Raw genomic sequence first — 288,358 nt, 5'->3', positions numbered from 1 at the left:
GAGGACTCTATGAGTAGAGAGGGCCCCTGGAGAATACTAGCTGAAATAAGAATACACTTACACAAATGTGTACTAATCAAAAAGCCGCGTTCCTGGTTGTGCCTGCAGATGGCAGAGAGAGAGGAGGAGAGGGATGGGAGGCCTGATACTGATCATCTCAGGAGAAAACAGGGCAAAAACACACTACCTGAACAATCAGGAGACAGAGGAGGAGTATCTCTATTATTATGTTTTAATAATATCAGCTTACTAAATATAACAACTTTAGAATGTGATTTATATACTGTAGAATTTCTTGTAGTCATGGAGGCTGTGGTTACAGTTTGCGTTTCCTCTTCACACAGATAAATGGACAGTGCACAGTCCCATGTGAGAGGCAGGTGACAGAGTAACACATGGCTGTGGTGTCCCTTGCACAAAGTGCAGGGATTATTGTCAGTCACTGTAGGGAATGGGATTAATGACCACAACCCAGTGGCAAAGGGTAATCGCAGTAGATTAAGAAGAAGAAATGCTTCAGGCAGAGGACGGTAACGGTGTCTCTGTTGCCAGGTCTATAAGGACTAAATATTACCCATGAGAGGGGAGGACTGAAGCTTCCAGGTAATACTACCACAGTGATACATTGAGATGGTGGTATGAATAACAAATGGTATTCATTGAAATGGTTGTTCTCATACAGAATCTCTCTTAATATTATCTAATATATTTATATACTGTATAAAGTATTTATCTAATAAAAGTTTTGCTGCCCCTTTTCTGGTAAGACGATAGTCAAGTGCAGCACAAATTTCAGACTGAGGACTACATTGTGGGCTACACAAGAATACTTGTTTCAAAGAGATGTTTTCATTCCTGGTTATGCCATTGCATGGTATTGTAACTACAAATCCACTATAATGATTTTCTGCACGAGACCGAGAGTATGACAATTTAAACAATGGGGCAGATACTTGTTAGAATCAGCAGCATGATGTTCACCAGTTGGGATTAGGATGAGCAGCTCAGAACAAAGAAACGCTGAAAGTGATCACCATAAAGACGCATGATTAGCCTAGGTGGATAAGTAATTGTTCCTCTAATTCTGCATCTGTTGCAGTCAGCAAAAACCTGAGCTGCACATTTCTAGCAACTTAGGCATTGATCCAAGTATTATAAATGTACCCTCACACCAGGTAGCTGGGCTGCTATGTGGTGCAACCAAAGATGTTGTTCAAACCACACATTTTACTGGACCAAACACAAGAATACACAGCACCACAGGGAGATTGGTAGATGGTGAGACTATCAGAAGAGACTGGTAGATGGTGAGACTATGCAGAAGCACACTGAAGAAAATCAGAGATAACAGGGTCAATGGAAAATAAGTAACGGGAAAGAAAAGCGAGAAATAGAGGGAGAAACAGAAGAGGAGAGGATAGAGTGAAAGCCCCTCTCTGACTGGAGGGGCAGAAGGCATGCAGCGCTTGGCAGGAGTTCTGCTTCCAACAGCAGCTGCAGCCCCAGCTTTATATCTTAAGGTGGTGCCTATTCCACCCGCCATCCTATCTTCTGCTCTCGCTCATGTTTTCAATCAGGGGGACCATAAATTATTGTCAGCATTAATCACAGCTGTCCACTGGGGCACCGCCGAGGGGTCCCAGCCTGTCCAGGTGCATCCATTCACACTTTCCTGGCACCACTGACAGGGGCAGAGGACCTGGCCAGGCCAGGCCAGGCTTGCATGTGGGCCAAGCCAACAGCTCCAACTTAGCTCCAAAGAGATGCTGCCTCTCCTCTCCCAGGACAGAGGTAAGGAAACTGATTTACCTATCTGCTCAGCACGGGATGACAAAACCAGAGCTTATTACATCAGCACTGGGAACGGGTCAACATCTGAAATATGTTGGACTGACTGAATTCCATGTAATTAAAGCTCCTTGCGCCCAAAAAGTGAATATGCTGTTTTGTTGAACTTGAGCCAAAGGGTTAGTTGAGCCACCCCTTGTTTCTAGGAAACCATACACAAAATGAATCATGTGACCAAATATTTAGGAAGAGGTCATCATTTCACGGAGTCTGTCAAAGAAGAAACCACATGAAAAACGTGGTAAGCAAGTTAGGTCCAAAAAACAGATTTTCACAAAGTCAAATGAATGTATTGTGCTTGTATCTAAACCCAAGTAGATCGTTTTTTACAACAGTTTGATGTCTCTATAAGTTTCAATATGAGGTCATAAACCTAGGTTGAAAGTGCATCCTTGTATCTGTGTGAGCTACTGTAATATAGTCAAAATGTTTGGGGGTCAGTTGAGTCAATGGCCATGGGGTAAGTTGAATCAATGGCCATGGGGTAAGTTGAGCCAATGGCCTTGCGGTAAGTTGAGCCAATGGCCATGGGGTAAGTTGAGCCAATGGCCATGGGGTGAGTTGCACCAATGGTCCCCATATACCCAATACAAATTATGATTACATTGTCAGTTTTATCCATAGTATGCATAGTATTTTTGCAATGTGTTATGCATGTGACCTCAAGGTAGTGCATTTTTATTGTTACAGAGCAGATATCATCAAGCCCCATGTGTACAAAATTAATGCAAGCAGGGGCCCAGCCCCCCTTCAGGTTTTTGAGAGAGCAGCCAATGAAGTGGGAGAAGGTGAGAAGTCCATTTGAGCAACAGCAAGGAATTAAAGAATTGACTGAATGACACTGAAGAGGTACATTGACAAAAATGAAAACGAAGATGTACCTGTTTGAAAGAGAGTCTGTGATAGAATATCAGAGGCATACAAGGTCTTATCTGAAGTCCTGGAGTCTGAGCTTGCTTAACATGTCAAGAATCTTGGGGACCAGTTTCCTGGGCTTAGTAGCCTCAAATGCAGAGAACTTGCCTATGAATTGGCACATCCAAACAACATCCCTGTCCCAGACAACTGGTCAGGAAATGGAAGGGTAACTGATATTGAACAGAGAAATCAACAGTATTCTGTATGTAGGCATACATTTAAGATACACAATATACCACACCCCCCATTCCATGATTTGAACTTTGAACTACAGTACCAGCACCATCACCCACTTACCCCAAGGTGGCTCAACTTACCCTGTCCCTCAGCTCAACTTACCCCATAACCGGGGTATGGGGTAAGGATGTTTCCACGTCATTTTAATAAAATTACGTTGAACCAACGTGGAATAGACGTTGAATTGATGTCTGTGCCCAGTGGGATGTTTTCAAAACTGTTATGTTTACATGAATTCTCATTATTTCTGGGGATACACAACATCCTGAAATATATGGACTAGAATAATAGTGCAGGAGGGGTGGCTGCCGTTTTAAGGCTCCTAACCAACTCTGCTACTTTGTTAATTTTTTCGTGTTGTTTGTAACTTATTTTTGTACTTATTTTGTACATAATGTTGCTGCTACAGTCACTTATGACCGAGAAGAGCTTCTGGACATCAGAACAGCGATTACTCACCTCGAACTGGACAAAGATTTCATCTTTAATGAGTCCGACGTGAAGGATACTGCATACTGCTTTCTCGAGACCAAGCCCAAATTCCCGTCATTTGTGTGAAGAAAAGACAGAGAAAAAGGGGGCGGAGGTCGGGCTGCCTTCTGAGTATTCGTAGGCGAGTGAGTAAACCTCCACTACCATCCGTTCTATTGGCCAACGTGCAATCATTGGAAAACAAAATGTATGATCTACAATTAAGACTATCCTACCAACGGGACATTAAAAACTGTAACATATTATGTTTCACTGAGTTGTGGCTGAACGACGACACGGATAATATAGAGCTGACTGGGTTTACTGTGCATCGGCAGGACAGATAAGCTATGTCTAGTAAGACGAGAGGTGGGGGTGTGTGTCTATTTGTCAATAACAGCTGGTGCGCAATGTCTAATATTAAAGAAGTCTGGAGGTATTGCTCGCCTAAGGTAGAGTACCTCATGATAAGCTGTAGACCACACTATCTACCAAGAGAGTTCTCATGTATATTATTCGTAGCCATCTATTTACCACCACAAACCAATGCTGGCACTAAGACTGCACTCAACGAGCTGTATAAGGCTATAAGCAAACAAGAAAATGCTCATCCAGAAGTAGCGATCCTAGTGGCCGGGGACTTTAATGCAGGCAAACTTAAATTTGTTTTACCTCATTTCTATGTGCAACCAGAGGGGAAAAAACTCTAGACCACCTTTACTCCACACACAGGGACACATACAACGCTCTTCCTCGCCCTCCATTTGGCAAATCTGAACATAATTCTATTCTCCTGATTCCTGCTTACAAGCAAAAACTAAAGCAGGAAGTAACAGTGACTCGCTCAATACGGAAGTGGTCAGATGATGCGGATGCTCCGCTACAGGACTGTTTTGCTAGCACAGACTGGAATATGTTCCGGGATTCATCCTATGGCATTGAGGAGTATACCACCTCAGTCACCGCTTTCATCAATAAATGCATCGACAACGTTGTCCCCACAGTGACTATACGTACATATCCCAACCAAAAGCCATGGATTACAGGCAACATCCACATCGAGCTAAAGGCTAGAGCTGCTGCTTTCAAGGAGCGGGACACTAATCTGGACGCTTATAATAAATCCTGCTACGCCCTCAGACGAATCATCAAACAGGCAAAGCATCAATACAGGATTAAGATTGAATCCTACTACACTTAGCTCGCGTGAGCTAACCAGTGATGCGAGCCTACCTGACGAGCTAAATGCCTTTTATGGGACTAAACACCTCCCTCTGCAACTGGATCCTGGACTTCCTGACGGGCCGCCCTGAGGTGGTGAGGGTAGGCAGCAACACATCTGCCACGCTGATCCTCAACACTGGAGCTCCCCAGGGGTGCGTGCTCAGTCCCCTCCTGTACTCCCTGTTCACCCACGACTGCATGGCCAGGCATGACTCCAACACCATCATTAAGTTTGCAGACGACACAGCAGTGGTAGGCCTGATCACCGACAACGACGAGACAGCCTATAGGGAGGAAGTCAGAGACCTGGCCGGGTGGTGTCAGAATAACAATCTATCCCTCAACGTAACCAAGACTAAGGAGATTATTGTGGACTACATTAAAAGGAGGACCGAGCACACCACCATTCTCATCGACGGGGCTGTAGTGGAGCAGGTTGAGAGCTTCAGGTTCTTTGGTGTCCACATCAACAACAAACTAGAATGGTCCAAACACACCAAGACAGTCGTGAAGAGGGCACGACAAAGCCTATTCCCCCTCAGGAAACAGAAAATATTTGGCATGGGTCCTGAGATCCTCAAAAGGTTCTACAGCTGCAACATTGCGATCATCCTGACTGGTTGCATCACTGCCTGTTACGGCAATTGCTTGGCCTCTGACCGCAAGGCACTACAGAGGGTAGTGCGTACGGCCCAGTACATCACTGGGGCTAAGCTGCCTGCCATCCAGGACCTCTACACCAGACGGTGTCAGAGGAAGGCCCTAAAAATTGTCAAAGACCCCAGCCACACCAGTCATAGACTGTTCTCTCTACTACCGCATGGCAAGTGGTACCGGAGTGCCAAGTCTAGGACAAAAAGGCTTCTCAACAGTTTTTACCCCCAAGCCATAAGACTTCTGAACAGGTAATCAAATGGCTACCCGGACTATTTGCATTGTGTGCCCCCCCAACCCCTCTTTTTACGCTGCTGCTACTCTCTGTTTATCATATATGCATAGTCACTTTAACTATAGATTCATGTACATACTACCTCAATTGGGCCGACCAACCAGTGCTCCCGCACATTGGCTAACCGGGCTATCTGCATTGTGTACCACCCACCATCCGCCAACCCCTCTTTTACGCTACTGCTACTCTCTGTTCATCATATATGCATAGTCACTTTAACCATATCTACATGTACATACTACCTCAATCAGCCTGACTAACCGGTGTCTGAATGTAGCCTCGCTACTTTTATAGCCTCGCTACTGTATATAGCCTGTCTTTTTACTGTTGTTCTCTTTCTTTACCTACCTATTGTTCACCTAATACCTTTTTTGCACTATTGGTTAGAGCCTTTAACTTAAGTAAGCATTTCACTGTAAGGTTGTACCTGTACCTGTTGTATTAGCGCACGTGACAAATAAACTTTGATTTGATTTGATTTACTCCCAAGCCATAAGACGGCTGAACAAATAATCAAATGGCCACCTGGAATATTTACATTGACCCCGCCCACCCTCCATTTGTTTTTTCACTGCTGTTACGCAATGTTTATTATCTATGCATAGTCACCTTACCCATACCTACATGTACAAATTACCTCGACAAACCTGTACCCCCGCACATTGACTCGGTATCGGTACTCCCTGTATATAGCCTTGTTATTGTTATTTATTTATTTTTTACTTTAATTTATTTAGTAAATATTTTCTTAACTCTTTCTTGAACAGCATTGTTGGTTAATGGCTTGTAAGTAAGTATTTCACGCTAAGGTCTACTACACCTGCTGTATTCGGCACACGTGACACATACAATGTGATTTGATTTGATTTGATATGTAGATATCTTTGTTAGAAACAATACTATATTTCCCTTGACAGAGTTATGCTGAATGTAAAAAAATTCTCAACATACCCCACTCTCCCCCACGCATATTGGCCTCTTTGAGTGTCACATAACACCGTAAGAGAACTCCTTCCTGGAGTAATAAGGCAGACAGAGTGGGTTTTTCCCTTTCCTCTCTCCACAAAACTCATCTGGCTCCTTTGGCTGACTGCCCAGGTAATCGTAGCACGGACTGTATTTTTCACGACAGAGCTGTTATTTCACTGTGAAAACTCCTAGCATTGGGTGGCACACCCACCTCTGGCAAGACACTGCTGTCAGAGCAGATCATCGGAGAGCAGCCTTCCCTTTCAATTAGCCCTCATCTGTCTGAGAGGAGGGCCAGGAGCACCGGAGCACAGGCAGGCACCTAGCCCAGCCAAGGAACAGCAAGGAGAGCAGGTGGGAGGAGAGAGGAGGAGAGACAGAGAAATAAGCCCCAAAACTCCAGATGGGGACTGAAATACCCTCCACTGCTGCGCGCTAAGTCCCTCTGTACCAGAGAGGCCCTGCCGTCACAGTAAACACAGCCCAGCGCCATGGAAACTCAGCCATTTGGCCCTAAAACATGTGATGAGATATGGCACCAATGAGCCGTTTAATTCCCTGAATGACTGTATCTCCTCATGCGCTCCAAGTGACTGAGAGGGAGGACAGACCGAGACCATGTAGCTGGGCTGCAGCACTGTGAGGCTTCCAATGAAAGCACCCATCTCACATGTTACCAATGGAGTGAGACAAGAAACCACAACATATATGGCACTAATCAGGGGACAAATGAGGGGGCTGTTCAGTAAGCTTGTAAAGGGATGTATACGGGGAAGGGGCTTCAGGGGGAACACACAAGGGACCAAGGATCTGGTCTAGAAAAATGGTTTAGACTGCTCCTATAGTCTTGCTTCGGTACTGCAGTTTAACTGACGCCCAGAAAGACAATTTCCATAGACATGCCACATAGAGAAGTCAGATTTGAATAATTCTAATAAGACACTTCAGTCTTTAGTCTTTAATCTCCTTTATTCACAAACCATCCAGTGAATTGTTCAAATAATTGTCACTGAGGCCTATTTTTTTTACATCACGAAGATATTAACATTTAATATTCATCCAGTCTGGCATGTTTTTGGATGATGTGATGACTCGCTGCTCGCGCTTCTCCTTGTGCGCACTGAGTGCTAGTGCGCATGTGTTGTTGGTCCTATCCATGAATCGGAGTATGCAAACGCAAATAGATTACCTTGAAAAGAACAGGTCAGATATCTCCAGCTCTTTATACCTTAGTGGGAACACAGGGAAAGAGATGGGGAGGGTGGCAGCCATACAGCTATGCCTGTAGGTTATTTATTACAAATGCCACATCCAAGTGGGATTACCACTGTTGCACCCCAGCCATCTCTCTCTCTTTCTATCTCATTCTCAGCGGCCTGAGAGCCTCAGAGCCTGAGGGGAAGGGTGGTAAACATGGGCAGCTGCAACAGTGGCAAAACTGTCCCACCAGGCACTGCTGGGGACCTTGAGCAGGGACATGGATAGGGGGAAGTTCAGCAACAATTTCCCCCTGTATGTTTACATTGATGTTTATATTACATTGACATTCAATCACAGTACTCGAAGGAGAACAAAGAAATGTATTGCAGAATGAAAGACAAATGCTGCCCACATAGTTATCATCTTTCTCCTTGGAAATCATTTTCACAATATGCAAAGCCTCAAAACCCATGGCATGTCTAATTCACACACCTTGATGGTTAAAACCACCTGCAGAGAGTTTGAGGCGAATGTCTGGCTGTGCCTCCACTGCTGTGGTTGTGGGGGAATGTGAGGAGAAAAGCCAAGCGTCCACACTTCTCCCAGACTGTTAAGAGAGCCTGGGGTTTACTTGGAAGCTCAGCGTAATGCAATGCAGAACACCTACAGTCCATTCTTCCTGCTCCATTCCAGACTGTGTTAGATCTCGCTGTGGCCAAATTGGCGGACTAAACCCAGACTATATTAAAAATCACAGGGATGCTTTGGTATGCTGCTCCAATTAGTTTTCTAAGCAGGTTAGTTTTTCTCCAGCAGAAAGCAGAAGCAGAGATGTTCCAGTGTAATGGGTTCTGTGTGGTTGGAACCTCTACACAGGACCATATTAACAGCTCTCAAACCAGCAGGCTGGCACCTAGAGAACACATTTCGTATGGAGCAATATTTGGTCCAGAACTCAGAGATTGGACTGAGGTTTTAAATGTTTGAGACATTATTCTGTTGATTTAAGAGTATTCTCTGTTCCATGAATTCTTGAAGCTTTTGCATTTAAAGGTAATATTCTATGCAGATATGTGGGCCACAGGCAAAGGGTGACAACTTGATCATATTTGGGAAACCAAAAGGGCACAGAATAACCTGTTATTACGAGTCTGTCCTCCATTGGTACAACTCCATTGTCCATTGCATCATTCCATTGTAGTTGTGGATCAGAGACATGGAGTCCCAGATCACATTCAAAGCATGCCCGACTTGGCCAAAATCCAACTAGTATCAGTGAATCCATGTGCATCCTGTTGAATCCATATGTCACAGAGGACATCTCTCTTTATATTTCTCTCTTTGTTCCTCTGCCATTCACAAAACAGCCATAGAGCATTCAAGTTAAATTGACAAAATGTTGCATTTTATAATCACTTGCATGATGATATGGTGACCCGTTCATTCCTGGACCTTAATGAAAGGACGTCGTATAATAAACCTTCATCGGTAGAATATATTATGTGAGATGTATTCATCTATGTATTGTATTTTCTTTTTTCCATATATGCTGTACAGATGCCTCATTTGGTCAGGTTATGGTTGTAAGTATCTTTAAATCTAGGAAATGTCCTGGCACCAAAATATCCTCACGTACCTTCAACAAACCTCATCACAGGCCCAACAATGTCGTTATTCACACAACTCATGTATTGCCATAGCTGCATACCTTAGGTCCCTCAGAGGTGGACTGATTGCTTTGCAATTTTTGAGAGAGGGAAGAAAAAGAGAAAAGCTAAGAAGAAACCGAGAGAGCAGGTGAATAGGACAGGGTAGGACAGGACAGGATAGGATAGGACAGGGCAGGATAGGATAGGACAAGACAGGAGTGCACATCCTCTATCCCCACTAGAGCTGCTGTGTTGGATGGGATGGGGGCCCCTTTGGTGAGCACGAGCTGTTGTCAGCGTAGACAAACTGCAGCTCCTGGGAGTGCCCCAGATCTGACAAAACTCTCCCCATCCATCAGTCAAGTCATCTGACTCAGTGAAGGAGTCTGTGCCCTGCTGGAGGTCACCCTAACCAGGAGACACACAAGCTGTTCTCTCTCCTCCAGGTGTTCATTAATGCACTTGTCCTTGATGCCTCCCTCCATGATACACAACACAAAGACACAAATACAATACAGGTAGCTACATCCCATCCTGCACTGCTCTAATTACACAAAAGAGGATATGCATCATGCAAAACACTAAAAGACTTGTAAATGTCAAACACAGCATATCCATGACACAGGCAGACGTAGTTTGTTGTTGTAGTGTTTGTTCAGGCGTCCCGTCCCGCTCTGGCACCGACATGGCTGTGTATAGCCGGGAGTGTGAATCCTATGCAGATGTAAAGATGGAGCAGCCCTTTGAAGATGAGGACATTGGGGACAGCTGATGGGAACGTCAGGCAGCAATGGGCTAGAGAATGGAGAGCCGGATATTAATCAAAGCTCCTCCACTATTAGCATATGGTGCTCATTATCATATGGAACCAGTCCCCCATATGGCTCTCTGCCTGATATTCTACTCCTCATCCTGGTATCACTCTCTCCACTCAGGCAGGCCAGAGCAGAGAGTGGGACGACCCCAGTCCATCTCACTGCCCTACTCTACAAAGGTCTGCTTGAGTAACTACCGCACCACAAAAGTTCCTGTTTCCATTAAGCTATTAAGCGACACAGTTAATTATCCAGGACTATGGAGGCAGGGGCTCTTTGCAGGCTGTGATGATGATATGCTTTGCTGGGCAGGGAATGGAGAGGGCCAGCCGGGGGAGCTGTGTTCAAGCCAGGCAATCTTTCAAAATAAAGGGGCAGGCAATTAGATGCAGCGGTGCGACCAGAGATGACTAGTGTTATTTAAGATACTGGGTCGATGCTCTAATGGGGGTATTTAGGGCTGTTATGATAAAGATGTCAGGCCGACCTCCCTGCTGCTGCTGCTGCTCTTACATGTGTTACCTCTGTATGCAGGGTCATACAGTACAAATACTGTAAGTGCGATGCTTGCAAGTGACCCATGGCCATCCACGTATGGAGCTCTGACGGGTCTGTAATTTCTTGTTCAACATTTTGTTCAAAGACCTATTTCATAGACAAACAGGGAGGAGACTATTCAATGTGTTATTCTTTCAAAGGAAACATCAGTCAATAATAGCAAGGCATAATTATTTATCTTTACTTAATTGCTTAGAAAGTGTTTCATTTTGTTTGTGGTGAGTATGGGTATGATTGCTCAGGAATGGCTGACTTGGATTTGAGACAAGTGTGACAGGCCATTGCAGGATGGCAGACTGGAGAGAATTGTGTCCATTCAACGGAGAAAGAAAATTTTAAAAATACTTGTGACCAGCTACAGTAGCTAGTGTAACGTCCAGTGGTCCTGCTTCTCCCAAACAGCTACCATGATTCATCACATCTGGCCTGGAGGAGGATTTACTGGTATTCTTTAATGGCTGAGGGAAGCTGTCCATCTGCGAACTAGCACAATCCCACAAAGGCTCTTTTCATGTGGCTACTGTCGAGAACACTGCTTGCGTCTGAATTGTTTCCATTCCCCACTTTGCCTCAGACTGCAACCCCCCCCCCCCCCCCCCCCCCCACACACACACACACACTACTACCACCCTCAGATCAAAGCCCTAGTGTGGGGAAATGACCAGGAGCTACTGGTCCCCTCATACAAACGCTCCACTGAGCTCCTTTACATGATAATGTTAGCATATGCCATCCACATGGCTGGCATGGATCAAAACGCACACTGTAGTCGGCAGTTCACACTGGCTATTGTTTGAAGCAGGTTCAAAGGAAGATAGTGTGGAGACAGAGTGCAATGTGGAAGTAACCCATTAATGTGTCTCCTCCTTTAAAAACGCTCTGTTATCTGCCAACTGTTCAGCCAACAACCTCCTCCCCTCCGAGAAAAAGAAATCATAGAAATGCGTTACTATTTGGAAATTCTATATTTTCCTCCGTGCATTTCTGTGATTCATGTGTAATGTAAAAGAGGGTCACCTTTTTTGTTTTAAATATCTCTATAGCCCTCCTGATAGAGGTTTGACAATAATTTTGAGATCAGCAAATCCCAACAGTGATTCCAACAGTGAAGGAGCGTTTATGTGCTAGGCTGAGACTGAACAGGCACACTGCAGCCCACTCTGGAAAAAAGCCATACACTAATCAGAGATTTGTGAGATCAGATCAAATTTGACTTGCCTAGTTAAATAAAGGTTCAATTTAAAAAATATAAAACATTGAGAGATCTGTGAGATCACTATAAAATCCCCAAACCATTACGACTTTCAGATTTTTCTCATATAACTACTATTCCAGAGTAAATACTTTCCCAGGACCTTTATGCATAATTATTTTACAGGAATACAAGTAAAGGTGGGGGAGAACTTTCAGAAGGAAAAACCTTTTCATGTAAATGTATGGGGTCCTGGAATACATTTCAATACACTTTGTAATACTACACCCCCATAAAGCAGGTGGAAAACAATCACAGGAGAGCATACAGCGGAGAGACAAGGGATAAAGACATACATACATAGTAAAGAAAGCTATTTTTGTGTTTTCTGATCATGAACAGTCAGTAGTCTAAACTTTATGAAGTCAGATTCTCAACATGACCTGCAAGTGCATGCGAGTGGGTTAGTGTCTACCGATGAATGTGCATTTATCATATACTGTACTGAAATATCAGGTGCTGTTTATTTAAACAATAGCGCAGAGCATATTGTATAATAAGATCATTTTAGGTCAGAGCCCTTTGGCGTGACAGCCTGATCTCATAGCCTGTACGTAACATAGTAAATTTAAATCCGGGAAACTCAAATTAAATCAAATCAAATTGTATTAGTCACATGTGCCGAATACAACAGACCTTACGGTGAAATGCTTACTTACAAGCCCCTAACCAACAATGCAGTTGAAAAAATATGAATAAGAATATGTAATAAAAGGAGCAAGTAATTAAATAGAAACAGTAAAACAACAATAGCGAGACTCTATACAGGGGGTACTGGTACAGAGTCAATGTGCGGGGGCACTGGCCAGTCGAGGCAATCGAGGAAATATGTACATGCAGGCAGAGTTATTAAAGTGACTATGCATAGATAATAACAGAGAGTAGCAGCGGCGTAAAAGAGGGTGTGGGCAATGCAAATAGTCTGCGTAGCCATTTGATTAGATGATCAGGAGTCCTATGCCTTTGGGGTAGAAGCTGTTCAGAAGCCTCGTGGACCTAGACTTGATGCTCCGGTACCGCTTGCCATGCGGTAGCAGAGAGAACAGTCTATCACTAGGCTGGCTGGAGTCTTTGACCATTTTTATGGCCATCCTCCGACACCGCCTGGCATAGTGGTCCTGGTTGGCAGGAAGCTTGGCCCCAGTGATGTACTGTGCCATACGCACTACCCTCTGTAGTGCCTTGCGGTTTGAGGCCGAGCAATTGCCATACAAGGCAGTGATGCAACCAGTCAGGACGCTCTCGATGGTGCAGCTGTAGAACCTTTTGAGAATCTGAGGACCCATGCCAAATATTTTCTGTCTCCTGAGGGGGAATAGGTTTTGTTGTTCCCTCTTCACGACTGTCTTGGTGTGCTTGGACCATGTTAGTTTGTTGTTGATGTGGACACCAAAGAACTTGAAGCTCTCAACCTGCTCCACTACAGCCCCGTCAATGAGAATGGGTGCGCGCTCGGTCCTCCTTTTCCTGTAGTCCACAATCATCTCCTTTGTCTTGATCACGTTGAGGGAGAGGTTGCTGTCCTAGCACCACACGGCCAGGTCTCTAACCTCCTCCCTATAGGCTGTCTCGTCGTTGTCGGTGATCAGGCCTACCACTGCTGTGTCATCAGCAAACTTAATGAGGGTGTTGGAGTCGTGCCTGGCCGTGTAGTGAGTGAACAGAGAGTACAGGAGGGGACCGAGCACGCACACCTGAGGGGGCCCCTGTGTTGAGGATCAGCGGGGCGGATGTGTTGCTGCCTTCCCTTACCACCTGGGGGCAGCCCGTCAGGAAGTCCAGGATCCAGTTGCAGAGGGAGGTGTTGAGTCCCAGGGTCCTTAGCTTATTGATGAGCTTTGAGGGCACTATAGTGTTGAACGCATTGCTGTAGTCAATGAAAAGCATTCTCACATATTAGTATGCTAAGTGGTATGATATGTTACATTTGGTGTGGTTACATAAGACAGATGGTTACTTAAGGCAAAAACGAAGGTAGGGTGGTTGGTTGGGGTATAATACGAACGTCTAGCAACCCAAAGGCTGTGAGTTCAAATCTCATCATGGACAACTTTAGCATTTTAGCTAATTAGCAACTTTTCAATTGCTTACTACTTTTTAGCTACTTTACAACTACTTAGCATGTTAGTTAACCCTTCCCCTGAACTTAACCTTTACCCTTCCTCTAACCTTAATCCTTTAACATAACTCCTAAACTTAACCCTAACCTTAACCCTAAACACTAATCCAAACCCTAGCCTAGCTAACATTAGCCAGCTAGCTAATGTTAGCCACCTAGTTAGAATTCGTAATATATCATACATTTTGCTAATTCGTAACAAATTGTATGTTTTGCAAATTCGTAACATACTGTACATTTTGAAAGTTGGTAACATATCATGTGATTTTTTATTTGTAACGTATCATACGAATTGGGTGCTGGACAGCCACAAATTAAGTCACACCATACGAAACGTAACATATCATACTAAAGAGTATCTCGGATTTACGTACAGAATAATACGAAATTCTCTGAGACCAGCTTGTGTGTGAGCCTGCATGTGACTCCCTGCATCATATTAACTAAGGGGTGGCAAGGAAGGAGTTTAACAAATAATATAAGGATCAAAGTAAGGAACTTGTCTGTCGGCCCTGCATTAAAGACCAAAATTGGTTAAAGAAAATTGTGATAAATAAAAAAGTAGACCAGTTTCATTTAAGGACCCAAAAATTGACAGCTATGGCATATAGATAGCAAAATAGTTGGGGAGATTTTCGATATACCGATTCCATTGCACATGGTTTATGAACTGATACGCAAAACGACGCCGCATTCAAAACTTAGAATTTGCCTATATAAATGATTATACAAAATTATTGCAATCAATAGAATGTTATATATATGGGGGATACAACCTTCCCAGCTTGCAGATTTTGCTGTGAAGAGACAGAGTCATGAGATAACTTATTTTGGTACTGTCCATATGTAGCTTGTTTTTGGTCACAGGTCCAGGAATGACTGAAGAATTGCAACATTTACCTGAAGCTTACTCTGCAGATAGCACCACTGGGTGATTTGAAAAGTCATAGTCAATCAATCAATAATATAATTGTCACACCCTGATCTGTTTCACTTGTCTTTGTGATTGTCTACACCCCCCTCCAGGTGTTGCCCATCTTCCCCATTATCCCCTGTGTATTTATACCTGTGTTCTCTGTTCGTCTGTTGCCAGTTCGTCTTGTTTATCAAGTCATCTAGCGTTTTTGCATCAGCGCCTGCTTTTCGCAGTCTCTCTTCTTCTCACCCTCCTGGTTTTGACCCTTACCTGTCCTGACTCTGAGCCCACCTGCCTGACCAATCTGCCTGCCCCTGAGCCTGTCTGCCGACCTGTACCTTTGCCCCACCTCTGGATCATTGACCTCTGCCTACCCTGACCCTGAGCCTGCCTGCCGACCTGTACCTTTGCCCCACCTCTGGTTTACTGACCCTTGCCTGCCTTGACCTGTCTATTGCCTGCCCCTGTTGGATTATTAAACCATTGTTAATTCAACATTGTCTGCATCTGGGTCTTACCTTCATACCTGATCATAATAAAACATTTAGCAAAAATGTTTCTTTAATTTACAATCTGTAGAAATGATAAGAATAGAAAGATTAAGAACTTTTGTGAAACCACAGCACAGTTGAAAAATATATGGCAAATAGAAATCCAATATAGATGGTGTTGAGAGATAGATGGGAGGGGTTGAATGGAGATGAAGGGTGGGACTAATAACTCAAGGCTAACTCATGTAAAATATACTGTGTCTGTAAAATGTATATACTGTAGGTTCAAAAGTATTGTGAAACAGCAGAATTAAAAATATATGGCAAACAGAAATCAAACTGGATGGACATCAGAAATACAGTACCTGTCAAAAGTTTGGACACACCTACTCATTCAAGGGTTTTTCTTTATTTTTACTATTTTCTACATTGTAGAATAATAGTGACGACATCAAAACAATGAAATAACACATATGAAATTATGTAGTAACCAAAAAAGTGTTAACCAAATCAAAATATATTTAATATTTGAGATTCTTCAAAGAAGCCACGCTTTGCCTTGATGACAGCTTTGAACACTCTTTGTATTCTCTCCACCAGCTTCATGAGGTAGTCACCTGGAATGCATTTCAATTAACAGGTGTGCCGTGTTAAAAGTTAATGCGTTTCAGCTAATCAGTTCTGTTGTGACAAGGTACGGTAGAAGAAGAGAGCCTTATTTGGTAAAAGACCAAGTTCATATTATGGCAAGAACAGCACAAATAAGCAAAGAGAAACGACAGTCCATCATTACTTTAAGACATGAAGGTCAGGCAATTCTGAATATTTCACGAACTTTGAAGTTTCTTCAAGTGCAGTCGCAAAATCCATGAAGCGTTATGATGAAACTGGCTCTCATGTGGACGGAAGACCCAGAGTTACCGACAGAGAAGTTCATTAGCGTTACCAGCCTCAGAAATTGCAGCTCAAATAAATGCTTCACAGAGTTCAATTAACAGACACATCTCAACAGGACTAAAGGACAGGACTGAAAACAAACTAAATATAACTGTTGTAAAATAGATTGTGTCTGTAAAATGTATATAGTATGTATAAACTGGAAGTAGAAGCCTAAGTGTTGTTGTTCATTAGTTTACTCCAATTAGGGAAGAGGAAGTAGGGTTAGTGGAAAATAACAAAGGACAAAATATTTGAAAAATATATATTTGAAAAAGATATGTATGTATTTATGTATGTATGTATGTATGTATGTATGTATGTATGTATATATATATACAGTCGTGGCCAAAAGTTTTGAGAATGACACAAATAATAATTTCAAAAAAGTTTGCTGCTTCAATGTCTTTAGATATTTTTGTCAGATGTTACAATGGAATACTGAAGTATAATTACAAGCATTTCATAAGTGTCAAAGGCTTTTATTGACAATTACATGAAGTTGATGCAAAGAGTCAATATTTGCAGTGTTGACCCTTCTTTTTCAAGACCTCTGCAATCCGCCCTGGCATGCTGTCAATTAACTTCTGGGCCACGTCCTGACTGATGGCAGCCCATTCTTGCATAATCAATGCTTGGAGTTTGTCAAAATTTGTGGGGTTTTGTTTGTCCACCCGCCTCTTGAGGATTGACCACAAGTTCTCAATGGAATTACGGTCTGGGGAGTTTCCTGGCCATGGACACAAAATATCTATGTTTTGTTCCCCGAGCCACTTAGTTATCCCTTTTTCCTTATGGCAAGGTGCTCCATCATGCTGGAAAAGGTATTGTTCATCACCAAACTGTTCCTGGATGGTTGGGAGAAGATGTTCTCGGGGGATGTGTTAGTACCATTCTTTATTCATGGCTGTGTCCTTAGGCAAAACTGTGAGTGAGCCCACTCCCTTGGCTGAGAAGCAACCCCACACGTGAATGGTCTCAGGATGCTTTACTGTTGGCATGACACAGGACTGATGTTAGCGCTCACCTTGTCTTCTCCTTGACAAGCTTTTTCCCGGATACCCCAAACAATCGGAAAGGGGATTCATCAGAGAAAATGACTTCTGACATGATGTCAGCTGACATGACATGATGTCAGCTGGTCCTTTTGTGGCAGGGCTGAAATGCAGTGGAAATGTATTTTTGAGATTCAGTTCATTTGCATGGCAAAGAGGGAATTTGCAATTAATTGCAATTCATTTGATCACTCTTCATAACATTCTGGAGTATATACAAATTGCCATCATACAAACTGAGGCAGCAGACTTTAATTTGTGTCATTCTCAAAACTTTGGCCACGACTGTATATACAGTTAAAGTCGGAAGTTTACATACACCTCAGCCAAATACATTTAAACTCAGTTTTTCACAATTCCTGACATTTAATTCTAATAAAAATTCCCTGTCTTAGGTCAGTTCGGATCACCACTTAATTTTAAGAATGTGAAATGTCTGAATAATAGTAGAGAGAATTATTTATTTCAGCTTTTATTTCTTTCATCACATTCCCAGTGGGTCAGAAGTTTACATACACTCAATTAGTATTTGGTAGCATTGCTTTTAAAATGTTGGGTCAAACGTTTCGAGTAGCCTTCCACAAGCTTCCCACAATAAGTTGGGTGAATTTTGGCCCATTCCTCCTGACAGAGCTGGTGTAACTGAGTCAGATGTGTAGGCCTCCTTGCTCGCACATGCTTTTCAGTTCTGCACACAAATTTTCTATAGGATTGAGGTCAGGGCTTTGTGATGGCCACTCCAATACCTTGACTTTGTTGTCCTTAAGCCATTTTGCCACAACTTTGGAAGTATGCTTGGGGTCATTGTCCATTTGGAAGACCCATTTGCGACCAAGCTTTAACTTCCTGACTGATGTCTTGAGATGTTGCTTCAATATATCCACAGAATTTTCCTACCTCATGATGCCATCTATTTTGTGAAGTGCACCAGACCCTCCTGCAGCAAAGCACCCCCACAACATGATGCTGCCACCACCGTGCTTCACGTTTGAGATGGTGTTCTTCGGCTTGCAAGCCTCCCCCTTTTTCCTCCAAACAGAACGATGGTCATTATGGCCAAACAGTTCTATTTTTTATTTCATCAAACCAGAGGACATTTCTAAAAAAAAGTAAGATCTTTGTCCCCATGTGCAGTTGGAGCAGTGGCTTCTCCCTTGCTGAGCGGCCTTTCAGATTATGTCGATATAGGACTCGTTTTACTGTGGATTTAGATACTTTTGTACCTGATTCCTCCAGCATCTTCACAAGGCCCTTTGCTGTTGTTCTGGGATTGATTTGCACTTTTCGCACCAAAGTATGTTCATCTCTAGGAGACAGAACGCGTTTCCTTTCTAAGCGGTATGACGGCTGCGTGGTCCCATGGTGTTTATACTTGCGTACTATTGTTTGTACAGACGAACGTGGTACCTTCAGGCGTTTGGAAATTGCTCCCAAGGATGAACCAGACTTGTGGAGGTCTACAATTTGTTTTCTGAGGTCTTGGCTGATTTCTTTTGATTTTCCCATGATGTCAAGCAAAGAGGACCTGAGTTTGAAGGTAGGCCTTGAAATACATCCACAGGTACACCTCCAATTGACTCAAATTATGCCAATTAGCCTATCAGAAGCTTCTAAAGCCATGACATCATTATCTGGAATTTTACAAGCTGTTTAAAGGCACAGTCAACTTAGTGTATGTAAACTTCTGACCCACTGGAATTGTGATACAGTGAATTATAAGTGAAATAATCTGTCTGTAAACAATTGTTGGAAAAATTACTTGTGTCATGAACAAAGTAGATGTCCTAACCGACTTGCCAAAACTATAGTTTGTTAACAAGAAATTTGTGGAGTGGTTGAAAAACAAGTTTTAATGACTCCAACCTAAGTGTATGTAAACTTCCAACTTCAACTGTTTATATGTGTATTTATATGTATGTATATGTATGTACAGTATATTCATATCAATGTGTGTATGTATGTATGTGTGTGTATATACCCAAAAATATATGGGGGATTGGAAATGATGCAGACAATTACATTGATGGAAGCTACAATCTATCTGTAGTATTGAAGCTGATCTCCCCCCTAAAACAAATTGGGGGGAAAAAGATAGAAAGGAAGGATACCCATTTTAGGCTCCTGAACCTTTTCAACTAGAAGTTAAAGGAGTGTTAAAATGGCAGTATTCAGATTATACCAAATTTGTCAAAATCCTATAAATACCAATGTTAGGGGGATTACTCTCATCCCTTCCCTTTAGTCTGAATCTTCCTCTTTTTGGAAGGGGTGCTCGTTCTCTTGCTGGCTGACTCATCAACTTCAGCACTCTGTCATTATATTTCTCTCACTTTGGAAAAGTCTCTCACCAAAGCACTCCAGAAGAGAAGCATAGGCAAATGGGCTGGGGGCCCCTGTGAAACACTAACCAATCAGTCAACTAGGTTTGCCCTTCTGGAGTAACAAGCTCACATCACATTCAGTCATCAGTCATCTCCTGCCTCTGCTTGTCCTCTCGCCTGTTTTCACACCATTTCTCTCACTCCACATAGCTAACATGATGAGTTATTATGTTTTACACCAACTTGATTCCCTTTGTTGTTTGCACTCACACTCCTTTCTCACTTTTCTGCCTGTGAGTTACGATCCCCTTCCTCGATTTTCCATCTCGATAGCTAGAGAATTAGCTCCAAATGTCTGGCAAGGTGTCAGTCAGCAAACTTTGAAAACCTGGGGAAAAAAGGACTGGCTTTGAGAGTTTTGGTTGTAATTCTCCTTCAGTAGAACTCTGGCAATAATATTCATCTTGACATAAAAACCCATCTGTCCCGTTAAAACACCTGAGGAGGGAGAGATGGGAGCCACATACGGAGAGCCTGTTCTGATTTTAACAGGGCCAGTGCGCTTAAAATTCTTTACACCTTCTCTGTAGGTAGCCTGTAGATACTGTAGCCGAGCGGTTAAAGCATTTGGCCAGCAACTGAAAGGTTGTTAGTTTGAATCCCCGAGCTGACAAGGTGGGGGAAAAATTGGTTGATGTGCCATTGAGCATTGAATTGAACTGTAATTGGTCCAGGGTTGCTTTTGATAATGGCTGATCCTTGCTGTGACCCCACTCTCTGAGGAGGAGTTGGAATATGCAAAAAAAACATTTCCATTTCACACGTGTAGAATACACACTTGTACATGACAAATATAAGCAACCACCAAATTATTATACATTCATTCCTTTTCCCACTGTTAATCTCGTCAGATGTGAGGCTGGCCAGTAGCCACTAATCAAGCACATATCTGTTCCTCTGCTCCTTCACTCACGCACTAACATCTTGTTGTTTTTACGGTCAATTACTGGAAGCAAATTACCTGTAAGTTTTTAAAAAAGTAAGTACAGTATGTTACTGTGAATTGCAAAGAAACTTCGGTTTAACAGTACGTTACTGGAAATGAAACCTTTGGGTCCCCAGGAACAGAATTAAGAAACACTGCCGTACAGTACAGGCTGCACAGACAGTAAGCCAGAAAACACAACAGACTTGAGCCAGCAACCTAGTGAGAAATACAAAACCACTTAGGTGAATATTCAGATGTGAGATGTCAAATCCCATTGTGCTCCAGCGTCCTATAATTGATATATGCATTCAGCACAGCAGGAGGTGAAAGAAGATCCCTCTCACCTCACAGATAGATTAGCCCTGTCCAATTGAACATGAACAACATTCTACATTAAACAGCATTTACGTAAATTGATCACCATTCTCAACTGAATATGAAGATGAACACCTGTATAAATGAAAAACTTGGAGTCAGGCCAATTGGGAGGTAAAAATATTCCATGCTACTCCCAAAGACAGCAACACCAGGATACCACAGAGTAAATAGGCATTTTAAGGTCATAGCTTTAGCTGGTGGTAACTTGTGGAATAGACACCGGCTGGAATGTGGTTTTAACCAATCAGCATTCAGGATTAGAACCACCCGTTGTATATTTAAGCAATAATGCATGAGGAGGTGTGGTACAGTGCCTTGCAAAAGTATTCATCCCCCTTGCCATTTTTCCTCTTTTGTTGCATTACAACCTGTAATTCAAATGGATTTTTATTTGAATTTAATGTAATGAACATACACAAAATAGTCCAAATTGGTGAAGTTAAATTAGAAAAATTACTTGTTTACATTTTTTTTATTTTTTTTAAACAGAAAAGTGGTGCGTGCATATGTATTCACCCCCTTTGCTATGAAGTCCCTAAATAAGATCTGGTGCAACCAAGTACCATTCAGAAGTCACATAATTAGTTTCTTTGGGGTAGGTGGGACGCTTTTCTATCCAATACTACCAATTGTATGCATATCCTAGCTTCTGGGCCTGAGTAACAGGCAGTTTACTTTGGGAACCTCAGTCATCCAAACTTCCGAATACTGCCCCCTACCCCGAAGAAGTTAAATAAAGTCCACTTGTGTGCAATCTAAGTGTCACATGTTCCGTCACATGATGTCAGTATATATACACACCTGTTCTGAAAGGCCCCAGAGTCTGCAACACCACTAAGCAAGGGGCACCACCAAGCAAGCGGCACCATGAAGACCAAGGAGCTCTCCAAACAGGTCAGGGAAAAAGTTGTGGAGAAGTACAGATCAGGGTTGAGTTATAAAAAATATCTGAATCTCTGAACATCCCACGAAGCACAATTAAATTCATTATTAAAAAATGGAAAGAATATGGCACCACAATAAACCTGCCAAGAGAGGGCCACTCACCAAAACTCACAGACCAGGCAAGGAGGGCATTAATCAGAGAGGCAACAAAGAAACCAAAGATAACCCTGAAGGAGCTGCAAAGCTCCACAGCAGAGATTGGAGAATCTGTCCATAGGACCACTTTAAGACGTACACTCCACATAGCTGGGCTTTACGGAAGAGTGTCCAGAAAAAAAGCCATTGCTTAAAGAAAAAAATAAACAAACACGTTTGGTGTTCGCCAAAAGGCATGTGGGAGACTCCCCAAACATATGGAAGAAGGTACTCTGGTCAGATGAGACTAAAATTGAGCTTTTGGGCCATCAAGGAAAATACTATGTTTGGCGCAAACCCAACATCTCTCATCACCCCGAGAACACCATCCCCACAGTGAAGCATGATGGTGGCAGCATCATGCTGTGGGGATATTTTTCATCGGGAGGGTTTGAGAAACTGGTCAGAATTGAAGGAATGATGGATGGCGCTAAATACAGGGAAATTCTTGAGGGAAACCTGTTTCAGTCTTCCATAGATTTGAGACTGGGACGGAGGTTTACATTCCAGCTGGACAATGACCCTAAGCATACTGCTAAAGCAACACTTGAGTGGTATGAGGGGAAACATTTAAAAGCCCAGACCTCAATCCAAAGGAGAATCTGTGGTATGACTTAAAGATTGCTGTAAGCAAGCGGAACCCATCTAACTTGAAGGAGCTGGAGCGGTTTTGCCTTGAAGAATGGGCAAAAATCTCAGTGGCTAGATGTGCCAAGCTTATAAAGACATACCCCAAGATAATTGCAGCTGTAATTGACTAGTCATAGACTGCTCTCTCTGCTACCACACGGCAAGTGGTACCGGAGCACCACGGGTAGGTCCAAGAGGCTTTTTAAACGCTTCTACCCCCAAGCCATAAGACTCCTGAACATCTAGTCTAATGGCTACACAGACTACTCGCATTGCCCCCCTCCCCTCTCCACACCACTGCCACTCTCTGTTGTCATCTATGCATAGTCACTTTAATTAACTCAACCGACATGTACATACTACCTCAACTAACCGGTGCCCCCGCACATTGACTCTGTACCGGCACCCACCTGTATACATTGTTATTTTTTACTCTTTAATTACTTGTTACATTTATCTCTTATTCTTATCCACATGTTTTTAAACTGCACTGTCGGTTAGGGGCTCGTGAGTAAGCATTTCATTTTAAGGTCTACCTACACCTGTTGTATTCGGCGCATGTGACTAATAAAATTCCATTTGATATATATATGTATACACCGTACATTCACAAAGCGTTCCCCTTCTCTTTTCCCACCTTTTGTTACGTTACAGCCTTATTCTGAAATGTATGAAATTTAAAAAAAATCCTCATCAATGTACACACAATACCCCATAATGACAAAGTGAAAACAGGTTTTTAGAAATGTGTGCAAATGTAATGAAAAGAAAAACTGAAATACCTTATTTACATACCCTTTGCTATGCGACTTGAAATTGAGCTCCGGTGCATCCTGTTTCCATTTATCATCCTTGACATGTTTCTACAACCTGATTGGAGTCCACCTGCGGTAAATTCAATTGATTGGAGATGATTTGGAAAGGTACACACCTGTCTATGTAAGGTCCCACAATTGACAGTGCTTGTCAGAGCCAAAACCAAGCCATGAGGTCAAAGGAATTGTTGGTAGACCTCCAAGATAGGATTTTGTTGAGGCACAGATCTGGGGAAGGTTACCAAAAAATGTCTGAAGCATTGAAGGTCCCCAAGAACACAGTGGCCTCCATCATTCTGAAATGGAAGAAGTTTGGAACCACCAAGACTCTTCCTAGAGCTGGCCGCCCGGCCAAACTGAACAATCCTGGGAGAAGAGCCTTGGTGAGGGAGGTGACCAAGAACCCGATGGTCAGCCTGACAGAGCTCCAGAGTTCCTCTGTGGAGATGGGAGAACCTTCCAGAAAGACAACCATCTCTGCAGGACTCCACCAATCAGGCCTTTATGGTAGAGTGGCCAGACAGAAGCCACTCCTCAGGCAAAGGCACATGACAGCCCACTTGGAGTTTGCCAAAAGGCACCTAAAGGGCTCTCAGACCATGAGAAACAAGATTCTCTGGTCTGATGAAACCAGGAATGAACACTTTGGCCTGAATGCCAAGCGTCACACCTGGAGGAAATTTGGTACCATCCCTACGGTGAAGCATGGTGGTGGCAGCTGGGGGGTTGTTTTTTGGCGGCAGGGCCTGAGAGACTATTCAGAATTGAGGGAAAGATGAACGGAGCAAAGTAGAGAGAGATCCTTGATGAAAACCTGTTACCGAGTGCTCAGGACCTCAGAATTGATTGGGGCGAAGGTTCACCTTCCAACAGGACAATGACCCTAAGCACACAGCCAAGACAACGCAGGAGTGGCTTCGGAACAACTCTCTAAATGTCCTTGAGTGGCCCAGCCAGAGCACAGACTTAAACCAGATCGAACATCTCTGGAGAGACCTGAAAATAGCTATAGAGCGATGCTCCCCATACAACCTGACAGTGCTTGAGAGGATCTGCAGAGAGGAATGGGTGAAACTCCCCAAAACAGGTGTTCCAAGCTTGTAGCGTCATACCCAATAAGACTCGCTGCTGTAATCATTGCCAAAGTTGCCTCAACAAAGTACTGAGTAAAGTGTCTGAATACTTATGTAAATGTGATATTTCATGTTTTATAAACTGGCAAAAAAAAATGTAAACCTGTTTTTGCTTTGTCATTATGGGGTATTGTGCGTAGATTGATGAGGGGGGTAAAAACAATTTAATCCGTTTTAGAGTAAGGCTGTAATGTAACAAAATGCGAAAAAAGTCAAGGGGTCTGAAGTTCTTTCCGAAAGCACCGTACCATATACAGTACAAGTCAAAAGTTTGGACACACCTACTCATCTCTTTCCAAGATGGCGTAGCAGTGCAGACATGTTTGTCATTGTCCCGTGTAAACTTTGTCTTTTTTCTTATTTTTTTGTATATATTTCAATCTCTTTTTTCATTTTTAAATTCAATATACCTTCTGGCAACCCGCCTCACCCAATGTGGTACGGATCTGCTATTTTTTAGACCTTATAGCTAGAACCTCCATCAGAAGCTAGCCATCAGATGCTAACCAGCTAATTAGCTACTAGCTATTTAGTCATTGTTAGCCACTGCTAGCGGCCTTTACCTCTAGTTCAGACACCAGCCGCTTTTACCCTGGATAATACCCGCCAGTCTGCACAGCGCGATATCAACCCTGAGCATATCGGACTGCTTTTCTCCACCATTACTCCAGATTACTCCATTACTGGACCATTACTCCAGATCATCACAGCTAGCTAGCTGCTACCGAGTGGCCCAGCCCTGAAGCTAGCCTTTGAGCCAGGCCCATCTCCCGGCCTGCTCAGTGGACCCTATGATCACTCGGCTACACAGCTGATGCCTCCCGGACAATTCACTAACACGACTAGAAGCCACTACATCGCCGGATTCCTGTCGTAAGCTCTGGACCTTTGCATCGGAACATCGCAACTAGCTAGCTGTTACCGAGTGGCTATAGTGGCTAACGCCCTTGTCCCGAAGCTAGCACCAGTTAGCCTCGAGCCAGGCGCATCTCCCGGCTAGCAAACAAAATTACTCCAGCTACAATACCTCTTTTGCCAATTGGCCTGGAACCTTTGTCGACACGGCGCCCCGCCGATCCACCACGTCTCGTCTGCCAACGTAATTACGTCCGATGTGCCCTCAACCGGCCTTTGTCGGACTTCGGCTTCTGCTAGCCCCGGCCTGCTAACTTTATGAACCCCGTGTCTCCCGCTTGCTAGCGTATTAAAGACTTCCCTGTTTCATCTATTGCTGTTCACTGGACCCTATGATCACCTGGCTACATAGCTGATGCCTGCTGGACTGTTCATTAATCACACTACTCCATTTTGTTTATTTTGTTTATCTGTCGGCCCCAGCCTTAGAACTCAGGCCCTGTGTGTAGTTAACTGACCCTCTCTGCCCATTCATCGCCATTTTACCTGTTGTTGTTGTTTTAGCTGATTAGCTGTTGCCGTCTTACCCGTTGTTGTCTTAGCTAGCTCTCCCAATCAACACCTGTGATTGTTTTATGCCTCGCTTTATGTCTCTCTCTAATGTCAATATGCCTTGTATACTGTTGATTATAGTAGTTATCATTGTTTTATTTGACTGCGGAGCCCCTAGCCCCACTCAACATGCTCAGATACCTCTTTTGTCCTACCTCCCACACATGAGGTGACCTAACCTAGCATAACTAGTGCCTCCAGAGATGCAACCTCTCTTATTGTCACTCAATGCCTAGGTTTACCTCCACTGTACCCACACCCTACCATACCCCTGTCTGTACATTATGCCCTGAATCTATTCTACCACTCCCAGAAATCTGCTTCTTTTATTCTCTGTCCCCAAAGCACTAGACAACCAGTTTTGATAGCCTTTAGTCATACCCTCATCTTACTCCTTCTCTGTTCCTCGGGTGATGTAGAGGTTAACCCGGCCCTGTGTGTCCCCAGGCGCTCTCATTTGTTGACATCTGTAACCGTAAAAGCCTTGGTTTCACGTTAACATCAGAAGCCTTCCAGTTCGCCAGCACAACCCAAGTCACACCCTGACCTAACCAAACATAGAGAATAATAGGGATCTCTAAGGTCAGGGCATGACAGTACCCCCCCCTCCAAAGGTGCGGACTCCTGCCGCAAACCTGAACCTATAGGGGAAGGTCCAGGTGGGCATCTACTCTCGGTGGGGGCTCCGGTGCTGGACGCAGACCCCGCTCTGCTTGAGGCTTCCCCCACTTCGGTGGCGCCTCTGGTGCAGGGATCGTCGCCGGGATCTCCGGACCGAGGCTCCGGACTGGGAACCCTCGCTGGAGGCTCCGGACCGGGGGCCGTTGCTGCAGGCTCCGTGCCATGGATCGTCACTACAGGCTCCGGCCCATGGATCTTCACTACAGGCTCTGGCCCATGGATCATCACTGGAGGCTTCTTGCCCTGGATTTTCACTGCAGGCTCCGGGCCATGGATCATCACTGGAGGCTTCGTGCCATGGATTATCACTACAGGCTCTGGGCCATGGATCATCAATGGAGGCTTTGTGCCATGGATTATCACTGGAGGCTCCGGGCCATGGATTATCACTGGAGGCTTCGTGCCATGGATCATCACTACAGGCTCCGGGCCATGGATCATCACTGGAAGCTTCGTGCCATGGATCATCACTGGAGGCTTCGTGCCATGGATCATCACTACAGGCTCCGGGCCATGGATCATCACTGGAGGCTTCGTGCCATGGATCATCACTGGAGGCTTCGTGCCATGGATCATCACTGGAGGCTTCGGACCATGGATCATCACTGGAGGCTTCGTATGTGGAGCCGGAACAGGTCTCACCGGACTGAGGAGACGTACTGGAAGCCCAGTCCACGGTAAGACAAAATGTATGTAAATGGAGAAAGTTCTGCACTGTTGCTACTGTCCCTAGGAGTGGCCATCCTGCAAAGATGACTGCAAGAGCACAGCGCAGAATGCACAATGAGGTTAAGAAGAATCCTAGACTGTCAGCTAAGTACTTACAGATATCTATGGAAAATGCTAACACCTTTGTTGACGAGTCTCCGATACACTAAATAAGAATGGTGTTAATGGTAGGACACCACTGAAGAAGCCACTGCTGTTAAAAAAAACATTGCTGCACGTCTGAAGTTCGCAAAAGAGCACCTGGATGTTCCACAGCGCTACTGGCTAAATATTCTGTGGACAGATTAAACTAAAGTTGAGTTGTTTGGAAGGAACACACAACACTACGTGTGGAGAAAAAATGGCACAGCACAACAACGTCAAAACCTCATCCCAACTGTAAAGTATGGTGGAGGGAGCATCATGGTTTGGGCCTGCTTTGCTGCCTCAGGGCCTGGACAGCTTGCTATCATCAATGGAAAAATGAATTCCCCAAGTTTAGCCTTACATTCTCCTGCTAAATGTCTTTATCTGTCCGCCAATTTAAGCTCAAAAGAAGTTGGATGATGCAACAGGACAACGACCCAAAACACAGAAGTAAATCAACAGAATGGCTTCAACAGAAGAAAATACGCCTTCTGGAGTGGCCCAGTCAAAGACCTGACCTCAACCTGATTGAGATGCTGTGGCATGACCTCGAGAGCGGTTCACACCAGACATCCCAAGAATATTGCTGAACAGAAACAGTTTGGAAAGAAAAAAATCCTCCTGACCGTTGTGCAGGTCTGATCTACAACAACAGAAAACATTTGGTTATTGCTGCCAAAGAAGGGTCAACCAGTTATTAAATCTAAGGGTTCATATACCTTTTCCATCGTGCACTGTGAATGTTTCCACAATGAGTTCAATAAAGACATGAAAATGTGTAATTGTTTGTGTGTTATTAGTTTAAGCGGACTGTGTTTGTCTATTGTTGTCCACCGGACGTGCTACCTGTCCCAGACCTGCTGTTTTCAACTCTCTAGAGACCGCAGGAGCGGTAGAGATACTCTTAATGATCGGCTATGAAAAGCCAACTGACATTTACTCCTGATTATTATTTGACCATGCTGGTCATTTATGAACATTTGAACATCTTGGCCATGTTCTGTTATAATCTCCACCCGGCACAGCCAGAAGAGGACTGGCCACCTCTCATAGCCTGGTTCCTCTCTAGGTTTCTTCCTAGGTTTTGGCCTTTCCTTCTGTACGAAGGGCTATATAAAATTAACTTGATTTGATTTGATTTGTTACTTAGATGAAGCTCAGATCAAATGTCATGACCAACTTATCCAGGTAATTCCAAAGGGTTCACATACTTTTTCTTGCCACTGTGTCTCGGGATGATATAACGGTCTGTCGACGTGTCAATTAGCCTCTGTGTTAGCTTCCATACAAATCAACACCTACATGGTTGTTGGCACTCAAACTTCTTCAGATTGTTGAGGGATATGGAACAAAATGTTTCTAACTTTGTTATGTGGGCTTGTATGACAGCACCTTGTCTTGAATTTCTCCGAACAACTAAAACCTTAACAGAAAACCATACCACAGAATGGAGCATCCCTCACTAGGGGCAAATATTATTTCCAGTATAGGAGACATGTCTCTTACAAGTGCTGATTAGGGTTTGTAACACACATGGCTTGGACAGCAGACAAACAAGGCCTGCTGTGTGAACATAAACTAGAGGACTGATGGATGGTCTGTGTGTCAGACTGTTGCTGTGTGATTCAGCTGAGGAGATTTCCCACTGTGTCCACACACATCCAGCTCTTCTCTCTTTCAGATCCCATCACACACTTCTCTCCATGGTCAAACCCAGACACACCACAGATGGTCAGACATATGCATAATGGAACATTGTGGCTCATAGATATTGATGCATGATACAATATTGACAGAATTCAGCTTAAATTCTGGAGCAGTTCAGGGGTTACATGGATGGTTCGTACAGTGGATGTAAATGTAAAGTCTCAAGTCGCCTTAAGATTCCCTGGAGACTGGCTGACTTCTGGCAGTCCCAAAGACAGCCAGTCTACCTCACATCCAGTCTACCACACAGCCCCCTCCCATCCACTACACTCCAGACATCCACTAATGTGCCACGTGTCATTTGACGACGGGAGGGAGACAAAAGAGAAGAAAGCAAACAGAACGAGCATCTTTCCAGGAAGGCCCTGAAGGGGTTCGGTCCCTGAAAAACAAGGCTATTTTGAAGGTCGTTTAAAGAGCGTCAGACTGTGCTGCTCAGTGTGGGGGCTGTGAGTGAGCGCAGGGGAAGAGGCTGGGGCCGTACGGCACTGAGGTGGGCATTCAGGAGCTCTCCCCGGTGCTCTTCATCAATCTCCCCCATCCGCCGAGAGCCTCCTCTGACCCACATAGCACGCAGCTGCAGTGGGGTGCCTTAACTCCATTATTGATACCACTGCGTTACACAATCACCACTTGCCTCAACCAACACAGCAGAGGAGTCACAAAGGTCAGAGGACCACAGGCAGACATTTAGCCTCTCACTGACATTCACAGAGTGTATTTTATTTGTGTATTTTATTTTATTCCTCGTGTTACTATTTTTAAACTCTGCATTATTGGGAAAGGCTCGTCAGCAAGTATTTAACGATAAAGTCTACACCAGTTGTATTCGGCGCATGTGAGAAATAACATTTGATTTGATTTGATTTGATTTAACAAAACGCCCTCTGAGATCCCTAGTACCGTTTGTGGTTTTAGTACACACCAGGTACAGATATGGTTCTGTTGAAAACTTCATGGCTTAAATTTTTTACAAAGGTTTTACACAACTAATGATGGTGCAGATACATAGTTTAAGTAGTTAACACAAGGTCAAAACAACAGGAACTGTAAAGAATACAGTTGCTATTTGTGTCCAGTATCTTCAACAAAGTGAACTGATTGTGTATTGATGTACAAGAATACTTGTGAGTACTCAAAAGAGCCTCTATCTAAGCACAGCGGAAAGTCTTATTTCCTTGGCAACAATGCCTGCAGCCATGCAGCTTGTGAGAGATTGGAGGTCTATCATCTCAGATGTTGATATATAAACTAAGTGAGGAGAAAAACCTACAAAAAAACTGGGGGAAATTATACAAATTTGGAAGAAAAGAGTATTCGTTTTCACCTGGATAACTCCTACCCATTTGCACAACTCTGGTTAAACAAACAGGTGAAATGTGGCCGCAATATGATGTTTTGACACTGGACCTCTCAGTGGCATTAGCATAATAAACTGTGAATTCCTGCTCCCCAAGTGAGCGAACAAGCATCTCTCACATTTTCCTGTGGTTAACACCAGGATGACAGAGGGCTGTGGTTGTAGCAGGGTGTTCCAGGGACACAGCGGGCTACTAGACCCCCTCTCTACCTGGAGCACTGACCTCTGCTAGACAGTTCAGGGGAGCCTCACAAAGCAGACAAATTCCTGAGCACACTCCTGGAGCAGCATGCTGTGCGTTTACTAAATAGACTGTGTCTGAGCAAAGTTAAGCCTGGGTACGCTACATAGCCATCGCTCGCTGACAAAACTCCCCAGTACATGTATCTCCCTGTCACAACACTGCTAAAACTGCAATTACAAAATAATTTACAAACTGTCAGCAAACAAAACATGCATGGTTATTGGTTTACTGCGCCATTGTCTAAACAAAGGCAGACAATATCACCTCCAAAGCTTTCTATAATCTTAGATTTTGACACTGAATAGGAGTGTGAGTGGAGGCTTTAGCTCTGAAACAATGGGATATTTGTTCTCGGCATACGCCTCAAATTTAGGCCAAGGTTTGAGAGGATAAACAGCAGTCTAAGCCATTCTAAGACTTGGCCATAGCATAGAACAATTCAAATGTTCCCAAATGCAGGCATGGAATGATGTTCTGCTGGATGGAAATACAGCTTATCTTATCATAACTAAATCATGCTATTGCTATGGACAGCCTCACTCTGATTCAAAGCTAGGGACGCCTGACTTAAGGGGTTGGCTTTGTTTCTTCTTCTTAACTGCTGCATTTCTTGCACAAACACTTTGATTAAAGTACTGGGACACATTACTCCCTCTGCACGTGAATAGTGGGCTTTATCTGAAGTGCAGCAGCTGTGAACACATTAGCATATGTTCTGTGAGTCAAAATAAGACACCTTTGTTAAAGTGTTAAACTACTTATGCAATTTTACAGCCAAGAATGTGCTCCAGCTTTTTCCGAAAAAGTAGTTTCAGTTCATTATAAATAATCATAAGATGGAGATAAACTCGGAGCAGAGCATTGTAAAAGCAATGAAATAGGACACAATATGAGAAAGTTGGAAATCTTTCCTTCTCTCTGGCAGACAGTACTATGTTGTTCCACTTGAACATTGTTTTACCTCAAGGTTAGGAAAACAGTTGGCTCCTTAGATTCATTTTTTTTTACCTGGTAGTGAACTGTATTTCAAAGCCTTGGCTATCCAAGCAAAATGACAGTACAGTATCATGTAACAATACAAACACATAGTCTAAGCACTCAACACAAATACAACTTTAAATAATATGTTAAATGATATGTTAAACTATCCCTTTTCTTGGAAGGGTGACTTCAATGTTTAACACAGTACTCCAAGTTCTGTATTCTATTCAAAAAGCACATCTAAAGTTTCATGATTGGAGAAACCTTAGAGAATGTGGGTTGAGCTATGCAGGGGATCATATGAAGTGCTGAGGGGTGAATGTTTGTGGGTAAACTAACACAGGAAGCAGGGACATCTGTACGACTGAAAGTGAGGTGTTAGTTTGTGGCTCTGTCAAACAACCGTGACTTCCTTGTCAAACATGAGTATATGATAAGTCACTCTTATTGAAAATGATTAGACAAATTCCTAAAATATGTAAATTTGTGAAATTGTAAGATCTTACTGTCATGCTCCTTTCCATTCCTTATGTTTTTACTTATAAACATAAGGGTTATGCTCATGTAATGGGTTATGCTCATGCTTGCAGTGTTTCAAAATTACAAATGAATTTACAAACTGCATGCCACATGATGCCAGAATCGTGAAACAATGAAACAGAAATCTGAGGGTAAATCAAAAACAAATTACCCTCCTTGATGAGATGTAAACGGGTTCAAATCTGTAAATGGTGCATGGCAATTAGATTAATTAAAAATAAAACTCTTAATGGTGTGTAAGGTCTTTTCATCTTCGAGTCAGACCAATAAAGAAAATGTTGTTGTGGAAGCTGTCTCCATTACGTGACTCACACTGCAAGTCTACAGGGATTTCTGTGTGCTGTTATGCACATACTGGGCACAGTGAGGTCATGCGGCTTGTCAGCTTGGTGTCTGTGTGGCAGAGAGCTCAGTGCACCACACCAGGTGGGGGGTGGCAAAGGGGCTGTTGAGAAGCAGAAAGAGTGGTTTGACAACATCACAAACACAGGGGTGCTGCCTTATACCTACAGTGCAGCCCAGGGGAAATCACCAGCAGTCCCTGTTCACTTCACTATTCTCCACAAAGGTATAGCACAGGTTGGTTTAAGACACTAATAATCTCTTATTGAGTCACTCATTGAGCTATGTTTCCGAGAACTGAATGCTACATGATGATCACACTGCCTTCAAATGCAATATTAGAAAAATACTGTCTGTCTGTGTGGTATTGCAACCTTTAATCACATGCTAGGAGTTTTCTGATTTCATTTGCAGCTGGGGGATGTGCAAGTCAACAAGGTTGCCATGAGCCCCTTGAACTGTGAACCGGAAGAGTAAGTGCTTGCAGGAGATTGCAATGACAATGTCTAAAGGTGAGGATGAATTAATTACAAGCAGAGAAAAACTATGGAACTTAACTTACATAACTTTTCATATAAGCCTAATTGATCATTGACATACATGAAAACATTAATATTTAAAAAAAACTCTTAAGGATTGGCCCCTTTTTTCAATTTTCGCATAAAATGACATACCCAAATCTAACTGCCTGTAGCTCAGGCCCTGATGCAAGGATATACATATTCTTGGTACCATTTCAAATGAAACAGTTTGATGTTTGTGGAAATGTGAAAGGAATGTAGGAGAATATAACACAATATATCTGGTAAAAGATAATACAAAGAAAAAAACAACTGTTCATCTTTCAAATGCAAGAGAAATGATGCAGAAAAATGTATTCATGCTTTGTCACTTCTAGGTTAGACTACTGCAATGCTCTACTTTCCGGCTACCCGGATAAAGCACTAAATAAACTTCAGTTAGTGCTAAATACGGCTGCTAGAATCCTGACTAGAACCAAAAAATTTGATCATATTACTCCAGTGCTAGCCTCCCTACACTGGCTTCCTGTTAAGGCAAGGGCTAATTTCAAGGTTTTACTGCTAACCTACAAAGCATTACATGGGCTTGCTCCTACCTATCTTTCCGATGTTGTCCTGCCGTACATACCTACACGTATGCTACGGTCACAAGACGCAGGCCTCCTAATTGTCCCTAGAATTTCTAAGCAAACAGCTGGAGGCAGCTCCTATAGAGCTCCATTTTTATGGAATGGTCTGCCTACCCATGTGAGAGACGCAGACTCGGTCTCAACCTTTAAGTCTTTATTGAAGACTCATCTCTTCAGTGGGTCATATGATTGAGTGTAGTCTGGCCCAGGAGTGTGAAGGTGAACGGAAAGGCTCTGGAGCAACAAACCGCTCTTGCTGTCTCTGCCTGGCCGGTTCCCCTCTCTCCACTGTGATTCCCTGCCTCTAACCCTATTACAGGGGCTGAGTCACTGGCTTACTGGTGCTCTTCCATGCCGTCCCTAGGAAGGGTGCGTCACTTGAGTGGGTTGAGTCACTGACGTGGTCTTCCTGTCTGGGTTGGCGCCCACCCCTTGGGTTGTGCCGTGGCGGAGATCTTTGTGGGCTATACTCGGCCTTGTCTCAGGATGGTAAGTTGGTGGTTGAAGATATCCCTCTAGTGGTGTGGGGGCTGTGCTTTGGCAAAGTGGGTGGGGTTATATCCTGCCTGTTTGGCCCTGTCCAGGGGTATCATCGGATGGGGCCACAGTGTCTCCTGACCCCTCCTGTCTCAGCCTCCAGTATTTATGCTGCAGTAGTTTGTGTCGGGGGGCTAGGGTCAGTCTGTTATATCTGGAGTATTTCTCCTGTCTTATCCGGTGTCCTGTGTGAATTTAAGTATGCTCTCTCTAATTCTCTTTCTCTCTTTTTTTCTTTCTCTCTCTCTCGGAGGACCTGAGCCCTAGGACCATGCCTCAGGACTACCTGGCACGATGACTCTTTGCTGTCCCCAGTCCATCTGGCCGTGCTGCTGCTCCAATTTCAACTGTTCTGCCTGCGGCTATGGAACCCTGACCTGTTCACCGGACGTGCTACCTGTCCCAGACCTGCTGTTTTCAACTCTCTAGAGACAGCAGGAGCGGTAGAGATTCTCTCAATGATCGGCTATGAAAAGCCAACTGACATTTACTCCTGAGATGCTGACCTGTTGCACCCTCGACAACTACTGTGATTATTATTATTTGACCATGCTGGTCATTTATGAACATTTGAACATCTTGGCCATGTTCTGTTGTAATCTCCACCCGGCACAGCCAGAAGAGGACTGGCCACCTCTCATAGTCTGGTTCCTCTCTAGGTTTCTTCCTAGTTCTTGGCCTTTCTAGGGAGTTTTTCCTAGCCACAGTGCTTCTACACCTGCATTGCTTGCTGTTTGGGGTTTTAGGTTGGGTTTCTGTACAGCACTTTGAGATATCAGGGCTATATAAGTAAAAGGCAAAATTCAGGGCTATAAAGGGCTATATAAATAAATTCGATTTGATTTGATTTGAAGAGACAGGCCATAATGTATTATTCCAGCCCAGGTGCAATTTAGATTTTGGCCACTAGATGACAGCAGTGTATGTGCAAAGTTTTAGACTGATACAATGAACCATTGCATATCTGTTCAAAATTTTGGCTGCCCAAATGTGCCTAATCTGTTTATTAATAACTTTTCACGTTCAAAACTGTGCACTTTCCTCAAACAAAAGCATGGCATTCTTTCACTTTAATAGCTACTGTAAATTGGGCAGTGCAGTTAGATTAACAAGAATTTAAACTTTCTGACAATATCAAATATGTCTATGTCCTGGGAAATATTCTTGTTACTTACAACCTCATAATAATCGCATTAGCCTAAGTTTGCTCAACCGCCACGCAGGGGACCCACCAATCCTGAAGTTTTAAAATAATCAAACCGAAGTTCCCCTTTAGAATTCCCTATGATGCCCTGGAAAGACCAAGAGAGGCCGGAGACCGCACAGCATCTTCACACAAGACCTTGTTATGAATACAGCCTGGAGGCCAAACTCATTGTAGACTCACTGTAACATTGGCACTCACTGTGAAGATACTAACGGTGGGATTTGAAGGTAAAGGGGGGAGAGAGAGATCTGGAATGGTGTTTGGGTGGGGGAAGAAATTCAGAAGCACACATACAGATGTAGAAGTCTGTTTCGTGGCTTCACTCCTCTGTCACTGGGTTCTGCTGTGAAAACAACGCCCCCCTCTGTCTCTCTTTCTCTCTCTCGCTTCCCCTCTCTGTCTCCACTGGACACCAGCCTGACATACCAGACCTTGTTCGTTAGTGCTTATTTTGACCCGCCGTTGCTAAATTAGGAATCCAGAGAGAGCAAACGGAGGGTGTCTGCCAAGGCAGAAGAAAAAGGGTCTGCTCAGGCCTGGGTTTGCTGAGGGCCCGTGCCAGCCCTGCCAGGTTCATTAAGACTCACTTGGGTTTCAGAAATAGAAGGCCAACAGGGACCCAAGCCAAACAGGACCCAGGACACCCCGGCCAAATACTCACAGGATAAACAAACAAATAAACTGCTTTTCTAATGCACTGCCAGAGTCAACCGGCAGCAGCCACCCTAAGGAGCTATAATAAGTTATCTGCAAACAAGGTGAGCACTGCCGCAGGTTTAAACCTGGTGACAGCGCACACACTGCCAACCTGATAGAGAATTAATTAAAATACAGACTATCTCTAGAGACCAATTTCTTAAAGCAGCCACAGAGACATAACTTCTTGTTAGTTTGGCATGGTTTTAAGGCAGAAATGTTCAGATGGATATTTATGAAAGAAAATGTACATTTCCTCATCTCTCATGCAGTTGGCATTATGCCTGATCTTTAAGTACGGAATAGGACATGGATTTCTATTTAGAAACATATTTCTAAAACGCCACCCTGGAGATCAGTATGCTGAAGCAGAATTCCAACTACAGGTTGACGTTTATTTTCATGAATCTTGCCCTGGAGGCTGAATTGAGATGTGCCAGCTGCAAAGTAATATTTGCTATATCATAAAAATTTGCATTTTAGTCATAATTTAAGGTTAGAGTTAGACATTAGGGTTAGCAGTGTAGTTATTGTTAGGGTAAAGGTTAGTGTTAGTTATAAAATCAGATTGTATGACTTTGTGGCTGTGCCAGCTAGTGACCACTCTGCAGAACTGCCTCCAGGGCAAGATTCATGACAACAGATTTTATTTAACCTTTATTTAAGCAGGGCGTCATGCTGAGACCACAGTCTCTTCCTCAGATGAACCCTGCATGAACACATCAATAAACAACAATTACGCTATACATATACAGTGCCTTCAGAAAGTATTCACACCCCTTGACTTTTTCCACATTTTGCTGTGTCACAGCCTGCATTTAATATTCATTACATTTAGATGTTTTGTCACTGGCTTACACAATAATGTCAAAGTGGAATAATGTTTGTCAATATTTTTTACACATTCATTAAAAATGAAAAGCTGAATTGTCTTGAGTCAATAAGTATTCAACCCGTTTGCTATGGCAAGCCTAAACAAGTGCAGGAGTAAATATTTGCATAACAAGTCACATAATAAGTTTCATTCACTCACTCTGTGTGCCATAATAGTGTTTAACATTATTTTTTAATGACTACCACATATCTGTACCCCACACATACAATTATTTGTAAGGTCCCTGAGTCGAGCAGGGATTTTCAAACACAGATTCAACCACAAAGACCATGGAGAGTTTCCAACGCCTCGCAAAGGGCACCTATTGGTAGATGGGTAAAAAAAAAAGAAGCAGACATTGAATATCCCTTTGAGCATGGTGAAGTTATTAATTGCACTTTGGATGGTGTATCAATATACCCTGTAACTACAAAGATACAGTCGTCCTTCCTAAACAACTCAAGGATTTCACCATGAGGCCAATGGTGACTTCAAACAGTTACAGAGTTGAATGGCTGTGATAGGAGACAACTGAGGAATACTTAATACTGCAAAACAATGTGGCAAAGCAATTAACCTTTTGTCCTGAATACAAAGTGTTATGTTTGGGGCAAATCCAATACAACACATTACTGAGTACCACTCTTCATATTTTAAAGCATAGTGATGGTTGCATCATGTTATGGGTATGCTTGTAAACATTAAGGACTGGGGACTTTTTCAGGATAAAAAAAGAATTGGAATGGAGCTAAGCACAGGAAAAAAAGCCTAGAGGAAAGCCTCGTTTAGTCTGCTTTCCCCCAGATACTGGGAGATGAATTCACCTTTCAGCAGGACAATAACCTAAAATACAATGCCAAATCTACACTGAAGTTGCTTACCAAGAACACAGTTAATGTTCCTGAGTGGCTGAGTTACAGTTTTGACTTAAATCTACTTGAAAATCTATGGCAAGACCTAAAAATGGTTGTCTAGCAATGATCAACATCCAATTTGACAGCTTGAAGAATTTTGAAAATAATAGAGACTTACCCAGAAAGACGCACAGCTGTAATCACTGCCAAAGGTGCTTTCACAATATTGACTCAGCGCTGGGAACACTTTTGTAAATGAGATATTTCTGTATTTCATTTTCAATAAATTTGCTATAATTCCTAAAAGCATGTTTTCACTTTGTCATGGGATATTATGTGTCGATGGGTACATTTAAAAAATATTTAATCCATTTTGAATTCAGGTTGTAACACAACAAAATGTGGAATAAGTCAAGAGAGCGCTGCTCCCGAAGGCACGCATCTCTGTGCTAGAGGCATCACTACAGACCCTGGTTTGATTCCAGGCTGTATCACAACTGGCCATGATTAGGAGTCCCATAGGGCGGCGCACAATTGACCCAGCGTCGCCCGGGTTTGGCCAGGGTAGGCCATCATTGTAAATAAGAATTTGTTCTTAACTGTCTTGCCTAGTTAAATAAAGGTTAAATATAATTTTTTTTACCAAAATGAATACTTTCTGAAGGCACTGTATATACACATGAATTACACATACATGAAAAGCAAACACAAAACACGAAAAGCAAAACACAATCATATGACATTCTTCAGTAAAAAGGCACTCTAACATCTGCTTAAATTAGAGGCACCAACCTGCATGAACAGAGCGGTCTCAAGCCATTAACTGACCTGTCTGACCTGCAGGACATCACGCTCAGACAGAACTTGATACAGTTTACATCCGAGGGGCTTGTCCAGTACAGACATTTAATGAACATCCATAGAAGTCAAATATTTTCTTCTTTAGTAACCTTTAATAAGATTTTAATTACTGATAGAAATAGAGTTGACTTATGTAAAGCAATGACTCAATCCCCAAGATAAAATAAATGTTTCAATCCATAATCTATCAGTGTCTAAAGCCAGTAGGCTATATCCCTTCAAAATATTGTTGAATTATCACAACACACACCATATTCAAGGAGGCCACAATGAAAATGGAAGTTATGTCTGGTACTTTACTGACATCTATTGGATCATTAGAGAACTTATCCAGCTCTCCAATACAGTCTATGTTCCAGAAGCCCCTATTATCAGGGAAGGAATAATGATAGCATGTGTAGATTATTACAGGAATTTGAGAAAGAGGATGGTCAATGATTTAATCTGTCTTGATACAGTCAACTCAGAATAAATTCAACACCTTGAGACTGTTGTGACAGCATGGACTAAATCACGGACAGCAGGTAGAGTGTTGGGCTAGTAACTGAAAGGTCGCAAGTTTGAATCCCCCAAGCCAACAAGTTGAAAAACATGTTGATGAGCACTTAACCCGAATTTCTCCAGAGTCGCCGTTGATAGTGGCAGGCCGTGACCCCATTCTCCGAGCCTGTCTCAGGGAAAATGGGATATGCAAAAAAACACGTTTCCTATTAATACATGTGTAAAATAGGACAAATAAGCACCCACATTATTATTATAACACGTTATCAGAATGAAACTGTATACTGAAGCACCTATCTGAAGTGCCCTTATTATAAGTAACTTGTATTGCAAAGCTGGCAATCCAAACTCTAGTAATGTTAAAGTTGCAATAAAACTCTCATATGCAGATAACATCTATGCTGGCTGGGTAGCATACAGGTTTTTAGCAAATGTTCAAAAAAGGCCCCTTCACAAAAGATACTTTTTGGGTGACCTGACCAAATTCACATAGAAACTTGAGTTATAGATCTGTCATTCTCATTGAAAGCAAGTCTAAGAAGTGGTAGATCTGTTCGATGTGCGATATTTCTATGCTTCCCGTTTTTGCATCTTTTAATTTTGGTTTTGTACACCAGCCTAAAACAGCTGAAAACAAAACATTTTTGGTTATCTAAAATATATTTCAAATCAGTTTAGATGGTACAATGATTCACTACACTTGTTTGTTTTGTCACACAAATTGAAATTAGGCGAACTACAGTATTATAATTTTTGTTACCAAGATATGGAGGAGCGATTTCTGCATAGTGCACCTTTAAAACCCTAATTAATATAGGCTTACTGATATTGTGGCACTATTTTGTGTATTGTTCACTGCTTTAAAAGCAACCCTAATAAAATAACATATCAGTTTGAATTCAGTCAAGTTGCCTTTCTTTACATCTTCAGACAGCAAAAGAAAGGGATTTGGCATAGCCCATGGAAACATTTACAAATACACAGACGCAAAGACACTGGGGAACAATAATGGATAGGGATTCCTCTAACTGGATTTCCACTTGGCTGGAGCAAGCTTTTATTAAATGTCTCGATTGGAAAATGATTACCCCGTCCCATGTGGGACCACAGCAAGGTGGTCTGTATATCTTTACACTCCGGGACAATTGACTATAAACCAATAAACTCACAAAGATCAGTCACATTAGAAATGTAAAGGAGCAATTTCCTCCTTCCCTAGTGTCTTTCAAAGATCCTAACCAAAATAAGGAATTTTACAGATTAAACAATAAGAAAGCATATTATTTATATGCTGCAACTATGACAGTATGCATACTGTAAAGTTGGTTATCAAAACAGAGGGGAGATAAAATGAGGAAACTAGAAAAGCTACATTTTTCATAGGGGATTTAACAATAAGCAGACATGTCCTATGTAGCCATTTGATACAACCCCACCTTTTTGTATCATGAGGTGAGGTCCTCAGAGCTAGCACCAAAACACAGGTTCTTTACATCAGGGAGTGGTGCGTGGGAATGAAGCATCAACATGACATGTAACAACTTATTTTTCTACTGAGTTACACAAACAATTATGTTTGTCTTCAGCTCCAGGCACTTCGTTTTTGTGTTGCGTACTTACGTTGGGTATAAATTAGGCTTTAGGACTATGTTGCAGTAAGAGTGGTTTTGACAAACTGATGGCAAGTTTTGGATTGCTCTTAGTCTGGAAGCTCCCCCTCTTGGGAGCTTCTCCACCACGACAAGGTGGTGTCCACAGATAATATTTTTTTAAAGTTGATTTGTCAGTGAGTGGACTGTGCCTGGCTGCCTTAGATTCCCCGAAGATCAAAGTTTGGGTCTAACCCATCATTGGCTAAGCAACTTTCATGTCTGTATTTTGGCAGATTTTTAGATTGACACTTAAAAGTCCTGAAACCCAGACCATTAGAGTCTTGCCAAAACCCAATATGTTGTGGTTGTTTGGGGTATTTTGGAGTTGTTTAGAACACAGTGTTTAAAATAATGAGGGACAGTCAATTGGCACACATTTTACAATCAGCACACGGTCCACATTTGGCTAATGGTTTATGGTCAAATAAGACCATAACTTTTTAGATATTTCTGAAATGTTATACATGAAAAAGTCCTTTGGAGCAAGGATGTTTGGTACATATTTGAAATGTGTATGTATTGTTGAGAAATAATTAATTGAATTTTGGCCTTACCCAGGATAATGTTTCATCCGTAAGTACTACAAAGCAAGAATTTGTGTAATATGAAGCTTTACTACATGCTCTGTAATAAAAACATGTAACGTTGGTTTGGTGTTTGTGGTTTAAACGGATCAAGAGTGGCGAATCCAGAATTTGCTTTTGAACTTTATGGAGTTCAAAAAGTATACATAGGCCTACTATCAAAAGTATACGTTTGACATAATCTATGTTGAAGCAGTGAAGGCCTACTGGTGAACAAAATTAACGCACACGGCACAACAACAAAAATGTGCCCCAGCACATAGCCTTCTTCATCCAATTACAGAACACAGCCAATCAGCGCGTTCCTAAATTCAGTCTGGAGTTTGCAGTGTGTGCCATTTGTAAATTAGTGATGGGAAGTTTCAAGTAATGGTGACTGCATAATTAGAGTGTGTCTGAAAGTGGTCGTTGTGAAACAAATGGGAGGACCAACACAAGAGGGTGTGTCAAAACCTAACAGTTAATTGGGCAGATTGGTTGCCACTCAATGCTGTTTTTTGTAGCTGCTTCCTGCTTACTTGTAGAGCTTATTTCAAAGAGTGCCCTGTAAGCTAAGCCCCAGTGGCAGAGCTAGGCATGTTGGACTGGACATGTTTTCATATGGAGAAAAGCCTCTCATTAATGGGCCCACTATGGTTCTGTGTAGCCTAGTTATACTAATATATTTGAGACTAGTGTATTTCAGTTTTTTTCATCTTTCATCCTGGTCTCATAGACTAGATGTAACATAGGAAATGTAAATCTGGGACACTGAAATTAGTATGATATGTTACATTTAGTATGGTTACATAAGACAGAAGGTTACAAACCCAAAAGCTGCGCGTTCGAATCTCATCATGGAAAACTTTAGCATTTTAGCAACTTTTCAACTACTTACAATTTTTTTGCTACTTTGCTACTACTTAGCATGTTAGCTAACCCTTCCCCTAACCTTAACCGTAACCCTTTTAGCCAACCCTTTAACCCAGGGGTGTCAAACTCAAATACCCAGTGGGTCAAAATCTAAAACCTGAACAAAGTCGCGGGCCAACATTGAACAAATTAACCTTTTAATATGGACCCAAACAAGTTTTGCTTTAACATTGAATATGGAACAAGCATCGCTTATTACCATACAATATATAATTTAATAGTGGAGACATGCAAAATCGAATTTCAAATGAAAAAACACATCAATGGCATTCATTTATTAAATAAATAAAATTTAAATAATCGTATGCCTCTTTTCTATTTGCAGCCTTCTGATTTAAATACCAAAATAAACTTTTTTAAACTTTTTCCACTGGCTAATAATTTTACAAATAAAATGATGAATCAATCAACCATTCAAGCCCATGCCTTGTAGCAAGAAAAAGTGCACAAAGAAAACGTTAATTATTGCACACTGATCTAATCTTTTTCACGAACTCTCCCTCATTAAAGGGCCGGGCTGATTTTGCGATCTCTGCTGCCACTATATAACTAGCCTTTACAGCAGCCTCACTTTGTGATGTGGCTTTTTTGAACATATTCTGTTGTGAAACCAAACTTCTTTTCATCTCCTCTACTTTCTGGCTCCTTTGAGTCATGTCCAGGTCCTTGTATTTGTCATGGTGTTTCGTTTCATAGCGTCGTTGTACTCCTTACTTACAGCCACGTTGACTCCACAAACAAGACAAACAGGTTTGTCTTTTACATATGTAAACAGACATTCTGCCTCCCACTTGTCCAGAAAGCTCCTGTTTTCTGCCTTTCTTTTCGCCATTTTTGGGAAGGGATAGCGCGCTGACAGTTGTAGCGTCTATGTTGCTATGACTAGAGAGGGCGTTTCTGGGTCCTGTCCTGATTGGCGCGCGAAAACAACAGCAGAGCATTATGGGATTCGTAGTATTAGCGGTGAATGCGCTGTATAATACCGGCGGGCCAGCTCTAGTAGTAATTTGGTATTGTCTCGCGGGCCAAATATAATTACCCCGCGGGCCAAATTTGGCCCGCGGGCCAGAGTTTGACACCCATGCTAACCTAACTCCAAAGCTTAACCCTAACCTTAACCCTAAGCTCTAACCTAGCTAAAGTTAGCCAGCTGGCCACAACAAATATGAGTTTGTAACATATCATACGTTTTGCAAATTCATAACATTATTGTACATTTAGCAAATTCGTAACATATCATACAAATTGTAAATTGTAACATATCATGTGAAACGGATGATGGACAACCACAAATTAATACAAACGATACAAAGTGTAACATATCATACTAAATGGAGTGTTTTGTCTTTACGTACAAAATCATATGAAATGCTCTGAGACCAGGTTGCAACTGTCTTTGACTTAATAAGTAAAATATATTTGAGTAAGTAATAAGTTCCAGATAGTTTGCAATAGAACATACCAGAGGGGGGCATCGTTTACTACCTAAATTATTGACATCATCAGGTTACCACCAGTGCTTGGAATACATTGAGTTTGTCGACGAAACAGAACATGGGATGCCTTTTCACACAGAGATTTATTTGTCAAAGGTCTGTGGTGGATCTATGTGATTATATCGGAGACAGGTTTATAGCAGTGAATGTCATCTATTATTATAGTATTTATAAGTAGCAGCCAGGGAAACTAAATGTCCTCACTTTGATAGAACATTCCTATTTTTCTGCCTGACTGTGGCACTCTTTACCTGAATTGTTAGGATTTTCTTGTGATCACAAAAAAACTACTTATTTTGCTCAAATACTGATAGAATGAAATTGTGTTTTCTTTGAAAAGATGGGCCTGAATGAGAATAGAACATTCAGTTTTCTGCCTGAGTGTGATGCTGTTTACTGCAATTTTCTAGATTATTTTGTGACCAAAACAAAACTACTTATTTTACTCAACTAGAGATTGAAATAAACGCAGTGGCATACATTCATGGATGCCAAGGGAAGCCAGGCTTCCCCCAAAAATTGACCAATATTTTTTTTTTTGTCTTTCGTATGTGTTTCATAATTATCTTTTAATTCAAAAGAGGCTGAATGTATCTCAACGGAGAAAGCGTCCTAGCGAGCGAAACAGCACCCCTCTGTCTTTATGTGTAGACCATCTATCTGATGCTGTCTGTTCAAAAAAGAATATTATATTGTTGCCTCCCGTAGCATTGAATGCAAGGGAAGCGAGCAAGCATTTGGCCTCCCTTGATAATTTTTTAAATAAAATAATAACCAATCAACATTGAGCTAAACTGAGCGAGCTCAACTGTGAATGGTCCTGGCGCACCAAAAAAAAGTCTCAAGGGGAATTCAGTTTGGATTTGGCTTCAAACCAATCACATCACAACAAAAAACAAACGTCATTGACAAAAAAAACTTGAATTGTTGCATCTTGTTGTGTTTCTGTCCTCCAGTGGCTAGCTAGCTAGCAAAAATCGCCTCTTTCCTAAATTAGCCGTGGATGGAGATAGATTGAACTTCTCTGTACTGGCCAATGAATATAATTGTTCCCCTGGCCTGTGAGGATGGAAGTTCAATATGTAGCTAGATGTAGTAGGCTAATGTCAACTAGCTGGCTCATCACTGCCCGTGAAAGGAAATTAGGCTAGCGAGCAAACATTTTAGCCAGGAAAACAAAAGCAAAAAGTGTGTATCCTACTCTATGACAGTCATAGACCATTTCGGCGACATGGAAGAGAGGAGGATGGCATTGGTGAGTCAAAATGTTTTTTCTACTTTCATGCACACACACTCACACACATAAATCAGTCCCATGGACAGCTACATCATATCGTATATTTTATTTGTCACTCTATTAGACTAAGCATAGGTGATTTGATGATGTTGAAATGCTGAAGTTGAAATGGTACTGGAATAGCGGAGAAAGCTATTGTTTTCCTTGCGACTTGCAGTAACACTCCTTGGTTCTAAATCAATAGTTGTTTACCCTGGGTCCAGGGTGTCTCGGATGATGGTATTGATGTGAGCCATGAACAGCTTTTCAAAGCGTTTCATGGGTACAGATGTGAGTGCTATGGGGTGGCAGGTGGCCTAGCGGTTAGTGCGTTGGGCCAGTAACCGAAAGGTTGCTGGTTTGAATATCTGAGCGGACAAGGTGAAAAATCTGTCTATATACCATTGAGAGAAGCACTGTAAAACACATTTCACTGCAACTATCTGGTGTACAGTTGAAGTCGGAAGTTTACATACACTTAGGTTGGAGTCATTAAAACTTGTTTTTCAACCACTCCGCAAATTTCTTGTTAACATACTATAGTTTTGGCAAGTCGGTTAGGACATCTACTTTGTGCATGACATAAGCAATTTTTCCAACAATTGTTTACAGACAGATTATTTCACTTCTAATTCACTGTATCACAACTCTAGTGGGTCAGAAGTTTACATACACTAACTGTGCCTTTAAACAGCTTGGAAAATTCCAGAAAAGTATGTCATGGCTTTAGAAGCTTCTGATAGGCTAATTGACATCATTTGAGTCAATTGGAGGTTTACCTGTGGATTTATTTCAAGGCCTACCTTCAAACTCAGGTCCTCTTTCCTTGACATCATGGGAAAATCAAAAGAAATCAGCCAAGACCTCAGAAGAAAAAATTGTAGACCTCCACAAGTCTGGTTCATCCTTGGGATCAATTTCCAAATGCCTGAAGGAATCACGTATATCTGTACAAACAATAGTACGTGAGTATGAACACCATGGGACCACGCAGCCGTCATACCGCTCAGGAAGGAGACGCGTTCTGTCTCCTAGAGATTTACATTTACATTACATTTAAGTCATTTAGCAGACGCTCTTATCCAGAGCGACTTACAAATTGGTGCATTCACCTTATGATATCCAGTGGAACAACCACTTTACAATAGTGCATCTAACTCTTTTAAGGGGGGGGGGGGTTAGAAGGATTACTTTATCCTATCCTAGGTATTCCTTAAAGAGGTGGGGTTTCAGGTGTCTCCGGAAGGTGGTGATTGACTCCGCTGACCTGGCGTCGTGAGGGAGTTTGTTCCACCATTGGGGTGCCAGAGCAGCGAACAGTTTTGACTGGGCTGAGCGGGAACTGTACTTCCTCAGAGGTAGGGAGGCGAGCAGGCCAGAGATGGATGAACGCAGTGCCCTTGTTTGGGTGTAGGGCCTGATCAGAGCCTGAAGGTACGGAGGTGCCGTTCCCCTCACAGCTCCGTAGGCAAGCACCATGGTCTTGTAGCGGATGCGAGCTTCAACTGGAAGCCAGTGGAGAGAGCGGAGGAGCGGGGTGACGTGAGAGAACTTGGGAAAGTTGAACACCAGACGGGCTGCGGCGTTCTGGATGAGTTGTAGGGGTTTAATGGCACAGGCAGGGAGCCCAGCCAACAGCGAGTTGCAGTAATCCAGACGGGAGATGACAAGTGCCTGGATTAGGACCTGCGCCGCTTCCTGCGTGAGGCAGGGTCGTACTCTGCGAATGTTGTAGAGCATGAACCTACAGGAACGGGTCACCGCCTTGATGTTAGTTGAGAACGACAGGGTGTTGTCCAGGATCACGCCAAGGTTCTTAGCACTCTGGGAGGAGGACACAATGGAGTTGTCAACCGTGATGGCGAGATCATGGAACGGGCAGTCCTTCCCCGGGAGGAAGAGCAGCTCCGTCTTGCCGAGGTTCAGCTTGAGGTGGTGATCCGTCATCCACACTGATATGTCTGCCAGACATGCAGAGATGCGATTCACCACCTGGTTATCAGAGGGGGGAAAGGAGAAGATTAATTGTGTGTCGTCTGCATAGCAATGATAGGAGAGACCATGTGAGGATATGACAGAGCCAAGTGACTTGGTGTATAGCGAGAATAGGAGAGGGCCTAGAACAGAGCCCTGGGGGACACCAGTGGTGAGAGCACGTGGTGCGGAGACAGATTCTCGCCACGCCACCTGGTAGGAGCGACCTGTCAGGTAGGACGCAATCCAAGCGTGGGCCGCGCCGGAGATGCCCAGCTCGGAGAGGGTGGAGAGGAGGATCTGATGGTTCACAGTATCAAAGGCAGCCGATAGGTCTAGAAGGATGAGAGCAGAGGAGAGAGAGTTAGCTTTAGCAGTGCGGAGCGCCTCCGTGACACAGAGAAGAGCAGTCTCAGTTGAATGACTAGTCTTGAAACCTGACTGATTTGGATCAAGAAGGTCATTCTGAGAGAGATAGCAGGAGAGCTGGCCAAGGACGGCACGTTCAAGAGTTTTGGAGAGAAAAGAAAGAAGGGATACTGGTCTGTAGTTGTTGACATCGGAGGGATCGAGTGTAGGTTTTTTCAGAAGGGGTGCAACTCTCGCTCTCTTGAAGACGGAAGGGACGTAGCCAGCGGTCAAGGATGAGTTGATGAGCGAGGTGAGGTAAGGGAGAAGGTCTCCGGAAATGGTCTGGAGAAGAGAGGAGGGGATAGGGTCAAGCGGGCAGGTTGTTGGGCGGCCGGCCGTCACAAGACGCGAGATTTCATCTGGAGAGAGAGGGGAGAAAGAGGTCAAAGCACAGGGTAGGGCAGTGTGAGCAGAACCAGCGGTGTCGTTTGACTTAGCAAACGAGGATCGGATGTCGTCGACCTTCTTTTCAAAATGGTTGACGAAGTCATCAGCAGAGAGGGAGGAGGGGGGAGGAGGGGGAGGAGGATTCAGGAGGGAGGAGAAGGTGGCAAAGAGCTTCCTAGGGTTAGAGGCAGATGCTTGGAATTTAGAGTGGTAGAAATTGGCTTTAGCAGCAGAGACAGAAGAGGAGAATGTAGAGAGGAGGGAGTGAAAGGATGCCAGGTCCGCAGGGAGGCGAGTTTTCCTCCATTTCCGCTCGGCTGCCCGGAGCCCTGTTCTGTGAGCTCGCAATGAGTCGTCGAGCCACGGAGCAGGAGGGGAGGACCGAGCCGGCCTGGAGGATAGGGGACATAGAGAGTCAAAGGATGCAGAAAGGGAGGAGAGGAGGGTTGAGGAGGCAGAATCAGGAGATAGGTTGGAGAAGGTTTGAGCAGAGGGAAGAGATGATAGGATGGAAGAGGAGAGAGTAGCGGGGGAGAGAGAGCGAAGGTTGGGACGGCGCGATACCATCCGAGTAGGGGCAGTGTGGGAAGTGTTGGATGAGAGCGAGAGGGAAAAGGATACAAGGTAGTGGTCGGAGACTTGGAGGGGAGTTGCAATGAGATTAGTGGAAGAACAGCATCTAGTAAAGATGAGGTCAAGCGTATTGCCTGCCTTGTGAGTAGGGGGGGAAGGTGAGAGGGTGAGGTCAAAAGAGGAGAGGAGTGGAAAGAAGGAGGCAGAGAGGAATGAGTCAAAGGTAGACGTGGGGAGGTTAAAGTCACCCAGAACTGTGAGAGGTGAGCCATCCTCAGGAAAGGAACTTATCAGGGCGTCAAGCTCATTGATGAACTCTCCAAGGGAACCTGGAACCTGGAGGGTTCATTGTACATTGGTGCGAAAAGTGCAAATCAATCACAGAACAGCAAAGAACCCTGTGAAGATGTTGGAGGAATCAGGTACAAAAGTATCTATATCCACAGTGAAGCGATTCCTGTATCGACCTAACCTGAAAGGCCGCTCAGCAAGGTAGAAGCCACTGCTCTAAAACCGCCATAAAAAAGCCAGACTACGGTTTGCAACTGCACATGGGGCCAAAGATCGTACTTTTTGGTGACATGTCCTCTGGTCTGATGAAACAAAAATATAATTATTTGGCTATAATGACCATCCTTATGTTTGGAGGAAAAGGGGGGAGGCTTGCAAGCCGAAGAACACCATCCCAACCGTGAAGCACGGGGGTGGCAGCATCATGTTGTGGGGGTGCTTTGCTGCAGAAGGGACTGGTGCACTTCCCAAAATAGATGGCATCATGAGAAAGGAAAATTATGTGGATATTTTGAAGCAACATCTCAAGACATCAGTCAGGAAGTTAAAGCTTGGTCACAAATTGGTCTTCCAAATGGACAATGACCCCAAGCATACTCCCAAAGGGGTGGGAAAATGGCTTAAGGACAACAAAGTCAAGGTATTGGAGTGGCCATCACAAAGCCCTGACCTCAATCCTATAGAAAATTTGTGGGCAGAACTGTAAAAGCATGTGTGAGCAAGGAGGCCTACACATCTGACTCAGTTACACCAGCTCTGTCAGGAGGAATGGGCCAAAATTCACCCAACTTATTGTGGGAAGCTTGTGGAAGGCTACACGAAACGTTTGACCCAAGTTAAACAATTTTAAGGCGACGCTACCAAATACTAATTGAGTGTATGTAAACTTCTGACCCACTGGGAATGTGATGAAAGAAATAAAAGCTGAAATAAATAATTCTCTCTACTATTATTCAGACATTTCACATTCTTAAAATAAAGTGGTGATCCTAACTGACCTAAGACAGGGAATTTTCACTAGGATTAAATGTCAGGAATTGTGAAAAACTGTTTAAATGTATTTGGCTAAGGTGTATGTAAACTTCTGACTTCAACTGTATGTGACAATAAAACATTTTATTTATTGTGTTTTTTGTCATTTCGACAGGTTACCTTGGCGTTCTTGGGCACAGGGACTATGGTGGTCTGCTTGAAACATGTAGGTATTACAGACTGGGTCAGGGAGAGGTTAAAAATGTCAGTGAAGACACTTCCCAGCTGGTCACCGCAAACTCTGAGTGTGTGGTCAGGTAATTCGTCTGGCCCCGCGGCCTTGTGCATGTTAACCTGGTCTTACTACGGAGAGCGAAATCATGCAGTAGTCCGGAACAGCTGGTGCTCTCATGCATGGTTCAGTGTTGCTGGCCTCATTGCTTTAAGACATGAAGATCAGTCAATACAGAAAATTTCAAGAACTTTGAAAAAAGATTCTTCAAGTGCAGTCGCAAAAACCATCAAGCGCTATGATGAACCTAGCTCTCATGAGGACTGCCACAGGAATGCAGAGGATAAGTTCATTAGAGTTACCAGCCTCAGAAATTTCAGCCCAAATTAATGCTTCACACAGTTCAAGTAACAGACACATCTCAACATCAACTGTTCAGAGGAGACTGTGTGAATCAGGCCTTCATGGTCAAATTGCTTCAAAAAGCTTCAAAGAAACCACTACTAAAGGACACCAATAAGAAGAAGAGACTTGCTTGGGCCAAGAAACACGAGCAATGGACATTAGACTGGTGGAAATCTGTCCATTGGTCTGATGAGTACAAATCTGGGATTTTTGTTCTAACCGCCGTGTCTTTGTGAGACGCAGAGTACATGAAAGGATGATCTCCGATGTGTGGTTCCCACCGTGAAGCATGGAGGAGGAGGTGTGATGGGGTGAGGGTGCTTTGCTGGTGACACTTTTGGTGATTTATTTAGAATTCAAGGCACACTTAACCAGCATGGCTACCACAGCATTCTGCAGCGATACACCATCATCCCATCTGGTTTGTGCTTAGTGGGACTATCATTTGTTTTTCAACAGGACGATGACCAGAACAATGACCAAACACACCTCCAGGGTTTATTTTTTTATACAGTTTGTATCTCTGTATTCCAGCAATTCAAACAAATATGACTGCAAATTGGAAGTGTGACTTCTTTCCCCAATGATTTCCTAAGGCTGAGGTATTTTGTCAGTCATCAGTTATTCCATACCAAGGCTAGATGGAGCAGCACCACACACAACTGCAATGCAACTAATTCATTTCATTGGTACATGACTGTTCAGTCTACTGAATATTCCATCAATGAAAATGTGGATTTCTTGGCTTAATAAAGGTTTTACTAAACCTTCGAAAATTGACACAAACCTACACAATAAAGGAAGTTTGTCAAATAAAGTCAAATAATGTCATCGTCCTCCTCCAATTAATCCATGCTTTTGTTACTTTTAGGTTAGACTACTGCAATGCTCTAATTTCCGGCTACCCGGATAAAGCACTAAATAAACTTCAGTTAGTGCTAAATACGGCTGCTAGAATCCTGACTAGAACCAAAAAATTTGATCATATTACTCCAGTGCTAGCCTCCCTACACTGGCTTCCTGTTAAGGCAAGGGCTGATTTCAAGGTTTTGCTGCTAACCTACAAAGCATTACATAGGCTGGCTCCTACCTATCTTTCCGATTTGGTCCTGCCGTACATACCTATACGTACGCTACGGTCACAAGACGCAGGCCTCCTAATTGACCCGGGAATTTCTAAGTAAACAGCTGGAGGCAGGGCTTTCTCCTATAGATCTCAATTTTTATGGAATGGTCTGCCTACCCATGTGAGAGACGCAGACTCGGTCTCAACTTTTAAGTCTTTACTGAAGACTCATCTCTTCAGTGGGTCATATGATTGAGTGTAGTCTGGCCCAGGAGTGTGAAGGTGAACGGAAAGGCTCTGGAGCAACGAACCGCCCTTGCTGTCTCTGCCTGGCCGGTTCCCCTCTCTCCACTGGGATTCTCTGCCTCTAACCCTATTACAAGGGCTGAGTCACTGGCTTACTGGTGCTCTTTCATGCCGTCCCTAGGAGAGGTGCGTCACTTGAGTGGGTTGAGTCACTGACGTGATCTTCCTGTCTGGGTTGGCGCCCCCCCTTGGGTTGTGCCGTGGCGGAGATCTTTGTGGGCTATACTCGGCCTTGTCTCAGGATGGTAAGTTGGTGGTTGAAGATATCCCTCTAGTGGTGTGGGGGCTGTGCTTTGGCAAAGTGGGTGGGGTTATATCCTTCCTGTTTGGCCCTGTCCGGGGGTATCATCGGATGGTGCCACAGTGTCTCCTGACCCCTCCTGTCTCAGCCTCCAGTATGTATGCTGCATTAGTTTATGTGTCGGGGGGGCTAGGGTCAGTTTGTTATATCTGGAGTACTTCTCCTGTCTTATCCAGTGTCCTGTGTGAATTTAAGTATGCTCTCTCTAATTCTCTCTTTCTCTCTTTCTTTCTCTCTCTCGGAGGACCTGAGCCCTAGGACCATGCCTCAGGACTACCTGGTATGATGACTCCTTGCTGTCCCCAGTCCACCTGGCCGTGCTGCTGCTCCAGTTTCAACTGTTCTGCCTGCGTCTATGGAACCCTGACCTGTTCACCGGACGTGCTACCTGTCCCAGACCTGCTGTTTTCAACTCTCTAGAGACCGCAGGAGCGGTAGAGATACTCTTAATGATCGGCTATGAAAAGCCAACTGACATTTACTGCTGAGGTGCTGACTTGCTGCACCCTCGACAACTACTGTGATTATTATTATTTGACCATGCTGGTCATTTATGAACATTTGAACATCTTGGCCATGTACTGTTATAATCTCCACCCGGCACAGCCAGAAGAGGACTGGCCACCCCTCATAGCCTGGTTCCTCTCTAGGTTTATTCCTTGGTTTTGGCCTTTCTAGGGAGTTTTTCCTAGCCACCGTGCTTCTACACCTGCATTGCTTGCTGTTTGGGGTTTTAGGCTGGGTTTCTGTACAGCACTTTGAGATATCAGCTGATGTAAGAAGGGCTATATAAATACATTTGGTTTGATTTGATTGACAGCTTAAGTACTTTACTACATAAATTATAGTTATAGTCTCTCCCTTTAATTTGCTTAACTGGGGGAATATTTTTTACAATAGGCAGGGTGGGGCTCAACAGGCAGAATGCATCCCAAAGGATACCCTATTCCTATAACTTTTCCCTGTATAATGCACTACTTCGGAACAGAGCGCTATGAGCCCTGGTCAAAATTAGTGCACTATGTATAGAGAATAGGGTGCCATTTGGGACACATTCCATCTGTTGATGAAGTCACCTGAAATCAATGGCTGCATGACAATTGTCCATCCCTCTCCTCATTAATTGCCAAGCATTGGATAGGTGTAAGCATTGGCTTGAGCTACATTACATTACCATGTGGACATCTGCTCGTCGAACATCTCATTCCAAAATCATTGGCATTAATATGAAGTTGGTCCCCCCTTTGCTGTCATAACAGCCTCCACTCTTCTGGGAAGGCTTTCCATTAGATGTTGGAACATCGCTGCGGGGACTTGCTTCCATTCAGCCACAAGAGCATTAGCGATGTCGGGCACTGATGTTGGGCGATTAGGCCTGGCTTGCAGTCAGCTTTCCAATTCATCCCAAAGGTGGGGTTGAGGTCAGGGCTCTGTGCAGGCCAGTCAAGTTCTTCCACACCGATCTCGACAAACCATTTCTCTATGGACCTCGCTTTGTGCACGGAGGCATTGTCATGCTGAAACAGCAAAGGGACTTACCAAAACTGTTGCCACAAAGTTGGAAGCACAGAAGCATCTAGAATGTCATTGTATGATGTAGCATTAAGATTTTCCTTCACTGGAACTAACGGGCCTAGCCCGAACCATGAAAAACAGCCATAGACCATTATTTCTCCTCCACCAAACTTTACAGTTGGCACCACGCATTCGGGCAGGTAGCGTTCTCCTGCGTTCTCCAAACCCAGACTCATCTCTCCAGAGAACGCATTTCCACTGCTCCAGAGTCCAATGGCAACAAGCTTTACACCACTACAGCCAACGCTTGGCAATGCACATGATGATCTTAGGCTTTTGTGCGGCTGCTTGGCCATGGAAACCCATTTCATGAAGCTCCCGACAAAACAATTATTGTGCTGACGTTGCTTCCAGAGGGAGTTTGGAACTCGGTAGTGAGTGTTGCAACAGAGGACAGAGGATTTTTACACGCTATGCGCTTCAGCACTCCGGTGGTCCCATTCAGTGAGCTTGTGTGGCCTACCACACTGCAGCTGAGCCATTGTTGCTCCTAGACGTTTCCACTTCACAATAGCAGCACTTACAGTTGACTGGGGCAGCTCTAGCAGGGCAGAAATTTTTCGAACTGACTTGTTAGAAAGGTGACATCCTATGACGGTGCCATGCTGAAAGTCACTGAGCTCTTCAGTAAGGCCATTCTACTGCTAACGTTTGTCAATGGAGATTGCATGGCGGTGTGCTCGATTTTATACACCTGTCAGCAACGGGTGTGGCTGAAATAGCCGAATAAACTAATTTGAAGGGTTGTCCACATACTTTTGTATATATAGTGTACTTTACACCATTGTTAAATCCCTGGGATGAGAAAAAATGTGCTGGTGCTGTATATATTTATTTTGGGACATAAAATATTGTAAATCAGCTACAAGTAATTTTAACTTAGGACATCTGTTACAAAGTATTCCCACACATAATAGAGATATACAGCTCATTCGGAAAGTATTCAGACCCCTTGACTTTTTCCACATTTTGTTACGTTACATCCTTATTCTAAAATAGATTAAATAGTTATTTTTCCTCATCAATCTACACACAATATCCCATAATGACAAAGCAAAAACAGTTTTTTGGATGTAAGGACATTCAGAGACTTGTCCCAAAGCCACTCCTGCGTTGTCTTGGCTGTGTGCTTTGAGTCATTGTCCTATCGGAAGGTTGAATCTTAGCCTCAGTTTGAAGTCTTGAGCGCTCTGGAGCAGGTTTTCACCAAGGATATCTCTGTACTTTGCTTCGTTAATCTTTCCCTCAATCCTGACTTGTCTGAAAGTCCCTGCCACTGAAAAACATCCCAACAGCATGATGCTGCCACCACCATGCTTCACCGTAGGGATGGTGCCAAGTTTCCTCCAGACGTGACGCTTGGCATTCAGGCCAACGAGTTCAATCTTGGTTTCATCAGACCAGAGAATCTTGTTTCTCATGGTCTGAGAGTCCTTTAGGTGCCTTGTGGCAAACTCCCAGCACTCCACCTGATTTATTAGTAAAAATAAAGAAAAACCCTGGAAGGAGTGGGTGTGTCCAAACTTTTGACTGGTACTGTATATTTTTCTGATTGGTGGAGTCCTGCAGAGATGGTTGTCCTTCTGGAAGGTTCTCCCATCTCCACAGAGGAACTCTGGAGCTCTGTCGGCGTGACCATCAGGTTCTTGGTCACCTCCCTGACCAAGGCCCTTCTCCCCAGATTGCTCAGTTTGGCCGGGCAGCCAGCTCTAGGAAGAGTCTAGGCGGTTCCAAACTTCTTTCATTTAAGAATGATGGAGGCCACTGGGTTCTTGGGGACCTTCAATGCTGCAGAATTTTTTTTTTGTACCCTTCCCCATATCTGTGCCTCAACACAATCCTGTCTCGGAGCTCTACGGACAATTCCTTTGACCTCATGACTTGGTTTTTGCTCTGACAAGCACTGTCAACTGTGGGACCTTATATAGACAGATGTGTGCCTTTCTAAATCATGTCCAATCAATTGAATTTACCACAGGTGGACTCGTAGAAACATCTCAAGGATGATCAATGGAAACAAGATGCGCCTGAGGTCATTTTCGAGTCTCATAGCAAAGGGTCTGAATATTTATGTAAATAAGGTATTTCTGTTTTTTATTTTTAATACATTTGCAAAAAAAAGATTTTTACCTGCTTTTGCTTTGCCATTATCGGGTATTGTGTGTAGATTGATGAGGAAAAAAACAAATCTTATCAATTCCATAATAAGACTGTAGCATAAACAAATGTGGAAAAAGGGAAGCGGTCTGAATACTTTAAGAATTAACAAATGATGTGAGCGTATGGAAAAGTTATTATGAAATTATTATGTTTTAGAGAAATATTTGATCGGTTTGGGCTTCTTGCGCTCAATTTGCAAATTATTTGTAATTATTTTCAGGCCCCTGGCTGAATCTTGTTGATGATCCCTGAGATCAATTGTAATAGTTCAGTTAGCTCAGACAATATGGTCTTTTCTGCTCTAGTTTAGGGCTGTAGTGTCATGGAAAGTCTTCACATTAGAAGTGAATTTAGTACCCTTAAAGTTGCAATTTTTTATGTCAACATCAAGCTTTCTCCCAGGCCTGTTGTCAAGTACAAAACTGGTGAGAGTGTGCGCAGCTGCAGGTCAGCTTTGGGTGGGTAGGGTTACTGCCCGTCCCACTCGTTCAGCTGGAGCAGTGGAGCAGGGGCATGGAGGACAACACATCCCCATAACCTGCATAAATGATTCATGATTCCCCTCAATGCTCTGGCTGTAAGAGCTAACCCTTGTGTACTGGGGATGCTTTTTGCACAAAACTGCATTGATCAGGCGCTCCTAGAGGCTGGTGATTTTAATGCAGGAAAATTGAAATCTGTTTTACCTAATTTCTACCAGCACCTGTGCAACTAGAGGCAAAATAACTCAAGATCTCCTTTAATCCACACACATACTGTACAAACCTTTCCTTCACCCAACATTTCGCAAATCTGACCATAACTCTATCCTCCTGATTCCTGCTTACAAGCTAAAATTAAAAAAGGAAGTACCAGTGATGCACTCAATACAAAAGTGGTCAGACGAAGCGGATGCTAAGCTACAGGACTGGTTCGCTAGCACAGACTGGAATATGTTCTCTTTCCGATGGCATTGAGGAGTTTACCACATCAGTCACCGGCTTTATTAATAAGTGCATCGACGTCGTCCCCACATTTACCTTGCATACATATCCCAACCAGAAGCCATGTATTACAGGCAACATCCACATTGAGCTAAGGGATAGAGCTGCCGCTTTATACAGGACTAAGATCAAATCCTACTACACCGGCTCTGACACTCGTTAGATGTGGCAGGGCTTGCAAACTGCCACGGATTACAAAGGGTGCGTACTCAGAGCATGCACTGACCAACTGACAAATGTCTACAATAACATTTTCAATCTCTCCCTGACAGTCTGTAATACCTATATGCTTCAAGCAGACCTCCATCATCCCTGTGCCCAAGAATGCCAAGGTAACCTGACTAAATGACGAACGCCCCGTAGCACTCACATCTGTAGCCATGAAATGTGTCGAAAGTCTGGTCATGGCTCACATCAACACCATCTCAAACACCCTGGACCCACTCTAATTCACATATCGCTACAACAGAGCCACAGATGATACAATCTCCATTGCACTCCATACTGCCCTCTCCCACCTGGACAAGAGGAACAGCTACATGAGAATGCTGTTCATTGACTATAGCTCAGCGTTCAACACCATAGTGCCCTCCAAGCTCATCACTAAGCTGAGGACCCTGGGACTAACACCTCCCTCTGCAACTGGATCCTGGACTTCCTGGCGGGATGCCCCCAGGTGGTGAGGGAAGGCAACAACACATCTGCCACGCTGACCCTGAACATGGGGGCCCTTCAGAGGTGTGTGCTCCCCTCCTATACTCCCTGGTCACCCACGACTGCACAACTCACAGCTTATAGGGAGGAGGTCAGAGACCTGGCAGTGTGGTGGCAGGACAACAACCTCTCCCTCAACGTCAGCTAGACAAAGAAGCTGACCGTGGTCTACAGGAAATGGGTCTGAGCATGACCCCATTCACTTCGACAGGGCTCTAGTGGAGTGGGTAGAGAGCTTCAAGTTCCTCGGTGTCCACATCACTAAGGATCTATCATGGTCCAAACACACAAACACAGTCATGAAGAGGGCACTACAACACCTCTTCCCCCACAGTTGGCTAAAAAGATTTTGCATGGGCCCTCAGATCCTCAAAAAGTTATACAGCTGCAGAGCACTGCTTGGCATCCAACCGCAAGGCGCTACAGGCAACATTGTTTAAGCCACAAAATATTAATGCCTTCCCACCCTTCTACACTCAAGAATATGTGTTGTTACAACCAGCATGGCATTGATAGGGTTTGGGAGCTCTCACAGGAGACATTGGCTCAGGGAAAGATAGAGGTTGATGTTTGGATACCTTCAACACAAACACAACCACTACCTGAACATCTGATAGCCCTGTCTGGGAGTTGCATTGACTTCAATGTTATGGATTTGTCCAAACATAATTTGAGTAATTAATGAATGCCTAACATTTTCTGTACAAGTCAATATTAATTACAAGACATGGCTGATGCAAACGTGGTACCAATATATAGAACCGAATATAATGATCATGGTAATTCTGAATATATACTCAGGTTGGAATAGTAGCATTAGTGTTTCAACTTGCAGGGAGCTGAGGTAGAAAGTATTTGGGGGTGAGGTCATCCTTTTAAGGTTTTTATGACTGACAGTTTGTTTATGCGATTTGTGAAATTGGAAAAATGTGCAGACTCTCGCTGGTGTGTAAGCTTGCTAAATCTCTTTTGTTGGATGATGACTCTGAACTTGGCCGGCGTCTATAGCATCATAGTCAATAGGACTGTAGTGTTGTGACCAGTGTGAATGTACCCACAAAAGCCTTGAACAATGGAACAAGCTTTAACACAGTTTTGGGTCCAGGTGGAGATTTTCGATTTAACTCATTGTAGAGGTACAAGGTGGGAGTGTGATGAGCACAATATTAAATACTGATCATAGTCACAGTATTATAGAGTTTATTTTGCCACCTGTACCTTGACATTGGACGTTCACAGTTGAGGCGTCGATTATGGTTCTCATCGCCCACTGACTGTTGCATTCCTATGGCTACATGTCATGTTTTGCTCTCATATCTAGGTGATGTAACAGTGAAAAAAAATGACAAAACGATTGTGTTATGTTCCAATGGCCTACCAAAGCACCATAGTCTAACAGAGCAGGTTTTCTGTATTCGTTTTGCTGTATTTTCACCTGAATAGTTACTTTGCTGACTTTGTGAACACTATAATTTTCCCTGTTTAAAGCGCAAACCTTCATAGGACAACGTACGTCAGCATTGGTCTGGTTAACATTACTAAACAGAGGGCCGTGTGGGCTGCTTGGCAGGTCATGGCAAAATCTCTAATTACATTATTACTCCGCTCTGTGGACAGTGAATTCGATTTCAGCTGCAGTTGACATACTGCATCCTGTGAGGATGTCATCGGCTGCTGAATGAGGGGATACAGTGGCATTGTCCACAGGTCTGTCTATGTGGGCAGGAAGGCATTACACTGGCCTGGGCAGTACACACACAAAGCTGCTCCTGTAGCCAACCATCCCAGCTGCCCTAAAAGGCCGTGCCGTTCCCTGGAATTTCTGATGCACAGCAGATGGGTGGAAAAGTCCCACTCCCATGTAGGCCAGCTCCTATCAAGGCGTGTTTGAATAATCTGGCATCCATGGGAAAACTCAGAGATGGATTTAGTACTACCCTCTACCACATCTTTTCTACTGCAGCAACTATACACACTGATGTTTGATTTGTAGTAATTTATACCAGTATTTATGGGGTAAATAATAGACAATTACTGTCGACACCAATTCCCTGCTTTACTGTGCAATGTCCATGTAGAGGGATTGATTAACAATGGGGAATTTTCCTGCTGCAGTGGCAGTACTGTAGCGTGGTATTGATACTGTATGTGTAAGATGCCTTCTGAGGAAGGCCACCTTCTGACAGTGGAGCTGAATTGAATTTAGACTCCATTAGAGCTTCTGAATCCTGTGGGGGAGTTGAGGCTGTTAGCAGGCTAGATTGATGGAGTCTGACTATTGTCCTTGCTGAGGATGATGCAAGTCTCCTCTGCTTTAGCCTCCTGCTGGCATCCCCCACCTCACCCGTAGTATTGTGAGGGAGGGTGTAAGACTGAAGGCCTATTGTACTTGGCTCTGTCATATCCTCACATGGTCTCTCCTATCATTGCTATGCAGACGACACACAATTAATCTTCTCCTTTCCCCCCTCTGATAACCAGGTGGTGAATCGCATCTCTGCATGTCTGGCAGACATATCAGTGTGGATGACGGATCACCACCTCAAGCTGAACCTCGGCAAGACGGAGCTGCTCTTCCTCCCGGGGAAGGACTGCCCGTTCCATGATCTCGCCATCACGGTTGACAACTCCATTGTGTCCTCCTCCCAGAGTGCTAATCACCTTGGCGTGATCCTGGACAACACCCTGTCGTTCTCAACTAACATCAAGGCGGTGACCCGTTCCTGTAGGTTCATGCTCTACAACATTCGCAGAGTACGACCCTGCCTCACGCAGGAAGCGGCGCAGGTCCTAATCCAGGCACTTGTCATCTCCCGTCTGGATTACTGCAACTCGCTGTTGGCTGGGCTCCCTGCCTGTGCCATTAAACCCCTACAACTCATCCAGAACGCCGCAGCCCGTCTGGTGTTCAACTTTCCCAAGTTCTCTCACGTCACCCCGCTCCTCCGCTCTCTCCACTGGCTTCCAGTTGAAGCTCGCATCCGCTACAAGACCATGGTGCTTGCCTACGGAGCTGTGAGGGGAACGGCACCTCCGTACCTTCAGGCTCTGATCAGGCCCTACACCCAAACAAGGGCACTGCGTTCATCCACCTCTGGCCTGCTCGCCTCCCTACCTCTGAGGAAGTACAGTTCCCGCTCAGCCCAGTCAAAACTGTTCGCTGCTCTGGCACCCCAATGGTGGAACAAACTCCCTCACGACGCCAGGTCAGCGGAGTCAATCACCACCTTCCGGAGACACCTGAAACCCCACCTCTTTAAGGAATACCTAGGATAGGATAAAGTAATCCTTCTAACCCCCCCCCCCCCCCCCCTTAAAAGAGTTAGATGCACTATTGTAAAGTGGTTGTTCCACTGGATATCATAAGGTGAATGCACCAATTTGTAAGTCGCTCTGGATAAGAGCGTCTGCTAAATGACTTAAATGTAAATGTAAAATGTACAGAGATTTAGAGCTGGTATTGTGTGCTGGTACTGAATGGCATAATATTAACCACCTACAGTACATGCTGCTCATATCAACGACACATTTTAACAATATTTTAGAATAGGTGAATTTTGACAGTTATCTTGATGTTACATCAAATTTCTGTTCACATCCACACAGCCTCTATAAGGGACTGTCTCTGGATTTTTTGCTGCTGCAGGTGGATCACTGTGTTGCGACTACCAGGACAAACCTAATTTAGACATCCTGGTGTGGAGTTCTAGAGGAGTGTGGTTGCTCAGCAAGGTGCTGGAGTTGTTTGGCAGTGTCAGTAAGTCTATTTATAATGTGGCTCTGAGTGCAACACACTCCTCAGTCTGCCCAGAGGAGAGACCAATAGAGACCTTCAACTAGTGACAAAGTAAACAGTGCTTTGTATGCGAATTCCCTATTATAGTCTGCACACTGCATCAGACTTCAGAGGCACCAGTCCGCTAGACACAGCCAGGCCTAGCTCGACATTCCTCTTCAGGCCCCACGCTTGGCCCAGAATCAGGCAGTAGCTCCTACTAATACACTGGGCCAAGCTCTCAACACTGCAACAGGCCTACAGAAAGGGCCAGGCTGCTAATGTTCTGCTTTACTCTTTCTCAGTGTGAGAGGTGTGTGGGACTGCTGGAGGGTCAGGAGAGGTCAGGCCAGGCCTGCTCTGTCTATAAGGACATGGCTGCTATAGCACAGGCCCAAGGAAGTCTGGACAGAGCCATAGAGCACCTCCAAGGTAAGGGACATATGAAATCTGGACACAGGCTTAAGAGGGCACAAAACAGCAACACACACAACATTACTATATTAATATTGCACACATACTGACCATATTATCTTAAGATGAGCTTGGGGCTGTTTGAATACTTCTGAGACCTGTCCCTGACTAATGTTCCCCTCAGTCCTTAGAGTGTGATCTGTCTTATTTCATGTGGGTGCTTCTGGTACAGGCTCATGACGTCTGCACCCCCTGTTCACCCACAACTGCATGGCCATGCACGACTCAAACACCATCATTAAGTTTGCAGACGACACAACAGCGGAAGGCCTGATCACTGACAACGATGAGACAGCCTATAGGGAGGTGAGAGAACTGGCAGTGTGGTACCAGGACAACAACCTCTCCCTCAATGTGAACCACACAAAACTGTTGATCGTGGACTACAGGAAAAGGAGGGTCGAGCACGACCCCATTCACATAGACAGGGCTGTAGTGGAGCGGGTCGAGAGCTTCATGTTCCTTGGTGTCCACATCACTAACAAACTATCATGGTCCAAACACACCAAGACAGTCGTGAAGAGGGCACGACAACACCTATTCCCCCTCAGCAGACAGAAAAGATGGGTCCTCAGATACTCAAAAAGTTATACAGCTGCACCATTGAGAGTATCCTGACTGGTTGCATCACTGCCTGATATGGCAACTGCTTGGCATCTGACCACAAGGCACTACAGAGGGTAATGCGTATGGCCCAGTGCATCACTGGGGCCAAGCTTCCTGCCATCCAGGACATCTATACCAGGTTGTCAGAGGAAGGCCCTAAAAATTGTCCAAGACTCCAGCCACCCTAGTCAATGACCATTCCCCCCGCTACTGCACGGCAAGCGGTACCAGAGTGCCAAGTTTAGGTCCAAAAAGGCTCCTTATTAACAGCTTCTACCCCAAAGCCATAAGACTGCTAAAAACTTAATCAAATGGCTACCTCGACTATTTGCATTGACCCCCTTTTTTACACTGCTGCTACTGTTTGTCTATGCAGACACTTTACCCCTACCTACATAAACTCAGCCAAAAAATAAATGTCCTCTCACTGTCAACTGCGTTTATTTTCAGCGAACTTAACATGTGTAAATATTTGTATGAACATAAGATTCAACAACTGAGACATAAACTGACAAGTTCCATGTGACATGTGACTAACATAAATGGAATAATGTGTCCCTGAACAAAGGGGGGGGGTCAAAATCAAAAGTAACAGTCAGTGTCTGGTGTGGCCACCAGCTGCATTAAGTACTGCAGTGCATCTCCTCCTCATGGACTGCACCAGATTTGCCAGTTCTTGCTGTGAGATGTTACCCCACTCTTCCACCAAGGCACCTGCAAGTTCCCGGACATTTCTGGGGGGAATGGCCCTAGCCCTTACCCTCCGATCCAACAAGTCCCAGACCTGCTCAATGGGATTGAGATCCGGGCTCTTCGCTGGCCATGGCAGATTATTGATTTTCACCTCCAAGAACACTGACATTCCTGACTTGCTGGAAATCACGCACAGAACGAGCAGTATGGCTGGTGGCATTGTCATGCTGGAGGGTCATGTCAGGATGAGCCTGCAGGAAGGGTACCACATGAGGGAGGAGGATGTCTTCCCTGTAACGCACAGCGTTGAGATTGCCTGCAATGACAACAAGCTCAGTCCGATGATGCTGTGACACACTGCCCCAGACCATGACGGACGCTCCACCTCCAAATCGATCCCGCTCCAGAGTACAGGCCTTGGTGTAGCGCTCATTCCTTCGACAATAAACGCGAATCCGACCATCACCCCTGGTGAGACAAAACCGCGACACGTCAGTGAAGAGCACTTTTTGCCAGTCCTGTCTGGTCCAGCGACGGTGGGTTTGTGCCCATAAGCGATGTTGTGTGTGATGTCTGGTGAGGACCTGCCTTACAACAGGCCTACAAGCCCTCAGTCCAGCCTCTCTCAGCCTATTGCGGACAGTGAATACTGATGGAGGGATTGTGCGTTCCTGGTGTAACTCGGGCAGTTGTTGTTGCCATCCTGCACCTGTACTGCAGGTGTGATGTTCGGATGTACCAATCCTGTGCTGATGTTGTTACACGTGGTCTGCCACTGCGAGGAAGATCAGCTGTCCGTTCTGTCTCCCTGTAGCGCTGTCTTAGGCATCTCACAGTACGGACATTGCAATTTATTGCCCTGGCCACATCTGCAGTCCTCATGCCTCCTTGCAGCATGCCTAAGGCATGTTCACGCAGATGAGCAGAGGCATCTTGGGCATCTTTCTTTTGGTGTTTTTCCAGAGTCAGTAGAGTCAGTGTCCTAAGTTTTCATAACTGTGACCTTAATTGCCTACCATCTGTAAGCTGTTAGTGTCTTAACGACCATTTCACAGGTGCATGTTCATTAATTGTTTATGGTTCATTGAACAAGCATGGGAAACCGTGTTTAAACTCTACAAGGAAGATCTGTGAAGTTATTTGATTTTTACGCATTATCTTTGAAAGACAGGGTCCTGAAAAAGGGACGTTTCATTTTTTGCTGAGTTTATTACTTTGTCTAAGCACATTGACTCGGTACCGGTACATAGCCTTATTATTGTGTTACTTTTTTTGTTACTTTATTTGTGCAAATATTTTCTCACTTGAAAAAGAACATGGCGGCCTCCCGAGTGGCGCAGTGGTCTAAGTCAGTGCTAGCTGTGCCACTAGCGATCCTGGTTCCAATCCAGTGGTCTAAGTCAGTGCTAGCTGTGCCACTAGCGATCCTGGTTCCAATCCAGTGGTCTAAGTCAGTGCTAGCTGTGCCACTAGAGATCCTGGTTCCAATCCAGTGGTCTAAGTCAGTGCTAGCTGTGCCACTAGCGATCCTGGTTCCAATCCAGTGGTCTAAGGCAGTGCTAGCTGTGCCACTAGCGATCCTTGTTCCAATCCAGTGGTCTAAGTCAGTGCTAGCTGTGCCACTAGAGATCCTGGTTCCAATCCAGTGGTCTAAGTCAGTGCTAGCTGTGCCACTAGAGATCCTGGTTCCAATCCAGTTGTCTAAGTCAGTGCTAGCTGTGCCACTAGAGATCCTGGTTCCAATCCAGTGGTCTAAGGCAGTGCTAGCTCTGCCACTAGAGATCCTGGTTCCAATCCAGGTCCCGGCCGCCACCAGGAGACCCATGGGGTGGCACACAATTGGCCCAGCTTCGCCCGGGTTAGGGGAGGGTTTGGCTGGCCGGGATGTCCTTGTCCCATCGCGCTATAGCAACTTCTGTGGCGGGCAATACACGCTGACACGGTCGCCAGGTGTACGGTGTTTCCTCCGACACATTGGTGTGGCTGGCTTCCGGGTTAAGAGGGCATTGTGTCAAGAAGCAGTGTGGCTTGGCTGGGTCATGTTTCGGAGGACGCACGGCTCTCGACCTTCGCCTCTCCCGAGTCTGTACTGGAGTTGCAGCGATGGGACAAGACTAACTGCCAATTGGATACCACAAAATTTATGAGAAAAAGGGATTAAAAAAAAACATGTAATATGCATTATTGGTTAATGGCTTGGAAGTAAACATTTCACAGTAAGGTCTACACTTGTTGTATTCAGCGCATGTGACAAATACAATTATTTGATTATATGAGCAACAGTATATGAACAACCACTACCAGGAATGATCAGCTACAGAAATGTGCATGTAGTGGAGGGTTGGACAAACTACTTAACACAAGTGTATGCAGACAGAACCAACAAGCAATACACACAGTATGTTGGTTGAAGATCATAAGTGATTGTGATCCTCCATCTGTGAGTACATATAGAACTGCCTGAGCCCACAGGATGCAGTCACTCAACATTCAGGATGACTACCGTCACTGACTCCTCCTTACAGGGAAGCAAGAGGTCAGTCTCACACACACACACACACACACACACACACACACACACACACACACACACACACAATTAACAGCATGTGTTACGTTCCCCAGCAAGAAAACCAAATAATCTTTCTCAAACAGAAGGGGAAACCAATAAAGTCACCGACAATCAAAACGAAACAGGTGGGTTTTTAGGAGAGGTTCTGAAAGACACTGTCCACTGACAATTGACTAGTAACAACAACTGGAACCTAAAAGACACCCACCATGAGCGCCCACTAAACTTGTCCAAGAAGAGGCAAACAGAAAAACCAAAACCAAACTTAAAGACAGAAATGAAACCAAATTTAAGGCAAAACAAAAACATGGAAGATCAGATAAAGGATTGTTTGTCTAGACATCACAATAGGGCACACCAACTAAAGGTGTTAACCTTCCACATCTCTCAAGACAACAGGAGCACAGGGCCAGCCACTCTTAAATAGCACCTGGGCCAGCACAGGCGAAACAAATTCCCACTAATGAGATAGCAAGGCATGCCCTATGTGCTAACGAGCTATACATGCTAAAGTACAACCTCAAAACATAAATGGAAAAACCAAAACCTGTAACACATGTCTTCCAGGTGTTTACAGCATCACAGACTCTGTTCTGCCGCTCTGAGAAGTTTGACGTTCTCAACTGGAATGTACTATGTTAGAGGTGTGTAGAGATCCAGAGGGAGTCACTGCCGCTTGAAGAGAGTGACTTTTTGTAACCTGAGTCCTGAGGTGGCTGACACCCTGCAGCTAATTAGAGGGGTGGAGATGACACAGATTAACACTGGCAACACACACCCCATTCACTTCTGTTGCCCAACACTGATTTAAGGTGGTTTGAGGATCTCTGGGAAATATTCTGTAAATTACGTAGTAGGGCAGACAGTTATATTTAATACTTTGCCATCAATTCTGTATTACTGTTCAGTTGGATAGACTATATTTTCAGCTTGGGAAAAATGTGTATGTTGTGTTTAAGTGGGGTTCTCTCTCTCTCACCCACGTATAGAATATTGACCTTTCTTATTGCCAAGCTATTTGAGAGGGCTCTGCTAAAGGCCAGGAGTCACAGGGAGCGGCACCCTAACATGAATACACCACTGAGAGTATGTTTATGAAGCTCACTTATTTATTTACACACACACACAGAGTCCCTGTCATTGTGAGAGCAGCTATTTCCACCAAGGTCTCTAAGGCTCAGTGCCTTGAGGGTAACATACGCTAGTTCAGGCTTAGCCAGTCAATCTCTGGTGTAAAATGTCATACGGAATGACATTGTGCCGCTTTTTCTTCGGACACAGCCAGACAGAGAGATGGGCCTGGTGAGGGTGGATGGAGAGTATAACTTTCCTTACTGCTGTCATTTAAAGGACCACTGACCTCAATTAGGATGGCAAGCCATTACGTCCTTCTAAGCCAAAAGTGAAATTCCTAAATATGTCTCTGTATATGGATGGAATGTGAGAAGTACTGTATATGATGACATTCACTCAGTTAGCAAACAAGTGACAAAAAGTTGTGTTACAAGTTCCTTGTCAACACCATTGTTATTATATTCCAATTATGTTTGATTTATAAAAGACACAGTTAATACTTATAGCAAATACCCACCATCAATATTTATATACAAAGTATGATGCACATACACATTGACACACTTTCTTCGTCCTGGCCTTGCGACCTCAGTCTCTTCGTCCTCAGAAAGACAATGAAATAGCCTAGTTCAGGGGGATTTCAGAGTACTAGTAATAACATGCCTGTAAATTAAGGAGCCTCGTTGCTATGTTGCTTTGTTATTGTATCCAAGTGCGAAGGGGGTCCAAGTATCCCAGAGTGGATCAGAGCTCTCACACTCTGCTGCTCGTCGTCAGGACGAGACTTATAACCTTTCTGAATTACCCCTGATAGATAACGTGCAGTGATATCATGTTCTTCCTCCAGTAAATCATGACAACAGCTGCTCTATGGAGCCATGATGTTCAATTTAGGATTCTGGATGGGATCAAAGATGATTTGACAGAGGGAAAAATACATGAAAGCTGGCAGTGAGAGTTGTCTTATCCTAAACCTTTTCCTCTATAGGGGCTACCAAGGAAACCTGACTCCAACATGACATGTTGATGAAAGGGGAAAGCAATGGCTTACACACACACTTGTAGTTTTCCTCCATCTTGTAGTTCTTCCATTAAATAATGCAGCAGGGACAACTGATAAAAACATTCATCAAGGCCATCTGTAAAACTTTCCCTGAGTCCTTTACTCTGACTCTTCCATCGCTAGGTAGGAAACATTGAGCACTCACATTCCTTGCTTTCACAACGTTCTGTTGACATCCTGTGATTTATGTTGATTGTGGAAACGTTGAATAATCTTTGTTGTTGCTTCATCAAACTTGTGTGTGTGTGACAACAACAACATAGTGTTTTGGGTACATGGCTACTGTACATTCAGCAAATATGCTCTGACAACATAAATAAACAAATAGACGTGGTCATGGCATTCTTATATTAATTGATTGAAGGCAAGTAATTCTGGAATGGAAGATTCCCATCACTGCTAATTGTGATAGCAGTGATGGGCCAGTAAACCAGTATAAACCAGAGCAGATGTCAGGGTTATTAATGTTTGGTCCTAGAAATACCCTGCGATGAGCCGGTCTGTGCTGGTCAGTGTCTACTCACTGGGGTGAGTGAGACAGACTAGTGTTAACTGAACCCTGTTTACAGGAGGAGTTATTTCTGGATGGGAAGAGTTCTCTACAGAACTGGACAGGAAGTGTTTTGTTACCCCTCAGTGTAGCTCTAACTTTTCATATCGTTTGTTGACAAGAACAATCCATCAGCCTCCCTACTTTTTGTCATACATTTCACACAAAAGCACCTTATTCACTGAGTGCTTTGAACTTTAATGAACTATAATCTCACGTTGTGCCAAATTATTCAAAAGCATGTCTTATCTTCTCCTATTTTAAACCACATCTTACCCCACAGTGAACCTAGCCCATCCTTGTTCCTGTTCCAGTGTCTGGACATTGAGTGTCCTGTATGGTCCTCCGCATAAAACAAGAGCCGCGCAGAAGACTGTGGACATGGTGGCCCTGTAAGCAACTCATAGTGTCTTAGCGCAATGATAAAGTGTATTCCCAACACTGGCTGCTCTGTTAAATGCATTGAAGTCATATAATCGTTTACAGAACTGTATTTTTTTCCAGGGCACCCAAGGTTGCTGGGAGATGGAAGGAAGGCAGCCTGAAAACAAGGCCTCCTATCTGTGCAGTCCTACCTTCCTATAGCAGGAGGAAATGCCAAAATGTCTGACTCCTAACATACCATCAGAGCTGAGCTGGATGAATGGGCTTGGGCCCACTAAGAAAATAGATACCCTTGTCGCAAGTAGAAATTAGATATATTTGAAGTGGACCAAGAAGACCCCTTACAATCATCTCTGTTTTCATTGTACATTTTCTGAGAAATTGGTGTCAGGCTGTTGTTAAGACCACGCAGACAGAACTCTTCAGAATGAAGTGCCAGAGGGTTCTATTGCTCAGAGAAGAGCTGCAGCAGATCACTATCTGTCTCTTCCATTCCTCTCTGTGTATACAATGAAGAGATTCCATGTTATGTTTGCTGTATTTAACTGTACCAATGTTGTTGATTTTGTAAAATAAATGATCCGAGGCTTATTAATAAAGACTCAAACTCAGTAAAACACACTCGAGTAGTAATTTAATTGTTTTTGCAATATGAACTGGTGTTTAAACAATGGTTGAAAATATTCTGACAATTCACCCATCTTCCATAAAAGAAGAACAATGTAGGCTAATTCATGAAGCACTTACTTTCAATAAGTGAATTACACCAATCAGTCATGAGAGTAGCACACCCCTTTTTAAACATAAAAAAGGGAGGCATAAAAGGCTCTTGGGCACCGCAGTGTGTTTAAATCAAATCAAATTATATTGGTCACATACCCATGGTTAGCAGATGTTATTGCAAGTGTAATGAAAAAAAGATTGCCTTTTTGACAATATTCTTAAGCCCAAAATTAACCTACAATATATGTGTATTGATCAAACAGTGTTTATGTTATTTTCACACACTAAAGAGATTTTTAAGCACTGTTAAAGGCCACCTGTTTTCTAATCTATCTGTGCACTTAAGTGCAAATGCAACCAGGGGCGTGCACCCCAAAAATCTGAAAGGGCACAAAGTATGTGAGGATGGCTTTATTTTTTCAGCTTCATCAAGAGCCATAATCATTATGCTTAATTCTATGTAAAAAAAATACATAATAATTCAGCATATCTAAGCGTATGCCTTGAGCTGTCTGTATTCTCCTGATTTTTTTTTTTAAGAAACTTAATATGCTTCTCTGAAAAAATCTGGGTAAAAGCTTGAAAAGAATGTGAGTCCTATTCTGTACATTTAGTTATTGTTTGATTTTCTAAAGTCTACCAACCTTGCCAGCAGGCATGCCAGCTAAGATAGTTAGCTAGCTACTCTAACTTGATTGATAGCCTGAAATGTCTTCTTGGTAGCTAGTTAGGAGGTTGGAAACCTCTCTGGGCTAGCTAAAGCCAACTTCCTAAAATTGTATTAGTATTACAGAGAAAAAACAAGGGGGCACGTGCCCCTGTGCCCCCTATGGGCATGATGCCTCTGAGTGCAACAAACTATTATCAGTTATAAATCTTTCAACTCCAAAGTGCTCTACTTGACCTAATTTGCATTTAGCTTAGTCGCAATAGCATTTGTAAAGCAATGATATTGTAATTCCATGCTCTTTATAATCTCTTATAGAAAGACAGTGCCAAGGAAGCGTAATGTGAATGACCTGTGTTCGGTGTTTCTGCACTGTTGCATAGGAGAACTCTAAAGCACCTTATTGAGAAAAAAGAAAAGAGGCTTGTGGGGTGAAGCCATATTGGAGGTATTTTTTATTTTGCACACGTAGTCACACACACACACACACACACACACACACACACACACACACACACACACACACACACACACACACACACACACACACACACACACACACACACACACACACACACACACACAAACTCACACACACAAACTCACACACACAAACTCCCACATACACACAGGCAGTGATACTAAGCTGGTACTCTGTTCCTAAAATAGCCATAGTTGTGCACACACAAACATGCTGTCTAGACCGGACACGCGTGTGCGTCCATGTGTGCCATTGCACACATGTTGATTTTGTACATCCACACCAGACGCGATCCAAGACACGCAGGATGAAATATAAAAACGAACTCTGAATTAATTTGGAGCAGGTCGAAAAAAACATGAAACACTCATGGGCATTTAGCTAGTTAGCTTGCTGTTGCTAGCTAGGAAACCACTACTAAAGGACACCAATAATAAGAAGACACTTGCTTGGGCCAAGAAACACGAGCAATGGACATTATACCAGTTGAAATCTGTCCAAATGTGAGATTTTTGGTTCCAACCGCCGTGTCTTCGTGATACGCAGAGTAGGTGAAGGGATGATCTCCCCATCTGGGGTTCCCACCGTGAAGCATGGAGGAGGTGTGAGGATGTGGGTGTGCTTTGCTGGTGACACTGTCTGTGATTTATTTCGAAATCAAGGCACAATGAACCAGCATGGCTACCACAGCATTCTGCAGCGATACGCCATCCCATCTGGCTTGCGCTTAGTGGGACTATCATTTATATGACAATGACCCAACACACCTCCAGTCTGTGTAAGGGCTATTTGACCAAGAAGGAGAATGATGGAGTGCTGCATCAGATGACCTGGCCTCCACAATCACCCGACCTCAACCCAATTGAGATGGTTTGGGATGAGTTGGACCGCAGAGTGAAGGAAAAGCAGCAAACAAGTGCTCAGCATATGAGGGAACTCCTTCAAGACTGTTGGAAAAGCATTCCCCATGAAGCTGGTTGAGAGAATGCCAAGAGTGTGCAAAGCTGTCATCAAGGCAAAGGGTGGCTATTTGAAGAATCTCAAATATAAAATATTTGTATTTGTTTAACACTTTTTTGGTTACTACATGATTCCATATGTGTTATTTCATAGTTTTGACATCTTCACTATTATTCTACAATGTAGAAAAAAGTAAAATATAAAGAAAAACCCTTGAATGAGTAGGTGTGTCCAAACTTTTGACTGGTACTGTATGTGTACATTTATTTTGCAACGCTCGAGCACGCAACGCAAGCAGTGTGGTCAGCATGTACATTAAGGTCTAGATTCAATCAGATCAAGCATTAACCGATAGCAGACACTCTCACAAAGTAGATGTTTTGGAGGTGTTGGAAGTGGTGTTGGAGGTGGTACTGCATTGGAGTGGTAAAATCAGTGAGCAGCTGCTCTTGCAATCATTGTCTCGAAGCCACACCCCCACTCGCGTTAAGAAGTTCAGAATGAGAAAGTGTAGGCTATATAGAAATAATTGCCAATGTCCGCTTTAGGTATAATCCCGGGAGCCATTTGTGGATTTGACAGCTCTAATGCAGTTCCACTTCTGACACCTTCAAAACAACGCTATGTGGATGTCGGCTAAAGCGGATCTGATTGACTAGAGCACTGACTCACCTCTAAGCCAAGGTGAATCCTGACACTGGTCACCAACACAACATGGCTCAAGCCAAGGGAATTCATATGTACTGTGGTTTACTGAAATTACACTGAACAAAAATATAAATGCAACATGTAAAGTGTTTTATATTTTATGAGCTGAAATAAAAGCTCCCAGAAATGTTCCATACTCACAAAAAGCTTACTTCTCTCAAATGTTGTGAACAAATTTGTTTACATCCCTGTTAGTGAGCAGTTCTCCTTTGCCAAGACAATCCATCCAACTGACAGGTGTGGCATATCAAGAAGCTGATTAAACAGCATGATCATTACACAGGCGCACCTTGTGCTGGGGACAATAAAAGGCCACTCTAAAATGTGCAGTTTGGTCACACAATGCCACAAATGTCTCAAGCTTGCAATTGGCATGCTGACTGCAGGAATATCCACCAGAGCTGTTGCCAGAGAATTGAATGTTAATTTCTCTACAATAAGCTGCCTCCCAACATTGTTTTAGAGAATTTGACAATACTTCAAACCGTCCTCACAACCGCAGACCATGTGTAACCTCGCCTGCCCAGGACCTCCACATCCAGGTTCTTCACCTGTGGGATCGTCTGAGACCAGCCACTCAGACAGCTGATGAAACTGTGGGTTTGCATAACTGATGAATTCTGCACAAACTATCAGAAATCATCTCAGGGAACCTCATCTGTGTGCTCGTCGTACTCAACAGGGTCTTGAGTTGACTGTAGTTAGGCACCGTAACTGACTTCAGTGGGCAAATGCTCACCTTTGATAGTCACTGGCACACTGGAGAAGTGTGCTCTTCACGGATGAATCCCAGTCTCAACTGTACAGCGCAGATGGCAGACTGCGTGTATGGCGTCGTGTGGCCGAGCGGTTTGCTGATATCCGTGTTGTAAGGACACTGCCCCATGGTGGCGGTGGGGTTACGTTATGGGCAGATATAAGCTATGGACAACAAACACAATTGCATTTTATTAATGGTAATTTGAAAGCACAGATATACAGTGACGAGATCCTGAGGCCCATTGTCTTGCCATTCATCCGCCGCCATCATCTCAGCAAGTTTCAGTATGTTTGGGATGCTCCGGATCAACGCGTACGACGTGTCTCTGCTGCTAAAGCCACTTTCTACCACTCTAAATTCCAAGCATCTGCCTCTAACCCTAGGAAGCTCTTTGCCACCTTCTCCTCCCTCCTGAATCCTCCTCCCCCTCCCCCCCCCTCCTCCCTCTCTGCGGATGACTTCGTCAACCATTTTGAAAAGAAGGTCGACGACATCCGATCCTCGTTTGCTAAGTCAAACAACACCGCTGGTTCTGCTCACACTGCCCTACCCTGTGCTTTGACCTCTTTCTCCCCTCTCTCTCCAGATTAAATCTCGCGTCTTGTGACGGCCGGCCGCCCAACAACCTGCCCGCTTGACCCTATCCCCTCCTCTCTTCTCCAGACCATTTCCGGAGACCTTCTCCCTTACCTCACCTTGCTCATCAACTCATCCTTGACCGCTGGCTACGTCCCTTCCGCCTTCAAGAGAGCGAGAGTTGCACCCCTTCTGAAAAAACCTACACTCGATCCCTCCGATGTCAACAACTACAGACCAGTATCCCTTCTTTCTTTTCTCTCCAAAACTCTTGAACGTGCCGTCCTTGGCCAGCTCTCCTGCTATCTCTCTCAGAATGACCTTCTTGATCCAAATCAGTCAGGTTTCAAGACTAGTCATTCAACTGAGACTGCTCTTCTCTGTGTCACGGAGGCGCTCCGCACTGCTAAAGCTAACTCTCTCTCCTCTGCTCTCATCCTTCTAGACCTATCGGCTGCCTTTGATACTGTGAACCATCAGATCCTCCTCTCCACCCACTCCGAGTTGGGCATCTCCGGCGCGGCCCACGCTTGGATTGCGTCCTACCTGACAGGTCGCTCCTACCAGGTGGCGTGGCGAGAATCTGTCTCCGCACCACGTGCTCTCACCACTGGTGTCCCCCAGGGCTCTGTTCTAGGCCCTCTCCTATTCTCGCTATACACCAAGTCACTTGGCTCTGTCATATCCTCACATGGTCTCTCCTATCATTGCTATGCAGACGACACACAATTAATCTTCTCCTTTCCCCCTTCTGATAACCAGGTGGTGAATCGCATCTCTGCATGTCTGGCAGACATATCAGTGTGGATGACGGATCACCACCTCAAGCTGAACCTCGGCAAGACGGAGCTGCTCTTCCTCCCGGGGAAGGACTGCCCGTTCCATGATCTCGCCATCACGGTTGACAACTCCATTGTGTCCTCCTCCCAGAGTGCTAAGAACCTTGGCGTGATCCTGGACAACACCCTGTCGTTCTCAACTAACATCAAGGCGGTGACCCGTTCCTGTAGGTTCATGCTCTACAACATTCGCAGAGTACGACCCTGCCTCACACAGGAAGCGGCGCAGGTCCTAAACCAGGCACTTGTCATCTCCCGTCTGGATTACTGCAACTCGCTGTTGGCTGGGCTCCCTGCCTGTGCCATTAAACCCCTACAACTCATCCAGAACGCCGCAGCCCGTCTGGTGTTCAACCTTCCCAAGTTCTCTCACGTCACCCCGCTCCTCCGCTCTCTCCACTGGCTTCCAGTTGAAGCTCGCATCCGCTACAAGACCATGGTGCTTGCCTACGGAGCTGTGAGGGGAACGGCACCTCCGTACCTTCAGGCTCTGATCAGGCCCTACACCCAAACAAGGGCACTGCGTTCATCCACCTCTGGCCTGCTCGCCTCCCTACCTCTGAGGAAGTACAGCTCCCGCTCAGCCCAGTCAAAACTGTTCGCTGCTCTGGCACCCCAATGGTGGAACAAACTCCCCCACGACACCAGGTCAGCGGAGTCAATCACCACCTTCCGGAAACACCTGAAACCCCACCTCTTTAAGGAATACCTAGGATAGGATAAAGTAATCCTTCTAACCCATCCCCCCCCCCTTAAAAGAGTTAGATGCACTATTGTAAAGTGGTTGTTCCACTGGATATCATAAGGTGAATGCACCAACTTGTAAGTCGCTCTGGATAAGAGCGTCTGCTGAATGACTTAAATGTAAATGTACGACAGCGTGTTCCAGTTCCTGCCAATATCCAGCAACTTCGCACAGCCATTGAAGAGGAGTGGGACAACATACAGAACATGTGTCGCGCTGATTGAGGCAAATGGTGGTCACACCAGATACTGACTGGTTTTCTGATCCACGCCCCTACCTTTTTTTAAGGTATATGTGACCAACAGATGCATATCTGTATTCCCAGTCATGTGAAATCCATAGATTTATTTAAATTGACTCATTTCCTTATATGAACTGTAACTCAGTAAAATCTTTGAAATTGTTGCATGTTGCGTTTATATTTTTGTTCAGTGTAAATGTACAGGTCTTATCTCAGACATTAACCATATGCTTATCTCCAGATTCTCTCTAGTTGTCTGTCTCTCCTTTCCTTAAGTTCACTCCACCTTGTTTACAGTCTGTCTGTCTTGCTACCAGTGCCTCTACAAGCAGAGAAAAACACCTCTCTTTGGAATTCAAGATGGTTGGATTTCTTCTTGCTCCCTCTATAGCCATTTACAGGTTAAAAGATCATGGTGAGGGAACCGGAAGGATAAACTATAAAACACTTTTGAGGGTACAATATTGTAAGTTTTGAAACTTAATAGTAATGTCAAACATGTAGAAAACGTTTAGTGGTTTTTCTAAGTGGTGATCAGAATCACTCGATTACACCCCATCTGATTTAGAATTGCATTTGATTTTTTGATTTTTTCCCTTCCAATTCAAATTATTAATAGTGAGTAGATTTCATTTGACAAGACATGATACACATACTTTTGTGCCCTATCATAAACATATTCAAATATAGCCATCCTTAGCATTGTATTGGAGTATTTCCCTTATTAACCACAAGAACTCCCTCAGTAACAAACCACTAGCTTTAAATGTGGTTAAAAATAACATGGCATTACAGGAAACAATAGGTATAATGTTTTTTTTCTAGATACATACTCTACATGTTGAACATGTTTTAAGACTGCAACATTAACCATAACAATAGAGGATATATTAGCATTGTTCCATATTTGTTTATAGTATCTCAGGCAAAAAGACATCCCTATTCTGTGGTACAGGTTAGTACAAAAATATAGCAGGAAATGAATATAACATATTCTTAAAAAGAAGCAGAGAGACATTTGAAAATGGGTAACAAATGCTATTAAAACTTTTTTATATATATATGCAGTGGTTATAATTTGTACTCTTATCACAATTGTAGGCATAGCAATTCATGAATCACATCGAATAACATCACCTTACAGTTCGTTGCAACTGATTGACTGGTGTGTGACTTAATATGGGGAGTATTATAATAAAAATATCTAATTTGAATCAGAACTCATCTTCATTAGATTCAAGATAGACTGTGGCAACTCTTTTCTTATGAGTGACCTTCAGTGGGGGATCCTGTCCTTGGCCGTTATTCACATCCATCTGGAAGGTGAATGGCTTCTCAGTGACATCAGTTGAGGACTCGCCTCCCTGTCCCTCACTGCTAGTCACCCAGCACATCTCCTTTGTGTCCAAGGTGTATCCTCCCTCTGCTCCAAGGTTGGAGGAGCGTAGAGCCGCCATGATCTGCTCCTCAGATACATCATCCCCCTGCTCCCCCAGCTGCCCAGAGTCCTCTAGAGTTGTTGAGCTCTTGAGCTCTGCCACAATAGTCATGGTTCCGTTGTCAGAGGACTGGTGTACTTTTTTTATGTCCACAGATATGATCTGAGGACTATCACTGCCGCCTCTTGTGAGGAGAGCCAACTCTTCTTTCAGGCTCCCTGACACTGTTCCTTGGAGCTGCTCTAGGGCTCCCCTCAGCTGCTCTTTGGGGTGTAAAGTTTCCTCTCTCAGGTATCCAAGCATTGACTCCTGCACTGTGGGGGAGACACGAATGGTCTCCTCTTCAATGATGCACTCTGAGTAACTCTTTTGGGCCAAGGAGTGGTCATCTTTCATGTACTGGCTGTCCGATGCAGGTCTGTAACTATCGCTTTCCTCGACAAAAATTCTGTTCTTTGAGACTTCCCCCTCCTGGTAGTACCTTTCATCTGAAAAGTCGTCCACCATTCGTCCACCACTGGAGGGTCGTTCACCATGTCCATATGATGCTATACCACCACCCTCCTCAGGCTCTGACAGATTTCCATCAGGTGTGGAGACTAAATACTCTTGAGACTCTTGGTTGTGGCTGTAGTATGGAGATTCACTATCTCTGAAGTCTTCCTGGACCTTCACAGATCCACCATTACTACCATAGTTTGCTGCTGTCATGGAGGTTTTCATTACTTCAGCACCACTCTCATGGTATTTGGTGCCGTGAGGGTCATTCTCTAGTTCTTCAATCTGAAAGAACATTGAAGAGGGCTGGGAGAACTTGGGTGTGTACTTCTCCTCAAACTCGTACTCCTCGTCACTGTAACCCTCCACTGGTTCCTCGATGATCTCCACATTGACAGTCTTGTTTCCCATGTCCTCTCCTCCATGCAGCCCAAGGCTGAGCAGATTCTGAATCATGTGTCCTGTTGAAGTGCCCTTGATATCCTCCAGTGACACGTGTTTCACTCCCTTGCTGAGAAGTTCCTCCAGTGCAGAGTCCTCTGACATATCCAGCTCCTCCTGCACCTTGGACTCCAGGATAATCTGTGTCTTTGTTGACCCGTCCTCCTTCTCCGTTTTCTCCACATGGTAAGTGATCTTGGAGTCTGGAGATGAGCTGCAGACCTTTCGATCCAAACCAGCAGGTTTCATGACCTTCTCAATGAGTTCCTCCATAGACACAGAGTCTAGGACCATCGTATCACTTGTCGTGGTTGCTGTAATGCTGCCATCTTTGGCATGCATCTTGATATTCTGAAGACCAAATGCATCTCCTCTCACCTCTCTTTCAACTTGCCTCTCTGCTTTCTTTTTGCTGTCCTCCTCTGTGTTTCTGCTAAGACTCATCATTGGTGGTGACACTATTCTTACTGATTTGGGGTCAGCAGTGGTTGAGGCAATGGGACTGGACGTGTTTGCTGTGCCTCGAGAATGGTCAAGAGAATCCTTAGCTGAGTGTTGTGACACCTCTTTGATTCTCACACTCCTCTCCTCCACTACTTTCTTCTGAGCATCTATATTTTTCTTGTCCGTACTCTGGGCCACAGGTTTAACGGTAGTGGAGGAAGAGCTTGAGGATGCAGACTGGGATTTAGTGAATAAGACCATGTCCCTTCTGGCGGTAGGACTCTGATTCCTGTTGTAGCTGCTGCCTTTGACTGAGATAGGAATGACCCTGGAAGGACTGGTGCGACCATATTGAAATGGAACAGGTGATCTTCTCAAGCTTGAGGTTGGCTCCATGTATTTCACATCCAGATGTTTCCTTACATCCTGTCTAGTTGATGTGAAAACTCTTGGTTTGTACTGTTGTGGAGGCATCATCTTAATATCTGAGGTGGAGAGTGAAGCACCAAATGAATGTTGTTATAAATTGGGAAATGTCTATCACTGCATATACACTGAGTGTATAAAACATTATGGACACCTTGCTAATATGATGTTGCACCCCCCCTTTTGCCCTCAGAACTGTGACATCAATAAGGGATCATAGCTTTTCCCTGGATTCAGCTGGTCAGTCTATGTCATGGAAAGAGAAGGTGTCCATAATATTGTGTACACTCAGTGTATATACAGGTAACTGACAAAATCATGGAAATATGAGGAATACAAAGTATATTGAAAGCAAATGCTTCCACACAGATGTGGTTCCTCAGTTAATTAAGCAATTAACATCCTATCATGCTTAGGGTCATGTTTAAAAACTGCAGGGCAGGCCATTATTTTGGCTACCATAGCTATGCCCCTATAGGATGGCAATTCCCCCCATCCACAGGGCACGAGTGGTCACTGAATGGTTTGATGAGCATGAAAACTATATAAACCATATGCCATGGCCGTCTCAGTCACCAGATATCAACCCAATTGAACACTGTTCTGGGTCGTGTTGACCAAAGTCCTATTAAGACACTTTATGTTGATGTTTCCTTTACTTAGGAAAGTACCCGTATATACAGTAAGTTTGTAGAATTGAGTAAAACAAATAAATGCTACCAAAAGGATGTAAGCCATAGAAAAAATGTCTAAAGTAAATTTACTCTCAAATGTATATAGTAACACAAACGTCCCGGCCTAAAGTATGACTTATTTGAAAGTTATGTACAATACCTATGACTCTTCCTCTTGACTGCAGATGTTGCTGATGCTCTCCTTCAATAAGTGCCCTATAGAGAAACAAAAACAAAATGGCATTAAAACCAAGGGTACATACATGGCAATGGAATTATTTGATTTGTATTCTTAAGGCAATATTGCTTCTTCAAAATTAAGCAACGGTTTGTTTTCACACAAATACAATCACCTCACAGGAGGATGCTGGTCTTTCTGCCCTGCCATCTCAAACCTTAAATAAAACACAGAGGTAGGCTACCAAACGATGAACACAACCCATGGATCTGGCCATATACAGAAAAGAACAGAGGTCAACAAGAACACTTTACCACAACAGAACAAAAGACATCTAACAACAAACATACTGTACCAGTAAAGTTGAACAGCTCACCTACCTCGGCAAAGTAATGGCTCCACAAAATAAGAGTTGGAAAACAAAAGCTACCTTATGAGACTTTGCTATAACCCCTGTGAAAGTCCCCGGTGTGTCTCCCGAAAGGCTGACCTAAAAATAACAGCTACAATGTGCTGCTGTCTGCTCTCTACTATGGATTCTAATGTGTACACAGGCACGCACACTAAGAGACAGACCAGCTTTCCCGCTAACTCTTCAAGGAAGAATTTTTTTCCAAATATTTTAAACAAAATGCAGCCTAAGTAGGCTTACAAGAGAGCTCCATAAAGAGCCTAGGGAGACCAGGGAATATTATGTAAATAATATCCTTTATATAGGCCACAGACCAGATGACACAAAGAGAGACCCCGGAAGAGACCAAAAAGAGACTTTTGTTTGTATTAGATTTCTGAATTAAGCAATAATACATGAGAAGCCATGTGTTTTACCATTACATTTTTATCATGGCTGTGATGTAGTCATAGCCACGAGGCGAAGCATGGTAAAGACATGGATATCAAACATGGTAAAGGGCTAAGGCACTGCATCTCAGTGCTTGAGGCGTCACTACAGACACCCTGGTTCGATTCCAGGCTGTATCACATCTGGCCGTGATTGGGAGTCCCATAGTGAGGAGCACAATTGGCCCAGCGTCGTCCGAGTTTGGCCGGTATAGGCAGTCATTGTAAATAAGAAGTTGTTCTTAACTGACTTAACTAGTTAAATAAAGGTTCAATTTAAAATAAATAAAATAAAGCAGGATAACAAGTGTGAAGCAAGTGATTATTGACATGGCTATTTAATCTTAAATGCCATTGCTTGATATAACCATGTGCATGGATTGCACTAGTGTTGTGGGACTAAACTTGCCTCTGTTATGATAATATTGAAGTGTTCTTGAAGTGATCCAATGTGAATTGTAGTGACATGGTATTAGTCTGCCATTGTCATATCAGGGCTCAACAAGACAAATCACTTTAATACTTTTTTTTTTTAACAGAGATATAAATAGTAAATATTTCCTGTTCACCTAAGACCAAACTGTTTAGGTCTTGGCTGTTTACAAATGAGCAAAATATCCCTACAGATATCACACTGTGGATAACATTAGGAGTTAATATTAGAGAAGGCTCTCTGGAGGAATGCTAAATGCCCCTGCCAAATGGGAGGGCAGCAGAGCAGTTGCTTTGCAGCTACAGTGAAGGGTGAAATCACTATAAATACATTTCAAGTCCAACAACACTGCAGCATTGAAGGGTCAGTGTTGGGCCTAACATGACAGAATCAAATCAAATCAAATTTCTGGTTCGACAGGCAAAACCGATGTATTACTATACTGTAAAGGCTGCTTTGTAATTCTATGGTACTTTTAAGCTGCAATAATAAACTGACTGTATTTACAAAAGCACTACACCACAATTCTCTCAGCATTTCCTCAGAATCAGCATTTTCAGCCACCTCCACTGATTTCCAAAGATACTATAGTAAAAAGGAGCACTACACAAGCTCTAACCCATGAGGCAGAATAATGTAACATGACATGTTTAACTGTGCTTGGATCATGTGGAAAGTAAGGTTGTCAGTACTATGTCTTGGTAGCTACAGTTGGTTGCATAACAGCAATCTCTGCTAAAAGTCTCTATAGTGGCCTCTATAGAACTCAGAAAGGACTAGCAGTACAGAAGAAGACCTACCTGTAGTAAGCCACCTCCATGCCCAGATCCATCTTGACCTGCAGTAGCTGCTGGTGGTCTCTGACCTTTTCTGCCATGGTGTTGGCCAACATTTTCCGCTCCCGCTCCAACTGATCAATAATCACCTGCAAAGAGACAATGGGATGTAATTGTGAGCATGTGCATTGTCTTCTATCCTGTCATACATTTTTCTCAAATACTGTTATGAGACTATAATTATAGGGTCGGTCTATATGGATTACATATCAATATATTTATTACATTGCTCATTACATATTGCAATATCAGATGTAGGCAATTCAGATGAGAGGTGGTACCCTGAATACGAATATAAACCCATCTTTCAGGCCACAATTTACTGTCCAGATGTGTTCCTCTAATGTACCCATATGATCATTCATTGTACTACGTGTCAGTTTCAATAAGGTATTTTGGTTAACCATCTAACCCTCTTCGTTTCTCCCTCAGTAGGTAACCGATCCAATGGTATTGAGTGTGTACAGGTGAATGTGGCACTGCTGTTTGTGTTGTGCACCTGTTCTAAAGGCCCTTGAGACACCTTTCCTAGTCACCTCTCATTTAAAGGATAAGCAGGATGGACTGGCTGAATCATGGGTGATCCCTCAAACGCATCAGACTAAACAGCTAGGTAAACAACTGTCCCTTTAAGTCTAGTCTGATGTTCACATATGGCAGGGCTCCCCAACTGGCAGCCCGCAGGCGAAATTTGGCCCGTGGGTGGTTTTATTTGGTTTTCTGAGCTAAAAATAAGTGGGTTAGGGTTAAGTGATTTTAATTTTGGGATTCTTTTCTCAAGTATTTACATGCATAATAAAGAGACGTCATCTTATACAAATATAAGCAAGGTTTAAAATGATTATGTTTTAGTCAAATATTATATCTGTTTGGGCTTCTTGCGGTCAATTTGCAGTCTACAAATTATTCGTAATTATGTTCCGGCCCCCTGACCACTCAACAAAAAAAACGGTCCCCGGCTGAATCTAGTTGATGATCTCTGACATATGCATCCCACTGAATGAGTGGCAGGTTCAATTTCAAACCCATTTCCAGGAATTTGAAGATTATTTTGAACAATTAGACATCACTTAATAGTTTATGACAACATTATGCATGATGTACCTTGAAATTATTTTGGAAATGTGCATGGGAGTAAAATGCTTGATCTGCTTGGTAGGGCTCCATCGTTAGTAGGACACTGAGGATTAGTCTCTGTGACAGCTAATTGGTTTAAGTGGCTGGTACAGTTAACAGCCGTAATATGTTTGGCCATTCAATCCTTTAAGTCTGGCCTGAAACACTGAACTGGTGCAGAATGCATTTTTCTCTGTAGTTATGAGGGAAGTTATGGACCTTCCACCACCCTGGGGTTGCCATTTTAATGGCACAGGCCTACAAATCAAAGCTGCTGAGATTATTTTCACGATTTATTGGCTTCAAAACCATCGACCAAGTGTTGATATCATCTATAAGAGGCTGATCCCAGTGGATGGATGGTAGGCAGTGGGTGTGATACAACCAAATGTCACTCCTCACTGTGGTCCCAACAAGCCTGTCAGGGAACAGGTGCTGGTTGATAGTTTATATGGAGTAGTCGTGCTCATTTAGAATCGCAAAGTAGTACAAGGCGCCTCCAAGTAGGAAAGTGATACTTCACAAGGAGGTGTGGCTCATGTATCAATTTCTCAGTTCCTGCAGTAACCTTTGCTCCATTTTTAATTCCTGTGCGCCAATGTGATTGAAGTACATGCACAAATATATGCACATGTTGTGTCGTTTAAACATAACTTTGAAGCATACTGTGAACATTATCATTGAAGAAATATCTGATCAATAAATTCAGTCATATAATGAAATTTCATAGCAGTATAATTTAATATAAGGAGGTAAAAGATCCATCTCACTCATCATAATAATTATGCATCATAGTATAAAATATGATCATGAGAAATAACTAAAAAAACGAACTAAGAAAACGATGTTTGAGACTGCAGCAATTGAATTTACTATGGAGTAACAATACTGCTCTTTCTCCTAAAATAGTGGGTGTGGCACCTAGAGGAGGAGGCAGTCATCTCTAATGGAAAGTGCGCAGCACCAATCATGTTGTAGAAATGCATGCATTTCATGATCCATGAACAGAACCAAAAATAACACCATTTTGTTTGTCATTGTTATGACTTTTGTATATATACTGTCAAAAGACAGACACTGAATGGTGTCTAAACATGGGATGCAAACCCTATTAGCTGACCTGATACTGGGTGATGTCCCCGTGGAAGTTCTCCTGCATGTATATGAGCTGTTCCTCCAGGTGTATTTGAATCTGACCTTGCTTTTCAGCCTCTTTACGTAATTTGTCAAACTCTGAGGCATACTGCATCTTTTCCCTTTGGAGATCATCCAGCCTCGTCTGGTCCGCTTTGATCGATTCCTCCATATCTTCGACCTTCCTTCGATACATCTCTAAGGAGTCCGTCCATCCTTCGGACTGGCTGAGGGCATAATGTTGCATCTCTTCCATCGAGACCGCTGGAGGACCATGGTACGTTTGGGTAACAATAGGTCGTGAATGCATCTGGCTCCGGAGCTTGGTCATTTCTTGTCTGTGTGCATCCTCAATGAATTTGTACTCGTTCTCAAGCTGGAACAGACGTTCTTCAAGTTCCCCATTGGTCTGTTGAGCTTTATGAAGCTGCTTCTCACAACCTTTCATCTCTCCACCTATGTCTTTGCATACCACCTGCTCCTCACAACACATCAACTGTAACATCTGAAACTCTTGCCAAAGCTTCTCTCGTTCAGTCTCGGCTCGGGACTTTTCAAAAGATAGTTGCCCTGCCATTCTCCTCAGGTCCCGCATTTCGGCCATACATTGGTTGTCCCATTCCACTGTCTTCTCTTGTCTTTTCTTGTTTATTTCAGTTATGAGGAATGCATTGTCATGCTCCAACTGCATTGTTCTTGACAGGTACTGGCCCAGTCTGTTGTTGAGCTCCTGTAATTGATGTTTTTCGGATTCAACGCTTCTCCTGAATTGTAACATCTTGTCATTTACAAATGTTACTCCTTCGCTTCTTTATATTTCAGTACGGAGAAAATGTTCTTCTGGTCTTATTTGCGAGTGCGTCTGGGAGCAGAGCTCTGATGCAACTCAGCATGAGGGCTTGACTTGTTAAGTGCAGAAGGTGGGCGGAGGCTTAATCATGGCTTCCAGCGTCCCGTTATCCTGGCAGATGTTAGTGGGTTGAAATTCTTCTTTGCTTTTCCTATGGTGGGTTATAGCTCTACCAAGTGGAGAGAAATTTACAATGCAACCGTACACCCGTTCCAACAGAGACAGTTGACTACACCCTACAAATAAAATCAAATCAAAATGTAACAATTTTTTGAAAACAAACTATTCTTGATTACACTTCACAGATAAAATTGTATTCATTGGTAGGGATTCTAATTTCTGCACGTACAGAATATGTCTGACTCATCTGCCTGCTTAAAATGGAGAGTATCAGTCGCGCGTAATGGACGCAGATGAAGTCTCCGTGGTATTAACTGGGCTGTGTTACTTTTAAAGTTGTATTTCGAAGTTGTATTAGGCTGTTGTATGTTTTATTGACAGCTAAGCAAATGTAAGCTTCTGCTATGTAGGCTATTGTTTAGCTACTGGAATGGAAAGCGCTCGTGTTCCCCTTTGTACAGTTCCTTTCAGAGAGTACTTGGTAAATCTTAGTTGGCAGGCAGCTCAGGTAATGTAACATGTTGGATATTTCAATTGAATGTGTACATTTAATTCAATACATTTAATTATTGTGCAAACTACATATACCATGTCCTGCATTTGCAATAGGGTTTGGAGAAGGTTGGACTGGGAGAGAACATGAATATCTATATTAAAGAGGTACCAGTGAGCTACATCAAATCACAGCAGGTGATAGTTGGCATGTGGGAAACGGTTAACCCAAAGGTAAATATGCATACCATGATGGGGGGTGAGTTATATGAGTTATATTAACAGTCAAATAACTAAAATATGTTTTGCTTCTTTACCTGTGTCTATACTGCTTTTCAGCCCCATTACTGTACAGTACTCACATGTAAAGGTTAACTTACTGACTTTTCTCTGTGATTCCCAGTTTGCCATACACCTTGGAATAGCCCCGGGCTCTAGAGGCATCTCTCTGGAGCAGACAGGCAAGAACCATGGTTACAGAGATAGAGATGTGTGTGCCTTTTTTCCTGTTAATCATTGCTGCATTGAGGGAGGACTAGATAGACTAGACTCAATCATAGACATGAGGTCCCTCTCCAAGGACCTCAAACAAATGGGTTTGGATGTCATCTACTCAAGGGACGCAGGAAGGTAGGGTTCCATATATCCCAGATATACTGTACATTAATAGTAAAGACAATGATTTGTAAGCCATTCCCTCTTATCCAGGTACCTGTGTGATTTTGTGTATTCTGCTCTCCGCACCATGGCCATGGGAGGGCAGCCTTCATCCATGTGCCAGCCTCAGGCAGCCTGGCCACTCCTGAAAGACTGGTACCACTGCTGCAGACTGTCATTCAGGCCATGCTCAACCAGCTGGAGGCCCTACAAACAGCCAAAGACCACATGACAACTGTCTCCAAGACTCCCGAAGCCCAACCATGGCTACCCCAGGCATAGTGCACACAGGAGATGATCCATGACCGGTTAGATCATCCCACTCGTATTGTTACTATTCATCCTGTATCAATGTGTTGTAAACAGTAAGTCATTCTGCTAAATATACAAGTATGGAATATAGTCAGGTATGTTGTGATGTGGATAACTGTCAGCGATTGGGTGCAGAGATGTAGCGGAGTCAGGCGCAGGACACAGGTTTGAGCAAAACAACTGAGTTTACTCATAAAAAGGCAAGCAATATTCCAATAAGGAAAATACAGACAGAATAACAAAATACACGAACCACTAAGACACCAACAATCACGTACAGAACAGAAAGGTATGCCAGAGGGTTAAATAAGGAACATGATATGGGAATTGAAACCAGGTGTGTGTAATACAGACAAAACAAAACGAAAATTAAACATGGATCGGTGGTGACTAGAAAGCCGGTGACGTCGACCGCCGAACACCACCCGAACAAGGAGAGGGGCCGACTTCGGCGGAAGTCGTGACAATAACGTATAACTCATAAGCAATCAGTCATGACAGCAAGTCATCTTTCTCATTCACTTTTTTATTCAAATTTTAAGAAAAAAATACAAGAAATTCTCATAGATACACATTAAGAGAATGGCATGTCAAAAAGACACCATCTCAACTACCGTATACGTGTGAAAAACCAGGAGGCCTCAGATACAGAACTTGCAAAAAGACAGAGTCTAGCCAAGCTGTTTAACCAAATCTATTTGCCAATCATTGAAATGACACAGAGATTCAGATTTTGTGAAAGTATAGGTAAATAAAAACGAAGTAAAATCTTCTCAGTAGATCAAGGCCCCTTTTTGAAGTTGTCGGAATGCAAAGCAGAACAACAGTGCCTGAAAAATTATACTGATAAACCTCAAGCTCATTATTGCGATTTGATTGCATGGATGCATCTTCTATAAACCTGAGGTTTGCATATAGAACATTCTGAAGAAAATACAATTACAATTATATTAATAATAATTGAAATGCAACCTTCTCAGTCAATCTTATCTCCATGTTTGCGAATTGGCAATGCAAAAAGAAACCATTTCTCTACTGTAAACAACTCTTCTTAAAACTCTAGTCATGCTATTTACTCTCTGCCATGACTACCCGTAATCTACTGGACATGCCTGTACTATTTATGTCCATGTATCTACTTGAGTTGTGGTTATAATAGGTATGTAACCTTCTGATAACTAAGGAACACAGCCAGCATTCCAAGAAAACAAATAATCCCTTCGCAACAGGCCAACCCTTTAACCCATTTTGATAACTGAAAAAAAGAAGAAATAAATATCACATGTCTCTATCTTTTATCATTACAGACACCAACACTAGAAACAATACATCTAAATGTGAAACACTCCCATCCATTATACTGTACTCAACAACAGAAGCACAGGGCCCTTGTTAAAAACGGTGATCTGAATTATTTCTTAAAAATCTGGAAGGGTATATATATATATATAGCCATTTGTTTCTGCCAATGTGCCATTCATCCAACCAAGTCTCTTTTGCTGCACCCCCCCCCCCCCCCCCATGGTTTTACAGCCTAAAAAAAGTATAACTTCAGAATATTGAACACGTAAGCCTTCCAGGTTTTGTTGAGCTGTGAACCAAAAACCTTTCTCCATTCCGCTCATTAATCAGAATCATGTTTATATGCCCACAACTCCACCTGTCTTTTGCTCTACAAAATCAGAGCTTCACCTTTCTATGAACCTTAATGACAAAGACCTTTTGATGAGAATGTGAGGTCTAAATCCAAACACTTCCATTGATATTGGCCCAGTCTTAGAGGATTTACACCCACAGATTGAGACACCCTTTTTTGAAGCAGCGCCATTATCAGCAGCAGTAGAATAGAGAAAGCAGGGGGTGCAGTCGAAAGACTAATCACAATGAGGAGGATAATGAAGATTACAATGAAGGGACATTAACATCAACTACCTCAACATCTGAGTCTATTCAGAGTTTAAGTCTATTCCAAGCCAATTGGAACGGTTTAAAAAATCTTAACAGGGGACAAAAAAAATACGACAATATTTGAATGTGGGAGCTTTGTAGGTGCTATTTAGAAAAGTGAGTCATTAGGAGCAGGTGGATAGGATGGAGAGATTAGATGATGAAGGAGTACAGAGGAACCAACAGTGTCCTGTCTGTCAGATGCATGAGGAGGTGGAGCAGCAGCAGACAGCTGGAGATGTTCTTTCTACAGTTGGTCTGCTTTGAGACATCCCTCCCAGGACAGAGTATGTGGTGTCTTAACCTGTGTTTGCCTTCATGTACCACAATTACTCCATATTGACCTAATATCTCTCTAAGGCCAGCTATTTCCACACTCAACTGCTCCCAGCAACATAAGGGACAAAGCATATTTTTGCATTTGTAGCACTGACTTTGAGAACTTGTGGGGCTATTGAGTGTAGGAGTATGTGAGTATGGTTTATGTTGTCTTCACCAAGAGGGTTTCACAGAAATAAGTGCCGTCAGTTTTACTTTAGGGGAAATCAGTACTTTACATAGGATATTAGCAATAACCATTTTTACAAGAAGAAATGTTTAAGCTGAAACCAGAAGCCAGTGTTGGCAAACATTCTACAGGAGTTGTTTCAATGTCAGTAGTGGTTTAGTTATCCAGAATTCAGGCTAAAGCCAAACATCCTCTGATCTACCTTGTTTTCCAATATACAGTATATTACAATAGCAAAGGATTTCTGTCTTGCAAAATGTCTTGAGTGATTAAAGATGATAAATGCAATGTTTCCCATTTTTTGTTTTAAAAAAATTGCTTGACTCCAACATACTGATTTGTTTGAAATCTACCTAAATACATAGATACAATTGAAAATAAAGAAGTTATCGTTCATCTTCACCCTTCTTGGCAGCTGTATGATCTGAGGATTTCTTGTTGTGAAATCCTTGTTTGCGGAGGAGGGGAGATGGGATTTCTGCAGGGTGTAGCTACATATGAGGACACCGAGGTCCAGACCTCCGTAATTATGTTGAATTAAAAAAAGGAACTCTCAACTTACTGTTGAGAGTTAGAATAATAGAATACACAAGGTGCAATTTAGAAACTTGGATGTGCATCAGCAGTTTCTCTCTTGTGTGTCACTGACAGTCACTCAATCAGCCCATGTCAGAAAACATTGTAGATTGGTAAATTAGTCTAGTTAGCTATCTAGACTTGTAGTAATCATGGCCAAATTACTGACCGGGAACGCAGTGCACGTACCCAGGGGCCCAGACTTCCAAGGGGCCTCCATTGATTTTGTTAGTTACTCTCACTCAGATATCATATTAACATGGCATAAGTCATGTGTAGAATTGCAGGAAATGAACTATAAAACTGCAACAACAAAAAAGTTCTGTATAGCAAACATATTTGTTCACCTTTTGTTAATAAAATACTTTTTCTGCTAAACAACTCTGTACATTTTCAATTATAGTTTTTAATCTAATTGTATAACTAGTAGGCTATGTATTTGTAGATCGACTGAGGTGAATGAAGCTACAGCAACCAATATGACAATGGTTGTTTTTGCTGTTCTCCAAATAGCAATTTACAGTTTTTAAATTGTATAGAAATGCAGTAAATGAGATTCAACTTTATTAAAATGTCTTGGCTACGGCCCTGGATGTCTGAGGTGGCTGTGTCCTTCTCTCTACCAATACATACTGTACTGTGACTTTGTGTAGCCTACTGTAAACCCTTCCTATCACAATAGTCATTTGATGTTATTCTAAGTTAGCATTATTAGGTAACCAGGTTAGCATGTTAGCGCTCAAACCATGAGTCGGACTTAAGCCATTTCCTGAGAAATACAGGCCAGACAATGTCTTTTATTAAATCAAACCTGTAACATAATCTGTACCACATACATTAAAAATCCTCATACTTTCAGTTAACTACCAACATACTTTATTTTCTATTTAAAATCTTTGGACCAGCAGAAAATTGAGTTGATACAGAAATCGTTAAGCATATGGGACTAAATAGAATTAGAACCACCCTAGCTACATCCCATCTCCACTCCAACCTAGGTGTGTGTGTGGTGTGTATTGATAATGAGGTCTACCCGGATCCAGAGGACTGTGAGGTTACCTTATACGGACTAATGAGAAAAGGTGAGATGTACTTTTGTTTTCATACACATACATATATTTTAAAAGAGTGAGGTAGATATATACTTGAAGGGAAAAAAAGAAAAACATCCCCAGTCATGACACCAAAGAAAATACATATAAAAAAATCCAACTTTATACTGAATCATGGGGCCTTTATACAGTGATTTAAACTGATATCACAAAAGGAAAATAAAAAAATAAATAACAATCCTACAGAGAACCTTCAAAGAAGGAAAAAATAATCACCAAGCAACACTTTTTCAAAAGGAGAAGTGCTTCAAAAACATTTTTCATACCGACACCCCCACTAAGACCTATTCCATTCATGACATTGAAATGTGACCACTTCCCTGGACTTTAACCCATCCTTATTTGGTTTACAGATGCCATGTTTAAGGAGAATAACAACAGAAACTGTTTTCACTTTCATCATAAGAGAATGAGTATGACAGCAGAAATGAATCGAATGATAAAGGAGAATAAGCAGTAATGCTGCGTTTGAAATCTAAGACACAAAAAGAGAACCATGATTATGGATGAGTCTTCTTTGAGGGGATGGTGAGTGGTTGGGATAATTAAGGCAAACAAGACAACCCAATTAGCCCTATTAATTGAGAGGCAGGAAAATGGATGGGTTAAAACACCAGATGCAGTAGAAAAAAAGAAGGTCCTGTGTAACTAATCCTGACTTCAAAAGGAGGCACTGGGGGAGGCAGGTATACTGTACATTTCAGTGTGGGGCTGGAGGGGAGGGGAGAGGGCACTATTGGACTCGACAGAGAGGTGAAACAAGCAGAGGACAGTAATGAGAATGTATGGAGAAAGCAAAACCTTTACTTCGACCTGAGATTGAGTTGCACCTAGGGGGGATTAACTGGGCGCAGTGCTAGACAACTGGTACAAGAAGGGTGACAAACGTACACGCTCACACATGGAGCTAAGGTGTCCATTCAAACTAATAATAATAATAACAATAATAATATAGAAATCTACAAAAAAAGAATGCAAAGGAAAACATGTTCATAAAAAAGTTAAAGGCAATGGAGAATATGTGGTGATACAGACAACCTTCTGGGGTAAAGAAGAGAGAAAAGTCATTTTATATCTAAATTATCATTTTCTTTGCTTGGAGAAGTATGACGCATAAGAAATGGACTGTAGTGGAGATCATAAACTATTAAACCTGAAGGATTTCTTTATATATATATATATATATATATAACATCTAAAAAAGAAAAATAATAAAATAGCAGCTTCATTCTGTACAGGTGAACATCTGAACAGTACAAAAGTTATAAAAGTGACAAACCAATGATGTGTGTGAAAATGATCCTAAGGTCTAACATACAACTGTAAGACCTTTATATAAATGTTTGAATTGTACAGAGAGACTAATGACGAGTCTATAAAAGATCTGCTGCGTACAATGCCTCGCATGCTTTTAGCAGACGTATGTATAGTCACAAGGTGAAGTTCTGTTGAGTCCTTTAGTTCTCCTTGTATTAGAACTGATCCAATACCTTCCACTTCAGGTATGTTTCTGTATGTGTTGCATTTTTGGCGCCAAGTCCTTTTTGCTCAATGTCTCTGTTGGTGATGTTGGTGTTTTCATCTCTCAGATGACACATACAATAGAAGAGGAATCCAATAAGGGCTCTGATGTAACTCGGGAAAAAACAAGAGAAAACAGGCAAATTCCTTTTACAATTTGATTGTAATTGTGAAGTAGAAAACAAAATAAACAGCAATTTGTTTTTTTTAGGATGCTTGATTATGTTTCTCTCCATGTCAAATCAAAAGGACAAATGAAGAGCAAGAAGGAGAAAACTACTAACTTTGATTTGGCAAAAAATGTGTCCAATTCACAATTGCCCTCCCTCTATCATATCTACCCACTCCTGAAATCATTCCAGGAATATTTACAGGAAAACCAATTATCCTAGTCCAGAACACATCAATGTCTGAAATGTGGGAGAAGTATACAGATGAAAATAGGTTTGTAAGAGGAGCTATATCTTGCTGTCGAGAGAATTATGTGTTGGTATAGAAATACAGTGCATTTGGAATGTGTTTGGACCCCTTGGCTTTTTCCACATTTTGTTATGTTACAGCCTGATTCTAAAATGGATTTTTAAAAATCCTCATCAATCTACACACAATACCCCATAATGACAAAGCAAAAACTGTTTTTTAGACATTTTAGCAAATCTATTAAAAATGAAAAAATTTCATTACATTTACATAAGTATTCAGATCCTTTACTCAGTACTTTGTTGAAGCACCTTTGGCAGCGATTACAGCCTCAATTATTCTTGGGTATGATGCTAAAAGCTTGGTACAAATGTATTTGAGGAGTTTCTCCCATTCTTCTCTGCAGATCCTCTCAAGATCTGTCAGGTTGGATGGGGAGCGTCGCTGCACAGGTATTTTCAGGTCTCTCCAGAGATGTTCGATCGGGTTCAAGTCGGGCTCTGGCTGGGCCACTCAAAGACATTCAGAGACTTGTTCCAAAGCCACTCCCGAGTTGTCTTGGCTGCGTGCTTAGACTTGTCCCGGGCAGGTTTTCATCAAGGATCTCTCTGTGCTTTGCTCCGTTCATCTTTGCCTTGACCCTGACTAGTCTCCCTGCCGCTGAAAAACATCCTTCACCGCAGGGATGGTACCAGGTTTCCTCCAGACGTGACCCTTGGCATTCAGGCCAAAGAGTTCAATCTTGGTTCATCAGACCAGAGAATCTTGATTCTCATGGTTTGAGAGTCCTTTAGGTGCCTTTTGGCAAACTCCAGGCAAGCTGTCATATGCCTTTTACTAAGGAGTGGCTTCCGTCTGGCCACTCAACCATAAATGTCTGATGGAGTGCTGCAGAGATGGTTGTCTCCCATCTCCACAGAGGAACTTTGGAGCTCTGTCAGAGTGACCACCTGGTTCTTGGTCACCTCCATGACCAAGACCCTTCTCCTCCGATTGCTTAGTTTGGCCGGGTTTGGTGATGCCAAACTTCTTCCATTTAAGAATGATGGAGGCCACCGTGTTCTTGGGGACCTTCAATGCTGCAGATTTTTTTGGGTACCCCCCCAGATCTTGTCTCGGAGCTCTACGGACAATTCCTTCGACCTTATGGCTTGGTTTTTGCTCTGACGTGCACTGTCAACTGTGGGACCTTATATAGACAGGTGTGTGCCTTTCCAAATCATGTCCAATCAATTTAATTTACCACTCGTGGACTCCAATCAAGTTGTAGAAACATCTCAAGGATGATCAATGGAAACAGTATGCACCGGAGCTCAATTTCGAGTCTCATAACAAAGGCCAGGAATACTTGCAAAATCTATTTTTGCTTTGTCATTATAGGGTAAAAAATATCTTAGAACAAGGCTGTAATGTAACAAAATGTGGAAAAAGTCAAGGGCTCTGAATAATTTCCGAAGGCAGTATAAACACACTCAGAGATACACATTATTCTCTCAGAAATGATCTAAATGGGCTCGTCTGTTGGATTTTCTAGCAGATATGCTTCAAATTCTTTTTTAAAGTTATTGTCTCTCACTTACAATACCTGTCAGTCAGGGAATATTGATGATGTCCTTCTTTAATTATGTTTTTAAAGTAACAAATACTAAACAAGAAGTAAACCCTAGAGCTTCCCAGTGTTGTTGTTCGTTCTGTGCCACCATACTCCAAACGCTTTAGCAGGTTTCTGTGCTGTTTCTCAGTCTTGGTATTCAATAATAAATCTTGATAATATTATTTAAAAATGAAAGACTCCTACTGCAGTAGAGTAGTATAATGTGTCAGTTATTCACTCATCCATCACCCCATCATAACTAAAGCAGGGGAGAAGTTTATGTTACCCTGTGTGAGAAGAGGAGGAGTGGGGTGATCTGGCTGAGGGTGGAGGAGGGGATCAGCAGGCTGAAGACTGGGGCAGTGGCAGCGCCCGCTCATTCTTGCGCCCCCCGTTCATGTGAGCGTAGTTTTGTGTATCCTCAAAGTTGGGCCGCAGCACCACCACTGGCCCGTTGGCCGATATCTGTCCTGAGTGCTTGTCCAAGGCCAGGCCTGGGGAGGCCGAGACAGAGGCAGCCGGGACTGAGGTGGAGGGAGAGCCAGGTCCCTTCAGGGTATTAGAAGGGCATTGCATTGGGGATAACTGCTGGGGAGGAGGGGGCGCTGAGCCCCCTGTGGCCCCCATGGGTCCCTGGGAGGGCAGAGGAACAGCAGTGGGGGGTCTGCTGGGTGCAGGGTCCAGTGGCACGTTCTTCATGTTCTCCACCTCCATGTCCAGCTCCTCAGTGTCCGGGGGCTTGTTCTCCTCGCTGAAGAAGAAGCTCATCTCACTGAACGGAGGCTCCAGCTCCTCCTTGAGGCTGTTGATGATCTCCAGGAAGGAGGGACGCATCTTGGGGTTGTACTGCCAGCACATCCGCATCAGCTCAAACCTAAGGGCACAAACACATTATCTCATTTATTATACATAATATGAAGGAACTAAATATATGATCCAATACATCTATCATTGCATCTTCTCACCATAAGGTGGCAGAGTGCACCAAGATAGAGCCAATGAAAATGTTTCTGATACTCACTGAAACAAACAACATCCAGAGGTTTCTATACAAACAGCTACTGCCAACTATGCATAGAACATCAGTAAGAATCTACCATCATATACCATACTACAGCATGTGTACAACTAGACAGTAAATCATACATGAGCATACTGTGCTAGGCTAGCGACAGAACACAGAAAACATCAAAACAACACCATAAAAAGAGACCACATATAGACCACATATAGAGACCACACACCACATATTACATTATACACAAACAAGCTAAGAATACCTTCTACAGCCTACTGACATAAACCACTTAGTCATCTCCCTCTCTCCCAGCAGCCACCTCTCTATGTCCGATCCCACAACAGCCTGTACAGCTGGGTATCTCAGCCTCTCCGCACCAAAGCTTTCTGGGTAGTTCTCTCTGAAGCAGACACTTAACTTCAAACTAAGTTTCAGCCAGCGGGAGGGAGGGTTGGTCATGGTTTGTTCTTTAGCCTCTCAGTGAGTGAGTCTCTTAAAGTTGTCTTTCAGATGGCTAAACTAAACCCCGGCTCCAAGACCTCCCATGAAAATGGCTGTAATGCTTGGAGCTGGGCCCACGCACCAGAGTAACCTGTCTGCTTGACATTGGCATGCTGAAAATTCTTCCTGGACAATCTGTCGCTGTGTATAACTTTCGCTGATGTGAAATGAGAAAATACGCTACAATAAATCATGTCTGCATGTCAGCACCCAGCTCCTCATCACACACAAACACATTCCAGCACATTTTACTTTTCACATCATTTCACTCACATCACGATATGTAAATGTTGCATCGTTCACAACATTATAAATACCCATACCAATGCAAGCCTCTACCAGAGTAGAGATAGAGAGAGCTACAAAAGAGAGCAACCTATGCTATGACAGACCATTAATAAACAGGAATCTGCAGCTGCAGGCCTGACCATTAACATGTTTCACAATCTCAGAAAATCAGTTATTTTCATGGAGCTTTCTAACATTGGACCAAATGTCTAGTTATATTTCACCATAGAACAGTATCTTAGATATTGCCATAATTCTATCTATACTGAACTAAAATATGAACCCAACATGCAACAATTTCAAAGATTATACTGAGTTACAGTTCATATATAGAAATCAGTCATTTAAAATAAATTCATTAGGCCCAAATCTATGTATTTCACATGACTGTGACTTCACATGTATTTCACATGTTGGTCAAATATACCTTAATGAAAAGCTAGGGGCGTGGATCAGAAAACAAGTCAGTATCTGGTGTGACCACCATTTGCCCCATGCAGTGTGATACATCTCCTTCGCATAAAGTTGATCAGGCTGTTGATTGTGGCCTGTGGAATGTTGTTCCAGTCCTTTTCAATGGCTGTGCGAAGTTGCTGGATATTGGTGGGAAGTGGAACATGCTGTCGTACACATTGATCCAGAGAATCCCAAACATGCTCAATGGGTGACATGTCCAGGCCATGGAAGAACTGGGACATTTTCAGGTTCCAGGATTTGTGTACAGTGCATTATCATGCTGAAACATGAGGCGATGGCAGTGGATGAATGGCATTCAAATTGCCATAGATAAAATGCAACTGTGTTCGTTGTCCGTAGCTTATGTCTGCCCATACAATAACCCCACCGCCACCATGGGCCACTCTGTTCACAAAGTTGATATCAGCAAACCGCTCGCTAACACAACACCATACACACTGTCTGCCATCTGCTTGGTAGAGTGGAAAGCGGTATTCATCCGTGAAGAGCACACTTCTCCAGCGTGCCAGTGGCCATCGAAGGTGAGGATTTGCCCACTTAAGTCGGTTACGACATTGAACTGCAGTCAGGTCAAAACCCTAGTGAGGATGACAAGCACGCAGATGAGCTTCCCTGAGAAGGTTTCTGACAATTCTTTGGTTGTGCAAACCCACAATTTCATCAGCTCTCCGGGTGACTGGTCTAAGGTAAAGAAGCCAGATGTGGAGGTCCTGAGCTGGCATGGTTACATGTGGTCTGCGGTTGTGAGGCCGGTTGGAAGTACTGCAAAATTCTTTAAAACAATGTTGGAGGCAGCTTATGGTAGAGAAATTCGCATTAAATTCTCTGGCAACATCTCTGGTGGACATTGTTGCAGTCAGCATGCCAATTACACGCTCCCTCAAAACTTGAGACATATTTGGCATTGTGTTGTATGACAAAACACATTTTAGAGTGGCCTTTTACTGTCCCCAGAACAAGGTGCACCTGTGTAATGATCATGCCTTTGAATCAACTTCTATATGATATGCCACACCTGTCAGGTGGAATAATTATATTTGCTAAGGAGAAATGATCACCAACATGGATTGCAAACAAATTAGTGCACAAAATTGGAGAGAAATAAGCTGTTTGTGTGTATGGAAAATTTCGGGGATCTTTGATTCAGCTCATGAAACATGGGACCAACAGTTTTGTTCAGTGTAGTATAGCGTATGTGTATTTAAAGTTTCACTCATCCCCATAATAATTCAGATTTTACACTGCTGTTACACGCTGTTTATTATCTATGCATAGTCACTTTACCCCTACCTACATGTACATATTACCTCAATTACCTCGACTAACCTGTGCCCCCGCACATTGACACAGTGCCGGTACCCCCTGTATATAGCCTCGTTACTGATATTTTATTGTTGCTCATTTACTTGATTAACTTTAGTTTATCTAGTAAATATATTTCTTAACTCTTATCTTTCTTTTCCATTGTTGGTTAAGGGCTTGTAAGGAAGCATTTCACTGTAAGTTATTTTTTTTTTGACTGATTTGATACCCATACAGTTGAAGTCGGAAGTTTACATACACCTTAGCCAAATACATTTAAACTCAGTTTTCACACTTCCTGACATTTAATCCTAGTAAAAAATCCCTGTTTTAGGTCAGTTAGGATCACCACTTCATTTTAAGAATGTGAAATGCCAGAATAATAGTAGAGAGAATGATTTATTTCAGCTTTTATTTCTCTCATCACATTCCCAGTGGGTCAGAAGTTTACATAAACTCAGTATTTGGTAGAATTAACTTTAAATTGTTGTTTAACTGGGTCAAACGTTTCGAGTAGCCTTCCACAAGCTTCCCACATTAAGTCGGGTGAATTTTGGCCCATTCCTCCTGAAAGAGCCGGAGTAACTGAGTCAGGTGTGTAGGCCTCCTTGCTCGCACACGCTTTTTCAGTTCTGCCCACACATTTTCTGTAGGATTGAGGTCAGGGCTTTGTGATGGCCACTCCAATACCTTGACTTTGTTGTCCTTAAGGCATTTTCACACAACTTAGGAAGTATGCTTGGGGTCATTGTCCATTTGGGAGACCAATTTGTGACCAAGCTTTAACTTCCTGACTGATGTCTTGAGATGTTGCTTCAATATATCCACAGAATGTTCCTCCCTCATGATGCAATCTATTTTGTGAAGTGCACCAGTCCCTCTTGCAGCATAGCACCCCCACAACATGATGCTGCCACCCCGTGCTTCACGGTTGGGATGGGGTTCTTTGGCTTGCAATCCTCCCCCTTTTTCCACCAAACATAACGATGGTCATTATGGCCAAACAGTTCTATTTTTGTTTCATCAGACCAGAGGACATTTCTCCAAAAAGTATGATCTTTGTCCCCATGTGCAGTTGCAAACCGTAGTCTGGCTTTTTTTATGGCGGTTTTGGAGCAGTGGCTTCTTCCTTGCTGAGCAGCCTTTCAGGTTATGTCGATATAGGACTTGTTTTACTGTGGATATAGATACTTTTGTACCTGTTTCCTCCAGCATCTTCACAAGGTCCTTTGCTGATGTTCTGGGATTGATTTGCACTTCTCGCACCAAAGTACGTTAATCTCTAGGAGACAGAACGCGTCTCCTTCCTGAGCGGTATGACGGCTGCGTGGTCCCATGGTGTTTATAGTTGCATACTATTGTTTGTACAGATGAACGTGGTACCTTCAGGCGTTTGGAAATTGCTCCCAAGGATGAACCAGACTTGTGGAGGTCTACAATTTTTGTTCTGAGGTCTTGGCTGATTTCATGTGATTTTCCCATGATTTCAAGCAAAGGGGCACTGAGTTTGAAGGTAGGCCTTGAAATACATCAACAGGTACACCTCCAATTGACTCAAATGATGTCAATTAGCCTATCAGAAGCTTCTAAAGCCATGAAATCATTATCTGGAATTTTCCAAGCTGTTTAAAGGCACAGTCAACTTTGTGTATGTAAACGTCTGACCCACTGGAATTGTGATACAGTGAATTTTAAGTGAAATAATCTGTTTGTAAACACTTGTTGGAAAAATTACTTATGTCATGCACAAAGAAGAAAAACTATAGTTTGTTAACAAGAAATTTGTGGAGTGGTTGAAAAACGAGTTTTAATGACTCCAACCTAAGTGTATGTAAACCTCCGACTTCAACTGTATATGGTAAAAATGGGAAAACATTTCAAATATGACTCATACTTTTTAAAATTATGTTATCGTTGTCTTCTTCTCTCTCTTCTCTTCTTCTCTTCTCTCTCGTTGTCTTCTTCTCTCTCAATCCCCCTCTTTCTTCAGACTGACTACAGCATTGTTCTGCAGCCCTTGCTGGCTCCTGGCTCTGCAGGTCTCCGTACTGTAACTCTCCTCTAACTCACTACAGGAGAGGCTACCAGCAGTGGCAACCTTTCCAGTACAAACCCTCCCCCACCCCACACTCTCCCCCTCCCCTGCGTAACACAATTCACACTCTCTTGCAATCAGGACACCACTGTGAGGCTGCCATAGAAACCCAAGGTTTGTGTCTGCATAACACCCGCCCCTCTCTCCCCTCTCTGTAAGGTGAGGGAAAGGGGGAATGCCTTCGCATTGAGATCAGAGGCAGAGAGGAGAAATGCATGTACACAGCAGAGCCGCCTGACAGCTAGGGAGGCTGTTCCATTCCACTTTCCCAGACAAGACAGGACAAGACCAGACCAAGACCCAGACAGACCGACAGTCTCTCTCTCTCTCTCTCTCTCTCTCTCTCTCTCTCTCTAAGAACAGATATAGCCCTTGGTTTACCCCAGACTTGACTGCCCTTGACCAGCACAAAAACATCCTGTGGCGTTCTGCATTAGCATTAAATAGCCCCCGCAATATGCAACTTTTCAAACAGAAATTTGCATCCTGTAGCACTAATTCCAAAAAGTTTTGGGACAATGTAAAGTCCATGGAGAATAAGAGCACCTCCTCCCAGCTGCCCACTGCACTGAGGATAGGAAACCCTGTCACCACCGATAAATAAGCATTTTTCCATGGCTGGCCATGCTTTCCACCTGGCTACCCCTACCCCGCCCAACATCTCAGCACCCCCTGCAGCAACTTTCCCAAGCCCCCCCCCCACACACACACACACTTCTCCTTCACCCAAATCCAGACAGCTGATGTTCTGAAAGAGCTGCAACATCTGGATCCATACAAATCAGCTGGGCTAGACAATCTGGACCCTCTCTTTCTAAAACTATCCACAGAAATTGTTGCAACCCCTATTACTAGCCTATTCAACCTCTCTTTCGTATCGTCTGAGATCCCTAAAGATTGGAAAGCTGCCGCGGTCATCCCCACTCTAGACAAAACTGTTATAGACCTATATCCATCCTGCCCTGCCTTTCTAAAATCTTCGAAAGCCAAGATAACAAACAGATCACCGACCATTTAGAATCCCACCGTACCTTCTCCACTATGCAATCTGGTTTCCGAGCTGGTCATGGGTGCACCTCAGCCACGCTCAAGGTCCTAAACGATATCATAACCGCCATCAATAAAAGACAGTACTGTGCAGCCGTCTTCATCGACATGGCCAAGGCTTTCGACTCTGTCAATCACCGCATTCTTATCGGCAGACTCAATAGCCTTGGCTTCTCAAATGACTGCCTCGCCTGGTTCACCAACTACTTCTCAGATAGAGTTTAGTGTGTCAAATCGGAGGGCCTGTTGTCCGGACCTCTGGCAGTCTCTATGTGGGTGCCACAGGGTTCAATTCTCGGGCCGACTCTTTTCTCTGTATATATCAATGATGTCGCTCTTGCTGCTGGTGATTCTCTGATCCACCTCTACGCAGACGACACCATTCTGTATACATCTGGCCCTTCTTTGGACACTGTGCTAACAAACCTCCAAACGAGCTTCAATGCCATACAACACTCCTACCATGACCTCCAACTGCTTTCAAATGCTAGTAAAACTAAGTGCATGCTCTTCAACCGATTGCTGCCTGCAACCTCCCGCCCGACTAGCATCACTACTCTGGACGGTTCTGACTTAGAATATGTGGACAACTACAAATACCTAGGTGTCTGGTTAGACTGTAAACTCTCCTTCCAGACTCACATTAAGTATCTCCAATCTAAGATTAAATCTAGAGTGGGTTTCCTATTTCGCAACAAAGCCTCCTTTAATCATGCTACCAAACATACCCTTGTAAAACTGACTATCCTTCCGATCCTTTACAAAATAGCTTCCAACACTCCACTCAGCAAACTGGATGTAGTCTATCACAGTGCCATCCGTTTTGTCACCAAAGCCCCATATACTACCCACCATTGCGACCTGTATGCTCTCGTTGGCTGGCCCTCACTACATATTCGTCGCCAAACACACTGGCTCCAGGTCATCTATAAGTCTTTGCTAGGTAAAGCTCCGCCTTATCTCAGCTCACTGGTCACCATAGCAACACCCACCCGTATCACGCGCTCCAGCAGGTATATTTCACTGGTCACCATAGCAACACCCATCCGTAGCACGCGCTCCAGCAGGTATATTTCACTGGTCACCATAGCAACACCCACCCGTAGCACGCGCTCCAGCAGGTATATTTCACTGGTCATCCCCAAAGCCAACCCTCCCTTTGGCCGCCTTTCCTTCCAGTTCTCTGCTGCCGATGACTGGAACAAATTGCAAAAATCACTGAAGCTGGAGTCATATATCTCCCTCTCTAACTTTAAGCATCAGCTGTCAGAGCAGCTTACTGATCATTGCACCTGTACACAGCCCATCTGTAAATAGCACACCCAACTACCTCAGCCCTATATTGTTACTTATCCTCTTGCTCTTTTGCCCCCCAGTATCTCTACTTGTACATCATCATCTGCAGATCCATCACTCCAGTGTTAATGCTAAATTGTAATTATTTCGCCTCTATGGCCTATTTATTGCCTTACCTATCTACTTTTCTACATTTTCACACACTGTTTATAGATTTTTCTATTGTGTTATTGACTGACGTTTGTTTATGTGTAACTCTGTGTTGTTGTTTTTGTCGCACTGCTTTGCTTTATCTTGGCCAGGTCGCAGTTCTAAATGAGAACTTGTTCTCAACTGACCTACCTGGTTAAATAAAGGTTCAATTGAATAAAGGTTCCTTTGCTAAATCTGCCAATATTTCCCTTGCAGCTACTATTTAGAGTTGAGGGGCCAAATGTGTGTACTATATAATGAGAGCCATATGCCAGTGGGGAGCCAAGCGAAGGCCTGACTGGTGACATTTACATCACAGGTTAAATGGAGCACAGTGACATCATGGCCCACATGCTCAGCTGGTGTTACGGGAGCTCCCTCCTCAGCAGTAAGCCAAGGTCCATGGAAGGGATGCCACGGCCCGTGTGTGAAAGATGCCACTCATTCCCGATTAGTGAGGGTTCTGTCATTTTTTTTGTATATATTTTTTTCCACCTTTATTTAACAATGACAGTGAGCTGGTACTAGAGGACAATATCTTCAGAAAATGCACCTAAGGAATAATCCTAACAGTGGAACAGACAATAGGAAAAACACCACATATTGAAAGGTGTGGCTAAGACTGTCATTGAGAAATTGATTCTCCTGCGTCTGACTCAGTCCCAGAGCAAGAGTGACATTGAAAGAAAGAGCAGGGGACTCACAGCATGTCAGGACAGTTGTCAGGCTTGTCCAGGAGTCCTCCCTCCATGACGAAACGCAGCACCTGCTCGTTGGACATGCCCTGATACGGCTGCTCAGACAAGGTAGAAATCTCCCACAGCACCACCCCAAATGACCTGCAGGGGGAGACAGAGAGGAGACAGGTATGTTAGAAACAACACACATTTTTTATTTCAAGTTTTATTAGTTGTATATATAGGATAGAAATGGTATACACTGTCCAGTGAAATGCTTACTTGCAGGCTCCTTCTCGACAATGCAACAACAATAACAAATAATACAAGATAAGAATACGAACATAAAGTAAATGGCTCAGTAGAATATATAAATATTTGTATAAGTATAATACAGGAAAGCACAATTTATTGTCCAATATTTACCAGTTTTGGGGATGGGGGGATTGGGGGGCAAGTGTTTAAATTGTGCAGTATTTAGCAATAATAATAAGAGTCTGGTAGCAGCAGATGTGATGTGATGTGACGTGCGTGCGTGCGTACATGCATGTGTGTCTGTGTGGGAGTTTGCATGAGTAAGTGCACGTGAGCTAAGCTAAGGTGCGGAGAGTCAGTGCAGGTGGTCAGTCCAGTTCAAGTGTGGCTGGGGTGTGTGGGGTCCTTGATGATGCTGCGGGCCTTCCTCGGGCACAGCTTCAAGTAGATGTCCTGAATGGATGGAAGTATGGTCCCAGTGATGTACAAGGCCATCTTCACCACCCGCTGGAGGGCCTTGCGGTCATAGACCGAGCAATTCCCATACCAGGCCGTGATGCAACCGGTCAAGACGCTCTCGATTGTGCAGCGGTAGTATTTGGAGAGGACCCGGGCTAGCATGCTGAATTTCTTTAGCCGCCCTTAGGAAGTAGACACGCTGTTTTTATTTTAATTGTTTTATTTAAACTTTAGTTATCTGTTGCACCCTCTTGACAAGAGTGGTGGTGTTGTTGGTCCATCTCAAGTCCTCAGTGATGTGGACGCCGAGAAACTTAAAACTGCTGACTCTCTCGACTGCAGTCCAATTGATGTGGATCATGGTATGTTCCCTCTGCTTCCTGAAGTCAACAATCAACAACTTTTGTTTTGCTGATGTTGAGGTAGAAGTTGTTGTCCTGGCAGCACAATGGCAGTTCACTTACCTCCTCCCTATAGGCTGACTCGTCGTTGTTGGTTATCAGGCCTACAACTCTGATGTCATCAGCAAACTTGATGAAGGAGTTGGAGTCGTGCAAAGCCATGCCGTCGTGGGTGAACAGGGACTACAGCAGAGGGCTGAGGACACACCCCTGGGGTTCCCCTGTGTTAAGAGTCAGTGTGGAGGAGGTGTTGTTTCCAATCCACACAGCCTGTGCAGACCACCGTCAGGAAGTCCAGGATTCAGTTGCAGACAGTGGTTTCCAGTCCCAGGGCTCTGAGCTTGGTGTCGACCTTGGAGGGAACAATAGTGTTGAATGCTGAACTCTAGTCAATGAACAGCATTTTCACATACTGTAGGTGTTCCTCTTGTCCAGGCCTAGTGAAAAGCGATGGAAATGGCATCTTCCATCATCAGCAGCATACTGTAGTAGGACCATGCAGGGTAATACAGGCAAAAACATCCATACACAGGGCCCAGCAGGGCATGTAAATAGTCTCTGGCAGTGCTTTACAAGGATGGTGCTGCATTGTGTAATGTTGAGTAAGACTGTTCTCTAACAGTGGGAAGCCGATTGTGCAAAGAACAGAATAAACATTTATTCATAAATTCATGCTACATATATTAATCAAATAAGGACAAATGTATATGTCTGTGTAATTTTGAATTATCCATATTTTATCCATACAATGAGCCTGTATACTACCTAGAGACCACTAAGGAACTGCAAAAGAAAACAAAACTTAAACCTAAGCTTGACACAAAATAACTACGAGTTCATCGTTGCCAATGATTATTTGTTAGCTCTCTTAAGCCATATTTCCCCCGCTGTTGTGGGATCTAAAGGCGGCTCAAAGCTTCACTATGTTGATCGACGTGCGTACATGCACGAGGGTGGAGGTGTTTTTTGGGGAGCAACAAGTCCACCTTGTGTAGTGTAAATCCACTAGGGGCTTGGGGAGCCAGAGAAGCTTACCAAGCAAGAGGGGCCGAGGAACTCTTTTTGACTAGCTAGCGACGACGTTTGTTATATGCCTGTTTACAAATGCTAGCTACATGTCAGGCTAGTCTGGTATTCTATGCTTTATGACACAATTGTTTAGCTACAGAAGCAAACATGTCTCTTTGTAACTAGTGCACTGAGAATCGGGAAGCAAGTACAGGGAATGAGTGTTTTAATAAATAAACAAAACAATAAACACGAAACACAAACAACACACCGACATGATACAGAGTCAATAACACCTGAGGAAAGAACCAAGGGGAGTGACAGATGTAGGGAAGATAATCAAGGAGGTGATGGAGTCCAGGTGAGTGTCATGGGGAGCAGGTGCGCTTGACGATGGTGACATGTGAGAGGGAGTATACGTGACACTCTTTTTTCATTGAAATTGCTAGAGCTTGAACTGTTACTACGACTAAGGAGGTAAAGAACACAAAGGCTGAGAAAATGTGTCCACTGAACACTACAAGAGGGAACGATGGAGAATGCACGTCTCTTGTCAAACATTGACATGGAAAGACATTTTCAATACTTTCGGATGTCGGTTGACAGATTTTACGACTTGCTTCAGCGGCTTGCCCCTCACATCTCGCACGAGAGAACTCACAGCTTGCCCGTAAGTGCTGCAGAAAGGCTGTCTGTGACCATTTGGTTTTTGGCGAGTGGCAGCACACAGCAAAGGGGACACCAGCTTCCTGGACCCAAGAAACATGTCAGCAGACAGGGCAACCAGAGTGGCTATAGACATGTTCAACAACCTCAAGGACTACTTCCTCACACCAGCAGGTCAAGTGTCTTTCCAAGATGTTGCTATTACACATGGAACCCTACAGTAAATGTTGTTGTGGTTTGGAAAACATAAGCACACATACATTCTCTTCTTCTGGTTGATGACTGTTTGTTTCATGTTGTGAGCTACACAATTTGGTTTTGCTGTTTGGATTTAGGTGTTTTTCTTATTCACACTTTACAAATCACAATAAAGAGTACTATCACGTCGTCCGTGTTTTCGTTTTACCTAACCTTGTGTTATGTGAAGTGGCCTTTCAATGAGAACATTCCTGCTATGGTAAATGGGTGAGAAAGGCCATCCAGCTGGAGATAAAAAGTCTAGGCCTTCCAGACATTAACCTCATCTACATAACACAAGTTTGTACATGGTCATGTGTAGTGGCCTTTCAATGGAGACCTTCCTGCTTTGGTACATGGATGTGTCCAATACATTAACCTCATCTACATAGCTCATGTACAAAGCAGTGCAAGTTTACTGAGTGACTGATTCAAAACCGTAATATTTTCTGCCACAAGTACAAATAACCAGACAAATACATTTGCAAGCCTTTTAGATATGCAGTTACTATCACAAGAGGAAAATTGTGCAATGTAAAACAATGCAATATACAGGTGAAAAGTGTGATGAAAGGGGAAATAAGAGAAAAAAACTAAGTAAACACCTGTAACATGTGAATGAGGAAATACAGTGCAATCGGAAAGTATTCAGATCCCTTCCTTATTCCACATTTTGTTACGTTACACCCTTATTCTAAAATTGATTACATTACATTTTTTCCTCATCAATCTACACACAATACCCCACAATGACAAAGCGAAAACAGGTTTTTAGACATTTTTGCAAATGTATTAAAAATAAAAAACAGAAACACCGTATTTACATACAGTGGGGAGAACAAGTATTTGATACACTGCCGATTTTGCAGGTTTTCCTACTTACAAAGCATGTAGAGGTCTGTCATTTTTATCATAGGTACACTTCAACTGTGAGAGACGGAATCTAAAACAAAAATCCAGAAAATCACATTGTATGATTTTTAAGTAATTCATTTGCATTTTATTGCATGACATAAGTATTTGATACATCAGAAAAGCAGAACTTAATATTTGGTACAGAAACCTTTGTTTGCAATTACAGAGATCATTGATCCAGATGATCCAGAGGAGGAATGGGAGAAGGTCATGTTGTCTGATGAGACAAAAATAGAGCTTTTTGGTCTAAACTCCACTCGCCGTGTTTGGAGGAAGAAAAAGGATGAGGACAACCCCAAGAACACCATCCCAACCGTGAAGCATGGAGGTGGAAACATCATTCTTTGGGGATGCTTTTCTGCAAAGGGGACAGGACGACTGCACCGTATTGAAGGGAGGATGGATGGGGCCATGTATCGCGAGATCTTGGCCAACAACCTCCTTCCCTCAGTAAGAGCATTGAAGATGGGTCGTGGCTGGGTCTTCCAGCATGACAACGACCCGAAACACACAGCCAGGGCAACTAAGGAGTGGCTCTGTAAGAAGCATCTCAAGGTCCTGGAGTGGCCTAGCCAGTCTCCAGACCTGAACCCAATAGAAAATCTTTGGAGGGAGCTGAAAGTCCGTATTGCCCAGCGACAGCCACAAAACCTGAAGGATCTGGAGGTCTGTATGGAGGAGTGGGCCAAAATCCCTGCTGCAGTGTGTGCAAACCAGGAAACGTATGATCTCTGTAATTGCAAACAAAGGTTTCTGTACCAAATATTAACTTCTGATTTTCTGATGTATCAAATACTTATGTCATGCAATAAAATGCTAATTAATTACTTAAAAATCATACAATGTGATTTTCTGGATTTTTGTTTTAGATTCCGTCTCTCACAGTTGAAGTGTACCTATGATAACAATTACAGACTTCTACATGCTTTGTAAGTAGGAAAACCGGCAAAATTGGCAGTGTATCAAATACTTGTTCTCCCCACTGTATATATTCAAAACCTTTGCTATGAGACTTGAAATTGAGCTCAGGAACATCCTGTTTCCATTGATGATGTTTCTTTAACTTGATTGGTGTCCACCTGTGGTAAATTCAATTGATTGGACATGATTTGGAAAGGCACACACCTGTCAGTAAAAAGGCACATGACAGCTCACTTGGAGTTTACCATAAGGCACCTAAAGGACTCTCAGACCATGAGAAACACAATTCTCTGGTCTGATGAAACCAAGATTGAACTCTTTGAATGCCAAGCGTCACGTCTGGAGGGAACCTGGCACCATCCCTACGGTGAAGAATGCTGGTGGCAGCATCATGCTGTGGGAATGTTTTTCAGTGGCAGGGACTGGGAGACTAGTCAGGATCAAGGGAAAGATGAACGGAGCAAAGTACAGAGAGATCCTTGATGAAAACCTGCTCCAGAGCACTCAGGACCTTAGACTGGGGCGAAGGTTCACCTTCCAACAGGACAACGACCCTAAGCACACAGCCAAGACAATGTAGGAGTGGCTTCGGAACAAGTCTCTGAATGTCCTTGAGTGGCCCAGCCAGAGCCTGGACTTGAACCCGATCGAACATCTCTGTAGCGACTTGAAAATAGCGTTGCAGCGACACTGCCCATCCAACCTGACAGAGCTTGAGAGGATCTGCAGAGAAGAATGGGAGAAACTCCCCAAATACATGTGTGCCAAGCTTGTAGCGTCATACGCAAGAAGAATCAAGGCTGTAATCGCTGCCAAAGATGCTTAAACAAAGTACTGAGTAAAGGGTCTGAATACTTATGTAAATGTGATATCATTATTTTTAACAAATTTGCTCAAATTTATAAAAACCTGTTTTTGCTTTGTCATTATGAGGTATTGTGTGTAGATTGATGAGGGGGGGGGGGGAATTATGTAATACATTTCAGAATAAGGCTGTAACATAACAGAATGTGGAAAAAGCAAAGGGGTCTGAACACTTTCCGAAAGCACTGCAAGTATAAGAAACATGCACCAAAAAAATCTAGGAAATTACCCACGACCTTAACGTATGAATAAGAAAAAAAAGCCCACAACAACATATTTTTTGGGGTGAGACAAACGGGAGACTGATCAGCAGGAATAGACACCATCCATGGTACCATGACGTTGTAGACAGCCTTTGCTGAACACTGCTGCTGTTTCTGTAACTCCTGCTGCCGTTTCTTTAAGTCATCCACCCGCTGCATAATGTCAGTGTCCAAAGGATCCTCAGTTGCCTTCCTCTTCCGGCCATTGGATCTGGGTCGGGGAGATGGGGTAGAGGTTGATGGAGTTTCAGGGAAGAGAAAAGGGTGCGCCTGGACGGTGGGTTGGGTGTTGGTGAGAAGGCATGATGAACCACCTGTAGATGGGCCCTCAGGGCTCAGCTCCGTCTCTGGACTGTCCAAAACACTACTCCCTCCAACACCAACAAGGAGATGGCGAATGTATTAGAATACAATGTAAGCAATCTTAAAACATCTCCATTGGCTCCTTTGAGTTAAAATGTTTACCCCAAATAACTGATTTCATCAACATCTCAATCTACTTAACACAACACACTGTCTGTTTTCTGATGTTTGAACTAGCCTGCTAATCATTATGATAACACAGGCACTGAATATTTCCCACTCACAATTTCTCCCATCCAGAAAACAACTGATTTCACATGTTCTAACTATGTCTGCTAAGCATAAGGTCACAAACACACACACTGACTATACAAAAGGACTCAGTTGCATGACGAGTACATACCGTTTCTGGCATATTTTTGTCTGTGTCTGTCTGACGATGTCTCCCGTGAACACGAAGCCAATCCAGTTGTCTGAAAATCGGTGGAGGACACACCAGAGGCAGCCCCACTCCTCGTCTCCTTCACCCTTTTCAGATTGTGAACATACCGGTCCCAAATATTTCTCCATGAAAGAGTGCAAAACTCACCTCATACTACCCCTCAGTCTTTACAAGGAATGATACGTCGGGTCTCAATTTTCAGGTAGGAAAAAACTGCGTTGAATGCTGGAGCGCATTACAAGAGTGGTTCATCATGCCTTCTCATGAAAAACAACATTTCTCCATCTGTTTGTGTATTGTGTGTAGACAGCATCATCATGACTTTGTCAGTCCGCTTGTTCTCAATAAATCAAAATCATTGTTAAGTGTTCCTGTATCAATATGGACTTTTAAAAACCGACACATAATTCCGCCTATAGTCATTTGATGAACAGGACATTTATATGAATCTAGGTTTCTCTGGAGACGTAATAACAAGTTATCCTTACCACCAGAGGTTGGAGGGGGACCTGTATCAGCGATTTTGACCAGACAGACAGATCATCTGCAGAGATATAGCTCCCCATGTACCAAGTTTGTACTTTTCTATATCACGTATCAAATGACTGTGCACAAAAGGAGAATTACCTTATTTTTTTGCATATAAAACTCATATAAATACTTGATAGAACTGCAATACAGAACTCAGATACACTCAGAATCTACAGAGAAAAGTCTTAATTTGAATCCAGAATACTCTGGAGACATAATATTAAGTTCTACATATCATCAGAGGGTGAAGGGTGACCTTGTATTAGTGATTTTGACCAGATAAATATATCACCTGCAGAGATGGAGCACCTTATATACTCACCTATGGTTATTACTGTTTATAATTAGGTATGACTGTGTACAGAATGAAAATGACCTTACATATATGCTTAGTTGCAGTCAAAACAACTCATAAAAAGTCTGTCAGTGGTATGAATACTTGATAGAACTAGAGTAATGAAATCACCTACCCTCCGAATGTACACATTGTGCCTTATTGGTGTGTATTCTCCGAATAATAGTTATTCTCCAGGAAATGTTACATAAATAGCAGAAATCCTATACTATATGCTATATGTGCAACTTGTTATGGTACTTTGGTTGCTATAACATTTGGCTTAACGTGACATTGAGGATTTGGGCATGCTTTTTGAAGCATCCTGCCATAGGCCTTACCACGGCCTTACCACTCCCATTGTTTCACTAGCAGCAATGCTAATGCTATCTGTGAGGTAAATAAAGAAAACTATGCCATATGTTTGTTCATTGTCTTTCAGGATCAATGGATGAATCACTTTTTGTGAATAAAATTAAGAATACTTCAAATTTTGGTGTACCACCCCTAAATGGCAGTCGATTTTACCAAATATGACAAAATTAGTATTTACTTCAAAATTCTAAGAACTAAATGATACTGCAACCAAATTATGGTAAATCAGCTTTTTAGTACTAATGTGGATTGTACTTCTAAAAAAAAGCTGCATATCATTTAAGGGAAAATATATATATTTTTGTTTTACAGAATATTAAAATGAACTGTAATTTTGTTAGAATAACAATCTGTTTTGACTATTTTGTTAAATTTCAGATACACATTATTTACATGCCTAATAATGTTTTAATAAGAAATATGTTGATATTTTGCTATGATTGTTGCTTTTTCCAATAGTTTCTTCTTAGGGTCAAAATGACCCCAGTTGGTAATCCATGTATGTAAAAGATGTTGGTAGTATGAGGGTTAAAAAAGCCTTTTATAACATTGACTTGTATCTAATTGGCTGAAACAGGAGTGTGTTGAAAGACAAAACCACATTAAGATACTTTTTTAGATAAACAAGAACAGACACCTACTGGTAATTTCATAGGAGCCCAAAATAAGTTCCCACAATGCTTGTTTTCATCTGCGTGACTTCAAAGAGGAAGATAGGGAGCGGGACGTGGAGGTGAATTTCTGTTGGCACTCTAAACCATCATTTGAAAACATCTGGAGGAGTTTAAGTGTGCTTGTAGGGACAGACCCGTGGGACACTTTCTATTGGGAAACAAAAACTAAGGAGCTAGGAAACAGCTATATTTCTCTAAAGCAACCCATTCCAGAGAGAGAACTGGAAGGAGCGTTGATCTGCTGTTCTAAACTCACTCTATGTTCCTGAAAGCACAGAGGAACTTGACTAAACAGGAACTACTTTTCACTGCCAGAATGTACTGTACCTACTAACTATAATAGCATCCAGATGAATTCCTAACTTCCTTAGGACATGGACTGTGTGTGTGAAGTGATATGCCTGTTTTCCCCATGCTAGTCCCGGAGAGAGCATGCAATATTCTAGCACACATACAGCTAGTGTACTGCGCAGGTCTGTGTATGCGCATGTGTGTATGAGTCAGAGGCGAGGAGCTCTTACCAGACATCAGAGTTTGTGGTGAACACTCCGTCTTTCAGCGACTCTGGGGACATCCAGCGGACTGGCAGAAGGCCCTTCCCTCCTTTCCGATAGTAATCCGTCTCGTAGATGTCTCGCGTCATGCCAAAGTCTGAGAAGAAGAGAAGAGAATTTTGAGTGGCCACTAAATATCCCACTAATGTGAGGGAGTGGATGCTCATGAGGCCTAATCCATTCCTCACCTCTCCTTCTCTTCTGTCCATTTACATCTGCAAGCTATTCCTCCCCCTCAAGCACTCAGTGATCTCAAAATACTTACTTTGGAGTACAGCAGAGCAGAGGGAGTTTAGCATTAAACAAACAGGCACAGGCACTCACCTCCGATCTTGACGGTGAAGTCCTCCGCCACCATGCAGTTCCTGGCAGCCAGGTCTCTGTGGACGAACTTGTTGGCGTTGAGGTATGCCATGCCGTCCGCAATCTCCCCTGCCATCTGGATCATCTTCTTCAGCGGGGGCAGAACCTGGCTGGACGTGTTCTGTGGCAAAGAGGCAAAGAGGCAGAGACGTGAGCACAAGCAGGCCATTCAGTCTCTCCAACCTCCTTCTCCCTGCTGTCTGCAGCACTGAACCATGGCCAGGGCACACCACACAATGTGAGAGACCAACTGACGGAGGTTTGTGTGTGTGCCGTATTACATGATTAATGCACTGACGCATAGACTTGAGTTCTGTGAGAGACTATGTTAGAAAGAGCTGGAGGGGTAATGTACATACCTCTTTACGGAGAGAGCGCAGGTGACTCTTCAGGTCTCCACGGGTCATCAGCTCCATTATCACCAAGGTGGGCTGTCCCTGAGAGACCACGCCCAGCAGACGCACCTACATCAATCAGAACACAGCACAGAGAGGGTATCAGGGTAGATGAGCACAAACAATTCTCGTTGGTGTAGTATTCCTTCTGAAACTTTTGGGAAAGAAACAGATTTCTAAGTGCTAATATTCACTAAGTGACTGAAGTGATGTGGAATGTTCTTGCTTTTGAAACTACTCTGGCTCCTCTTAACTAAAACTACTGTGGAACTTTTAGGAAAGCAGAAAAAAACTCCTCCTTGCCTCTAAATTATTCAAATTGAGCTTAATAATTAAGTGTTTGGCTTTTAATCACCCAGACATGCTAAAAGGTTGTAACAGAGTTTTTCCAAGGGGGAAATCCTTAACATTTCCGTTTAGCTGAATTAATGAGGATTCGGCTGTGATAGAGCACAGAGGTCTCAGATCACACAGTTACAGCTGGCCTCAGGTTATACTGGAATTATACTGCAGCTCCCTGTGCCCTGGGTAGTCTGCCCTGGCTTTGACCTCTGACCTCATCAGCCAGCCAGGTGTCTCCGACCCTATGCAGCGGTCTCTGCCAGTGGTCTCTGCCTGGGGCCCTTTGTTTCTAACCTTGAAATTGTGAACCTTGTGAAATTGAAGCAATAATCTCATCACTCAAAGCTAGTGTTTCTGAGCCAATGTTCCTGATGTTAACTGGTGTTTTGTCTCTCTCACCACGTGGTAACAGTTGAACTCCTTCATGACGGAAGCCTCATTGAGGAACTCTATCCTCTCCCTCATGCTGGCTGACTCGTTGACCGTCTTGATGGCCACGCGCGTCTCTGGGTCGTCTTTAACCACGCCCTTAGCGAGGCCCTCGTACACCATGCCAAAGGAACCCTGGCCCAACTCCTTGTGCATGGTGATCTTTTCCCTGGCCACCTCCCACTCATCTGGAACATACACTGAACACAGGAGGAGAGGACAATCAGAGACAGACACAAAACACCATCACCCGAGGAGACCTTGACAGTCGGACATTTTGCATTTATAATGACACTGTAGGTGTTCAGATGGTTCTTACTCTCAGCAGCACTGAAGTACTCAGGGTTGACAGAAGCATAGAGGACACCATTCCCCAGCCTGTCACTGTTCCTGTGGACACAAACATATCTGTGTGAGCCAGTGGAGGCAGCTTCGGCAACAGATAAATGGGATCGTTCATTCAGCAGAAAAGCCGACAATCTTATGAACTGCAGGCAGGAAAATGATCAATAGCACTATTATATTATTAAACTGATTAATATCGCACTAGTCAAACATTTTGTTACAGAGACACAGTTGTTTGTTATAGTGATCATTCAGCTCCTCTTACCTTTTTTTGTTGATAAAAAAGAGTGCAGTGATGAGGCTGGCAATAAGGATTATCACTATGATGGGGATGATGATGACCAGATAGAACGTGATGTCGTAGTCCCCTGCAACAAGATGATAACAGAACAACTATTCAAATCTGACCAATGAGAAAAGGAGGATTTAACAGAAATATAATTTCTGGGCATGAAAATCATCCATATAAAAGGCATTTTAACGAGGAAATACACGTGTTCTCCATACGTGTGCGTGGGGTCACGTAGAAGGACACTGGCTCAGTCCAGGACCCGTTTCCTGCCAGGGAGGTGGCACGCACGCGGGCAGAGTAGTTCCCAGAGCCCAGGTTGGTCAGACGAGCTCCTTTGTGCACTCTGTAGTGCTGGCGTGACACACACTCATGTTTCTCAGGCTGGAAAACACACACACACACACACACACAGACAAAGTGTCAACCTGATGTCTGAGGGCCACAGTGGGTTGAGGGGTTGAGGCCCTGCAGAACTCCCAGGCGCCCTGGCCCATACAGACTCACCTCGGTGCCTTGGCGAAACTTAATCTCATACATCAGGATGAGACCGTTGGGGTTGACAGGCTCCGGCCACCTCAGCAGCACCGACCCCTCCACCTTCTCATCCCTCTCCTGATTCACCGTGCCTGGCATGTCATCCGCTTTGTCTGATGGGCAGAGACACAGACACTAAATATCAGATGTCTTCCTACACATAAGCCATTTCCAAAAAGGCACAGTTAGCCTAGAACAGATGGCCATGGTCAAGGTGTTGTTGTTGAAGCCTTTGTGTCTAGCGTCGTCTGTGTCTGTGTGTGTGACTGCCTCACCTGCAGGTTTGGTCCTGGAAAACACGAAGGCTCCAGCACTGCAGCGGCGGACCTCCTGGTTACAGGCGTGGATGTCGATGCGGTAGACAGTGAAGGGCTGTAGGTTGGCGATCTCTATAAACTCTGTCTTGCTCCGGTCCTCCATGAAGGGGAACTCCCTCTCGGGGGATTCTCCGTCTGTCCCATTACCCTCCAGGCCTGTGGTGTTGCCACCCCGCGCCAAGGTGCTGTTAGCCACCCCAAATAGATCCCTACGCCGCCGGTCTGGGGGCCTGAAGGACAAAGGGGGTTGCATAAAGAAATGCTAGAGAGAGAGACCCACTGACTCACTGTAGCAGAAAAGGCACATGTGTGGCAAAGAAAGACAAAGGATAAGAGACAAAGGTTGAGGAGAAGAAGGAGTGGAGAAGATGTGTGGGCTTTCAGCTTCTCTGGAAGGGAGCTGAGGTACAGTTAAAGAGGAGAGAGGGGAATATCAAGTCAGCTAGCCATACAGTAATATAGTGGTTCTCAACTGGTTTTGCCTCGGGACCCAAATTGAACGAGGTTGTCTCCGTTGCCACCTAATATTCATATTGCGAAAAATACAAAATGGAAAACTATTTTTAATGCTATATTGATAGTAAATGTAGCAATTATATGACAAGGGAACAACATTCCCACCTCTTTCATTGTCAATAATGAAATCATTCCCATGTTCTTGATGAAGAATGTTAATAAACTCATTGGTTTGAGAGCACAAAACCAACCAAAATAGTGCTGCTAATAGCTCTATATTGAAAATTCTGTGATATAATTTTTAAAATCTGAGATTAAATTTAAAAACGTTTAAGTTCATTATCATTTCTACACACTTCTTGCTGTTTAAAAAAAAAACTCTGCGACCCATTCAAAACCTCCCGGTCGCAACCCACCAGTTGAGAATCGCTGCAGTAATATACTCTGGAACACCATACTGTACATACAGTATACTGTAGCCTTCATACCGAGCCCACATGATGTCATTGACACGAGTCACACTGAACAAAAGCATCCCCTTCAACCTCACTGGACAGGGCGGGGTCCTCTACAGGAATATAATATGGGAATAAGAAGTAATAATAAGTACTATCAAACAGTAAAATGACCATTTCCAGTGGGATACAACTTAACTGAGAGTAGAGTACATTATGTTGAAGTGGCCTGGTTGTATTTGTTGTTGCAGTGTGTCTGTCCAGCTGCAGGGGTCTGCTCCCTGTGGAGCTGTGTGGTGTGATGAGGTCAGAGAGGTGGGACAGAGGTGCAGAGAGAGCACACATCCACACACTGTCAGCACCATGCCTGTCCATACAGACCCCTACCGACTCTGTTAGCCTACATGTCCTCATCCACAGGACAAATGCACTTTTCAAGGGAAAGTTATGGGAGAATAATGACCACATGTTTGATGCATAGAGAGGCGTTTTTTTTGCATGATACTAAAATAAGGCAAATAAAGCAATAAACACGAAATCAAATGGTACATTCCGTCAAAAAGAGCAAACAAGAGAACCTGCAACAGGACTGCAGCCCTCTTTCATGGAGTGATGGAGATGGTTGTGAACACAATGATGAGGATGATGAGGAGGATGATGGTGTGAGCCACAGAAGCTGGAGAGCCAGCCGGCTACAAGTGGACCCTGGCTGGAGCCACTGACAACATGCAGGCAGCGGTAGCAGTAGCAGATCACCAGACACTACTAGGCGGGGCCACTGGGACTCCACAACACACGGGGCGCTGTGCCGATACCGAGAGGAGCAGACCTTACCTAGAGTCACCTTTAGGAGACGTGTAACGACTGGCTCTCTCTGGGTCTCTGAAAAAATTCAACAGTCAGCCACAGGCGGCTGGTGGCACTTTAATTGGGGAGGACGAGCTCAAAGTAATGGCTGAAACAGAATAAATGGAATGGTATCGAAACCTTTCCGATCTGTCCATTCCAGCCATTATTATGAACCGTCCTCCCCTCAGCAGCCTCCTGTGCAGTCAGCCCACAGTGCAGTCAACTGAGGTAAGGAGAATACAGGACTGTCTGACAGTGGTGGGATGTGCTGTGTATATGTTGGCTTAAACAACAATGAATCCAGAACATATTTAGATTCATAGGGTGTTTACAGTACACATGAACAAGATAAAGTAAATATGTAAAGAGTCTTTAAGGAGAGATAAATTCATTAGTGAATGAAAGTGACTGTGATGGATGAGTGTGTCTGAAATGACTGTGATCTCCTGAGTATCTCTCTCTAACTGCACCTAACAGTACAGGCCAGCAGGGTTCACTCAGGAATACAAGAGAATGTGGTTTCTGCTTTATTTTACATTCCAACATCTAGACCTTCAGAAATACTGTACAAAGCCAATGTTCTCTCAGAACTATTCCTCTAAAAAAATGACAAATATGAGCGGGTGACAAAAGACCTTGAGACTGACCGGGCACCCACGGGAAAAAAGTATTTACTGTGAGTGGAAAAACACAAACAGGCACAGACAGGCACACAGATCTGTGGGAAGAAAACAGAAGCCATCGCACACCTCTGTCAACATTCCATCCTGAAAGTTTTAACTGCTCCAGCAAAGTCCACGGTGCACAGCGCTCCAAAACAATAAGTTACTATTAACAATACACAACAGCACTGAGGACTGGCAGAGCTTTAATGAACATCTTGTATAAGAGACAAGTGCATGGAAGGGAGCACGAGACAGCCTGCCATTGAAGACTGGTTCGCCCCAAGATGAATGAGAGGGGTGATGGGTAGACGCCCCCATGTGCCAATTTGCCCAGGAGAGGGGACAGATGGCTGGGTTGCCAGAGAGCTATGAGGCAGAGCAGAGCAGAGCAAAGCAGACCTGTCCTCAAATGAACTTTAGACAGAGGACTGATACTGAAGCGTGACCTTCTAACCAGGCGCTGCTTACTGCAGCTGGTGTACTCCCTCCCCAGCTCCCCTCCTAAAAAAATACCTCCTTCTTTCTCACCTTTACGCTGTACGAAGGATCCTAAGAGAGACATGACTGCACCCTCTGTCTGGAGCCAGAACAGTGTGATTTAGCGGTACTCTTTTACCACAGCAGCTGAACATAGCAGCCTCTCATGCCAGTGAAAAGAGAGGCCAGAGAAAGGACACTTTTTTCTACTTCATGATCATATACAATATGAAAGCACAGCTGTGATGGCGAGTGCTCTCTGAAGGACATACAGGGTGATAAGCAGATGGTAAGGGCAGTGCCAACTGCCAACAACAGGAAAAACACAGGAACCTTCGCTGTACTTCTCAATGTCCTTCTGTGTGTCCTTGTACTTCTCAATGTCCTTGTCCATCATGAGTTAGGTGATGTCATGGTTGCAACAACCCAATCAGCTGATGTCCACTCAGTGAATCTGAAAGGTTGTCACCCATCCCTGTCCCCTGACTACTCTCGTCTACTTCTCCAGCCAGTCAGTCTGTCTTGCTGAATGGTGTTCACTGGTCTGGCCAGCTTTAAGGGGATCTTCCCTTTCTCTCCTCATTCATTTGAATTCCAGGTGGCTTCTCTGTACATTTCCTGGCAGCCGGTCACTCCGAACCATGCCGCGGACAAAGAGAGCATGTGAGGGAAGGAGGAGGGAGAGCAGCGAGGAGGGCGACAGAATGGAAAACATTTCCTCTTCTCTCTGTTTCTGTTTCCCCCCTCCCTTTCCCCTTCTCTGTTAACCCTGGACTTTTGAGAAAAAAAATTGCACTCATTCAGAGGCACTTCCCTAGAGTGTTTTGTGATAATGCTGGCTCTGTTGTGGTGGAGTACCTGTGCATACACAAGCATAGTCCTTAGCGGCAGGCCAGAGACCTGGCACTCCTCGGTTTCCTAGACAACTATAACAAATCAACAAGAGAGTGAAAGAAAACAATTAGTAACAATACTGCCCTACCAAGCAAAAAGGCAGTAACTGCTCACTTGGTCGAAAAAGGAGTTAATGTCATTTCTGCTACTGTAACCTTCTTCGTCGGGCGAAAGAGAGGAGGACCAAAATGCAGCGTGATGATTATCCATTTTAATGAACACGAATAATCTAACAAAACACGAGAACGAAACGAAACAGTCCTGAACAGTGAAAATACAAAAACACAGGAACAGGAACAATCACCCACAACCCACAATACAAAACAGGCTACCTAAATATGGTTCCCAATCAGAGACAACGACTAACACCTGCCTCTGATTGAGAATCATATCAGGCCAAACACATAGAAATAGACAAACTAGACATACAACATAGAATGCCCACTCAGATCACACCCTGACCAAACAAAACATAGAAACATACAAAGCAAACTATGGTCAGGGCGAGACAGCTACATTAAATACATGCTTAATCATGTGGACAAGTATCCTGCCTCTATTGTATTGTGTTTTGGAGAAAATGGCAGTCATGTTAGCAGTAACTGCACTCAGTTACTGTGAAACCAAGGTAAATAAAAGCAATTTTTCTCAGTTCCACGCTATGAGCAGTTACTGCCTTTTTGCTTGGTAGGGCAGAATAGTGGTCTTGTTTTATTGTTTGTTTTAATACTGTGAAAGAGAGCATCACAGAGGCGAAGGAAAGGGCATCATAACATTACATAAATGCATGAGCTTAGCCCAGCAGGTGATGAAGAGCATACTGTACTAAGCAGGCTGGCGTCAGGGCAAGATGTAAACACTGGAATGTATCAAGCACCAGAGAAGTCTATGGAGGTTAACAAGTGCATTAGAATTTGTTTTCCATTCAATTTGTTTTGCGATGAAATGGTACTAATTCAGTGAATACTCAAACCTGTACCCTGAATACACTGAGTACACAAACGCAGTATCATTCATGCACTCAATCACCTCACACACACAGACACACACAGGGCCTGATCTGCCATCTGGTATGGAGAAACAAGTGGCCTGAGTTAACCCTGAAAAATGATCAATTTCAAAACACAATGAGTACATCTGTGTGTGTATGAAATAGAGTGAATGTGTGTGTGGAAATGGGTTGGAGTCTTTGAAACTGTAAAGCATCCGTAGCCATGAGAAGGTAAAATTATAACACAACACAGATGTCGTTCCCCATTCTGGCAAACAAAAGGCTAACGGGCTGAAAGGGTGCAGCCAGCCCAGCGAGCAGAGTGCAGCGCAGGCCCTTCAGACTCATTAATCAGATCCCTCTCCCTGGGTTTGTTTGTGCTGCCTAAATTACAGCCTGCTAGGCCTTAATATCCGCCGCCGCCGTCGTCATGGCGATGGAAAAGCCACAAGTGCCGTAAGCAGGCATTGAATTCCTGCTCCCCATGTTTCTCCCTGTCGGGCAGGGTCCTCTGACACAGCTACAGCCCAGCAGCCCTACACCCTCCCCCCCTTCCTCCAAACCCTCATGATGTTTAGATCCTGTCAGTCCCAGTCTCAGGGCTGGGTAATTACAGCCCCAATGCCTCCTGATCCTGGATCTCTCTCTGGGCTATTAAAGCAAACAGGACCCAGACTGTGAGCTCAGCTCTTTGATAATAATCGACAAAGTCTCAGAGAAGGGTTTGGTCGAAAAGCTGTAATCAAATGGGGGAGGTTATAGCCAGTGCTTTAATATCACACTGTTGAATGATCTCTCACCATAGAGAAAGACTGCCTGCTGCCTGGCACCTACCTGGGGGTGAAGATGGAGTTGTGCAGGAAGTTCTCAAAGACTTTGCGGTAGGATGCGTCGTCTATCTCTGCCTTCAGGTCCTCCTTGGTCTTGGGGCAGGGGCAGCAGGGGCCCTTGTCCCCCCCAGACAGGTCAGGCTTGGTGGGCTTGGTGTCCTCCTCCATGTCTGCCAACCCCGTGGCTGAGATTCTAATGGGGATCTTCAGCTCTTTTGTTGAGAGTTGGAGGGGAACAGGACCCGTTAGCAAATGACAGCATTCACCAAAGAAAGCAAAAATGAAAAGGAATTAGGTGGTGTTGTGAGGGAAATCTTATGTTTGTGTAACAAATCAATGCTACTTTTCTAATAACTAATTAGCTGGGTTCATGTAGGTAACTGACTGATCGTGTATGGAGGATTCCTCACTATCACTGATAAGCAACTTGGCAGTACACCCAGAATATTGCTATGAGAACAACCAAGGTATCTCGGTTTTAAGGTCTCAACTTGGAGAGAGAAAGCCTCGTGAGGTATTGGTCAGTCACATGTGCGGGCCACCAGTAATGATGAATTAATAATGCTAAATCATGCATATATAACTTGTCTGTGTATAGCGGTGTCATGGCGTTGCCTGTTTGGGTATAGCAAGCCCCATCCCCCACTCCCTACCACTCCCTGCCTCCCCCTTTCCTCCTTCAACTAGGTTGCTGTGGTCAGAGAGACGTCGTAAATTCCTGAGAATCTCCTCATGGACACACAGTATTAGAGAGAGGGTACACTTTCATAGTGAACAAAGGAAATCCTTCCACCTCACAGAACTTGAGGTAAGAACACATTTCATGTTCGGAAAAAGTATAAAAGATCGGTGAAGATTCCAGCTATTAACTGGTCCGTTTGTCACAACTTGGGGAAACTCATGGGAGACTGTGTGGCTACATTACCATACAGCTGTTTATATAATAGCCTCAGATATGAGGTTTACATCTAATTGTTGTATAAGATGAATGAGTGAGTATGATACTGTTTGTATAATTGTGTAATATGATTTTGGACTGTTTAATGAAGAAAAATACAATTCCCTTTTGATTTGAACTAAATCAGAGGACTGCCCCTGAGCCCAGTTGGGTCAGACATCCTGGGACAGCCCTTTCTGCAATTCCGAATAAAAACCCAACTCTGAGAAATTATCACTAGACCATGTTTTTCTCCATTAGGAGGGGAACGAAGGTTGTGGACCATTGTTGAATCTTTTAACCATACCACGTGGTTAAACTCTTATACTATCGATACCGACAGAATAAGAACAAGTCTTTGATATTGATTACTAGTCTGCAGATAGGAATTCAGTATCATTGAACGCGAAGAACGACAACCGCCGAAACATCCATTCTATAACGAATGTCACTCTGAACTATCCACAATAACCACGACAGAGAGAGGGAGAGAGCGGACGAAACTCTCCAACAGAAACTAACTTTTCACCAGCGATCAAGACGACACACTGAGCGTAAATATATATATATTGATTGCAATTGTTCCCGAATGAGTGAGCGTTCATGTGTAAAAGATTAGCATGTCAATTGTTATAATTATGAACCCTGTAGTGACTTCTTGGTCGACCCCCCCATTTCCCCTTTGTCTAACAAGCCGCCATGCCGGTTTAGCCCACTAGGGCATATTCTCCTATCATTTCATGTAACCATTTTAAGTGTGTTTGTTTGTTTATGCATTTCTGTGAATTACTTAGTTAGTAATAAATAAATTATTTAAGACAATTGATGTATGGATGACTCATAGCGAAGACTGGGTTCGTGCAGATAACCAACAATTTACGACGTTTGGAATGAGACTAACATGAGGTAAAATAAATAAATCATTAATCAGAAGACTATCGATCAGATATGAAAATATCTGAAAGGTTATTTTGGGAAATTATAACTTTGTAATCTGAATACTTTCCCTGGTGCCCCAACTTCCTAGTTAATTAGTTACGTTATTATTTAGTTGATTGCGTAATAACTAATTACAGAGAATCTTTGATAAAAACAAGTCTTCAATTTAATGATAGTAAAGACACGACAGCGGTATATAAGACAACTGCTGGGAATGATCCAGCGGAGTTTCTGATAGACCTGTACGGTGTGCAGAATTTGTTGTAACCTCTCCAGCTTGCTGATAATAAAGAGTGATTCATTTAAGATTGACTTCAGGTGTCCCTGGTGTTGAATTTCCACCAGAGTGTGTACAGCGCATTATAATACTAGAGGAGGAGAGATACCTACAGTTTGGACTCCATAATTCACAAAGATGAAAAGTAGACAAGGGAAGAGAAAGAGGAGGGGTTGGAATGCTGACCTTTGGAGCAGTAGTTGTGTTGGTACAGCTCCTTGTCTTCAGCTTGCTGCTGCCAGCGGATCAGGTAAAAAGTGAGATTGCCGTTAGGGTTGAGGGGAGGTGACCATTTCACCACCAGCTTGGAGGACGAGTTGGAATACGCCCGGGTATCCATTGGCATAGACGGCTCTGTGACAAAATCACACAAATGTTGAAATGCTGTGAGTGGTGTTTACTACACTGAACCAAAATATAAACACAACATGCAACAATTACAAAGATTTTACTGAGTTACAGTTCATATAAGGCAATCAGTCAATTGAAATGAAATCATTAGGCCCTAATCTATGGATTTCACATGACTGGGCATACAGATATGCATCTGTTGGTCACCTTAAAAAAGGTATGGGTGTGGATCAAAAAACCTGTCAGTATCTGGTGTGACCACCATTTGCATCATGCAGTGCATCTCCTTCGCATAGAGTTGATCAGGCTGTTGATTGTGGCCTGTGGAATGTTGTCCCACCTCTTCAATGGCTGTGCAAAGTTGGTGGATATTGGCAGGAACTGGAACACGCTGTCGTACACGTTGATCCAGAGCATCCCAAACATTCTCAATGGGTGACATGTCTGGTGAGTATCCAGGCCATGGAAGATCTGGGAGATTTTCAGCTTGCGGCATGGGGCCGTGTATTATCATGCTGAAACATGACGTGATGGCGGCGGATGAATGGCAAGACAATGGGCCTCAGGATCTGGTCACGGTATCTCTGTGTATTCAAATTGCCATCGATAAAATGCAATTGTGTTTGTTGTTCATAGCTTATGCCTGCCAATACCATAACACAACTCCACCGCCACCATGGGGCACTCTGTTCACAACATTGAAATCAGCAAACCGGTCGCCCACACGACGCCATACACGCTGTCTGCCATCTGCCCAGTACAGTGGAAACAGGGATTCATTGGTGAAGAGCACACATCTCTAGTGTGCCAGTGACTATCAAAGGTGAGAATTTGCCCACTGAAGTCAGTTATGATGCTGAACTGCAGTCAAGTCAAGACCCTGGTGAGGACAATGAGCACACAGATGAGCTTCCCGGAGATGGTTTTTGACAGTTTGTGCAGAAATTCTTTGGTTGTGCAAACCCACCGTTTCATCAGCTGTCCGTGTGGCTGGTCTCAGACGATCCCGCAGATGAAGAAGCCGGATGTGGAGGTCCTGAGCTGGCGTGGTTACACGTGGTCTGTGGTTGTGAGGCCGATTGGACGCACTGCCAAATTCTCAAAAACGACGTTGGAGGTGGCTTATGGTAGTGAAATGAACATTAAATTCTCTGGCAACAGCTCTGGTGGACATTCCTGCAGTCAGCATGCCAATTGCATTTTCCCTCAACTTGCGACATCTGTGGCATTGTGTTTTGTGACAAAACGGAACATTTTAGAGTGTCCTTTTATTGTCCACAGCACAAGATGCACCTGTGTAATTATCACACTGTTTAATCAGCTTCTTGATATGCCACACCTGTCAGTTGGATGGATTATCATGGCAAAGAAGAAATGTTCACAAACAGGGATATAAACAAAATTGTGCACAACATTTGAAAGAAATAAGCTTTTCGTGCATATAGAACATTTCTGGGATATTTTATTTTACATGTTGTGTTTATATATATTTTTGTTCAGTGTATAAAGTTTTAAATGTGTTGTTTTCATGAACCTTAAAATAAGAGTGATACATTTCCTTATTGAAAGTTCTGATAAGAAGTGTTTCATTTTATCTTGGGTGAAAACATGTCCATGGCTGAGGCGACCTGCTGCTGTGTACAGTAGCTGTACTGTAGTCTAGTCTGTGTACAGCAGCTGTATAGTGTCTTACCTGAGGGGCTGGTGCGTATATAGACCACGTCACTCTTGGCTCCAGGGATGTGTTTGTCCTCCACCACCAGGGTGATGGCCTTGACAAAGATGGCGTACTGGGTCCAGGGCTTCAGTGGGGACAGCAGCACACCAGGGTCTATCTCTTTGTCTTGCGGTAGGTCCACGTCAACCATGTTCCAACTGTTGGAGCCACACCCGTCCTGGCCATCAAACTCTGTGATATTCTGGTGCGGTCTGGATTGCATGGTTAAGACACCTTATGTCAATTTGGTACAGCAACTCTGTATCCACAAACACAGCAGATAATGTCCTGTCTACAAGTATAAGTATTTGGGGCGGCATGTAGCCTATTGGTTAGCGCGTTGGGCCAGTAACCGAAAGGTTGCTAAATCGAATCCCCGAGCTGACAAGGTAAAAATCTATTGTTCTGTCCCTGAACAAGGCAGTTAACCTACTGTTCCTAGGCCGTCATTGTGAATAAGAATTTGTTCTTAACTGACTTGCCTAGTTAAATAAAGGTTATATAAATAAAGGCTCTATGCAGTACAAAAGGGAATGGTATATCTCCATGAGAATACTTACGCTTCCTTGTAGTAGACGATGAAGCTGATGAGGTCTCTGTAGTCTGGTGGTCGGTAGCGCTCCCAAGTCAGCTTGATCCGGTTACTCATCGTGCTATTGGACTTGAACTTCAGGATATGACTCTCACCTACAAACACAAACCACACCTTAGATCAGTAGTTCCCAAACTGGTGTGTGGTAGTCCCTCTGCCCCCTGCCAAAAAGGAATTCAGTCCGGCTTTCAACTTACTCTTGAAAGTTGTAGCTAATAGTAGAATGCGTAAGATGCCATTTCAAAAATGGGTATTACATCATCATCATCTTCATCTTAGAGAGCTATTTATAACTTGTCAGAAATGTCCAGATCAACGTGAACATGTCAGCTAACTTTTTGGGGATAGGTTTTTTAGCCCACAGATTTTGTAGTAATGTTTGAGTCACTCAAATATTACATGAATACACATTAGACATGTATAGAATTTCAAAAAACATTCTGCACCCCATGACAAAATGTGAATAATTGCAGGAAACCTGCAAAATGTTCTCTACGCCAACAAGAGGGGGTGAACAGTTTGTTTCATGAACAGTGCTTGTGCCCATAGAAATAGACATGGCGAGGGCGCGCAGGGGGGGGGGGGGGGGGGAGTGGGATAATCCCCAAAGCTGGAAGGGGCCTGAGTGAAAAAGTTTGAGGACCCCTGTCTTTTTTTATTTGTATTATTAGAAAGTACACATTAGACACACACAGTACACACCGGCGCCGGAAGAACTTCCGGCGCCGGAAAGAGATGGCTGCCTCGCTTCGTGTTCCTTGGAAAATATGCAGTATTTTGTTTTTTTACGTGTTATTTCTTACATCGGTACCCCGGGTAATCTTAGGTTTCATTACATACAGTCGGGAGGAACTACTGAATATACGATTAACGTCAACTCATCATCGTTCCTACCAGGAATATGACTTTCCCGAAACGGATCCAGTGTCTTGCCTTCCACACAATACAATGGATCTGATCCCAGCCGGCGACCCTGTGCGACGCCGAAAAAGGGGAAAACGTGGCGGTCTCGTGGTCAGGCTTCGGAGACGGGCACATCGCGCTCCACTCCCTAGCATACTACTCGCCAATGTCCAGTCTCTTGACAATAAGGTTGATGAAATCCGAGCACGGGTAGCATTCCAGAGAGACATCAGGGATTGCAACGTGCTCTGCTTCACGGAAACATGGCTAACTCAAGGGACGCTAACGGAGTCGGTGCAGCCAGCTGGTTTCTCCATGCATCGCGCCGACAGAAACAAACATCTTTCCGGTAAGAAGAGGGGCGGGGGGGTATGCCTTATGATTAACGAGAAGTGGTGTGATCATCATAACAACACACAAGAACTCAAGTCGTTCTGTTCACCTGATCTAGAACTCCTCACAATCAAATGTCGACCGCATTATCTACCAAGGGAATTCTCGTCAATCATAATCACAGCCGTATACATTCCCCCCCAAGCAGACACATCGATGGCCCTGAACGAACTTTATCTGACTCTTTGTAAACTGGAAACCACACACCCTGAGGCTGCATTCATCGTAGCTGGGGATTTTAACAAGGCTAATCTAAAAACAAAACTCCCTAAATTCTATCAGCATATCGATTGTGCTACCAGGGCTGGAAAAACACTAGACCATTGTTACACTAATTTCCGCGACGCTTATAAGGCCCTCACCCGCCCCCCTTTCGGAAAAGCTGACCACGACTCCATTTTGTTGATTCCAGCCTACAAACAAAAACTCAAACAACAAGCTCCCGCGCTCAGGTCTGTTCAACGCTGGTCCGACCAATCTGAATCCACGCTTCAAGACTGCTTCGATCACGCAGATTGGAATATGTTCCGCATCGCGTCCAACAACAATATTGACGAATATGCTGATTCGGTGAGCGAGTTCATTAGGAAGTGCATTGACGATGTCGTACCCACAGCAACGATAAAAACATTCCCAAACCAGAAACCGTGGATTGACGGCAGCATTCGCGTGAAACTGAAAGCGCGAACCACTGCTTTTAACCAGGGCAAGGTGACCGGAAGCATGACCGAATACAAACAGTGTAGCTATTCTCTCCGCAAGGCAATCAAACGGGCCAAGTCTCAGTACAGAGACAAAATCGAGTCGAAATTCAACAGCTCAGACACAAGAGGTATGTGGCAGGGTCTACAGTCAATCACGGATTACAAAAAGAAAACCAGCCCCGTCGAGGACCAGGATGTCTTGCTCCCAGACAGGCTAAACAACTTTTTTGCCCGCTTTGAGGACAATACAGTGCCACTGACACGGCCCCCTACCAAAACCTGCGGGCTCTCCTTCACTGCAGCCGAGGTGAGTAAAACATTTAAACGTGTTAACCCTCGCAAGGCTGCAGGCCCAGACGGCATTCCCAGCCGCGTCCTCAGAGCATGCGCAGACCAGCTGGCTGGTGTGTTTACGGACATATTCAATCAATCCTTATCCCAGTCTGCTGTTCCCACATGCTTCAAGAGGGCCACCATTGTTCCTGTTCCCAAGAAAGCTAAGGTAACTGAGCTAAACGACTACCGCCCCGTAGCACTCACTTCCGTCATCATGAAGTGCTTTGAGAGACTAGTCAAGGACCATATCACCTCCACCCTACCGGACACCCTAGACCCACTCCAATTTGCTTACCGACCCAATAGGTCCACAGACGACGCAATCGCAACCACACTGCACACTGCCCTAACCCATCTGGACAAGAGGAATACCCATGTGAGAATGCTGTTCATCGATTACAGCTCAGCATTTAACACCATAGTACCCTCCAAACTCGTCATCAAGCTCGAGACCCTGGGTCTCGACCCCGCCCTGTGCAACTGGGTCCTGGACTTCCTGACGGGCCGCCCCCAGGTGGTGAGGGTAGGTAACAACATCTCCACCCCGCTGATCCTCAACACTGGGGCCCCACAAGGGTGCGTTCTGAGCCCTCTCCTGTACTCCCTGTTCACCCACGACTGCGTGGCCATGCACGCCTCCAACTCAATCATCAAGTTTGCGGATGACACTACAGTGGTAGGCTTGATCACCAACAACGACGAGACGGCCTACAGGGAGGAGGTGAGGGCCCTCGGAGTGTGGTGTCAGGAAAATAACCTCATACTCAACGTCAACAAAACAAAGGAGATGATTGTGGACTTCAGGAAACAGCAGAGGGAGCACCCCCCTATCCACATCGACGGGTCAGTAGTGGAGAAGGTGGAAAGTTTTAAGTTCCTCGGTGTACACATCACGGACAAACTGAACTGGTCCACCCACACAGACAGCGTTGTGAAGAAGGCGCAGCAGCGCCTCTTCAACCTCAGGAGGCTGAAGAAATTCGGCTTGTCACCAAAAGCACTCACAAACTTCTACAGATGCACAATCGAGAGCATCCTGTCGGGCTGTATCACCGCCTGGTACGGCAACTGCTCCGCCCACAACCGTAAGGCTCTCCAGAGGGTAGTGAGGTCTGCAGAACGCATCACCAGGGGCAAACTACCTGCCCTCCAGGACACCTACACCACCCGATGTCACAGGAAGGCCATAAAGATCATCAAGGACAACAACCACCCAAGCCACTGCCTGTTCACCCCGCTATCATCCAGAAGGCGAGGTCAGTACAGGTGCATCAAAGCAGGGACCGAGAGACTGAAAAACAGCTTCTATCTCAAGGCCATCAGACTGTTAAACAGCCACCACTAACATTTAGCGGCCGCTGCCAACATACTGACTCAACTCCAGCCACTTTAAAAATGGGAATTGATGGAAATTATTTCAAAATGTACCACTAGCCACTTTAAGCAATGCCACTTAATACAATGTTTACATACCCTACATTACCCATCTCATATGTATATATACTGTACTCTATATCATCTACTGCATCTTGCCATCTTTATGCAATACATGTACCACTAGCCACTTTAAACTATGCCACTTTATGTTTACATACCCTACAGTACTCATCTCATATGTATATACCGTACTCTATACCATCTACTGCATCTGCCATGCCGTTCTGTACCACCACTCATCCATATATCTTTATGTACATATTCTTTATCCCTTACACTTGTGTGTGTGTGTAAGGTAGTAGTGTGGAATTGTTAGGTTAGATTACTGTTGGTTATTACTGCATTGTCGGAACTAGAAGCACAAGCATTTCGCTACACTCGCATTAACATCTGCTAACCATGTGTATGTGACTAATAAAATTTGATTTGATTTGATTTGATTTGATTTGAAGTATATATTAGGGGTAGATCAGGTTTAATGTTGCAGATAGATTGTAGCTTCCAACAACACAATTGTCTGCATCATTTCCAATCCCCCATATATATTTTTTGTAAATATACAGTACCAGTCAAAAGATTGGACACACCTACTCATTCAAGGGTTTTTCTTAACATCAACACTATGAAATAACACATATGGAATCATGTAGTGACCAATTTTTTTTTAAACAAATCAAAATATATTTTATTTTTGAGATTCTTCAAAGAAGCCAACCTTTGCCTTGATGACAGCTTTGCACAATCTTGGCATTCTTTCAACCAGCTTCATGAGGTAGTCAACTGGAATGCATTTCAATTAACAGGTGTGCCTTGTTAAAAGTTAATTTGTGGAATTTCTTTCCTTAATGCGTTTGAGCCAATCAGTTATGTTGTGACAAGGTAGGGGTGGTATACAGAAGATAGCCATATTTGGTAAAAGACCAAGTACATATTATGGCAAAAATAGCTCAAATAAACAAAGTGAAACAACAGTCCAACATTACTTTAAGATATGAAGGTCAGTCAATACGGAAAATGTCAGTGCTGTCGCAAAAACAATCAAGCACTGTGATGAAACTGGCTCTCATGAGGACCGCCACAGGAATGGAAGACCCAGAGATTATTTAACTTATAATTCACTGTATCACAATTCCAGTGGGTCAGAAGTTTACATACACTGAGTTGACTGTGCCTTTAGACAGCTTGGAAAATTGCTGAAAATGATGTCATGGCTTTAGAAGCTTCCGATAGGTTAATTGACATCATTTGAGTCAATTGCTCTTCCTCCCGGGGAAGGACTGCCCGTTCCATGATCTCGCCATCACGGTTGACAACTCCATTGTGTCCTCCTCCCAGAGTGCTAAGAACCTTGGCGTGATCCTGGACAACACCCTGTCGTTCTCAACTAACATCAAGGCGGTGACCCGTTCCTGTAGGTTCATGCTCTACAACATTCGCAGAGTACGACCCTGCCTCACGCAGGAAGCGGCGCAGGTCCTAATCCAGGCACTTGTCATCTCCCGTCTGGATTACTGCAACTCGCTGTTGGCTGGGCTCCCTGCCTGTGCCATTAAACCCCTACAACTCATCCAGAACGCCGCAGCCCGTCTGGTGTTCAACTTTCCCAAGTTCTCTCACGTCACCCCGCTCCTGCGCTCTCTCCACTGGCTTCCAGTTGAAGCTCGCATCCGCTACAAGACCATGGTGCTTGCCTACGGAGCTGTGAGGGGAACGGCACCTCCGTACCTTCAGGCTCTGATCAGGCCCTACACCCAAACAAGGGCACTGCGTTCATCCACCTCTGGCCTGCTCGCCTCCCTACCTCTGAGGAAGTACAGTTCCCGCTCAGCCCAGTCAAAACTGTTCGCTGCTCTGGCACCCCAATGGTGGAACAAACTCCCTCACGACGCCAGGTCAGCGGAGTCAATCACCACCTTCCGGAGACACCTGAAACCCCACCTCTTTAAGGAATACCTAGGATAGGATAAAGTAATCCTTCTAACCCCCCCCCCCCCCTTAAAAGAGTTAGATGCACTATTGTAAAGTGGTTGTTCCACTGGATATCATAAGGTGAATGCACCAATTTGTAAGTCGCTCTGGATAAGAGCGTCTGCTAAATGACTTAAATGTAAATGTAAATGTAAATTGGAGGTGTACCTGTGGATCTATTTCAAGGCCTACCTTCTAACTCTGTGCCCCTTTGCTTGACATCATGGGAAAATCAAAAGAAATCAGCCAAGACCTCAGAAAAAAATTATAGACCTCCACAAGTCTGGTTCATCCTTGGGAGTAATTTCCAAACGCCTAAAGGTACCACGTTCATCTGTACAAACAATAGTACGCAAGTATAAACACCATGGGACCACGCAACTGTCATACCGCTCAGGAAGGAGACGCGTTCTGTCTCCTAGAGATGAACGTACTTTGGTTCGAAAAGTGCAAATCAATCCCAGAACAACAGCAAAAGACCTTGTGAAGATGCTGGAGGAAACAGGTACAAAAGTATCTATATCCACAGTAAAACGAGTCCTATATCGCTCAACAAGGTAGAAGACACTGCTCCAAAACTGCCATAAAAAAGCCAGACTACGGTTTGCAACTGCACATGGGAACAAAGATCGTACTTTTTGGAGAAATGTCCTCTGGTCTGATGAAACAAAAATAGAACTGTTTGGCCATAATGACCATTGTTATGTTTGGAGGAAAAAGGGGGATGCTTGCAAGCTGAAGAACACCATCTCAACCGTGAAGCACGGGGGTGGCATCATCATGTTGTGGGGGTGCTTTGCTGCAGAAGGGGCTGGTGCACTTCACAAAGTAGATGGCATCATGAGGAAGGAAATTATGTGGATATATTGAAGCAACATCTCAAGACATCAGTCAGGAAGTTAAAGCTGGGTCGCAAATGGGTCTTCCAAATGGACAATGACCCCAAGCATACTTCCAAAGTTGTGGCAAAATGGCTTAAGGACAAAAAAGTCAAGGAATTGGAGTGGCCATCACAAAGCCCTGACATCAATCCTATAGAAAATATGTGGGCAGAACTGAAAAAGCGTGTGCGAGCAAGGAGGCCTACAAACCTGACTCAGTTACACCAGCTCTGTCAGGAGGAATGGACCAAAATTCACCCAACTTATTGTGGGAAGCTTGTGGAAGGCTACACGAAACATTTGACCCAAGTTAAACAATTTAAAGGCAATGCTACCAAATACTAATTGAGTGTATGTAAACTTCTGACCCACTGGGAATGTGATGAAAGAAATAAAAGCTGAAATAAATCATTCTCTCTACTATTATTCTAGCATTTCACATTCTTAAAATAAAGTGGTGATCCTAACTGACCTAAGACAGGGAATTTTCACTAGGATTAAATGTCAGGAATTGTGAAAAACACAGTTTAAATGTATTTGGCTTAGGTGTATGTTAACTTCCGACTTCAACTGTATATATATATATATACAGTGGGGAGAACAAGTATTTGATACACTGCCGATTTTGCAGGTTTTCCTACTTACAAAGCATGTAGAGGTCTGTAATTTTTATCATAGGTACACTTCAACTATGAGAGACGGAATCTAAAACAAAAATCCAGAAAATCACATTGTATGATTTTTAAGTAATTAATTTGCATTTTATTGCATGACATAAGTATTTGATACATCAGAAAAGCAGAACTTAATATTTGGTACAGAAACCTTTGTTTGCAATTACAGAGATCATACGTTTCCTGTAGTTCTTGACTAGGTTTGCACACACTGCAGCAGGGATTTTGGCCCACTCCTCCCTACAGATCTTCTCCAGATCCTTCAGGTTTCGGGGCTGTCGCTGGGCAATACGGACTTTCAGCTCCCTCCAAAGATTTTCTATTGGGTTCAGGTCTGGAGACTGGCTAGGCCACTCCAGGACCTTGAGATGCTTCTTACGGAGCCACTCCTTAGTTGCCATGGCTGTGTGCTTCGTGTCGTTGTCATGCTGGAAGACCCAGCCACGACCCATCTTCAATGCTCTTACTGAGGGAAGGAGGTTGTTGGCAAAGATCTCGCGATACATGGCCCCATCCATCCTCCCCTCAATACGGTGCAGTCGTCCTGTCCCCTTTGCAGAAAAGCATCCCCAAAGAATGATGTTTCCACCTCCATGCTTCACGGTTGGGATGGTGTTCTTGGGGTTGTACTCATACTTCTTCTTCCTCCAAACACGGCGAGTGGAGTTAGACCAAAAAGCTCTATTTTTGTCTCATCAGACCACATGACCTTCTCCCATTCCTCCTCTGGATCATCCAGATGGTCATTGGCAAACTTCAGACAGGCCTGGACATGCACTGGCTTAAGCAGGGGGACCTTGCGTGCGCTGCAGGATTTTAATCCATGACGGCGTAGTGTGTTACTAATGGTTTTCTTTGAGACTGTGGTCCCAGCTCTCTTCAGGTCATTGACCAGGTCCTGCCGTGTAGTTCTGGGCTGATCCCTCACCTTCCTCATGATCATTGATGCCCCACGAGGTGAAATCTTGCATGGAGCCCCAGACCGAGGGTGATTGACCGTCATCTTGAACTTCTTCCATTTTCTAATAATTGCGCCAACAGTTGTTTCCTTCTCACCAAGCTGCTTGCCTATTGTCCTGTAGCCCATCCCAGCCTTGTGCAGGTCTACAATTTTATCCCTGATGTCCTTACACAGCTCTCTGGTCTTGGCCATTGTGGAGAGGTTGGAATCTGTTTGATTGTGTGTGGACAGGTGTCTTTTATACAGGTAACGAGTTCAAACAGGTGCAGTTAATACAGGTAATGAGTGGAGAACAGGAGGGCTTCTTAAAGAAAAACTAACAGGTCTGTGAGAGCCGGAATTCTTACTGGTTGGTAGGTGATCAAATACTTATGTCATGCAATAAAATGCAAATTAATTATTTAAAAATCATACAATGTGATTTTCTGGATTTTTGTTTTAGATTCTGTCTCTCACAGTTGAAGTGTACCTATGATAAAAATTACAGACCTCTACATGCTTTGTAAGTAGGAAAACCTGCAAAATCGGCAGTGTATCAAATACTTGTTCTCCCCACTGTATATATATATTTTTTTTTTAATTGTCTGATTAATCAGTATCTGCTTTTTTTGGTCCTACAATAATCGGTATCGGCATTGAAAAACCATAATCGGTCAACCTCTAATACACACAATATATATTTTACAGACACAATCTATTTTACAATAGTTATATTTTGTTTGGTTAGTCCTGTCCTTCCTCTACCCTCAACTTCCCATCGATGTCTGATGTCCATCCAGTTTGATTTCTATTTGCCATATGTTTTTAACTGTGCTGTTTCACAAAAGTTCTGAACCCCTGTCTTAGATAACATCCTCACAACACATACAGAAAACTTAGTTGTGATAACAGAGTGTTGCATTAGATTAAGGCTTCTTATTAAATCACATAGGTGTACTCACAGCTTGCTCTGTCTCCATTGTTGCGGAAATCTCCCTCCTCAAACTTCTCAGTGATGTCCGTCTTCTCCCACATATTGTGGATCTCAGACATGCAGAGTTTGGGGTTGAAGCGGAAGGACAGCCTCCCAGCCCTGATGGTCAGGTTATGTTGGGTCCAGTCCCACAGGTACTGCAGGCGCTGGTTGTCAATGGCAGAAAAAGCATACATCCTGAGGGGAGACAACAGACAGGTGTTAACTTACTAACACACCTAGCAGCTGTGCTGGCATAGATGGGACCAAACCATTTTTTTAATCAGTCAATTTATTTACTTTAAGCACACAATAGAGCACTGAGGATAAAGTCGTCAAAATGTTGTAGAGTGGTGGCCTAGTTTTCCATCTGGTGGATATGTAAAGTGTTAAGAGGAGAAGACGTCAGAGCGGATTGTGTTTCAGTGTGCGTGGGTGTGTCTGTCTAACATTGAGCTGTGCACACAGAGAGGGCCAGAGATGAAACAGAGCGACTCAGAGCCTCTCAGCTACATGGAATACCTTGGGAACGAGCGGAATGCCAGCCCTTCTCTAGAGCATTCCTCGCACTGTAACTCTAGCCTGGGAGGGATGACAACAAGAGACCTGAGAGGCTTTCCCACGACCCTCCTGGTCATCTCCAGAAACACTCTCCCTATCTCTGACAGGGGATAGGACCCTGGTGATGTCATGCTGCAGCCAGAATAGGCTGGGACACCTGGGTTTCCATTCAGATAGAGCCCTCTGGCCACAAACTGGTTGAATCAACGTTGTTTCAATGTAATTTGTCAGCGTATTGTGACGTGGAATCTACGTGGAAAATAATGCACATTTGATTTTTTTTAAAGTAATCAACTGCTGTGTTTAGGGTGAAATTTAAACCACAGGATTATGCCATCATACGGGTGTCCTGACTCTCTGAGGTCATTAAAGATCCCATGGCACTTATCGTAAGAGTAGGGGTGTTAACCCCGGTGTCCTGGCTAAATTCCCAATCTGGCCCTCAACCATCACGGTCACCTAATAATCCCCAGTTTACAATTGGCTCTTTCATCCCCCTCCTCTCCCCTGTAACTATTCCCCAGGTCGTTGCTGCAAATGAGAACGTGTTCTCAGTCAACTTACCTGGTAAAATAACGGTAAAATAAATAAAAATATCATGGTAACCAGGTTTCAACATAGACGATGTCAGACCATTGTTATATGAACTACAAATTAATAATTGATATGTTGGATTCACATCTCCATTTCAACCAAAAATATAAGTTAAAGAATAAGACTAAATAAAATAAAGTGTTATTTAAAGTGCATTTGAAGTTTTATTTTATTTAGTCCTATTATTTAACTGAGAAGACGTGAATCTAACATATCTATTACCAATTTATCGACAACTGGAATTAAAGGAGAAGTTTGCTTTTTAATAACCAAATCTCTATTTTTGATGTAAATGACATGTTATAGAAGGGTCCAGAGTCCAAACACTTGTTTTGCATCTTTTACTTGTTTTTGAGAAACTTACCCCAACCAGCGATTCACTTCCACGTCCTCGTTGTGCGTTGCTCTGAAAAAACATCAACAAATGCTCCAAAAAGACCCAAATACATCCTTTTACAAACGGAAACGCTCTCAGTATAGTGATGCGGGACTTTAGATGAAATTGTGTCATTCCGAACTTTATCCTCAACGTTATATTACATTTTGTGCGACTCAAGCTGTTTCCCCTATCCAGCTGTTCCATTCTCTGTGTAGGCTGCTGCTAGAATGGACAGAGGTATCGCTCGAGTCGCAACAAAATGAAATATAAGTCGCGGATAAAGTTTGGAATGACGCAATTTCATGTGTACAACATTTAAAGACCTCCATCACTATACTGAGAGCCTTTCTGTTTGTTCATGTTTTTCAGAGCCCCCGTACGGCACAATGAGGATGAAGAAGTGAATCACTGGTTGAGCTATGTTTCTCAAAAACAAGTGAAATAGCGGGGGAAAAAATGTCTGGACCCTTCTATAACATCCCATTTATATAAAAAATGTAATTCTAAATTAAAATTCTAAATTCTCCTTTAAACCTAGACTAAATCAGTGGCACAGATGGAACTATCCAAGCAGAAGATAGATCTCCTTCTAATGTTGATATCTTATTGCGTTGACAACTAAACACAATTCAATATCACTTTTGATATAGAATATATACAGTGGGGAGAACAAGTATTTGATACACTGCCGATTTTGCAGGTTTTCCTACTTACAAAGCATGTAGAGGTCTGTCATTTTTATCATAGGTACACTTCAACTGTGAGAGACGGAATCTAAAACAAAAATCCAGAAAATCACATTGTATGATTTTTAAGTAATTAATTTGCATTTTATTGCATGACATAAGTATTTGATACATCAGAAAAGCAGAACTTAATATTTGGTACAGAAACCTTTGTTTGCAATTACAGAGATCATACGTTTCCTGTAGTTCTTGACCAAGTTTGCACACACTATAGCAGGGATTTTGGCCCACTCCTCCATACAGACCTTCTCCAGATCCTTCAGGTTTCGGGGCTGTCGCTGGGCAATACGGACTTTCAGCTCCCTCCAAAGATTTTCTATTGGGTTCAGGTCTAGAGACTGGCTAGGCCACTCCAGGACCTTGAGATGCTTCTTACGGAGCCACTCCTTAGTTGCCCTGGCTGTGTGTTTCGGGTCGTTGTCATGCTGGAAAACCCAGCCACGACCCATCTTCAATGCTCTTACTGAGGGAAGGAGGTTGTTGGCCAAGATCTCGCGATACATGGCCCCATCCATCCTCCCCTCAATACGGTGCAGTCGTCCTGTCCCCTTTGCAGAAAAGCATCCCCAAAGAATGATGTTTCCACCTCCATGCTTCACGGTTGGGATGGTGTTCTTGGGGTTGTACTCATCCTTCTTCCTCCTCCAAACACGGCGAGTGGAGTTTAGACCAAAAAGCTATATTTTTGTCTCATCAGACCACATGACCTTCTCCCATTCCTCCTCTGGATCATCCAGATGGTCATTGGCAAACTTCAGACGGGCCTGGACATGCGCTGGCTTGAGCAGGGGGACCTTGCGTGCGCTGCAGGATTTTAATCCATGACGGCGTAGTGTGTTACTAATGGTTCTTTGAGACTGTGGTCCCAGCTCTCTTCAGGTCATTGACCAGGTCCTGCCGTGTAGTTCTGGGCTGATCCCTCACCTTCCTCATGATCATTGATGCCCCACGAGGTGAGATCTTGCATGGAGCCCCAGACCGAGGGTGATTGACCGTCATCTTGAACTTCTTCCATTTTCTAATAATTGCGCCAACAGTTGTTGCCTTCTCACCAAGCTGCTTGCCTATTGTCCTGTAGCCCATCCCAGCCTTGTGCAAGTCTACAATTTTATCCCTGATGTCCTTACACAGCTCTCTGGTCTTGGCCATTGTGGAGAGGTTTGAGTCTGTTTGATTGAGTGTGTGGACAGGTGTCTTTTATACAGGTAACGAGTTCAAACAGGTGCAGTTAATACAGGTAATGAGTGGAGAACAGGAGGCTTCTTAAAGAAAAGCTAACAGGTCTGTGAGAGCTGGAATTCTTACTGGTTGGTAGGTGATCAAATACTTATGTCATGCAATAAAATGCAAATTAATTACTTAAAAATCATACAATGTGATTATCTGGATTTTTGTTTTAGATTCCGTCTCTCACAGTTGAAGTGTACCTATGATAAAAATGACAGACCTCTACATGCTTTGTAAGTAGGAAAACCTGCAAAATCGACAGTGTATCAAATACTTGTTCTCCCCACTGTATATAGCCTATTAACTTGCCGAAAAGTTAACAAATTATATGTATGAGTCTCCTACTCAACCAAAAATAACAGTTAAATAATACGATTAAGCCAGTGGCTCAGCTGGAACTATCCAAGCAGTAGATATGCCTCTTTTAAACGTTGATATTTGGTTGTGTTGTCAACCAAATACAATTCAATATTACTTTTGTAATACAGTAAATAGCCTAAAGTTAAGGCTATCTTAAAAACGAATGTAACATTCAACCTTAAAATGAGTAACACATCAATGGCCACATTTTGAAGTTACTGTAACTTTACCTTTCTTATGTAATCATATAAAGTGACCACGTGCATGTTCAAGATAGCATGCACAATCGCTGTCATATTCTGCACAGAATCGTGAATAGCATTGATCACTTGCACCATGTGCTTTTAATGTAACTTCAACTGCAATCCAGTTCTTTGATTCTGCTATTAGATGAAACACAGTGATATTAATCTGTTGTATAAATAAAAAAAATATCTGACATTGTATACCCATTGGAACTTTTCTGTGCTTTTAAATGGTTGGAAGCACAGTGATAGACATTTGGGTGACGACTGAATCAAAACTCAGGCTTTGTTTTTCGATTGGAATTTGGTTGTGTTTTTAGATGGTTGAAAGCATAGTGATAGCACATTGGAAATTCAACACATTTTTGGCTGCCTTTTTGAGTGAATATACTGTAGGTTGTAATCTCACTGATCAACGTCTCAACCAAATAATACCCAATTATCCACATTGAAATAACATGGTGTGCCCAGTGGGATAGTTCATCCACCTTTTCATTATATAACTTGGAGAGATGCCTTGTTATGGTGGTTTTGTGTGAATTCCTTTGTACTGTAAATGTTATGGCTGGTAGCCTCTACTCATAAATAAATAATGAGTGAGGCATTCAAAACCTGCTGGGATACATTTGACATGATGGATTCCAAAAATCCATTTAAATCATCCATGTGTCAATCTTCCTGGTCAAAAATATGGCTGAACGCCGGTGACATTGGAGTGACAACATCTTTCCTCTCTAGGCTGTGGTTCAAGGCTGACACGTCCCCAAACACATCTCAGACTCAGAGAGCAGAGAGCAGCCTGCCGTACCCTTCCATGAGCTCCTCCCCGTTGATGTAGCGCAGGCTCTTGAGGAAGGAGAGCGAGCCTAGCGTGTGGGAGTGTCGGATCCTCACATAGCCTGTCACTGTCTGGATCAGCCCCATGAAGCTCTCCAGCTCTGAGGCGATGTTATCTGGGGAGAGGAGAGAGTCAGCAAACACTAGTCAGATACAACAGCCAGTGTGTGAAAACCACAGCTCTGAACACATCAAATCCCACAAGCAACTGTACTGCTATACTGTATGACTATACTATACTGTATGACTATACTATATGACTATACTCAATTCTCTAGAGGAGAATTACCCTGGCTCCAGCAAATCCAGAGTTGTACAAACGTTTTCATATCTAAAGATAAGCTGTAAGTCACTCTGTCAACTGAGCAAATAAATAGCATAATAGCATAATGTGATAATTGGTTTGGGGCACAGAGCAGGCAGCTGATGTAATGTTGACTCTGTGGCCCACACTAGCTCTCCCAGTGGCCCCGTGCTCTGTGTTCCCCTCCCGGTCTCTGGGGAGACAAACAGACTGGTTACTGGTACTGGTACTCACTGCCGCGGCGGATGTTGATTTGCAGGTTGCCTTTGATGACTGTGCAGCCCATTAGAGACTGAGCAGAATCCACTGAGTCGATGGTCTTGGAGTCGCAGATCTTATCACACAAGCCATCACAGGCACTGCAGAACATACTGTGACTGAGGAAGAGAAAGGAGGGGGAGAGAAGAGGGAAACAGTCAAGAAATGACCTTAACTAAATAAAACTACAAAAAAAGACAATTTCCAAGAAACATAATTAAGACACCTCACCCCAACTCACCTTGAAAATCCCAAACTTCCAGAAGTAAAAATGTGTCTAATTTTAGCTTTCTAAAATACAAGGACACTTTCTTTGTGAACTATGTATTTTTTATGAGTCCTCATATGAACCCATGGTTTCATGAGAAAATGACTCACTAAACAGTCCTAAAGACAAAACAAGACTGATATGGCAGAAAATATAGCAGGTTGTCGTTTTTCATCATGAATCTTGTTCTGTAGACAGCTCTGCAGTGGTCACTAGCTGGCACAGCCACAATGTCATAAAATCTTATATTAACCTCACACTAACCTTAACCTTAACTTTAAACACACTGTTAACCCTAATGCCTAACCCTAACCTTAAATGAAGACCAAAAAACACATTTTTGTTTTCATGGATTTTTACAATATAGCCAATTTTGATTTTGCAGCTGGCCTATCTAAGGCGAAATCGCTCAGTGCTGCCTCCGGGTCAAGACTCATGACTAGGCCTGTGGCGGTCACGAAATTTCGTCAGCTGGTGATTGTCAAGCAAATAACTGTTGGTCTCACTGTAATTGACAGTGAATTAACATAAAGACAATTAGCATCTCCTGGCTTCCACAAATAGCCTACAAGCCACTGATGCAGACCTTTGGAACATCAACATTTTAAAAAGTCTAATAAATCCATGCAATATAGCCTACACTTTCACAATAAATACATTATTTATATTAGACAGGTCTAAAGAAATATGATGTAAAGAAAATGTAGTCTATTTCAGGAGAAAAGAATAGCATACTCTGAGTTGCCCTGATGTGGCTATGCCAAATGGCTGTGGGCTACACTCATTTAGAAGAATACAATTGAACAAAGCTGAATAAAATCTAAAAAAATTGTGCGCACATGTGGCTATTCTGTGTTGAGCGGTTAACAAAGAACTAGGTACTCCTATATGCTTAATTTAGAGTTATCAATGTAACTTAAGTTGTTCTACAAACGTTGGGCTGTATGTTTTGATTTTTGTAAGGCTGCATGATGAGATTCTAATGATGATTTGAAAAAAGTCGCTTGAAAGGCATGAGCTCTGCTTAGTTTTTGCGCAGGCTGTACACACTCCACTCTCATTCACAATTTTACAGGCACTTGATAATGCCTCGGATTTCACGGCAGCATCACCTTTGTGGCCATAATGCACCCTAAAAAAATCCATGCCTTTTGAGGCCCGGAGTGCTGCGTAGTGCCCTTCTCCCTGAGTGCTGCGCAATCCGAAGCGCCTCTCACTCACATGGCTCTCGTCACGTGATCGGTGCTTTCTCACAGGCTACAAGTGAAGACAGACACATCGGGGACGGAACTGCGCGCGTCCTTATCCAATTCCGAGGTGCATATTGAAGATATTGGAAGAACTGTCCACATTTACTTTTCGTCAGCCAACAAGATAAGTAGGCCTAACGAACAGCAAAAGTACAAGCCTATGTCAATCTACTATGCCCCATAGTACAAAAGTCAACCTTTTTCATTCTGTGCGAGAAATAAATATTCCAAACATAGTCTGGTACAGTTAATACAACCACTAGCATAATTATAAAAATATTTTTTTTTTAAGCAATGTGGCTGACGAAACAGAACAGAACGTTTAGCTTAAAATGTTGATAAACTATTAGGCTATTTCTTTACATTATAAGCACAGCAATACGCACATGGCAGTAGGCCATAAGCGCAAATGTTCCATTAGTGCGAAAACGCCATTATCAAAAGTTACCGCAAATGCGATTATGCATGTAATGCTTTTATTATAAAGGTGCATTTTTATGGTGAAAATGATCTTCTCCAAACTTGAAACTCAGGCACTGCTTATGTGTGCCAGTTAGGCTATAAACCCTTTGTAAAGCAGATTAAGGTGATCAATTTTGTTCACTTTAGTTGTGATACAAACCTTATCAAAACATATGGGCTAGGCTACATGAGGTGTGCGACTATGATTCGAAAAAGTCGCAAAAAAAGGCAGTTTCTTATGCTGGGCATCATTCACAAGTGATAATATTTAATTCACAAGTGATATGTTAATATCGTCACTCATCAGACTATTCGTGATTTAATATTGTCTTTACATATAAAAAATAATATATGTGTGAAATTTGTTTTGATTTGGAATGGACAATTATCATGCACCTGTCTCAAAACAGGGGCAGAGGGAAAAAATACATACACTTAAATAGCGAATGGAGGACGCTTTTCCTGTGGTTTATTTTCACGCCAGCCAGGTAGGCTATTCTCCTGTTGTAAAGATAAACAATGTGATTAATATTAGGAAAGTTGAGAAATAAATATAGTAGGCCTAGTCTATAGAAACCTGATAGGATCCTCCTCTTTTTAGTAGAGGCCATCATTCTGTTTTTTCGCACAATTGCATAGCTATAGAAATGTTGTGCAACATGAGCTCATGGGCTCTCATGAAGTGTTTTTTTAAATCCCCTTTTTCTCCCCAATTTCGTGGTATCCAATTGTTAGTAGTTACTGTCTTGTCTCCTCGCTACATCTCCCGTACGGGCTCGGGAGAGACGAAGGTCGAGAGCCATGCGTCCTCCGAAACACAACCCAACCAAGCCGCACTGCTTCCTAACACAGCGCGTATCCAACCCGGAAGTCAGCCGCACCAATGTGTCGGAGGAAACACCGTACACCTAGAGACCCGGTCAGCGTGCACTGCGCCCGGCCCGCCACAGGAGTTGCTCTCTCAAGAAGTGTTTGATTAGATTTTCGATTACCTTTGCATTGAGTGATTAGAGTGATTAGAGAGACAATAGAGTGCTGAGTACCAGGCAGTTAGCAAGTTTGGTAGGCTACTAATGACCATCAGCACCATCAGAGCCTGGAGAAACTAATTACCGGGACTAAACAGTCACGTGGAAATTGACTGCCTTCGTGACTCGTGACCGCCGGTGTGGCGGTAATAACGTCACCGCAACAGCCCTACTCAATATGATGAAACCTGCAAAAAAAACTCAACATGGAAAGTTTGGAGAATGAAAAATCTAAATACGGTGATAAGTTACCCTGAGACATTAACAAAGACAGCCTCTTATTCAAAATTAATAATGTCAAACGGGGAAATGTCAAACGGGAAATGTTCTGAGTTACAGCGCTGCTATGATAAATCCCTCCTGAACGCATTCAAGCAATGTTCAGAAAGTCCCTTTTGTATCTGATGTTTACATTTATGCTTGCTACAGTATGACTACACCCTACGGGCCCGGCCGTAATTTACGGAAATTCACCAATGGATGAGTCTTGTGTACTGAGTACTGAGGTGAGCATCTTCCTCTGATTCGGCATTACCTGGAAAGTCCACAGGCTTGAATCAATCATGACGGAACATTACATTCTGCCCAAAGCATGTTTAGCTCTGAAGCTTCTCCTTGGAGAGGTAGCCTAGCGGTTAGAGCAGGGGTGTCAAACTCATTCCACGGAGGGCCGAGGGTCTGCAGGTTTTTGTTTTTCCCTTTCAATTAAAACCTAGACAATCAGGTGAGGGGAGTTCCTTAATAATTAGTGACCTTAATGCATCAATCAAGTACAAAGGTGGAGTGAAAACCTGGAGACACTCGGCCCTCTGTGGAATGAGTTTGACACGTGGGTTAAAGCATTGGGCCAGTAACTGAAAGGTTTCTGGTTTGAATACCTGAGCTAACAAGGTGAACAAATCTGTCGATATTCCCTTGAGTAAGGCACTAAACCCAAATTTGCTCCAGGGGCGCCATACTACTATGGCTGACCCTGTACAACAACACATTTCACTGCACCTATCTGGTGTATGTGACAATAAAACAATTTTTTTTGTTTTTAAGAATGTTATCTCTTAATGGACCAGGAGGAGAAGGTGTTGAGATAGAGGTGAATTATTCAGAAGACATCTGCATGCAGATTTGTAATGCAACAAAACACACACGGCCAGAAAGTCACCCCACAATCAATATGTCAGAGGACTGTTTACAGTAACAATGACTGGAGTGAAATCATGATAGTACTCAATATAATACTGTAGACAACCCATAACCAGGACCATGCCTGATACTGGGGAGCCCTTGAGGTGAAGTGTGATCTCTACTCTCTTACTTATTGCTCTCATTGCGTGTGAAGCCTGATGGACACTCAGGCATGCACTCCCCTCCGTGGATGACAAAGTGAAAGTCACCGGCCAGGTGCACATGTTCACACAGGTCCATGGTAATGCAGCGCCAGCCCTCAAACTTGTAAGTGTCTTGGGGGCAGTCCTGCACGCAGCGTCCCTCGTGGTAGTAGTGCAGGCAGGCTGCGCAGGCCATGTCGTCGCCCGGCTCCGTACAGCTTCCCAGGCACTGGGCATGGCAACACTCACCACCGTCCGTACATGCCCGCCGCTCACACTTCTTCTCTGGGCACACTGGGCGAAACAGACAGAGAGAAACAGGTTAGTGGGTCAGAGTAAACATTCACTATATTACTGTAGGTCTGGTTGCCCAGGTCAGAGTAAACAGTCACCATATTGCTGTAGGTCTGGATGACAGGGTCAGAGTAAACAGTCACCATATTACTGTAGGTCTGGATGACAGGGTCAGAGTAAACAGTCACCATATTACTGTAGGTCTGGATGACAGGGTCAGAGTAAACAGTCACCATAGTCTGAGTAAACAGTCACCATAGTCTGAGTAAACAGTCACCATATTACTGTAGGTATGGATGACAGGGCCTGAGTAAACAGTCACCGTATTACTGTAGGTCTGGATGACAGGGTCAGAGTAAACAGTCACCATATTACTGTAGGTCTGGATGACAGGGTCAGAGTAAACAGTCACCATAGTCTGAGTAGCAGTCACCATAGTCTGAGTAAACAGTCACCATATTACTGTAGGTCTGGATGACAGGGCCTGAGTAAACAGTCACCATATTACTGTAGGTCTGGATGACAGGGTCAGAGTAAACAGTCACCGTATTACTGTAGGTTTGGATGACAGGGTCAGAGTAAACAGTCACCATATTACTGTAGGTCTGGATGACAGGGTCAGAGTAAACAGTCACCATATTACTGTCGGTCTGGATGACAGGGTCTGAGTAAACAGTCACCATATTACTGTAGATCTGAACGACAGGGTCAGAGTAAACAGTCACCATATTACTGTAGGTCTGGATGACAGGATCAGAGTAAACAGTCCCCATATTACTGTAGGTCTGGATGTCAGAGTCAGAGTAAACAGTCACCATATTTCTGGAGGTCTGGTTGACAGGGTCAGAGTAAACAGTCACCATATTACTGTAGGTCTGGATGACAGGGTCAGAGTAAACAGTCACCGTATTACTGTAGGTCTGGATGACAGGGTCAGAGTAAACAGTCACCATATTACTGTAGGTCTGGATGACAGGATCAGAGTAAACAGTCACCATAGTCTGAGTAAACAGTCACCATATTACTGTAGGTCTGGATGACAGGGCCTGAGTAAACAGTCACCATATTACTGTAGGTCTGGATGACAGGGTCAGAGTAAACAGTCACCATATTACTGTAGGTCTGGATGACAGGATCAGAGTAAACAGTCACCATATTACTGTAGGTCTGGATGACAGGATCAGAGTAAACAGTCACCATATTACTGTAGGTCTGGATGACAGGGTCAGAGTAAACAGTCACCATATTACTGTAGGTCTGGATGACAGGATCAGAGTAAACAGTCACCATATTACTGTAGGTCTGGATGACATGGTCAGAGTAAACAGTCACCATATTTCTGTAGGTCTGGTTGACAGGGTCAGAGTAAACAGTCACCATATTACTGTAGGTCTGGATGACAGGGTCAGAGTAAACAGTCACCATATTACTGTAGGTCTGGATGACAGGATCAGAGTAAACAGTCACCATATTACTGTAGGTCTGGATGACAGGGTCAGAGTAAACAGTCACCATATTACTGTAGGTCTGGATGACAGGATCAGAGTAAACAGTCACCATATTACTGTAAGTCTGGATGACAGGGTCAGAGTAAACAGTCACCATATTTCTGTAGGTCTGGTTGACAGGGTCAGAGAGGAAACACACTAATGGAGCTAACAGATAAAGCACAGATCACTCTAATTAGCTTATATACAGTATCAAATTACAATTAATTCAAAGGTTTTTAAACTGGAATACATTTATGAGCTTCTTTCCCTGGAGAGGAAAAAGGGTTAAATGTGTTAACTATTATTAGACCTATATCAAGTTCTGAGGACAGGAGTGAGGATGGGTGGCATGATGAGACTCTGATTAAGCTGGACGGTGTGTGTGTGAGCATGCCTAGCCTGTACTGTGCTAGTTGGAGGTCGAGGAGAGGCAGGCTTTAGGATTAGTGTGCTGTAAAATTGTAATCGCTGAGCAGAGCTGGAGAACGCTCTCAGAGAGGAAGTGGTGTGCCGTCAGGGCATCGAATGTTTGCGCAGGGCCCCATGCTGCTCTATGCCAGCCTTGTTAGTAAACTGCAGAGCTGGCCCCACTACAGATAAATATTATTGCTGTTTGGGACTATTAAGGGAATTCGAGGGAGGGGAAAGAGAAAGGGGGGAGAAGTAAAGCAGTTGTATCGCCAGTAGATGGATTGCCGTTGACTCCAGGAGCAGAGGAGGGCTCCAATCAGACTGAGCTTCTCTGATACTACATCTACTGTATATGGCAGTGGACCAGGTCCCACTGACAAGAACCTACTGATGGACAGTGCACCCTTACCAGATTACAATGCATCCCTTTATTCAAGTGTATATTTTATTAAAGCAGCTACCACCCAAGACATGAGCAAAAAACTGCAGCAAAGAAAACCCCTCAGCTAATAGATCATTTTCAGTCAATTGCTTGAGAAACAACATTTCATTGGTTTACCAATACTGTGCCAAAAACGGGACAAAAATGACGTCACTTACAGAAATCAGAACTCCTAGAGTAGCTTCCAAGACATATGAACTTCCTTCAAGACCGTGAGAAAATCAACAGTAAAACAATTATGTGGAGAACACTGGCATGTTTCAAATTAAGATTTTAGCTTCACGAATAACAATTGTCAGTGTTTACTGAGGATAGCAAAGGGACTAAACCACACAGAAATGTGGAATCAATAACACCAGCATTACATTCTGGTTGAGAAATGCACTGACTTTGGTTACAATGGTGGGAAAGACAGGCTTCAAACATTTAATTTGGAGTTGATGCCCTATGAACTCTATAAGCACAAGACTATACATTTAATCAGCTCTGACTATCCGCCCAGGTATTAAGCCTATGCTGTTAGATGTTTAGACCTAAGTGGTATTAACCCATAGTTATTATGTGTATTATAATCCTTATGTATTATTTGGTGATGTTGTCCCAGGCAGGGGAAGAGGAGGTGAGGTGATTCTGTCTAGTGAGGAAACTCAGTAGTTATTTATAATGTATCAAGGGCCACCTGAGTTTGGACAGGAAAGGGAAAATTACTTTATCAGGGGCCCCAGGTATGCATGAGGGAAGGTGAGGCAGCATGTCCCCATGGTAAATGAATGACAGGAGCTCTAATCTGGAGGCCAAGGGAAGTCTACTACACAGAGACAGGCCTGGGTGTGGGCCCAAGTGAATGGATGTGGAGGAGCTCTTGGTGACTTAGTGCTTTTTACAAATGATTATCCCCTGTCTGAAGAGGATCTAACTCCAACTGAGAAGGCCACCGAGCGACACGATGACACTCCTGGTTCCTAGGCAACGGCCTCTTGGTGCCGAGCCCTGCAGGATTGGGGGGGGGGGGGGGGGTGGGCACACAACCACACACACACATGACACGTCTCCATCATTCTGTCTGTTCATTAGCCTCTGCACTAATAAGGTAATTCACCCATTGTGTGTTTATTGGGGTAATTAATCTACATACTGACATATAGAATGATTATTGTATCAGGTCACAGGAGGCTGGTGGGAGGACCTATCGGAGGATGGGCTCATTGTAATGGCTGGAATGGAATCAACGGAATGGTATCAAACACATCAAACATATGGAAACCACATTTGACTCCATTCCATGGATTCCATTCCAGCCATTACAATGAGCCCATCCTCCTATAGCTCCTCCCACCAACCTCCTCCATATTAGGTGTATACTGGGTGTGGTGCAGAGAGAGAACTAGAAAAAGAAAGAGAGAGAGAGTGTGTGTATAGTAGGAGTGTTTCTTCGAGACGTGTGTTTGCTTGTGTAAGATGTGTCTAGTGTCAGAAGATCAGCGGTGCTTTATGAACCAGGGGAGAGAGGGAGTGGGGCTGCTAAACTAATCTAAACATGAATATTTCATGCTGCTTTAGCAAACATCTGTGTAAGTGAAGAAGAATGTGACAATGCACTACAGCAATGTTGCAAAGCAAACACATCATACTCCCACAGTACCAACTAGCCTAGAGCTTCTCTTCTTCACAAGGGAGGAGACTCATCATTCCCACTCTTAACCATTTCTCAAATAGTTGAGATTCTTTCTCACATTTGGTCAAATCACAAGCTGAACATACAAGAGGTGAAATTAGTCATCAAACATTCCATTAGAGTTTTGTAACCAACAGAAAAATGCAAGTTATTTTCAATTGAAAAAATAAAATAAAAATCAGCTATTTGGTCAAAAGAACACAGACATGATCCTTCTTAATTCTGCTGATATCTTTAGCCAAGACTTAGGCTAATCACTCTATTTATTGCCATCCATTATTACTAATCCGCTCATCACCTTTAACACACAGGATTGATTGAAAACCTTTTCTAAACCATAAGACAGGATTGGTGTGTTGGAATGAGTATGGGTGGTAAATGAGAACTGCACTTCCTTAAATAGCCATATGGCCCTTTTATGAGCTATATATAGATGGACAGTTCCTTGTTCCAATTCCAACTCTCTAACCAAGGCTCTAGCTCAATGCTCCATAAATACCTAGCCATTCTTGACCTAGCCCATGAAGGCAAAAGCATTCATTTAACTAGCCTATCCAATACCAACACATACTAGGCATTGATCTAGAAGTTGAATCCCATGATGAAGGTGAGCAGAGAGAGAAAAGCAGAGAGGGAGAAAAAAACTGGAAGCCATTCATTTTTTGGAATTCCACCAAAAGGGGGCAGCCCAGACAAGCTCAAAGGGGCCTCGTTAGGAGAGGTTCCGCATCATTTGAACAGATCCCTCAATGAAGAGAAATTCCAAACATGTATACCTTTCGCTGGGAAGAAGAGGGGGTAGCTGCTGCCTCACAATCCATATAAGTCAAGCCAATTTCACTGTGTGACCAAACAAAATGTGGTATCAAGAATACAATCCTATATTTATAAACGCTCCAAGTGCAGCCAGCCTATTTCCACGCTGCTTTGCTCTACACACAGCTATGCATGGCATCGTGGGTTTCCACTGTTTCAGAGGAAAGGGAAGGGACCACCAGATTATCAAACAAGAAATGCACGACTGATCAGAGAGTATGTCCCATCAGTTTAGTTAGTTAGGCCCAATAGTCCTTATCAGGAAGTAATGGTCTATATTGCACAGTATTGTATCTATAGGCAATTTATGGATATCAATGAATTGAGGATAAAATGTAAATAGATACAGTGTAAATAGTGCACTTACTGTTATCTTTAAATTAGTAACTCAAGAGTTGATTATGATACTGGAATAATCAATGCCAAACACAGGGCTCCGATAAGATTGTATGGCCCCATTAAGAAAGCTAAGATAGCGGTATGTTGTGGTTGTGCCCAGTCATGTGTGACTGTCAGTAGAGGAGAGAGGCTTCGTACAGCTGACAACACACTCTTGCTGCAGAGATCCAGAGGGTTGGGGAGTGGGTGTAGGGGTTATGTACCACACTCTCATTTCTGCACAATCTCTCCCTCCAAGAGAAAACTGACAGGTCAGACGCCATAGACACTGCAGCTGCCCAGCCTGCCCCTGCTGCACGCAGCAAAATTACTGCAATGTAAGGAGCGGCACGGTCCATCTCCTCTGTAGTAAACAACACAATGAACACAGAGATAGCGACAGAGTCGGCTCCCCACAGAGACATCCACACATTCCTGTACCCTCAATAAACAGAGAATGAACGAAGAGCTACAGTCACAACAGTGCTGTAACAGACTGGAAAACCTACATGCTGTTTAAAAGCCCATTGACCCACTTGGATGTTTTTCCTGTGACATGTTGTTTGCCTGTGGTCTGAAGTCAGTGGAGTAAACAAAGAATATCTATCAGCTCAGTAATCAAGGAGTAGAATGTAAATCCCTTTGTCCTCTTCACCAACATACAATAACACACTTCAGGAGACTATGAAGAAATATGAAAGCTTGTTATGACTTGGCTCAAATACTGTATATCATAAATCCTGGATATGTTGTAGTGGGCTATGGATGTAGCAGAAGGATTAGAATGCTTGTTTTGCTGCAGGAATGCGACTGCAGGGCCAGGATGCCGATAAGTGATCTGAGACAAACGGAGGTTTGCTGACACGCAGCATCTGCATCAGAGAGAGAGCGTCAGATCCTTGCATCGAGAGGGCTCGCCTTGCTTGGCTGGCGGGGGACATGCGATGGGGAGCTGTTGTGAATCTGCGATCTTGGGTTTAGTAGCCTATGGGAACATCATGTGTGTCCCCCGCCCGCCCGCCCGCCCCCCTCCCCTCTCTCTCTCTCACCCTGTCTGTCTGTCTGTCACAATATGCTCTGCTCCGTTCTGATCTGATAAGGAGAGGTTTCAATTGATACCTGTTTTTCTCCCACATGACACTTCGTTGATCGGGAGAACAACATTTCTCCGTTTGACATTTATAATCCTAATATTTTATCACAGAATTTCAGTATTTCTTGAAAGACTGATCCTTGCAGAGAGCATTATGCACCAATCCTCCTCTGGGTTATTTGAATGCGTGGCATGTCGCTCTAGCCAAGGTGCTTGCGTCGGCTACTACAGTGTTTACATCTGGGGAGACTAGTGACGCATTTGCAGCCCGCACGCAACGATGCTGCAGTGGAATAGTAGCCTATTCTATGTGCATACCTCTACTGCTGTATTTGCTTACTCACAAAGTCATAAGGTGAAGGTAAAATAATCGAACTGGATACAGATTCAAAGGAATGTAATTTAAAGCCATGAAGATGGCAAAATGTGAGGTGATCATATATCTTTTAGATTTTTATTTCAACTGATCTATGCTTTTCAAGGCCAATTTAGATTACCTCTAGAAACAGAAATAAAAAATACTTAAAAATATATATATACTGTAGTAATAACAAAAATAACTGTTATTATTATACACATTGGATTATTATTAGTATTAGTATAAGTATTATTTTACATATTTTTCTAATCATAAATATCCAATTTGCCAGTGTCATGAATAGGATGTAGGACAGACTGTTTGGAAATCATTCATTATTAACGGGGGAGGAGTTAGAGGGGTGTAACTGGGAGAGATTTCTTGTGGACCAATAGCAGGCTTGCATGGGCGGTTCTGGATGATTGACATGTTATTGAGTCTGGAGTAGAGATGGTAAACAAGTCCTCTCTGGTGAGGGGAGTGGGAGGGGGAGCTGTAACCATGGTGATTAAACATGCCCTTTTCAGCATGCAGTGTCTTTATACCTTCAGGAAAAGCCTGAAAATATGTTGTTTGATACGATACAATACAATATTACTCTCCTAAACCCAATAGGCCAGTCCTCTTTGTTGTAGAGGATGTTGTTTTGCTTTCGCTGGAACAAAACCAAGATCTTTGTATTTCATCTGACCTGGAAACAAACCTACATCTGTGGCAAATCAAATGTACCATATGTTCGATCAGATTGGTTATCTCCTTCCTTGCCCTATTAACATAGATTAATTAATGGTTCAAGTAATCTGCACAAGCATCTATTTATTGCATTTTCCAGCCTGCACACCAAGGCTATCTATGAAGGTTGAAAATAGTGAGCTCAATGCTGGCCCCAGCAGTCAGGTACTGTAGCCCCTCATTTTGTATACAGTCAAACCTCTGCGTCTCAGATTACCAGCAGAGCCAAGAGCAGGAGCAGCAGTCTGCATCCGTCTGGCTGTGTAGCTCCCCCCGACCCCCAGCTCCCTGGTCTCCATCAGGCCACATCCTCATCCGCCAACCCGATTCTCCCCTGGAGCCCCCAGCGGATCACTCTAGACACTTGTTTAAACCACATCAGCACAGAGAGCCAGGGAGAGGATGCTTCCTACACTAGCACAGCCGAAAGACAAACCACACCACCAATCCAATACTACTGTTGCTGTTATATTATTTGATTTATTTAACCTTTATTTAACCTATTACAGCAAAGAGTTTTCAAGGACTATTTTAAATGGGACAATTTAATCAGATGTCTTGTACACTTAGAGACACAACATCCCCTGCACGTTTATGGAGTTACTGTACATGTTTAGCTTTAACATTTATTTTTCATGGTCAAACTCTGTAGAATCTACAATCATTCCAGATCTATTTTTCTCATGCAGACAGCTGCCTTAGGTAAGCCCGAAACATTTATCTTCAGTGTTTTGCACAAATAGGTGTACGTGAACTCATTCCTCCCAGCCCAGTGTGTTTGGGTCTCTTCCACTCCCATGCACACTAAACACCAGCACTGTGTTTTCACTGAGGTATGTGCTGGTCTGTGTGTTCAGGCATGCATGGCATTTCCCATCACCCGCGTTCAGTCACAACAACACACACCCTCCCTTCCACCCTCAGGCCTCAACCCACTGCAGCTGCTGTTGTTATTGATGTTGTTGTTGTGATGTTCATATGTACTTACACATATGCACTACATTATTATATAGAAATCTGTTTTCCAATCAGAGATGAGTGTGAGACACCATTTAGTGGAGAGCAGGCATATTGAGGCCTATTCTCCAGCAGGAAGTAAGCAGTAATGAGTAAGGAGCCACAAACACGGTCTTCTGTTATAAAAAATTTGAAATATTGTTGTTGTACTTTTTTTCAGGATTTCTGTAATATCAAAATGCTTTTAAGAATCAGGGAGTGGACACACATCTCATATTTATCAACTATCAGTACTGAGTGTTACACAAGTACAGTATATACAGGGAGTTTTTCTGGTCATAATCGACAGATAGTGAAAAAATCGAATATCTTTGACCCGGAACCTTCCTGGATCTTAAATGTGTTGTCTAATCATAGTGGTTGTGTGAGGTCATGGTCTTCACAGATGAAACAGCCCAGTCTCCCAGCCCAGTCTCCCAGCCCAGTCTCCCAGCCCAGTCTCCCTGCCCAGTCTCCCAGCCCAGTCTCCTAGCCCAGTCTCTCAGCCCAGTCTCTTATCCCAGTCTCCCAGCCCAGTCTCCCAGCCCAGTCTCCCTGCCCAGTCTCCCTGCCCAGTCTCCCAGCCCAGTCTCCTAGCCCAGTCTCTCAGCCCAGTCTCCCAGCCCAGTCTCCCAGCCCAGTCTCCCAGCCCAGTCTCCCAGCCCAGTCTCCCAGCCCAGTCTCCCTGCCCAGTCTTTTATCCCAGTCTCCCAGCCCAGTCTCCCAGCCCAGTCTCCTAGCCCAGTCTCTTATCCCAGTCTCTTATCCCAGTCTCCCAGCCCAGTCTCCCAGCCCAGTCTCCTCTCCTAGCCCAGTCTCTTATCCCAGTCTCCCAGCCCAGTCTCCCAGCCCAGTCTCCCTGCCCAGTCTCCCAGCCCAGTCTCCCTGCCCAGTCTCCCAGCCCAGTCTCCCAGCCCAGTCTCCTAGCCCAGTCTCTCAGCCCAGTCTCCCAGCCCAGTCTCCCAGCCCAGTCTCCCAGCCCAGTCTCCCAGCCCAGTCTCCCAGCCCAGTCTCTTAGCCCAGTCTCCCAGCCCAGTCTCCCAGCCCAGTCTCTTATCCCAGTCTCCCAGCCCAGTCTCCCAGCCCAGTCTCTCAACCCAGTCTCTTATCCCAGTCTCCAGGCCCAGTCTCCCAGCCCAGTCTCCGAGCCCAGTCTCCCAGCCCAGTCTCCCAGCCCAGTCTCTTATCCCAGTCTCCCTGCCCAGTCTCCCAGCCCAGTCTCCCTGCCCAGTCTCCCTGCCCAGTCTCCATGCCCAGTCTCCCAGCCCAGTCTCCCAGCCCAGTCTCCCTGCCCAGTCTCCCAGCCCAGTCTCCCAGCCCAGTCTCCCTGCCCAGTCTCCCAGCCCAGTCTCCCTGCCCAGTCTCCCAGCCCAGTCTCCCAGCCCAGTCTCCTAGCCCAGTCTTCCAGCCCAGTCTCCCAGCCCAGTCTCCCAGCACAGTCTCCCTGCCCAGTCTCCCAGCCCAGTCTCCCTGCCCAGTCTTCCAGCCCAGTCTCCCAGCCCAGTCTCCTAGCCCAGTCTCTTATCCCAGTCTCCCTGCCCAGTCTCCCAGCCCAGTCTCCCAGCCCAGTCTCCCAGCCCAGTCTCCCTGCCCAGTCTCCCAGCCCGGTCTCCCTGCCCAGTCTCCCAGCCCAGTCTCCCAGCCCAGTCTCCCAGCCCAGTCTTCCAGCCCAGTCTCCCAGCCCAGTCTCCCAGCCCAGTCTCCCAGCCCAGTCTCCCTGCCCAGTCTCCCAGCCCAGTCTCCCAGCCCAGTCTCCCAGCCCAGTCTCCCAGCCCAGTCTCCCTGCCCAGTCTCCCAGCCCAGTCTCCCAGCCCAGTCTCCCTGCCCATTCTCCCAGCCCAGTCTCCCTGCCCAGTCTCCCAGCCCAGTCTCCCAGCCCAGTCTCCTAGCCCAGTCTTCCAGCCCAGTCTCCCAGCCCAGTCTCCCAGCACAGTCTCCCTGCCCAGTCTCCCAGCCCAGTCTCCCAGCCCAGTCTTCCAGCCCAGTCTCCCAGCCCAGTCTCCTAGCCCAGTCTCTTATCCCAGTCTCCCTGCCCAGTCTCCCAGCCCAGTCTCCCAGCCCAGTCTCCCTGCCCGGTCTCCCAGCCCGGTCTCCCTGCCCAGTCTCCCTGCCCAGTCTCCCAGCCCGGTCTCCCTGCCCAGTCTCCCAGCCCAGTCTCCCAGCCCAGTCTCCCAGCCCAGTCTTCCAGCCCAGTCTCCCAGCCCAGTCTCCCAGCCCAGTCTCCCAGCCCAGTCTCCCTGCCCAGTCTCCCAGCCCAGTCTCCCAGCCCAGTCTCCCAGCCCAGTCTCCCTGCCCAGTCTCCCAGCCCAGTCTCCCAGCCCAGTCTCCCTGCCCATTCTCCCAGCCCAGTCTCCCTGCCCAGTCTCCCAGCCCAGTCTCCCAGCCCAGTCTCCTAGCCCAGTCTTCCAGCCCAGTCTCCCAGCCCAGTCTCCCAGCACAGTCTCCCTGCCCAGTCTCCCAGCCCAGTCTCCCTGCCCAGTCTTCCAGCCCAGTCTCCCAGCCCAGTCCCCTAGCCCAGTCTCTTATCCCAGTCTCCCTGCCCAGTCTCCCAGCCCAGTCTCCCAGCCCAGTCTCCCAGCCCAGTCTCCCTGCCCGGTCTCCCTGCCCAGTCTCCCAGCCCAGTCTCCCAGCCCAGTCTCCCAGCCCAGTCTCCCAGCCCAGTCTCCCAGCCCAGTCTCCCAGCCCAGTCTCCCTGCCCAGTCTCCCAGCCCAGTCTCCCTGCCCAGTCTCCCAGCCCAGTCTCCCAGCCCAGTCTCCTAGCCCAGTCTTCCAGCCCAGTCTCCCAGCCCAGTCTCCCAGCACAGTCTCCCTGCCCAGTCTCCCAGCCCAGTCTCCCTGCCCAGTCTTCCAGCCCAGTCTCCCAGCCCAGTCTCCTAGCCCAGTCTCTTATCCCAGTCTCCCTGCCCAGTCTCCCAGCCCAGTCTCCCAGCCCAGTCTCCCAGCCCAGTCTCCCAGCCCAGTCTCCCTGCCCAGTCTCCCAGCCCGGTCTCCCTGCCCGGTCTCCCAGCCCAGTCTCCCAGCCCAGTCTCCCAGCCCAGTCTCCCAGCCCAGTCTCCCAGCCCAGTCTCTCAGCTCATCCCCAGATACACAGAGGATGCATCTGGATCTTATTTTTAGGCCAAACAGTGGCTTCAGCAGTCTCCCTTATTAATTCAGAAAACTCTCCAAGTTCATCTAAGGAGTCCTCACGGTGGTTCTGGCTGTCTTGAATTGGCGTGTTTGTGAAAAACAGTTTGTGTTCGCTGGCATGGAACACTCTCCTTTTGGTCTTGTTTTCTCGTCTGTCATCTCCCAGTGTGACTAACATGCCCACTATGACATTGCTAAAATTCACAACAGTACAACATTTGATCTCCACTCTGCTCCACTGTAGACCACTTTTAAATCAAGGAGTTTTATTGAGATGCCTGTTTTGTGAACTTCCTTTCTAGACAGCCAGCAAAGTGTATCATGAAATAAACTATGGGAATATAGTGCATACTGCATTTCTGTGGTAAACCCATTCACAAAAGAATGTAAAGCCATGTTAAGACTGTCAGCAGGAGCAAATCAAATTACTGTCCGTTTTTTTTCTGGTCAGGCATGATGATGATGACATTATTGGTAGAACAAAAACATGGGAAGCATTCCGGCACTCAAGGTTTTATCTGGCAGGGCAAAAGCAGCCATGCCTTCTCCATGGCTTAAACCCACATTAGTATGGGAAAAGGCAAACTCCGAGAGAAACCAGGCTTTTTTTCACAGATTCAGAGGTGTTTCCTCTCACTGTAAGTGGCTTCTAAAAATACCTGAGTTCCCAGATCTGCTTCATTAAATGCACTGTGTTTCCTGGCAGCCCTGAGTTGGCTGGCTGTCTGGCTGGCTAGTTGGCTGGCTGGCTGGCTTACTAGCTGGCTGGCTGGCTAGTTAGCTGGCTGACTGACTGGCAGATTGGCTGGCTGACTGGTTGGGGGTAGAACCACCAGCCACAGCCTCCCTCCAGATATGCCAGCAGTGAAGAGTCCAACCATCACACCTCTAAGCGCTACAGCCACACACTATGTACTTGTACTATTTCCCCATTTCCAAAAGAGAAAAAACAACTAAGCCCATGATTTCTGGCCACGGGTCTGCATGTTCACCTAAGACATGCCCCATACTTCTACTCGGCACATTCTATAGCATATCCCATATTTTATTCAGTTGTATAAGACTCCAGTCACAACAATATCACTACACGTGGCCTTTGTCCCCTACTACACGACTTGTTTTGACTGAAGGAGGGATGAGTGACGCACTTCAGTGTGGCTCTGCACCTCCCTGTCCCCAGACTGCAGGAGTCAGAGACTAGGAGCATTATAGGGGAACATTACATCACAACAAAAGCTAATACTAAAACAGGCCAACACCTTGGCTGCAAACCGGTCCTTTTTTCATTAACTGGATTATTACACTGCCTGTAAGTACGCTGTCTGCACGGAACAGAGTCCACAAGCACAGAGCCAATCAGAGCCTCTGGATTGTGGTGGTTCTGATGCTGCCAAGCCCTATTTTTGTGGATAGCCATCTGCAGCTTTGCGGCAGGCTTCAGTACGATTGGCACACAGCACACACACTTCATCCTGGCACTACGTCCTGCACACACTCTCTCTGCTGGCACAACATCTGGATTTAAAACGACACATCTGTATTTTACATTTACTTCAAGGAGGCCCTAATCCTGATTAAGCATACAAACATATACCCTCATTTAAAAAGTGTATGAAGCTGTGTTCATATTAGGGCTCTCCCCGACTAAAATAAATATTGGTCCCTCTAGTCATTTGTGTCTTAATTTTTTCATCAAACAGTGCGCTTAAAGCATCAGACTAGCTCAGTGCATATACTGTAGTTGATTTGATTATAACACATAGGATGTGTTTATATATGGAAAATACACATTTAAAAAATCAATCGATTAGTTGAAAGAATAGTCTTGGTCCCAAAAAAAGTCAACGTGTATTTTTCCATGTGTTTTAATCACATCAACTACAGTATATACACTGAGCTTGTCTGATCCTTTAAGTGCACTGTTTGATGAAAAAAATTAAGAAACACAAATGACTAGAGGGAGTCTGCTGCAGTGATCACCACAGAAGATCAACAGTTTATCACGCTGTACGCGTTGTTGAAGCTGCAGCGTAATTATAGCCATTTCTTTTTTGTGGTATCCAATTGGTAGTAGTTACAGTCTTGTCTCATCGCTGCAACTCCCGTACAGAGAGGTGAAGGTCAAGAGCCATGCGTCCTCCGAAACACAACCCAACCTAGCCACACTGCTTCTTGACACAATGCACATCCAACCCGGAAGCCAGCCGCACCAATGTGTCGGAGGAAACACCGTACACCTGGCGACCTGGTCAGCATGCACTGCACCCAGCCCACCACAGGAGTCACTAGTGCGCGATGAGACAAGGATATCTCTGCCGACTAAACCCTCCCTAACCCGGACGACGCTGGACCAACTGTGCGTCACCCCATGGACCTCCCAGTCGCGGCCGGCTGCGACAGAGCCTGGGCTCGAACCCAGAATCTCTGGTGGCACAGCTAGCACTGCGATGCAGTGCCTTAGACCACTGCGCCACCCGGGAGGCCGATATTATAGCCATTTCTGACTGAAAAGTTCTGTTACCGAAAATGTGTAAACATTCCTTATTCCCTCAACCCTTGCTCTCTTTATGTGTGACCAATAGGGCCTGACCTATCGCATATAATAATCACATCAATAAATTGGTTATAACAAATTCTGAACACAGCAACACGTGACAGCAAAATGGATGTCGAAACGGGGGAATGTTTACTGGTTGCTCAGGAGGTAAAGGGGAAGTCAGATGTGTGGGATACATTTGACTAGTTGTGGAAAATACTGGAGATCAAGAAAAATAAGATAAGGAGCAAGAGCTGCGTGCATATTTGTGCCAAACAGCTGCTGTTAGATTACAATATTTTTTTTCAGACCGTTTGGAATAATGTAAACACTAAATAAATTATAAGCATACCAGAAAGTCTGTTGTAACATTTGAGTTTTTTTGTAAAGCCTACATTATAGCAAAGACTTAAAACACAAAAAATTTAACTATTTATTTATTGTTTACGCTAATTATTCAAGTTTCACTTTGTTATTTTATTTTAAAACTAAAATCCTTGATAGCATTTCAAATCATGAATGACTCGTATGCTGTGTGATGACTTAAACGAATTGAATGATTTATTTATACAGTAGCCTATATAAGTATTGAAATATAGGCCTAAGTAAGTTACGGTATTAAGACTAAACAGGATGCACTCTTTTTTGGACAATTTGGAACAGTTTGTGAATGTTGTGGTTGCATGAGGCTTGGTGCTCAAGGAATCAGTAAGCTATTAAAAAAGCACTCAAACAGGCAACAGAAGCAGGATCTGTCTTATTTCTGTAGATATATATGGATGATTTATAAAGCCAGGCACATTTAACAGTTAGGATATTGATTATAGACATAATTAAGTTGGGGTTTCCTCTCTCCTCACTTTTCTTAGACAATTAAGGAAAAGGCTGTTTTGTCGTCTCCTAACTCAGCTGCTGCCTCCGCCGCATTGCTGGTTAACTTTGCTATTATGCACATGGTCAAGGAAAAGGTGCTAATTCAACAGTGCACTGATGTGTTTCAGAACCGTGGACAGCAACTGCTATCCGATGCGGGAGAAAGCGCATTTGTTATCAAATAATATAATTTTTACCTAAATTGTATATGGTTAAATTACTGTAATATAGCCATATACAATTTCAGTAGCACATGTCTTAGAGTGATGGACTGTGCAATCCCCACAGCCTCCACAATGGATCAGTCCACTCAGACAGGTGTGACTCAGACAGGTCTTGTACACCATGACATTTATTTTCTTTTTTTTGCTACTACTCAACTAAAGAAATCTGAGTCGACTAACAGCCTATCGACCAATGTCACGATCGTCGTAACTTTGAAGAGAGGACCAAGGCGCAGCGTGATAGAAAGACATCTTCTTTATTAGAAAGACGAAACACGAACAAAAACAACCGTGAAGCTATTCAAACAAAATAGTGCTGACACTAAACACTACACATAGACAATTACCCACAATAGCCTAATGCCTATGGCTGCCTTAAATATGGCTCCCAATCAGAGACAGTGAATGACAGCTGTCTCTGATTGAGAACCATTCAGGCAACCATAGACTTACCTAGACACCTACACTCAACACAAACCCATACACTCTACCAAAACCCCCTATACCATACAACCACCCAAGACGAGACAAATACACACAAACATCCCCCCTGTCACACCCTGACCTAACCAAAATATTACAGAAAACAAAGATAACTAAGGCCAGGGCGTGACAACCAAATAATCGACCAGTCGACTAAATGTGGTCAGCTCTAGCTCATATTCACTCTTCCTCATTTGGATAAAATGGGAGTGCTTTACCTAAACTGATAAGGTCATTAGTGAATTGCTAATCAGACAGCTGATGGATATAAAATCCTAAAATTGTGTGTACTTGTTTTCCTACTTCACCAGGACCCCGGTGTCCTAACAATTCATTCGAATGTCCTGTCAAGGTAGGAAAACAAAAACTTTTTTAGAAAAGTCTGGACTTTTTTATGTCCAAATTTGTTCAAATGCTATTTTGTAAGCTTAAGGGTTAGGTTGAGGGTTTGGGGGTTAAGGTTAAGGTTAAGGTTAGGTTAAAGGTAGGGATATGTTTAGGAAAAATATCATTTTTAATGGTCAAACATTTTTACTCCCCAAAAAGTACAGAAATTTCATGAAAATAAAGCTGTGTGTGTGTTATAACCCAGATGACAGTACTGTTTTATTGAGCCACTCTTTAACATAGGTTGTCAGGGGCGATACGTGTGACTGCACAGTCTAGGTTGCACAGTCCCTCAGACTCTCTGCAGTCTCTTCTCTTTCCTCTCTCTCTCCCTCTCTCCCTTCTCTCCCTCCCACTTTCTTTTTACTCCCTCTCTCTCGTACGAGCGTGGCCAGGCAGCTGGCACACCCAGACCAGCCTGTGGCGAGAGACATTTTGTTTTGCTGCCCATTTCACTGGCTTTCTTGGTTTCATTTTGTTATGGGGATGCCAGTATGCATCTGCCACCTCTCCGGCTGGCATTCCGATCTTCAAGAGAACGCTGGTGGCCACTTAAGATCTGACATCTGGCAGGGAGCCCTGTTTTCCCAGTGTCATTTCATGTTCATATTGTGTTTCTCAGGGACTTATATAGGGGAGGTGTGTGGCTGTTTTTCTTTTAATAAGGACAAGCCTAGGGTCAACAAGTGCAGTTGTGTCTGGTCTTGACATCTGTTCAGATCGGGCAGAAAGACTATTCCAGCAGTCTGCCCAACTTCACTGAGGACTTTGTTTGGGTTTTAGGCCTTAAGTGTAATGGCCTGCTAAGGTTCTACGCAGCCTGACTGTATCAATAGGTAGGACATGATAACATAGACCAAGTATCCAACACAAAGTACCATTAGCTTCATTTCACATGAAAGAGACGTAGCCTATGGTCTTTCACATCACAGGAATATCAAGGGTTCAATGCTTGTTTTGCCCATTTCATACCTGCCTATCTATATTAAACCCCAGGGCTCACTGGCCGTTCATGGACACTTGAACAAATATACAGAGCAGAAAAAGTCTTTAATACTCAATTATTGCCATGTTAACACACTGATAACATTATAGAGGTGTAATCATATTAGAAGATATACTCCTTTTGTATAGGTTACACGGGAAAGATTTAAGAGTAGTATAGCCTCCCCTGTTTTCAATTTGATCATGTTGTATCAAAGGGGCACATCAGAATACAAACTGTACAGACGAGATATTAGCACTCTTCTTCTTTATGCTCCTTTGTTAAAGAGGACAATAAAAACAGCCGGTATGGGTTACGGTGAGCATTAAAAGGCTTTGATTACACTAAGAAGCTATTACACTGCCGTAAACAATGAACTCATAATTGCTTGTCCTCATTAAGCATTGGGTAACAACAGCACCAAATAAGGCTCTACAGTTACACATATGCAGTAGAGTATGAAAAATGTCACTGTTTACAGTCTCTGAACAAATTGGGGGTTACGTCACCTAAGTTTCTCTCCCAGACTGAGTAAACACAGTCGTAGCTTTGCAGTAGAATTGAAGTTAATCTAAGGTATTATACCACACCTTTTGCACTACTGGCTTCAGAACAATATAAAGAGCTAAAAGTAAAAAGGGATAGGCTGTGTGTAGCCTCTGCTCCTATCTAGTTCATGGAGAGGGTTGCTGGGAAAAACTCAAGTCCTGTTGTTAGTCAGTAAGAGGGGCAAACTGTGAGGTCCCCTGGCTGGCACACGTAGTCTGACACAGGGATCACGAGACTGAGGATAAGGGCCAGGGGCCAGGGCCAGAGAAAGCCTGGCCTAGTCAGCCCTACAACAGTACAAGCAGGCAGCTGATGTGGATGGAACAGGACAGCTGACAGCCCTTAAACAGTCTGCAGCCCACACTTCCTATTGGCTGTCAGTGACATCATCATTTTATTCCCCCTTTTCACCTCCTCTTTTCAGTGGGAGGAGATTTTTGCTACTCCTCTCTCTCTCTCTCTCTCTCCACCTCTCTTTTTTTAGTCTCTCCCCCTTTCAGGGACCTCAGCAGCTCATATGGCCACCCTAGTGCGAGAGGAGAAATAAGAACAAGGGAAAGAACAAGAGAGAAAAAGGAGAGAGAAAGAGAAGTTGTAGGCACTGGTATGAGCATCAGAACTACAAAAGCCATAATGTAGAAAGGCTTGACTAAACTGTTTTCTCTCTCCGTGCTTCCCCTTGTTTTGATACAGTGCCTCTTGGTGGAGCTGGCTGGTGGTTGAGCTGTGCGAGGCCAGCATTCGTGCGTTGGTGTGGAAAGTGCACGCTGTGTGTGTGTGACACTCACAGGATGTGGCATGTGCGCAGGGCTGCAGAGCCCACCCCCAGTGATCGCCCTCTGCCAGATCACACTCAGTTAACATTAATGTCCATAGTCAATGTGGGCTCCCAAGAGTCAGTGTGTGGTCAGCTTGGACAGGGCAGGAGCGTGCGCACGCGCACGCACGCACACAAACACAGCGCTCCTCAATCTAACAACTGGCCAGTACTCCCCAGCTGAAAGTAGATGTGTTATGGTGTGTTAACTTGCTTCAACACCAGCTGAGTTTCACAAAAATATAGTTTACCCAAGAATGAGACAGAGAAAAAGAGATACAGAGAGACAGACAGAGAGACTGTGCGACATAACAGTGGGGTTTAGGTGTCTTGGAATCACAAGGATTGATCTCTGTACCAGACAGGTGTCTCTTGTCTTGCGGGGCAGGGAGGGAGAGACAGAGATATGGAGGGATGGATAGGGGGAAGGGGAGGAGTGACTCAGCCAGTCTACTAGGCAGCTCTGCTCTGTTTTGTTCTGATCTGAGGCCTGGCCCAACAACCCACATCCCCCCGTGACAGATTAGCCCTTAGTCGGATTAAGGAGGAGTCAACTTTAGCTCCACGTAGGAGAGGTGAAATGTCGTCAGAGCACTGCAGGAGAAGTCAAAGGGGACGCACTGCAGTGAGGAGTGCAGCACAGCGGGGGGCTCAGGGAGTAGGCCGCTGGGCCAGGGGCAGACGGCCAAAGTTCTGCTCCCACTCCACAGGCACACCACGGCACGACACAGGCAACAGTCAGTCAGTTAGTCAGTCAGTCCCTACAAACCTCTACTGAGAGAGGAGGAGGAGCAGGGGGCAAAAACAAGAGTCCGAGCCACAGGAAGTGCTTAGCCCCCACCACGTCAAACATTAGACTTCCAGAAATGATTGAAACGGAATACCCACGCTCTCTCCCCCAAACAAACAATGGAGCCATTGTGGAATGTTGTGGCACACTCACAGCCAGGGGAGACATAAAGACACAGTTTGAAAAAGGCTCTCCCCTCTCCAAACCATCTCCCTCTCAGATGGGACATTGACGAGGCCAGGCAATGCCCCTGCCCACTCCGGGGCCCCTGCTCTGAAAAATATGCCCTTTGTCTTCTTGTCGCCAGAGACCTTACACAGCTCAACAGCCATGCAGGCCCAGCAGGTTCAGCAGCACTACCGCTGCCAGCCAGCGCGGGGCTATGGGGTTGGACTACACCAGATTAGATTTGAGGAGAAAAACAAGCTGCTGCTGCCACTTTGTACTGTTTTACGACAGGGGAATGAGAAGCAGAGTAATGTTACCCACATGATTACATGTGAACAGCCGAAACAAAAACGTAGGAAGCAACTGTTTCCTAATCATGGGGATTATTACCAATACCAGACTCCTAGTTCCAGCCCCCAATATTATAATAAAGATTCATGGTGTTTTTACTTACAGCATATTTGTATATGGTCCCTAGAGTATTTCATCTTAATCTGTTGATGAAAATAAAACAAAATATTTGTTTTCCATACATGATCCCAAAGTGAAAAATGACTCCCAGGTTCTCCAGTCACACTCAAGGTCACAGTGAGTCACTACCAGCCAATCACGTTACACGATCAGACACAATAACAAACTAACAATTCCTCAGAGTCAACTGAATGGGCTTGTCTGAGATGGAACAATTGTTGGCCACATCAGACTTCTTCTCATTCAAACAATACATTCTATGGCTTAGCTCATTCTGCCTGGGGGCTTTCCCTCACACATCGCTATACTTCTATTTTCCCTTCAATCAAAAGGAGGATATTTTGGTCCACTCAAATGCCAGTGTGAACCTGAAAAAGGAGGCTCCTGCACCTGACCTGGCCTTTCAGCACAAGTCCCAAACCTAGCCTACCACAACCAAGTAACTAATACCCTTTACAGACAGATTTTACGGTATGTTGCCTGTTTTTTTAACCCAATTCATACAGTCCCATTTGTACCACATTCTTGCTGGGATAAGCCTTTTATATCTCCAGTGCACATGGCGGCAAGTTTGGGAGTATAAGTAGACGTGGGCCGATGTGGGTGGACTTCTATTTGAATAAATCCATTGAACATACACCATCACAAAGAAATATATTATTAATTTGTTTTAGGCGGGTTCTAAGAAACATTATAAGACTAATAAAATGTATTTTCAAAGGAATATAATGGCATATTTTGGGTTTAATGATCTGTGCAGCCTATAGGCTACATGGCTGTGGTATGCACAGGACATCAACAGTTATTTTGTTCATTAAACAGACAAGACACACTTAGGCTACCCTGATCACAGTCAACACACATATATTTAATAGTAGGGTAAGAATATAACGTAAACAAATATATAATTTTAAAAAATACCACACAACTTGCGCCACGGCAACGTTTGGAACCGCTGTCATATAAAAAAGAGATATTTTGAAACAGAGGCCAAGGCAAGCCTATGCTGTTCTTTATCCATGTTTCATCTCTTTCCTATCCTCACTCCACTTTGTTAGGGAGCAGGCGTAGGGTCTTACATTGACAGTTTCTCTATCATGATACCCATAGAAAATAGGCCTAGTAGCAATCTATATTTTCAAAAGCATGTGAGTCTCGTATTCATATTTTACAACCTCCACAGGCTTTTGGAGTTTGAGTAAAATAATAGGCCTGCACTTGATTTAGGCTACATTATTGCATGCTAAATGTTTCTGATCAGTGATCAGGTGAGTCTCAAAGCAGCGTGAAACGGTGCTGATATAGTTGACCACGTGGGCAGGCTATTGTTTCAAATGCATTATAACAATTGGATGACTTTGGGAGTTTCAGTAAGCAACAATTTGATGCCTTCAATTGCATTAGTCTACTTGATTCCAATATTTTCGTCATTCGGTGATGTTTATTCCCACAGTTATTATTTATGGATCCATCCAGTTGTGGTTAAGAAAACAGTGCATATGGTGGGCTATGAGAAGAGATTGGTAAAGTGACGTGGCTCGCAAAGTTTAGAACTGCCAGGAGGATAGTAGTAACGGGCGCTGCCTAGCAACCATCAAGAGCTTAAGAGCGTAGTGTGCAGTGCTTAACTTGAGCAGGAGCTCAAGTTGATTCATCAAAAGTCATTTTCTCTCACATGTCAGTTGAGACAGATTTTGTACCAAGTGATATTTCCCCAATGTGTTAAACATTTCCCTAGTTTTGCATTGCTGCTAGTCACATATTATAAATATATGACTGTGTAACAATGGTATAACAGTGTAGAGACTGGGTGAGATGTCAAATCCCACCTGCTAGATCAATTAGTTAGGTCCTCTAACTAACATGTCTCCTCCTAACCTAACAGGCTGTGAGTGCTGGCTGGCTGAGCTGGGTTGCAGACAGGGAGCAGATAGCTGCCTGGCTCAGAGAGGAAGTGGGAGCATGCTGCTCAATCAATGATCCATCAATCACACAGAGAGAGAGGGAGAGAAGAGATGGAGAGAGAGGGAGCAAAAACAGGAAACTAGAGACCATATCCTTTAACTAGCACTCAAAAGAAACCCCTCAAAGAGCTGGCTAGGACTTTGGACTTTTCCGGCCAAATTTCCAAGCATTGGTTTCACTTGTGGTGATTTGATTAGAACCACTGGTGCTGTGACCCCTCAGAGAAGAGTTCCCTCTGTCCTGCAGCCTGATGTGGTACCTGCTTCTAGGCTATATCCAGCTACTGCCCAGCCCACCACTACACTGTACTGGGCTTCCAGACAAGTAGGGGTTTGCAGCACTTTGTTTTCAGGAAAGTATGGGTTTGGGGAAAGGTTGGGAAGGGGAGGGGTGGGATTGGGATTGATTGTCTGTGTATTCTACAGTGTGGGAGAGAAAGGGGGAACAGGAACACAACCCAGCTGAAGGTTAGGTTAGCACCAGACAGCCTGCAGATCAAAGCACATTCCAACCTCCCTCTGTAGCTCCAGCCCTATTCTGCCTGCAGGAGGACATTCTTATTGACTACATGCAACACAAGGCACACCTGAAGCATTTTATTACCCGCCCGCCTACCTTCTCTGGAGGGAACTTAGACAGACCAAATAAAACCTTACAACCTGTGAGCTCACACACCTCAGCAGTTGGTGTTTTGATTAATATGGCTTTAACTTTGAATGAGACAATCTCTAAAACAGTGTGCAGAGCATGGTAATGGCGCCAGGGTCTGTTGTTTGTCTCCATGGCCTCAGTGTAAGGTCAGGCTAAAGAGAGGAAGGGCAGCCTCTGTTGAGTAAGTGCAGATGGTGAGTAGAAAACAACACTGTGGACGTCCTACTCATATCCTGGGCTGGCCGGCAACATGTCCTCCTATCTACTGTGCCACTCCATGTCAGCTCTGATTACTGACCATTACTGTCTAATGGCACCTGCACTGTCTTTTTTGGGGGGGGGGGGTCACCACGACAACTCACAGGCCCTGGAAAAACACAACCTTGTTCACCTCTGCGTTACCAGCTTTCATGGAAAGCTTGCCAAGTCTCAGGTAAATCTAACTCTGCTGAGGCACTACAGTATATCAGTATATCCTCCAGTTCATCCACAGTATATCAAGCATTAGCCTACCCTTCCATGTTTACACTATGCCTTCTCATTTCTCAACGAGCTAGGTACTTTCCTTTTTACGGGGTGTGATTTTACGTAAGGAAATAACAAATGCTAAAATGTTCAGAGACGGAAAACAAAAGGGAGATAAATACAAATGTGTGCCAGGAGGGGACAGGTTAAATGAAAAAGACTCCCCCAGACGTCTCTTCGCCTGAACAAAATGGCCTTCTGCCTTCATAAAAGCCCCTGTCTGCGTATTTAACAGCAGGCCTGAGTTATCTGGAAATAAAAATAGGGAGTGGTGGTGGGGGGTGGTGAATGTTGACCCATTTCCCCTGATGTGGGCCCCTGGTCCCATCATGCATCAAACAAAGCTGCACACCTCTCAGACTTCTCGGGACGGAGTGGTGGTCATGTCAGCATTGTTGGCTGTTTAAGAATGGATGCAAGTCAACTAGTAATGGGAGCATGGATCGATAAGTCTTTGCGATCTGAACACCACGTCAGAGGAAGCCAGGCTTCCCCAAATATCAGACCAATAAAAAATATATTAGTCTGTGTTTTCATAATTTTCCTTCAATTCGCTGAATATTTCTCACTGGAAAAATGATCAGATCGAGGGGAACAGACCCATCTGTCTCAATATGTATAGACCGTGTATCTGATGCTGTCTGGAACAAAATAGTATAACATGTTGCCGCCATAGCATTTGATTGATTGATGCCAGCAAGCATTTGGCCTCCCTTGATAAAAAAAAAAGAGAATAATTAGCCAATCAGCATTGAGCTGAGCTCAACAGTGGGTCGTCCTGGCGCAGCAAAACAATCCCCTGAGGGAGGCCAGTTTGGATTTGGCTTCACACCAAGCAAATCACATCAAAAGCAAAACATCATTGTCAGAAACATTTGTCTATTTCTGGTCTGCTTGTGTTTTTGTCCCGCTGTAGCTAGCTAGCTAAATCTACCCTTTCCTAAGCCATGGATAGAGATGGGGATTTTGACTCTTTTTTTTAATTCTCCGTACAGGCCAATGATTACAACGGAGATTCTGATCGAACCATACATTCATATATTGTGCCACTGGCCTGAGACGATTGAAGTTCAATATGTAGACTAGATTATACACATGGGAAACTGTTGAGTGAAAAACACAGCAGCATTGCAGTTCTTGACACACTCAAACCAGTGCACCTGGCACATACTACCAAACCCTGTTCAAAGGCACTTAAATCTTTTGTCATGCCCATTCACCCTCTGAATGGCACAAATACACAATCCATGTCTCAATTGTCTCAAGGCTTAAAAATCCTTCCTTAACCTGTCTCCTCCCCTTCATTTACACTGATTGAAGGGGATTTAACAGGATCATAACTTTCACCTGGTCAGTCTATGTCATGGATGTTTTGTACACTCAGTGAATATAGCCTAGTTGATTTAATGATGTTGAAATGGTGATGGAATAGCGGAAACAGTGCTCCTGTTTTCTTTGTACTGACTTGCAGTAACTCTCGGTGGATCTAAATCTGTGGATGTTTAGTAAACTGTTGGAAATGTAACTGTAGGTCATGTAACTGTTTGTTACATGCTATATTTGCTTTGTGGACTTCAACGGACAGACGTTGCTCTCTGGTTTTGTGATGAAACAAACATATGTGTAGTTGACTTTATTCTGCTACTCTGTGACTGTTGTCTGTTTGTTGTCACGGCCTTATTGTATATCACGCTGGTGTATGAATGAACGGGTTATAGAGAAAACAATGCAATTATCACAACATAGGTTGTAATATGGCTTTTTTACTGGCTTGGCTTCCTCAGTGGTTTTACCCACACACCGCGTAATATAGTTTTATTTAACTAGGCAAGTCAGTTAAGAACAAATTCTTATTTACAATGACGCCCTACTCCGGCCAAACCCGGGCGATGCTGGGCCAATTGTGCGACGCCCTACGGGACTCCTAATCTCAGCCGGATGTGATACAGCGTGGATTCGAACCAGGTACTACAGTGACGCCGAGATGCAGTGCCTTAGACTGCTGTGCCACTCAGGAGCCCCTCGGGAGCCCCCATATACTGCCTCCACAAAGGAGAACAGAGGTTTCACCTCGCTGTGACGTTACACTGACAATGTATTAAAAAAAATGTGACTAACAATGTTCCCTCAGATTGGGACAAAGAGAGCACTTCCAGTGTTCACAGTTTTCATTGTTCCTTCTATGCCTTCAGGAGACACTGATATTGATGTCATTCTACTGGAAAAACTGTTGAAAAGAAGCAGGCACCAATCAATTGTAATAATACATGCAGCTTTTTACTCCACTTGTGGGTAAACTGAAGATACTGGAGATACATATGCAAAAAGAGAAATGAATCTTCAGATGGTGATGTATGGGGGACATGATAGGAGAGAAAGGGCTTTGACCAGGCTGAGCCAGACCATCAACACCTCACACACAAACATGCACAAACAGATACATAAAACCATTCCTACAAGTCATTGAGGTGTTCACAATGTGAATTAGAGAATGGAAAACGGAGAGCGCTGGAGTGAGCCATTCTTCCTTCAACACCTCAGACGGAGGCAGCTCGGGGCGGAAGGGAAGCTCAGTCCAAACTAGGCCTTTTGTTACACTGCTCTGTGCCTCGGAAAGGCAGGAACAAAACACAAACGCATAAAGCCTGCGGAGAAGAGAAGCAGAGTGTGTGGGCCGAGCCCAGACTCCTCCTCAGCCAGTGAATGTACACAAACACACACAACTTCCCCACTAGCGCCTCGCTGAGCCGTGTCAGGCACACCACCTGACCAACTCCACCTCCCTCTCTTGTTTCCTACCTCCTTCCCACCCTCATTCATAAAATGGCCGCTTCACAACTCCAGCTGCTGGCATGGGATGTATGGATGAAGGGTCATCAGCAGTGGCGGAACGGGAGGGAGGAAGTGGTGTTTGTATTTTTCTTCGCTCTGTCGGTCTGTATGTTTGATTCCACACATGCTTTTTTCATTACGCACGATGTAAAGATTTCTCCCACCGGTAGTCAGTTTCTTCTCTATGCGTATGCCAGTCCTAGCCCCCTTCCCTTCCCCACCAAAACAAACCTGATACCCCAATGGCCTGGGAGGGAAACTGAAGCTCTGTCTCCAGCAAGGAGAGAGGGGGCAGTAGAAGGGGTAAGAGCGGGGACAGGAGCGGGGGTAGGAGTGGGAGCGGGTGGCTCCTCCTCAGAGGCCAGCGAGAGGGGGCAGGGACATTCTCACGTTCCAGCTCAGGAACACAACATTCATGTGTCTGCCATTTTACTACACCACACACTGAGCCTTGAGGCAAGGAAAGATAGAACCTACTGTTACTGTATGATGCTCTGCTGTTTCTCTCTACAGAAACAGTTTGTTTTTTACTTTTTATTTTATAAACAAACTCAATATAATTTAAAATGAATCAAATCAAATCAAAACTGTGTAGAAATGATAATGGACCTACATTTATTCTGTTTCTTGATTCTATGGAGGGCCGCACTGAAAATTCCCACAAAAATTGATAGAGGACTATTTTCTGCACATTTTGACGGCGAGGAAATATAGCCAATTTTCAGTGCGGCCCTCCATACACCCTTGAAGACAGAATGCGGCACCAGAGGCAAAATTTGTTTGACACCCCTGATCTAGATCCAGTGAGAGATTGCATCTGAAAAGAGAAAACAGACAAGGCAAGGAGCACCAATGGACTGTGTCCCTGAGCAGCTCATTCGCTACTGCCACACAGCCTTATAAATTGATCAATCAGAGAGAGAGCGAGTGGGACGGTACCAGGGTTGAGTTCCAGGGGAGATGACTGAGACAGCAGCACCAAAACCATTCAGACAAAGCCACAGGGTGCAGGCATGCATCCTGCATCAGCCAGTGTGTGTATAGGCGTGTGCGTGCGTGTGTATATGAGGTGAATGAGTGCATGAGCAGTACTGCGCTCCTCCTCCTTTCCGCCACACTGCAGTGTCTTCTGCTGTAAGCAGATAAAATTAAAACTCACTCAAGCAAGAGGCTTGGCTATACCCCCTCCCCCACCACCACCCTACCCTCCACTCCCCTTCTCCTCCCTCCTGCTACTGCAGCCCCCTTGTCAGACAGGGGCAGTGGGGGGGGGGGGGGGGGGGGGGCTCTATGGCAGGACAGGACACAACATGTGCCACACAAAGGGGTATGTGTTTACAGAACATAAGGGGACACACACAGAGTTAGTGACTGACAAGGGCCAGTCTCAAGATGCATGAGGACAAAAACAAACCCTGCTGCCACCTGCTGTCACCCCTCATATCATCACTACTCTCTAATGAGCCAATATGGATAACAACCCCTGTATGACCCATTATTCATAATGGAATATGATTTAATCATAGTAGAAATTCCCTGTCTTAGGTCAGTTAGGATCACCACTTTATTTTAAGAATGTGAAATGTCAGAATAATAGTAGAGAGAATTATTTATTTCAGCTTTTATTTCTTTCATCACATTCCCAGTAGGTCAGGAGTTTACATACACTCAATTAGTATTTGGTAGCAATGCCTTTAAATTGTTTAACTTGGGTCAAATGTTTCGTGTAGCCTTCCACAAGATTCCAACAATAAGTTGGGTGAATTTTGGCCCATTCCTCCTGACAGAGCTGGTGTAACTGAGTCAGGTTTGTAGCCCTCCTTGCTCGCACACGCTTTTTCAGTTCTGCCCACAAATTTTCTATGGGATTGAGGTCAGGGCTTTGTGATGGCCACTCCAATACCTTGACTTTGTTGTCCTTAAGCCATTTTGCCCCAACTTTGGAAGTATGCTTGTGGTCATTGTCCACTTAGAAGACCCATTTGCGACCAAGATTTAACTTCCTGACTGATGTCTTGAGATGTTGCTTCAAAATAGCCACATAATTTCCCTTCCTCATGATGCCATCTACTTTGTGAAGTGCACCAGTCCCTCCTGCAGCAAAGCACCCCCACAACATGATGCTGCCACGGTTGGGATGGTGTTTTTCAGCTTGCAAGCCTCCCCCTTTTTCCTCCAAACATAACAATGGTCAATACGGCCAAACGATTCTATTTTTGTTTCATCAGACCAGAGGATATTTCTCCAAAAAGTACGATCTTTGTCCCCATGTGCATATGCAAACCGTAGTCTGGCATTTTTATGGCGGTTTTGGAGCAGTGGCTTCTTCCTCGCTGAGCGGCCTTTCAGGTTTTGTCGATATAGGACCCGTTTTACAGTGGATACTTTTGTACCTGTTCCCTCCAGCATCTTCACAAGGTCCTTTGCTGTTGTTCTGGGATTGATTTGCTATTTTCGCACCAAAGTACATTCATCTCTAGGAGACAGAATGCGTCTCCTTCCTGAGCGGTATGACGGCTGCGTGGTCCCATGGGGTTTAAACTTGCGTACTATTGTTTGTACAGATGAACGTGGTACCTCCAGGCGCTTGGAAATTGCTCCCAATGATGAACCAGACTTGTGGAGGTCTACAATTTTTTTTCTGAAGTCTTGGCTGATTTCTTTTAATTTTCCCATGATGTCAAGCAAAGAGACACTGAGTTTGAAGGTAGGCCTTGAAATACATCCACAGGTGCACGTCCAATTGACTCAAATTATGTCAATTAGCCTATCAGAAGCTTCTAAAGCCATTTTCCAAGCTGTTTAAAGGCATGGTCAACTTAGTGTATGTCAACTTCTGACCCACTGGAATTGTGATACAGTAAATTCTAAGTTAAATAATCTGTCTGTAAACAATTGTTGGAAAAATGACTTGTCATGCACAAAGTAAATGTCCTAACCGACTTGCCAAAACTATAGTTTGTTAACAAGACATTTGTGGAGTGGTTGAAAAACGAGTTTTAATGACTCCAACCTAATTGTAAGTAAACTTCCAACTTCAACTGTACATCTATAAAGAGTGTCATTGTGCACATACAGTGCCTTCAGAAAGTATTCAAACACCTTGACTTTCACAGCCTGAATTCAAATTGGATTAAATAGACGTTTTTCATCACCCATCTACACACAATACCCCATAACGACAAAGTGAAAACATGTTTTTAAAATAAAATAAAAAGTTATTATATAAATATTAACACCCCTGGGTCAATACTTTGTAGAATCACCTTTGACGGTGATTACAGCTTTGAGTCATCTTGTAACGGGCTTCCTCCTTCTCCTCATCCGAAGAGGAGTAGCAGGGATTTGACCAAAATGCAGCGGGTTGTGAATACATATTGATTTAATAGACAAAACGGAAAAACACGACAAACACTTGAATAATTACTAAACAAATAAACGAATGTAGACAGACCTGGACACGAACTTACATACAACGTGAAGAACGCATGAACCAGGAAAACAGACTACATAAAACGAACGAACTAACAAAAACCGGAACAGTCCCGTGTGGCGTAACATACTGACACAGGAGACAATCACCCACAAACAAACAGTGAGAACAACCTACCTTAATATGACTCTCAATTAGAGGAAAACGCAAAACACCTGCCTCTAATTAAGAGCCATACCAGGCAACCCAAAACCAACATAGAAACAGCAAACATAGACTGCCCACCCAAAACTCACGCCCTGACCATCACACACATACAAAACAACAGAAAACAGGTCAGGAACGTGACACATCTTGGGTTTGTCTGTATCAGCTTTGCACATCTGGACTTGAGATTTTCACCCATTTTTCCTTGCAGATTTTCTCAAGCTCTGTTAATTTAGATGGGGAGCAGAGGTGAACAGTAATATTCAAGTTTTTCCACAGATTTTCAATGGGATTCATGTATGGGCTTTGGCTGTGCAACTCAAGGACTTTCACATTTTTGTTCTGAATCCATTCCAACGTTGCTTTGGCTGTATGCTTGGGGTCCTTGTCCTGTTGGAATGTAAATCTTCGCCCCAGGCTCTCATCAAAGATTTGCCTGTATTTAGCTCCATTCATTGTTCCTTCCTTCCCTGTATCCTTACCAGTATCCCAGTTTGTGCGCTGAAAAGCATCCCCATAGCATTATGCTGCCACCAGCATGCTCACGGAAGGGATGGTGTTAGACGGGTGATGAGCTGTGCCTGGTTTTCTCCAAACATAGCACTTTGCATTCAGGCAAAATAGTTACATTTTTGTCTCACAGCACAGAATATTTTGCCTTATGCTCTCAGAGTCTTTCACATGCCTTTTTGCAAACTTGAGGCTTGCTGTCATGTGCCTTTTTCTCAGGAGTGTCTTCCATCTGGCCACTCTCCCATAAAACCCAGATTGGTGAAGTGCTGTAGAGACTGTTGTCCTTCTGGCAGGTTCTCCCATCTCAGCCAAGGAACTCTGTAGCTCTGTCAGAGTGGTCATTGGGTTCTTGGTCACTTCCCTGATCAAGGTGCTTCTTGCCCGGTTGCTCAGTTTGGACAGACAGCCAGCTCTAGGCAGAGTCTGGGAAGTTCCATTTTTTATATATTTCCCTATGATGGAGACCACTGTGCTCTTGGAAACATTTAATACTTTAGAAATAGTTTAATACCCTTCCCCAGATACTGTATATACCTCATCACAATATATCTCTGAGATTTACAGACAGTTCTTTGGACTTCATGGTATAGTTTCTGCTTAGACATGCACTGTCAACTATGGGATCTTATATAGACAGGTGTGTTTCGAAACTATCATTTCGATTTCATTCTTTCAATGAAATACGGAACCGTTCCGTATTTTATCTAATGGGTGGCATCCATAAGTCTAGATATTCCTGTTACATTGCACAACCTTCAATGTTATGTCATAATTACGTGAAATTCTGGCAAATTAGTTCGCAACGAGCCAGGCGGCCCAAACTGTTGCATATACACTGACTCTGCGTGCAATGAACTCAAGAGAAGTGACACAATTTTCCTAGTTTAATATTGCCCGCTAACATGAATTTCTTTTAACTAAATATGCAGGTTTAAAAATATATACTTCTGTGTATTGATTTTAAGAAAGGCATTGATGTTTATGGTTAGGTACATTCGTGCAACGATTGTGCTTTTTTCACAAATGAGCTTTTGTTAAATCATCCCCCGTTTGGCAAAGTTGGCTGTCTTTGTTAGGAAGAAATAGTCTTCACAGTTCGCAACGAGCTAGGCGACCCAAACTGCTGCATATACCCTGACTCTGTTGCACAGAACGCAAGAGAAGTCACACAATTTCCCTAATTAAAATAAGTTTGTTAGCAGGCAATATTAACTAAATATGCAGGTTTAAAAATATATACTTGTGTATTGATTTTAAGAAAGGCGTTGATGTTTATGGTTAGGTACACATTGGTGCAACGACAGTGCTTTTTTCGTGAATGCGCTTGTTAAATCACCTGTTTGGCGAAGTAGGCTGTGATTCAATGATAAATTAACAGGCACCGCATCGATTATATGCAACGCAGGACAAGCTAGATAAACTAGTAATATCATCAACCATGTGTAGTTAACTAGTGATTATGTTAAGATTATGTTAATGATTATGATTATGTTAATTCCAGGATTTTTCTTTATTTTTACTATTTTCTACAATGTAGAATAACAGTGAAGACATCACAACTATGAAATAACACATACGGAATCAGTTAAGAACAAATTATTTTTTACAAGGACTGGCTACACCTTCCTCCCCATCGGTGAATTCAACCTCGGTCTCCCGCGTGCCCACATTCTCTAGTACAGCCCTTATCTAAATAAAAAATAAAAACATTTATTTAACCAGGTAGGCCAGTTGAGAACAAGTTCTCATTTACAACTGCGACCTGGCCAAGATAAAGCAAAGCAGTGCGACACAAACAACACAGAGTTACACATGGGATAAACAAACGTCTAGTCAATAACACAATAGAAAAATATATGTAGTAAGATTAGGAAGGTAAGTCAATAAATAGGCCATACTGGCGAAATAATTACAATTTAGCAATTAAACAATTGAGTGACAGATGTGCAGAAGATGAATGTGCAAGTAGAGATACTGGGGTGCAAAGGAGCAACAACAAACAAAAAAACTATATGGGAATGAGGTAGTGGGGTGGGCTATTTACAGATGGGTGCAATGAGGTGCAATGATCGGTAAGCTGCTCTGACAGCTGATGCTTAAAGTTAGTGAGGGAGATATAAGACTCAAGCTTCAGTGATTTTTGCAATTCGTTCCAGTCATTGGCAGCAGAGAACTGGAAGGAAAGGCGGCCAAAGGGGGAGTTGGCTTTGGGGATGACCAGTGAAATATACCTGCTGGAGCGCGTGCTACAGGTGGGTGCTGCTATGGTGACCAGTGAGCTGAGATAAGGCGGGGCTTTACCTAGCAAAGACTTATAGATGACCTGGAGCCAGTGGGATTGGCGACGAATATGAAGCGAGGGCCAGCCAACGAGAGCATACAGGTCGCAATAGTGGGTAGTACATGGGGCTTTGGTGACAAATCGGATGGCACTGTGATAGACTACATCCAATTTGCTGAGTAAAGTGTTGGAGGCTATTTTGTAAATGACATCCCCAAAGTCAAGGATCGGTAGGATAGTCAGTTTTACGAGGGTATGTTTGGCAGTATGAGTAAAGGGTGCTCTGTTGCAAAATAGGAAGCCGATTCTAGATTTAATTTTGGATTGGAGATGCTTAATGTGAGTCTAGAAGGAGAGTTTACAGTCTAACCAGACACCTAGGTATTTGTAGTTGTCCACATATTCTAAGTCAGAACCATCCAGAGTAGTGATGCTAGATGGGCGGGCGGGTGCGGGCAGCAATTGGTTGAAGAGCATGCATTTAGTTTTACTTGCATTTAAGAGCAGTTTGGGGCCACGGAAGGAGTGTTGTATGGCATTGAAGCTCGTCTGGAGGTTTGTTAACACAGTGTCCAAAGAAGGGCCAGATGTATACCGAATGGTGTCGTCTGCGTAGAGGTGGATCAGAGAATCACCAGCAGCAAGCGCGACATCATTGATGTATACAGAGAAAAGAGTCGGCCCAAGAATTAAACCCTGTGGCACCCCCATAGAGACTGCCAGAGGTCCGGACAACAGGCCCTCCGATTTGACACACTGAACTCTGTCTGAGAAGTAGTTGGTGAACCAGGCGAGGCAGTCATTTGAGAAACCAAGGTTGTTGAGTCTGCCGATAACAATGCTGGGATTGACAGAGTCGAAAGCCTTGGCCAGGTCAATGAAGACGGCTGCACAGTACTGTCTTCTATCGATAGTGGTTATGATATTGTTTAGGACCTTGAGCGTGGCTGAGGTGCACCCATGACCAGCTCAGAAACCAGATTGCATAGCGGAGAAGGTACGGTGGGATTCGAAATGGTCGTTGACCTGTTTGTTAACTTGGCTTTCGAAGACTTTAGAAATGCAGGGTAGGATAGATATAGGTCTGTAAGAGTTTGGGTCTAGAGTGTCTCCCCCTTGAAGAGGGGGATGACCGCGGCAGCTTTCCAAACTTTAGGGATATCAGACAATTCGAAAGAGAGGTTGAACAGGCTAGTAATAGGGGTTGCAACAATTGCGGAGGATAATTTTAGAAAGAGAGGGTCCAGATTGTCTAGCCCAGCTGATTTGTAGGGGTCCAGATTTTGCAGGTCTTTCAGAACATCAGCTATCTGGATTTGGGTGAAGGAGAAATGGGGGAGGCTTGGGCAAGTTGCTGTGGGGAGTGCAGAGCAGTTGACCGGGTTAGGGGTAGCATGGCCAGCCGTAGAAAAATGCTTATTGAAATATATATGTGTTGACTGAATATAAGCAAGTGATGTCTGCTAAATAATCAAGTTAGGTTTCTCCAGAAAGAAATAATTCTAAATAACAAACTGGCTTTATTTACAAATTAGTGAGAATGTCTCACCCCATGTTCAAGAATTGTCTTTTTCTCACTCACTCTAGGTTAAATGAAAACGAAATCTCCAAAATAACGTTACTTTTTAAACAAAGCGATTATTATTATTTTTAATTAATTTAGAATTATATAAAAGCCCCTTAGATATTCTCACAGATCCTAACAGAAAATGCCCCTTAGATATTAATTTCGAATCCTCCAATCCTCTAAATGTAATTATTGGCGGAGAGTCACGTCATTGAAAAATAATATTTGTAGATATACTGCAGGCCTACCATAGGCGAAATGAGTATTGGTTACACTACAATTAGGGTGTGGAAATGTTATGCCCCTTAGATATTAATTTAGAATACTCCAATCCTCTTATGCTGTAGCCCACTCCCGACCATCATGTTGTACAGCACAAAATTTTCCATTCCATCCTAACGGAAACGCTGAGGGTTTCGTTTTTCCTTTTTCTCGGAATAGAAACGCCACAATATTAATCAAATTAATTAAGTCATTTAAAAAAAAATCTATCCCATGTACTATGTTATTACAAAAAAGGGTTTAAATTCTCTAGTAATGCCAATATGGGAGACTATCAGATTCTCAAAGTTGCCCTCTGGTGGTCAAACTAGCACTAACTTGCATTAACGTAAACAAATTGGCTGACAATGAATTAACGTGCCATAGAATGTTGCAGCAGTTCGCAAGGTGTGCTGCAGTATGATGCAACTTTTAAAGGAGGAACCACTGTAGGTGAACGGATGATCTCCGCATGTTGTTTCTCACCGTCAAGCATGGAGGAGAAGGTGTAACGGTGTGGGGGTGCTTTGCTGGTGACACTGCCAGTGATTTATTTAGAATTCAAGGCACACATTACCAGCATGGCTACCACAGCATTCTGCAGTGATACGCCATCCTATCTGGTTTGCGCTTAGTGGGACTATCATTTGTTTTTCAACAGGACAATGACCCAACACACCTCCAGGCTATGTAAGGGCTATCTGACCAAGAAGGATAATGGAGTGCTGCATCAGATGTCCTGACCGCCACAATTACCTGACTTCAACCCAATTGAGATGGTTTGGGATTAGTTGGACCACAGAGTGAAGGAAAAGCAGCCAACAAGTGCTCAGCATATGTGGGAACTCCTTCAAGACTGTTGGAAAAGCATTCCAGGAGAAGCTGGTTGAGAGAATGCCAAGAGTGTACAAAGCTGTCATCAAGGCAAAGGGTGGCTACTTTTAAGAATCTCAAACATAAAATATATTTTGATTTGTTTAACACTTTTTTGGTTACTACATGATTCCATATGTGTTATTTCATAATTGTGATATCTTCACTATTACTCTACAATGTATAACATAGTACAAATAAATAAAAACCCTTGAATGAGAAGGTGTGTCCAAACTTTTGACTGGTACTGTATGTAAATTAGATATTTCTGTATTTCATTCTCAATAAATTAGCAACATTTCTAAAAACATGTTTTCTCTTCATCATTATGGAGTATTGTGTTTAGATAAGTTTAGGATTGTTGGGTGCTCTTGAGTGGTGCAGCGGTCTAAGGGACTACATCTCAGTGCTAGAGGCGTCACTACAGATCCTAGTTCGATCCCGGGTTCTATCACCACCGGCCATGATCGTGAGACCCATAGGGTGGCGCACAATTGTCACTGCGTTGTCCGGGTTAGGGGAGGGTTTGGCTGGGGTAGGCCATCATTGTAAAATAAGAATTTGTTCTTAACAGACTTGCATAGATGAATACATTTTGAATTCACGCTGTAACACAACAAAATGTGGAATAAGTCGAGGGGTATGAGTACTTTCTGAAGGCACTGTATGTACTGTACTTTGTTACACCGCACTGTACATTTTAAAAAGCCAGTATTTTTAGTTGTTGAGTTATTGAGCTACAACCAGGATATTACATTTCCCTTCCTCAACCCACTACCCACGCAGGATACCGGCAGCCCACCCACCCACCCACCGCCTGCCTGCCTGTCTCTCAGCCCTGGCCCAGCTCCACTCAAACTTTCCACAGTTGGGCAAGGGCTCTGTGGCGGTCGGTGCGTCTAGCACGCAGCCTGCGTCAGCCACACCACAGCCTGGGGACCAAAGGCTGCCACAGGGGCGGAGCCAGGAGACAACAGCCTGACTCCAGAGGGCGGGCTAAGGCATCAGCATGGCGACGTCACACATATCTGAGGGGCCGACATGGGAGAAGGCCGGTCTAACACACAGGCCATGCTGCATAGTGTGGTTACTGCAGCCAGGCTATTTATGTGTCTCTTCTTCAGAGAAGGAAGCTGGACCTATTGAATCCAGATGTGAGAGGACAGACAGAAGGCACAAGACAGAACCAGAGCTGGAGGAGACATACTGGGCCAGAGTGGCAGCCTACTGTGTCTGAACAGGGAACACTCAGTCACAAAAAAATAGGTAGGAGATGATGCTAAGTTAGAGAGAGACCAGAGGAGATCAATGTCACTCTCCCTCAACATGGGTTCACAAGGAGGAGAGAGTCGTAACATTCATATATGGGACAAGTACAGATGAACACACTTACACACTTAAGACAGGAAATATGAACATTCAAACAGTTCACAAGCAAATACATTCCTATAACGTTACAAATATGTAGAGACAAAGAGAGACTGGACAGTATCGTGTGATGTGTAGGGCGGGACAGTGCACATACCAACATCCTAAACATACTTGTTCAAAACATCACCCATCATCACACGTCACACACACATACACTACCGTTCAAATGTTTGGGGTCACTTAGACATTTCCTTGTTATGGATTTTTTTTTTTTAAATGGCCCGAAACAAACTGAAGATCTCATACAACGCTGTGTACTTCTCCCTTCACAGAACAGCGCAAACTGACTCTAACCAGAATAGAAAGAGGACTTGTGAGGCATCTGCTTCTCAAACTAGACATGGAACTTGCTCAGTTGTGCACCGGGGCCTCCCACTCCTGGTTAGAGCCAGTATGCGCTGTTCTGTGAATGGAGTAGTACACAGTGTTGTACGAGATCTTCAGTTTCTTGACAATGTCTCACATGGAATAGCTTTAATTTCTCAGAACAAGAATAGACACAAGTTTCAGAAGAAAGTTACTTGTTTCTGGCCATTTTGAGCCTGTAATTGAACCCACAAATGATGATGCTCCAGGTACTCAACTAGTCTAAAGAAGGCCAGTTTTATTGCTTCTTTAATGAGAACAACAGTTTTCAGCTGTGCTAACATAATTGCAAAAGGGTTTTCTAATGATCAATTAGCCTTTTAAAATGATAAACTTGGATTAGCTAACACAACGTGCCATTGGAACACAGGAGTGATGGTTGCTGATAATGGTCCTCCGTACGCCTATGTAGATATTCCATAAAAAATCAGCCGTTTCCAGCTACAACAGTCATTTACAACATTAACAATGTCTACACTGTATTTCTGATCAATTTGATGTTATTTTAATGGACAAAAAAGTTGCTTTTCTTTAAAAAACAAGGACATTTCTAAGTGACCCCAAACTTTTGAACAGTAGAGTACATACAGTACACACAAAGAGGAGCGATGTGAAAGTAGGTCATCTAAAAGGGCCATGGTGTCTGAATCCATTTCCGCATTTTCCCATGTACTTTAAAGAAAAAATCCACCCAAAACCACTCATTCCTGTAATTTACAGTGTTAAATTACACTAATATGTGAGAACAATATTTTTTGTGAACACATGTTTCATTTTCACAGCATGACAACGTGAACACGATTGATCGTGGGGTGCGTTATAAATTCCTTAATTCATTGGATTTCTACCTCCTTTCTATAATATCTATGGCAACTGCACCATTGAATGCACCCTGGACTAAAGAGGCAGACAAATAGGAAATATATGCTAGACCCTCCGTTAAATTACAAATTTCTCGAGGTAGGAATATCGCAAAAATATGATCAATGGCTTAATCGAGAGAAGACATCCTCCCGATTTATGAAATCGACCAGTATTGAAATCTGAAATGTATGATAGACGTTTTCGTGATCTAAAAGTCATATTCCTATTAACTTCCAGTGTATTGAGAGAGACTTTATCACAGTGCTATGTCATACCTGACGGATTTCTGCCTACTTGAACGCCAATAACACAGATACATATCAAAACATTAAATTACCCAGGGAATCGATAGAACATCACTCAGAGATGTACAAAAACAATATACCATTCAAAATGGTTAAACCTTTCTTTAATATTTCATTGGCCCTGGTCAAGCTGCATTGGAGATTTTAAGAATTAGTCAGGGTAAAGTGTGTGCTCATCTGAAGAGCTTAGCCCAGCGTAGTTCTCCCTGCCCCTGCAGGACCACAACATTTGAATGACAATGAGTACTTGTGAGACATGGCTAAATGTATTGTGACCCCTGATGATGAATTGCCAGTGGCCAACCTACCAATGATACATCATCAATCCCTGGACACAGCTCGCAGGGGGTTGGAAGGGCCACATAGGCCAGGAGGTCTTCACTCTGACACTCACTCCTCCTGCAGTGGCCAGGAGGTCTTCACTCTGACACTCACTCCTCCTGCAGTGGCCTCTGATGAGAGATGAACACTACTAAAGACTCTCTCTCTCTCTCTCTCTCTCTCTCTCTCTCTCTCTCTCTCTCTCTCTCTCTCTCTCTCTCTCTCTCTCTCTCTCTCTCTCTCTCTCAATAAAGTCAATTCAATTGACTTTATTGACATGGCAAGTTCATTATTACTTACATTGTCAAAGTATACATATCGAAAAATAAAAATCTAATATATATATGTATATATATACAAAATATATATATATTTATATATAAATAAATGGTGGAACCAACAGCAATAATAATAGTAGTAGTGGACATGGGATTACCATTAACAGCAACTACAACAACAATATTAATCAGAACAACAATACATTAAAGCAACAGTAGTAGACCAGTGTCAACATGACTTGAGAAGACATATGACCTGGTATGAAAGACAAAACAAAACTAAGCTAAATGGGAAATATTATCAACATTACTTTGCATTTTTCACTGGCTGTCCCTCAGGTTGTGGCAGGAGGACACATATTTGGCTGCCAAAACTGCACATTTTGGCTTTTCACCCAATAAATATTTGATTTTTTCTTCATCTTTTATAGTTTCAAATTCTTTGTATTGAGTTATAATTTTGGGAAAGAAATATGCTCTTAGGTCTGAGTATTTGTCACAGTGTAGTAGGAAATGCACCTCTGTCTCTACCTCTCCCCTGGAGCAGAGTGGGCACAGCCTGTCCTCTCTGGGCAGCCAGGTTTGTCTGTGACGACCGGTCTCTATAGCCAGACTGTGCTCACTGAGTCTGTACCTAGTCAATGTTTTCCTCAGTTTTCTATCAGTCACAGTGGTCAGATAGTCTGCCACCATGTACTGTCTGTTTAGAGACAAATAGCATTGAAGTTTACTTTGATTTTTTGTGGTGTCTTTCCAATAGGTTATATATTTTTCTTTTTGTTTTGTGATGATTTGGTTGGGCCAGATTTTCTGAGGGCTGTCCCGAGGCTCTATGGGGTTGGTTTGGGTTGGTGAACTGAGCCTCAGAACCAGCTGGCTGAGGGGACTCTTCTCTGGTTTCATCTCTTGACATTGTAGAGCTGTGTGATGGAATGTTTTGGGGTCACTTGTTTTTAGATGGTTGTAAAATTTGATGGCTCTTTTTTCTATTCGAATGAGGAGGGGGTATTGGCCCAATTCTGCCCTACATGCGTTATTTGGAGTTTTTCTTTGTACTTGCAAAACAGTCTTGCAAAACTCTGCATGCAATATTTCAATTGGATGTTTGTCCCATTTGGTAAATTCATTATTAGAGAGTGGACCCCATACTTCACTACCATATAGAGCAATTGGTTCTATAACTGATTGAAAAATTTTGAGCCAGATTCTAATTGGAATTTCAATTTTGATGTTCCTTTTAATGGCATAGAATGCTCTTCTTGCTTTGTCTCTCAGCTCATTCACAGCCATGTGAAAGCTACCTGTGTTGCTGATATTTAGTCCTAGATATGTGTAGTTTTTGGTGTGTTCTAATAGAACTGTGTCCAAATAGAATTTATATTTGTCATCCTTATTTCCCGACCTTTTTTGGAATATCATTATATTTGTTTTTTTTAGGTTAACGGTCAGAGCCCAGGTCTGACAGAACCTGTGAAGACGATCTAGGTGCTGCTGTAACCCCTCTTTAGTGGGAGACAGCAGCACCAGGTCATCTGCGTACAGCAGACACTTGATTTCAGTGTTGTGTAGGGTGATACCAGGTGCTGCCGATTCTTCTAATATTTTTGCCAATTCATTAATGTAGATGTTAAATAATGTTGGACTTATTGGGCAGCCCTGTTTCACTCCACGCCCCTGAGAGAAGAAGTCTGTTTGCTTGTTGCCAATTTTAACCGCACATTTGTTTTTAGTGTACATTGATTTAATAAAATCATATGTTTTCCCTCCAATACCACTTTCTATTAGTTTATAAAAAAGACCTTCGTGCCAAATTGAATCAAATGCTTTCTTGAAATCTACAAAACACGAGTAGATTTTGCCTTTGTTTTGGTTAACTTGTTTATCAATTAGAGTGTGGAGGGTGTAAATGTGGTCTGTTGTACGATAATTTTTTAGAAATCCAATCTGGCTTCTGCTCAGGACGTTGTGTTCGTCAAGGAAATGATGTAGTCTGCTATTTATAATACTGCAGAGAATTTTCCCCAAGTTGCTGTTAACGCAAATTCCTCTGTAATTATTTGGGTCAAATTTGTCTCCATTTTTATAGATTGGTGTGATCAATCCCTGGTTCCAAATATCGGGGAAAATACCTGCAGTGAGGATAATGTTGAAGAGTTTGAGTATAGCCAATTTGAATTTGTGGTCTGTATATTTGATCATTTCATTTAAAATACCATCAGCACCACAGGCCTTTTTGGGTTGGAGATTGCATAGTTTTTCCAATAATTCTTCTTCTGTAATTGGGGTATCCACAGGATTCTGATAGTCTTTGACTGCTAATTCAAGGATTTGTAATTTTTCTTGTATATCTTTTTGTTCTGGGCTCTTTGTTATATTGCTGTAGAGGTTTGCAAAGTGATTTCTCCACATATCCCCATTTTGGATAGCCAATTCCTCATGATGAGGTTTGTTTAATTTATTCCAATTCTCCCAGAAGTGGTTTGATTCTATGGATTCCTCAATTCCATCCAGCTGATTTCTAATGTGCTGTTCCTTTTTTGTTCTTAGGGTGCGTTTGTATTGCTTCAGTGTTTCCCCATATTGAAGGCGTATATTTTTGTTGTCTGGTTCTCTGTGTTTTTGATTAGATATATTTCTCAATGACTTTCTTAGATTTTTGCAATCATTATCAAACCATTTTTCATTATCTGTTATTTTTGGTTTGCTCTTATGCTTCTTTAGATTAGCCAAGGAGGCTAATTTGTAAAATATAAAGTTTATGTTCCTAACGGCCAAATTTACACCTTCATTGCTGAAGGAGAACGTTAAGGCTAAAAAGTTGTCCAGGAGAGATTGTATTTTTTGGCTACTAATTGCTTTTTGGTAGATGTCTGTACTGTTTGCACTCCATCTATAGGCTTGTTTAGTACCATGTAATTTATTGGGCCGTGATGCTTCATGGTTGGGTTCTGCTCTTCTCAGATACACTGTGATTTTACTGTGGTCTGAGAGAGGTGTTAGTGGGCTGACTGTGAAGGCTCTGAGAGACTCTGGGTTTAGGTCGGTGAGGAAGTAGTCTACAGTGCTGCTGCCAAGAGATGAGCTGTAGGTGTACCTACCAAAAGAGTCTCCTCTCAGCCTGCCATTGACTATGTACAGACCCAGTGTTCGACAGAGCCTCAGGAGCTGTACTCCGTTTTTGTTTTTCACTTTGTCATAGTTGTTTCTGTGGGGGTATGTGGGGAGGGAAAGGTTGTTGCTTCCTGGTAGGTGTTTATCCCCATGACTGTTAATAGTGTCTTGTACTTCTGCTGTTCTAGCATTCAGGTCTCCACAGACCAGTACGTTGCCTTGGGCCTGAAAGTGACTAATCTCCCCCTCTAGAATGGAGAAACTCTCTTCATTGAAGTAGGGTGACTCTGAGGGGGGAATGTATGTGGCACAGAGGAAGACGTTTTTATCTGTCAAGATAGCCTCCTTGTTTATTTTTAACCAGATAAAGAATTCTCCTGTTTTGATCAATTCGATTGAATTAATTAGTTCAGATTTATACCATATTAGCAATCCCCCTGAGTCTCTGCCCTGTTTGATTCCTTTTAATTTAGTGGATGGTATGATTATCTCCCTATAACCTAGTGGACAGCCAGTGGAAACATCAACTCTGCACCATGTTTCCTGTAGTACTACAATATCAACATCATCAATTTCTTTCAGGAAGTCTGGGTTTCTGCTCTTTAGCCCAAAAGCAGAGGACTTCAATCCTTGTAAATTCCAACATGCAACGTAAAAAGACTTCATCACTTTTTTTCTTTTCTTTTCTTTACCTTTCAAAATGAGACAAACACTCACAATCCAAGAAGAACCATTAAAATAGGACTTTTCAATTAAAGTAAACTCTTATTTTGCAAATGTGATTTGTTTATAATTTAAGATAGAATTTGTGTCATGCCACTTGGGTGGATGTAGTGTGAGAATGGTGGAGTTCATGTGCTCATCTTACCATGACCCTCGGCCCATCACATGTGAGCATAGTAGACTCAGCATTTGTTTGATGTCACTCATTTGGTTGGTGGGGGCTGGGCCAGTTGCTCCTCTCACAGCCTGTGCGTAGCTCTGCCTGCTGGGCTGTGGCTCCTCCAGGTGTGGGTCTGCGGTGGGGGGCAGGGGGGTGGGAGGCCTCGTCTGGGTGGCTCTGAAGCTGGGCTGGGGTGGTCTGTGCTGCGCTGGCTGTGGTGGGCATTGAGGTTGGTGGTGCTGTGGTCGTGGCTGGGGGGTCCAGGGTGCTGGTCCGGGATGTTGTCTCGGTGATCTCGGCAGGGTGGAGATTGCTCTGCTGTTCCTGGGTGGAGAGGTCGGGCTGCGGTTTAAAGCGACGTCCTTGAGAGTCTTGGCAAGGATGGGGACTGTCTCCCTGTACAGGTGAACATGGTCATAGAGACAGTCCAGATCGAGGGTGGGATGGTGGGCCAGGTGTACATTGGGTCGCAGGGCACAGTCCCGGGATAGGCTGGCGTTTATTCTTTGGATTGTGGCAGGGTGGAAGTCCCTCCTCTGTAGAAGGGTTGACACTATGATTCTTGTGTTGGGGAAGATTGCGGAGGCCTTCTCAATCACTCCCCGTAGTGAAGTGGCCACCCTCTCCTGCTGAGCACGCAGGTCGTTGCTTCCGGTGTGTATGATTATGTGGCTTGGCGACCCGAGATGGTTCTTATCAAGCAGCTCCATGGCACTCTGCGTTGTTGGGCACCACACCTTTCTCGTTTTGTGTCTAGGGAAAAGTTTCTTCTCCTGAACATACTTCCCATTTGAGTCCATTAACAGGACGATGTCAGCCAGTGTTTCTTCTGGACTGGGGGGGGCAGAGGGGGGGCTGGTGGGTGTTGGAGCTGGGGTGTGGCTGGTCTGTGTCGGTGCCACTGTCAGTGGGAGGCTGTTCTGTGGGTTGGGGAGGAGGGATGCAGCAGCCAGGGCTGGGGAAGTCTGGCTGGTTGAGCTGGGTTCCTCTGCTGTGTGAGGGCAGGTCATAGGGTGGTGATCTATCTGCTCCTGCAGCCTGTCCTCTGCTCTCTTTCTCTCCTGCAGCTCCTCTCTTAGTGCGGTCAGCTCCTTATTGCTGCTCTGCCTGTCTTTTTGGAGCTCTCTCACCTCCTTTGTTAGATCAGCCAGCTCTCTCTTGAGTCCGTCTCTCTCTTGCTGAACCTCTTTCAGCTGTGTTGCAAGGCTGCTGTCCTGCTCTGTCCTCACCTTGGTTAGGAGCTCCTCTAAGGTGTGGTTGTCTGGTTGCTGTTTGCTCACGCTCTCCCTGAGCAGGACCACCTCCCCCTCCAGTTTGGTGAACTCATCCCTCATGGCAGCCATGGTGGTGAGGAGGGCCTGAGCCTGCTCTGCACTGAGGGGGTCGCTCTCCTCCTGGGGCGTGTCCTCCACTATGGTGGGAAGAGAGGTGCTGGATGTGCTTGTTTGGGTGGGGAGGGTAGGGGTGAGGGTGGTGCTGGTGGAGTTTCTCTTGTGGGAGGGCATGTCACTGGTGGTGTCCTTTTCTCTCTCCGCTCTCTCCTTAATGGTCTGAAAGTCTGTTTCAAACAGCCTAATGTTACCTTGCACCATGACAGTTCCAGTCTTGTAGAGGTTGATTGTTATCATGGTGCTGTCAGGGTCGTCTGTCTCTTTGATTTTCAGCTTCCACCCATTACAGATTCCCTCTTTCTTTATGCATGGGTAGTGAGAGCAGACTGCTGAGCGCCATGCATTTGGCTGGTCAGTGAGGAAGATGAGATTACTCACGTCACCGTTTTTGTAGAGGTCTGCAAAAAGGGTTTCTGGCCTCTCCTCTAGTAGTTTCTGTTTAAAAGTTTTCCTCATTGTGTCATTTTTGGCCTTTTTTGGGTAGAGAATGGATTCTGCGCTGAGGGGGAGTGGGGACATGGTGTCTGTGCGCTCTGCTACTACTGCTCCTGCTGCGCTGTTCTGCTGCCCCGTTGCCATGGCAACCGATTTGTTTGTCTGCTGTTCGCGCTACTTTAGTTCAAAAAACAGCAAAAAGAGTGAAAAATCCTCACACAAAAAACTGAAGATATGTTTACAGTTAGTCCGTGCTCCTTTTTGGTTTACTCACTCAGTTTGGTCGTTTGATGTAGTTGTATTAACTGCCCTTGCTAGGTTTGTTCTAGCTCGTTTCTTCTGGCTAGCTTGTTAGTCTGCTGGCTAGGTCTTTGATGTGTAGCTAGCTAGCTAGACTCAAAACTTCTTAACTTGAGGCGCAAAGTTATTATTTTTTTTTCTATTCTGAATGAATAGAGTTGTTGTTCATTACTTCTTGTCTGGAATTCTTCTTCGATTAGAGTGTTTATCTCATTCTAAAAACCAAAAAAAAATCAAATATATCAGGAGCTCATGTTGAGCATGACTCCCTCTCTCTCTCTCTGTCTCTCTCTCTCTCTCTCTCTCTCTCTGTCTCTCTCTGTCTCTCTGTCTCTCTCTCTAACCCTAACCCCCCCCCCCCCCACAGTCATAGACTTACAGGACATGTGATGTCCAGTCAAGAGAGCGGTTTTCAGACTGTAGACAATGGAGAATCTGGTCAACCAGTAATCCAGTCACCTCTGGCTCTATAATCATAGTACAGTACTCCCATGCATTTTCAGATGTGGACAGAAAAATATTCAGTATAAGTATACTCAGCTCAGTATTCTCAGAAATTACATACTGAACTTTTGATCCAGTGTTGCATCAGATTTGCACCAGCCTGCAATGTGAAAGCAGACACAAGCACGCACACACAAACATGTGTGGTTGTGGTATCTCAGTCAGTATGAGGTCTGAACAGGAGCCATTGTGGATTGAGATCCCAGCCACACTGCAGCCCACTCTCTCCTCTAATATACCCAGAGATGAACAAGACGTCAGCCCGCAAGCAGCCTGTGTGACGTCAACAGATGTGTGCTTTGACCAGAAGCCTGAAGGACTTTGATTCAACAGGAGGAAAAAAACTGTTTGGATGTCATGTTGAAAATGTGGCCCACCATAAGAGAGAGTGAGATCAGCTTTGATTAGAGTAGCAAAATAAAGCAGCAGTATTTCAGTGCAAGCATCACTGTCCGTGTAATGGAATAATTATGTCTGCTCTCCTCTCCAATAACGCTGAAGTATTACTGGTGCCCACAGCATGGCCAGAGTTCATAGAAACACTTGCGTCTAGTTGACCTGTGGGTGCTGACTTATATTTACAGAGAAGAGATAAGGATGGCAGAGTGTATAGTAATAAACACATTTTTTTTTAAACAGGGGGAGATACAATGTACATCAAAGTCAAGTAAAATTGGATAAACAGGTCTCTACAAATGAAATCATGTAACTGACTTCTTTAAGTCAACATTCCTTATTAAAACAGCAACCATGTACTCCAGCTCTGTCCAGTGAGGGATAACAGAATGACAGGGTTGATATTGTATTACGTTAACTAATAAATGGCATCTTGTTGCCGCTCAACTGAGTTGTCTAGATATGACTGGATGAAAGAAACAAAGGGGAGTAGCTCTGGGTTGCGAGAAGGGGGTTAGCGAAAGAGAGAGAAAAAAACACATAAACATACACCTCGGAGTGCATTCCATCCCTCCCTCTGCAGCCTCCCTGTGCCTCAGTCTGGGACTCCTCCCCTAGGGCCACCCGGCATGAGGCATGAGCAGGGTCTGACATTCCACAGGGATACTTGCAACACCACACAACAGCATACCCAGCTAACAATTCTAGGTAGAGAGAACGTTTTTGTAATGTTACACGTAATGTTCCCCTAATGTTTGAGTGTCCAGTTTTCCGTTAGTTAGGGGAACATTCTATGTTAGCGAAAACTTTCTGAGAACCTTTTTTAGCATGTTTTGGCATTAGAGTTCCCTTAATGTGAAACAGAACATAGACAGAACGTGGTTACCATCAGAACATACAATATTAATTTTCTTGACACGTTTCATGGGAACATTGCAAGAACATTTATGTGTATCAGTTGTCAGGACGTTGCATGATGGAACCAAAGAAACGTTCTCTACCCAAAAATATTGTATTACACATCACGCCTTGTTACTGTTGCCGAGCCAATCAAGGCCCTGATTGGTGAACCACTGATCCATTTATAGCTCTTTGTCTGTTGGCAAGGTTAGGGATACTGAATCACTCGGATCAATAAAGGTTTTTCTTGAGTGTACTTTTAACAGAGCTGAGATTTACTTCAAAGTGCATTCACCCTATTGTTTACAGCCTTACACCTATTAAGTTGTTTCAAATCTATACAAGTGCCTATGGAGGAGGGGGTAGATTTTCTTCTGTACAGGACAGGGCCTAACTATTCTGGCCCAGTAAGCACATGTACTAGAGATATCCCTTATTGGGACAGTGGTTAGGTTGTTCCTCATTGGTGCTGGTGGCCTGGGCTCGAGACCTGCTAAGGGAATCACCCTACTCTAAAATTCTGACCAAAATATGTTACTGATATTATTTGACAACAGTTACAACACACCTATCTGATCGAATTAAAATTCGTTTTTCATTGAAATATGGGAATATGTAGGATTTCGAGACTTTGGGAATATACATTTCTATCTGACATTTTGGTTAAAAAAAAGTTATTCACATAGAGTTGCTCTTTAGGAGGTCCCTCACGTGAGATGTGTCAGATTTGTGAAAAGGTCAATTTACAATGAAAAAAAATAATAATCAAAGTTCTATCAGCACAAACACCTTTGAACTTGGTCCTATCTGCAATCCAATCACACAATGCTGGGTTGTGAATAATTGTGTGTAATGTGAATAACATGTGTACTTTTTGAGTCATGAAAGAGGAAGACATAAAAAAAAAACATTCTGAGATTTGGGACTTGAAAAATACTCATTATCCCAAAACCATACATTTAGCAGATAGAACCTTATAATCCCAAGTCCTTGATTATTCATATCATAGGTTATTGTCCTCTTTTGCAATTACTTTGATTTGTTTCACCACTTTTTCAGAAGAATGGCCATCACTTAAGCTCTTTATGGTAAAATCAAATAAATACAGGTCCCTTAGAGCATGTTTAAGGTCCATTGGAGAGGCATTGCTGATTTTGTCATGTTCTACAGTATATCAGGGATGGGCAACTCCAGTCCGTGGTGGCCGGAGTGATGCCACACTTTTTCTCCATCCTTAGCAAACACAGCTGATTAAACTAATTGCATTCTAAACTGAAGATCATGATTAGTTGATTATTGGAGTCAGGTGTGTAAGCTGGATCTGGGGAAAAAGTGTGACACCAATCAGGCCCCCGAGGACTGGAGTTGCCCATCCCTGTTCTATATCAATATGAAAATCTCCATGGAAGGAGTATTTCACAAAAATTGAAATGTATTGATAAGTAGCAAGTAGTTTACTGACTTTGAGTGTCAGAGGCCAGATTTATGAGTTTGCTCATCCAGAGTTAAGCTTCAGCAATGTTGCTAGTTTTCCATAGGATGTTGTGTACTTGTAATTTTAGTGAACTTTCGCTTTAACAAATGTGTTATGAACATGAATTAATATATTTGATGATGTAATTACAAAGAAGGAAGGGTATTCTCTTTATTTAATAATTGAATGTCTGTACTTTTCGATTGAAATTTAAATAATTATAACATTCTGTGCCAGATAGAACCTTATGGCTGAACCCAGATGGACATTTCAGAACCATAAGGCTCTTTTTGCACAACCCTAAAACAAATTATTTACAAATGTTTCAGGATTTCGATAGTCTGCAATTTAGGTGCCTTTAAGGTGAGGACCTTAATAATGGTTGATAAAAAAAATATTCCCTACAAAACAGTTCTGAGATCTGGGCTGTGAAAACTTTGATGCTCAATATCTCAGAACTATGGTTTGCGCAGATTGAACCATATAGTCCCACGGTCACGATTTCCCCTTTAGCATGAATTATGACAAAATTTCCACTTTCAACATGAATTCAGTATTTATTAATTCTATACAGATGAACATCTCAAATATAACTATATCGTATTTTTGAAATCTACACCCCATATACCATGTAGGAAAAAAAGTACACTACATGACCAAAAGTATGTGGACACCAGATCGTCGAACATCTCGTTCCAAAATTATGGGCATTAATATGGAGTTGGTCCCCCTTTGCTGCTATAACAGCCTCCACTCTTCTGGGAAGGCTTTCCACGAGATGTTGGCACATTGTTGCGGCGACCTGCTTCCATTCAGCCACAAGAGCATTAGTGAGATCAGGCACTGATGTTGGGCGATTAGGCCTGGCTTGCCGTCGGCGTTCCAATTCACCCCAAAGGTGTTCGACGGGGTTGAGGTCAGGGCTCTGTGCAAACCAGTCAAGTTCTTCCACACTAATCTCAACAAACCATTTATGTATGGACTTCCTTTTGTGCACGGGGGCATTGTCATGCTGAAACAGGAAAGGGCCTTCTATAAACTGTTAATACAAAGTTGGAAGCACAGAATCGTCTAGAATGTCATTGTATGCTATAGCGTTAAGATTTCCCTTCACTGGAACTAAGGGGCCTTAGCCCAAACCATAAAAAACAGCCCCAGACCATTATTCCTCCTCCACCAAACTTTACAGTTGGCACTATGCATTTGGGCAGGTAGCGTTCTCCTGGCATCTGCCAAACCAAGATTCGTCTGTCGAACTGCCAGATGGTGAAACGTGATTCATCACTCCAGAGAACACGTTTCCACTGCTCCAGAGTCCAATTTCAGCGAGCTTTACACCACTCCAGCCGACGCTTGGCATTGCGCATGGTGATTTTAGGCTTGTGTGTGGCTGCTCGGCCATTGAAACCCATTTCATGAAGCTCCTGACGAACAGTTCTTGTGTTGACGTTGGTGGTGTAGCAGGAAGATTGGACTACTGTGAACCAAGAGATTGGTGAGTTCAAAGCCCAGGAGAGGACATGTTGAATAATAATTACTGTATGAAAGAACAAGGACAATGTAATCGTCAAATATGTAAGTCAAAAACACTGATTGGCTCGGCAACAGTAAGAGGGCATGATAGGTAATGAAACACTTTTTGAGGAGGGAGAATGTTTCTCTGGGACCATCAGGCAATGTCCTGAAAACTGATACACGGAAATGTTCCTGCAAGGTTCCCATGAAACGTGTCTAGATTATTAATATCTTATGTTTCAAGAACATGGCAACCATGTTCTGTGTAAGTTCTAATTGACATTAAGGTAATGGTCTCTTGGAAACATTCCTTGCACATTACGGGAACATTCCTATGAAAACGTTAATCATCTAATGAGACTCAAAAGGGAACGTTCTCTAAAGTTGTGGTAACATTTGTTGTTAGCTGGGCAGACACAATGGCAGGAATGGGGCAGTCCCAGCACAACCAATAACACTCAATCACAACAGGATGCATGGCCTCAATACAAAGACCTTCCCACAAACAATGCCATGTCATAATATAGCTCTAAAAAAAGGTTTTTGAAGCCTTTCCCAAATGTTTTGATTTGTGATATCTGTTATGTTCCTGTGCTGGTGAGCTGGTGAGGCTCCATATGGTCAAGGTTACAGACCTCCCCGCCCATCATCCAGACCACGTTACCATCAAAACATGGGAGCAGCGTTTGAACTGAGCCTTGTGACCAATGGGGAGCGGAGGAGGCCTAATGGGTTTAAGTGAGTGTCCAGACTGCCCACTGCTCTCCTAAACCCTGTTTGACCAGCTGTCTGTTGTCTAAAGACGGCTAGAGAGCGCCTCACTCACGCACTGACTTAAGGGAGGGCTCTGAAAGGCTAAACACACTCCCGTGCAGCGGCCACTCCTCCCATTTACGCCATCAACCGCCAACCTCTCCTCCAACAGAACAAAAGGAAATATTGACTTCCTTCGTTATGGACTTTCAGGATCAGCCGCCATCTTTACCGCCTACAGCCTCCTGTAGAGGGTGGGTGGGTGTGTAGCAGACGGTGACTGATATACAGATCGGACTGCAGCTACACACATGTCTGTCTCTCTCTCAGTGTATTACACAAACATGTACCTCGCAGCTCTGCAGTAGCCATGTCTTTAGTCTCCTGCTGTTCAAACTATCATTTATGGCATTGCTATGGTGTAAGAGACATAAACCACCAGAGGAAAGTGAGTGTGTGACACACAGAGCAGCCATTTCCCTCCACACCAGCTTATAACAGCTACAGAGCTACTGTGGTCCAAACAATGTGGAGGGGAGGAGGAAAACAACAACAGTGTGATGGAGCCTGTTTGTCAGCTGTTACACTGCAAATATAGACTCTTTGCATCAACTTCATGTAATTGTCAATAAAAGCCTTTGACACTTATGAAATGCTTGTAATTATACTTCAGTATTCCATAGTAACATCTGACAAAAATATCTAAGGACACTGAGGCAGCAGACTTTGTGAAAATTTCTATTTGTGTCATTCTCAACATTTTTGGCCACGACTGTACTCGCTATCTCTGCCCTCTCTCCCTTTGCTGTTAACCGTTAACCAGGTATCAGCCTGAGATGAATGACTGCATGAATTACTTGTGATAGCTTGGGGATCTCTTTTTGTGTGTGTGTGTGTGTGTGTGTATGTGTGTGTGTGTGTGTGTGTGTGTGTGTGTGTGTGTGTGTGTGTGTGTGTGTGTGTGTGTGTGTGTGTGTGTGTGTGTGTGTGTGTGTGTGTGTGTGTGTGTGTGTGTGTTTCATGGTTTCAGTTAGGAAAATGTGGTGCCGGACATTTGACCAGCAGAATTTTTATTTACCGGACATTTGACAAATTTACCAGACCTATATCCATTGGGTGAGTAACCTGATTAGGGTGTCCACCCACAGCGTTCAAAATGACAGAAATCCCATGGAGATTATGGTAATTCAAATTAACAGAACAAGTCGAGAATGAAACGATGTGCGGCCCTTCTTACTGAATTCTGATGCGCACTTTGAAGATATTAGAATACAGTGGGCGCCAAAAGTATTGGGACATATTTTTGGTTGTTTTGGCTCTGTACTCCAGCACATTTGAAATTAAAGTTGAAGTCGGAAGTTTACATACACTTAGGTTGGAGTCATTAAAACTCGTTTTTCAACCACTCCGCAAATTTCTTGCTAACAAACTATAGTTTTGGCAAGTCGGTTAGGACATCTACTTTGTGCATGACACAAGTCATTTTTCCAACAATTGTTTACAGACAGATTATTTCACTTATAATTCACTGTATCACAATTCCAGTGGGTCAGAAGTTTACATACACTAAGTTGACTGTGCCTTTAAACAGCTTGGAAAATTCCAGAAAATTATGTCATGGCTTTAGAAGCTTCTGATAGGCTAATTGACATAATTTGAGTCAATTGGAAGTGTACCTGTGGATGTATTTCAAGGCCTACCTTCAAGCTCAGTGCCTCTTTGCTTGACATCATGGCAAAATCAAAAGAAATCAGCCAAGACCTCAGAAAAAAAATTGTAGACCTCCACAAATCTGGTTCATCCTTGGGAGCAATTTCCAAACGCCTAAAGGTACCACGTTCATCTGTACAAATAATAGTACGCAAGTATAAACACCATAGGACCACGCAGCCGTTATACCGCTCAGGAAGGAGACGCGTTCTGTCTCCTAGAGATTAACGTACTTTGGTGCGAAAAGTGCAAATCAATCACAGAACAACAGCAAAGGACCTTGTGAAGATGCTGGAGGAAACAGGTACAAAAGTATCTATATCCACTGTAAAACGAGTCCTATATCGACATAACCTGAAAGGCCGCTCAGCAAGGAAGAAGCCACTGCTCCAAAACCGTTTACAACTGCACATGTGGACAAAGATCGTACTTTTTGGAGAAATGTCCTCTGGTCTGATGAAACAAAAATAGAACTGTTTGGCCATAATGACCATCGATATGTTTGGAGGAAAAAAGGGAGGCTTGCAAGCTGAAGAACACCATCTCAACCGTGAAGCACGGGGGTGGCAGCATCATGTTGTGGGGGTGCTTTGTTGCAGGAGGGACTGGTGCACTTCACAAAATAGATGGCATCATGAGGGAGGAAAATTCTTTGGATATATTGAAGCAACATCTCAAGACATCAGTCAGGAAGTTAAAGCTTGGTCGCAAATGGGTCTTCCAAATGGACAATGACCCCAAGCATACTTCCAAAGTTGTGGGGAAATGGCTTAAGGACAACAAAGTCAAGGTATTGGAGTGGCCGTCACAAAGCCCTGACCTGAATCCTATAGAAAATGTGTGGGCATAACTGAAAAAGCATGTGCGAGCAAGGAGGCCTACAAACCTGACTCAGTTACTCCAGCTCTGTCAGGAGGAATGGGCCAAAATTCACCCAACTTATTGTGGGAAGCTTGTGGAAGGCTACCCGAAACGTTTGACCCAAGTTAAACAATTTAAAGGCAATGCTACCAAATACTAATTGAGTGTATGTAAACTTCTGACCCACTGGGATGTGATGACTTCAACTGTATACAATGACTATGAGGTTAAAGTGCAGACTGTCAACTTTAACTTGAGGGTATTTACATACTGTATATATCGGGTGAATCTTCTAGAAATTACCGCACTTTTAGAACATCATCACCCCATTTTAGGGGACCAAAAGTATCGGGACAAATTCACTTATACAGTGCATTTGGAAAGTATTCAGACCCCTTGACTTTTTCCACAATTTGTTATGTTATAGCCTTGTTCTAAAATGGATATATATATCTTTTTTTATCAATCTACACACAATACCCCATAATGACAAGAGCCTTTGCTATGAGACTCGAAATTGAGCTCAGGTGCATCCTGTTTCCATTGATTATCCCTGAGATGTTTCTACAACTTCATTGGAGTCCACCTGTGGTAAATTCAATTGATTGGACATGATCTGGAAAGGCACACACTTGTCTATATAAGGTCCCTCAGTTGACAGTGCATGTCAGTGCAAAAACCAAGCTATGAGGTCGAAGGAATTGTCTGTAGAGCTCCGAGAGGATTGTGTCGAGGCACAGATCTGGGGAAGGGTACCAAAACATTTCTGCAGCATGAAGGTCCCCAAGAACACAGTGGTCATATATTATGATATCATTCTTAAATGAAAGAAGTTTGGAACCACCAAGACTCTTCCTAGAGCTGGCCACCAGGCCAAACCGAGCAATTAGGGGAGAAGGATCTTTGTCAGGGAGGTGACCAAGAACCCAATGGTCACTGACAGAGCTCCAGAGTTCCTCTGTGGAGATGGGAGAACCTTCCAGAAGGACAACTATCTCCGCAGCACTCCACTAATCAGGTCTTTATGGTAGAGTGGCAAGACAGAAGCCACTCCTCAGTAAAAGGCACATGACAGCCCGCTTGGAGTTTGCCAAAAGGCACCTAAAGGACTCTCAGACCATGAGAAACAAGATTCTCTGGTCTGATGAAACCAAGATTGAAAACTTTGCCCTGAATGCCAAGTGTCACGTCTGGAGGAAACCTGGCACCATCCCTATGGTAAAGCATGGTGGTGGCAGCATCATCATACTGTGGGGATGTTTTTCAGCGGCAGGGACTGGGAGACTAGTCAGGATCGAGGGAAAGATGAACGGAGCAAAGTACAGAGATCCTTGATGAAAACCTGGTCCAGAGCACTCAGGATCTCAGACTGGGGCGAAGGTTCACCTTCCAACAGGACAACGACCCTAAGCACACAGCCAAGACAATGAATAGCTGTGCAGCGATGCTCCCCATCCAACCTGACAGAGCTTTAGAGGATCTGCAGAGAAGCATGGGAGAAACTCCCCAAATACAGGTGTGCCAAGCTTGTAGCATCATACCCAAGAAGACTCGAGGCTGTAATTGCTGCCAAAGGTGCTATAACAAAGTACTGAGTAAACGGTCTGAATACTTATGTTAATGTGATACTTAAGTTTGTTTGTTTTTTTTGCAAAGAAATCTACAAATATATATTTTGGGATATTATGTGTAGATTGATGAGGGGGAAAAAACAATTTAATCAATTTTAGAATAAGGCTGTAACATAACAAAATGTGGAAAAATTCAAGGGGCCTGAATACTTTCCGAATGCACTGTATGTGTGATAAGGTAGTAAAAAGTTAAGTATTTGGTCCCATGTTCATAGCATGCAATGACTACATCAAGCTTGTGACGCCACAAATTCGTTGTATGCATTTGTTGTTTGTTTTGGTTGTGTTTCAGATTATTTTGTGCCCAATAGAAATGAATGGTAAATAATGTATTGTGTCATTTAGGACTAACTTTTATTGTAAATAAGAACAGAATATGCTTCTAAACACTTTTACATGAATGTGGATGCTACCATGATTACAAATAATCCTGCATTTTTTGGGGGGGTATGATATGTGCGTCTGTAACTTTCTCACTCATCATTATTCACAATTCATTCAGGATTATCTGTAATCATGGTAGCATCCACATTAATGTAGTATGTAGTGATTACGTGCTATAAATATGGGACCAAATACTTAACTTTTTACTACTTTAATGGAATACTTTTTAGCAAAGAGGCTCTTTATCTATTTCCCCAAAGTCAGATTAACTCGTGGATACCATTTTTATGTCTCTGCGTGCAGTTTGAAGGAAGTTGCTAACTTGCGCTAGCGCAATTGCTAACCAGCATTAGCAAAATAATTGGAAGTCTACGGTATATGCTAGCATGCGAGCAGATACCCATAGACTTCCAGTCATTGCGCAAACGCTAGTTAGCATTGGTTCGCGAAACTACCTCTAACTTCCTTCATACTGGACACAGAGACATAAAAATGGTATCCACAAGTTTATCCGAGTCTAGTAGATGAAGGCCATCATTACCAAAATCCCGAAGTATCCCTTTGATACAAATATAAGTGAGTTTGTCCCAATACTTTTGGTCCCCTAAAACGGAGGGACTATGTACAAACAATTCACCCGATATGGATAAAAATACCCTCATATTAAAGCCAACAGTCTGCCCTTTAAAATCATAGTTATATTATACATTATATCATTTGAAATCCAAAGTGCTGGAGTACAGAGCCAAAACAACAACATAATGTGTCACTGTCACAATACTTCTGGAGCTCATTTTAACTGACCAAATTTTCTTTTCCTCAGCCAACAAGATGAGTAACAAACAGCAAAATCACTAGCCTATGTCAATCTACTATCCCATAGCAGAAAAGTTTACCTATTCTATTGGTCAGCTTGTGGAGAAAGAAATAGCCTATTCCAAACAGACTCTGGGACAGTTGTGGGAAGCTAGATCCCAAATTCCAAATCAAATCAAATCAAATATGATTTGTCACATGCGCCAAATACAACAGTGAAATGCTTACTTACAGGCCTTTAACCAAAAATGCAGTTTTAAGAACAATAAGTGTTAAGTAAAAAATAACAAATAACAAATCATTAAAGAGCAGCAGTAAAATAACAGTGAGGCTATATACAGGGGGTACCGGTACAGAGTCAATGTGCGTGGGCAACGGTTAGTTGAGGTAATTGAGGTAATATGTACATGTAGGTAGAGTTAAAGTGACTCTGAATAGATAATAAACAGAGAGTATCAGCACCGTAAAAGAGAGGGGTGGGGGGGGGGGGATGCAAATAGTCTGGGTAGCCATTTGATTAGCTGTTCAGTAGTCTTATGGCTTGTGGGTAGAAGCTGTTAAGAAGCCTTTTGAACCTAGACTTGGCACTCCGGTACCGCTTGCCGTGCAGTAGGAGAGAGAACAGTCTATGACTAGGGTGGCTGGAGTCTTTGACCATTTTTAGGGGCTTCCTCTGACACGTAGTGATGTACTGGGCCGTACACACTACCCTCTGTAGTGCCGTGCGGTCGGAGGCCGAGCAGTTGCATACCAGGCAGTGATGCATTCAGTTAGGACGCCTCGATGGTGCAGCTGTAGAACGTTTTGAGGTTCTGAGGACCCATGCCAAATCTTTTCAGTCTCCTGAGGGGGAATAGGCTTTGTCGTGCCCTCTTCACAAAGGTCTTGGTGTGTTTGGACCATGATAGTTTGTTGGTGATGTGGACACCAAGGAACTTGAAGCTCTCAACCTGCTCCACTACAGCCCCGTCTATGAGAATGGGGTGTACTTGGTCCTCCTTTTCCTGTAGTCCACAATCATCTCCTTTATCTTGATCACGTTGAGGGAGAGGTTGTTGCCCTGGCACCACATGGTCAGGTCTCTGACCTCGTCCCTATAGGCTGTGTCATCATTGTCGGTGATCAGGCCTAACTCTGTTGTGTCATCGGCAAACTTAATGATGGTGTTGGAGTCGTGCATGGCCATGCAGTCATGAGTGAACAGGGAGTACAGGAGGGGACTGAGCACGCACCCCTGAGGGGCCCCCGTGTAAAGGATCAGCAATGGTGGATGTGTTGTTACCTAACCTAGCCTACCCAGAAGGCTAGGCAACAAAGAAAATGTTAAAAAGCAATGAGTCTGATGCAACAGATCAGAACATTTATCTTAAAATGTTGATAAACTATTATTGATATTTCAATGCTCACAAGGCAGTAGGCTACGCACAAGTGTTCGTTCCATTTGCGGGAAAACACAGCTGTCAAACGCACACCGCACATGCGAGCGGTTTCATGTGACAGAGATGAAAATATCCGTTAGACATTTAGAAAGAGGGGAGATCTAATATGCAACAATTAGCATGGGTTGCTAATATGACTAGGATTGTGCCTTTGGCTACAGGACAATGAAAGAAAGTTGATATAAAATAATTGCCTCCACGGATATGGTCTGATTTTGGCTAGGCTACTTTGAAGATTGGTTAGATATGCCTCATAATATGTAGTAAAATGTTCAGGTTTCAATCAATTAAGTATATTTTTTCAAAATGCATACTGCCTCCAGCTCATTACAAAGTGGTTTGTGACGCGCTGATGAAGCTTGCCTTCCGTTGTCTTTGCATTTGCTGTTTGAGATGCTGTAGCAGCAGATTTTCCACTCAAAGGCTCTGTATCTGTATCCTGTACAAGCATGATAAATAAGATACATAATGAATATACTGTACACACGCGCCAATTTAATTCCACTAAATTATGCAAATTTGTCTATAGACTGATAAGCATGACCAGTCAAATGTATTTATATCAATTGCTATTTCCATCAATGAATAGGCTAAAAAGCATTATTTCGCAATGGGATTTTTTCTTCTTCTCCCAGACAATTGGCCAGGCGCCAATTGTATTTATCGTCACTTAAAATAAATTGGCGCCCAAAAGCCGGTTATTGCCGGCTAACGGAAACACTGGTGTGTGTGTGTGTGTGTGTGTGTGCGCACATTAATTCCAGGCATTACTCAAACCATTCAGTTACACCCAGTCCTGATGGGAAACATTCCCTGTGCTCCCTCAGTCTCCTCCTCGAAATGCAACTCATAATAGAACATGGCAGGGTGGCACTTAACCCCACTTTGTAAGAGGGACACATGGCTCTCTCTCTCTATGCCTCATTCTCTGTCCCTCCTCAGCTCGATGCTGTTCCTGTAAGGTGTGTCCCTACACCCCTCCTCCCAGTCGCCTGACTCCTGGAGTTCTCAGATCGCTGCAGCCATCAGGGAGGCCCAGAAGAGTGAGTGTTCTGTTTACCAAGCTCACATAGGGGGCAGAGCAGAGAGCTTCCATCATACATTCCCTCAACTGCCAGCCTGCCTGCCAGGCTGCCTCCACAGGGGGCAGGTTAAGAAGTGGTTATGAGAGGAAATTAACTGGTAACCTGTCTGCTTGGCTGGCTCTCTAGACAGCTGTCCAGCAGAGTTCCTCTATCACAAGGCTCTAGGCTCTCTACCCATTCATCTACATATACAGGTATGTATCACATACATATACAGGTATGTGATTAATAGCCATGAGAGAGCTGAGACTTGGGCTATTGTGGGAATACCTCCATGTTCTGTTGTAAAATATCATTTTGGCACCTTTCTCCAGAAGGTACCTCTAATCCATTTAGTGAATTAAACAGGGGTAATGGTTCCAAGGCATCCATCCCACTTATCCTCCGATCACAAGGAGAATAGGAAAAAAGGTACTGTAGACTTGAGAGGGACTTCAAAAGGTTCCACCAGTCTAGGGTTGGCCGGTATCCAGATGTTCATACCATTCCTGTACCAAACCCGGGTATACAGTATTACCGCCAGTGGCGCTATTATAAAAAGTTTGTATTTATTTTTACACACAAAACGAATTTAAGCAGCAAGGGCCTCATTTATCAACCATGCATAAAATTTCTCACAAAATTCTGCCGTATGTGAAGATTCTAGGATTTGCATGTGCAACATATTATTGGGATTGATCAAACTGTCGCACACAACAAACATCCACATGTTTTCATTGATAAATCAGAGCCATACTATATTTCTGTGCTTGTGAACGAGCGTACAACCCTGCCATCCATTCACCTTTTATGAAAGGAAAAAGGCCCTCATTTGCTGTATGATTTGGAGATTTTGGAACTGGGCCATGACAGTTTCTAAAGCGCAATGGCAAATGTTATGACATTTCTGTAGAGGTGTGGGCAGAATGATTTAATCTTTTGCAGTGACTTTTTAAAATAAAAAATGCATGCCGCCTATAGCGAGTGCCAAACACTGGCCGCGCATTTTGCAAGACTGTTTGTCTATTGAACAATTTAAAAATGAATGCTGCATACAGCCCACACTTTAAAAAAAAAACTTTTAAGACAAATTGTTCAATATTTTGTTTATCAATACATTATTGTGATTACAATATCTTGCCTTGGTATAGGCTCTGAGATTAAATAGGATATTATGCTGCGCTCCCATTGCACAGCAATACTGTAGCCTACCCATACTGCCATAGGCTACCAGTCTATTTACTTTCAAGCATGTTTGGCATTTGAATGAGTGATGGATAAATGGTAGCATAATATTTGTTGTGTTACAGGAATAAACCAGTCATATCAAAAAAGAAGAGACATGCCCTGCAATATGCTTATAATTTAGGCCTATATAATGAAAGGGAAAAAAATATTTTAGGAGACATGCTGCTATGCAATCCTCTTACCAACAGCAAATGTATCTGTTTTATCATTATTATAATTCCTGTGCACATCAAACACCTCCATTTCCCCAAAAATAAAAATATTTGCTTGCAATACAGTTGATCAACCACTAGAAGTTGTGCTAACTCATGATCTGAGATTTGCGTGGAGATACTCATACTTTCACGTCGAGTTCAAAATTGATAAATACCAACCTTTGCGGAAAAACTGGCGCACGCAAGGTTTAGAGTGACGCGCCTTTGATAAATGACGCTAAAGGGATCTTGATCAAGGAGGGGATTGATTGTCTTGTAAACAAGAAGCTTGATCTTGCAATCTAGCCACTTAGCTAGCAAGTTGGCAAACCAAATGCATAGCTGGAGCCCTGAGCTGGAGATAATACATTTTTCTTAGATAGTTAACTTATAGTTATAAGCAGTGGTGTAGCACGCACCCCCGCAACCAAGCTTTAAACCGAGTCTAAATACCCTGGTATACGGTATACCGCCACAGCCTATGACAGTCTTAACATTTGTCAATATTTTTGGAATTCAATTGCAACCGTTCCCTGAGTGCATTCCAAGCCATTACTCAAAACCTTTGAAGAAACAGACACCACCTAGCAGCAGGGTTCGATAGATGGGACCGAGGACTGTTGAGGAGGTGGATAAATCTATCTTTAACTTTATTTACAATAAAGGGTGTAGAGAGGGTCTTGTGAGATTGGGAACAGGTGCAATATGGCACTGAGCCAATGGGAGAGTGAGGAGTAGCAGGCCATGTAGCCAGCTCTTCTTTCTCCCGGGTTAGAACGACACACAAATGGTGGGCAGGCTATGAGTAACAACACCAGCACACCAATGCCCCTCCACACCAGATCAGCTTCCTTAAAACAGCATAAACTTGCCAACTCATGACACCACCTGCATGACACCCTAGCATAGCCCTTAACTCTTCACCCTGATTCCCCATCACCTCCAATGCGTGGAGAGAAACAATGGAAATCCCAAATACCATTCGGTATCCGCTAATCACGATTAACAGTTTTAAAAAGCATAAGAAGGGCGGAATTTGCTATAAATACCTTGATTGTTAGGGTCTAAGAGGCTAAGTGCGGCATGATAGAGTAGCTGTGTTCTGACGCCCTGGTGTGAGCTGAATAGGGAGTGACGTTTTGGGAGGCTAATTTCCCATCATACATTCTTTACTTGAGCTGTGTTCCCGTGACTGTTTAAACTAATCTAAAGCCCGTCATGCTACGGCATCGTCATGGTGACAGGACAGAACCAGAACAAGGCCCTCTGGTTCTTCAACAACACACTGCTAGCCAATTAGGAACTCCACATCCCTAATGCTCTCTTATTAGCGACTACAAAGAAAATTCCAGATGATTCCCTCTCAGAACTCCACATTTTCCATTTGCACTCTCTGGACAAAATGACACAAGGAAAAACATTGAGTCATAGCTTAAATGTACCGGCTTACATTGTTTAATTGTACTTATCCAGTGAAATGAGGGTAGGAAAAGATGGGCAGAGGAGTGCCAGCTGTCTGTCTGGATTGAGGGTGGATTGAGGAACGGTGTCTTGGGAGGACAGAGGTTGTGTCCTCATTTTCCCTATGTAATTACATAAAGCGCCACATACACACACTCACACACACTCACACACAAACACACTGTGCCCTCTGTAACAATAGAAGAGTAACAACAACAGCAGCAGCCATGACGTGAGAGAGACAAAGTATCCTTTACGTAATCCTGTCCAGATCAAGGCTTTTTTCCCTGGGTAAGCAGGCCAGCAGTGCCCACAGGGTGAGGAGAGGTCTCCCTGCTCTGCTCTGCAGCTGTTTTACTAAAGATGAGCAGACCAGGGGGAGCAGGAGGAAAATAATGAGGTGGAGGGGGAGAGTAAATAAAGAATAAATAGGGTAGGTGAAGAGAGAGGCTATCAGCTTTTGGACCAGATGGAGATGTCCCAGAGATCGTCAGACAAGTAATGAGAAAACAATAGACATTCCTGGAATCATTCTCTCTGTGAGAGAATTATTATTATTACATGTTTTACTTTTCTATTATTTCTCTATTTTCTTTCTCTCTGAATTGTTGGGAAGGGCCTGTAAATAGGAATTTTACTGTGAGTCTACACCTGTTGTTTACGAAGCATGTGACGAATAACATTTGATTTGAGTTGAAGCCAATGAAATGAGTGCCCACAGCAGTGGCCTTCAAAAGCAATAATAGTGAGGAGCTAGCCGTCTCCTATTGTGCTGTTATGTAAGCTGTAACTAAGTCGTACCGTACGCTGCTTTGAAAAAATAACAAGAAGCAAACTGCCATAAGCTAGACATGACATCACCCGGCGATGAATAACGACAAAGCCATGAGAATCAAGTAGGGGCACTCTGAGAGCCTGGGTCAATACCAACCAACACCACATACCCATCCTAACTAAGAATCTGACTTTTGTTTGACTTTGGTTTGAAGTGCCTCATCCCTCATCGCTTTGTCTCTCTCGGATCCAGACACCATTGTCTGTCTCGTCTCCTTATCTCTGGCCCAGACAGAAGAATCCCCAGAATGCAGCAGGAATGCCCACAATTTAGGCCAGCCCTGGGTCAACTGACCCCTCAGGTGAGTCTCTCTGAGGAAGATCAAGGATCCTGCAACAAGAGATAGCAGGTTATAGAAGAATAACCCACCCAAGCTCATATCCCATTCTCCATGCCAGTATTCTTTCCAAGAAACATATACTGTTGGGTTTCACCTAACCTATGAGTGTCTGTTTGATCATGGTTAGTCGCCAGAAATAGTGTCTATCATAAGTATTCCCCCCTGTTGGAATTCTTTTTAAAAAAGTGTTACAAAGTGGGATTAAAATCTATTTAATTGTCATTTTTTTGTCAACAATCTAGACAAAACACTCTTATGTCAAATTAAAGATTAGTGACAAATATAACCAAAATGTTTTTTGGTTTTACCTTTATTTAACTAGGCAAGTCAGAACAGTGAGTTAACTGCCTGGTTCAGGGGCAGAACGACATATTTTTACCTTGTCAGCTCAGGGATTCGATCTTGCAACCTTTCGGTTACAAGTCCAATGCTCTAACCAATAGGATACCTGCTGCCCCAATATACCTTGATTTGATAAGTATTCACCCCCCTGAGTCAATACATGTTAGAAACACCTTTACAGCTGTGAGTCGTCTTGGGTAAGTCTCTAAGAGCTTTACACACATGGATTGTGCAATATTTGCCCATTATTCTTTTCAAAATTCTTCAAGCTCTGTCAAGGTGTTGGGGATCATGGCTAGAAAGCTATCTTTAAGTCTTGACATTGATTTTCAAGCAGATTTAAGTCAAAACTGTAACTTGGCAACTCCAGTGTAGATTTGGCCTGTTGTTGTAGGTTATTGTCCTGCTGAAAGGTAAATTCCTCTCTCAGTGTCTGGTGTAAAGCAGACTGAAACAGGTTTTCTTCTAGGATTTTGCCTGTGCTTAGCTCCTTCCCGTTTCTTTTTATCGTGAAAAACTCCCCAGTCTTTGCTGATGTCAAGCATATGCATACCATGATGTAGCCACCACCATGATTTGCCTCAAACAAAAGGCTTTGCATTTAGGCCAAAAGGTGTGTTCCTTTGCTGTGTTTTTTTTCTTCTCAGTACTACTTTAGTGCCTTGTTACATACAGGATGCATGTCTTAGAATATTTTTTATTTGTATTCTTCTTTTCACTCTTTCATTCAGGTCATTATTGTGGAGTCACTACAACGTTGTTGATCCATCCTCAGTTTTCTCCCATCACAGCCATTGAACGCTGTAGATGACAGAGCATTATTACCTAGAGTTTATACAAGGCATTGTGTACTTCACTCCCAGAGGACAAAATGCCAGGAGAGCCAGGGCAAAATGAAATCATGGGAGAGGCTTTTCTTTTCAATAACGTCTTTGAGCTCACTTGTTTATTCCTGGTTGAGACATTTGCTTCTATGGGTTTAACAGAGCGGCACACTCTCGAAAAGTCAATTAACAGATTTATAGCCCTTCAGCCTCAAGTCACACATGGCCTGGGAGAGAGAGAGGGCAACCAGGCTGCCCAGATGGACACGGACTAGCCTTGGATTATACAACAATAGGCTCATTTACGTCTTGGAACCAATTCAACAATGATAGCAGCAGTGAAATATTCAATATTCAGATTCAATAAAAAGGCAATGGTGCTACTTTGCCAAATGTCAACCAACGTAACAACAAGACTACAAAATAATTACTTCTCCATTCCAATGTACATTTCAAGAAACCAATGTGAGGTCATCTGGGGCCTTTTGTCTGGGGCCTCCAATGGGAGAGCCAAGTGTCAAACTGTGTGGAGCAGAATAAGTCCGGAATAAGTGCATTCTCCCCGTGTTGACTCCAAACTAAACAAACAGCTCATTAATCCTCAGTTGTAAGAGGCTATTAGCACAGAGAGCTGCTTCATTTCTCTTGAGTAACATAGCCTAGCTTTAGCTTACAACACTCACAGTCAGGATGAGTCCTCAAGACTGAGGCCACACTTCAAATATGTTAGAGTTGATCAAAGAGGAGAGGACAGGAAGAAGGGAAGATTAGGCAGGGTAAACTAAAGGAGAGAAAGAAAGGCTCAAGCAGAGGGGATTGAAGTGACGATGTGTCTTCCCTCTGAGGGGGTAGTCCAGTCATCATTCCATCCCTCTTTTCTGCTGCTTATACCAGTGAGGTGACACCACCATTCTCAGGACATTAATCCGAATGAGAATGCCTTTGCTCTCAAAGGATGCCCGCAGCCCAAGAGGGAGATGTATGCCAAGCAATTAAATGGAAACTCACTGGTTCAACAGTCACGGTCTGGAACCGTTTTAATAAGCTGGAAACTATTTCTAAAATGGTTGACGGTTCTGATGCCGACCCGAGACAAAGGGCTTCATTGTAAAGGCAGAGTGTGTATTTTTCTTCACGGATCAAGTTCACTGCCAAGAGGCTAGGAACAGGCGACAGACCCCAGAGCTGTCGTGTGTTGTTTTTTCATAACCCCTGCCCCCACCACCTAAAAGGAGACCGACAAGACCTCCTCCATCGAGTGCTGCCAGAGAATACCACACTATAAGCATCCCTACCTTGGCCTATTGCCAATATTTGAATCAATCTATGATAACCCTAATCTTCCCCCAGTCAAAGGGGATGTAATTAGATGGGAAAGTTCAACTCAGTAAAACCACCAGATTCCTGTAATGGGTGTGTCCGTTTACACACAAAAAAATAACAAAGAGAGAAAATGTCAAAGACGGATGCACTTCTTCTCAGCACAATGCCCTCGCTACAATTACAGACGGCAAACAGTGAGGTGACAGAGCTGCTTTTCTCTTACTCTTCTCTCCCACAGCATCTAGGCTATGCCTCACAGCTATAATCCCCAATGGGCTGAGGTACTCACTCACCCTTACTAAAGACATTACATCAGCAACGGTCATCAAAATAGTTAAAAGGTTAAACATTTGAATTTTAATACAAATTTGAATAAATGGACAAAGATACTACAAACATTTAGAATAAAAAAAAATGTATCAGATACTGACTGAATTATAGCACATAAAACATTGTACTGACACAAATAACGAATGCAGTTCAGGCATTTTGGTGGGAATCCAGATGTTTCATTTATTGTAAAATTTCTAAATGTTTCTTATATGCACTCAAATATAAAATGTCTTAGTATGTCAGGTATTTTTTGAATACTTTGTGATAAAAATAAAGACAATTATATGTGCTTCATTTGCATATGCACTGGGTGTATTTGCATACATGACTAAATTAATATGAAGGGGTGGAACAAAACGTGCTCTGTCTAGGACTAGGGCTAGGGATAGGGCTAGGGCCAGGGCTAGGGCCAGGTCTAGGGCCAGGTCTAGGGTTAGGGCTAGGGCCAGGGCTAGGGCCAGGGCTGGGGCTGGGACTAGGGCTAGGCCAACTTATAGCACATGCACTGTCTAAACTGCCTCATTCATTATTCATTACTGTTGTTGTAACTTTCACTTTCATAATTCAACAAGTGTGTCAAGAGAAGGAAACCCACGCAATTTAAAATCAAAACACTTCGCTCTAGATTATACCTATCTATACATACTTTACATTGTTTGCGAGATAAGACATAATATCACTATATTCCGAGTGTTTCTTTTCGGAACATGCTTAATTTCAGCATATCTAATTTGTAAACATTTCAACTGTATTAAATCATTACTTTTTTCAGTTGCACAAAAGAACAACCACTAAAATAAAGCTATCTTTCTTCTCTTTTTTGTGAAGTTGGTATAGAGACGGTGTGTTAAATCCCTGACGAAGTGTTAGTGTTTTTATAGATGCAACAGAAAGCCATTAGCTATTTTTCCATTAGGCCTAACAAACTTGTCCAGTGATTTTTTGTCAACATTTTAAAAGTTTGCAAAGAAAATAGATGTGTCAGTTACCTGCTACAGTGCGTTTCCATTGAACTGTCATGGGATTAAAACACCTGGACATAATGACATCACACCCCAAAAAATGTATCAATTGGTGACAGCCTGTATGCCCTTCCACCTTCTGTGTCACACCCTGATCTGTTTCACCTGTCTTTGTGATTGTCTTCACCCACCTCCAGGTGTCACCTGTTTTCCCCATTATTCCCAGGATATTTATTCATGTGTTCTCTGTCTGTTGCCAGTTCGTCTTGTCAAGTCAACCAGCGTGTTTTTCTGTGCTCCTGCTTTTTACTTGTCTCTGTTTTTCTAGACCTCCTGGTTTTGACCTTTTGCCTGCCCTGACTCTGAGCCCGCCTGCCCTGACCTTGAGCCTGCCTGCCTCCCTGTACCGTTTGGAACTCTGACCTGGTTAATGAACTTTTGCCTGTCCTCAACCTGCCCCTTGTTGTTTAATAAATATCAGACTCAAACCATCTGCCTCCTGTGTCTGCATCTGGGTCTCGCTCTGTCGTTATAATCTGTTTCATTTCTCAGGTAGCTCACAAAATCCACCATGGATAGAATGCAAGAATTGACTAATATTTGCCATATTGTAATAATTCTCATGTACCAACGAATCACCACAGTCCGTGCCATGGGGAAACTTGCACTCCTGTAGATCTGAAATTCGTGAAAAACAGGACAATTTTTGTCCTGCAGAAACATTATTTTAGAGTTGAAAAATAGATTTAGAAGCAATAGGCATTTAGAATTGCATGTGGAGTGGAGCTTTATAGTTAGGCCTCTATGATGGTATCACGTGCACCTTCAAAATTATTCTGCTATCTTAATTTATTTGAAAAACACTGTTTCCATAATTTGTTGCAATAAAGAAAGTTTGGGAAAAGAAATCCAACCCTGTTGAACAGATATTTAAAAAAATCTTTAGAACATTTTTCCTTAAGCTGACGTTTCCATTACACATGTCGAATGTCGCGACATTGCTTTTGTTGAATAAACCTGGGTCAATGGAAACCTGCCTAATGTATTCAATTGAGCCCATTTCAGCCATTACTGGAGTGTGTTTGACAGGTCATTACAAATGTTTCCACAGTCGTTACGTTAAAGGGAAAAAACAAAATGGCACAAGCAAGAGTGGGAAAGAGTCACCAGACTAGAATGAAAGCAATCAATCCAGCAAGATTTAAGTGCCTGAAAAGGAAAGATCCTCAGGTGGGCGGGGCATGCATGTTGCTAATTACATGTAAGCATACTTTGAAAGAAAATTATTCTATCAAACAGAAGTATTTTGGGCCTTCTGATATTCAGTTCCATCTCCTGTGAGTTTCTCAGCAGCCTTAGTTGGTGATTAGTAAAGGCCCATATACAGTATCAACCCTGAGAACCAGCCCTGGGACCAGAGATCTTAGTGTTGTGTGTGACCCAGGCCAGAAACCTCTGAGCCCAGTGGGGAGATAGTCTCTCTGTCTCTACTTTCTCCCACTCTCTCTCTCTCTCTCTCTCTCTCTCTCTGTCTCTCTCTGTCTCTACTTTCTCTCTCTCTCTGTCTCTACTTTCTCTCACCCTCTCTGTCTCTACTTCCTCCCACTCTCTCTCTCTCTCTGTCTCCCTCTCTCTACTTTCTCTCTCTCTCTGTCTCTACTTTCTTTCTCTCTCTCTCTCTCTCTCTCTCTGTCTCTACTTTCTCACCCTCTCTGTCTCTCTCTCTCTACTTTCTCTCTCTCTCTCTCTCTCTCTCTCTCTCTCTCTCTGTCTCTACTTTCTCACCCTCTCTGTCTCTCTCTCTACTTTCTCCCAATCTCTGTCTCTCTCTCTCTACTTTCTCTCTCTCTCTCTCTCTCTGTCTCTACTTTCTCTCACCCTCTCTGTCTCTCACTCTCTACTTTCTCTCACCCTCTCTGTCTCTCTCTCTACTTTCTCCCACTCTCTGTCTCTCTCTCTCTACTTTCTCTCACCCTCTCTGTCTCTCTCTCTACTTTCTCTCACCCTCTCTGTCTCTCTCTCTCTACTTTCTCCCACTCTCTGTCTCTCTGTCTCTCTGTCTCTACTTTCTCCCACTCTCTGTCTCCCTCTCTCTACCTTCTCCCACTCTCTGTCTCTCTCTCTCTACTTTCTCCCACTATCTGTCTCTCTCTCTCTCTACTTGCTCTCACCCTCTCTGTCTCTCTCTGTCTCTACTTTCTCCCACTCTCTGTCTCTACTTTCTCACCCTCTCTGTCTCTCTCTCTCTACTTGCTCTCACCCTCTCTGTCTCTCTCTCTCTCTACTTTCTCTCACCCTCTCTGTCTCTCTCTGTCTCTACTTTCTCCCACTCTCTGTCTCTACTTTCTCACCCTCTCTGTCTCTCTCTCTCTACTTGCTCTCGCCCTCTCTGTCTCTCTCTCTCTCTCTACTTGCTCTCACCCTCTCTGTCTCTCTCTCTCTCTCTACTTTCTCTCACCCTCTCTGGCTCTCTGTCTACTTTCTCCCACTCTCTGTCTCTCTGTCTCTACTTTCTCCCAATCTCTGTCTCTCTCTCTCTACTTTCTCCCACTCTCTGTCTCTCTCTATACTTTCTCTCACTCTCTGTCTCTCTCTCTCTACTTTCTCTCACCCACTCTGTCTCTCTCTCTGTCTCTACTTTCTCCCACTCTCTGTCTCTCTGTCTCTCTGTCTCTACTTTCTCCCACTCTCTGTCTCTCTCTCTCTACTTTCTCCCACTCTCTGTCTCTCTCTCTCTACTTTCTCTCACCCACTCTGTCTCTCTCTCTGTCTCTACTTTCTCCCACTCTCTGTCTCTCTCTCTCTACTTTCTCTCACCCACTCTGTCTCTCTCTCTGTCTCTACTTTCTCCCACTCTCTGTCTCCCTCTCTCTACTGTCTCTCACCCTCTCTGTCTCTCTCTCTCTCACTACTTTCTCTCTCTTTCCCTTCCTCCCTCCATCCAAAGTTTTGCCTGTCCATCCGCCTCCCCAGTAGCAGAGCTCTCCGGCAGGACGTGACCTGCCCGGCTCCCACTCACTCCATAAATCACAGGCCGTGTCTCCACTGTGCAGTTGAAAAAAGAGGCTGCAGCGCTGCCTTTCTTTGCTGTACTCCAAGAGGCCGCTTCCTCCCACTGCGCTGGCCTGTGAGGAGCCAAGATTTAAAACACATACTTGTGTGCAGCACTTTTCGTCACCTGCAGGCACAAAGTGACGTACAGTGCACAGAAGTGTCTGTCTCCATGGCAGTGTGGGGAGTGCGTTCTCCGGAGCACGTACTTACACGCTAAGAAATAGCAAACGCCTTTGATATTTACATACACTTTAATGCAAAATCACAATGGGCTAGTGTGTTCTGCTGTGCAGCTTGAAGAGAAACAACCAAGAGGAGATCACTTAAAACACTTTTAATGTATCAAGCTTGGTAGAGGGAGGTTGTACTCCCCCATAGCCTAGGAGCAGTTCACTCACACTGTATGGAGCATGACTCTTTACACTATTAATAAAAATCTACTCCAAAACAAACAAAAGACCCTAATACAAATCTTAAAACTACCAAGCACTTAAGCGGAGAACATTAATAAAGAACAATTGCGTAGCTTGAAGTGAAACCAACTAGGAAAAACTGAATTCCAAGAGAGCTCAAAATCAAGTCTTACTGTAATCCTTGATTTAAGTGGCAAAGGAAGCACTGAGTGGAAAAAGGTCAAGAGTCAAAAGCATCCCTGGTGGTCTGAAATACTTACACAACTACACCAACACTTATTGCTTTCAGTTAATTAAAACATTGGCCGGTGTATCACTTCAAGAGCATTCCATGTCACTCCGATACCATAACCAGTTGGGCAAGGGAGCGGCTAAGTCTTTTTATTACCATGACGCCTTCCTGAGGGATTACGGGCTAAAATAATACAGTTAAAATAGAATGACTCAAAACATCATCATTGTGTAGTAAAACCATGAAAAGTAATGCACCTAAACTGAGATGTTTGGTGTTTGGAGGGTATTTGAATGTACACCCAATGTAAGTGCTATGATACACTGAATGGATTTCGAAACAGAATGGAAGTATTCTGAGCCACCCAAAGTGGTTCTTCATTCTGAATCATTGTGTTTTTAAGAGTGTTGTGAAAACACTTTTTGGTGTTTCAGTGCATGTACAAGGTAGCACAAATGTTTTGGCAGACTGTCTCTCATATAAACATAACATAAAGATTGATTTATTATAAATATTGATTGAATTCTCAGTCAATATTTGAATTAACATTTTAAAGAAGACACTGGGAAAGTAATACTTTTCCTAGGGTAGACTTTGGCACTAGTTATAGGCTACAGTTGCCAGGCAACTTTATGAGATTGTAAATAATGTTATTTAGGGCTATGTAAGTTATAGCAGAGGTGACATGTATAAAGTGAGTCTTCATCACTGGTATGCATGTGAGAAGGTGGATGTGAACCCAGGTCTCTTCCTTGTCAAAACACTGCCTTCGGGCGTCCGCATGCCTCCAAGCCGAAACAGTTCCTTAGAGTTTGTGCATATATTCTGAGGATATTTTGTAACGTTTTTGTGAGTCTTTTTGTGGTTTTTTTTTTTGCTGTTCGGGCATACAACATTTTTTCTGAATGCAATCTGAAGTTCGGAGCTGAAGTCTACGGCTCTTTGCCGGTGAGTGGTCAACAGTAGGGATTATTCAATAAAGTCTTTATTGTCATTGAACAAGAGACGAGTCATTTTCATGCACATTTTTTCATTGAAAAATACTGCACCAAACATCTTAGTTAGATGTAAAATTGCGCAATTAAGATCTCCTCCGCAAAAATGTCAAAATTAATGAGAAATGTATTGAGTTATTTTAGATTAATTCTAAGATTATTGCACTTTTTTCTAGTTTTTAAAGTCTTTTAAGGGAGTATGCAAGCACACTGGTTTGGTTCGCTTAGCCAACTTCAGCTAGCCACCAGCAGAATTGAAGCATTCTAGCGCCTTTAGTTCACTCAGCCAGTCTTCAGGAGTAAACTGTTGTGCTGAACAACCCTTGTTACACTGATCACATAGGGCCTGATTCAGACTTGACATAAGTAGACTTAACATGGACTGAAGAAAAATGGACTAGTCATAATTAGTCCACGTTAAATCAAATTATCTCAAGTCTGAATAGGGCCTAGGGAGAATGTTTTTTGCGTAAAATTCTACCTTTATTTTTTCATACCTTCATATCAGAAGACAAATGTTTAGTTTAAAGACAAAATGTGAACTTCAAACATGTGCTTTTGTACTGTTCAGAATTCCCCCAGTCTGAGGCATAGAGGTGGAGGGAGTACATTCATGCCATTTAGCAAACTTTATGGTCAAGTAGAAAAACAGGCAAGTTTGCGAGCAACTCCACTGTATTCAGGTTCTTCACGAACTCAGACACCTGAGAGCACATCAAACGCCCAGAAGAAATTCTCCAAAACAATCCAAGAAATTATGCGTCAATGAAAACTTGAGAACACAATGTTATTACGTTGAAGGAAACAGAAAAGGAATTCGCTCTATAAGAACATTTGTTTTGTGTAGCATTTCAGACATTTTGATTCATTGATCTGTTTTCTTGATGCTACATGTTGTTAATTGACATGTCATTTTTTGCACCTTTCGTGCACTTGTTTTATATGCAAATTAAGGCCTGCTTTTGAGTTAATACTACTGATTTGTTTGCCTACTAGTTTTAAGTTGTATCTACTGTTTGATCTATACACCACATGCTATATGCTACACTATATAGCCACTGCCATTTTAGCCTTCTCTAGTTTTGGCTTACCACACGCTGTTATTGCATCCCACCTTTGACATTCATATTGTTATCTTGTTGTAATATTTGCATAGCTTAATCAAGTATTAGCTTTTTGCATATTGCTATTGATATGTTTAATAATAATAATTAATATTAATATAGTATTTGATAACCTAATTATGTATTCATGTACTATCATTATTGCTTGTTATTATTTGCTATTTGTGTCTCCCTGCAGAAAAACATACATGTTACCCACCGGCTGGCAAATCCTACCCAAAGCCAATTAAGACCAGGATCAGACTACAGCCAACTGAACTGTCAACTGTCGATCATATCATCTAACTCAACTGTACTGTTATTCAATTCATCGGAACAATTTTTTTCTTTTTTTTCTTTAACCTTTATTTAACAAGGCAAGTCAATAAAGAACCATTTCTTATTTACAATGATGGCCTACCGGGGAACAGTGGGTTAACTGCCTTGTTCAGGAATTATCATAATGGATGACAGGTAGATAGCATTGAGCCCTGGGCTGAAGTGTGTTTTTTACAGGTTTTGTATGAGTGCTACTTCTGACATTAGCAGTCATTGTCTATTTTTTTCCATGAATGTGAAATATGCCACATTCTTATCTTGAAGGATATGATAAATACCTTGTAGATCTTTGAAATGTTTTTACCAATATATGTAACGGTTGTTCTCCTCCTCGTCTGAGGAGGAGCATGGATCGGACCAAAACGCAGCGTGTTGTGAAGACATAATGAATTTATTTAAACAAGACGAACACGAAGCACACTTGAGAAATTACAAAACAATAAACGAAGTAGACCGACCTGAACATGAAAACTTACAGAACACGAAGAACGCAGGAACAGACTAGAGAAATGAAACAGTCCCGTGTGGTACATACACTGACACGGAAGACAATCACCCACAAACAAACGGTGTGAACAGCCTACCTTAATATGGTTCTCAATCAGAGGAAACGTCAAACACCTGCCCCTGATTGAGAACTATATAAGGCTAATTAACAATGACCCAAAACATAGAAACAAATAACATAGACTGCCCACCCAGCTCACGTCCTGACCAACTAAACAAAGCTAAACAAAGGAAAATAAGGTCAGGAACGTGACAATATAAAAATGTTTAAGACCTTTTAATGATTTGTCATGTGATAACTTGTTACTAAAAGATAAAGCACTTAAAGCTCCAATCGTGTCTTGAAAATGTAATTTTGTACTCAATAATTACTATCCTGGACAAACGTATTAATTTGTATTTTAACAAAAAAATGTTGTGTGTCTTTTGAGCATAATACTGTCCATTTGACCTTTTAGAATTACTGAGGCATTTATAAACACCATATAAGAGCAGGGAATATACAATAAGGGAGAGACGCCCATTTACAGTATTTGGAAACTCCAGAAGAGATCTAATTCTGCACTACACAGAACTCGAAACAACATAAGTGTGTACAACCTTTTCTGGGTTTGGGCTCCCAGTCTCTGGCAAGGTGTTGCACAACTTTTGATTATGTGGTGTTACAACACACCATGTCATGTTTCAGAAGACCTCAGGGTAAATGTTTAAGTACACCTTAAATCTGTCACAACCATGTGTTTTCAATACTCCAGCAAAATTAAGGTTTTGTCTCCTTTAAGGTGATGGAAGCTCAGTTGCAACTAGTTGTAGTGTTACAAAGCACTTCATTTTTAGTGTACCAATGGTAACACTGACTAACTCAGGGAGCAGGACAGAGTCCAGCATGTCTGACTATGTGCCAGTCATGCAAACATAGTGCCTCACCATCTGACTCCTCCTGGCTGACTGAACCTTCTCCTTCCTACAGTAGCCTATCTGACATACTAGGAATCCAATATGGATTACAATGTTCAAGAATATTTATGCAATCCAAGATGGTTCAAGAAAAGTGTTAAACATTTATTTTGGGAGGGGACACACAAGATGTCCTAGTGCAGTATGTATCTTTCCATCTTAGCTGTGCTCTCTGGAGTGTAGATGAACTCTCACACAAAGACATTCAGGGTGCGTTTACACAGGCAGCCCAATTGTGATACATTTTTGGCAAAAGAGCTGATATGATTGGTCATTACACCCATTAGTGGAAAAAAGATCAGAATTGGGCTGCCTGTGTAATCGCAGCCTCAGACACTCACACAAGCCGCATGAGTAGATTATAGTGAGTTCAGGGTCAGTGCTAGAGCAGACCCCCAGTGAGTGGGCTTGTGCGGCATACAGACACAGACGACCCTGAACATGGCCTTTTCTCTGTCAGACTGAGGTAGAGATGTCACAATCAACCCTGATCAATACAATAAGACTGTTAATTAAGTGATAATGCCCGAGAAGCCTGCGTTTAGAGGTTATATTGGCACGTGTGTTGTTAGGCCCAAGACGAGTAATGATTTACATATTCAAATAATGATTTACATATTTTCGTAGAAAATGTATTTTGATGAATTTATTCATACTATTTCTCCTTCCACAAGATATAGTCCCGACAAAAATCTATACTGGCTGGCAACGTTCTTATCCCTTGCTTGCCAGCTAGCCAACTACAGCAAACTTACAGTCACTTAAAAAAGTGCAGCCAGAATAACAGCAAAGTAGCCGCATTTGCATTTGTTGAAGCTGTTTTCTAGTGACATTTATTTGGACACATCCATAACAATGAGCTAATGAGGCGCGATTTCGCATTGCATAGAAAATGCACTCACTCGTCAGGACACAGTTCTTCAGAGGAGCTAGCCAACAACACAGCTACAGTACACAATCACTTCAAACTGAAGATGGAAAGACTGCAAACTAGATGCACTTTGTTTCGTCTGACCTTTTTTCAATTGACATTTCTTTGTATACATCCATAAAAATGATACTGATTCATGATTTCAACTGGATGAGAAATGCTGCCTGCCTGTCTGTCTCGTCTCGACTCCAGACATGTTCATTACTATGGGACAGATGGAGATCGAATTAGAATATTGAAACAATGTTGCAAATGTCGGAGACAGACAGCAAAATTTATACAAATCTCCGCTGTTGAAAACTAAATGTTAATCTAAAAGAAATGTGAGATAATGTCTAGATGTTTTTTGTAGTGGAGATAAAGTTTATAAATTGCTTGGCTGGGCTGATGAGACAGTGGATTGCGCAGTCAGATGGAACAGAGTAAATAGGCATTTTAACGTCATAGATTTAGCCAGTGGTAACTTGTCGAAAAGACACCGGCTGGAATGCGGTTTTAACCAATCAGGGTTCAGTATAAATGGCTAACAACTACCACAGACTATCCACATGACTATCCATGACTATCCACATGACTATCCTCCCACAGACTATCCACATGGACTCTTTGCCCATCCACAGGTCTCTACCCACTCAGACACAACCTACACTGTTGCTAAAATGATGATTGATTATATTTATTACTCCATTACACTGCTGTCCATTGATTTAAAAAAAACATATAGATGGTTAAGAAGCTAAGATTTAAAGTTGTCTTTTTCTACAGAAACAGATCGCACCTTTCTTTAAGCAGTAGGAAGCAGATTATTCAGTCAACCTTTTTATCTGTTATTGATTATGGTGATATTATTTATCAAAGTGCAGCTGCTACTACTCTTAAACCTTTGGATGCCATCTACCATAGTGTCCTTTATTTTGTTACTGGCAACAGTTTTGACACTCAGCGGTGTATCCTGTATCAAAAGGTTGGCTGCACTTTGCTAAAGACCCGTAGATCTCTACGTTACTCCCTTTTTGTTTACAAGCCCCTACTTCATAAACTTCAATTTTATCTAAATTTGCTGTTGAAGTATAGACACCTAAGTTTCCTAACCCGTTCACAGGGTTGGTTAACTCTTGAGGTTCCTAGGGTCTACACCGAGTTAGGTAAATCTGCTTTTAGTTTTAAAGCACCGTATTGCTGGAACAAAATGTAAAATACATTCCCGTCTGGGCAATTTAAAATATTGATTGGGGATTTATTTGTGGATGAATGTAACTGTTCTTCTGGGTAATTTGTGGTGTTTTATTTGTGCTTACCACAACTTTATTTTTTTAATGTGTGTGTGTGTATATATATATTTGTTTTCTTTTTTGTGTGTTTAATATATATTTTATATTGTATTATACAAGGTGCATTTGGAAAGAGACCTACGTCTTAATATGTCTTCTCTGTCAAAATAAAGGTTCAATAAATACAATTATTGATTGAAATTAGCATTAGTATTTATCTATCATCCTGCTACTGGTCACAAGTACTCCTATTTACATGTATATATTACCATTAGTATATTACCATACGTATTTATATATTCCTGCTACCAGTCACTTTTATGTTTACATGTACAGTGCCTTCAGAAAGTATTCATACCCCTTGACCCATTTTCCAATGATGTTGTGTTACAGCCTTAATTCAAAATGTATTAATGACACAGTAAAAACATGTCTTTAGAAATTTTGGCAAATTTATTGATAATGAAATATTGAAATATCTCATTTATATGCATATTCACACCTCTGAGTTAACACGTTAGAATCACCTTTGGCAGCGATTACAACCATGAGTCTTGTACAATATTTGTACATTATTATTTTTTGAATTCTTTAAGTTCTGTCAAGTTGGTTGTTGATCATTGCTAGACAGCCATTTTCAAGTCTTGCCATAGATTTTCAAGCCGATTTAGGTAAAAACTGTAACTTGGCCACTCAGGAACATTCAATGTCGCCTTGGTAAGCAACTTCAGTGTATATTTGGCCTTGTGTTTTACGTTATTGTCCAGTTGTAAGGTATATTTGTCTCCCAGTGTCTGTTGGAAAGCAGACAGAACCAGGTTTCCCTCTAGGATTTTGCTTGTGCTTAGTTCTATTCTGTTTCTTTTTATTAAAAAAAAACTCCCTAGTCCTTGCCCATGACAAGCATTCCCATAACATGATGCAGTCACCACCATGCTTGAAAATATGAATTTGTATTCAGGACATAAAGTACATTTATTTTCCACATTGTTTGCAGTTTTAATTTAGTACCTTATTGCAAACAGGATGCATGTTTTGTGAAAAAAAGTATTTGTACAGGCTTACTTAGTTTCACTCTGTCATTTAAGTTAGTACTATGGAGTAACAACAATGTTGTTGATCCATCCTCAGCGTTCTCCTATCACTTGTTAAGTCAATTTTTACTCCTGAACTTATCTATACGTGCCAGAACAAAGGGGTTGAATACAAACTGACTCAAGACATTTCAGCTTAAAATATTCTACTAATTTCTAAGCATTTCTAAAAACATAATTCCACTTTGACATCATGGGACATTGTGTGTAGGCCAGTGACACAACATCACAATTTAATACATTTTAAATTCAGGCTGTAACACAACATTTGGAAAATGTCAAGGGGTATGAATACTGAAGGCACTGTATATCCTACTACTAGTCACTTTTTATGTATAAACCCACCACAACCACTCCAGTACCCCTGCACATTTATTTTCTTTACCATTATTTAACTAGGCAAGTCAGTTAAGAACAAATTCTTATTTTCAATGATGGCCTAGGAACAGTGGGTTAACTGCCTTGTTCAGGGGCAGAATGACAGATTTTTACCTTGTCAGGGATTCGATCTTGCAACCGACCAACACTCTAACCACTAGGCTACCTGCCACCCCATTGAGGAACGTACTGGCACTTACCTCTATATACTTGCATTCTTGTGTCTCTAACTCACATCGTAGTTCTTGTGTGGTTTATATTTATATTTTTGATTATATTTTATTTTATTATCGATATTATTTGTATTATTATTATTATCATTGCATTGTTGAGAAAGAGCTCTCAAGGTAAGAACTTCACTGTACTGTTTTACACCTGTTTTACACCTGTTTTATCCTGTACACCACAGGAGGCTGCTGAGGGGAGGACGGCTCATAACAGTGAACGGAATGGCATCAAACACCTGGAAACCATGTGTTTGATGTATTTGATACCATGCCAATTATCCCACTCCAGTCATTACCACAAGCCTGTTCTCCATAATTAAGTTGCCACCAACCTCCTGTGCTGTGCAACTTTGTAAAACTTTAAAAACCTCTACATACTCCCCCTTTCAACCCGTATCACTGCTTGGGTTCAAGCCTGAACTATCCATGCTACTCTGTACTGAGTATTTTATTTTATTTATTTTTATTTCACCTTTATTTAACCAGGTAGGCAAGTTGAGAACAAGTTCTCATTTACAATTGCGACCTGGCCAAGATAAAGCAAAGCAGTTCGACACATACAACAACACAGCGTTACACATGGAGTAAAACAAACATACAGTTAATAATACAGTAGAAAAAATAAGTATATACAATGTGAGCAAATGAGGTGAGATAAGGGAGGTAAAGGCAAAAAAAGGCCATGGTGGCGAAGTAAATACAATATAGCAAGTAAAACACTGGAATGGTAGATTTGCAGTGGAAGAATGTGCAAAGTAAAGATAGAAATAATGGGGTGCAAAGGAGCAAAATAAATAACTACAGTAGGCGGAGAGGTAGTTGTTTGGGCTAAATTATAGATGGGCTATGTACAGGTGCAGTAATCTGTGAGCTGCTCTGACAGCTGGTGCTTAAAGCTAGTGAGGGAGATAAGTGTTTCCAGTTTCAGAGATTTTTGTAGATCATTCCAGTCATTGGCAGCAGAGAACTGGATGGAGAGGCGGCCAAAGGAAGAATTGGTTTTGGGGGTGACCAGAGAGATATACCTGCTGGAGCGCGTGCTACAGGTGGGTGCTGCTATGGTGACCAGCGAGCTGAGATAAGGGGGGACTTTACCTAGCAGGGTCTTGTAGATGACCTGGAGCCAGTGGGTTTGGCGACGAGTATGAAGCGAGGGCCAGCCAACGAGAGCGTACAGGTCGAGAGCGTACAGGTCGGGCTTTGGTGACAAAACGGATGGCACTGTGATAGACTGCATCCAATTTATTGAGTAGGGTGTTGGAGGCTATTTTCTAAATGACATTGCCGAAGTCGAGGATCGGTAGGATGGTCAGTTTTACAAGGGTATGTTTGGCAGCATGAGTGAAGGATGCTTTGTTGCGAAATAGGAAGCCAATTCTAGATTTAACTTTGGATTGGAGATGTTTGATGTGAGTCTGGAAGGAGAGTTTACAGTCTAACTAGACACCTAGGTATTTGTAGTTGTCCACATATTCTAAGTAAGAACCGTCCAGAGTAGTGATGTTGGACGGGCGGGCAGGTGCAGGCAGCGATCGGTTGAAGAGCATGCATTTAGTTGTACTTGTATTTAAGAGCAATTGGAGGCCACGGAAGGAGAGTTGTATGGCATTGAAACTCGTCTGGAGGGGGTTGTTAACACAGTGTCCAAAGAAGGGCCAGAAGTACACAGAATGGTGTCGTCTGCGTAGAGGTGGATCAGAGACTCACCAGCAGCAAGAGCGACATCATTGATGTATACAGAGAAGAGAGTCGGTCCAAGAATTGAACCCTGTGGTACCCCCATAGAGACTGCCAGAGGCCCGGACAACAGGCCCTCCGATTTGACACACTGAACTCTATCAGAGAAGTAGTTGGTGAACCAGGCGAGGCAATCATTTGAGAAACCAAGGCTATCGAGTCTGCAGATGAGGATGTGGTGATTGACAGAGTCGAAAGCCTTGGCCAGGTCAAGGAATACGGCTGCACAGTATTGTTTCTTATCGATGGCGGTTAGGATATCGTTTAGGACCTTGAGCGTGGCTGAGGTGCACCCATGACCAGCTCTGAAACCAGATTGCATAGCGGAGAAGGTAGGGTGGGATTCAAAATGGTCGGTAATCTGTTTGTTGACTTGGCTTTCGAAGACCTTAGAAAGGCAGGGTAGGATAGATATAGGTCTGTAGCAGTTTGGGTCAAGAGTGTCCCCCCCCCCCTTTGAAGAGGGGGATGACTGCAGCTGCTTTCCAATCTTTGGGAATCTCAGACGACACGAAAGAGAGGTTGAACAGGCTAGTAATAGGGGTTGCAACAATTTCGGCAGATAATTTTAGAAAGAAAGGGTCCAGATTGACTAGCCCGGCTGATTTGTAGGGGTCCAGATTTTGCAGCTCTTTCAGAACATCAGCTGACTGGATTTGGGAGAAGGAGAAATGGGGAAGGCTTGGGCGAGTTGCTGTGGGGGGTGCAGTGCTGTTGACCGGGGTAGGGGTAGCCAGGTGGAAAGCATGGCCAGCCGTAGAAAAATGCTTATTGAAATTCTCAATTATAGTGGATTTATCGGTGGTGACAGTGTTTCCTGTCCTCAGTGCAGTGGGCAGCTGGGAGGAGGTGTTCTTATTCTCCATGGACTTTACAGTGTCCCAGAACTTTTTTGAGTTTGTGTTGCAGGAAGCAAATTTCTGCTTGAAAAAGCTAGCCTTGGCTTTTCTAACTGCCTGTGTATATTGGTTTCTAGCTTCCCTGAAAAGTTGCATATCACGGGGGCTGTTCGATGCTAATGCAGAACGCCATAGGATGTTTTTGTGTTGGTTAAGGGCAGTCAGGTCTGGAGAGAACCAAGGGCTATATCTGTTCCTGGTTCTAAATTTCTTGAATGGGGCATGCTTATTTAAGATAGTGAGGAAGGCATTTAAAAAAAATAACCAGGCATCCTCTACTGATGGGATGAGACCACTATCCTTCCAGGATACCCCGGCCAGGTCGATTAGAAAGGCCTGCTCCCTGAAGTGTTTCAGGGAGCGTTTGACAGTGATGAGTGGAGGTCGTTTGACCGCTGACCCATTACGGATGCAGGCAATGAGAAAGTGATCGCTGAGATCTTGGTTGAAAACAGCAGAGATGTATTTAGAGGGCAAGTTGGTTAGGATGATATCTATGAGGGTGCCCGTGTTTACAGCTTTGGGGTGGTACCTGGTAGGTTCATTGATAATTTGTGTGAGATTGAGGGCATCAAGCTTAGATTGTAGGATGGCTGGGGAGTTAAGCATGTTCCAGTTTAGGTCACCTAGCAGCACGAGCTCTGAAGATAGATGGGGGGCAATCAGTTCACATATGGTGTCCAGAGCACAGCCGGGGGCAGAGGGTGGTCTATAGCAGGCGGCAACGGTGAGAGACTTGTTTTTAGAGAGGTGGATTTTTAAAAGTAGAAGTTCAAATTGCTTGGGTACAGACCTGGATAGTAGGACAGAACTCTGCAGGCTATCTTTGCAGTAGATTGCAACACTGCCCCCTTTGGCCGTTCTATCTTGTCTGAAAATGTTGTAGTTAGGAATGGAGATTTCAGACTTTTTGGTGGTCTTCCTAAGCCAGGATTCAGACACGGCTAGAACATCCGGGTTGGCAGTGTGTGCTAAAGCAGTGAATAAAACAAACTTAGGGAGGAGGCTTCCAATGTTAACATGCATGAAACCAAGGCTATTACGGTTACAGAAGTCATCAAATGAGAGGGCCTGGGAAATAGGAGTGGAGCTAGGCACTGCAGGGCCTGGATTCACCTCTACATCACCAGAGGAACAGAGGAGGAGTAGGATAAGGGTACGGCTAAAAGCTATGAGAATTGGTTGTCTAGAACGTCCGGAACAGAGAGTAAATGGAGGTTTCTGGGGGCGATAAAATAGCTTCAAGGTGTAATGTACAGACAAAGGTATGGTAGGATGTAAATACAGTGGAGGTAAACCTAGGTATTGAGTGATGATGAGAGAGATATTGTCTCTAGAAACATCATTGAAACCAGGTGATGTCATCGCATGTGTGGGTGGTGGAACTGAAAGGTTGGATAAGGTATAATGAACAGGGCTAGAGGCTCTACAGTGAAATAAGCCAATAAACACTAACCAGAACAGCTAACCCTAACCAACACCAACTCAGCTGGCTGAGGACAACATCAAAAACACACAAAAAGCACTCCAGACTCTAACTAACCCCAATTCCAAGCTTCTCTGTTGGTTAGAGGAGGGGGAGGAGAGAGACAGGGAGTGAGATGCAGCAGACAATACATTAGCACCAATAGGGGCCTCAGTCCTCAGCCCTGGCTGGGAAACCTGTGAACTTTAGCACCGGCTGCACCTGCCGCTCTTCCACCCGGTCAGCAAGTGCTGTGCTGAGGAATCCTGTGATATGGCACTAATGTCAGCACTGTCTTCCACGTCGACGGCAGAGTGGAGGGTAAATGTCAGGTAGCGAGACGTCCTCTCTCCTCTGTTCAGCCCCTAGCGAGGCTCCAGCCAGCCCGTTTGCCTGGCTGTAACAAGATCATGTCACATCAACATTCACTGTGCTGCACAGCAGATAAAGCCAAGGACCACCAGGATCTACAGAACACATTGCTATACAAGGTCAGCAATACAGATACAGTACCAGTCAAAGGTTTGGACACACCTACTCCTTCTTTTCTTTATTTTTACTATTTTCTACATTTTTTTTTATTTTATTTATTTTACCAGGTAAGTTGACTGAGAACACGTTCTCATTTGCAGCAACGACCTGGGGAATAGTTACAGGGGAGAGGAGGGGGATGAATGAGCCAATTATAAACTGGGGATTATTAGGTGACCATGATGGTTTGAGGGCCAGATTGGGAATTTAGCCAGGACACCAGGGTTAACACCCCTACTCTTACGATAAGTGCCATGGGATCTTTAATGACCTCAGAGAGTCAGGACACCCGTTTAACGTCCCATCCGAAAGACGGCACCCTACACAGGGCAGTGTCCCCAATCACTGCCCTGGGGCATTGGGATATTTTTTTTTTTAGACCAGAGGAAAGAGTGCCTCCTACTGGCCCTCCAACACCACTTCCAGCAGCATCTGGTCTCCCATCCAGGGACTGACCAGGACCGACCCTGCTTAGCTTCAGAAGCAAGCCAACAGTGGTATGCAGGGTGGTATGCTGCTGGCATTGTAGAATAATAGTGAAGACATCAGAAATACACATATGTAATCATGTAGTAACCAAAAAAGTGTTCAACAAATCAAAATATGTTTTATATTTGAGATTCTTCAAAGTAGCCACCCTTTGCCTTGATGACAGCTTTGAACACTCTTGGCATTCTCTCATCCAGCTTCATGAGAAATGCATTTCAATTAACAGGTGTACCTTGTTAGAAGTTAATTTGTGGAATGTCTTTCCCTCATAATGCGTTTGAGCCAATCAGTTGTGTTGTGACAAGGTAGGGGGGTATACAGAAGATAGCCCTATTTGGTAAAAGACCAACTCCATATTATGACAAGAACAGCTGAAATAAGCAAAGAGAAACGACAATCCATCATTACTTTAAGACATGAAGCTCTGTCAATGCAGAACACTTCAAGAACTTTTCTTCAAGTGCAGTCGCAAAAACCGTCAAGCGCTATGATGAAACTGGCTCTCATGAGGACCGCCACTGCTGCAGAGGATAAGTTCATTAGAGTTACCAGCCTCAGAAATTGCAGCCCAAATAAATGCTTCACAGAGTTCAAGTAACAGACATATCTCAACATCAACTGTTCAGCGGAGAATGCGGGAATCAGACCTTCATGGTTGAATTGCTGCAAAGAAACTACTACTAAAGGACACCAATAATAATAAGAGACTTGCTTGGTTCAATAAACACAAGCGATGGACATTAGACTGGTGGAAATCTGTCCTTTGGTCTGATGAGTCCAAATTTGAGATTTTTGGTTCCAACCGCCGTGTCTTTGTGAGACACAGAGTAGGTGAACGGATGATCTCCGCATGTGTGTTTCCCACTGTGAAAAATGGAGGAGGAGGTGTGATGGTGTGGGGTGCTTTGCTGGTGACACTGTAAGTGATTTATTTAGAATTCAAGGCACACTTAACCAGCATGGCTACCACAGCATTCTGCAGTGATACGCCATCCCATCTGGTTTGTGCTTAGTGGGACTATCATTTGTTTTTCAACAGGACAATAAACCAACACACCTCCTGGCTGTGTAAGGGCTATTTGACCAAGAAGGAGAGTGATGGAGTGCAGCATCAGATGACCTGGCCTCCACAATCACCCGACCTCAACCCAGTTGGGGTAGTTTGGGATGAGTTGGACCGCAGAGTGAAGGAAAAGCAGCCAGCAAGTGCTCAGCATATGTGGGAACTCTTTCAAGACTGTTGCAAAAGCATTCCAGGTGAAGCTGATTGAGAGAATGCCAAGCTTGCGCAAAGCTGTCATCAAGGCAAAGGGTGGCTACTTTGAAGAATCTAAAATCTAAAATATATATATTTTAAAACACTTTTTTGGTTACTACATGATTCCATATGTCTTATTTCATAGTTTTGATGTCTTCACTATTTATTCTACAATGTAGAAAATAGTAAAAATAAAGAAAAACCCTTGAATGAGTAGGTGTGTCCAAACCTTTGACTGGTACTGTACGTAATATAATCCTCTCACTGCCAACCAATGAAACTCAATGTCCTCTCATATCAGTTTTATTTGATCAAGCGTCTTGTCAGCCAGTGGTAATCAAACAAAGGAAAGCAGAGTTCTTGGACTGACAGACAGCCTGGTTTATGGTTTATTTCAGTTCCATCTATACTGCATGGTCTCGTTCTCTCACACAGCCCAGTGATATTCACAGTCCCTGTGGGACAGCCCACAGTTAAAAACATATTGGATTCCATTTTCTGCCCATGTATAAAACACAAAGCAGAGCAATGGAAGCAGAGAGTGAATGAATCCACAGTTAACGAGAACAGATGAAAACACATTGGAAAGGGGGGTCAACTAAGTGCTTAATCTAATAATCAACATCGACTACAATTGGCCATTTGTGTGGCACAATGCAGACGCTCTTCGGTGCTGGGGACACGATTCACCCTTAATGACTCTGATATAAACAAAATTAGCCAGTCTTTTGAAAAATTAGCGAATGAGAAAAATGGAGCGAAAGAGAGAAAATAACTCCACACGCATAAATATGACCTAGAGGAAACAGCATTCCATGGTGCGGATGAATGACTTCGTATGCAGAGTGAAAAACATCATAGTAGCAATGCTGCAATCCCCTTGAACAAAAGCCACGTTGTGTTCCTGCATCCTACAGGCATGCTACACACACACACACACACACACACACACACACACACACACACACACACACACACACACACACACACACACACACACACACACACACACACACACACACACACACACACACACACACTTCCTATCACACCACGCCTCCAAACCCCAGCTAGCTGGAGGACACACATCTGGAGCTGGGCTTTGGGCTTTGACGTTTAAGGGCGTATTTGTCTAAACACATGCATCCAGTATGTAGGCCTAGAGTTATTCGCAGACAGCCACTTTCAAGCTGGTAACAGAAAGGTCTGTCAGCTCTCAACTGCACCAGGCCGGAGAGAACACAATGTGGTTCCGAAAAAAATAATTGTGTAAAGCAACTATTGATGCACCAATATGACATTTTTGGCCGATACCGATATTCAATATTTTCCTTGACAAAAAAAAACAATACCGATAACCGATATTTTACATTTTTGTGGCCTTTTAAGCATTCTAGTACAGTTAAATAGTTAACACACACACACATGAACGCAGCGGTCTAAGGCACTGCATCTCAGCGCAAGAGGCGTAACAACAGTCCCTGGTTCGAATCCAGGCTGTATCACATCCGGCCGTGATTGGGAGTCCCATAGGGCGGCGCACAATTGTTCCAGCGTCGTCCGGGCCGTCATTGTAAATAAGAATTTGTTCTTAACTGACTTGCCTAGTTAAACAAAGGTTACACACACACACACACACACACACACACACACACACACACACACACACACACACACACACATACACACACACACACACACACACACAAACACACACACTGACCAAAAAGTAATTTTTTTGGCATTTACGTATGTTCCCATTACCAGTAAAACATAATCAAAAACTATTTATTTCACTTACATGCTGTGCTATTTCGTTGTTCATTTGTTCAGTCGTTTCATTCTCAACCAGGATTTCTATGGAACGCTGTTTGGGTCTTTGCGTGTCAACAAAAAAAAACAAATATTTGGCGTGTCAAATAAGCTTGTTGACCAATCAGGACCTGAATATGACTGCACATCACATAATAATTTAACGCGTTCATACATTTTTTATGTAGTTATTACACATTGATTACACTATCACTGTCTCGCGCACCTACAGTGCTGGTCATAAAAAAAGCTAGCTAGCTGATGGATGCAAGCAATGTTCTTTCCCAAAAACACAGCAAAATTACATAATCTGTTTCAGTAGCTATAGTTAGCTAGCTAACTATATAGCTAGGTGTCATCATCTAAAATAACCCTAATTTATAAGACAGTTCTTATTTAATGAAGCTAGCTGGCTGCTTATAACGTTAGCTTTGGGCAACAGGGTTAAGTAGGTGGCTAGCTATTTATTTTCATGAACTGAAGTTCAATTTCAATAGGTGGCAACAAGTGGCAACATTGCTAATACTTACTCACAAGGATTCCTAAATCATTGCTAAGAATAATGAAAATGACTGCAGTTTCTACTGGTCATTGTTTTCAGGCTGGTTGTATTGGTGCTAGCTAGGTACCAAGCTAAGCTAGCTACCCCAGAAGTTGCGGTCAAACAAATTATGCTTTATTTCCAACGCGGCACTGTAAACACATCGTTCGTGTCCAGGGTTTTCTTGTTTGCAGACTTTTTTTGTGCAGCTTTGACTGTGCTACTGTATCTTTTTTGACATGCAAAGACCCAAACGGCATTCCATAGTATGTATGTCGTGAAGCTAATAGCAGTGACGCTATTACTGTGTAACTCCGGTAGGGCAACATCTGAAAAGTAGCCCATTTGATAGTGTGTACCAGTGCTCGACCAGTCGGCGAAAGCCAACATCACCCACGACAGAGAACGGTTGATTGACAAGGGTGATGAATTCCATTATCTTGGCATTAATGGATTTTGCCTTGAGTTGTCTCGCTGAAATGTTCTTTCAAATGACTGCTCGACTTGTTGACTGCTCGACTTGTTGACTGCTCGATCCACACAGCAGACATTGTGTGGGCTAGGTTAGAAATTGTACGTGGCATCATTACGTCATGTACCTACGTTATATAGGTTTGCACAGTAGCTTTGACATCGGTTTTTAATATTGGCGTTAAACTAGATTCCGATATGTTCACCGATATACTTTGCATCCCTAAAGCAACCTTATGTAACATATCTTTTCATAATTGTTTTTAAATTCTTCAGAAACATCTTAACTACCCTCAGTGCCAGTATCAACAGCAGATACAGTACATGGACAGATAGAGCAGTAGTTTGGTTGGGTAGACAGACAAACAGACAGACAGACAGAGCAGTTACATAACTGTAACAGCTAAAACCACTAGCCTGAGATTCCAGGGGCTTTCCTCAACCGGAGCATCAGTATTATTACCACATGTAGATGGAGGGAAAAACTAAACAAAACAGCAAGATAAACCATATATCACCTAGTGAAGAGGGTGGAATGTAAAAACAAGCCTTTTAACACGTTAGTACATGCCTGGCCAAGAAACAGAGCTAACTGCAGTACATGAGAAAAACTCCTGACTGGAGAGATGGGAGATGGGACCACACAGCAGAGGAGATATGATGCCATGTATCGTGACTGAAAAGACCATTCTAACTCATGTATCCACAATAATTCACGTTTGTGCAGTCAATGTTACAATTATATTCAAAGGACCCAGGCAAGTATAACAAAAACCCTCCAAAAACATTGTTTAGCAACAAGAGGCAGCCTTGTGTAAATGAGTGTAAGTAATGTGGCCTAATAAAACATGAATGAGAATCAGAGGTGTTTACATGAACGCTCTGGGCTAGCGCTGTCATGTTTATCAGAAGACCAGAGAGAGGTAGACCCTAAAACACACTCAAGTGCAAACAAGCCTGGCTCGGCTGGTCATGTCTCAGTAATTGATGCACTAATGGGAGGGATAGGGGATGGTGGGGGAGAGAGTAACGGAGGCTGGGACTTCAAAGGCCTGTTGGACACTTATCAACAAACGTGCTCTCCTCAGACACAAGAGATGAAAGGAAGACTAATGCACCTTCGCTCCCACAGCTCCACTCTACTATGCTCTTTCAGCACTGGGCCTGGGGATGGGAGCCAGATAACGACATGAAATAGGGAAACAGGCCAGACAGTGTGGGGGGTTCGGTAGGACATCCGAACAGACACCCAATAAACAACTCCATCTTGGAATGGTAGAGAGATGGCCACACATGGCATGAACAGTGTCCATCTCCATGATGTTGTCACGGCCGTCGAAAGAAGTGGACCAAAGTGCAGCGTGGTGAGCGTACATTTTCCTTTAATTTAAAATGTCGCCAACAAAACAACAAACGAAGAAACAACCGTGAAGCTTACAGGGCTATAATGCCCCTAACAAAGTCAACTTCCCACAATGACAACAGAGGAAAAGGCTGCCTAAGTATGATTCCCAATCAGAGACAACGATAGACAGCTGTCCCTGATTGAGAACCATACCCGGCCAACACATAGAAATACAAAAACATAGAAATCAGAACATAGAATGCCCACCCCAAATCACACCCTGACCAAACCAAAATAGAGACATAAAAAGGCTCTCTAAGGTCAGGGCGTGACAGATGTCACTTACAAATAGGCTGTTTTCCAACTATTTACTGGTAGTGATACCAGGGGTGACCTTCGGATACTTTGTGGGAATATGGAAAACGTAACAAGAAAAAGAGAGACTATCCCCTGGTGTCACCTTATATTAACCCTTACCCCCTCTTTAACCCTAAACTACAGCCTTAAAATGACAATAAGTAACACTAAATTAGTGTATAACCGGCTGGATGAATGAGGATAGTGAGGTTCCCTAGGTGACGTGGCCTCCCACTCGCCTCCTAACAGGCTGAGATAGAGCTGCTGTTGTTGCTGCTCCAGAGATGGTCTATATTTAACTGACACAGTAACGGCCCACCGGCCGTCCTTCCGTCTGCTGATGAAACTGGAGTGCAGCTGTGCTGAACCTCCTCAGCCCCCCGACCTTACTACAGTAACGCAGCCAGGGGTGAGGACAGGGGTGAGGACAGGGCTGTGGACAGGGGTGAGGACAGGGGTGAGGGTATGGCACATAAATACACCCCAGATATAAACATATATCAAATAACATAACATCCTCCAAGAATGAAGAGCACTTCCACCTCCAACAAGATCAGCCTGAAATTATATTGAAACAAACTGCAGCACTGTCTAACTCCTCTTTAAGGAGTCAGTATGCTTCAGTTCAGCTAGCAGCTACCCAAAGTTGGTTTGGCGAACCGAACGAGTGGGCTTGCATGCTCCCTTAAAATACCTTCGCATGAAAAATGACAAAAAAACGACAATACTACTGTTTGTCCATTTTGAGATGCTGTAGTCTGTATACACTTCCTCAAAATAATCAGAATTAATCTAAGATAACTCAAGAAATCTGTCATAAATGTTTATGTTTTTGCTAAGGAGATCTTAGTCACGCAATTTTGGTGCATTATTTCTCAATTAGAAAATGTACATGAAAACGAGTCGTCTCTCGTTGAATGAGAACAAAGACTGACGAATCCCTACTGTTGACCAATCACCCACGAAGGGGCGTAGACTTTAGCTACCGACTTCGGCTTGCCTCAAGAAAAAAAATTGTGTGCCCAAAGACACCTACAGAGTTCTCTGAACAGCAGCAACTCAGAGCATTGAAGATCACATATTTCATCCTTGGCCACCCTGGTGCTAGCAAAGCGCCAACTGGTTATAGGCCTGTTGGTCTGTCGGAGTAGCCCTGTGGGGCGTCTGGCCAAGAGGCAGTGGGCCTGCCAGGACCAGGAGAGAGAGACAGGCCAAGACTGAGGGCCAGCAGCAGCAGCAGACCACAGGAGCCCCAGACACCTGAGCATATTACCCAGGGTGCTGACAACTGCTCGGGGATTACACTCAAACAGACCGGGGGACAGAGGAAAAGGAAGCACTCTCCTTCTCCTCCCAGATGGTGTCAAGATCATCCTTCGAACACCGACAATCGCAGACAGAGCACACATGAATTACAACGCTAAGATAGACAGAAGCTAGATTTGATTTGAAGCTAGAACCTAAAGGACTCTGGAGGCTAGCTACCTATAAATGTTGAGTGAGCCCTATCTATATCAACAAGGCATTCTGTTCTCTCTTCACAATGAAGACTGAAAAAGCTCAGTAAAGGGTTAAAGGGGAAGTGTGGCTGTCAGAGGCATTTCAATGAGCTGAGTAACTCCATAAGATTTATTTTGTAATTTTATGACACCGTTTCATCTCCTCAGTGTGTACAAGCTAGCATAAGAACAAACGTTGGTGCTGCTGTCACGTTGAAGCCTGTTCACACACACACACACACACACACGCACGCACGCACGCGCACACACACACACACACACACACACACACACACACTCCTTCATGTGGCTTTTCTTTAACTCTTAAGAAGTGACAGAGCAAGTTGTTATACTAACCTCTGTTATTTCAAAGAAGTTCATTCCCACTTCATTCTGAAAGAGATAAGTCATAAAAGTAAGTACATTTGTTCTATCAATGAAGACCAGCTACAGCAATTTTTTAAAACTTTTTAAAACTTGATTTTACCTTTATTTAACTAGGCAAGATAGTTAAGAACAAATTCTTATTTACAATGACGGCCTACTGTCATTGAAGAGCATTATTTAAATTGCCCCACACTCCTAAAGTGTCCGTTTACTGCTCCTTTCCCATATTGCTTCATGATATGAACTCATGATGGCATTGACCAGTGATTTCTGTTACCCTTTCTTATCACACACCCAGCTGTAAAGAGTAACAAAACCCTAGCTAAAATAATGAGCAAAATTATAAAAGACATTAGAAAGGATAGACAGTGATCAACAATGTTCTGGAACTGAGACATCATTGGGGTCTCATCCTTCGTCTACCTACCAGCTGATATCTCCTCACTACCCAAAGGGACTGGGTCAGGGCCCAGATCCATGTAGCTCCACTGGGCATCTCAGGATGGACCCACCTGCTTTTCAGTTATCACACGTTCCACATCCACACACTGTCCCTTCAGTGCGTCTGTCATAAGCTTCTGCCTTCACATTTATGCAATGTGAGGGGCCTCATACATGAACAGAAAAGACACACATAAACAAACACACACACCATAAAGGGAGCAGGTGAAGATGCCAGCAGAGAGACGTATCTGATCCTGTTGCCCCTGAAACTAGCTATTCAACCATGGCAGAAAAATATTCCTTCTCTGCGGTATGTCAAATACAATGCCTTGCAAAAGTATTTCTACACATTTTATTGTGTTACAAAGTGGGACAAATGTATTTAATTGTCATTTTTTTCAACAATCTACAGAAAATACTCTATAATGTCAAAGTGGAAGCATTCTATTTAATTTCTTTAGATGATTAGAAATTAAATAACAAAAATATAGTCGTTGCGTAAGTATTCAGCTCCCTGAGTCAATACATGTTAGAAACAACTTGGGCATTGATTAGAGCTGTGAGTCGTCTTGGGTAAGTCTCTAAGAGCTTTACACACCTGGATTGTGCAATATTTTCCCTTTATTATTTAAAAAATTCTTCAAACTCTGTGAAGATGTTGGGGGTCATGGCTAGACAGCAATTTTCTAATCTTGCCAAAGATTTTCAAGCAAATTTAAGTAAAAACTTTAACTTGGCCACTCAGGAACATTCAATGTCTTTTTGATAAGCTACTCCTGTGTAGATTTGGCCTTGTGTTGTTGGTTATTGTCCTTCTGCAAGGTGAATTCCTCTCCCAATCTCTGGGGTAAAGCAGACTGAAGCAGGTTTTCCTCTAGGATTCTGTGCATCCCATTTCTTTTTATCCTGAAAAACTCCCCAGTATATTTTCTGATGTCAAGCATACCCATACCAGGATGCAGCCACCAGCATGCTTGAAAATAAAAAGGCAGGTACTCAGTGATATGTTGTGTTGGATTTGCAACCAAACATAAGGCCTTGCATTCAGGCCAAAAAGTATATTCCTTCGCTGTGTTTTATGCAGTATTACTTTAGTGCCTTTTTTCTTACAAGATGCAAGTTTTGTATTCCGTATATTTGTATTCTTCTTTTCACTGTCATTTAGGTCACTATTGTGGAGTCACTACAATATTGTTGATCCATCCTCAGTTTTCTACCATCGCAGACATTGAACTCTGTAGCTGTTTTAAATTCACCAATTTGCCTCATGGTAACATTACTGAGCAGTTTCATTCGTCTCCTACAGTTCAGTTCAGAAGGACTTTTGTCCTTGACTTTTGTGTCTGAGTGGTTTAATATATAATCCATAGCATAATAATTCAATTGACCATGATTAAAGAGATATTCAATGTTTGATTTGTTATTGTTACCCATCTACCAATCACTGCCCTTCTTTATGAGGCTTTCAAAAATCTTCCTGGTCTTTGTAGTTAAATCTGTGCTTAAAATTCAATACTTGACTGTAGGACCTTACAGATGTTGTATGTATGAGGGACAGAGGAAGGGTTTGTCATTAAAAAATCATGTCAACCCCTATTATTTTACACAGAGTGAGTTCATGTAACTTATTATGTGATTTTGGTAAGCCAACCTTTACTCCTGAACTAATTTAGGCTTGCCTAAATAAAGGGGCTGAATACTTATGCAACGACTATATTCCCCCCCAAAAAAAATATTCCACTTTGACATTACATAGTATTTTGTGTAGATTGTTCACCAAAAATTACAATTAAATCAATTTTAATCCCACTTTGTAACACAAAATGTGAAGAAATCCAAGGGGTCTGAATACTTTTGCAAGGCACCAACATTGCACACCCTCAATTCTGCAGGAGAAATTTGTCGCCATGAGATATTATTTTTCTAACTGTGGAATTAACTTGGTCTTTAAGAGTTTACTTGCGGGCATGACGCATTATCTCCCTGGCAATGCCAAGCCTGCCCAGCAGTGAGTAGTGGCCGCAGCGGGCAGAGAGCTCAGGCAGGCAGTCCCAGCAGCGTGGAGAGGAACAGAGCAGGGTGACATGGCACGGCTACTCCTTTCACCTCTGTATGGAGCAGCTAGTGAGTAGCAATGCTAACAGGCGGAGACGAGATAGGCCTCATCCTTCCTGCCATTACAATGGGATTGAGCGGAATCTACCACGGAGCGGAGGCCCCATGGCGCTGAGAGAGGAAGTTATAGTATTCACACAGATTTATGAATGAGTGTTGAGAGCGCCGGATGAGTCACAGCTGCCGCGCAGAGCGTCCAGAAGGCAGCAGGCAGCCCATCAGCACAGGCACTGAGTGGCTCGCACACACTGTGTGTATGTGTGTGTGTGTGCGTGTGTGTGTGTGTGTCCGGAGTGGCAGCATAAGCTACACTGTCCAGCCTTTTAATGTCTTTAGAAGGGCATTGAGGACAGTATTTTGATAAAAAGTATTCACATTTTACAAATAAACAACAGATAAACAAAACATTTAAAATGACAACTTGAAAGACATTACTGTTCAAAATGCTTTGTAGTAAACTTGTTGTTGACAGATCCATGGCAGGCATGTAAGTGGTAGGGACTTACTAGTAGGGACTTCACGATTGTCCCAATACTTTGTGCTGATACAATATGTATTGCGATTCTCACCATTCTATATCTATTGCGATTTGATACTGTGATTTTATTTGCGATCCAATGGTCCAAACAGTATGTCTGCTGCAGAGGGACGAGAGAGAGCCATGAGAAAACAAGTTTTGATCAGTCATGGAAATAAAAGTGCTGAAAATAAATTGTCTCCCTATTTAAAAAGGAAATGAAGAACAATCTATGAAGGAAGAATACTGAAGTTTTGGTGCAGGTACAGGTACAGCCAACTAGCGCAAACATAATATTGTGATATTGTCAAAACGATACAAGACATCATCAAAAATAATAACTCGATATGTTACTCTACTGATTTTTTCCCTCATCACTACAAACAGTGAATGCAGTGAAACAGTATATAATCTGTAATAAAATGCTTTTGGGGAGAAGTAAAAACATACTAAACAGTGAGGGAAAATAATTCCTGTCCAACCAATCACACTCGCCACTCAACCTCTATGGCTAGCAAAAGTCCAAAGGAAAACTATAAAACCAATTGTGAAGAAAAACTATTTGTAACCAAATAGATTTTTCCCTTGCTTTCCGAGGGCTCGGGTGCTTGGGGCCAACTGAAGAGCGGCTCTGTAACAGCTTAACATATTAAGATCTCCTGCTCACATTTCTCAAGAATCACATTTATGAATGTGACCTAGATGAGAGAAAATGTGTCAGAGGCCAGAAGAGGGGCGAGGGGTGAGAGTGAGGGAAGAGCTACATGGAATGTACTCACACACACACACACACACACACACACACACACACACACACACACACACACACACACACACACACACACACACACACACACACACACACACACACACACACACACACACACACAATCACACACACACACAGAGCCACTCTAGGGCAACAAAACGTTGCCCTAAACATTAATAAGCACTCTATAACATATTTGTGTTCATACAGATACAAGTTGTAGTGTCTCACTGTCGTCAAGTTGACGCTGTTGATTTTATTGTCTACAGGGGGCAGTAGTGAGGGGAGAGAGGAGAGGCCTCTGTCCACTGATAAAGCAGCTCTCTATGCTACCATATAACCCTATTTACAGCCTGTTGTCAGTTTGCTTGCCCCTGACCACTCTTTAAAAAGACAGTCTGAGAAAACAAATAGAGGGAGGGGCTTGTCTACCTTCTCTATGTATTTATTTTCAATGGCACCATGGAGTAGCAACAGGAATCAACAGTACTCAGTCCTCTGGGGAAATAATAAAGACAAGGGCGTAGCGGCAGACACAGCAGTAGTAGACCCAGGGTTAACTGAACAGGAGGACTGTGTCTCACGTGTTGATTAATACCCCCCTTCTCGCACCTATTGGGGATAGATTCCATATGGGGAACCTCTCCTGTAATGCTTTGTTGTACTGCTCTCAGATAAACTGGTGGGTAGGGCCTTGAGGCACAACACAAACATGGCGGTTAGGCTAGCTAGCTAATGTGTGTAGTGCAGACCCAGTTTCCCATGGCTTTTCCCTCTTTCACTGTCGTGACCCATTGAGAATGCTGCATGGCTGAGGGCAGTGGAGAAGAAGATGATGGATATGATTATGCCGTCTTTACTGTGGGGGAGGAGGGAGTAGAGAGAGAGGGAGTGCTCACGGTGTGAGGTTGATCAACAGAGTGGCATGGCTCTATCTTCACTGTGGCACACTGCCTGAGCAGAGCCAGACAGGCCTGGCACAGGGAGATGGATCCAGGCAGTGAGTCACCAGCAGCAATACCGTACCCCCAGGAAAGCACAGGCCTCTTGGAGGCCAGGGCAGGCGAGGCTGCTGGAACTGGAGCCCTTCCTGCTTTCTGTCCCTCACCACGGCCCTTTGATAAGCCTCAGAGAAGCCATTAAAAATTGAAAAGCCTTCCCTGCATGTCGAGGCAAAGGTCTGGGATTACGTTGGTTAAACAAAAACAAGACAACCGATCGCATAACACAGGCCACCTAACGCTGTGCACACACACAAACACATTCCCAGCGCCTGTCTCTGCCACCCCCATCATCATCCGTACTTCCATTCAGTGATCTCTTGGTTTTTCACAAACATTCTTTCTCCACCATACCACATGGCCTCTGTACATACAGGCTGTTCTGTGTGTTTCCCCTCTTTATCCTCTCAGAGCTGCAATGACTTACCCAGCAGGAATTCCTACCTTATATACTCACTTAAAGAGACAGTCACAAGCCCCTTTCCCAACTCCTGTCCAGTACACACTCTAGGTCTGCTGTAGAGGTAGGTTAAATGTATCAGATCCCACAAACTAAACATTTAATTTAAAATCCTTAACCACAATGACACCCACAGTCTGTCCTCTGTACCATGGGCCTAGTTCAGGTCAGAGCACACAGAGAAGTGATATCAAGTGTGTCTCTGGCATCCAGGGAGTAAACAGATTAAGTCTCCCAGAGCAGGAGAGAGCAGAGAGCAATGGTGCCAACTGCCAAGGCTCCTAATGATGTTCCTCTGCTGGCCGGCTGGGTTCTGTAGGGGTTCAGGGCTGGGACATGCTGTGATCAGCCCTGTGTGACCAGTCACTCCCAGTGTTGGGGGTAACCTGTTACAAAAGTGACACGTAATGTAATCGGAGAATTTTTTATGAGTAACTAGTAATTTATTGCGTTACTTTTGAAAACTGGGTAATATAATTATAGTTACTTTGTTAAGTAACGCGTGTGTTACTTTCAGAATCATATCTCTACCGGGTGCATGTTTTCAGGATCCAATCTCGACTTGCTTCCTCATTTAGTTCTCAAGCGAGAGGAGAAAGAGTGTTTGGAGAAATGTCATGACAGCTGCTGTCCATAAAAATGTATAGAGGGCGCACATCTGATCTTTGCCATTGATCACTTCTTTGATAGCAAAGCCCGCATAGAGGGCTATCCCGTATAGTGGCAAATATGCCATCTATACATCTTTATGGGTTTGTGTACGTGCGGTCTAACCAGAACTGGAGGCTCGAGAGAAAGATTTTGAATGATATATATATATATATATAACACATATGGAATCACGTAGTAAACAAAAAAAATGTGAAACAATTCCAAAAATATGTTATATTTGAGATTCTTCAAAGGAGCCAACCTTTGCATTGATGATATTCTCTCAACAGCTTTATGAGGTAGTCACCTGGAATGGTGTGCCTTGTTAAAAGTTAATTTGTGGAATGTCTTTCCCTCATAATGCGTTTGAGCCAATCAGTTGAATTGTGACAAGGTAGGGCGGGTATACAGAAAAAGACCAAGTCCATATTATGGCAAGAACAGCTCAAATAAGCAAAGAGAAACGACAGTCCATCTTTACTTTAAGACATGAAGGTCAGTCAATCCGTTACATTTCAATAACTTTTGAAGTTTCTTCAAGTGCGGTCGCAAAAACCATCAAGCGCTATGATGAAACTGGCTCTCATGAGGACTGCCACAGGAAAGGAAGACCCAGAGTTACCTCTGCTGCAGAGGATAAATTCATTAGAGTTACAAGGCTCAGATTGCAGCCCAAATAAATGCTTCACAGAGTTCAAGTAACAAACACATCTCAACCACAACTGTTCGGCGGAGACTGCTTAAATCAGGCCTTCATGGTCAAATTGCTACAAATAAACCACCACTAAAGGACACCAATAAGAAGAAGAGACTTGATTGGGCCTAGAAACACTAGCAATGGACATTGGACTGGTGGAAAACTGTGCTTTTGTCTGATGAGTCCAAATTTGAGATTTTTGGTTCCAACCGCCGTGTCTTTGTGAGACGCAGAGTAGGTGAACGGATGATCTCCGCATGTGTGTTTCCCACCGTGAAGCATGGAGGAGGAGGTGTGATGGTGCTTTGTTGGTGACACTGTAAGTGATTTATTTTGAATTCAAGGCACACTTAACCAGCATGGCTACCACAGCATTCTGCAGTGATACGCCATCCCATCTGGTTTGCGCTTAGTGGGACTATCATTTGTTTTTCAACAGGACAATGACCCAAAACACACCTCCAGGCTGTGTAAGGGCTATTTGACCAAGAAGGAGTGTGAATGAATTCTGCATCAGATGACCTGGCCTCCACAATCACCTGACCTCAACCCAATTGAGATGGTTTGGGATGAGTTGGACTGCAGAGCGAAGAAAAAGCAGCCAACAAATACTCAGCATATGTGGGAACTCCTTCAAGACTGTTGGAAAAGCATTCCTCATGAAGCTGGTTGAGAGAATGCCAAGAGTGTGCAAAGCTGTCATCAAGGCAAAGGGTGGCTACTTTGAAGAACCTAAAATATAATATATTTTGATTTGTTTAACACTTTTTTGGTTAATACGTTTGACTGGTACAGTATGTCTAATTAAGCTGCCCATATGATTGTGCAGCACTTCTTGACTAGCACAGGAAAGCAGCACCACAGATGGAAGGAGAAACTAGTGATCAAACCTGAGTTAGTAAGTAGCCTATCGTTGATAGAGTGTGCGTGGCACGCCTCACTCCCTCAGACAGTCAAAAAGGTGAGGTTTGAGATTTATTGCATGAAAGTAATGCAAAGTAATATAACGAGCAATATAAGGCATTCCTTTCCATGCAAAGTGATATTGTAAATTAACGCATTACTTTGGTTAAATGTGTAATATATACACTTTTCAACACTAGTCACTAGGGGAGGCAGGTAGCATGGTGGGTAGGAGCGTTGGGACAGTAACCAAAAGGTTTTTTTAGAACGCCGCAGCCCGTCTGGTGTTCAACTTTCCCAAGTTCTCTCACGTCACCCCGCTCCTCCGCTCTCTCCACTGGCTTCCAGTTGAAGCTCGCATCCGCTACAAGACCATGGTGCTTGCCTACGGAGCTGTGAGGGGAACGGCACCTCCGTACCTTCAGGCTCTGATCAGGCCCTACACCCAAACAAGGGCACTGCGTTCATCCACCTCTGGCCTGCTCGCCTCCCTACCTCTGAGGAAGTACAGTTCCCGCTCAGCCCAGTCAAAACTGTTCGCTGCTCTGGCACCCCAATGGTGGAACAAACTCCCTCACGACGCCAGGTCAGCGGAGTCAATCACCACCTTCCGGAGACACCTGAAACCCCACCTCTTTAAGGAATACCTAGGATAGGATAAAGTAATCCTTCTAACCCCCCCCCCCCTTAAAAGAGTTAGATGCACTATTGTAAAGTGGTTGTTCCACTGGATATCATAAGGTGAATGCACCAATTTGTAAGTCGCTCTGGATAAGAGCGTCTGCTAAATGACTTAAATGTAAATGTAAATGTTTTTGGATCGAATCCCTGAGCTGACAAGGTAAAGATATTTCATTCTGCCCCTGAGCAAGGCAGTTAACCAACTGTTCCCCGGGCGCCGCTGACATGGATGTTGATTAAAGCAACCCCCGCACCTCTCTGATTCAGAGATGCGGAAGACATGTCAGTTGAATGCATTCAGTTGTACAATTGACTAGGTATTTCCCTTTCCAACCTTGACCCTAACACTGACACAACACTAGTTGAGTTAATACCACAATTACTCTTACAGACCCACCCTCATATCAACTCACACAAAGACCCTTTATTAACACAAGTGCCAAAAAGCTGACACCGTTTTTATTTTACTACTATGTAGACTGAGAAAAACACCAAACCAGTCTTGCAAGGTGCTGACTAACGGAGCATAGTAGAAACGTGTCGACACACATGCAGATATGATTTATCACAAATCACAAACCAGCTGCCTTGGACAGTTGGCACATTTGGAGCAAAGTAAAAGATACAAACCAACAGGGTGTTATCAGGTGTTATATGTAAGTCAAGGGCCAGATGTAAGAAACCAGACACCAGAGTTTCATTGAAGCTGAGCATATTGTAAGTAAATATTCAAACACGTTCAAGGGAAAAGTTAGCTATGTGAGTTCAGACGAGGATGAGTGTCTGTTACTCTGTTAAGGAGTATTTATACCCTATGGAGACGGAAGTATCGGGGCGTAGCGCAGTGTTGCAATGTCGTTTTTCGTCACAAAAGGGGTGGCTACTTGTAGTACGTGCAAACATTCTATGTACTCCTGTGTGCCATTAAATTTGGAACGCACCGTATAATTGTTTGCGCAGCCGTGGAGGCAGTTGTTGTGTAGGCAATGACGCTGTATTTTACCACCAACTAGCTTGGTTCCTTGAGCTGATCTATATAGCCTATGCATCAAAGTAGCCTATTTTTTAATTGATAACCAAATATAATCTCAGCGACTGTTCAAACAATGAACCCAAAAACATTGTAGCCTCATTAGAATCCCCCCAAAAGGTATTTTGTTTAGAAGCGATAACTTGTGATTCTAGGCTATTTTGAAACTGTAAAATCAGCTGCAATTAGATTTTTTTCTCTGTGACCAGTCACTCCAACCTTGACCCTAACACTGACACAACAACACTAGTTGAGTTAATACCACAGTTACTCCTAAAGACCCACCCTCATATCAACTCACACAAAGACTCTTTATTAACCTTCTCATCAAACAAGGAAAGGCAAGTGCCTAGATTTACTACTACGTAGACTGTGGAAAACACACAACCAGTCTTGCAAGATGCAGACTAACGGGGCATAGTAGAAACATGTAGACACACAGATGATTTATCACAAATCACAAACCAGCTGCCTTGGACAGTTGACACATTTGGAAAAAAGTGAAAGATAAAAACCAATAGGGTGTTAGCAGGTGTTATAACCTGGGTAGTTTGAGCCCTGAATGCTGATTGGCTGACAGCCTTGGTATATGAGACCGTATACCACGGGTATGACAAAACATGTATTTTTACTGCTCTAATTACGTTAGTAACCAGTTTATAATAGCAACAAGGCACCTCGAGGGTTTGTGGTATACTGTCAATATACCACGGCTAAGGACTGTGTCCAGGCACTCCGCGTTGCGTCGTGCTTATGAATAGTCCTTAGCCCGTGGTATATTGGCCATATACCACACGTCCTCGGGCATTATTGCTTAATAATATGTAAGTCAAAGGCAGTGTGGTTAAGAAACCAGACAACAGAGTTTCATTGGAGCTGAGCAATGTTTAAGTAATTATTCAAACACAAATATGTTAGATATGTGAGGTCAGACGAGGAGTGTCTGTTACTCTTACTCAGTAGTTTTCTCCAGAGCTGTGTGGTGTGACCTGCCCTTATGGAACAAGGCTGTTTGGGACTAGGGCTGTGGCGGTCACAAAATTTCATCAGATGGTGATTGTCAAGCAACCGTCGGTCTCACGGTAATTGACCGTTAATTAACATAAACACATTTAGCATCTCCTGGCATCCACTGATGCAAACCTTTGGAACATTTAAATGTTTTAAAGTATAATAAATCCATGTACACCTTCACCTTCACAATAATTCCATTATGTATTTTAGACAGGTCTAAAGAAGCATGATATGAAGAAAATGTATTCTATTTCAGAAGAAAAGAATAGCATACTCTGGAGTTAGATCCTGATGTGGCTATGCTAAATGGCTGTGGGCTACACTAGTTAATTTAGCAGACAAGATTTTCTTATAATTCTGTGGCATTATTTTATTTTATAGTATGAAGAATACAATATGTTTTGATTTGTAATACATTGTAAGGCTGCATGATGAGATTCAAATGATGATTTGAAAAAAGTCGCTTGAAAGGTATGAGCTCTGCTTAGTTTTTTGTGCAGGCTGTACACACTCCAATAGTCTCTCATTCACAATTTTACAGGCACTTGATAATGCCTCGAATTTCAAGGCGGCATCCCCTTTGTGGCCATAATGCACCCTAAAAAAATACATGCATTTTGCGGCCCGGAGTGCTGTGTAGTGCCCTTCTCCCTGAGTGCTGCGCAATCCGAAGCGCCTCTCACTCACATGGCTCTCGTCACGTGATCGGTGCTTTCTCACAGGCTACAAGTGAAGACAGACACATCGGGGACGAAACTGTGCGCGTCCTTATCCAATTCCGAGGTGCATATTGAAGATATTGGAAGAACTGTCCACATTTACTTTTCGTCAGCCAACAAGATAAGTAGGCCTAATGAACAGCAAAAGTACTAGCCTATGTCAATCTACTATCCCCCATAGTACAAAAGTCAACCTATTTTATCCTGTGTGAGAAATAAATATCCCAAACATAGTCTGGGACAGTTGTGCGGTGCAATAAATCCAAAATGCATACAACCACTGGCATAAAAAAACATGTTTTATTCAATGTGGCTGACGCAACAGATCAGAACGTTCAGCTTAAAATGTTGATAAACTATTTGGCTATTTCTTCACATTATAAGCACAGCAATCCGCACATGGCAGTAGGCTATACTGCCCTACCAAGCAAAAAGGCAGTAACTGCTCATATCGTGGAACTGAGAAATATGGCTTTTATTAACCTTTGTTTCACAGTAACTTTATGCAGTTACTGCTAACATGACCCCCATTTTCTCCAAGAAACCATAGAGGCAGGATACTTGTCCACATGATTAAGCATGTATTTAATGCAGCAAAAATGACATTAACTCATTTTTCGACCAAATGAGCAGTTACTGCCTTTTTGCTTGTTAGGGCAGAATAACCGTGAATGTTCCATGAGTGGGACAACACCAATATCAAAAGTGACACAAATGTGATTACGCGTGTAATGCTTTTATTATAAAGGTGCATTTTTATGGTTAAATTATCTTCCTCAAACTTGAAACTCACGCACTGCTTATTTATGCCAGTTAGGCACTACACCCCTTGTAAAGCGGATTAACGTGCTTCATTTTAAGAAGTTATTTGGTCACTTTAGTTGTGATACAAACCTTATCAAAACATATAGGCCTATGGGCTAGGCTACATGAGGTGTTTGACTATGATTTGAAAAAGTCACAAACTCACAAGTGATAGGCTAATATTGTCATCCATCAGACTATTCTGGATTTAATCTTGTCTTTACATATATTAAATAATATATGTGTGAAATTTGTTTTGATTTTGAATGGACGGTAGCGTCCCACCTGGCCAACATCCAGTGAAATTGCAGAGCGCGAAATTCAAAAATACTAATTTCAAATATTTAACATTCTTGAAAATATATGTGTTATACATCAAAATAAAGCTTAACTTCTTGTTAATCCAGCCGCCGTGTCAGATTTGGGACAGCCTGCCTGCCTGCATGCTGCCTATCAACCAGCCTCTCTCTCTCCCGTTGGCTGGCTTTGCTCCCTTCTCCTCTGGGTGAGGAAGACATGCCTGTCTGGAACAGAACGACCTGAGGGGCCCATTTGAAGCAGGCCAGAGAGCACGCTCAGTCACAAGACCCAAAAACACACACCGACAACACACAATGTCACAGGGCCATGGCCAGCCCAAACCACTCAACTGCACTGCATGGCGGCTGGGGTGTGTAAACAGTCAAGAGATATCGCACAGTCAAAGCTGTTAACAGCCTCTGATAAGGCTGGCGGAAGAGAGAAGGGAAATTACTGGTAAAACTATCAATAAGGGCAATAAAAGAAGACGTCTGGACCAAACTTGATGAAGGGAAGGAGGGCGGGAAGGAGGGAAAGGGGGAACATTGGAGGAGGAGGGCGCTGGGCTGTGTTATGCCTCCTCCAGGGTGTTAGTGAGAGCCTGCCATTGTGCTTGTGCACTTGACATTTCTGTGACATTTTTCCCTCAACCCCCTCCTCATATAAGCCCTCCGTTAGCGCCTCGCCACACACCGCAGCCTGCTACTAAAGAGAACTCAGTAATCTCCACGGCCCGGCTCTGCCTTATCCCAGACAAAGAGCCAAATACCAGCCAGGTAACCCTATCCTATCCTACCCACGCCCAGCCATAGAGCCAGGAATTAACCTGTCATGTGTTGCTATTTTCATGCGCATCTCTGAGGATATCTTTTCCTTTTAATCTAACATTATGAAGGTTGGTGTTGTTTAAATCTGTACACAGTGTGTATATACAAGCAGGCAAGGCAAGTATAGAGTAAAGGCCTGTTTGACCTGACAAACAATAGTGCTCCAAAAAACATCCGCCGGAGGCTAAACTTGTCCTACTAGCAAAAAGCATCTCCTAGTCACGTACTGTAATTAAAGAGAGGCATTCAGAGTAGAGGACTGGTCTGGATTGACTAGGAAACCACTGCACTGCATGCCCTTGAAGAAACATCTGTACTGGAGAAAAACAAGGCAATTATGCAGAGGGGTGGAGACAAGTGGAGTATCTACCCTTCAGTGAGGGCCAGAGAAAGTATCATCTCTGCTAGACTCAGAGACTTGATCATTGTATGGGTGAGACTTGATCATTGTATGGGTGAGACTTGACCATTGTATGGGGGAGACTTGACCATTGTATGGGGGAGACTTGATCATTGTATGGGTGAGACTTGACCATTGTATGGGTGAGACTTGATCATTGTATGGGTGAGACTTGATCATTGTATGGGTGAGACTTGACCATTGTATGGGGGAGACTTGACCATTGTATGGGGGAGACTTGATCATTGTATGGGTGAGACTTGATCATTGTATGGGGGAGACTTGACCATTGTATGGGTGAGACTTGACCATTGTATGGGTGAGACTTGATCATTGTATGGGGGAGACTTGACCATTGTATGGGTGAGACTTGACCATTGTATGGGTGAGACTTGATCATTGTATGGGGGAGACTTGACCATTGTATGGGGGAGACTTGACCATTGTATGGGGGAGACTTGACCATTGTATGGGGGAGACTTGACCATTGTATGGGGGAGACTTGAGCCTACAAATCTAACAGTAGAACCACTAAACCACAATCACACACCCTCTAAATGAGCCATTCTATTGTGATATCACAACGCAGTCTATCTCTGATAGCCTTCATCTTCAGAGTTAAGACCACAAAGCTCAGAGGATTTATCCTGCATTAAGGTGGGAAAACGGAACTGTGGGAGCAAATCAAAAATGCCCTTTGTCTACTTTCTGTTACAAATCTTATGAAAAACAAAGATGTTGGCCCCTAACATTGGTTCCAACCAACATCAGATAAAGCAAAAGCAAATCTTTGTACATCAGGGAAGTTCGTTCCGCACAGCCCACTGGGCAAAAACTGGTTGCATCAAAGTTGTTTCCATGTTATTTCAGCCAAAAACAAAATCTGATGATGCTGAATCAACGTGTAAAACTGGTTGGATTTGCAAAAAGTCATCAACGTAAGGGAATTTTGTATTTTCTGTTGACATCTCCAGCAAACGTAAATCAAAGCTAGATGTTGAAATTATGTCTGTGCCCAGAGGAAGGTCATTTAAGTACAGTTGAAGTCGGACGTTTACATACACCTTAGCCAAATACATTTAAACTCAGTTTTTCACAATTCCTGACATTTAATCCTAGTAAAAATGTCCTGTTTTAGGTCAGTTAGGATCAACACTTGATTTTAAGAATGTGAAATGTAAGAATAATAGTAGAGAGTATGATTTATTTCAGCTTTTATTTCTTTCATCACATTCCCAGTGGGTCAGAAGTTTACATACACTCAATTAGTATTCGGTTGCATTGCCTTTAAATTGTTTAACTTGGGTCAAACGTTTCGGGTAGCCTTCCACAAGCTTCCCACAATAAGTTGGGTGAATTTTGGCCCATTCCTCCTGACAGAGCTGGTGTAGGTTGGTAGGCCTCCTTGCTCGCACACGCTTTTTCAGTTCTGCCCACAAATATTCTATGGGATTGAGGTCAGGGCTTTGTGATGGCCACTCCAATACCTTAACTTTGTTGTCCTTAAGCCATTTTGCCACAACTTTGGAAGTATGCGTGGGGTCATTGTCCATTTGGAAGACCCATTTGCAACCAAGATTTAACTTCCTGACTGATGTCTTGAGATGTTGCTTCAATATAGCCACATCATTTCCCTTCCTCATGATGCCATCTATTTTGTGAAGTGCACCAGTCCCTTGTGCAGCAAAGCACCCCCACAACATGATGCTGCCACGGTTGGGATGGTGTTCTTTGGCTTGCAAGCCTCCCTCCTTTTCCTCCAAACATAACAATGGTCCTTATGGCCAAACAGTTCTATTTTTGTTTCATCAGACCAGAGGATATTTCTCCAAAAAGTATGATCTTTGTCCCCATGTGCATATGCAAACCGTAGTCTCGCTTTTTTATGGCAGTTTTGGAGCAGTGGCTTCTTCCTTGCTGAGCGGCCTTTCAGGTTATGTCAATATAGGACTTGTTTTACTGTGGATATAGATACTTTTGTACCTGTTTCCTCCAGCATCTTCACAAGGTCCTTTGCTGTTGTTCTGTGACTGATTTGCACTTCTCGCACCAAAGTACGTTCATCTCTAGGAGACAGAACGCGTCTCCTTCCTGAGCGGTATGACGGCTGCGTGGTCCCTTGGTGTTTATACTTGCGCGCAATTGTTTGTACAGATGAACGTGGTACCTTCAGGTGTTTGGAAATTAATCCCAAGGATGAACCAGACTTGTGGAGGTCTACAATTTATTTTCTGAGGTCTTGGCTGATTTCTTTTGATTTTGCCATGATGTCAAGCAAAGAGGCACTGAGTTTGATGGTAGGCCTTGAAATACATCCACAGGTACACCTCCGATTGACTCAAATTATGTAAATTAGCCTATCAGAAGCTTCTAAAGCCATGACATCATTATCTGGAATTTTCCAAGCTGTTTAAAGGCACAGTCAACTTAGTGTATGTAAACTTCTGACCCACTAGAATTGTGATACAGTGAATTATAAGTGAAATAATCTGTCTGTAAACAATTGTTGGAAAAATTACTTGTGTCATGCACGAAGTAGATGTCCTAACCGACTTGCCAAAACTATAGTTTGTTAACAAGACATTTGTGGAGTGGTTGAAAAACGAGTTTAAATGACTCCAACCTAAGTGTATGTAAACTTCCGACTTCAACTGTATGTCCATCACGGCCAGTCCGGGCTGTCTATACTGTAACACAGTTAACTACACTAGAGGCCCTACAAATACCTTCAACATCCTGAATAATTTAATTCTGCATTCAAAGAACAATAATCACAACAATAAAGACAATTCCTTGTTTATAGAAACATAAATGGTCACTAAGGAAGTTGCTAGAGGTTGATTTCCTCTATTTGTTTTCTGGGTCTGAAGGGAAGGGGAGATGATTAGAACTACCAGTTATCCATGGGAGTTGTAGACAGGTCTTCAAAAGGCCAGGGCTGGGAGGACATTTTCCCACCATTATTCCATGTTGATGAGTGGAAATGGGAGCAGACAGGCAGGCAGGAGGAGTAGGAGCCTAGAAGCCCTGTTTTCCTCCCAACCTTTTTGGAGTCAAGGTCGACCTCATCTCCTTCACCTGGCAAATTTATCTGAACCCCTTTGATTTGGACCTGGGAGATTCTGCAGAAACTGTCCACACAGAGAGACACTCTAAACAGGCTTTAAACAGGCGCTGTCTCACTCAAGCTCTCACTAATAGTCTAGACAAAACAAATAAATACGTTACGGTGGGAGTCTGGTTGGTCAATGCTGTCACCCTCTCACCCACACATCAACATCAACAACATTTAAGTCATTTAGCAACAACACCCACTATGCCTAAGAAAGACAACAAAACAACTTTTTCCACTATGCCTTGCCCTTAAAGATGGAATCCGCATTAGGGTAAACAGCACCACTGTTCGCCCAGTGTCTTTGTTATTGTTTTTGTTTTGTTGATGAAAAGAAAGAAGAGGAGCATTGCAGCGCATATTTTGCTGTCCTATCGTGTGTGCAATGATGACTGAGGGGGGAAAAAACTTTGTTTGTTGTTTGTAGAAACATCTTTCTTGTTGCAATATCTGTCACGTTCCTGACCTATTTTTATGTTATTTTGATTATGTTTAGTTGGTCAGGGCGTGAGTTGGGGTGGGCATTGTATGTTGTGTGTGTTTTGTTTAGTCTATGGGTGTTGTATTGTGTATGGGATAGATAATTGTGAGGTTGTCTAGTTATGTCTATGGCTGCCTGGATTGGGTCTCAATCAGAGACAGCTGTCATTCATTTGTCTCTGATTGGGAGCCATATTTAAGGTAGCCATAGGCAGTAGGCTTTTGTGGGTAGTTGTCTTGTTTAACGTTTGTTGCTTGTCTGTGCACTTGCGTTATTTAGCTTCACGATCATTTGTTGTTTTGTTTGTTTGTATAGTGTTTTCGTTTCATGTTCATCTTCGTTCATTTAATTAAAAGAAGATGGCTTATTTTCCTCATGCTGCGTTTTGGTCCGAATCTCTTCCACACGATCGTGACAGAACTACCCACCACAACAGGACCAAGCGGATTGAGGAAGGAGAAAAGGAACTAAAACAATGGAGAGAAGAGGAATGGAGTTGGGAGCAAATTTTCAATGGAGAAGGACCCTGGGCTAAGGTTGGTGTGAATCGCCGCTTGAGGGAGGAGAAGAAGGCAGCCACAGCCCAGGAGCGCTGGTATGAGGAGGCAGCACGTAAGAGAGGCTGGAAGCCCGAGAGGCTCACCCAAAAAATTCTTGGGGGGGGCTAAAGGGGAGTGTGGCGAAGCCGGGTTGGATACCTGAGCCAACTCCCCGGGCTTACCGTGGAGTAAGAGGGCGTCGTACTGGTCAGACACCGTGTTATGCGGTAAAGCGCACGGTGTCCCCAGTACGCGTGCTTAGCCCAGTGCGGGCTATTCCACCTTGCCGCACTGGGAGGGCTAGGTTGGGCATCGAGCCGGATGCCATGAAGCCGGCCCAACGTATCTGGCCTCCAGTACGTCTCCTCGGGCCGGTGTACATGGCACCAGCCTTGCAGGTGGTGTCCCCGGTTCGCCTGCATAGCCCAGTGCGGGCTATTCCACCTCGCCGCACTGGCAGGGCTACGGGGATCATTCAACCTGGTAAGGTTGGGGAGGCTCGGTGCTCAAGAGCACGTGTCCTCTTTCACGGTCCGGTATATCCGGCGCCACCTTCCCACCCCAGTCCAGTACCACCAGTGCCTACACCACGCACCAGGCTTCCAGTGCATCTCCAGAGCCCTGTTCCTCTTCCACGCACTCTCCCTATGGTGCGTGTCTCCAGCCCAGTGCCTCCAGTTCCGGCACCACGCACCAAGCCTCCTGTGCGTCTCCAGAGCCCTGGACGCACTGTTCCTTCTCCCCGCACTCGCCCTGAGGTGCGTGTCCTTAGCCCGGTACCTCCAGTTCCGGTACCACGCACCAGGCCTATAGTGCGTCTCAGCCGGCCAGAGTCTGCCGCCTGCCCAGCGGCGCTTGAACTGCCCGTCTGCCCAGCGGCGCTTGAACTGCCCGTCTGCCCAGCGGCGCCTGAACTGCCCGTCTGCCCAGCGGCGCCTGAACTGCCCGTCTGCCCAGCGGCGCCTGAACTGCCCGTCTGCCCAGCGGCGCCTGAACTGCCCGTCTGCCCAGCGGCGCCTGAACTGCCCGTCTGCCATACGCCGTCTGAACTGTCCGTCTGCCATGAGCCTGCAAAGCCGCCCGTCTGCCATGAGCCTGCAAAGCCGCCCGTCTGCCATGAGCCTACAGAGCCGTCCGCCAGACAGGAGCCGCTAGAGCCGTCCGCCAGACAGGAGCCGCTAGAGCCTTCCGCCAGACCGGATCAGCCAGAGCCTTCCGCCAGACCGGATCAGCCAGAGCCTTCCGCCAGACCGGATCAGCCAGAGCCTTCCGCCAGACCGGATCAGCCAGAGCCTTCCGCCAGACCGGATCAGCCAGAGCCTTCCACCAGACCGGATCAGCCAGAGCCTTCCGCCAGACCGGATCAGCCAGAGCCTTCCGCCAGACCGGATCAGCCAGAGCCTTCCGCCAGACCGGATCAGCCAGAGCCTTCCGCCAGACCGGATGAGCCGTCAGCGAGCCATGACCGTCCAGAGCCGTCAGCGAGCCATGACCGTCCAGAGCCGTCAGCGAGCCATGACCGTCCAGAGCCGTCAGCGAGCCATGACCGTCCAGAGCCGTTAGCGAGCCATGACCGTCCAGAGCCGTCAGCCAGCCATGACCGTCCAGAGCCGTCAACCAGCCAAGAGCGTCCAGAGCCAGCCAGCCAGGATCCGCCAGTCATTCTGGTGTTGCCCCTCATTCTGGTGTTGCCCCTCATTCTGGTGTTGCCCCTCATTCTGGTGTTGCCCCTCATTCCGGTGTTGCCCCTCATTCCGGTGCTGCTCCTTATCCTGATGATGCCCCTTAATTTAGGTGGGGTTATTTGGAGGGTGGGCATTGTGAGGGGGATAAAGAAGCGGGGATTGATTATGGTGGGGTGGGGACCCCGCCCTCAGCCTGAGCCACCACCGTGGACAGATGCCCACCCAGACCCTCCCCTAGACTTTTGGTGGTGCGTTCGGGGTACGCACCTTGAGGGGGAGGTTATGTCACGTTCCTGACCTATTTTTATGTTATTTTGATTATGTTTAGTTGGTCAGGGCGTGAGTTGGGGTGGGCATTGTATGTTGTGTGTGTTTTGTTTAGTCTATGGGTGTTGTATTGTGTATGGGATAGATAATTGTGAGGTTGTCTAGTTATGTCTATGGCTGCCTGGATTGGGTCTCAATCAGAGACAGCTGTCATTCATTTGTCTCTGATTGGGAGCCATATTTAAGGTAGCCATAGGCAGTAGGCTTTTGTGGGTAGTTGTCTTGTTTAACGTTTGTTGCTTGTCTGTGCACTTGCGTTATTTAGCTTCACGATCATTTGTTGTTTTGTTTGTTTGTATAGTGTTTTCGTTTCATGTTCATCTTCGTTCATTTAATTAAAAGAAGATGGCTTATTTTCCTCATGCTGCGTTTTGGTCCGAATCTCTTCCACACGATCGTGACAATATCCCAAACAGGCGTGTCAGTTTCACCAATTAAGGAGTCCAGTCCTAAATAAGTAAATTGTTAGCTGTTAAAGTCTTACAACCAGACATTAATTTTATATATTTACTTAATTCAAATGTTATATCTGTGAGTAATAGACAGATATACATCTTAATAATATAACTATAAAGAGGCTACCTGAAACTTATCCTTCATTTTTCATAGCCTTTAAATAATTGTGCTGTAGTGTGGTGTGTCATAACTTATTCATCACATCAGGTAAGATATAGTAAATATTGACCTGATATGGTCCAGACAGGAAGAGCAAAAGTAACCTCAACTGAGCATGTATTTAATACCAAGAGCTGTATAATGCACCCATCCTTAGTTCTGTCAGCAAATAGGTTGATCTAAAGAAAAGGCCTCCATAATAAACAGAGAGGAAAGGTTTTTACTGGACAGGGGACAATCCTTCTCCCTGCTGAAAATGAAGGGAAAACACTGCATAGATTCATGGGATTTGTTCACTGGGGAAGAAATGCACAATTTGAGAATGTTTGCGAGACTGGAACCCACCTACCTATATCAGAGACTTATGCAAAAGGCTTGCATCACAAGTGGAATAGACAAACTGCCAAATACCCCAGGTATTTGGGAAATAATCTTCCTTAAAAACTTAAAAAACAAACAAACAAATCTCCTTTTCTGCAGGCGTAAACAAAGATCGAAAAAAAAAATAGATAGCAATAAACAGGAGCTCTGTGAACAGGCTGTCCTCTGTGACCCTGACTGGGTCTCTGCTGCCCACACTGTAAAGAGAAAAGCTCAGAGCTCCTTACCTTTCTGGCAGTGGTTGGATGTCCAGCAGCGAGAGTTAAAGTTGCTGTTAAAGCTGGTCTTGATGCACTGAGCGTTGTCCTCCGTGATGCCTGGACACACATCACCACACTCCTTGGACTGCTTGTTCCCCGCAATGAAGTTGTTGAACTCTGCGTCCATGATGAGAGACCAGTCCACAGAGTCCAGGTAGCAGAGCTCCGGGTTCTTCTCGATCCGGATGGCCCCTCGCGTGATGTTCCTCAGGTTGTACAGGCCGATGTCCTTCAGACTGGTCATCTCAAAGATAACCAGGGCATAGTTGTAGAAGAGGTTGCGTCCATGAATGACGTTGAGGTTGGGGAAGAGCGTGCTGAGGCTGTCTAGGCCGGAGACGCGGAACAGGAGCAGGTAGTCGGTGATGACGGTCAGCTTGGGGAAGCTGAGGGAGCGGAAGAGCTCCTGGTTGAGGTTGTTGGTCTTGTCTCCGATGAGGAGGATCTGCAGGAAGCCCTCCACCACCGTGCAGTTCTCCAGACGCTTGAACTCACTGATGTCATTACGTATATCAATACTTGGACCACAGACTGGAGGAGAGAGAAAGGGAAAGAAAAATCACACATTACATAATTATTACACATCTTAGTTAATAATTTTAAAACACAGAATTTGTTTTTCCTTTATTCAATGTACCTAAATAAAATGTACCATTAAATTTGATTTTACTATTTATTTATCAATTTGTCTGCATACCTATTCATTGTGTTAATCTGTTTACCATGTCTATGATGTAAATCCAATTTCAAGTATTTTCAGGTAGTGACCTGGCTTAAAGGTTCACTGTCAGTCAGTCCCAGACATACTGTAAGATGACAGCACCAAAATAACAAGCACAGCAGCCATTAATAGGATGTAATCTAATCTTCTTGAGATCATCTCTGAAAATATCTGGACTTGATAGTGCTTAAAACAGGATGTCTTATGTTGTTCTCTTCATGTACAAAAGTTTATTTTGCTATTGTTTTATGGATATAACTATTAATTTTACTGTGACAAGAGAGAGACAAACAGACAGGGTCATCTGAGGTGAGTGTGCTCTCCATTCTGAGCAGGCGTCAGAAGTTCTCTCTCTCAATGACAAGGGTCAATATTTTCAGATTCTATTGCAATATATTTTGGTAAGATCTGGGATCCTAGGTTCCTCTCCTTTACCGGGATAACCCGTGTTTAAAAAGATCCCATCCATCTTAGCTCAGCACACAGAAAGCAACACACTAAACCAAAGTGCCCGAAGTTGACTATCTCTCTCATACACACACACTCATACACACTGACACCTTGATCTATTATTCATTAATGACAATCATCTCTGCTTTTAATTGTGTCTGTCAATTACTCCAAGTGGGAATGGATACAAGCATACATAATGGGATATCACCACTGAAAGACTGCTATGATAACAAACCATATAAAACCCAGTCCCTGTTAATCTAAGTGTTTCATGGATAACACTAAATGTACTGTCAGAATGTAAACAAAACTATATGTCCCACATCTACCTGTATTGGCTGTTGCTTGGCCCCTGTCTCCCTATAAACCCAAGCTAATAATTTCACTGTAACACTTGGAGCAAGCCATCTCCTCTGGGTCTATTGATACGTACAGTATGTAATGATGTAATAATGATTTCTTCTAACAGTCCATTCACACCAGGGAAGCAGAGCTACATTGTAGCCATGACATACCATGGAATGTGTTAAGATTCTCAGGACTGTAGTACAAAGGCAAAACAAAACAAGCAGTATTATTAACATATGCCCTTTCACAGTAGGAGGGAGACCTGCTACACTCATTACCAACTCCCTGTCCAAAGCAGGTATTGGTCAAGGCAGGTATTGGTCAAGGCCGGTATTGGTCAAGGCCGGTATTGGTCAAGGCAGGTATTGGTCAAGGCAGGTATTGGTCAAGGCAGGTATTGGTCAAGGCCGGTATTGGTCAAGGCCGGTATTGGTCAAGGCAGGTATTGGTCAAGGAAGGTATTGGTCAAGGCAGGTATTGGTCAAGGCCGGTATTGGTCAAGGCCGGTATTGGTCAAGGCAGGTATTGGTCAAGGCAGGTATTGGTCAAGGCCGGTATTGGTCAAGGCAGGTATTGTTCAAGGCAGGTATTGGTCAAGGCCGGTATTGGTCAAGGCAGGTATTGGTCAAGGCAGTAATGTGTGATATAAAAATTTAAAATTTAAAATGTAAAACACTACAAAAAAATCATAGAACACCCGACAGATCTACAAGAGGTTTGAAATGCTACTTGGAAGATGAACTAATCAGTAGAAGAAATGTCTTGACATATGAGCTCCTTTGGCTAAACCTGTAATGTTCTTACAGAGGCTTAGGACACCCTCTCAATGAGTGTCAGCGTCACAGGGCCTGTGCAGTGACAAATTGTCCTGCTTTAAACCACCCAGCCCTGATCCCTGTCAACACACCATTTAATTGACGCTATGTTTTCTGCTAATTTCCACAAAGTTGAACAATGAGCTAAACTGTACCTAACCTCACAATAATGACCATAACAAAAGCTAAAGCTAAACTCTCCTTCCAGACTCATATTAAACATCTCCAATCCAAAATCAAATCAAGAATAGGCTTTCTATTTTGCAACAAAGCCTCCTTCACTCACGCCGCCAAAATTACCCTAGTAAAACTGACTATCCTACCGATCATCGACTTCGGCGATGTCATCTACAAAATAGCTTCCAATACTCTACTCAGCAAACTAGATGCAGTTTATCATAGTGCCATCCGTTTTGTTACTAAAACACCTTATACCACCCACCACTGCGACCTGTATGCTCTAGTCGGCTGGCCCTCGCTACATATTCGTCGCCAGACCCACTGGCTTCAGGTCATCTATAAGTCCATGCTAGGTAAAGCTCCGCCTTATCTCAGTTCACTGGTCACGATAACAACACCCACCCGTAGCACGCGCTCCAGCAGGTATATCTCACTGATCATCCCAAAAGCCAACACCTCATTTGGCCGCCTTTCCTTCCAGTTCTCTGCTGCCTGTGACTGGAACGAATTGCAAAAATCGCTGAAGTTGGAGACTTTTATTTCCCTCACCAACTTTAAACATCTGCTATCTGAGCAGCTAACCGATCGCTGCAGCTGTACATAGTCCATCTGTAAACAGCCCACCCAATTTACCTACCTCATCCCCTTACTGTTTTTATTTATTTACTTTTCTGCTCTTTTGCACACCAGTATCTCTACTTGCACATTGATCATCTGATGATTTATCACTCCAGTGTTAATCTGCTAAATTGTAATTATTCGCTCCTATGGCCTATTTATTGCCTACCTCCTCATGCCTTTTGCACACAATGTATATAGACAATTTTTTTTCCTACTGTGTTATTGACTTGTTTATTGTTTACTCCATCTGTAACTCTGTGTTGTTGTCTGTTCACACTGCTATGCTTTATCTTGGCCAGGTCGCAGTTGTAAATTAGAACTTGTTCTCAACTAGCCTACCTGGTTAAATAAAGGTGAAATAAAATACTTTTTTTTTTATTATTATTTTTTTTAAAGCTTCCCAGTTGAATCATGTTGATCTACTGCTACTTAGATTAGAATTTTATTGAAAATGAATGGAAGCCAAAAGATGCCATCTCTTCTTTCATATGAATGACATCCATGGAACACATACTGCACCATAGGCCAAACATTTACTCTCTCATTATTTCTAGCAGTAGGCTAGCCTAAAATAGATTCAACTTCAGTAGTGACAAAATATCATGCTTGAAGTTCCTTTTTCAATCTATCCTGACAAAAATAGTGAGCGCATTGTTTATCAGGATGAATGGACTTTATTTTCTCCTGTCAGTGTGGTAGACTTTTTTCAAATTTAGAACGGAAATGATTACTCCCGTTGAAAATAGTATTTGCTTTCTCCTATCGACACTAAAGCTCTGGGGATCCACTTCTGAGCCACCAAGCTGCATGTCCTCTTTGTTTCATTGAGAATTTCCCTGCTCCTCGACCAGCCAGAGAGAGGGGAGGAGGGGTGGAGCAACTCAAACACAAAGACTAATTTGTTTGTTAAGTAAAGAGAAACTCTTGGCCTCACTTCCTGTTGGAGGCATTAATAGAATCAGGGGGAGTCTGGTGGGGAAAAGACAGGAGCAGGGGCAGTGGTGGATATTGTGGCAACGGAGGAGATAGAGTTTCTGCCAGGCAAGACTATCTGAGGCCTTGCTATTGGTGTAAAACCCATCGGCGATAAAAGGAGAAGGTGAATTAAATTAGAAGTATTTTGGAACTCTATTGTGGCAATTACATCTGCATTGCTTGCTCTTTGGGGTATTAGGCTCAGTTTCTGTATAAGCACTGTGAAAACTGCTGATGTAAAAACGGCTTTATAAATACAGTGGGGAGAACAAGTATTTGATACACTGCCGATTTTGCAGGTTTTCCTACTTACAAAGCATATAGAGGTCTGTAATTTTTATCATAGGTACACTTCAACTGTGAGAGACGGAATCTAAAACAAAAATCCAGAAAATCACATTGTATGATTTTTAAGTAATGAATTTGCATTTTATTGCATGACATAAGTATTTGATACATCAGAAAAGCAGAACTTAATATTTGGTACAGAAACCTTTATTTGCAATTACAGAGATCATACGTTTCCTGTAGTTCTTGACCAGGTTTGCACACACTGCAGCAGGGATTTTGGCCCACTCCTCTATACAGACCTTCTCCAGATCCTTCAGGTTTTGGGGCTGTCGCTGGGCAATACGGACTTTCAGCTCCCTCCAAAGATTTTCTATTGGGTTCAGGTCTGGAGACTGGCTAGGCCACTCCAGGACCTTGAGATGCTTCTTACGGAGCCACTCCTTAGTTGCCCTGGCTGTGTGTTTCGGGTCGTTGTCATGCTGGAAGACCCAGCCACGACCCATCTTCAATGCTCTTACTGAGGGAAGGAGGTTGTTGGCCAAGATCTCGCGATACATGGCCCCATCCATCCTCCCCTCAATACGGTGCAGTCGTCCTGTCCCCTTTGCAGAAAAGCATCCCCAAAGAATGATGTTTCCACCTCCATGCTTCACGGTTGGGATGGTGTTCTTGGGGTTGTACTCATCCTTCTTCTTCCTCCAAACACGGCGAGTGGAGTTTAGACCAAAAAGCTCTATTTTTGTCTCATCAGACCACATGACCTTCTCCCATTCCTCCTCTGGATCATCCAGATAGTCATTGGCAAACTTCAGACGGGCCTGGACATGCGCTGGCTTGAGCAGGGGGACCTTGCGTGCGCTGCAGGATTTTAATCCATGACGGCGTAGTGTGTTACTAATGAATTTCTTTGAGACTGTGGTCCCAGCTCTCTTCAGGTCATTGACCAGGTCCTGCCGTGTAGTTCTGGGCTCATCCCTCACCTTCCTCATGATCATTGATGCCCCACGAGGTGAGATCTTGCATGGAGCCCCAGACCGAGGGTGATTGACCGTCATCTTGAACTTCTTCCATTTTCTAATAATTGCGCCAACAGTTGTTGCCTTCTCACCAAGCTGCTTGCCTATTGTCCTGTAGCACATCCCAGCCTTGTGCAGGTCTACAATTGTATCCCTGATGTCCTTACACAGCTCTCTGGTCTTGGCCATTGTGGAGAGGTTGGAGTCTGTTGGATTGAGTGTGTGGACAGGTGTCTTTTATACAGGTAACGAGTTCAAACTGGTGCAGTTAATACAGGTAATGAGTGGAGAACAGGAGGGCTTCTTAAAGAAAAACTAACAGGTCTGTGAGAGCCGGAATTCTTACTGGTTGGTAGGTGATCAAATACTTATGTCATGCAATAAAATGCAAATTAATTACTTAAAAATCATACAATGTGATTTTCTGGATTTTTGTTTTACATTCCGTCTCTCACAGTTGAAGTGTACCTATGATAAAAATTACAGACCTCTACATGCTTTGTAAGTAGGAAAACCTGCAAAATCGGCAGTGTATCAAATACTTGTTCTCCCCACTGTACATTTGATTGATTGATTGACAAAAGACCACACTAGTAGAATGTCTAATAGTACTAGTAAACCTGTGACACTCCTCCACCTGAACATGTCGCGACATCGCTGTTCTCAAACCAACATAACACCACATCCTCTTCTCCCACATAACGCCAACAAAGGGGGAGAGAGAGAGCAGGAGAAAGAGACTCCTACTCCCTCCTTTCTCACCCACTTGTTATAGTCATTAACTGTGTTAAGCACCAGGAATTCCAATCATTTCGTTGGAAAAGGCTTGAGTAGATCTGCCTCAAAGGTAAGCCACCGGGGATCTGTGCATCCTGCTAAGCCTGATCCATATGTTGTGATGGGCTATCACTTAATAAGCAATAAAGGTGAATTAAGGTGCATTACACTGGCATCCCTTTTGACTGTATTTTATATCTAAACAATTTTCATATTTGTCCAAATTCATTTGATCAGAGCGTATGGGGGAAATTAATAAAATGCCAACCATGACAGGAGTAATTTCCTATTGTTGTGTAACAGCTGTGTCTGGCCACTGTCCTCACAGTGGGATAAGCACACATAGAATAAAGTGCTTCTTCCTGTCCCTTTGCACTGTTCACACTGCTGAGTAAACACACATATCTCCAGCGTGTAATGGAATCGAGCGGGTCATGGTTATGATTGATAACCTTGCCCTGACCTTACATAGGAATGTCTTCCACACACAGTCATACACACACAAATAAACACACACACAGGTGACCCTGTGAAAGAGTGAAATCAAGCATATTGCTATCCTCAAACAAAGTAAAAATCCAAGGGTAGTAAACCCCTTGACTATCACAATATATCAGCCGCAATCTCTTAACAGATAAAAAAAAATCACATTCTGCGTTAACTGAACTTTCACGGTTAAGCTGCGTCCCATAACAGGAGAGGAAGTCAGTCCCAACTCAAGATCAGTATCTGTTTATCAGAGGTTACTGAAACCATTTAAAAGACCAGTATGAGACCATTCTCGGAATGGGATCAATTGTATATTTTCCCGCTGTAAACTCCAGAAAAGTTGTTAAGAGGAGGAAGTATTTTCTTGGCTTTGAAATGTAATGTGATGGGGAAAAAACACTGGGGCTGGACCTTGTTGAATTTACTCACCCACAAGTTTCTGTCCATCAGAACACATTATGCTATCCTGTACACTTTTCAGTTCTAGTCTATTTTTTACATAGTTTGTTTTTCTCAGATATGCAGACTAGAGGTCGACCGATTAATCGGAATGGCCGATTAATTAGGGCCGATTTCAAGTTTTCATAACAATCGGTAATCAGCATTTTTGGACACCGATTATGGCCGATTACATTGCACTCCACGAGGAGACTGCGTGGCAGGCTGACTACCTGTTATGCGAGTCCAGCAAGGAGCCAAGGTAAGTTGCTAGCTAGCATTAAACTTATCTTATAAAAAACAATCAATCTTAACATAATCACTAGTTAACTACACATGGTTGATGATATTACTAGTTTATCTAGCTTGTCCTTGTTGCATATAATCGCAGTGCCTGTTAATTTCTCATCGAATCACAGCCTACTTCGCCAAACGGGTGATGATTTAACAAGCGCATTCGCGAAAAAAAGCACTGTCGTTGCACCAATGTACCTAACCATAAACATCAATGCCTTTATTAAAATCAATACACAAGTATATATTTTTAAACCTGCATATTTAGTTAATATTGCCTGCTAACATGAATTTCTTTTAACTAGGGAAATTGTCACTTCTCTTGCATTCTGTGCAAGCAGAGTCGGGGTATATGCAGCAGTTTGGGCTGCCTGGCTCATTGCGAACTGAGTGAAGATCATTTCTAACTAACAAAGACCGTAATTAATTTGCCAGAATTGTACATATTTATGACATAACATTGAAGGTTGTGCAATGTAACAGCAATATTTAGACTTGGGGATGCCACCCATTCGATAAAATTCGGAACAGTTCCGTATTTCACTGAAAGAATAAACGTTAAGTTTTCAAAATTATAGTTTCCGGATTTGACCATATTAATGACCTAAGGCTCATATTTTGGTATGTTATTATATTATAATTAAGTATATGATTTGATAGAGCAGTCTGACTGAGCGGTGGTAGGCAGCAGCAGGCTCGTAAGCATTCATTCAAACAGCACTTTCCTGCATTTGCCAGCAGCTCTTCGCTGTGCTTCAAGCATTGCGCTGTTTATGACTTCAAGCCTATCAACTCCCGAGATTAGGCTGGCAATACTATAGTGCCTATAAGAACATCCAATAGTCAAAGGTATATGAAATACAAATGGTATAGAGAGAAATATTCCTATAATTCCTATAATAATTACAACCTAAAACTTCTTACCTGGGATATTGAAGACTCATGATAAAAGGAACCACCAGCTTTCATATGTTCTCATGTTCTGAGCAAGAAACTTAAACGTTAGCTTTTTTACATGGCAAATATTGCACTTTTACTTTCTTCTCCAACACTTCGTTTTTGCATGATTTAAACCAAATTGAACATGTTTCATTATTTATTTGAGACCAAATAGATTTTATTGATGTATTATATTAAGTTAAAATAAAAGTGTTCATTCAGTATTGTTGCATTTGTCATTATTACAAATATATATATAAAAATCGTCCAATTAATCGGTATCGGCTTTTTTTGGTCCTCCAATAATCGGCATTGGCGTTGAAAAATCATAATCGGTCGACCTCTAATGCAGACAAATGTGAGAGCCTGATGAGCAGTTGCAAATGCAGTGGACCAGGTCCCTCCATCCCTCCGAGTTGAATGTAAGATGGCAGCGCTGAGGAGGGCACAAGTCTTGCCGGTTCCTGCTCAACCTTGGTTTGTTTTTTTATACTGTGCTCAAATGTTTATTCTATTCTGAGCCATGTACTTTATGTTCGTATTCTTATCTTTTCTTATTTCTTATTGCTGTTGCATTGCCGAGAAGGAACCTGCAAGTAAGGATTTAATTGGACGGTGTATACCAGGTGTAATCCTGTACATACGACTAATAAAACTTGAAACTTGTCCCTCACACCTGACACCTCAACTTGACTTAATCCCCCACATGCTGGAAGTCATCTGACCAGTGGTCTGGTGGGCCACTTCCCCTGCATGGTCCTCACTTCAAAAGCACAGGTTCAGATATCAGACCCAGACTAGTAACACAACACTGTCACCCCCTTACACACACTCCAAACCCTCACCTCGGCCCGACTGCAGCATGGCAGAGAAGGGGTAAACACACACATACCTGCCGTCTTTTAAATATAGTTTATAGTCATGTTTAATGGGTTTGCACAATCAGGTCACATTCCAATACCACTTAAGTTGAGCAGTTGAGCTATTGAGGCTGAAACATTACCTCCCCAGCCATTTGAAACGACATCCACAGTATGTTGCAGCTTATTTATATGGTTTGTCCATATCAAGTGTTACAAATCAAAGAGCTGCACATTACCAAAGAGAGGATGTTCCCCCAGAACAATCATAAAAATGATGAAAGTCACTGTTTCAATATGGATCTGGCCACAGTCTCTTGATCTGCAGCCTGTCACTGTGCAATCTATTAGAAGAGATAACACTTGCAATCATACTGCAAATTGTACAATACTACATGGGCTATTAAACCCGTGGGCCACAGTACATGATCATGTATGCGTCTGGCCAGAGATTGCATATGAGCAAATACTCTTGACAGCCCACTTTAAATAAGTGTTTAATTAAGCATTGTAAACCTCAGCTGGCGGCCTGGAGAGGCCGTAGGACAGGATTTGACTGCACTCTCATAAACTAGCACAGTGACACACTTTCCCATCCCTGCCTGCACAGTTCCTGTCAGGCTGCCTGCTATGCTGTGTGGACTGCAGTGAGAGAGTAGAGCTGAGCACAAGGCACAAGGCACACACACACACACACACAGGCATGCACACTGCGCTGACTCCCTCGCTGGGGGTGAGACACGATATGCCGGCATCACTGCCCCCTTAGCGGAACCAGGGCTGAGGGATGGGCAGAGGCACAGTGGGTACTTCCACAGTGGGTACTTCCAGTCACGAGATAGAGTAGGACTCTTATAGGAATGTGCATCTCTCCTTTCATGAATGATTTGATACGCATCTAGATACATGGGCTCTGATACGATACAGGAACAATACGTTTTAGTCTGAAACGATTCAGTGTACGATTCGGTTTGATTAGGGGAACGAATTGATGCGATTCGGTTCAATTCGATTACACCGTACTCAAACCGGCCGCGCGCGTGCGCCATCTTGCGCAAATTGATTTTGTCCCCCCACGTCAAACGCGATCATGACACGCAGGTTGAAATATCAAAACAAACTCTGAACCAATTATGTTAATTTGGGAACAGGTCAAAAAGCATTAAATATTTATGCCAATTTAGCTAGCTTGCCTGTTGATAGCTAATTTGTCCTAGGATATAAACCGTGAGTTGTTACTCTGACAATTAATCCACAGATAAAAGGGTAAACCAAATATTTTCTAGTCATCTCTCCTCCTTCCAGGCTTTTTCTTCTTTGGACTTATATGGCGATTGGCATCTAACTTTCATAGTTACCACGACTACCGACCGAACTCAGTTCATCTTTCAATCACCCACGTGGGAATAACCAATGAGGAGATGGCACGTGGGTATCTGCTTCTATAAACCAATGAGGAGATGGGAGAGGCAGGACTTGCATCGTGTTCAGCTTCACAAATAGAACTGACTTCTATTTTAGCGCTTGGCAAATCAGACGCTCGTTGGCGTGCACGAGCAGTGTGGATGCAAGAATGTAATAACATGTACGTTTAAATTTATTTTGCAACGCGGGCGGTGTGGTCAGCATGTTAGAAATTATTAGGACAGGACTATCGTGTGTGGTATATATTGTTTTTGGGGGAGGGGATTTATTCATCCTAAAAAATAAATATCAGGTAACTTACTGCATTTCAACACATTTTAGCATGGTGCAGAGAAAAATTGCTGTTTTATAACACAATTCTACACATTTTGGGCTCCAGAGTGGGGCAGCGTTCTAAGGCACTGCATCTCAGTGCTAGAGGCGTCACTACAGTCTGGGCCAATTGTGCGCTGCCTTATGGGACATAGTGAAGACATCAAAACCATGAAATAACACATATGTAATCATGTAATGACCAAAAAAGTGTTAAACAATTAAAAAATATGTTATATTTGAGATTCTTCAAAGTAGAGAATGTCAAGCTTGTAAAGTGAAGCTGTCATCAAGGCAAAGGGTGGCTACTTGAAGAATCTACAATATAAAATATATTTTGATTTGTTTAACACTTTTTTGGTTACTACATGATTCCATATGTGTTATTTCATAGATTTGATGTCTTCACTGTTATTCTACAACATAGAAAATAGTAAAAATAAAGAAAAACCCTTGAATGAGTAGGTGTATCCAAACTTTTGACTGGTAGTGTATATCAAATTACTCTTGAACGTTGTAATAGTAGAACGCACAAGGTGACATTTTTAAATTGGGTAGTGCATCATCAGTATTCCTCTTGTCATGTCAGTCATTGTATACCTTAGAGAGCTATTTATAACTTGTCAGAAATGTCCAGATCAACTAGCTCATGTCAGCTAACATTTTTTAGCTAGGCTTTTTGGCCCGTAGATTTTGTAGTAATGTTCGAGTTACTCAAATATCACATGAATACACATTTAACATGGTAAAATACATAGAATTTCAAGAAAATTTGTTTTAAACCTGCCACATTTTCTATGTACCCCATGACAACATGTGCATAATTGCAGGAAATAAGCTTTAAACCTGCAACATTTTCTTTCCGCCAACAAGAGGTGAACAATTTATGTCATGAACAGTGCTTGCGCCCATATGGCACGAGCTCGCGCAGCCGGGGCGTGGGATGTTCCCCAATGCTGGAAGGGGGTGCGAGTGAAAAGTTTGGAACCCCTGGGCTACTGAACTGAAGGAGAGGACATCAATTCAGTCACAAAATTGATTTATTTTCGGGAATAAAACAATAGGAATAAAAAACATTAATAAACCGGCGATTCGTAACGTTTGAATCGGTTTTCTTTCCGATGCATGCTTATTTTGGATCAGTTTGGGCTCCCGCAAACCGAATGCTTTAGCATCTTAAACATTTGAACCGGGGACTGATGCGTATTGGTTAATCGTTACATCCCTAGAGTCTTACTGTCTCACCCATGAGAGAGAGGATGCATTCATGTCTGAGTCACTAGCCCAAGCCCCAGTCACAAGGACCACTGCATCACAGTCCTCTGTACCACTTAGCCAAAGGTAGAGAGGGAGCGTGGATGTCAAGTGCAGAGGAACATCTAACCCCCATTCTGCATAACCTTGGTAACAGCTAATGCCATTCTGCTTTCCAGGAGGAATGGGTCCTGTCGTAACTATGCTATAGAAATGCCAGTGCGTCTGTGTTAAACAGGAGCCAGCAGTCACAGGACATGAACAAACAGTGGAAGCTGAGTCTAACAATACGCACACAGTGAGATCTGTCTTCATTCAAGGCCCTCTAGGTGAGGATAGCATCATTACTCTAAATTGTGATTTTAGCCCTGAATCCCACACTTCACTTAAACCTTTACTTGAGCTCCAACAAGGAGGCAGCTGAGTAAAATGATGAGTCATGCTAGCCAAAAGGAGTACCTCAAATAGTGTGTGTGTCAGAGTGTGGCTGGGGCTGGGGTTCGATAGGAGCATCTGTCTGCTGCCAGGCCAGGCTGTCCAGAGACCGCCCGTGTGAACAGCAAAGACCAATAAAACAGTTCACAAACTCTCTACTCTTTCAATCAACAAAACCATGTCTGTTTCCCTAGTGGGAGTATTTTTGCACATTCTATTTCCAAACACCAACTTTCTCCTCTCTCTAACTCTCTCTCACACCTTTTCTCCCTCTCTCTCTCTCCCTCTCTCACCCTCTCTCTCTCTCCCTCTCAATGTATCATTGAGCCTTGTTTGCTGTATACTTGGAAGCAATGGCATGGAAAGTTTACTGTGGTGAGAGTTAAAAGCGAGCTTAATTACTTTTATTAGCGTGGACAGATTATTAAAATGCATAGGGTAGAAAGTATACAAGACCTGATGGAGCATGGCCATTAATTTGTTATGCCCAGAATAATTGTATATTCTATGCATAAAATATAGCCCTTGATTCAATGTTGCTGATTTTTTTAAACCTTTGGGAAATGGGCAATATCATATATATTGTAAAAACAGATTGGCCGGCATCAATATTACTTTAGGGTAAAAAAAAACTTTTACCATGTAATGAAAGTGATCAAGGTTTGTTGCTCTAAGTGAAATGGTAAACATGCACTTATTTACCGTTATCTTGGCTGTATTGGTCTGACACCTGAAAGTTCTGAACTTGTCTCCAGTCCTCCTACACATGATGGTGAGCTATATGTTGAGAAACTCCACCCATGGCTTCAGGGACTGAGGTCCAATGGAATCCCAAAGTTCAAGAGTAAAAAGTTTTCATGCCCCTACAGAGGCGGTGGGATTCTGTCGTGCTCAGCAGGATGCTGGGAAATCACTCTGTGATTCACAGTGGCGAGAACACTGGCCTGACTACACTGGTCAATAGCTCTCAATTGTTTGAGTCCTCCTCCTTTTTTAATGCTAATTGAGATCGTTCCCTGTTTCCTTTCCATGTCAAAATCATCTCCAATATCCCACATCCCCTTCCTTTCCTCGTAGTACAAAACACAGTTCTCATCAATTACATCCACAGGGCTACACAAACACACTAGCTAGTAACTATACAAAATCAACAAGGCATCACATAGATAAACAACCACCCCTCCTAAAGAACCCATGTGTCAGTTTCATTTCTGATAGATACCCATACTCACTTATAACGTAAATGCAACCACCAAAGTACTACAGATATAGGCTATGAAAAATAAACAGCCGACAACCAATAAATAGCAACTAACAGACAGCAGCAATAAAGACTGTATGTAAGTATAATCTGTGAGTTGTAATGTCTGTCAGGTTTTGGCCAAGACTGTTCGGGTTTTGGTCACTAGATGTCCCCATTGCACCTTTTTTGTACCTTTTGTTTTTTCTTGCTCTAATTATTGTTTGCACCTGTGGGTCGTTCCCTTGTTAGTATTTAAACCCTGTGTGTTCCTCAGTTCCTTGCTCAGTGTTTGTAAGTTAGCACCCAGCCCCAGCCCCAGCCCAAGCCTTGTTTTATACAGATATTTCTCTTGTTGGATTTTCCAGAGGTTCTCTGGTTTAGTTCTTGTGTATTATTTGAGTAGTCTTTTGAGGTTTGTTTTTCCCTGCTGTTTTTTACCACTTTGTGGAGTTTCTTTTGTATTGTGGAGGATTTCCATTTTGTGCCTCTTGGCATTATTTTTGGACATTGTGGATTTAGTTTCTTTGCCTGAAGATTTTGTTCTTTAATTAAACCACCATCTCTAGTACTGCTGTGTCTGCCTCATCTTCTGGGTTCTGACGATTATTAGTGACTGTTTCTCGCACCGGGTCCTGACAATGTCATTGTTTAACTAATAAACAAATGGCACCCCCTTATTGAGCAATTGTGAACATTCGTTTCTGAAGGGCCTTAATGTATTGATTTTAGGGGTGTAACGGTTCACCAAACCAACAGTTCGGTAGGTATTGTGGTTTTGGGGTCACAGTTCAGTTCGGTTCCGGTACAGGGGGGAAATGAAATGCCAACAGTTACTGTAGTTTTACTTGTTTGTTTTTGTTGTTGATGGGCGGTCACTGTTAAGTAGCTCTCCGTAGACCTGGGGGTCCATCCCTCTGTACTATGCGCAACACAGGACGCATTGGCCAATTCATTGACAACTTCGGCTTTAACCTGCTTATATAGATCAGGTACTACATGCTTGCTAAAATGGGTCCGAGAGGACAATGTTCGTAACGTTGCTCGAGCACTTTCACGAGGTGCTGAAACCCCTTATTCTTCTCAACCACCGAGAATGGGCGCATATCCACAGCTATAAACATACCTATCGCTCTTGTAGAATCAGCTGCGAAGGGCTGCTTGAGTACAGAGGGGAGACGTAGTTATGTTGTTTTTTTGCGTTTCCGTCTTGCTCCGCAGGTAGGAATATTGGGGTGATGTCGGTGTAAATGCATCAACATGTTTGAGGTGTTGGCAGCTGTATAGCTTATTCACGTTGAGCAGTGGCGACGTACTCTCTGTCCAACGCTATTTAATCTACTGGGAAGACAAAATGTTCCCAAACTGGAGATTTAAACAATGATGGAGAATCCTCCTAGTTCATCGACCCCACCACTCACCATCGTACAGAACTAGTTCCCGGCTGCGCCTCACAAAAGGACAGTATGAAATGCACCAATTAAGATTCAAATTTTGATAACAACGTGCGCATAGGCTCTAGTTGTTTTAATGGAATAGCCAGAATTGTTTTCAGCTCAGATTTACTCAAGAGGCATACAACACAGCATAAGCATAGCCTATAGGCCTAGTGTTTTTAGTTTTTATTTGAACAAAAATATAAACACAACATGTAGTGTTGGTGCCATGTTTCATGAGCGGAAATAAAAGATCCCAGGACATGGTGTGCACAAATTTGTTTTCATCCCTTTTGGTGAACCTTTCTCCTTTGCCAAGATATTCCATCCACCTAACAGGTGTGGCATATCAAGAAGCTGAATAAACAGCATGATCATTACACAGGTGCACCTTGTGCTGGGCCAATAAAAGGTCACTCTAAAATATGCAGTTTTGTCACACAACACAATGCCACAGATGTCTCAAGTTTTGAGCGAGTGTGCAATTGGCATGCTTACTGCAGGAATGTCCACCAGAGCTGTTGCCAGATAATGTCATGTAAATTTCTCTACCATAAGCCAATGTCGTTTTAGAGAATTTGTCAGTACGTCCAACCGATGTCCAACCGGCCTCACAACCGCAGACCACGTGTATGGTATTGTGTGGGCGAGCGGGTTGATGTCAACATTGTGAACAGAGTGCCCCATGGTGGCGGTGGGATTATGGTATAGGCAGGCATAAGTTACGGAAAACAAACACAATTACATTTTATCAATGGCAATTTGAATGCACCAAAATACAGTGACGAGATCCTGAGGCCAATTGTCATGCTATTCATCCACCGCCATCACCTCATATTTAAGCATGATAATGCACGGCCCCATGTCGCAAGGATCTGTACACAATTCCTGGAAGCTAAAAATGTCCCAGTTCTTCCAAGGACTGCATACTCACCAGACATGTCACCCATTGAGCATGTTTGGGATGCTCCGGATCGACAGTGTGTTCCAGTTTCCTCCCATAACCTGCCATTGAAGAGGAGTGGGACAACATTCTACAGGCCACAATCAACAGCCTGATCAACTCTATGCGAAAGAGATTTGTTGCGCTGCGTGAGGCAAATGGTGGTCACACCAGATACTGACTGGTTTTCTGATCCACGCCACTACTTTTTTTTAAGGTATCTGTGACCAACAGATGCATATTTGTATTTCCAGTCATGTGAAATCTATAGATTAGGGACTAATTCATTTTTTTCAATTGACTGATTTCCTTATATGAACTGTAACTAAGTAAAATCTTTGAAATTTTTGCATGTTGCGTTTATATTTTTGTTCAGTATATTTTTTATGCATTCATTCGGGTTCACAGTGCGGACTGAACTGACTCCCCGTGTTCGGTACAAATATGTGTACCTTTACACCCCTAATCGATTTTGCAGGAGACATGATTCCGTCACCGTTGGGTCACTTTGCTCCACCACATGGTGTTTAGCCTTAGAGATTCCACTAAGTTGCTTAACAGCAGTCAAACTCAAACATGATCAAAGTGAGCTGTTACAGTAGCCTAAATGTTATTAATGGTCACAAACTGGGCAAATACTCAATTCAGAGGGGACACAGTCTTCAGAAATGCATTGAGCCTCATTAGACTTTTCCCATTCCGATAATACATGACTAGATTAAACATTTGTTCTATTTTCTATTTAGTTAGACACCGCCACCTGTCTTTACTGGTGTAAACGAATGAGACAAGAAAATTGGATACTGCGCAAACCTTGCAAAGCTTGCTCCGAAACCTTATTACATTTGACCCCTTTATTCACTCTCCAAAAACACCTGCCCCTTCTTGAAGGCTGGCTGGAAACTGGGCTCCAAATGATGATGTCAGAAGCTATAGCAAAGCCCAGTTGTCTTCTCCACTAACTAATAAGCCATTGCCTTTTCATAGCCTTCTCAAAACATGATGAAGCACACTATTAACATAAATCAGCACAATTGGAAGATGCTATGACAGGTTGCAGGAACCAGGTGCCCAGGTTCCCTGAGCTGTTGAGGGTAACCACTAGAGCAAGCAATAGTTAATGTCTGGCAGGTAGCCTAGCGGTTAATAGCGTTGGGCCAGTAACCGAAAGGTTGCTGGTTTGAATCCACGAGCCGACTAGGTGAACAATCTGTCAATGTGCCCTTGCGCAAGGCACTTAACCCTAATTGCTCCTGTAAATCGCTCTGGATACGACTGTCTGCTAAATGACTAAAATGTAAAATAATTGCAAGACAGATGAGGTACAGGAAATGTAAAGAATAACGCTTATCTGACAACAGCAACAGTCCTCAAAACATTGAATTATGCACTGTTTTATGCTATGGAAAATAATCCACATCTTTACAAGCTGCTCAGTCCTTCAAAGTCATTGTGGTGCACTTGTGTGAACTATGTATAAATTATTTTAAGAAAATTGTTGAGAACTGTTTATTTCCTTGACAAAGAACATGCATGTGGATAAGACTGGCGGCATTGTCAATAGAATAGCTCAATTGTAAATTTAATTTTGCAGAGAAGGTCTTCTGCATTTCATATGCATTCCACCACTTGTTTGCCTACTTCTGGCATATTAACAATCATTTTGGATACTTGAGTATCCAATGACTTTGTCCTTGTTTCTGAATAGGCTGAATAGGCCTACTGAACCACTTTTAAGAGGTTGCATACACTGCAAAAAAATATATATAGTAGTTTCAACTAATTATTATTAAGTAACTGGTTCCACAGCCTGTTTTAGTTTACTCAACTTTTCGGTCAAAGTGTCACCTGAACTTAACATTTTTAGGCTCCAACTTTTTTAGCACCAACTTGAGAAAACTTAGGCAAAAACTCAGTCAACTTAAAATGACGTGTTTGCTGAACTTGTCTCATATGTTCATTCAACTAGAAAAATATTATCTGGGCATTTTTACACAAAAAAAGTCTGTGTAGTAACACACACACACAGTGCTTTTGACATACAATATTTTCAACGTACATATTTGACACACATGATTACATTGTGCATGTTCATCTATTCAGTAATTATTATTCAACGTGTCTGTGATTTGAACTCACTACCTTTTGGTTCACAGCATTCCGATCTTTCTTCTATGCCACCATGTCTGTGTCAATTAGCAGTTCATCTGACTATTCTCTCATCATTGATTTGATTGACTTATTTATGAAATGTGGGGTTTTTCTGTATAGTTGTCTAATGTTGATGGGGAATATTACTTTGTTTTAATGTTACTCTTTAATAATACTTTTACTTGAGTGTACTTTTAACAGAGCTGAGATTTACTTTGAAGTGCAAAGTATAGCAACACAGATGAAATCAGTCATTGACACAGAATTGGTGGCGTAGCAGGAAGATCGGTGTGCCGTGAACCAAGAGATTATGAGTTAAAATCCCAGGTGAGGAGATGTTGAATAATAATTACTGTATAAATGAACATGCACAATGTCATCATGTATGTCAAATATGTATGTTGAAAACATTGCATGCCAAAAGCACTGTGTGTGTGTAACTTGTTCCACAGCATTTTTTAGTGAAGATGCCCAAATAATAATTTCTAGTTGAGTAAGCATATGAGACAAGTTGAGCAAACACATAACTTTAAATCGACAACATTTTCTCAAGTTGGAGCTAAATTTGGGCCAACAAAAAAAAATTACGTTCAGGTAAGACTGATCGAAAAGTTGAGTAAACTAAAAAAACAGCTGTGGAACCAGTTAGGGTTCTACACGGAACCAAAAGTGGTTATTCAAAGGGTTATTCTATTGGGTCAGCCAAAGAACCCTTTTTGGTTCTAGATAGCACATTTTTTTCTAAGACTGTACCTTTATTTGAATGCACTGAAGTGGATAAAGAGACACACTATTCCATTGTATAGGCTATTGTAAACTGGTGAAAAACTAGGCTTATTTAATTTAACACAGTCCTCCAGGATGTGACATCAGGCTCTATATGCATTTTTTGTCGCTAAAATAAAAGGCCAAAAGCTAAGATAAACCAATAGGACAGTATTTACCTATACTATGCGCGTGCATGTGCATACACATAATGACATTGGTGGGACTCGGAAACCGCGCGCTACCACCACCGCTACGAATGCAAAATGGCCACATGGTCGAAGTAGTAGGCGAACCTTCATCCATGGATTCATCCTCGTTCGTTTGCCGGAAAGCATCATTATAAAGGCTCAAATTTTTACGGGTGTAGGCCTAATTCATTGCTAAAATATATGAGCCTATAAGATTGAAACACAATCAAAAACATATAGGCTAATATGTTTGTGGGCTACTGTGGAAAAATCAACAATCTCAAAGCCTAATGTGATATATGTTTACAATATGCAATGTGACCATATTTTCAGCTATTTCCATAGCTAAGTCAAGCTAGATACGGCATTATTTTAAAAATCATCAATTTTCTTTTGCTATTCAACCTACTCTCAAATTAATGAATCTCTGAATTGACGTGAGCCTGGCGATGAAGCCTACAATAACATGTAGCCTAGCATGTAGGCCTATGTATCTCTTTACAGTCATGTGGACCAAAACAAGATACTGATACTGTAGTCAGACCAACAATAAAGCTGTAACTAAATAATAATAACATAAAATAGCTACAATGTTAAACCATTAGCGACAAAACATTGTTGCATTGTAACGGCTCGCATGAATGAGGATAAACCCGAAGAAACCTGACAAGGTATACCGTATTATTTTGAGTAGGACATCACAATGGCACTTACTTTCTCCATTTGCGGTCCATAGGCAGATAGTGGAGACAAATAGCATCAGACCCCAAAACAAGGTCAAAGTATTCCTCTCTGTCCCAGATCTCATTCCTGATCAATTAATTATTCACCTCTCTAAAAAGCAAATAACTTAATTCCAAAATAGTGGAAAGGGGAGATGATGCCACCGAGTTCACAAAAAGTAAAAAAGAAAAAAAAACGTGGTCCAGCAAATAGGCTACACTGTTTGACAGGTCGATACAAATTCGTGTTCAGAGTATAACCTACTATTTTTCCAAGTTTTGTGTTTTGGTGGAATTATATATAGCCTAGGCCTATATATTAAAAATATATATAAGATTAAATAAATTAAAACAATTCGTTATTCTTGCCAACGACACAATGATTTAAGGATTGCTGGCAAGACATTCGTGCCACTGATTTCACTCGACAGATGATGGTAATCCGCATCCTCAGTCTCCATTTCTTGAAACCCCAGTAATTGTGCGCAGGAGTTTTTATGACTCGCAATCGAACAACGTTCACTTGTAGTAGACCAAAGGGAATTCCAATCTTCTATCATTCATTTCCGTCTGAGTGATGAGAATTAGAAGGAGAATCTACGGCCAGTTCCACAGGGTGGTAGCTGAAAATGGAAATGAATGAGAACGTAACTCCGTTCAATGAGCCTTTCCAACAGGGCGCAATCCAAAATATCCTCCACAACAGAAATTGTTTCACCAATCTCACCCCCTTTTCTCCCGCCCCCTGCACTGTCTGTTTTCGCTGTTAACGCAGTCAATCGTCTCCTTTGCGGCTGAAAAAAAGACTTATGCCACGCAACAGTAGACTATCAAGTTTAAGAGCTTCGGTTGGGGTGTAGTATGGTATACTTGCACCAAACTCAAGCTTCCGTTATGTCCTGTGAGCCATTTATGGGTGATGATGTGTATTTTTTTGTTTTCCCGTATAGCTCAAGTAAGCAGCAATCCTATCACTGGCCCTCGTTTTCGGTCTCCAGTCCGTAGAATCACTGCTGTAAACAAGAGTAAGCTCCGCTCACACAGAAACACAAAGCACTAAGCATACGGCAAGTCACGGAGAAAAGCTGGAATGGAGCAAGCAGCCAATGACATGGATAACCAATGTTAAGATAATTTTACATGTAATTTAGCCTAATAAAAAGACGCATCCCTGCAAAAAAAAGTATAACAAAAGGTTATAAATCGTTTGTAAACGGTTAATTATAGCTCCCGTTGTATAGGCTACATTTGTAAATCGGTAATAAACATTTGTGAGATTGTTATTTCTGAATTTGCCAAATTGTGTGTTGACATATGACCAGGCTACTGTTATTAATTATTAGGCTACTTTTATTATTGCCCGTGCAGTCATGGGCAAGCACCATAACAAACACACAGTTTCAACCAATGTGTTATAACTGTTTATTACATTTACATTACATTTATAATATATTAATTAAGAGTTTATAATCTACATACAGCTAAACCCTTTATAACTGTTATACCATGTAGCCAACGGTGTTGCCTTAAATTAAGCTATTTGGTATGATTGATGGTCATTAGGTTATAACGTTCCATATTCGTCTATAGGGTAATAAAAGGAAAGTAAATATACATTATTCTGCCTACAGGCTATATCAACTTTCCATATATAATTTTGTGTAGTAGCCTAATAAGTGCGATATCTGGAAGAAGAGCTCATTTATTTGTTATTCCCTGGGAGTAGTGAATTATATAACAGTTGCCTAAACGTTATTTGAAATTTAAAAACACTTTAGAATCCAGCTCCCTCTGAATTCAAAATAGGTAGCCTAAGTCTTATGTCCGGGATAAACATTTAGCAAGCAAATAATTACAATCACAGTAAGCTACAACATTTTATTATTGGATGCATTGTGCTTACAATGCAAAACAATTTGTTATATTAGATTATTGGTAAGCCTATAAATTTAAACAGAACATATAAATAGCCTAGCCTATGCTAGTCTATTTTCCGCAGTGCCTGTTTGATTCTTTCGGGATATGTTGGTTGTACATGGATGGAAATGTAGGTTTATATAGCCTACCTTTATGTTTGGAATTAAATGTATATGATTATTGATTCTAGTCTTATAATAGAATGCCGTATGTGTTCTATAGCCTATTATGACCATTTACAAATAGATAATCTTACCCAGTTCCACATTTTTGATGTGCACGTACAGTACTTTGCCTGACACACGATAGCCCAAAGCGAGTAGTAAAATCCGCCATGGAGTTTCATTCAAATGCACGGATTGGACTCAATATTAGCGTTCATTCATCTGTGTTCTCTCTATAGCTTGTTTTGTGTAGATAGCGCGCAATGGGCAGGGCTCAAATAATTAATGTTAATTCTGCAAAAGTAACATTATAATTTGAATAGGATACAAATAATAAAACAGGTCACAAATTCTTATTTTTAATTTGTGGTGTTAGCTTATAGATACGTCATGACATGCTTTTTGTTTCAAAATTCAAAAGGCACTTGCACTTCTGAGCCTTTGTTGCAGGTACATGCTTTTTGTTTCACAAAGTTTCACTTGTTTGCATTTGTTTCGTAACGTATTTAATTTTGCAGCATATTTTGTTACTTACAAAATATTAGTAAATATTTTTTATAGCATATTTGTTCATCAACAATAAATAAATAATGTGGAGAATCAGGGCCGGACTAACAACCTCCAGGTTGTTGAAAAAGGTCCCGTTTTATCATGTTATTCTAAACATTTTGTCAAGAAGCTATGAGAAAATGTTGCAGTTTTAAAGCTAATTTCCTGCAATTCTAAATTTATTTGCCATGATGCTGAGAGAGAATGTTGCAGTTTTGAAGCTAATTTCATGCAATTAATCACATTTTGCTATCATAAGCTATCTGGGTGGCCCCAAACCTCCAATAATGTTTTGATATGTAATAAATTAGTGTTGCTACTCATTTATTTCTACGAAGGCATTCTCATTAGAATGTGTGTCTGTCAGAATACATTTGAACAGACAGCATGTATTTTATGTTTATAAATTCATATTTCATAAACAATTACTTAATTACACCTAAGCAGTATATACACAGTGAACATCAGTGCCCTCTCAAAAATCGTTGGTGCACGATGCCACTGCTCAGGTGTAATTCAGTAATTGTTTATGATATATTAATTTAAAAATTGTATAAACATAAAATACATACTGTCTGTTCAAATGTATTGTGACAGACATATACAGTTGAAGTCGGAAGTTTACATACACTTAGGTTGGAGTCATTAAAACTCATGTTTCAACCATTCCACAAATTTCTTGTTAACAAACTGTAGTTTTGGCAAGTCGGTTAGGACATCTACTTTGTGCATGACACAAGTAATTTTTCCAACAATTGTTTACAGACAGATTATTTCACTTATAATTCACTGTATCACAATTCCAGTGGGTCAGAACTTTACATGCACTTAATTGACTATGCCTTTAAACAGCTTAGAAAATTCCAGATAATGATGTCATGGATTTAGAAGCTTCTGATAGGCTAATTGACATAATTTGAGTCAATTGGAGGTGTACCTGTGGATGTATTTCAAGGCCTACCTTCAATCTCAGTGCCTCTTTGTCTGACATCATGGGAAATTCAAAAGCAATCAGCCAAGACCTCAGAAAATAAATGTAGACCTCCACAAGTCTGGTTCATCCTTGGGAGCAATTTCCAAATGCCTGAAGGTACCACGTTCATCTGTATAAACAATCGTACGCAAGTATAAACACCATGGGACCATGCAGCCATCATACCACTCAGGAAGGAGACACGTTCTGTCTCCTAGAGATTAACGTACTTTGGTGCGAAAAGTGCAAATCAATCACAGAACAGCAAAGAACCTTGTGAAGATGCTGGAGGAAACAGGTACAAAAGTATTTATATCCACAGTAAAACGAGTCCTATATCGACATAACCTGAAAGGCCAGTCAGCAAGGAAGAAGCCACTGCTCCAAGACCGCCATAAAAAAGAAAGACTATGGTTTGCAACTGCACATGGGGACAAAGATCGTACTTTTTGGATAAGTGTCCTCTGGTCTGATGAAACAAACATAGAACTGTTTGGCTATAATGACCATCATTAGGTTTGGAGGAAAAAGGGGGATGCTTGCAAGCCAAAGAACACCATCCCAACCGTGAATCACGGGGGTGGCAGCATCATGTTGTGGGGGTGCTTTGCTGCAGGAGGGACTGGTGCACTTCACAAAACAGATGGCATCGTGAGAAAGAAAAATGATGTGGATATATTAAAACAACATCTCAAGACATCCGTCAGGATGTTAAAGCTTGGTCGCAAATGGGTCCTCCAAATGGACAATTACCCCAAGCATACTCCCAAAGTTGTGGCAAAATGGCTTAAGGACAACAAAGTCAAGGTATTGGAGTGGCCATCACAAAGCCCTGACCTCAATCTCGTAGAAAATGTGTGGGCAGATCTGAAAAAGCATGTGCGAGCAAGGAGGCCTACAAACCTGACTCAGTTACACCAGCTCTGTCAGGAGGAATGGGCCAAAATTCAAGCTTGTGGAAGGCTACACAAAACGTTTGACCCAAGTTAAACAATTTAAAGGCAATGCTACCAAATACTAATTGAGTGTATGTAAACTTCTGACCCACTGGGAATGTGATGAAAGAAATAAAAGCTGAAATAAATCATTCTCTCTACTATTATTCTGACATTTCACATTCTTAAAATAAAGTGGTGATCCTAATTTACCTAAGACAGGGAATTCGTTACTAGGATTAAATGTCAGGAATTGCGAAAAACTGAGTTTAAATGTATTTGGCTAAGGTGTATGTAAACTTCCAACTTCAACTGTATATATATTTAAAGATGCCTCTAAACCCAAGGCAAAAGAATAACACCGCGAATGAGACACAGAATGAAAGCAGTTTTATTGGCACTCTTTGCCTCTATTATACCGCCACTACTGATGTTACTATCAACTACTGCTCCTATAAACATTTGCAAACCATTCATTTCAGTATTGTTTTGCCATATGTCTAGATCACTTCTATGCCATGCAATCAAGGAGCTATGTCCATGCACAATTATTATAACTGGCGCCCTCTGTTGCTACAAAGATAGTATTGACGCACCACTGAGGACAATGCACCTTCATGCTAGGGTATTTGAAACTGTGTTGGGTATATGACTGTGTTGCTCTGTCAAAGCTTTTTCAGAGTCTGTTCTGTCTGAAACCCTGTTGTATTGCAAGTATTATTGCAAGCCAATAGACCAAATGGTCAATCAGTCATAAATCTAGGCTACTCTCACTTTGTTCTTTTGATCCAAACTAGAACCTGTGAAAAAGTGTATAGAAGCTTTGTGGTGTGGCCCAAACACTTCGATTTGGAGGATTTTTGAGGCTGCAATAATCCTCGCAAATAGGTAGAAGTAGTTTTTGAAGGAAAATATTCCAAGGTCATTTAAGTTAATTAAAGGTTAAACAGTAGTTCTGGTTGTAATGACTGCCAACATAAATACTTTATTTTATGTTGGTAACTTGTTTGCGTGTCAGCAGAACCTTTGTATCAGAAAATAAAACTGTATCAAAGAGATACATCCTTTCACTGAGAAATATTACAAAAAACAAGCAGATGATATCTGGCCACCCAGACTGCAGTTATGATGAGTCATCCCTGCATAATTATCCCCGGTCTCCAGTGATTGACCTGCCTGTCCACTTGCATTTGTTAAATCCTTGTAAACAGTTTCTCATAAAAAGTGGCGGCATGGCCTACCTACCTTGACCACCACTTGTTTGATTTCATTCTGACCTAGCACTCAAGTGGAAATAAGTGTTTACCACCAGCAGGTCACATATGCTAATGAGTGGCTGTTTGTTTTTCACAGCACCCATTTAGGAGAAAATACATTTTAGGAAGTTATGATTGGGAGAGAAAAAAAATTACAGTTCTGAAATCATAATCCCCAAAAAAATCTGAACCCTGTTAATGGATAATTGACACTGAATCCATACTTGCCAACAGTAACTTAAACACTATGCCTAACTACATTATGTACCTTTAGTATTCTGAGTGCATATTTAAAGTAATTTTGGCCAATTTGATTTAAGCACTTCTCAGTAGTTGGTATTCAGACCCGTATGCAGCAGTGGCGGTCGGTGACATTTAAGATGGGGAGGACGATTATTTTGTTTATGATCATGGCCATATTTCTATTAAGCCATATTGGATGACTGTCATTCATATTCCATTCACCCATCTCATTGTAACATCGATAGGTTTAGGCTCCATGATACCCGGATTTTCCTTATACCCATCATGAGGTTGCTACAACGTAGCCTATGAATGAAAGTTTACAACACAGGTGCACAGGTCGAGAGAAAAATTTGAGTAATCAAGGTGACAGACAGTGACACATTCAATACCAACTTGCACACTCTTGCGTGCATCTAACTGATCTAGAGTGTAGTCATTAGTCCACCAGTTGCAAACAAGCGTTTCTATTGGACACATTCAGGTATGTTTATCCCCATTTTGTTCTGTTTGCTTACGTTTAAGAAATGTTTTCAACAGAATCGGCAGAATGAATACATCCCTGATCACACGCAAACACAGTTCACTTTCATAGCAGCCTCATACAAACAGTATGATCATTTTGCTCGTTGTATAATTCCTTCTCACATCTACGCACTCTCCTCCGCTCACCTTTTCCCTTTGCTTGTGGACTTTAGTGCACAACACATCAGCTGTCTGTGACTAGGCGAAAAAACCTTTCTAAGCCAAACTTTCATATCATAACCGCTAACCGCTATACACAGCCTACATCATTGTCACCATATTAGCTAACGTCATAGTCAACATAGCTACTAGAATTTTCACATTAGTAAACCCGCTACAATCACGGTACAGTGTACAGTCAGCAAGCAGTTTAGCAGTTACACCGGTGGGCCCCGGTGGCAATAAATGTATAAAACTAAATGCTTACCTTGACTTGGAAGAGTTCCAGTGTTGGATAGCCATAGCCAGATAACTAACATAGCATCCCTTTCTGCTTGAGCTGGGTGTTTGAGTAGGCTAAACTAGCTAGCTGCATTCAGTGAAAGTCAAAGTGAAAAAAAAAGAACGAAATATAGCCAGCGCTCTCTCTCTTGCATCTCCTTAATTTTTAAATGAATACATTTGTTCTAAACTGTTCAACTATTGTATTTTTCACACTTTGAGTCAACTACATTTTATGCACTGCAGTGCTAGCCAGCTGTAGCTTATGCTTTCAGTACTAGATTCATTCTCTAATCCTTTGATTGGGTGGACAACATGCCAGTTCACGCTGCAAGAGCTCTGATAGGTTGGAGGACGTCCTCCGGAAGTTGTCATAATTACTGTGTAAGTCTAAATGTGAATCAATTCTCAATTGCAATGGTACGGTTCTAGAAACATAAATCCCTCTACTTTAATATCACATCAAAATAATTTCAAAAATGCAAAATACACACTTACTGTACATTTTTAAACCAGTGTTAACATAGTTGCAGTCAACAATTTTTCAGTGACAACAATTTTGTGGCATCCGTCTTCCGTTTACACACAGGTGTTCGATGACGCAGATAGCTAAGTAGAACAGGTAGTCCACTCTGTCTTCCATCTGTTTTCCGTAAGCAACCGCTGTAACATGGAATAATGGCCATTTGGGAAACCTTAACCCTCTAAAGGTTTGTTATTATTATTTCTCGCCGATATGAAAGATAAGGTCCTTATGCTTCCAAAACTGCACCGCAAGCGATCCGTGTTAATGTTCCAACCAAGTGTCGCGGCTCTATTTGCTTTTCGATTAACAAAATCAGATTAAAGCTGCAATATTTAACTTTTTGGGCGACCCGACCAAATTCACATAGAAATGTGTGTTATAGATCTGTCATTCTCATTGAAGTCTAAGAAGCAGTAGATCGGTTCTATGTGCCCTATTTCTATGCTTCCCTTTCTTAAGTTTAGTTTTTGCATCTTTTACTTTTGGTTTTCTAAGATAACGGTTAATAAAAAACACTGGGGAGGTTATTAAATATAAAATCTGCGATTTGTTCTCCCTGCGCAGAACCCAAAATTATATTTTATATTTTCCCGAATTCTGTTTTTCGCTGGTTTTTCACTCTCAAAATTACAATTGTTCATAGAGAAACAACAACATTGGAAGTTCTGAGTCCATGCCAATGCTTAAATCACACCAGAAGAAAAACATTTGTTAGGTCTGGAAGAAAACTAACACAATTCAATTTTTGGGGTGTAATTCCCCTTTAATTGTGCACGTGGCCCTTCAATTGCGCATCTAGCAAGTGAGGAATGTGCAGTCTAATGTTCTGGTCTAGCCATGGTTCTGTACTGCTGCTGCTCATTTCATGGCAAAGTTTGCAAATAACAAATAATAAATACAAATGATATACAGTGCATTCGGAAAGTATTCAGACCCCTTTAATTTCTCCACATTTTGTTACGTTACAGCCTTATTCAAAAATGTATTAAATATTTTTTTCCTCACCAATCTACACACAATACCCCATAATGACAAAGCGAAAACAGGTTGAACATTTTCTTTGCAATTTTTGATTTGTTTTTTAAACAGAAATACCTTATTTACATAAGTATTCAGACCCTTTGCTATGAGACTCGAAATTGAGCTCAGGTGCATCCTGTTTCCATTGATCATCCTTGAGATGTTTCTACAACTTGATTGGAGTCCACCTGTTGTAAATTAAATTGATTGTTCATTATTTTGAAAGGCACACACCTGTCCATATAAGGTCACAGTTGACAGTGCATGTCAGAACAAAAACCAAGCCATGGGGTCGAAGGAATTGTCTGCAGAGCTCCGAGACATGTTGAGGCACAGATCTGGGGAAGGGTACCAAAAATGTTCTGCAGCATTGAAGCTCTTTTTTTATTTTACCTTTATTTAACCTGGCAAGTCAGTTAAGAACAAATTCTTATTTTCAATGACATCCTTTTCAGGAGCAGAACGACAGATTTGAACCTTGTCAGCTCAGGGATTCAATCTTGCAACCTTTCGGTTACTAGTCCAACGCTCTAACCACCAGGCTACGCTGCCGCCCTAGTTTGGAACAACCAAGACTCTTCCTAGAACCGGCCCGCCCGGCCAAACTGAGTAATTGGGGGAGAAGGGCCTTGGTCAGAGAGGTGAGCAAGAACCCAATGGTCACTCTGACAGAGCTCCAGAGTTCCTCAGTGGAGATGGGAGAACTTTCCAGAAGGACATCCATCTCTGCAGCACTACACTATTCAGGCCTTTATGGTAGAATGGCAAGACAGAAGCCACTCCTCAGTAAAAGGTGCATGGCAGCCTGCTTGGAGTTTGCCAAAAGGCACCTAAAAGACTCTCAGACCATGAGGAACTAGATTCTCTGGTATGATGACACCAAGATTGAACTTTTTGGCCTGAATGCCAAGTGTCACGTCTAGAGGAAACCTGGCACCATCCCTATGTTGAAGCATGGTGGTGGCATCATCATGCTGTGGGGATGTTTTTCAGAGGCAGGGACTGGGAGACTAGTCAGGATCAAGGGAAAGATGAACGGAGCAAAGTAGAGAGAGATCCTTGATGAAAACCTGCTCCAGAACCTCAGATTGGGGTGAAGGTTCACCTTCCAACAGGACAACGACCCTAAGCATACAGCCAAGACAACATAGGAGTGGCTTTGGGACAAGTCTCAATGTCCTTGAGTGGCCCAGCCAGAGCACGGACTTGAACCCGATTGAACATCTCTGGAGAGACCTGAAAATAGCTGTGCAGCGATGCTCCCCATCCAACCTGACAGACCTTAAGAGGATCTGCAGAGAAGAATGGGAGAACCTCCCAAAATAGTTCACAGGAGGTTGGTGGGACCTTCATTTGGGAGGACGGGCTCATGGTAATGCCTGGAGTGGAATAATTGGAATGGTATGCCATTTCATTTGTGCCGCTCCAGCCATTATTATGAGCCGTCCTCCACTCAGCAGCCTCCACTGGATTAGATAGTAACTGGGAGCTTGCAGTGTCTGATACTTGTGAGATTTGTTCATGACAGTTTGCGGTGGTGAAAATTGCATGTACTTTCAGAATTGTTTGGTGAGCTACTCATAGGTGGACTGCAAACTACTGGTAGTAATCAACCTCTTGGAGACCCCTGCTGTGATGTGATCATGTGAACTGCTGATTATATTGTAAATGTTTCACAGTTAGCATATTTAATTTTACCGGTGTTCTAAAAAATCAAAAAAGTTGATGAAGCGCTCTCTCTCTCTCTCTCTCTCTCTCTCTCTCCCAATGTGACAACTTTTTTCTCTTCTAGGAAATTAATTTGGCAACAGTGTTGCTGGCTTCATTAAAAACTGTTAAAATGATGGATTTTGGATGTCCTTGGTCTTATTTACTTGTTCAGGGCCTATACATGAGGAAAACTTTACCATATTATCCTGGAGCCATACTTACACACACAGTCTAATTGTAGTCCCTTACTTTGCGTGAATGATATCTCTCAACCTTAAACAATGTAAAATTTGAATACAAAATAATTTGAAATAGCAAACATAACATGATGACATTTGTTTACGTCATCTTTGTAGCTCCCTGATGAAACAGTAATATCCATTACAAGACAAAAAAACAAAAGGAAAGACTGTCATTTAATGTGAGGTGCTCAGCGATATTAGGATTTTGAGTCATGTAGTGTTGACTAGATTCCACAATGTGTGCATCCGTATGCACGCTGAAATCTACATCCACCGTGACATATACAGTGGCTTGCGAAAGTATTCACCCCATTGGGATTTTTCCTATTTTGTTGCCTTACAACCTGGAATTAAAATTGAATTTTGGGGGGGTTGTATCATTTGATTTACACAACATGCCTACCACCTTGAAGATGCTAAATATTTTTTACTGTGAAACAAACAAGAAATAAGACAAAAAAACTGAAAACTTGAGTGTGCATAACTATTCACCCTACTAAAGTTAATACTTTGTAGAGTCACCTTTTGCAGCAATTACAGCTGCAAGTCTCTTGGGGTATGTCTCTATAAGCTTGGCACATATAGCCACTGGGATTTTTGCCCATTCTTCAAGGCAAAACTGCTCCAGCTCCTACAAGTTGGATAGGTTCCGCTGGTGTACAGCAATCTTTAAGTCATACCACAGAATCTCAATTGGATTGAGGTCTGGGCTTTGACTAGGCCATTCCAAGACATTTAAATGTTTCCCCTTAAACCACTCGAGTGTTGCTTTAGCAGTATGCTTAGTGTCATTGTCCTGCTGGAAGGTGAACCTCCGTCCCAGTCTCAGATCTCTAGAAGACTGAAACATTAGCGCCTGTATTTAGTGCCATCCATCAGTCCTTCAATTCTGACCAGTTTTCCAGTCCCTGCCGATGAAAAACATCCCCACAGCATGATGCTGCCACCACCATGCTTCACTGTGGGGATAGCATTCTCGGGGTGATGACAGGTGTTGGGTTTGTGCCAGACTTAGCGTTTTCCATGATGGCCAAAAGCTCAATTTTAGTCTCATCTGACCAGAGTACCTTCTTCCATATGTTTGGGGAGTCTCCCACATGCCTTTTGGCGAACACCAAGCGTGTTTGCTTATTGTTTTCTTCAAGCAATGGCTTTTCTCTGGCTACTCTTCCGTGTACGGCTTAAAGTGTACGGCTTAAAGTGGTCCTATGGACAGATACTCCAATCTCCGCTGTGGAGCTTTGCAGCTCCTTCAGGGTTATCTTTAGTCGCCTTGTTGCCTCTCTGATTAATGCCCTCCTTGCCTGTTCCGTGAGTTTTGGTGTGCGGCCCTCTCTTGGCAGGTTTGTTGTGGTGCCATATTCTTTCCATTTTTTAATAATGGATTTAATGGTGCTTTGTGGGATGTTC

At 43.1% G+C, this 288,358-nt stretch overlaps 4 protein-coding genes across 5 annotated transcripts; 1 reads left to right on the top strand and 3 right to left on the bottom strand.

Annotated features, from left to right (window-relative positions):
• Positions 1-69,887: 69,887 nt before the first annotated feature.
• On the bottom strand, positions 69,888-85,329 carry LOC139539913 (synemin-like). 2 transcript variants are annotated; one of them, XM_071343304.1, is made up of 5 exons: positions 84,416-85,329; positions 82,144-82,268; positions 80,246-80,287; positions 80,053-80,108; positions 69,888-79,277 (listed from the first exon to the last, which is right to left on the bottom strand). In XM_071343304.1, exons 1-5 carry the CDS (start codon positions 85,205-85,207, stop codon positions 77,185-77,187), a joined length of 3,108 nt encoding a protein of 1,035 aa, XP_071199405.1. In that variant the 5' UTR covers positions 85,208-85,329; the 3' UTR covers positions 69,888-77,184. The 2 variants fall into 2 exon arrangements, with proteins under 2 accessions (XP_071199405.1, XP_071199406.1); XM_071343305.1 differs by lacking the exon at positions 80,246-80,287.
• Positions 85,330-85,829: 500 nt separating this feature from the next.
• Positions 85,830-87,152, top strand: pgpep1l (pyroglutamyl-peptidase I like). The gene is given in 5 exon segments (XM_071342142.1): positions 85,830-85,907; positions 86,009-86,125; positions 86,295-86,521; positions 86,600-86,619; positions 86,622-87,152. Coding segments are annotated over 5 exon segments (651 nt in total). The 3' UTR covers positions 86,831-87,152.
• Positions 87,153-87,365: 213 nt separating this feature from the next.
• Positions 87,366-277,475, bottom strand: LOC139539911 (insulin-like growth factor 1 receptor). The gene is made up of 21 exons (XM_071343302.1): positions 276,440-277,475; positions 256,324-256,887; positions 145,121-145,427; positions 140,777-140,919; positions 140,210-140,354; positions 135,279-135,487; positions 126,049-126,175; positions 125,465-125,700; positions 123,607-123,774; positions 121,272-121,479; positions 115,609-115,880; positions 115,304-115,446; positions 115,015-115,180; positions 114,773-114,875; positions 114,482-114,552; positions 114,133-114,362; positions 113,356-113,460; positions 112,958-113,117; positions 112,601-112,730; positions 103,459-103,593; positions 87,366-95,412 (listed from the first exon to the last, which is right to left on the bottom strand). Exons 1-21 carry the CDS (start codon positions 276,531-276,533, stop codon positions 94,878-94,880), a joined length of 4,251 nt encoding a protein of 1,416 aa, XP_071199403.1. The 5' UTR covers positions 276,534-277,475; the 3' UTR covers positions 87,366-94,877.
• Positions 186,548-190,154, bottom strand: LOC139539912 (uncharacterized). Its single transcript, XM_071343303.1, has 2 exons — positions 187,883-190,154; positions 186,548-187,706 (listed from the first exon to the last, which is right to left on the bottom strand). The coding sequence occupies exons 1-2, from the start codon at positions 189,865-189,867 to the stop codon at positions 187,703-187,705; spliced, it is 1,989 nt and encodes a 662-aa protein (XP_071199404.1). The 5' UTR covers positions 189,868-190,154; the 3' UTR covers positions 186,548-187,702.
• Positions 277,476-288,358: the final 10,883 nt, after the last annotated feature.

Source organism: Salvelinus alpinus, chromosome 15 (assembly GCF_045679555.1).
Source record: "Salvelinus alpinus chromosome 15, SLU_Salpinus.1, whole genome shotgun sequence".
In the NCBI taxonomy this organism is placed as follows: domain Eukaryota; kingdom Metazoa; phylum Chordata; class Actinopteri; order Salmoniformes; family Salmonidae; genus Salvelinus; species Salvelinus alpinus.
This window is presented reverse-complemented; position numbering and strand designations above follow the sequence as displayed.

What these genes read in the sequence shown, in the direction of transcription:
- LOC139539913 (XM_071343304.1), bottom strand. Translation starts at nt 85,207, where the DNA reads ATGTTACAATTCAGGAGAAGCGTTGAATCCGAAAAACATCAATTACAG. An exon ending in GGGACATCACCCAGTATCAG is followed by an intron (nt 82,269 to 84,415) that starts GTCAGCTAATAG and finishes GTCTCTTTGCAG; the next exon opens with GTGATTATTGATCAGTTGGA. An exon ending in GTCAAGAGGAAGAGTCATAG is followed by an intron (nt 79,278 to 80,052) that starts GTATTGTACATA and finishes TCTCCACCTCAG; the next exon opens with ATATTAAGATGATGCCTCCA.
- LOC139539912 (XM_071343303.1), bottom strand. Translation starts at nt 189,867, where the DNA reads ATGGCAACGGGGCAGCAGAACAGCGCAGCAGGAGCAGTAGTAGCAGAG.
- LOC139539911 (XM_071343302.1), bottom strand. Translation starts at nt 276,533, where the DNA reads ATGAGATCTGGGACAGAGAGGAATACTTTGACCTTGTTTTGGGGTCTG. An exon ending in GGGGAGGAGCTCATGGAAGG is followed by an intron (nt 135,488 to 140,209) that starts GTACGGCAGGCT and finishes GTCTCCCCTCAG; the next exon opens with GATGTATGCTTTTTCTGCCA. An exon ending in AGTTCAACTGTTACCACGTG is followed by an intron (nt 113,461 to 114,132) that starts GTGAGAGAGACA and finishes TGATTGATGTAG; the next exon opens with GTGCGTCTGCTGGGCGTGGT.